The sequence below is a fragment of the Netta rufina genome (assembly GCF_964035555.1).
Source record: "Netta rufina genome assembly, chromosome: 2".
Lineage (NCBI taxonomy): Eukaryota > Metazoa > Chordata > Aves > Anseriformes > Anatidae > Netta > Netta rufina.
The window spans coordinates 4,603,151-4,863,625 of NC_140124.1; the positions used below are offsets into that span (position 1 = coordinate 4,603,151).

General features: G+C 41.5%; 1 protein-coding gene across 3 annotated transcripts; it reads left to right on the forward strand.

Moving 5' to 3' along the window:
* Positions 1-61,587: 61,587 nt before the first annotated feature.
* CRHR2 (corticotropin releasing hormone receptor 2) lies at positions 61,588-219,123 on the forward strand (the record flags this gene model as incomplete). 3 transcript variants are annotated; one of them, XM_084282309.1, is made up of 13 exons in its annotated part: positions 61,588-61,653; positions 75,974-76,067; positions 111,592-111,711; positions 148,259-148,344; positions 155,087-155,193; positions 169,050-169,167; positions 173,192-173,345; positions 177,163-177,223; positions 184,710-184,782; positions 200,093-200,178; positions 203,264-203,399; positions 205,120-205,161; positions 218,485-219,123. In XM_084282309.1, the coding sequence occupies 13 exons, from the start codon at positions 61,588-61,590 to the stop codon at positions 218,623-218,625; spliced, it is 1,284 nt and encodes a 427-aa protein (XP_084138435.1). In that variant the 3' UTR covers positions 218,626-219,123. The 3 variants fall into 3 exon arrangements, with proteins under 3 accessions (XP_084138435.1, XP_084138436.1, XP_084138437.1); XM_084282310.1 differs by lacking the exon at positions 61,588-61,653 and adding an exon at positions 70,552-70,623; XM_084282311.1 differs by lacking the exons at positions 61,588-61,653; positions 75,974-76,067 and adding an exon at positions 111,310-111,424.
* Between the last annotated feature and the right edge of the window lie 41,352 nt (positions 219,124-260,475).

Here is a 260,475-nt window from a genome sequence, read left to right on the forward strand (position 1 = left end):
CCAGGGGATGGTTTGCACAGTATGTTGCAGACCACCACCCTGAGGTCTCTCATTTTTTTCTGTTTTAATGATATCTAGCCTCATACTCAGGAGGATTTTGGTGAACCAAAGGATCGTCTTTTCCTGACCAAAAATCTATTCATACAGACGAGAAACTGTGTCATCTTTGCAAGAGGCCTTTGATGCATGGGTCTGTGCTCATGTACATAGTATGTAATGTGTATATTGTTCATCACATGAGTTGGCATGAAGGAAATACACAGGAAATTTAGCTAACTTCTCTTGGTTTAGAGCCACGTATCCTCTTGCTTTTCACCACTGCACCTAAACTGCACCCACAGATACTACGTGGATGGGAGGTTCATCTTTGGTGAAGATGTTTTATATGAACTGGGCAATTCTTCTTGCCATGCCATTTATTTTCTGTGGTGACATTATAAAACCTATTCATTTCTTACGGCAGATTTGTATTGGATTATCTGTGTTCAGGATTCTGTCCTTAGGTTGAAAAAAAGCTTTTTCAGCAGGAATGTTGCACAGCCTTTTCCATCTGTACTGTGTTCGGTGAGGAGGCTGAGCTCATATGTTACACTGAATTAAAAACTAGATCCTTCTTATAGCTATATCATCGCTGTTTCGCTGCCGCGTAGCAGGTGAGAGGGAAACAGGCTGCGGACAGCTTCTGCTCTGACAGAGACCATCTGTGTGACTGCTGACACATAATTTAAGCCCTTTTTCACTGTTCCCAAGTTATGTCGCAAGAAGAGACATGCAGAAGGCACTGAGGAACTCTAATATAGCACAGTGATGGGAAATCTACAAGCACGTGCTGTCTGAGCAAAAAAAAAATTGCATCTCCCAATTTTATAAATGGTGCTTTCATGGCTTCTTGAAATGCCCTGTCCTCTCCATAGGCCAGTTAATTTTAATGAACTGTCAGCATTTGGCACAGCAAGCAAATTGAGGATTAATAAAAACCTGGTGCTCTGGCTGGTTTGAAGAACCATGCTCAACATCAAACATCAGAAAGAGGCAATATGGAATAGAGTCAGTATGAGGGTGGGCTGCTTCCAAGCACAAAATGCTGGGCTGGTTGCACTTTCTGTGTTTCTTTAAAACACAGCTTTTAAACCCTTTCTATCCCAGTAGCCTTTTTCCCCTCCTGTGTCTTTCTCGGGATAAGGGACAGAGCCACATTCCTAAAATGCTCTTAGTGACAGATGGAGTGGTGGAGGTGTTTCTGGCAACCTTACAACTGACAAATGCCTGGAGAGAATATACAGTACCTTGCTGCTGGCCCTTATGGTAATTTTTCTTCCCCTTTCCTGGAAGCAAATGGTGGGCAAATGACACTCTCTCTTCTTGCAGAAGTCTGATGTGGAGAACCTTTCAGTGGCAATATATGCAGGACTGTGAATTTAGGGGCTCCATTCTGCAAGCTGCTCAGAACCCTGCCAGCAAGGGGCATGGAAGGAGTTTGGTGGTGCCGTGTGTCTGGGCCACACAGCAGGCTGGTGGCATAGCTGGTGTTTGCAAAGATTTTACTTGCTTCTCATACTCCTGTCAGGAAAGCTCTTCCAGTGCCCCTGGGGAGTCTGCTGTATCAGTGACATTGTGTCATCCAGATAAATGCCAAATGTTCACTTTCACCTTTTCAGTGCAATAACAGCCTTAGCCCAGGGCATCTCGAGGGATGAGTTACTGTCTAATTTGCAAGATATTAAAAGAATCCATAAATTACTGGTGGGACCCACATGAGATTGCATAAAAAGACTTTGCCCTTCAGAACAACTGGGGAGGCAGCCCTCTCCCCCAGTGTCTCCAAGCCAATCCTCACTGGCATCACCAGCTCTGCAGCAGAGTCTTGTTCTGGTAACAGCACCTTTTCCAGGATAATCCTGCCACCTCAAGCAGAAGGAACAACACAATTCACTGGCTTAAGTCCTGGGTGATGACCACCTAACAAAGCCCAACATATCAACACAGACTGGCCAACAAAACTTGATGCTTAGATATCTCAGGATGCAACCATCAAAAAAAGCCTAAGCAAGCTCTGCATCCACACTGAAGTTTGGATGATGAGCACATAAACTTTTGGATCTTCCCACTCCCTCATGCCACATCTAATGCTGAGGCATGCACTGATTGCAAAGAAAAGGTCATATATATTGACAGCCAGCTTTCGTGGGGATTTGTGGTAAAATTCTTGTTTCCATGGTGTGCAAATTGCTGTCTCAGCATACTCTTCAATTTGCGTGTCTCACAGGAGAAGGAGGTCCTAGGTGAAAAGAAGCAGCCCTCTATTTTGGCAATAAATTATCCCATTACGATGTTATGGTACTGGTCATAACAGTTCATCAGTCATATTGAGATTAAGGTTGCCCAATGCTGTGTAAAAACAAATCAAAGAAATCTTCCTCTAAAAAGTCTATGCTGATGGAGGTCCATCTCCCTGAGGAGCAACTAAGGATGTTCTGGAATATTCTCTTGTGAAATTTTACAGGCATAGGAGTGAATTGTGCATATGTAGCCAGGACCTTGATGTTGTACCTGAGTTTACAACCTCTGCATCTTCCTGGTACTGACTTCTGGCTGTGCATTGGAAGCCGTACAGCCAAAACATGTGTAGGGCTAAATCCTACACAGAGCTGTTGTGCTAGGGAACTCAATTTACAGGGTCTTTTCCCATAGTATTTTCTGCCTACCAGAGTTACAGGAATGTAGGTTAACACTGTTAACGACTACTTTGGGTATAAAGGTGGGCAGCCTGCCCTCACTTGTACATGCTACTTGTACCAAATTGTATAGACTCAATAACAAACTGACTTGGAAGTTGTGATGACAACTTAATGACAAGAACAAACTGCATCTTATAATCCTGTGATTTAAATCATCCCTAAGTAGGATTTGGATCTAATAGACTACCACTCAAGGCTGAGCTGCTCAGTAACTGCAGCAGTACCCAGAATACAATAAATTACCATGAAAACAAAAACAAACAAAAAAATAACAACAACAAAAAGAGGAAGAAAAAAAGGAAAAAAGCCTTATTCAAGACAACAGTTCCACAAGAAGTAAATGCCATTGCAGCTTGGCTGCTTCTAGGTGTTAGGTGCTTCTGTAGCAACATAAGCTCTTCCCAGCTGACTGTGCCTAGCAAAGCTAAAAATAGGAAGAACAAAGCCCAGACCAGAATAGCAATAGGAAGAAGTACCAATCCTCTTAATTCGACCCAAGCACTAGAAAACTGTGGCTAAGGCAGATTAGCACATACTTGATGACTTTGTCTGGTTGCTGTTTTGGCTTTGGAGAGGAATTTTCTGAATTGGTATTTGAAGGCGAAGACATCCAGTAGAGATGTAACTTCTCCAGTGCAAGGAGGTGACCAGCCTGACTATAACACAAGGGTCTCTGCTTTTTCTTAAGTTTCTGGTGACTAATTAGTTCAAAGATCATTTTACAGTATGGCTTATTCTCTCTAGGATTTGAAGTATTCTCCACATATTCTTACTCCAATGGTCCACAAATAAAAGTGGGTCTTGTTCTAAAGCATGTAAGCTAATTTTTCCCCCTGAGCTGAGTGCTGCACAGGTAAGGTTCAGTCCTGTTTCTTCTGAAGCTGAAGATACTTTCCTAGTTTTCCTTCAATTAGATCAATCTTTCAGTGGTTTTGAACATGCTGAGATCACTTTAATCATAACAGAGGTGCTGTATTTTAAGAAGAATCTTCTTGCTTTGGTCATAAACTTAAAACCAGCTTTCCACAGTATCATGGTTAAAAATAAAAAAAAAAAATATATTTGGGGGTTCTGCATGAAAAAGTTAATGCTTCTGATTTTCTAGATTGCTAAGAAAGGATGTGCTACATCACCCAGCCTGATCTGCTGAATGTTTTGTGCCCTTTAAGTCTAGCGCCAAGGGACACAGCAGAAAACAGCATTAACAGATTAAGGGTATGCAAGAGAGAGGCACGAAAATGAGGACACGGCAGTATTTTATATTCAGAGATGATATAGATACAGCAAGAGAAAAAAGGCTAACTGAGAAGAGCTGTTAGAACAAGAGGACTGGAGAAAGAGAAGCTTAGCAGCAACAATTGAAATGCTGAAATCAGTGAAAAGTAGGGATGGCTGTCCTGTTGTGTACCTCTGCACACATAAATACATCGGAAGCATCCCTGCTATGTTTGCCCAGCCACGAAAGAGCTCCAGAGCAACTCGGTGCCATTTATAACTTGAAAGCTTTCCTCTGAGTCATGCCTAAATGTTCACAAAGGCATTTTCCTTCCATTTTTGAGTTCAGTGAATTTGCCTTCCTCCTCTGTACTGTAGCAAAGGGTTTCACACTGATACACAGGTTGGAAAAATGCCCAAATGTATTAAAACCACTGAGTTCTACTTGGATTTGTGTGTTGAAATTTCAGACTTTGTCATCCTCTGAAGTCAGGTAAATTCAATGTATTGTTGGTCTGGAATGAAAGTAGTATTTCAGCTGCCTCTGAGCAAACTCAGCCTCTGAAGACTATATGTTCACCTGTCCTTTGGTCTGTCAGTCTCCCCCCTGATCCTTTTTGAATGTATTTGCCACAGAAACCAAGTTTAAGAGAATATTTTGTAATTTCAGAGAAAATTTCTTTCAAGTGTTGTGAAAATCAGCACTTGGCTGAGGGAGAGCAAATGAAATTAATGGTTTCTAAGAAACAGGCAGCAAGTCCTCAGCTTTATACTTTATTTGCACTGATGGTGACTCTCAGTTGGCACGTGTGTAAGTCAGAATTAACCCCAGTACTGGCATTCTTTGGGCTGGTAGGGAGGACTGGGGCGGCTGACCTTGTGGTGGTGTGTTGTGGTGGGACACTGCAAGAGATACAGACTGCAAAACTGGAAGAGCCTGGACTCCACAGACACCACTTCTTGCTTTTCAGGACCTCTGTCTGCCAGAGAAGCTGGAGCATGTGGCCTCTGGAGGAGCAAATCTGCTCTGAAAAGCAAGAAGTGTAGTGAGTTTTGGAAATCAGGCGGCTGATTTCAGGAGGCAGAAAGAGCTGCTTCTCACCCTGAAACTGCTCGTGCTTCCAAGAAAACAGTGGGCAGAGGTTTGGCAAGCTCCCCTGAATGGAGACGTGAGGGTACTTTGAATGCTGTGAAATGTACATCCCTGGGCACATCTGACACACAAATCCATGCTGGGGGCAAAGGCTTATGCAGTTTGCCAAGCTGCAGGTCAGATCTGATATTTGGTCTAAAATAATCCCCTTCCTGCTCCTTCTGATGAAGGGTTTATCATCGTGGTGTTATTTTAGTCTTTTCTTTTTTTTTTTTCATCCTGTGGAAATAATGCTTCCAGCCTCCACTTGCAACTCTTAAGCATGAATTAAAAACCTGACAGCTTGTCAGGCTCTTAGCAGCACTTCCCTCTGCGTTGCCACAGTGAGGCAAAAGGAAACACAAAGGATAGTTAGGACAGTGAGAGGAGATAATTTCCTGGTAATGCACATGGAAAACTGAAACATTAAAAGTAAAGGTCATTTGGGGGGTTTCCTTAAAAAGAAATCAGTGCATTTCTAGCTCATTGACTGTCATGCCTTAATACATCCCAAAAGACCAAAGGCATTTGGAGCAAAAGGTGTACAGGAGAGCCATGGGGGTGGAGCTGGGTGGTGAAGCCACCTCTGTGCTCTGGCCAACCTGGCTTGTATTGGACGCCAAAAAATCCTCCAGAAACTTTTTTCTGCCCAGACAGCCCCCTCTGCAAGTTACATCAGAGCACCAGAATTGCCTGGATTACTCATGGCAGCAGTGACACTGTTTAACCACAGCAGTCTTGGATAATGAGAGTTTCAGGAACAGAGATTTTTCACCTATGGGGAAAAATGGACTAGATTATGGTTCAGAGTCTCTTCACTGATTCTGACAAGAAGCTGAGTCTATGCGGGGTGGCTGGAGGATGGTTTTACATTAAGCACCATGAAAGCAGCTCTGGGGACAGAAAACAATAAAGATATCAAGGTAATTGTTTAAGGGAGGAGCTGGCAAATGTCATCACACTGTGAAGAGCACTTAAATAAGTAATGAACAGATTTGGCAGTCCTGCAATGTCAATAAAAAATAGATGAGAAACTATTGCTGAAAGAAAGGAGAAGGAGAGCTTTATGAACACACACTATGCAGCATCCCTGAACAAGAGTGAGGCAATGAAGTCCTGAGCAATGAGACCAGACCCCAAAGGTGGATGGCAGTCCTGAGCAGGGGGATCTTGACCCATCAGGGTCTGTTAGAGGGGGAGGGACCCAAAAGGAAGACATACTTAGTTTGTGAGTTATTTTTATTGTATTTGGGAAGCACACCTTTAAAAAAAAAAAAAAAAAAGTCAAGCTGAGCCACAAGTGACAGATGTAGTAAAGCAACATGTAAATGGGGAACTGACTATATAGAAGCATGCCCAGATTGTGGACAACCTAGTCTAAGACCATAGTTTGCTGCATTAAGGTAAACATGGCTTGAAAACCACGGAGAGGACCCTCCACAAGATCCTCACAGGGTAGCATGGGCTGAATCTCCTCTGCATGTTGCCTTTTTAGAAGAGAAGCCAGGAAACAATGGGAAGAACTAGTGAAGTGACAGCCATGTAGGGTCAGCCATGGGCACCTCAAGCTATGATGTCAGCTGCATCTTCACTGTAGGTGAAGATGTTCATTATCTATCCAGCCGAGCTGGCTGGACAGAGGTAGAAACAGGGAACCCTGAGTGGAAGACCGAGCTACTCCAAGAAGGAGGCACAGCCAGTAGGCTGGCAGTTGCCTCACCTCAAAATGAAAGGAGAGCTTTAAAAAAAATACTATTGTACTCCAGAAAACCATTGGTCATTTTCACATACTTGCCTGTTTGTCTTCCTGCTGGCATTTTCTTCCCTTGGTGAAGCATAGCTTTGTTCAGCCATTTGAGTTAATGTTTGCAAATAGGAACAGCAGCAACCAGCATCCAGATGGCTCAGGGCAGGACTCCAGGATGGTATTTATTAGGGACAACTTAGAATTTAACCCAGGCTCTTTCTCTGTCCACCTACACTTGCCTGAAATGTATTTTATGTTAATTAAGGTCAAGCTTAAGCAGACTGCTGAGAGTAAAAATTGTCTGTTGTGTAAAAAAATATGTAGATCCTCACCTGGGTATTATTTTCTTTGTTGTGTATGAATGGCAGTGAAATTTCTTTGCATTTGTAAAGGTAAAGTGGAATCTATCTGCAGCCTGCTCCTTCTATTTCAATCTTTTTTGTCAAGGTTTCTCATTTTTATGCTCTGGAGGTTAGTGCATTTGATGCTTGCTTGGAGCAATACGCCCACACCCTTCATTTTGACCTTGCATTCTTACAAACCGAGTCCACCAGCAGCACAAGAACTTGAGCGCTGGCATTCAATGGGGAGTGTGGAACCCTTTATTTGCAACTCAGCTAAGAATTGTGGACTGTGTATGCAAGCAGGACTGGTGCTAAATTAATTGGACACATGGATTTGTTCATACAAAGCAGCATGAAGCTGCTGCCTTTCACAGCAAAGCCCAGCCTAGCCACCTCTAGGCTCCCTTCTCACCAGTGCTCCCCACCGTCACCACTCACACGATTAAAGGTTGCCTCTCTGCTAAACAAACTCCACATGCTTCCTTACACCCTCATATACAATCTGCCTAAGGCTAAAATTTGCTCACAAAACAATGTGATTTTTTTGGGCAACAGTTAAAAAAACCTGGATTAACTCTGCTGCCCTAGATACAACTGGGGAAAACGATGCTGCTGGATGGAGCTCAGCTCTGCAGTGTGCTGCTCCCTGAGACTGCTCTCCTTTGTCCAACTGTTATGTGACTGAGACCCTGCACAGTCCCAAGTGTACTCTTACCTCTATTCCCACTAAACTCTTCTTTCAGTGCAAGCACAGCAGTTGCCCCATACTTGAAGCTGGTGCTCAAGTTCGCTGCTCACCTGGGGCTCTGCCCTGCTTGCTTAGAAGGCCTTGGTGCTGGACCAGACCTGCTGTCCACTCATCCCCTAAGTACAAACTGGAAATGGTTTCTATTTAATTTTTATTTTAAATAATTTTGCCTTTTTTTTTTTTTTTTCCTGTTGAGGAAGTCATCTCTAAATGCCAAAGCTCAAAACGGTGCCAGATATCCTCCAATCACCTATATGATCTTCCTAGAGCTGCTGTGCTGTCTATGAAGGCCTTTTTGTGAATTGATCTTTTTATTTTTAGTTTGGATTGTTTCTGACTTCTTTGGCTCTTTTGAGGAAATTAAAGTAGTAGTGCTTCAAATAGGTAAATGTAAAAGATGTCCTATATATGAAGCACTTCATTATTTGTCTGCCGCTAGAGGTTCCAATCTGATAAGGAAAGAGCATGCATTAGTGTCTCACAAAGGAAGCTGCAAAAAGACTTTCATTAATATACTTCTGATATCATAAGAAAAAAAAAATCTTCTTTAATGTTGTGTTCAGCACAGTGGAAAGTATGTCTGGGCAAATACACGATATGAATAATACCAAAGAGAGATCCTTTTTATTCAGGAGAAGAAACTAACATGAGAATCTGTTTGCTAATAAACAAGTATTCTGCCCCTCTCACACAAAATACTGGACCAGTTTAAGGAAAAGAAATGCAACAAATTTCAAGAAACATTAAAATCCTCTTTAGAATTGTTCCACTTAACTGGATTTAGCTATTCTGAGGTTTAGAGAGTGTTAGGTTTTACTAAGAACATGAAACGTTGATATGGCCAGATTAGAAAGCATCACTGATTTAGAGAGCTCCAAGGCCAGGAAATGGAAAATTCAGTGCAAAATTCTGCTTATGGCTATCTGGCTAATTGTTTGCTTTCCTTGGAGGGTGCAGCTATTTCAGGCAGTCATGGCCTATTGGGAATAAAATATATAGTATTAGATACTAGCATTTAACATCTTCCTATTTTAGAAGTCTATGATAATTTCAGAGGGCTGATTAAAGGTGTTGGCTAGATGTGAAATCCATGATACTGCAGGATTTGGGATTTGAGAACATGAGAAGGGGCCAGTGCTGCAGGAGCTGAGGTGGTGCTCAGGATGGAAAGCTGTGAGGTAGGAGGTGGGATCAGGAGCATTTGTTACTGTTTTGATATTTAACTTTCTTTCACTTGCAAAAAATGCCTTGCTCCACCTTATAAGTTTGAAAGATGGGATTCCTCAAGCACCCATGGCCTCACGTTGTTACTTTAATATTTATTTTTAACCTCTTCAATTCAACTTAAGAACCTGAAGATTGAATATTTGGTCTGAAGTCCACCCTAAAACCTACTGCTATGTGTGGGTTATATATGGATAGATCTTTGAAGAAAATAGATAATCTGTTTATTAGGAAGTATATGTATTTGAAAGAGAACTCAGATTGATTGGACTTGTTTTCAGATGGTTTTATTATAATTTAACGTAAAATATTGTACTAGCACTATCCCTCACCAAAAACTGCTTAAAATATATCACGTTTATAACTCTTGGTTGTCTCTCCAAGGAGAGTTGAAAGCTCATGTAAAAAAGAAACTTGAAAGCTGTTGGTTTAAAGAGACAAAAATGGTTGTATTACATCTCTCCTGTCAGACGCTATGATTTGACCAAGAATAGCTGAGATGTGTAACTTTGTTTTAGCCCAGACTGCCTTCTCCTTGGATATCATTCTTGGTATTTCCCATCTGATTTCCCCATGGCATCCAGACTCTACAGACTGAATCATGTTCTCTTTATGCAATGGTGTTTTACATGTTAGCACAGACAAGCAGCATCTAGAAGAGAAGCCAATCCTTTTCTGTTGTTTCTGTTCCTACTCTGGTAGTGCCTTTGGCCAAAGTCTGTGTCCAAAGTGTATACAGATGAAATAACAGCAAGACTCTGGCCTGGATCATTTAAGCCTCAAACCTTAGCATTGCAGATAGTTAGACAGAGCTAACTAGGATGTGAATCCCTGAACCCTTGTTTGACTTTTTTTTTTTTTTTTTTTGGCCCATAACAGACCAGGGTAGAAGTTAGAAATGGTCTCTATCTCCGTTTCACAACTTGAAAAGTACTGTTTGTAGACATATAGACAGACAGCAGCTAAGTTAATATGTATATACATGCATATACATATATAGGTATAAATAGTTGCGTAACATACATTATTTATCTGAGGTTACAGATTATATATGTGGAAGAGATGTGGTTTGAACTTACTCAGTTTAACTCCACAGTGCTGTCTCTTCTGCACTTACTCAACCCAGGTAAGCTTTTTGATCTGGTTTGCTTAACCAGCTTTCAGTGTATATGCATCCTAGCTCCCACTAAAGCTATCTTTCATTCAGATACAGCGGTTATTTGTTTTTATACAACATTTATATTAATAACCGGAATTGTGACAAGAAAGCCTTTTGCAGCATGGGGGCTTAGGCATGTTGTACCACTTCTGTTCCCCAAAAGGATTAAGAGGTAATGGGTGGTTACTGGTTAAAAGATGTTTTTAAAACCTTATCTAGAAAAAATCTTCCCTTACATGAGTCTTGTGTGTGTGTGTTCTCCTTTTTTATCAGGAAAAATGAGACAACTTCCAAGGACCCTATATGAATAAAGATGCTAAGTTCATAGAAAAGGCTAAGGGGTAAATTACTTCTTTTCCCTGAACATGTTCCCTGTTAAAGATCTTTTTTTTTTTTTTTTTTTTTTTTTTTTTTTTTTGTCATTCACATACAATTTTCACTCTTGAATTTTATTCTCAGTGAGAATTGCCAACATTTGGGGATTGCGTTTTACATCTCATAAATCTTGAAATGTCCAAAATTGACAACAGCACACATGGGTATATGTAAGAGTACATGCACACATTATTCATGGCACTAGCTGGATAGAGAGCTTTACTTTTCACTTCCAGTAATTCTTAGCTAAGGCAGTCTTACAGCCATAAATTTACTACAGAAAATATGCTAAAGCTTAGGCGAGAAATGAGAAATGTTTAATTCTGAAAGTGAAAATGTATTCAATTTTAACTTTGTGAAGAAATGATTTTTTTTATTGTTTTTTTTTTTTTTTTCAACCCTGTCACATTTTATTATAATTACAATCAAAATTAATAGGTACTTCTGAACATGGGCTTTGTAGCTGTTGCAAGAAAGCAATACTAAAGGCTTCAGCTCTTTTGGTGGAGGATTGGCTGACCAACAGACCCCATGTAGTCATAATTGTGCCAGTGGACATTTCTGTCCCCACAACCCGTTTCTGTGCTGGTGTTTCTCTACAGAAATTTACTATTGACTCCACATCAATGCTATTTGAAAAGCCAAGTAACAGGCCAGTGACTCAGGTGAAAGAACTCCTTAGAAGAGCTCTTATTTTGATCCTCATCATGATGCTCTTCATCTTCATTTTCCTATCCTGATGTATTAACTTAATAGGTCATAACAGGGCCCTTACCTGCTGGGTGCGTCACTCTACACATATGCTTAAAATGCATAAGAATGCCATTATCGTTATTTCTACATAAAAAGTTTTATGGTTGATGGAAAAAAGCCCATTTCCATCATTATGTCATTTGCTAGATGCTTTTTATGACTTTCTTTTTAATGCTTTACTTAGGGCTTGACTGCAAAGCATATTGTTTCTTTCATTGTGTCTTTCCCAAGACCAAGACCTCCCTGCAGGTAGGCATAGTTTCAGCCTGGATAGCACTTAAATCGGAGATGCTTTTTTAAACTCAGCTGTCACCTTTACTTGCAACCAAATGCAAATGGGGAATATCTCCAGCTTCAAGGGTAGAAGTTGGAAGGTGTCTGTACCGTGTAGCAATGATATCTCAGCGCTGGCTGGTTCCCCAGCTGTAAACCCTTATCCATAGCCAAGTCTCACGCTTGACTGTGCCTTGGTTTCACTGTGAAAAAAAAAAAAAAAAAACAGCCAAGTTTAAGGTCAGAATATCTGTGCTATTCTCCGATGACAAAGGCAAGTTTTCACAGAATCACAGAATCACAGAATTTTCCAGGTTGGAAGAGACCTCAAGGTCATCAAGTCCAACCTCCAACCTAACGCTAACAGCCCTCCACTAAACCATATCCCTAAGCTCTACATCTAAACGTCTTTTGAAGACTTCCAGGGACGGTGACTCCACCACTTCCCTGGGCAGCCTGTTCCAGTGCCTCACAACCCTTTCAGTGAAGAAGTTCTTCCTAACATCTAACCTAAAACTCCCCTGGCTCAACTTAAGCCCATTCCCCCTCGTCCTGTCACCAGGCACGTGGGAGAACAGGCCAACCCCCACCTCGCTACAGCCTCCCTTGAGGTACCTAAAAAGAGCGATAAGGTCACCCCAGAGCCTCCTCTTCTCCAGGCTGAACAAGCCCAGCTCCCTCAGCCGCTCCTCGTAGGACTTGTTCTCCAGGCCCCTCACCAGCTTCGTCGCCCTTCTCTGCACCCGCTCAAGCACCTCCATGTCCTTCTTGTAGCGAGGGGCCCAAAACTGAACACAGTACTTTTCTTCCTCCCATCCCTCTGAATAGAAATCTTTAGAAGTTTAATTTAGAATCAGCTCCATCTGACATGAAAAATAGTGCTACTATACCCTGATGAGATGCATCCGTGGGTCCTGAGGGAACTGGTGGATGTAGTTGCTAAGCCATCATATTTGAGGAGTCATGGCAGTCTAGTGAAGTTCCCACTGACTGGAAGAGGGGAAACATAACCCACATTTTTAAAAAGGGAAAAAAGATAGACCTGGGGAACTACTAGCCAATCAGTCTCACCTCTGTGCCTGGGAAGATCATGCAGCAGATCCTCCTGGAAACTATGCTAAGGCACATGGAAAATAAGGAGGTGATTAGTGACAGCTAGCATAGCTTCACTAAGGGCAGATCGTGCCTGACAAATCTGGCTGGATGGTCACACTCAAAGAGTTGTGGTCAATGTCCACAATGTCCAGGCAGAGATCAGTAATAAGCGGTGTTCCTCAGGGGTCAGTATTGGGACTGGCACTATTTAACTCTTTTATCAGTGACATGAACAGTGAACCCTCAGCAAGTTTGCCGAAGACGCCAAGTTGTGTGGTGTGGTCACCACGCCAGAGGGAAGGGATGCCACCCAGAGGGACCTGGGCAGGCCTGAGAGGTGGGCCTGGGCAAACTTCAGGAGGTTCCACAAGGCCAACTGCAAGGTCCTGCATTTGGGCCGGGGCAATCCCAACCACAAATGCAGGCTGGGCGGGGAATGGACTGGAGAGAAGAAGGTTCCGGGGAGACCTCACAGCAGCCTGCCAGTGCCTAAAGGGGGCTTCAAGAAAGCTGGGGAGGAACTCTTGGTCAGGGGGTGTAGGGATAGGACATGAGGTAATGGCTTTAAAATGAAGGAGTATATGTTTAGATTAGATATTAGGAAGATGTTTTTTTATTATGAGGGTGGTGAGGCCCTGTCCCAGGCTGCCCAGAGGAGCTGTGGCTGCCCCATCCCTGGCAGTGCCCAAGGCCAGACTGGATGGGGCTTTGGGCAGCCTGGGCTGGTGGGAGGGATCTCTGCCCATGGCTGCAGCTGGAGATGGATGATCTTTAAGGTCCCTTCCAACCCAATCTATTCTATGATTCTGTGATACATGGTGTTTTTTAAGGCAAATATGCACACCTTTCCCATATGTTTTGGAGTTTGGAGGAACCCCTGAATTCTTTTGGATGGTCAAACTCCACACCAGGTTCTATGAGTCAGATGGCTGAACATCTTTCCTGGAGCAATATAGGAAACCGCTGGGACTGAACAAAGCACGAAGTAAAATGAGATAACCTGTGCAAATGTCACTGAGAACAATGTGATTTTGCAAAACACATTTTCCAGCTAGGAAAGACTGTGATGACGTGCTAGCACTTTTAATTACTTTATACGTATGAACTTATTTTGTATTTAAAGATTGAGCTTTTCTGTTTTCACTTGTTGGCATCAGGACACCTGTATACCTTCACCATGGTATAAAATGACACTCACTGTCAGATATCTTCTTCAGAGCAAATCTGCACAGTCAGTTAATTCTCTTATCAGAATAAGATGAATGGATGAACCTCATTAATCTAGGCAACCCAGCATCTTCTGCAGCCTTTGAATTTCAAATGGCCACTCTTCTTTCAGTGGAAATGTTAGATTTCAATGAGAGTTGGAACGGACCCAAGTCTCACTGAGGTTTTAAAATCACCCATGTATTGTTAAACCATCAGTAATCCCTCTGTCTTTACAGGCTTGGCAGCAATTACTGCATTTACTGATTCTGAGCAAATCACTGATATTAATTAGAAAAACCTCCATGGACAAATGTCTAATTAGACACCATTTCTATGTTCCTTACATGACTTTATGAAAGCACTGGGACAGCCTTTTCCTATTGCCCGCACTGGTGTTCATTAAAGTATATCAGGAAGGATTTGAAATATATTTCCCCACTCCATGATTGTTGTCATCAATAGCAAAAAAGACATTGTTTGGATTCCAGCACGTCACCATCAGCCATAGAAATATTCCTCTGCTATACAGAAGAAGGAGAGGGAGCAGATGGAATTAAAATATTTAAAATTGATTCTATAGGGAGTTCTCAAATGATAACAATGTTTGCTATTGCCATTCATTATAGATGCTTATTGTTGAATGTGTAAAGAGAGCCATAATTATTGATTGCTCAGCAGGCTGAAGGTGACAGCTAGTAAGAGGTATTAATACCTCATATAAAGAAGTGAATAAGAAATCATTTTTCAGAGAGTAGGCTTATTCTGGAGATAAATTGCAATTTTATAGCCCTCGAGAAAATGAAGTGTAGGAGCAAAAAGGTCTGCTCACACATTCTGCCTGAAGTAACACAGAGATACAGCACATTGCTTGTGCTTTAGCATTCATCAGTTAATGCTGAGCATTATCATAGAGCCATTTTGTTTTTTGTTTCACTTATCCCAAGCCAATGGCTTCTGTGAAACTACAGCAGATTTATGTCTTCACAAACAATTTTTAGTGCTTTTGTTACCCTCTATATAAGCTGTAATTGTTGCAAACATTGGCTTTAGTTCTTACAATATTTCAGCAAACTAGAATATTTATTGGAAAATAAAGATTAGAGAAACTAAATCTACTGGCACTGGTCAAATTCAGCAAATGTCTTTGGCCTCAAAAATGTGGAAAACCGTGTCTAGCAAAGTGCTCCATTCAGATTTGCCAAGCAAAACATTTTGCTATTTGATTTGGAGAATGGCATTTTGAATTGAAAATTGACCATAAAAAATAATTGTGTTAATCCCCTCAAATTCATGGAACATTTAATTTCAGTTCAAACAAAATGTTTCAAAATGAGCTCAAAAGATTCTTTCTTCCTGTCCATTTCCTTTTCAGTTCAGCTGGGTGGTGGAAAATAAATAAATAAATCCTATCTCTCTGTGCTCATCCCCAAACCTGAAACATCCACACTTCTACATAAACCCCTGTGCTTTATAGTATTTCACATTTAATCAGTCAAGTTGCTCTGGGACAGCTGCATGAATAGCACCACTGGGTTTACCCGTAGCATCAGCAGAAAAGATTGACTAATTACAACAGTAGAAACAATTATGAGTTTACAGTAGGATATCATGGATATAAACTGGACTAATATAATGTAATTTCAGGTCTGTGGTCTTGTGGCCAACTGGAGAAAGACCAATGCACCTCCTGAAGGCATCTCACATAGGATATCCCATCTCACATGAGATAAGATGGCTGCAAAGAAATAAGCAGATGGATAAATAGTTGCATAACATTTAGGTAGCTGATGGTAGCTGTGGCCATGGGGGGAGCCCATCCTTTATGACTGCTTTATGCTTGTCCATAGCCTCAGTGAATTCCCTAAATCTTAAACTAAGAAAGTGTGGGTCTGTACAGAATTATTGTTAGTTCTCTTCAGGTCTCACCTCTCAGCTTGTCATTACTGGATATTTGAATTATTTTTTACTGAGCCAAATTTAGACCATTATTCATATAACTTAAACATTAAGTGCTGTTGATTGGCATTCAGTGCCTTGGGGGATGCAATGTGACAAAAAAGCAAACAGCTTGCTCATCAGTAAATAAGAACTAATACAGATGGCTTTCTTACAGCTGAAGTTCCCTTTACTTTGAAAAATTAATGATTTATTCTATTAAAATATCTCTCTGGAAGTACACTTTATTGAGTTATTGGCTGACATTTTGATTTTCTTCATCAAGGGAAATGAAACACACAAACACTGTAACCTTTCCTTTTGCATTCAATGGTATGTGATGAAGGTCACAATGCAGTTACTATAGTTTTTCACTCTGGTATTACATTGTTTAAATAATGTCATAATGTTATTTTTACATAGTTGGCAGTTTATGGGTTCTCTGTATTCAAGCTGTGATTTTTGTATTTCCTGCTATGCTTGATCATTATTGTAATACTTTGATGTCAGTAATCAATTTGTATTTTTTGTTTTGTTTTGTTTTGTTTTGTTGTTTTTTTTTTAAGCACACAAATCTCAGCACATGCAGCCCAATTATCTGTACAGAATAATTCCTATTTGCTTCTATAACTGTGTCTTGCTCTGAATGCTCACCGAGCAAGGTATAACTCCAGGAATGGTAGAAGTGCAGAAGTGGTAGAATTCAAGCTATGAAGTAGGCTTTAAACTTAAGCATTTAAGTATGCTGAAGTGGTTCAGGAGTCTCATCTTTTTGAAATTCAGTGGAACTCAGATTCTTAAATGCCTGCCTGACTTTTAAAAAATGAGACTTACTCATAAGATTTCCAGAAAAATATGTATTAGCCAGTTATTCTGAAACAATTTACTGTATAATAAGGGGCCATTCTAAAGGGGAAAAAAAAGAAAGTAATTGGCACTATCAAACAAGTATGAAGGTCATGAGTTTTTCTCCTGCCACACAGCAACATCTAGTCCCCCTCCACCTCCCATCCTGGATATAAAAAAAAAGTTTGAAAAGATCAAAACTTTCTCCTGTAGGTGTTTAAAAGGTATTGTGATGCTTGAAAGCTGATTGTCAAAATGTGAAATGTATGTTTCCTTGCAGTCATTAGAGAAAACCATCCTAGCAGACTACCCTGAACTTGGGGATGGGAAGACCTAGGACCATTTCCCATCTGACTGTGAAACTGTAGCACCCAGTCAAACTGCATCTTAGACTTGTTAGTAACACAAGCAGAGCCAAGGTCTGTTTTCTCTTCTTGAAGGCAAATGGTGTGGTATGGCTTTCATCCTTAAATTAAACTCCTCCCTTCTCCTTCTCCCCAGAATGGGGAGCTGTCATCCCTGATGATTCCCAATCTGCTCTCTCTAAAAGGTGGGAGAAGGAAGAGACATCTGTACTTATCATCTTGCTGTTTAGGAGAGCAGGCAGGTCTGACCACCCACACAGAGTGACCTTACTTTGGGCTCTTTGACTCTGTTCCTTGTGGTGTGGGCTTTTATAAATTGCTGTCTGCCTCGTATTGAACACAGTGGTATCTGATTCATCCTCCTCTGGTTCAGGGCCTTCCTCAATAGAGGAGATTAATGTTCCTGTTTGCTTGATTTTTTTTTGTTTTCATTTGTGCACAATTTGCTGTGCAATGACCTGAATAATAGGAGGAGAAATCCCTCTCTGCAGAATACCCCATAGCCTGTTTGACTTTAAGAGTTTAGGATCTCCATTGTGTGTGTTTTTTGTTTGTTTGTTTTGTTTTGTTTTGTTTTTAGATGGAGAAGCTTTCAGTCCTCCATGTGATCTCTGATTGACTTCAGCAGCATTGAACCAGACATGTTTGTTTCTTCACTCCTGACAGACCCAGTGCCTCTGGGAAGGTGAAAATAAATGCCCAGGACCTTACCTGCAAAAACACCACATACAAAATGAAAATATTGATGAAAAGGCACAGGAAATTCATCCCACACAAACAACAACAAACAGACAAATAAAGACCAATTTAGGAATGTTAATGCTTGGGAGATATTTGACTTTCTATGCTCATAAAATGAAAGCTTGCTGTACTAAATACAACCAAAGCTCTTTGTCAATCAGCATGTCTTATGCCCCGCTTTAGTGAATTAACACACCTATTTTTCTCATATTCCTAGAGGAAGTTTCTTTTAGCCTTCTGCAAGGGGTGATGGTTAAATCTTGCTGTATTTTCTTCCTTCTTTAATTTGATAAAGCGAGAATAGCTCCAATCAATCATCAGAAAGGGTGTCATACATAAAAGATCAAAATGAAATGGTGGGGGAAACAGAGAAGGTGGAATATTAGATGAAACAGTTGCCTGGAAAAACAGGAGGGAACTGAGTCACACGGCTGTGCCTTGATGCATGTTGGATGCTCTCTTTGCTGTTTGGTAGCCTGTGGTTTGACACAACATCTCTTTTAAGTCCCATGCTCTACCACCACAGGAAAACCAGCACAATGGGCAGAGGGAGCACAAAGCCTTAGCAATGGATTCAAGGCTGGTGCAGGAATTTATGCTCTTCCTGCTCTCTGCCCTTGGCTGATACTGTCAAACATAGCACCTCCATCCACAATAGACTCATCACCTTGCCCCAGCTGAGCTCTCGAGATCTCTTGCTCTGACAAGTTGCTTTGCAAGGTGCCTGGCACCCTAGGAGATACGGTTTTCAGGTTTGCATTTTCCTCCCTCTGAATCATCCTCTGTGACTGACAGTTTAATTGTGCACCTAAATGAGCAATTTCAGGTTCTTGCTCAGATATGATCCTGCAAGCCGAATGACTGTGATTAGCATCTGAGAGCCTTTGGATTCTGTTAGACCCTCGAGCACCCTGGCAGACAAAGCCCAGAATTGTTATTCTATTCAGAGTCCTCTCAGACACAGATTTGCACAAAGATTTTCTGCTTCTGCTCAGCTATGGTGAGGCTTTTGGCACTAAGGTGAGCATGAAAGGGAGGGAGAAAGCTCTGTCATTGCTGCTATGTGTGTATGGATGGGGGGGATGAAGGGAACTGAGTGGTTCAGTCTATGAGCTCTCAAATCCAGAAAGCACTTTCAAAGACTATTGCCAGTTGATTTGCCAGTAAGGTCCAAGGGCTGTCCTGGGGTAAGGGGGTGTCAAATAATCTGACCACATTCTCACTACCACTTGCTTTATCTGCTTTAAAAAAAAGATTGCAATAACTACAATACTGCAGGATATCCTATCTTTGAACCTCCTTGAACATTCCTTTATTCCTGAACTGTATATGTCCTCTTGTAATTGTTTTCCTACACCTACATGTTCATCAAATGGGAAAGTGTTCCTCTACTTTGACTTTTGAATTTAATATTTTTAACTTTTCTTTTTTTTTTTTTTTCCTACTGGTCTTTTCCACTCCTCCAGAACAAGAGAGCAAGAGAGAAGTTACGTCTGAGATGTATTTCCTTTCTTTCTGGGGAAACACAATTGCATGAGGGCAACTAATCATATTTTCCACTTAACTGCTCATGTCTGGTAATGGAGATCAGTAGGTGTCCATTTTTAAAGACATGGCTCTTTTCAAGTGAATACACCATGTGCAAATTTCTGGAGGCGGAGTACAGTCCTTCTGCCTTGAACAGCATCTGGGAAACAAAGCAAAACTTCTTTCATGAAACTATATGAGTAATTGTTTGTATGATCATGGGTGAATTCAACTTCTCAACTGCAAAGCTCCAGAGCTGGAGCAGGTTCCTACTGCTGTGCTGAAACAGGGCAACTGCAAATCCTGTAACTCAGCTCTTCAGCTGCGTGTTTCCCATGCAGGGCAGTTAAACCTGGCTGGAGACAGCTGCCTTCTGATTGCAGCTGATGTTGTGGCATGGTAAATTGGGGATTCATTTGGAAATTAACTTACCTTATGTATTTTTCAGCCACCATTGAGCATGTGAAGTTGCTGTGAAGACAAAAGGGGTGACAGAAGTTAGTAGGTCAAGCATAGAGAAAGGGCCCATGCATATAACAGATGCTGCTTAAGAAGTCTCCTGAGAATCCCCCCATGCTCACAGCCATCAGAAAGCCAGGCCCACCCAGCCTAACCAGCCTGGGGATGCCCGACATCTCACCTCTGTAAGTTCTCTGCAACAGCAGGAGTATCTGGTCTGATAATATTCAGTACACGCCATCGAAACATCAGCTTGTTAAGTAACTTGTGCCTTAATTTTATCATGTCGTGCCTGCTTCTTGGCTGAATGATGAAGTCCTGTGGTCAGGAAATAAAAAATGACAAGCGACATGTAATGAATAGCCCCACTCCAGATAACCTGTTGTTGTTTTCTTTGGTTGCTTGTTTATTTTTAGAGCTCCATGACTGCATCCCTGAAAACCGGAGGCACCTAAATTTCTGTTTGACAATTGGGTATGATCAACAATAAAGGATATTTTCAGAGACCTCTTCTAACACGCACTCTGTAAACTCTGTGTCCTGTGATGAAATAACTGCTGTGCTTCATCTCCATCTAAATAAATAATAATAATGAAGAGACTCCTCTTAGGAATAACAAGGGTGGGACAACAAAAAGACCCTCCTGTATGACGCCGGAGTTTCTTTAGAGGTCATTCTGAAGTTTTCAGGTTGCTGTAACTTCATTTTCTTCATAATTGCTGGGAAACTGCTTGTACACTGGCCTCAGAGACAGGGAGCACTGGGAAAGCTTAGCAGCTTATTATTCCATGAAATAAACTTTCAAAGGAAGTTTGAATGTATAATGAACTGTGAACATGTACAGGGATTTCTGCCCTTTCCTCATTTTCCTTGTGAATTCCCAGCATTGTGTGTTTTAAATGCAAAATATAGGCTCAAGACAAATGCAGATGCTAAACCCTGCAAGTACAATATGTGATCCCTTATAATAAGGCCATATTCCTAAACTGGGTCTACATAGCACAAAATTATTTCTGCAATAGGGTGTCCTATGACACAAACTCTGGAATATGCTATTCTTTTAAACTCCCATTTTCTTGCTTTTATTGTCTTGTTGGGTTGACGTGTCCTGAAGCTGAAATACAGGAGAACAGACATTATATATATATATATATATATATATAAAATAATTAATAAAATCGGGGGACAGGAGCACACCTGAAAACAAAAGAACTTCAGGAAAGTAGCCTGAACAGTAACTTCTCCACCAAGACTGTAAGGCATATGCCAGCGTTCTCCAACCAGATCAGAGATGGATTAATTTTTAAAATTGAAATTCATCTTCAGCTGACTTCAAGCTCCCATCCACAGTGAAAAAAGGATTATAAGCCATTGGAGGAGAAGGTAAGGAAGATTTTGAATAAACCAATTAATTCACAACAGCTTTCAGCAGGAGGGATTTTATTGAAAAATATGCTTGCTCAACCTAGCAGAGGCACTGCAAACAGTTTGCCTATGTGCAGGATCAAGTCGTATATGCACCTGCATAACTCTTTTGGAGCATTGCCTTGCAGAGATGTCCTGTAAGAAGCTTGTCTGCATAGCCCTGAGGAGGAACCTCTCCGTTGCTGTGTATTCCTGGACATTTTACATTTTGGAAAATTTCCATTGAGTGGGATGCAAACTACTCCATCCCCCTCAAAAAAAACACAGAGGCTTAGCTAAAGCATTGAACTCCAGTACTGAGGCTGAAGCCTGCTTAAAACCCACGTCTGCAGTTACAGGTTGAGGTGATTGATAAAACACAAGCAGTTTGGTGATTAGCCAACATTCTATGATCTGGAGGTAAATTCTAATAGACAATGTAAGACTTCAAGTATTCATGCAAATTAAGGAACAAAGAATGTGCATCTGATTTTAATGCTTGCAAATGCTGAAAAAACATACAAATCTATCATAACAGTATATATGTTTATGAATATGCACAGACTCACACACAGTGATCCCATATATCTTGTATGTACAGTGGTGACTGTAACACAGAATGATAAAGGAAATGTTAATTTTATTTTGTAACAAAGAAAGGCAAAATAGAAGAATATATAAATTACAGAGCTCCATTAAAGGATATAAAGCACAGATTTGTTATTGTAATGAAGAAGAGCAAATTACCTTAGGCTACCGTCCATCTGAAGCCCAATGAATCTGTAAATATGTGCATACTTGGTAAGAGCTGCAATTTTATATTGTCTTATTATTTGTACATTATAATTTATCTTTGGCTTCATTGCACCTATAGTAGAAGAAGCAATGATGTTTCCTAGACTGCACTCTTATCTGCTTTGTGACTTCACCAGCTTCATGTGTCACTAATTGAAGGAGACAAACCTCATAAATTGAACATAAAGCCAGGTTTTAATTAAACTCAGTGGTGCAGCCAACAAAAGCTAAGGAGCTCAGTCTTGGGAAGGGAGGTCTATGTCCTCCCTCGTGAGCAGTGTCAGCTCTCACTTTCAAAACAAGGTCTTTCAAACACAGTTAAGTCATTTCCCTAGCATCAAAAGAGCTAATAATGCTGCAAAATAAGTGAGTGTGTAACTCCTTTAGACTCTCTTGATGATCCTAATCTACTTGACTACTTGAAGGCTTTTGTCTTGTAGGGCCAGGTGAGACAGTGAAGAAGTTCACAATTGATATGCTGTGAAAATGCTTCAAAATCTCTCCCATGGAAAACAGACAGCACTCATTTTTCTTTTCAAGAAAGTGTTAGACAAAATGTCCAACATTGCTTTCAAATCCTCCTGCGTGTCTGAGGAAACCCCAAATGGCTTTCTACTTCTTGAGCTGTGTAACACATCTCTGAAAGAGAAATGACCCAAGGAAAAAGGCACGAGTTACTCAACCTGAGGAGAGCATCTGCACCCTTATGCTGCCAGATATCACCTTTTACTGGCCTGGAAAATTTATTTTATGTAATACAGGAATTGGTCAAGTTTCTTATCAGGGGTTGTGGCCCCATGTGATGCTGAAACCCAGTAAGAGACGGCTTCTGTCTTGCAGAGCTTGTAAGCATAGCCAACAGCGCTGATAAAGGGAAGGTTTCAAATAAAAGCTGAGACATCTGCCACACTTGAACAGCAGATCAGGAGCAGAGCTATGAGCTGATCCCAGATGGGTTTCAGTGCTGGGTCAGGCTAGTTTGATACTTTTAAAAGTAATAAATTCAAACCACATTTGCATTAACCTAGGACAGGGTGGATAGTGGAATGCATGAGGAGAAAAGTTCAAAAAGGAGGGCAAATCAAAGGCATTGGGGATCCGCAGACTGCGTAATGCAAACAGAGTAAATCCTGGCAATTTGCATCCTCTGGAATCACAGACGTTTGGTCTTTGGATGCATTTTGTGTGTCAGTAAGCTGCTATTTTTAGTTCAGTCTTGAAAAGAGCAAAGTCAGAACACCGTGTCAGCATTTTGACCTGCTGCAAATTGTTGTACAGTGGATGGCTCTGTGCAGGGGCAGGCAGCTCTGTCACCCAATTAGCCTGAGTAACACTGCTGGATCTCCATCACAAGGGCCCTACTGACCTTTTCCAGTCTGTGGGGATATTCCAGTTTAAAGCAGATGAAGTTCTGGTCCACCATCAAGTAGCCTAACAGAGAAGAGATATGGCCCCTTCTTCCCTCCCCATGATTTTCTCTACTTTAGCATCCCTTGAGCTACAGTAAGAGTTTGTGTTTGGTGGCAGTAGCTGAGGCTCAGTTTTTACAAAGAACTCATAAGGAACTGGGTGAAGAGAAGTACAAAAGCTTAAGCAGAATCACAGTGAGTCCAAGCAATGAGTTTGTTTTTATTTATAACCCCCGTTAAAGATTTAGCTGTTTGGTCGAAAGACATCCTGGAGACTGCCTTGTGTTGCATCTAGTTCATCACTTTGGTATTTGGTGGGACTATGCTGTGGGTAAGCAGCATGAAGGAGGGTTGTATATCAGACTTTGTTAAACCATTTCAAACCACCTGAGGTGGCTCATTTCAATTATCCACTTAAAAATAGAATTGTTTTTCTTTCCCTGCTCTGCTGATTCCTGCCTGGTTTATTTTAGAATTGCTTTGAGGCTCAGGGGCAGAAAGTACCTAATGAGGATTTAGCTCAACAGATGCTTATCTGGCTGCTTCTCCTCCATTCTTCAAATGCTATAAGCCATCTTACATAGGCTGATCTTTTACAAATGTGTCACTGGGTTATTAGTCAGTAGGTAAAGGATTAAAAAATAAAAAGCCAGAACATATAATAGTGCTTGGTCAAAAGTTATTTTACCAAAAGCTCATGCTCATACTCAGTCCCAAATCCTGCAGTTATATATGCCTTTTTTTTTTTTTTTTTTTTTTTTTCCAGGATCATTTCTAGATCTGCCTTCATTCAGGGAATAAAGGTCAAAGATCTCCTTGATGGTGTCTGATCCTTACAACCCCATTATTGCATCATGGATCCTCACAGCCCCTTCTACATGGTGCCTCAGCTGCCTGCTTTGTTTGCTTGCTCCCACAGTCCCGGCATCTATCAGAAAGGATTTTAGGAAGCAATGACACCATGTTGGCTTTCTGTGTGGGAAGTGAGATATCTGCATTAATTATACATTTCCCAGCCTCTTCCCACTGGCAACAGCATGTGCAAGAACTGGTGGTTATTTAGGGCCAAGGGGGATGTGAGTCTGGGGCTGTTGCAACTTAAAGAAGAGATTGCTACGATGACAATCAGGAGCTGCCTGCTTCTCCAGGGAGCAACTGGGGGGATCTCTGCAGAACACAGAAGACAAGTCAGCAAATATGTGTGTGCTGAAGGATAAAAGAATTTAAAGACTCAGCTGAAATGAAGCTTTCTGGCAACATGGAGTTCAACATGAAGGAACTTAATAATTCATTATAATAATAATATCTCTGTGGTGTTTGTCTTTGGGCCAAGGAGAATATGTGGAAAATGCTATTGTGTCTGACGGCAGCTTGGAGGTGTTTGCAGGATCTTTGCTGTTGTGGTTTTTGTTTGTTTGCTAGGTTAGTTGTTTTTAGGTTTTTCTTTTTCTTGCCTTTATTTTTTTATTTATTTATTTTTTAATTTTAGCAGCTTTCAGGCAATTCACCCAGAGAAGTCTCCAACAGAGGTATTTCAAGAGCATAAGTCCATATGAGAAATTGAACTGGGTGAATGTGCTTCTCTGGCAGTCGATAAAATGAGAGGGAGAAACATGGAGAAACTGTGATTTTGAAAACCTTCACACATCTGAAAAGCCAGGACTGTAATTTTAAGTAACTGGGGGTAGGTGAGGGGGCCGCCACTGTTAAGGGATCCCATTAGGTTATGTGGTTAGCAGTTCATTCCCCACACATGAAGGAGCACAGAGACACACAGAGAGGAGACGGACCCCGATAACCTACCCAGGGAAACAACCCCTGGCCCCTGCAGCTCCCAAGGCTGCCCCAGGAGAGCCTTAACCCCATGGTCTGGGGGTGACAAACACCTCATAAGCCAATAAATCCTAGATGTTCCCCAAATCACCTTACAGACTGGGAAAGTGTGGGGCTCCTTATGGGATGCAGGGGAAGAGCATTTGGGGATTGCACAAGAATTTTTGGGGTGTTTAGGGGAGGAACCAAAAGAGGGAAGAAGGAGAGAATTGGGTGGTTTGGAGAGAAAAAAAGCGTTGGAAAATAGAAGGATAAAGAGATAAGTGGGACCAATGACATATAAGCAGGTTGCTGGCCTGGAATTTCTTGTCCACATCAGCGCAGTCTGTCCTGTCTCCTCATTAAACTTCATTTCTACCTATGCATTCCTCATTAAACATCATTTCTACATACTTCCCTGGCGAGGGGCTACCTATTCTGTGTTCCCATGTGTCTGTGGGGACCCCGTAAGGCAACCAGAATCACCCCACAGGTGTCTCTGTGATGGCAGCAACTGGAGAGACAAGAGCATGTGCATGTTGTGTGGGTGATTGCAATTTAACAAGCCAGGATGGTTGGTGAGGAGGCTATGAGGCTTAGGAGTGGGGTGACCACAGGTCTGGGTTGAATGCTGGAGAGCCCTGAGACTGGCAAGTTGGCTGTTGGAGAGATGAGAAGGTCCAAGCCAGCTATTGCAGGGACCATGAGATCTGGGGGCCTGCTTAGAGACCTGCTTGCATGTGTACATGAAGCAATAGGAGACGAGGGGATCCAATAGACAGCTTCTGGGTAGACTGTGTCTAAAGCCAGCTACTGGAAAGATCCACATGATATATATGTATAGTTGCAGGATGATTCTTGCTCTTGGAAGTCTGTTTCATGTGCTGGAAAAACCACTCTTCCTGATTTTCTTCTCCAGTGTCACATGCCCCAGCTCCCATCACCTGAAGGTCTCCTTTCACACTAAACTCAATCATCTCTCTATTTCCTAGAATTACCTTAACACTAATGCTTTGTCTTCTGGTGCTGTTCCATACCCAGTAGTCAAGAGTCCATTCAGAAATATCACAGCAGTGATACCAGGTATCGCTGAATTATTCCTAGTAGTTGGATCATCCTGACCCTCCAAAAGGTGTTTGCCACAGTTTGTTTGATCCAAAGAAAGTTACAAACAACAAACTTTAAATGACTCCCTACAGTCATCCATCTAAAAGTAAAATTTTTGTTTCTGAACTCTGAATATCCATTTGCAATTTTTAAGGATTGTTTTGAGACTTGGAGGCAGGCACAGTTTTAGAAGGCATTAGACAGGCAGATATTTATCTGGCTGTCTCTGTCTAATTTCATTCCTGAAAGCTAATGCTCTGTGTTGTCTGGGTATGGGTCTTTTAAATAAGGAATTTAATATTTCTGTGGCTAGGTCTTTTCTTTTTTTCTTTTTTTTATTTATTTTTAATGAAGTCAAGCCAGTTATTATTTCACAGTGCATTACTAAACTACTCTGACATATTTTTCAGTTTCTTATCATAAATTAACCTTAACTGACTGTGGGTAAAGTCCAAATTCTACACAATAACACAGGATCAATTTCTTTATTATGCCAACATAGTCAGATTATTGTATGTATAATTTCAGGCTGTTACTTCTGATTCAACAAAAGTTTTAAGCACTGCTTTAAGACCTCTACCAATTGGAGTTATGATAGCTGTACATCTCCTGTATGGAAAATTACACATGGAAGTTGAGACAGCAATACAAGAGTCAAAACTGCTAGATGGGTCATCTAAGGTTCAGGGCAACTTCTGGTAAGTTGCTGTGGATGATTTCTGTCTCCCTTTTCTTATGATTCTTGCTATGGAAACAGGAAAGAAAATTGAAACACTTCCCAGGGAAAACCCATGGATGGTTAGAAAGCAATCTGTATTTATAGTCTACATATCAGTTCAGTTTTTGGAGACCTTTGGTGAGCAGCATGTAACAGAAGTTCAATCAAATATTCAGGGTGTGTGAACTTTTCCAGTTCTGAGATATAAGTTTGTCTACATCTGAGTGTCCAATGTTTCTGTTGTTGAACAAGACATTGATAAATTCTTGGCTAGGATTCCAGGAGCATCAGACATCTGCTGGGGAGAAAGGGAGCCAGCCTGAAACAATCACTGATCAGGCATGAAACATGAAAATCTCTGTCTTTGGAGATATTCAAAACTCAACTGGATGATGTTCTGGGCAGTCTCACCTAACTTTGCAGCTAGTCCTGCCTTCAGTGGCAGGTCAGACTGGAGACCTCCAGAGGTTCTTTCAGTCCAAGGTTATTCTGTGAATCTTTGTTGAAATTATCTTTACATGTTATAAATTTTGTGACATTTCTGATATTTTTCTTGTCTTATTGTGATATTTAGTATTTTGTATAATTTTAATAAACTGGGGTATACCAGTTTATACCAATCCATGTTTGCAAAGTGTAATGTCTCTAATCTAATACCATAGTCTGTAGCTATGGACGAAAAATGATCCAGATGAAAAAGAGGATCTCTTTAAGATGTCTCTCTTGGACACAAAGGTCTGGATGTAGTTTCATAATCCACAGTGCCTCCTCAGGGGAGAACAAATCTCTGAGGAACAGAAATAGCTACTAGGACTAAAGAGTGAGGATACTGATATTGCTGGGTCAAATGCAGTTTGGATGATATCTATCTACTGGTTCCAAGAGATAATAAGGGCCCAAGACTTGACGCACAAAAAAATACATATTATGGTACTGAAAAAGAGATGAAGCAGATTTCTGTTCCCCTCCAGAAATAAAGGAACAGGATTGCAAATTTTGATAGAAGTGATGTGGAAGGGGGACATGTTTATGTTGTTCGTGCTATAAACACACCGTATGCTGTTACAACACTTTCATGCTGGGTTGCAGAAGTCTGTAGGAAGATCCCTTCCCTTCCCTTCCCTTCCCTTCCCTTCCCTTCCCTTCCCTTCCCTTCCCTTCCCTTCCCTTCCCTTCCCTTCCCTTCCCTTCCCTTCCCTTCCCTTCCCTTCCCTTCCCTTCCCTTCCCTTCCCTTCCCTTCCCTTCCCTTCCCTTCCCTTCCCTTCCCTTCCCTTCCCTTCCCTTCCCTTCCCTTCCCTTCCCTTCCCTTCCCTTCCCTTCCCTTCCCTTCTCTATCCCCTTTATGAATATCTGCTTCTGCCTCAAGAAAAACATGAAAACACTAGGAATGAGGAGAGGAACACAGGGCCATGTGAAAGAGCAGTGCTGGAGGAAGAGTCTTTTAGAAACTTAAGATTCAGACACTCCATTCCTAAATGCAGGAACTGAAGAACAATTCTTATTCAGTAAGAACATTTCCTTACCCTTTGCATGCCTACTTTGCTATGCGCTTTGCCTGTCTTGTACCAGAACTGTAAGTACATGCTGGCTCTTTCTAAAAAGTCATGCCATGCTCTTTAGAGGGGCTCCAGTCCCTCATCACAGCCCTTCAGCCTCCTGCAGAAGGAATAGCAACGAGGTAAAGAATACCAGACTCTGGGAAGAAAATCTTCCCTGTAATACAGTTTTTATTCCTCAGATTTTATTTTTAGTGCTATGGGAAGATCTGCTGTTGGTTTAAAGGTCTGAGACGATTTTGTTTAAAGACTAGAAGTAAGTATTTAAGGGCTTGGGCCGGGTAATACTCAAGCAAACTGCTGGAATTGGTGAGTTCTAGGCTGGGATCATTCCTCGTGAGAGTGGAAGAGATGAATATTGTGTATGTTGGTGATGCTTTGTGGAATACAGAGGGGAGTTAAAAATGGTTTCTTGGTCTCTAAACTTACTCGCTGGAAGAAAACAACCATGAAACCTGTGACACTCAGTGAAGATGCAATGGCAAAAAGCAAGAACTACTGTTTGTTTGTTTGTTTGTTTGTTTGTTTTTTATCTCCTTTACTACTATTCTTTTAAAGGGTCTTAAAACTCTTCTCAGTCACAAGCAAAGATCTGAGATTTTAAAGGTCCGTTCTTCTGTCACTGAAGTTGAGTGTTAAGTGCATTTTGTAAAAGGTCTCTTTAGGCAGTCAAATGGAGAGCAGAAAGATTCTGGCTTCATATTTTTGTCCAGGTGACAGTTTCAGTGATTCAAAGGAGACACAAAACTCCAGAGTCAGAAGTTAGCTGATAAATATTTGTTGAAATGTTTTCACATTGGTCTGCAAAAGTCTGGGAGAATGTATATACATCTCCAACAAATAGCCCCTTACTGACAAAGGTGCTTTATTGCCCTACTAATCACCACAGAGCAAGCAATGATCTCACCTTTCATGCTAGATGAAAATACCTGGGTTTTCAAGTGAGCAGCATCATACTGCCCATCAGCATTAAATTGCAGATTAGTTTCTAAGTGTACAGTGTTCGGTAACCTCCTGTTCTCATACAGAGGCAGAAAAGTCTTATGCCCTCAAAGCTCCTTTCTTAGAGAGAAAGTATTCCACCCAGCAGAGTTTATGTTACACAGACACCACAATCCTCCAGCTGTCTTTTTTGTCTTGCCCCCCCCTCTGTTTATCACTCAGCTCCAAAGAACACTTTGTGTCTCTTGGTCATTCCTGAAGTATCTGTCAGAGGCATCTTCTCTAGCCCCACATCAAACCAGAGCATTACTTTGTAAGGTTGCCCTGACTTTGGGATTAAATGGAGATGTTCTCTGAAATGCTCAGTTGTGCATCAAAGGTGTCTGACTGGCTGGCTATAAAAAGGTGGGGAAAGCTGGAGAAATGCACTGTGTCAGGGGATAAGACTTGGCAAAAATTCTTCTTTGAGGGACTATATGGCACTCATGGAGAGGAAAGACACATAGTCTAGGAGAGGCTGCTGACCTTCCTTCTGCAGCAGAAGGGACAGTCTACCAGAGATTTAAAATAATAAATAAATAAATAAATTGTTGTGTGAAGATTTATGTATAACAACCTTGAGGAAAAATAAACAGAGCTCTTCATTTTGCTTGCTTAGAGCAAGTGCTTGGCTTCCTCCACCAACCCCCAAAGTGCATTCCTGTCCCTAAGGACGGTTCGGTGCTACCAGGACTGAATCTCAACTTCCTCATCAGCCCACACCAGCTCCAGCCTCAGCTGAATGCAGAAGCTGGAGCCAAGCAGGCTGTTGTTGGCTGCAGGGCTCAGGTGATGCAGTGCTAATGGCTCTAAGGAAAACATGCCAAAGCCAACAGCTGACTCCAAGCATCTTTCCTCACCTATGGGTCTTAGAAGAAAACACTATTCGTGATCAGAGTAGCTGTCCTTCCTCACCTTTGCTGAGACATATGGAGCACACGTTGCACAGAAAGGTCATTGTAGAAGTCTGCATACTGAAAGAGGTTTGTGCTGGTGAATTCTGTTTCCTGCATCTGAGCGCAGTGCTGAAAACCTAATACTTGCTGGGCTGGAAAATCTGATTTGTTGAGAAATTTTCTGTGACTTTGTATCAGTATAGCAGGGAAATGGGAGAAAGGAGGGAAGGAAGAAAGGGAGAAAGAGAGAACAAGAGAAAGAAAGAGAGAAAGAAAGAAAGATAAAGAAAGAAAACAAAATCTCTCAACTGTTCATGTGGCTTTCTTTGTGGAAATTTCAGCTAGGGTAATTACTGAGTAACTTAATTTATCAGCAGAGGCCATTTTGGGAATCTAATGGCATATTGCCTCCTTGTTCCAGGCAGGTGTCCTTGTCTTAAAAAGAAATTAAGTGATAAGAAGCAGAGAGGGACATAAATCCTGCAAAGTAGAACAGCAGGGACTTCAGCTAGGTGGATGTGATCAGCAGATGGAATCAGATTATCTTCAAACACATTAGGCTTCATTTTAATAGAATAAATCTGGAGAGGAGTATGGACAAAGGAACAATTCCATCAGGAGACTGAAAAATATAGTAGGTGTTCTCTTATTTGAGACAGAAAGTGATCCCAAGACACGCAGACAGAGACAATTTCATGTTGGAAGGTACTGTGCATATGGTGCAAGTACAAGGCAATTAAATATAATTGAGGTACACAATCTAACTTGGTATACTCCTGCAAGAAGAAGGTGGAATCTAGAGGTCTAGTTATATTAGCTCTCACACCTGCCATGACTTTCCACAAAGGTTATTTACAGTTGCAGATGCACAGAGATAACAGTACCAAGATATTTTTTAAAAAGATCTGGTATTTAAATTAATCCAGTGGAAATGAGTTTAATCTCATAAAGTTTAATTTAAAATTTGATCGTGGTCTATTACAGAAGGTTTATTCCTGCTACTGTACAGCATGTCCAAGTCATCTTCACAATGCCAAGTTTCTCAGACAACAGTGTTTTGTCAAACTGAATGGCAATTTAATTATTCTTAACTGTTTTTAAATTTGTTATTCTCCAGCACTGGTAACTGAAATAAAACTAGTGATCCAGAACTTCAAGTCACTGCAGAAAGACTCTCTCTGGAACCTTAATTAACATGTTTCCAGCTAACTCAGGCTCCTCTGACACTGTGGAAAGTGTAGCTTAATGTGAATGAAAGAGATAATATATATATATATATAAAGAATTATTTAAATCTATTTTTGCACATTTTTTATTTACTAATACATTATAAGCAGAAAATATATATATATTATATATATATAATTTTCATTATATATATATATATATATTGATCAAGCTAAAGGCATTAAAAATGAAGCTTTTTTCTTTCTGATGCATTTTCACAGTGTCACTCATGTAAAATGATGTCCAAAGCCCCTGTGGCTCAGAGCTGGCAAGCCTTTTTTAGGTAGTCCTCCTGTAATTTTCCTCTAAAGACAGCATAATATAAGCACCAAAAGACTCTCAAATTCTCCTTCATATATATTAAAAAAGTAACCTTCTACACAGAGAAAACAGTGATCTGGGGTGAGACATTAAAATAAAAAGGTGAAAACTAAGTCTTCCTTACTTCACTGTATGCTTTGGGGCAGTATCTGTCCTTTATACTCATTCTCAGTCAGCATTTCTGGGTTGTAACAAAAAGTCCTGACATTTCCAAGACTCTGCTGTGCATCTGCTCCCAGCTCTTCCCAGTCACCTCCCAGGTGCATTGCAGCTGCAGGCTTCCTGCGTTACCGTTATTTCTATTGACTGCAATTAACCATCCAAGAATTAGCTGGGAATGTTTGGTTGTTCTCAGGGATGGAGCAGGAAATTCAGCCTGGCCCAGGGAGTTGCACACAGCAAATAAAAATTACTTTGTCTAAGTTTAAAGAGTCTTGTTATATTCATTTATTTTTTATTTTGCCTTCAGCAGTTGGCTCTTCATTGTCCACCTATGTAATTCTCTATAGTGGTAAGGAACAGTTTGGGTCTGTCTCCTTTCTTTGTTGCAGACCAGTTGTCTTGAATATTCATTTCTCTTCCATTTTCATTTTCATTTTTGCCATATGTAAAAGAGGAAATAGCATGAAGATTGTCATGTACAGTCCTACGTAATGAGAGGCTGAACTTTGGATGGACCTGTTGAATTTGGACTTCAATGGCTGGAAGTGAAGTGTACATCAATTCCTCAGTGTTTATTTAACTTTTTCGTTTTGTAAGGGGAGGTACTATTAGGCTATGAAATCCTCCAGGCAATATAAAGCGAGTACTTTAATGTGCTGCAGATGCCATAAGAATACCAGATTACATTTGAGGTCTGGATCAGAGCTGGTTCTTGATTGGGAATTCATGCTTTGTGAAACGCACAAGGGCACTCCAATGGTTGTAAGCACAGGGATCTTGATTCTTGGGGATCCTGACTCTTGTTGATCTTGACTCTTGGAGCTGAGGGCTTGCAATATGCTTAAAAGAGAGAGGCTTCCACACAAGAAGCAAAATGGACAATGGCCACCAGAAGTCTGAAGGATAACAGTAAATAGCGAAAGGCCAATGCAGATATCTCTCTATATATGTATGTTTCTGAAGATGTAGTGAGTTGACAGAATTATTGACATTTGAGTGGCAACTATGTCATACCTCAGGGTGAATCATTTTCAGAGGAGGGAAGGAGGACTTGTCAGAGACTTTGCCAAACCCAGCAGCCCAGGGCAGGAGAGCCACAGCTGATGTCCTGCTCTGGATGAGGCACAGTGGGAAAATGTACAACAATTACCCATGAAAATGTACTACATCGAGTCAATTTTTTTTTTTCAGATGAATTTAGGTGGACATGTATTTGAAAAGGATTCTTGCAGGTTTTCAGATCTGGATTGGACAAAGCTGTAGGCAACCTGCCATTACTTCAAAATTATTCCTGCTCTCAGCAGCCAGTTCAGAAACGTCAAGAGGTGTCTTCCAACATAAATTGTTGATTCTAGAATTGCAGATTACTTTTTTTCTAAAGGCTTTTATAAAGCCTTTTTTGAACTGGAACAGGATTTTTATTCATTTATTTATTTTTCCTAAAAAGCTGGTAATCTTCTCTGCAATTTGCCTGAAAGAAAGAAAAAAAAAAAAAAAAAAAAAAGGGTTAAGCATTTAACCAGGATCTTAAGGCCTATCTTTAGCAGCTGATACCCCAACACTGTATCATGCTGCCAAGCAGCCTTCCATTTAGATGATGGCTACTTCTGTGCCTGCTGTTGGACAGAGAAGAACTAAGTTAAGCTGTTGGCTTTGCCTGAAGTTTAAACATCTTTTCCATTAATACCTTGAATAAACCACAGAAAATTTTCTAAGTGAATTCACTCAGAAAATTACTTAGGTACATTGGAAAATGCTGTCTTCTATTTCTTCATCCTTGATAACAGATGATAATCATTTTCCATGTTGCACAAAGAATTGTGAGAATTAAGGCACCTGTGTTTACATGTCATGCAGCTTGTGGTGATAACTGTCTTTATAAGAGTGTTGATAATTTGATTAAGTCTGTTTGGTTTGGAGTGTAATGTTACATTCTGCCTGCACCATAAACTCAGCCATGTGGAGAACATCAGCATTTTAAAATATATACTCACTGCAGAAATGTATCCAGCATTACAAGTTGCTTCAAAGCTTGTTCAGAAATTCTGTGCATAGGATAAGGAAGTAATTTACTTTTTCTTTAACTTCCACCAAGATACCAGCTCTCAAAAGAAGCAGAAATATCTTTGGAACTCCACCAGAACTCACTCAAAAAATTTTGTCTTAAATAAGAAGACAGGCATGGAACAGCATATTATTTCATTACCAAAGCAGATAGAGAAAAACTGGTAACACTCATGGAGGGCTATGGAGAGACCTCATCGCCAGGTCTACGTTGGACATTAGGAAGGATTTCTTCACCAAGAGGGCGGTCAAGCATTGAGGTGGGCTGCCCAGGGAAGTGGTGGAGTCCCCATCCCTGGAGGTACTTAAGAGACGTGTGGATGTGACACTAAGGGACATGTTTGACTGACGGGACTTGGTAGGTCAGGTTGATGGTTGGAACTGTTGATTTTGAAGACCTTTTCCACCCTAGATGATTCTATGATTTGATAATTCTATCATTCTATGATCAGAAAAAAACTGCAGATTTTTCTGCTTGTCTTGCAGCCCAAGTGACACTTGGGTCCTGAGGGAGAAAGGCCTCAACAAGTATAAAATCGATCACATTAAAGACCTGTATGGAAATGTCAGCATTATATGGAACCGTGGCAAGATTACACAGAACTGATTAACATCTAGGTCATGGTCAGCCAAGGAAAACAAATGTCATTGCTTCTATTTAATCTGGCAAACAAGCTTCTAATCTGCATGCCGAGTCAGGTGGCAGCTGTGACTAGCAGAGTAAAACAAATCACCTCAAAGGCATTTGCAGAAAGTCTGGTCCTGTTCAGTGACTCTGGAGAAGGAAGGAGTAGGAGCATCTGGATCAGGGCGTCATTCCATAAATTTATGGACCAGAAGAGTCAGATTGAATAGTGTCACAGGTTTCAGGTCACGCTCAGACAGTGACTGTGAGGCCTGGGAAGGATGCACTGAAAGTCTGTGGTCACTCCTGGTGAGATGAGCTGGCAGAAAAGATGGGGCCCTCTGTCACAACACCAAGGCCAGATCCAGCAGAAAAAAATAAGACATGGCTTACCAGAATCAGAATGTCATGTTAATAAACATTGTAATTTATGTAGAAATTCTGTTCATTGCATTCTCTTTGCCAAGCCTCACATTTAGCAGAGAAGTCAAACCTGAAGGAAACCTACCACTGCAGCTAAGATGCCAGCATTCAAAGGGTGATTAAGGATGCTTCTTTTCTTCCTTTCACATGCAACAGTTCTCTATCCACCAGTACTAGAGGTGGATTTCTGGGTATAACGAGATTTGCGAACTTCATCCCTGTATGCAAGTTTGCTGTCTGCACAGGATAACCTTCTCAGTAACATCAGTCTGCCAGATTTCCTTGATGAGGGAGTAGAGAAAAACCTTGAGATGATGTGTATGGCAGCAATAAAAATAAATTAATTAATTATGGGCAAGAAAAATCAGCTGCTAATCTATTCTTTTATCTTGCTGGCTGACACTATTTCCTTTCCCTTCCCACACAGCTTGTATAGTGATGAGAGTCTTCTTGGAGAGAATACAGAATTTGTCACCTTTGTTCATATTCCTTTCTTATGACTATCCTGAGGACATACAAATTCAATCACCTTTCCAGGGCCTAACAGGTTATGAGTTGTCTGTGTGGTTATTCTTATCCCAAGGCAAATGGCAGCTAATACAAATTGTTCTGGATCCCCTTCATTGACAGCTGTGCCCCAAAATAAATTACTGTTTATTTCCCATGGGCTGTAAGCATGTACCATCACCTCAGCTCAGTTAACGTAATCAAATTTGTGGATATCTACAGCTGAACATGTTACATGAGGTTTCATTTCTTGGTGTAGGGGATTTTAGAAAATAGGAAATTTTAGGGCACAAGTCACCTGTAAGGTTTCCAAAGTCTAGTTTCCAAAGTTTAGGGTAAGAGGAATGTAACCTCTAAAGCACTTATTTCTTCCTGTTATCACTGTGAATCTAGTCAAAATCAACAATGTGGCACTTTGGTCATCAGTACCTCACCTGGTGAATTCCACCCACTGTCACTTTTAAAATCATCTCAGTTGTGTGCCTGGTGTCTAACCCTGGGAAGGAAGAGTAGAAAAAGAAGTAAAACACCTACTGTACCCTGTCTGATACCCCTGTGAGGACTGGGAAGACAGCCCAAATGTTTTCATCATCAAATTATCATTCAAATTTGGCTTATAAATACAGCTATATGGTACAGTGCATTTCAAGGTGCTGAGCTGATACTGCATGACAATCTGAATGGCACTGTACACTATCACAGAACACGTCTTATGAATGAAGGAGAAGCTAAATGTCAGAACTTGGATGTGCCTGTCAGTAGAGAGTCATTATTATTTATAGGGATACTTGTAAAGTTCTTCAGGAATTGATGTTGGTCCTTGTGCTGTTGAAAGCTTCCTGCCACTTTCTGGAAATACATAAAATGATGGTTTATTATAAGGAAAGATGAAGGCAGGATACCAGCACCCAGGCTTGTCATTTTGATGCTTGTGACAAATCATTTTCCCTCCCACCCCCAGGCCCATGCTCTGCCACCAAATCCTGGGCTCTGTGGCCACGCACTACAGCTCCCTTCATCTGACGTAGGGAGAAGGAGAACACATTTAGCCCATTTCCTTCAGCCTTTCACTAAAGTAGATCCCATGAACACAGTCCAGCAAACCAGGACACTGCTGGCTGCTGTAATAGGAATAGCCCACATCTGGTCCAACACTGATGGCTTCTTGGCAGGGCAATAAAAAGAGACAATTTTGCACAATGGTCAAAAAATATACTTGGGGCCTTTTCCTCCACTCTTCAGCTGAAGAAAAAATCACTGCCAACTGAAAGAAACTGTTTCTTTGGTAAAAAAATTGTCAGCAATTAAATCTTAACGCTACTAATATATCAGCTCGTCTCTTGTATCCAGTTGGAGGACCATCTTATCTATTCCATCCTGGTGCAGACAAGCCTTAGGAAAAGCAGATATTTATGTCAGTTCTGCAAGCCTTGTCCCTAGGCCTTTTTAGTCCACTTCTAGTTATTTTAGAGACACACACACACACAAAAAACAAACAAACAACAAAAAAAAAACTATTCCAGTGTAGTGTAACTGTGAAAAAGGAAGAGTTAATTGTACAGGCCAATGTCAGAGAGTAAGGTAAAATCATCTGCTGTTTTTGTGGGAATTAAACGATTTAGGCTACTAATCAAGTGTATTTCCAGAGAGTGTAAATTTGTAATCACAATTATTCCTTGGAAAAATGCAATTCTAATACCTCTGTTCCCTATGCAAGGAACCAAAATGCAGAGAAACTACCCAGCACATCCTGAACTTTCAATCCCTGTGTTCAAACCTATGTAATAACTAGATTGTAAAGAAAATAACAGACCAAGAATCATTCACACATGAGATCTGACGAATAAACTATTTCTCTGAACTGTTGCACAAAACAAACATGGTGGGAATATCAGGATAAGGCAAAGTTTTTTTGAAACCAGCAGCAAACATTTGCTGAACATCTCTTGCAAATTGGTAGTTTAAATGACCAATAAATAAACAAATAAATATATTAATATCCATCCGTCTGTGCTGTTTGCATTTAAATGTTCTTCAGTTTAACAAGTGTACTGTATATTTGGTATTGCTTAAAAACTTGATTTACATTACAGTCAGTCATAGCAATAGCTTTATCTGTCCTGAAATAAAATAGTGTTAGCCACTGGCTTATGCATCATTCCTGCAGGGGAGTAAAGCTTTTCTCAACATAATGGGCTCAATTTTTCCATTATTCCCAAAGCACTTTACAGTTTAGGCTTGGCTGCTGTTGACACTGAGGCAGCAAAATGCTACCACTGTGGGTGGGTGTGGAATTTGAGCCAGCTGTCTCCCACATCTAGTTTTTAAAATGATGTCCAGAGGAAAACACCTCCAACAGAGCTGCAGAGCCTATGGATCCCTACACCCACTCCTGCTCAACACAAGTTGGAGTTTGTGAGGTGCCGTGGGACCTTCTATAGCTCTGCACTTGCTGAATGAGTTCCCAGGCTGTTGGGATGTATTGGTACAGGGGCTTTGTTTAAAGCCTTGTTTTCAGACGTCAGCACTGGATTACAGGATGGAGTTATGAGAAACACTGCCTCGGAGCATTACCAGAAACACAGTAATTCAATAAACATAAGAGCCCCCAGATTTAAGTACAAGATATATCCTTTCATGTTAAAGGCCACTGGCTGCACATGCAATAGTTAGATGACTGGGAACTGTAACTTCCCTTCGATTCAGTTTTTTACATGGTCTCTTTTGTATTTTTGTCACGAGAGTGTAAATGCCTTTGGGTTCTTCGGTAGTGCCCCATATCCCAGCACCACACCTCACACCCCTCTGTACCTGTGCTATCCCAGACACCACCAGCATCACTAAATCGATTCTCATGAGTACACATTACAATCTTTATCCTGGATTTTATGGTGTCCCAGAAGTTTCATTAACCTGTCAGTAGAAAGTTCAGAGAGATCGATGGATTGCATATGCAAATTACCTCTTCACTGCAGGAAACAAGCGGTTTCTGGTGTATTTCCATATCTATTTGTAGAACTCTGGTTTGTGCTGCAGCTTTGCTAATGCTTACATATGGGACCAAATCAAATCAGAACCCTCCTCATTTGTTAACTAATACCAGAAAATAAATTAGATAGAGAAAAGGTCTATAAAATATATTATTCTGATAAAGGCTAATGGGATCCTAAGAAGGTCTGGTTAAGAAATTCCTGGCAATATATATATAACCTTCAAAATTAACCATTTTTTATGGAAATGAGAATAAAATTTCAACAGGGTTGTAATTAAGGAAGGGTCTGACTGAAGGGGCACTAGTTTATTGTTTATTCCAGGAGCCCTGAGATTAAAATTCAAATCTACCTCCTCTAGGATTTAGGCCAGGGACTTGCAATCAGACTTTTGTATCACAGGTGGGTGTTGGTGCCAAGTGTAAGATTCAACCTTTAATCAATCAGTACCATCCAAGAGCACACAGAAATAGTAATTCCCTGTTCTCCAATCCATTTGCTGTCTTCTAGACAATATCTGCTTGAGATTTATGCCTACATTCGATCACCCAGTTTTCATGTTAGCTCGGTAGCAGTAATAAAACAACCAACAGAAATAAAAGATCAGCTGTAGTGTTGCCCAGGAGATGTGTGGGGATGTGTGTGTCTAAACAGGCTTGCAGAACTGGGGAGATGACAGCTCTTCTCCCAGTCAGTGGCAGTTCTTAGAAATATAAAGGCTCAACGCACAGAAAGCAACATACTGGCTTCATAAATGCATACATACAATATACAAGAGTTCTCTGGGAGGAAGCAGAGTCAGATTGCCACGGGGAGTTACATATGAACTAGCTGCTGCCATTTGTATTATTACTGTAGGACCTTGTCGGTACCTGAAAATCCCTGGGGGGAAATTTGTCAGGAGATACACTGCAGTAATAACACTTGAATAATGGTCAGGTTTGATTACCAGTCACTCTGGTCTGTGCAGTAAGGCCAAAAATTGCCAGATCTGTAAATTGCATAGCAATCCTGTTTTCCTGAATGTAAGGAAAAACACAGCAGGAGTTGCCCCTGCTCAGGTGCCATTTACACTCCACAAACATGTGGGGCAGGAGAAGGATTGGCTATGGCAGAGCAAAACCCCTTGTCTGATGCTGACAGCTTGCAGTCACCAATGTTTCAAATCCCTTCATTGCAGTTACAAATCCCTTAGCCAGCACAACTCAGCACGAAGCTCATGGGGTCCCCCTGTAGTTGCTGGTCCCCCTGTAGTTGCTGGATGGTACAGCATCCATTGTGGTGGCCAAATTTGTCCCTTCATTCCACTCACATCTCTGTACCCCTGGTTGTCCAATGCTGTAGTGGAGAGAGGAATTATCTAGAGGTGCCTGAACAACTCTATTTTTTTTTCTCTGAGGTCTAGCAGTGTTACTCACTGTAGGAAGGGATGGAACAGTTCATTTTTAGTGAATATTGCAAAACAATCTGAAAACAACAAACCAATAAATCCATGATTGGTACTAGCCAAGTAAACACAGCTGACAGGAGACCTTACACAAGAATTGACACAAAAAAATTAAACACACAACTCCTCCTTCCTGAACAAGCTCCAGTGGCTTGGAGGACAAAACAACTGCTTGTTCTTCAATTAAGCCTAGTTCTTAGAAGCATAAAAGCTCATTACCCAGAAGAGACTATTTACTGCTAATTACTCCTTTCAGATTTGTAAACAAGGCTCTTTGCAATACAAGAATAACTCATCTGAAGAGTTATCCTCTTCCAAGGAAGACACAGAAACCTACTGCAATCTTTCTGAACAAGCTGGTTCTTTGATGTCAGATGATGTGTTCTGTCAATATACTGCTCATGACCTGCTTCGAGAGCATGGGTGACTTCCTAGAGTGTTTTGGTAGGAATTTCAGGGTGGGGGGCGGGGGATAAAGGAGTAATTACTGTTGAGCAAGGGCAAATTACAAACAGAAACAGGAGGTTAAATCAACTCATTTAGCATTATTTGTTAATTCCGGATGAGTGTGTTTCAATTGACTTTGTGCTGTCTTTCTCTGAATTGCCCAGATCATGTTATGGTTGACCTTTTTTGTCTTTTTAAAGACAGCATTGACTTTGTTTCTATTTTTATTGGACTATATAATCCCTTCTTGGACTGGTGACATTAATATCCTCAGGGGACTGTCTTGGCTCCAAGTCAGTGAGCTGTTTTGCTTTCCTTTTCCCATCTATACACAGCAAAGACATTACTACCAACAATTAACTCAATAATCCACTGGATGGATGAGCACCTTTCCAAGAATCTCATATGAAGCGTCTTTTGAAAGTGTCAGGCTTGATTAGACTTTCAAACTGAGTTTTCTGAACTGACATTAAGATTTGTGGTTTAGCAAGTATAAACAAATATGCAGATTTAATCTGCCTTAATTTTGAGTTGAAGGCTTATTATGAAACTATGAAAGAAACTAGAAAGATTTTAATCCATGCAACTGGGAAGATTATTTAGTGAAAAAAAAAGATCAGTCTACTGTACAACACATGGTGTAGTGACAAAGGGACAGATCCAAGTTTGGACAAGTGTTGGGATGCTGAGATTATCCAAACTGCCCACGCTGACTTGGGTACCAGTTGCAATTTAGACTACACACTCTCACAGACCTGGAATGAATGAGCTGGCCAGTTGGAATCACTGAAAAGAGTAATACACTAGAAATGCTTTCTCTTTCTGATTCAAGCACTTCTGGCTGTATTTAATTACCAATATAAAAGTAGGTTTCAAAGCCCAGTAGGTTTCTGGGGACAGATATCTCAATCTCATACAATGAGGGGACACAAAGAAATATTCCCTTGATATTTGCTTGGACTGTTTTTTGAATTTTCATTAAATATTGAAGGTGGAGGAGAATCCAAATTCAAGGTCTGTCATGGTTTCCATCCCAAGAACTGCAAAGTGGTTGGGTCATAAGGCATCCTAAGCAGTAGCTGGGGGAAAGCTGCATGCACAACATCCTGGCTGTTCTTTGCTTTGCTTCCATTTCTCAGAGTCGAGAGCTCTTATTTGTGTCCTTTTGTCAAGTACAGATGAAAACCACCCAACCTGACTACTGGTGAAGCCAGTGGAAGGGGTCTAACCTTCAGAACTACATCCTCATCCCTTTAGTTTCACCTACACTGAGAAATTCAAGCATGCCAGGAGCTGTTTCTAGAGTACACTCATCTCTCATGCAAGAGGGAGGGAGGGTGCTGCCGGTCACACCTCAGGCTTGAGCCAACAAGCATTTCCTGGACAGGTCAGGAGTTAATACAGACCAGCATCTGTTCCTGAGAGATTTTTTGGATGTGGGCCCCCTGTTCCAGAGGCCAAGCTGTGTTCTCTGCTGGTTATTGCCCAGGGCCAGGGGATACATTTAACTCATCTGTATAGATGTCTGCTTGGCCTCCATTGTACTGATGCAACACAGTTTTGAAACCATGACCACAAGTATCCCAAAACAAAAGGCACCAGAGGAGTGGCTGAGAGCTGCTTGCTTACCCCCTATACAACACCCAACAGCCTTGTTTAGCACTCCCTGAAGGCCATCACACATAACCATTGTTTCAGACTATGCTAACATGTTAAAGAAATTGCTTTTGAGCAACCACATGATTACAGGAATCACGCATATCCAATCCTTCTCCCCAAGTCTTCTACCCAAGTGACCTCCAATTTAAATGATATCCATTTTCAAAAGTTTTATTTTGTGATACTGTCTGAGTAATGAAATATCCTCTGTATAAAAATCAACAGCACTGGTAAAATCTATCAGACTTGAGCTAGGAAAAATTGATTGTGATGCCTGGATTGGCTGTTGCACAGCTGAAGATACTCGTTTAGTATCTGCAGCTTCCTTTACTTAGCAGAATTTATCTTGAGTTCCTCCTGGGCAATGGAGGACAGACTTAGACTCTTTAAAGCAGCCTTTCTAAAAATAAGGGACTAAAGCACTCACCATGAGGGTCGTGCCACTGCTGGGATTTCAGTGAAGAATTTAAAGTCTCACTCCACCTCCAGGGTCAAAAGCCTCACACTGACACAATAGGGAAATGCAATGTTCTATGAGTGTCCTATGGCAGGGACAGGCAGGCAGTGTTCCCAAACACACACTGCTATTTTTAAAGGAGAGTTGCCTTACAAAACATATGAGTCTGTGTTGAAGGTTTATGCAGGAGGCATGTGTGTGCACATGCATCTGTGTTTAGTTAACTGAGTGAGCTGAACTGTTGAGTCAATTATTATATTTATGTATGTTTGTCATGGAGGGACAGTGGACACAACACAAGAAGCTAGAAAAGGTTGTTAGTACAGACGAGTAACATCAAGTCAATGCACTTAGATACTAGATTAAAAAAAAAAAAAAAAAAAAAAAAAAAAAAAAAGCACCTCCCCAGTTCTCCTCAAACTTCCATGGCTGCTATATTTACCATTACAAACTCTAAACATCCAGTCAAATAAGTTTCCTGACTCTCCCAGGCTGTAGAAAGCTATCAGTGACTCATGCTTGGTTATACATGTATAAATACTTATCCAAGTGTGAGCTGCCCATCAATATGGAAGAGCACCTTAATTTCATGCCTGTCCACATGTCAGTGCTGCCAGCTCACAGCTTTCACCAAGGACTTTGCTAGTTTTTCACTTCTGCAACTTTTGCAGTGAAGCCATTGGAAAGAAACTCGCTTCAGCCAAGAAAACCTACAGAATCCTACTTTTTTTTTTTTCCTGTCCTGGCTGGTTGTGGAGAGTCTTGAAAACCTGATGCAAAGAGACCAGAGAATCCCTTCAGATTTAGGGAAAGGCTTGTAAATAAGCATCTTCAGTATCTGCCTCTCTCCAAATACGCTTTGGGTGAGAGATACTCCATATCACTTCTAAAATTTAGCATAGATAATACCAATTTTAAAAATCACTGCTGATTTGTGCACTTACCAGAGACTTCCCAAGAAGCAGGTCAGATGAGAGCGTGCTGAAGCACAGTGCTGCCTCACCTCTCTGCTAGTAGTTCTTGGTAAATTTTTCATCATGTCTAGTAATTACAGTCAAGACTGGACAGCCTTAAAAGTTAAGTCTGCAGAGTTTTTTGTTGTTGATATTTTTTATTTTTTATTTTTTTATTTTTTTTATTTTTTTTAGAAATAGTCTTTCCAAGGCTAGTCAGCAATGAGTGCAAGCCCCAATTTATGATTTGGGATGGAAGAGGGAAGAAAAAGAAGACAATAAAACCACCTATATTTCACTTTTTTGAGTTGATTCTTTACTTGCTGGCTACCTAGTAACTCCCCATGACCAGTATTTCAGAAGGGATAGATATATATAAGCAAAAACCATAATTACATATGACATTTTCTGCAGCATCAGGGCTGGTTCATGCTCCCTTGCTGTTCACTTCCATCTTCATATCAATTCACCTTCACTCTCAATGAACTGTTTTAACTCTGTGAGTCAAGCTGCAAACCAAATCACCAAGTCAGTTGGGGTTAGAAAAAGCACCAAACACAAGTAAACCCTGTAAACATTCCATGTTTCAAGAATACCTCCTAAAAGCTTCTCAGGTGCACTGTCACTCACAGGGACCATATAAATGTCTTTCTTGACCATAATTCTTACATGCTTTGTAATTTGATCTGAGAAATGCTACTATAACTGTTGTGGTCAATTTAGCAAACATTCTCCACGATACATGAAGCCTTTCCTCTGCTCCTTTTCAGGCTGTTTCACAACTTTGTTTTCAGCATTATCCGGTGGCATGGGATAACTTCTGTTTCCTTCACCTATAAAGGTTTCTGTCATTCTTCCTCCCTCCCGATGAGGTTTTGCTTGTGGTGGAATTGCTTGCCTTAGGGTTTTGGAGCTGTGAGCTGTTCAACACATGGCTGATGATTAAGCCACATCTCAAGTAATGAAAAATTGCTCACCTTCTTATGGGGGTTTGGCAGTCTTTGTGAAAAGCTGGAGCTGGTCCTGTTCCAGGTTGTAGTAGACAGCTGTCATGCAACAGCATGAGCTATAAAATGCCTTTGTCAGGGAGCAGCAAGGGCCAGCTGCTTCCCAAGGCACAGAGAGCCAAGAAGCAGGAGTGATAACACAGCTAGCAGGGCAACGGCCTCACACGCCAAGATCTTGTCCTACAACCCCAAAGATCCAGAGGTAGCATCCATATTCAGGCAAAAATCCAGATCATCAGGCAAGCTCCTGGTGATAAGGCAGGATTGCAGTTAAGCCAGGAAGTCAACATGCAGATCACAATCAGGTCTAGCAGCAGTAGCCAGACATAGTCCTATGATTATCACACAAGTCCTCAGTCACAAAGTAGCTCCAAGGCCAAGCTGAAAGGTCAGCCCATGGGTCAGAGCTTGGATCAATAGCGTCTATGATCAGACACAGCTAAGACTGAGCCTAGGACAAATATTCCTACAACATAATTCAGATTAAGGCTGAGTCAAGGCTGAAGGCCTAGGTCTAAACTTAACTGGAGCCCCTGATCCCATGAGCAGAGAATGTGGTTCCTCTCTGCTGATTATAAAGGGAACAAACACCTGCAGGTGATCAGCTGAATATCACAACAGATATAAATCAATCTCTTCCTCAGTTGGTCTTCATTTCTGATGATGCATAGCCTAAAATTAAGATCTGTTTCAAAGGAAATTTTTCATCACAGTTAAAAGCAGGGAGCTTTGAGAAACTAGAATGTCAGTTACTGAGTATTGTTTAGTTTCTGCAAGAGATGGATGCTGGTCTCTGTATGCAGCACTCAGTAGCTAAAGTAGGTAATGACTACATAAGATCTCTTGCTAATGCTTCAAGCATTGGTAACTCTTCTCTCTTTTTTTTTTTTTTTTTTTTTTTTTTTTTTTAAGATATTAGGACATTTTTAGCATAAGTAGCATCTTTTTAAGGCCCTTATCAAAGATTCTACTAAAGATCTGCATGATTGGTTCCCTTGTATATCAGCAAAATACTCTGAATTACAGCATTTGGGCTGTACATGGGGAGATATTGCTATTGTTCATACAAAGAGACCTCAGCCTAAAGATTTATCATGCCAGCAAACAGGATGCATTCTATGGAGATCAGCTGAACATTCCTTTAGATATCTGCTAACTGGTAAACCTTAATATCTGAAATTTGTTTTTATTTTCTTGATCTATACCAAGAAAATGTAGTCTGACTTTAAGTCTTTGTGAGCTGTTGAGTTTTTTTGTTCTCTTCTGTTGTTTTTCCCCCACCTCTAATCCACTCCCTACCCTGAGGTTTTGGTAGTATGATACACACAAGTGGGACTTGCTGGATTGGTAGAGAATTGAATTGTGTACAGTCTGTCACTGTCCTACAGCGTTGGCTGCGAAGAGACTCTGGGTTAGACTGCACTGATGAAGTTTAAACAACTTTTAAAAGAGACCTTTCTTGATACATGAGTATTTTTATCTCCATGGCTCTGTCAATTCAGTGGCTCTCAAACTAATGCATGGAAAGCTTGGAACAAATTCCTGTGTGCCATGGTATCTGGCTATGGGACAATCTCCTCAAGAATTTCAGGCAACTTCATTTCCTGGTTTTCCTTTGAAAAGATTTCAGCACCTCAGTCTTGGGGAAGATCCCTTCCATTTTGAAATTCTCCCACACTTTCCTTCACTACCACAAAACAACACAACAGAGCTAAAAAAACATTGTATCCTTAAATATATTCTGAATCTAGGAAGGCAGGATGCCAGAGAACCTGAACAATACTGCTGTTCCTCTTGATCGTATATGGAAAGCAATTACATATTATAATGATATCTGGCAGCATCTGTCTCCAACATGGATAGATTATAGATAAGTCCCATGGGAAATATCTACGTTCTGCAATGTGCTGCCAAAACTGAGATATTCAGTCTAGTCCCAACCAAGCTAATTCTGGACATGGAAACAATATAGTTGTGTCAGTAGGATGTTTCACACAGATAAATTTGCTGTGCTAATTGACCCATCATAGGTCCATTTTGAGAGGCGTATGGCCTGTGACAAAATGAGTTTCCATGACTGTCATCCAGATCTCCCCACAGAAAGGAGAGCACACGTTACTTTAGGAGACAATAATGGCAAGCCCTGGGGTAAGTCAAACTAGTCTCAGAAGTAAAATATGCCAAATGACACAGAGATTAGCCACGTCTTCTTTCCTCACAGCTAGAATTAACCTAAGTTTATGTTGATTTTTGCACTGGAGTGAGCCCTGATAGCGGTCCACACCTGCTGTGTTCATGACCATGAAGATTTTTGTGGAGTCAGCCAGATTCCCAAGGTCAGTTGGTATGTCTTTGTATTCAAAAACCCTTAATATTTTTTTCTTCTATGATTTTTTTCTTTTTTTTTTTTCCATATATATTCCAATATTCCATATTTAATTATATACATTTCTGCATTTTCCACATTTTCCTTTCCTTTTCTGGGAGATTATAATGATGGGGACAATATACTTCTACCTCTTCTTCCCGGGGGGAAAGAGAATCTATTTTTTCTGCCTCTTTCCTTAGATAAGAATCTCTTGTCACAGGTAAACACTGAATCCTCAACACCTCCTTGAGCAGGTACAAGAAAAGATTTGAACTTTTAGGTAATGGTGATGTGATGTAGTTCCTGAGCCCAAACACACTATTTCAGTCTTATTTTTGACCTTAACTGTGTCTATTGAGTTGCAGGTAAGGAGTTGTGTCATGTCTAGTGAGCTCAGCTTAGCGTAAACTGTTCCTGCCTTCAGCAGACTGCACAGCCAGACAGAGAGATGCAAAGTAAATGTGAAAATCCATGGCAATTACACAGTGGTGTGTTTAGGGATACAATCCAAGTGGGAAAAGGATTTGGAGGGATATGAATCCAAAGGCACAGTTCATGAAGCGAATGCTGTCATTTTTATTTGCTCTATTTATTTTCAATTTTGTTTTCATTCTTTCTATCCCTGTATTCCTACCATAACTGCATAGCACAAGTTTGTACTCAATTTATAAATACTCGAACAACTTTAACCATTTCACTTCTGATTAAATATTTGGTAAACATGTGACTTAATTAAAACTGAAGAAGGAAATAGATTTTCTTTTTCACTTGAATTTCTGACAAGTGGGAAAAAAAATCGAATTTTAAATGGGTAATAGGAAAGCAACTTTCTCCAAGAAATTAAATTAATAGTAACATCAAATGCTGTTTGTTTTGGGGGAAATCAAAGTATTTAATTATGATTTCTGCTCTCGTGCTTTCCCATGCTTTCATGGGAAATAAAGTAAAAGAAAAAGCTGTTTTAAATTGGAAAACAAACTCTGCAGCTCCTGAAAGACTAACCAGGGAATATTTATATGGATGTGTTCTATTCTGATTTTTCAATACAGTATTTTATCAAACCTGACATATTTCCATGATACGTTTTTCTTTTGACAGGTTGACATTTCCCAGTAGGAAAATACTCGCCGGGAATGTTTTTTTTTTTGTTTTTGTTTTTTTAAGATGATCTGCCATTCTTAAAGCAAAGGCACGAGTTGTGGGATGCTGAAAAGAGTTATAACAGTCTCATAAAGAAGGGAGGCAAGGTAAGGTGTGGGGAAAGGGCTTGGAAGCAGGCAGATCACTGCATTTTGCATTCTGTCTCAACAAGTCACATAAGCAAATACTAGGGCTTAATGAAGCAGGTGACCTGATGCCTCTTTATCATGAGAACACTGCCTCTGTAGAAAGCATTTAATGTGAGACTTAAGGTCTTGACTTTTAATAAGCATTCCCCTATTAATTTGTTAAGTCTCAAGACTTAAATAGCTGCTCAGAAGCTCAACAGACTGAATTTACTATTAGGGAAATGTACACTTAAAGGCATTTATTTCTTGAAAACAAATGAGTAGGACTGGGACTCAACTTTTAAGCAGAGATATCCACTGAGACGGATGAAGATTACTGCCTTTTACATATAATGATGGCAAGATCTGGCTCGGTATTTAGATCATGTTAAAAAATACAATGCCATATTCCCACTGACATTTGTATGAAAACAGAATAATTCCAATGAAGCTGACTTGTTCTGGCAGTAGCACGTTACCTTTTCTCTGCTTAATATGATTCACTATTCTTGGTATCACAAAAGTCTTTAGTTTTTCATTATTAGAAAAAAAAGAAGTTATGGGCACTTTTTTATCCTCTACAAAATGACTGCTTATTCCTGTTGTTTTAACTGACAACCTTTCTTTAGACATTAAACATTTTACTAAGGATCATGAACCTGGATATAGAATCATAGAATCATAGAATATCCTGAGTTGGAAGGGACCCTTAAGGATCATCAAGTCCAACTCTTGACACCGCACAGGTCTACCCAAAAGTTCAGACCATGTGCCTAAGTTCACAGTCCAATCTCTTCATTGTGTCATTGTGTCCTCCATTCTGAGAACAGCAAAATTATTGATCTTACACCTTGAAATGTCAGAGAAGTAGACGACATATTGTTAGCCAGTGGGCCACAAACGTTCACAGCAAATTAAATAATAATAATAATAATAAAAATAATAATAACAGGGAAAAAAAGTGGTTATTTGTAAGCAGTTCCTGCCTTGTTATCCTATTTTCATTTCCCAGCAGTATTCTTTGAATTTACTATGGACTATATTGCAAACACTATGGTATCTGAAAGATCTGGAGCCTGCAGAAGGTGGCCAGGGAATGATTATTTCCTGTTTCTTTCAAATCAAGAACTATGAGCTGCAAAACAAAACTGCCAAAGGTCTGTTTCAAAACCAGTTGTAGAAAATGATTCCTCACATTGTGTGAACTGTGAGACTCCTCAATACAGCATGTTATGAAAGGTAAGAGTTTCATGGGTGCAGAATAATGGGCATAAACAGAAATAAATGTGGAATATGGAATGTATGTGGAATAGAAAAAAAAAAAATCATATAAAATCTTTAAAAAAGGAAAATGAAAACTATTATTATTATTATTATTTTTAATGGGAAGACACACCATCTGACTCAGGAGACCACTAGGACAGAACTTGCTGGAGGATGAGTAAATACTCTAGAGACTCCAGGGATTGTCCCATTTTTATTGTAGTCATACAGTCTTAGCCCATGAAATGGAGTGAGAGTCCTTTGTTTTAACAAGACATAGCCACCCTTATAAAGTTATACAACCCTGCAATTTCAAGGAGGCTATTCCTCATTTAACCTGGGTCACTGCTGTGCTCACACAGGTGAGGAGGCAGATATGTCATATCAGACTTCAGGTCTGGAGAGAGAGTGTGTGTTTACCTGTGGAAGCTTGTGAAACTGGGGTGAGTGGAGCAGATGTGCTTGAAGGATGAATCTGAGATACAAATGGTTAATCAACATATTTATCCTTATCAGTTTTCCACTGCTGTGTTTACTCAAGCACTTGGAAAGTTTATCAATATGTTTGTCACTGAAGTTTCCACCCACTTAAAACACCGTTGCCCGTTGCTACATGAAACTAATCCAAAACTTGCAGACCTATTCACCTGACTGCAGGCCTATTAATAACATTCTTTGCATGCTTCAGTGATCACAGGCAAGCCATACATCTAATAAGTGCTTTTGAACCACTGTCAAGCTCCTTTTTAAACCTCATTAAGATTGGATTATTTGGTTATTATTAATCTTGGTTACCTCATGCCAGTGGTCCTGACTCCTACTGGTTATTGTAACATGTTGTCCATAAGAGTCCAGGAAACGGCAAATTCAAAACTGAGGTGGAAAGAAAGAGAAAAGCAAGAAGCTATCCCCAAGCCACTTCTTGTTTTGTAGCACTGTCTGCAGGACAGATGAAGTTAGGAACCAGCATCCTGTGCTTTCAGCATAAAACTATAATGTAGTGGAGACAGATAAAGAGTTGCCTTTAGTTTGCTGCCAAAAACCCACTAATCAGTGTACTCACTATGCAGCGGAGGAGAGCTTGCTGCCTGTCACTCAGGAACAAAAATACTTCACGGTGACAGAAACACCACATGCTCCATGCTTTACATACAGATGCTACATTTTGTGGTAACTACAAAAGCAATCTGGGTCTTTCCACCTCTACAGGTACAAAAAACAGAGAAGTGAAGGCTTGACTTGAGGCATAATACGTCAGCAGTGGAATGTGTGAGATTTGAATTCCTGGCTCTCAGTCTCTTGTCCAACTCAGTAGACCAAGGCGATCTTTCCTCCCTTGTTACTTTTTTTGTTTGTTTGTTTTGTTTTTCTGAACCAAGAATTTGGATATCTGATACTTGGATAATTTCCTATTATTATGGGGATGGCATGTCCTAGAAAGCCTCATAGTGTAAGTCTTGTTGTATGGAAAAATTGAGGTTAGAAGAGGCTGAAAACCAATGGGCTTCCTTCAAAGAAAGACTGGCATAGTGTGAGAACACAGAGTAAGAAAGCTCATCTGTGTCCCAATGCTTGGTGAATTTAAGGTTTTTTACCATTTTACCATTTGCATTCTGACAATGAGCCATCAAAGGCTCGGCACAGTGAGTCTCCTTTACTGAACAGAAGTAGGACCAATGGGTGCTTCTGGCTATTGCTCTGAGTCCCCTTGAATATTGCTGAGAGGATGTCTTTTCAGAAATGAGCTCTTCTTGAAGCAACACCGCAAGAGAGAGGTACTGAGGGAATGGCTTAGCTGCCACATTTGACACCTCAGTGACAAGTGAAAAAGAGGTAGGCATTACGTGCATTTAAGCTTGCTTTTTCTTGGTTTTAGGCTTTACTTCTGTAACCTGGAGTCTTATTCTGTAAAGGACATCCCCATTGGGCTCATTAGACTAAAACCTAATGTCTTTAATCTTGATTGTTGCCCAAAGTAGATGAACGTGATTACTCTGGATAGAGGGGTCAAGAAAAAGGTTCTTATTTTGTTTATTTTCCTATTTAGTGGAAGATGTTTAGTGGAAGTATGATTCTGTGCCAGAAGAAGGGCATAAATCCTTTCAAGCAGGCAGAGCTCTGTGGAGAGGCACTCAGCCATGGGAAACATCCTTTGCAACAAGTGCCTTTTCCTTTCTTTCAATAAAAGTATTTTTGTCTAGTTTTGCTCTGTGTCCCTGTGAGCCTGTTTATCTTCTCCAAAATTCTACTCACGAGTCAGATCAGACCGCCAACTCACTCAGCTTTCTCCTGATTCCATTTGGTTGATAAAACCATTGGCAGGGAGGTATGTGGAAGCATGCCTATGCAGCATCCAGCTCCTAGTATAAATCACATAATGAGAACTTAAACTGGAAATGTCCATGTTCTCCTGACAATAAGTAATCTTCACCTTTTTCCCCATTAGGAGTTCTGAAAACACTTTTCTCAAAGGAAAATTAAATGGCAATGAAATTCAGAATGGCAGAAAAACTTAATCTGGAAAAAACCTCTGCAGATCTCTAGTCTAATCGCTGCTCAAATCAGGGCTGACTTCAAAGTCAGGTTCAGGAAGTTGTCCAGTAAGGTACTGAAAATCCCCAAGCTTATTTTTTAAATAGGCTAGTTACCTGCAGCACTGATAGGCTCTCTGAATCATTTTTGATTAAATAATGTAGAATACATCAGAGCTCTTTCCAGTTTGGATCAGAAGAGATTCATTGACATGCTGAAATGATGATTTCATTCATTTCTGCTGCTTGCTGTAAGCCTCTATACAGGGTAATCTCTAGGTTTTTAATTGTTACAAAATGTTTTGGAGTTCAGTAGGTCACTGCAAAAATTAAAATTCTCATGGCCTACCTGCACTTATACGTTACCTTTAATTCAATCATTATAAGAATGATGTGATTTTGAAACCCAGCTGCATTTTTACCACAACAACTCTCAATTATTCATAGGCCAGTATGCAGGAACTGCTGTTTTCAGGGCATATTTCTATCCATACCTCCTACCTGTATAATGAATTTCTTCATGTGGATTGAAAGAAAAGTCTGGGGGGTCTGTCTACCATTCAGCCAGCACTACTGACAGCTGTATGTACTTAGAGAATATTACTTCGTCAATCCTGACATGTCTTGTCCAGCTGTTTCAAAGATTTCGAATGAGGATGAATAAAGCCTTTGTTAAGTCTGTCAACAGCCTTCTGTCTCTGTTCTTCAAATCCAAGATGAGTTGAACAATTTAATACGTGAAACTTCAGTCTTTCACAGCCTAGAACCTTTTTTGTTTTGTTTTGTTTGTTTTGTTTTCTGGGAAGAAGCTCAAGATTCAGTCAACTGCTCTCATCAGCTATTCTGGAAAAAGTATCTTGCTTACTTTCCACTTAAAAAAGAAGACAAACATCCTTGAAAAATCACACACCCTCAAGCATTTCAACTGCAGGTACGTTAGTTCAATCTCTACACCTCTGTTTTCATTATACTGTAAATTGTATTAGTCCTAGCTATAATCTTTTCCTTTCTATTTCATATCTCAATGTGTAACGCAGCATTCATTGACAAACAGCTGATACCCAGGGTACTCGATTTCTGAGAAAAATTAAATTCTTTATTACCACTTCTCTGGTAAATAAGCATGAAATGATGCATCCCTTTTCTGCTATCATAACTCATAAATCACCCTTAGACTTTGGAGGATCCATGATCCACTGCTAACTTCAGCCACGCTTCAGTGGGGAGGTTTCAGCATTTGGTATCCACACTGGCAAAGGCTGAACCATCCAAATTAAGGTAGCATAAGTAAGCCATTATTTCATTATAAAATAAGCCATTGTGAGACCTCTGGAATGACCTTTTAGTGAAAATGGAGACTGTTAGAGCTAAAGACATCCAATGCAGAAAACTCCCGTGGAAAGGGATTATGACTGCTCTTCAGCAGGGCTACAGAGAACGAGCACAAGCAGTATTGGCTGAGCCACAGTAAGCCCACCAGCATGTATTTTAATTAGGTACTGACTGAGTGCACGAAGCATTACTCTGTGAAATTTCATACCCAAAGCCATCAAGTTTGAAACTGCTGTAACTGATTACTGAAATATTTAGGAGCGAATTAACATGAATGACTAAAAGTTCCTACAGATTTCCTGCTTGTAAGAGCTCTCATATAAAATAAAGCAACGCACGCAGATTTGATTCAGATTCTGGAAGACAGATGTTCATCATAGGGGGCTATCGCCAAAGGTAGCACTAATTAATTGCTGCAAATAAGATGCCCGTTAGAAATTAAATGAGCTCTTTTGTCTAAATATGATGCCTGTAAGTGAGGATTTAAGCATGCTGGGCCAGATCTTCAATCACTGTAAACTGTCATAATACTGTAGCAATGAAGAACAGCCAAGTATATGGCAAGAAATAAAACTTGCAGCATAGGGTGTGGGTTTTTTTCAGGAAAGATTGGATGGGATTCACCTCATCTAACTTCAGATATCTAAAATGTAGATGTTCCCATCAGAACTCATGGCTCTCAGATCTTTTCGTAGTTAAGGAAAGAAACAAAACTGGGTTATGATTCAACAGACTGGCTGTAGACTTTGAGTTTAGGATGACATGAAGTGAAGCTGGACATCTCTGACTGTTTTGTTTACATGTCCAGTGATTATAATGGGAGCTTGGAGAGAGCAGAACATTTGTAAGAACATGTAAATAATGATTTTTATTGAGCCTAGTCATACTTACGGTGGCAGTTTGTTGAGCCAGAAACTTTCCTGGGAACCAATGTCTCATTTCCTGAGTCCCATTTTGAAAGTTGAATGTTCTATGCTGGACACATTATGAATGTCTCATACAGAGATTGAAATATTAATGGGATCATCTGCTTAGTATGCAATCTGTCTGCTTGCATTTATTTCTATTTATCAGCGTAACTTCTGTCCCTATTGTTTGCCAAATGGAGTATCGTGCTGCTGCTGACTCTAATAGCAAATAGCAAAACTGAGATGACTGAAGGGAGAGAAGTAACAGGAAGAACATATTATGTACAAGTTTCTTGTTTTCCTTTCCTAACACAAGATAAGTAATTTACTTGACTATCAGTTTCTTGGCAGTAAGATTTTTGCAAGCAATTTATGTACTAATGCAAATGTCACAAAAGCAAACTCTAAAGTCACATTCAGTAATTTCAGGAGAATTTACTATATGTCCAGTTTGAGGGTCCTGAGTTACAGGCATATCTAATTCTTAGTTTGTGTGGATATGTCTCATTGAAAGAAAGCTGGTCCTTACACGAATGCATGTGCTTACTGCCCAAAGTGGCTTCAAGTGGCTATCTTTAGGCACCCAGAATGGAAAAATGCAGCAAGCACAATCCAAAATAGAAGGCTATTATCCTTGGGAAAAGTCAATAGTTTTCTTTGGGAATGACACAGCACTATTAGGCTACAGAGACGAAAGAGAGAAATGCTGTTGGCAGCTGAGTTCTGGGCAAGGGGATGTACAAATCCTTATTTTATGCATTCTTCCACTCTGTAAACCCTGTTCTCCTGTACATAACTCCACTGTTACTTTACTGAAATCCTCATAGTTACAAAATGTAAAATTTCCGTATTATTGCTATGACTGACAAACCGAATGTTTGTAAAGCTGTTTCTGATTCATTTACCTGCCAACTGCTGAGTCAAATTTTAGAAGTTCTTCCACTAAAGCTGACAGTGTCAGGCAACTCCATGAAGAAATATCATGAACATTTTTTTTTGGTTTTTTTTTTTTTTTGCTATGTTGTGTTCTTGCAGAAAGGTGGAGAGCTCTTGGGGGAAAAAGCAAAAAGAGAAGTGATTTTCAAATATTTCACTACAAAAGCTAAACAAGCAGTGATGTCAGATGATGGCAAGAAATAAAACAAGCATTTCATTGGCAAAAAGGTTTTCTAAGAAAATTCCTGACATGCTGAGTATAGTGCTGTGATGGAAACCCCCATACAGAAATCCTAAATTGATTCTGGCCATAAACTGTCAACAACTCAGATACTGAAATAACTGAGACCCCCCAGAAAAATAAATAAAGAGTGCAAAAAAAAATCACAAAATATGCAGAATACATTTCTGATAAAAAAAGTAAAGGAATGCTTAAAACAGACATTCTCATTCTGCTGTGTGAAGATCAAGACCTGCTTCCGCAGAAGTAACTTGAAAGTTATTTGGAACTAATGCTTTCCTGAAATGGGACCTGTGTCATCATTTATGTAATCAATATCACCTCCTTCTCCTTTGTGATCTATGCAAAAAAGTAGCTTATCCCCAGGAATAATAAATCCCTAGGTACAGGAAAAAATTCTTGGATAACAAGGGAGAACATTGGAGGAAGCCCCCATGAGACTTTAAATAAAAATATAGCTATTAGCAATATTTACATGAACCACAGATCTCTGGATGATGGAAGTACCACCACACATTTGCCCCTTCTTTATAATCATCTTTCTGAAACAGATAATGGTCTTAATGATCTTTTTTAGACTCTTTCTGACAAGTCCACCAACTACCCTGCCATCATGACTGCTATGGAGCAGCTGAGAGTGTTATTCTTTTTGCCCTGGAGAAAGGTGAAAGGAAAAAGTGTTGTCCTGCCCCCAGGGTCAGAGACAGGGGGTACAAGTCAGTACCTTATATTAGATGTTTGCCATGAGCTGATGTCTACAGGTCAAGGACAGAACAGTGCCGGTAACAGCAGTGATTTAGTGACATCTGTGGTCTCCTCTTCCTCTTACCCCTGGGCGGAACTCCGGACCTTAAAACTCTGCTGGGACTGCCTTTGTTTTTCCTTCAGGAGGGTCTTGGGATGAAGGGAGGCTCCAAGCCTTGTCCAAACCAACTGGAAATTTGGTGCTGAAACCACTTCACCAGGAAGTTTTGAGAGCCCCACAGAGCAATGGTGCCCAGGCTGCCAATTGCACTTCCCAGCATGTTTGCTGGAACGCCTGAAAGTCTGACTGCAAGGCACCCAGATCAGCATCCTCCAGCATGGCAGCTTTGCTGTCCCCCATCTGACTCAGCAAACAGGAGCATCTGGCAGTGCCTGCAGCCACCAGAACAATTTCCCCACCCCATACAGGATCGGTGTTAGCTGAGGTTTGTGGGGCTCTAGGGAAACCCTGAGCTGATTGCATTGCCTTGGCAGTGTCATGTGCAAAGCATTGATCTGGTCATCCTGTCCCAAGGAAAAGCCCTGCATTATTCCATGAGAATATGGTGTCTACACGAGTTCCACGGTAAAGAAAGCCAGAAAATCTATTTTATGCTTAAGGGGTGATGTTTCCACCTCATTTTCCTCCTCCCTCCCTACTCCTAAGGTTTATACAACACCCCAGAGACTTCACTATTAGGAAACATTTCAAACAATGGAACTTTCTTTAAATATAACCATTTTTTCCTCCATCCCACTTACGCTACTCATTCAAGAGTAACTGCAAGTACAAAGCTGCAGAGGAAAAAGCTATGTGCCTCTACATTGTCAAAGTGATTTCTCTTATCCTGAGCTTTGCTTGTTACCAACTCTGACCCACAATTATTTCAGGAAACCACTACATTCATTATTAATAAGATCTTTCCAGCTAGCTTTCCTCTCTTGCAGGCATCATTCTGGTTTCAAATGTCATCATGTGCTCTTTTCCCCGTGGCATTTGCTCTGCTAGAAGCAGGCAGACTCTTCCCATTCCCTTTCCTAGCCTGACTTTTCTAAAGTCCAATGTACCTAGACCAACTCACCTGCCTCTTTGAAACTGATACAGTCAAAAGGGGACAGGTAGTACAACATTTCCAGAGATTTGTAACTGCTCTGAGCTGTCACAGCATCTCTAGAAATATTTTGGTTTTGTTAGCTTAGGAGTTTAATAAAACACATCTGATACATATTTAAAACTGGATCTACTCAGATGCTGCACAAGTTGTATCATAGAAAGTCCTCAGGGTTCCAAACATGGGAAGAGCTGTATTGTGTTACATGTTACACCAAGAGCTGGCCATGTTCCTCCTCCAGTGAGAATGGTTTCTATACAGTTTCACCACTAAGAGCAGTGGGAATATTCGCAGGCTTATGGTTGAAGATAGATATGTCTAAGTCCATTCAGGACTTGAGCTTTAAAAGGAACAAGAAAAAGAAATAGAAACGTAAAAACACAAAACACACAACCAAACAAGGAAAGGAGAATCATCCTTGTATGGTCAGAGTTGAAAGCAATATCTGAAAGTCATTAGAGTGAGAACTGAACAGTTGGATTCATGCCATGATCCTAAATGGAGACTCTCTCCATCCAGCTGATCAGAATTGTCACGTTCTCCTGCATTCCTAAACCTCTGTGTATTGATCTCATGGGTCTCAGTCTGTTCTCTAAAAGAATAAGGCTTGCATTTCATACACCACATCTGCATACCTCTTATGTGCATGTATCTTTGTCTGTGTATATCTCCCATCTCCATTTTAACTCTTTCACCAATTTTATACAAAGTCAAACAGTATGATGAGTGTTCCTCCAAGTTTATAAAAGGAGATGATTGAAGACTTCTCAAGAGCACCACGACTGAAGAAAAGTTGAAACATAAGCTCACCCGTTAAAGATTACAAGCAGATCTGATGAAGAGTGACCTTGTAAGCAATCCAGTCAACAGAAAGCCTTGGCTGGACTTTGCAATCAGCTGTAAGAGCAAAAGCCATAGAAATGTGGCAGAGGGAATGATTTGTTTAATCCTTAGATAGTCACAGTTAGAAGTTGTTTTGTACTGTTTCAATACAGCTTTTAGCATTATGAGACTCTGGTTCTGGACAGCACAATAAACATAGATAAATCATAACAGAAAGCCATGGAGCAGTATGCTGGAAAACCTTTCTGGTTTCAGGGCAGTGGACCTTTGTCTGTGCACACGCAGCTCCAGGCTTCCTTTACCAGTTCTCATGAGTTCACGTAATCCCATTGCGTGTAAGTTTGCAGTCCTGGAGGTGGATGTTTAAATGCAATGAAAACTTGTGCTGGATTTATTCCTCCTTTTGCATTTTCATGAAAGCATTCATATTAATTGGAAGCATGCAACTTTGGGCTATGGCTTTGTTTTCTTTTAATAATGAAAGAAAACAAATGGTGGTGTGCAACTGACAAGGGAGGAAAAACCAGGAAAGCTTAAATATTTAAATGCTTTCAAACAGTTGAATAACTAAAGCAAAAGAGAAAATAATGTGTAGGCATTTTTTTCCTTTTTTTCCTTCTGTGAAAACATTGCTGGTGTGTTAGGAGGAGGATTCCAGGTCCACTAGTCTATGTAAGAGTCCATCTCCTTGCTGTGGTACAGTGTGATACACTCCTGCATGGAATTATGTACTTAAGCCTCCTTGTAGGTGTTCTGAAGAGGGTGAGAAGCTGTTGCATTATGCCTTTTTGATTCAATTACAAAAGGCAAAATAAATCAAGGCCCCAGAGAAAGATGTCCAGGCACTTCTGACTCTAAGTAAGCCTTGCTAGGTTTATGCAAACACTGAGAATTTGTTATATAAAAGTAACTCTTTCCTCTGTGCTACCATTACCTTTAGGCCAATCAATTTTGATTGAAAAATGACAAAGGAGGGTGGCAAAAAGGCAGTGTCACAGGGAGGAAGAGGCACTGCCTCCCTGAAAGGAGCCTGTTAGCAACAGGGTAGGCTTTGCCCATCAGAGGTGCTAGGCAGTGTATGGCACTGCTCCCTGTGGAAATCCAGCAACTGGGCTGGGAAGGAGAAGGTCATAACTACTCCTGCTCCACAGTTGTGACTGATGCTTGTGTACATCGCTGGGCTTTTGGGGACAGTCCCAGCTGCAGCTGTAAGCAGGTAGGGATTGTATTCATACCACAGCTGGCTGTCCTTTGGGCAAATGGGATGAAGCAGAGGAGAAAAAAAAAATCTCAGTGCTGGCACCAGGAAACCCAGAGCTTGGCCTAGTGCCCATAGTCTAACAATACCACAAATACATCCATTGTATGGAGGGGCCTAGCTGGATGCAGAAGGCAGGGAGTAATTAGTCTCTGTTAGACCCAGGAGCTTTTGAGCCCCCATAGGGTCTGGCATCCAACTGGGTTCCCTTAGCACCAACAACCATCCTAGGGCAATAGAGCAGGGGGGCAGAAGCCCCTTGGGCAAGTGTGTCAGTGTGTGTACGATGTGAAAATATGGGATAACCTTGTTTTGTCTTTGCTTGTGTAGGGGCCCAATCTGGCAAGTATCCATTGATGAGAAGAGCAAGACAAATGTCTCTTGTTTCAGAGACCAAGAACACAAGAAACAGCCACCCAGCTGCCTTCGACTTGCCTAGCTAGGAGGATGTACATCCCCAGATGAGATAAGCTCTTGGGGAGCCTCACAGGGAATAGTACTGGGGGAGAAAGAGCAGTTGGGCAATAGCAAAGTTGATGCTTAAATACTTGGAGATTTGGGGAAAGGTGTTCTGATGGACTTGGTGACTGACAGGCTGAAGCCCTTTTGCCCCTGGGGTACCAGGAAGCCCAAGACTAGCTTCTATTTATCACAGAGGTAGAAGTCCTCACTGCACATAGTAACAGTGCATCTGAGGCATTTTGGGGGGGCTCTCCTTAGTCCTGGAGGCTTGGCACATGGTTCACATTGTACATGGTGCCAGGAACTATTGATTCCCAAGCTTGTAGGGCGGGCCACACTGCACTGTGTCTGAGCAGTGAGGGGAACCCATTGCTCCCAAAAGTTTTTGGGGAAATAGAGCTATCAATGCACCTAACAGCTTGGTAGGAGAGGTTCTCATTGCTCCTAGATGATTGTGGGGGTGTCCACATTGCACCTTATTTTGGAGGGCAGTACCTACTGCACCTACAGCCTGGTTAGGGGTGGTCCCATTGGTCATGAAGACTTAGTGTCATAGAATGACAGGATCATTAAGGCTGGAAGAGACCTTCAAGATCATCTGGTCCAACCATCCCCCTACCACCAATGTCACCACTAAGCCATGTCCCCAAGCACCACATCTAACCTCTCCCTGAACACCCCCAGGAACGGTGACTCCACCACCTCCCTGGGCAACCCGTCCCAGTGCCTGACTGCTCTTTCTGAGCAGAAATGTCTCCTCATTTCCAACCTGAACCTCCCCTGGCACAACTTGAGGCCATTCCCTCTAGTCCTATCACTAGTTACTATGAGAAGATGCTGACCCCCAGCTCCCCACACCTTCCTTTCAGGCAGTTGCAGAGAGCAATGAGGTCTCCCCTGAGCCTCCTCTTCTCCAGACCAAACAAGTTAGGGACAGCAGAACCCCCAGTAGACAGGTGTTTGAAGGGATCCTCCTTATTTCTGGAGGTTTGCACTGAAAGCATCCCTTTTGCCTGGGGAAGGGGATCACAATTGCTCTTAGTGCTTGAGGAAGGGATGACCCCATTGCACCTGGAGTACTGTGCACAGTGAAGCCCATATTGCACCCAGTGCCGGGTGACTGCCCTCTTTTCCATCCAGTGCAGGGGGAGACGGAAATCTAGAGTATATTTCTGGAGGCTTTGGGGGTCTCAATCCCCTGCCCTCACGCCCCAGCCGCCTCCATCCCCGAGGCGTCCGGGGCGGAGGGCGGGCTTGGCTCCCCCGCCCGGCTCCCTCCTTCCCTCCCTCCCGGGGGTTTGCCCTGGGACACGCCGGCGGCTCCGGGGCTGGCTCCTCGGCGGCGGGCAGGGGGGCAAGGGCAGCAACAGGGGGGGACGATGCCAGCTCCGGGGCAGCGCGGAGCCACCGGCTGAGCGGGCAGCGCCGGCCCCGGGGAGACCCCCCCCGAGCCCCGCCGCCTGCCCCTATGGCGGGGCGGGCGCCGCAGCGCAGCCTCCCGGCGGCGGCGGCCGCCGCGCTCCTGCTCTTGCCCGTAAGTGCCGGGGCCGGGGAAGGGGCGGCGCGGGGGCAGGCAGGGAGGGAAGGGAGGGCGGGGGACGCCCCACGACCGCGGGGAGCTCGCTCGGTCCGTGAGGGAGCGGGGGACGTGCCCCGTCCCCTCGCAGGTCCCTCCCGCCCGTCCCCTTCAGCGTTGAGGGATCTGTGCGGGTGGCGGCTAACGGAGCCCTCGGGGATCCCTGTCTGTTCCCTCAGTACCGACGGGACCTGTCCGGGTGGTTGCTAATGGATCACGCCCGTTCCCTCAGTGCTGAGGGACACTCCCGGGTAGCTGCTGATAGATCCCTCATGGATCCTCTCTGTTCCACTCAGCACTGAGGAACCCTTCTGGGTGGCTGCTGATGGATCCTTCACGGATCCCACCCATTCCCTCAGTAGTTAGGGACCCGTCCAGGTGACCACTAACAGATCCCTCACAGATCCCGCTTGTCTGCTCAGTGCCCAAACACCCTCTCCCCGTGGCTACCCAACTGTGGGTGACACCATCCCCTCAAAGCCCTTCTTGGCTTCCCCCTCTCTGCAAAGAACCTCCTCACCATCCCTTTTCCTTGGCTTTTTGGCAAAAAGGCCCAGCACAAGGATGCCACTGGGGTTGCAGCTCCTGCCCTGCAGGAGCCCATTCCCCAAATTAAACGAGTTTTCCTGCCACCACCCCAGTTGGATGTCCCTGGCTGCTGTCCACAGCCTCCCGCCCCACTTGCTCTCCTCGCAGCATGTGCTCAGTTTCCATCACTTCTTCACAGCTGATATCAGCAAACACTGGTGGTTCAGCCCATGCATCCATCCAAGTGTTTGCTCTGGCTTTCTCCAGAGTAAAATGAAAGAGGATTTTCCTTATGGCCCTTCATCAGCAGCTTCTCCCTGGGTGATGCTGGGATGAGGTGCGGGAAAGATTAGCCTGTTTCAGTCTGAACTTAAAACAGCTTTCCCTGCCCACGCTCCTAAGTCAGGCTGACTTTTTGGTGGCTTGTTTGTTTTAGTGATAGTTAAGTGTGTTAAGTGATACTTGCAAAGCAAATGTGAGAGGTTAAGCAGGAGACGCATTGATCTTACTGGTAATTTGCTATGGCTGTTCCCACAGCATTAAAAAAGGGGCCAGGATCCTTCTGGACTGTAGTGCACTTGGACCAAAGGAAGAAAAGTTGTTCTTCTTCTGGATGTTCTGCCTTTTTTGTTTGCTTGCTTTTTATTGTGATCTAATTTACAAAGAAAGGTAGATGTGAGGTCAGGTGTGAGATGTGAAGTCAGGTGTGAGAAAGCAAAAGGTTTCAAAAGCAAGCAACAGTTTTGTTTTAAGAACTCTGCAGTAGCTTTCTTAGAAAACAGAGAGCATTCTCTCAGATTTGTCACTGTCCTTTTTACCTGGTCAGAGATCAGTGCACATGGGACTTCTTGCTAGTGAGGTTATCAAAGATACGCAGGTACCCAGAGTTCCAGAGTTGCCAGACTAATTCTTTTTTTTTAGTGACTCAAAACTGCCACATTTCCCTTAGAGATGTAATCTGCGGCTGTTTTTTTTTTTTTTTTAATTGGGTTGTTTCTTTAAAAATAAAACAGCTGCATTGAAAGAAAAAAAAAAAAAAAAAGGAAGAAAAAAAAAAAACAACCCACAGATTAAGAATCAAAATGCCAAGTTTCCATAAAACGTGTTTATTCTGAGACAAATGTGTACTTTTGGTATAATCTGAGCGTGCTTATATGGAGGAGCTTGTTTGGATGTAGCATACGCATGTCTGCTGCAGACTCGTGTCAATGTCTGTGCATTATATGGAAATAACACGCTGGAACAGGATCTTATGTTTAAAACAGCTCTGAATGCTCCAGTTGTAGAAAGAGCAGAGTTTTTATGGTTTGGGGGAATGTTTTCACCTGCAAATGTTATTGGTAAACCTGTATCTGCTTTACAGGTGGGTAAAACTTCACCTACATGTAGGAGTTTAAGAGTAACATTTAAAAGCGTTGGCTCAAATCCAAACCTCTTAAATTCCCCTTTAACTTGAAAACACTTCAACGTTTTCTCAAAGTCAGTGGTTGTATTCACATTTGTAGACTTGACAAAAGGCACGGATGCTTGTGGGAGCCGGCCCTTATGTGATTAAGTAAAGGAAAAAAGTTTTCACAGCAGCTGAGCAATTGTGCTTTATGGGAACTGCAGGTATGAAATAATGTAACTTTCTAGTGTGGAATTAGATCTGCCAGATGAAAATGCTGGTGCAAACGGCCTGTCAGATTTCACAGGGCTGGTTAGCAAGAGGGTGAAGACTTGATAACTAGGCTCTTAGTAACCTATTAAAGGGTTTCTGTACAGATGATATACCGGAAAATGCAAATACTTGAATGTAAAAACAAAAACAAACAAACAAAATGACGCAAAGTTAAATGAATCTTTTGACATTTTGATGTAGAGCCCTTGCTGTGCTCATGTAATTTGGATGGGGGGTGGGGATTATTCATCAAAAACAAAAGCAGAGCTTGCTTAATTCATATTCTCTCCTGAAGCTGTTAAAACCAGAGCAGTTAGAGTGTATCAGCCAGTGGTGGCAAGTTAAATAATATTCCTGGTCTAAGACTGCCAGAATTCAGTGCTACTGTGAACTAATGCAGCATAAATAACCCATCATGAGCAGCCTTTGCTGGTGGAGTGCTTTGACAGGGCTGTAGCCATTGTGTGGTAATTGCGGTACATTTGAAGGAGGTGGTTGTACGCGACGAAGAACGGCTGATGTTGGCTGACGGTGGTTTTGCCAAGAAATGTTTCAGTGATACTCACAGCTGCCCTTAGCCAGAGAGAAAGCAGACTTCTGCTTCTGTTCATACAAGACATCTGCTTACATATTACTATTGTGTCAAAAGCAGAGGAGAAATAATGATTAAGTCTATGAACTCTGCAGTCCTCGTGCTGCAAACCAGACAGTCTGCAGTTGTGCCTGCCCTACTTCTTGTGTGCCACCACTGAAGCTGCTGGGGGAAGACAGTGCTGGGATCTTGTTGCAGTGTGAGGACTACCAGGTCCACACTCACTTAGTTTCACTCACAGAAGTTGTATCCCTACTAGTATGTTAAGATTGCTAGGACAGTTTTTCAACCTTGAGACCAAATGCCTGAGAGTGGCTTCCACCCATAGTGTTATACTCCTTCAGCCTCTAAAATGGGCACCATGTACAAGCTGTGCATTGAGAACAGTCCATGGTGCAGCCTCGCTCCCAGATCATTCCTGGGAACTGTTTGAGATACTGCTGGATTGCCTGGGGCAAAAACGTGGCCAGGAAGCATCCTAAAAATTTAACAGTGTAGATGATTAAGTGCTTAAAACAGACCTTTGCTCTGTTTGATTTATTAGCTTAGATGGGGCGTGCTGTACTCCCATTGCTCAGGGCTCTCCATGAGTGCCCGAGGGAGGCATTTTCCTCCAAAGCAAACTCTTCATTGCTTTGAGTCCAGCGATCAGCTTTCTTTGTGCTAGAGATTACTGCGGGATCCTGCTGGTGATGTGATGATCTGAGAGATTCACAATGAAAATAGCAGGCTAGTGGATAATACCAGCTTTTTAAGGACGTGTGTTTCCGTCTTTCTTTTTATATTTGTGTTGTCCATTATATTATTAAACAAAATATTTATAAAAATGCCATTATAACAAAAATTTGCACATTTCTGGATTTTTAAAATAGTTCTGCAGATTATTTTTTTTTAATCTTGTGGGAGGGAAGTGAGGAAATGTAGGTGGTAAAAACACATTTTGTTCGCTGCTGAACTCGATCATTTTTAGTTTATGTCACTTTCAGGTTTGCAGCACTGTAATCCCAAAAAGGAGACTTTGGGGGAAAGCTGGTTTACTTTAGAACAGAGCTGTACACAGTAAACAACACTTCCTCAGTAATTTACTTTTGTGCTCTGTGTCTATAAATTGAAATGACTAAATCAAATATTGACCATGTACACAGTCTCCTTTTCTTTTGACCTATGCCAGTTTTGATCACAAATATAGTTTGTTCTCACTTAAATTGCAGCTATTAATTCTGAGAGGTGAAGCTGGAGCTGTCCAGCGAGCCTGTGTCACCTCCTTGCCCCTCTAGATACGCAATGTTATGTATCAAAGCAATGCATAAACATCATCTTTGCCTCATTATCTTTCTATTCATAAGTGCCAGCCTTGACAGCTAAACACTTGCTGCTGGTTTGCTTTATCAATCTATTTCTTTATAATGAAATACTTTTTCTTTTTTTTTTTTTTTTTTTTTTTTAGCTAATCCCTTTATTCTTATGTAAATAGCTATATTTGGTTTGAACTGGCTAGTGTTGGGTAAAGAGCTTTATGCATTTTTTTTTCTTTCTCTGAAGTGTTTGATAAAATTCGCTGTAGCCCTTATGACAAGAGAAGACGAATAGAAACCAGTCATTTAGCACTGCGATGAGAGTCAGCTGTCAAGCACTGTCCTTCAGATAAATGGCTGCTTGAATTTCACCAGTCATGGCCAAATGCATAAAGTTTTCACTTCCAGTTTTTGGTGCCAGTGTGGAGGTGACTGTTAGATGCTCCCTATGCTGGTCTTTGCCATACATCACACTGTGGTTTTGTAAGCAGCGATCACTTCTCAGTTTGGGATGCTTTAGACTGGCTCTCAAAGCAGAAGGCTTGCCAAAGGCCAAGCTTGCCAAAGACCGAGCCATTTGGGAAGGGCTGGGGTAGTGACAGCGGGGTTCTGAGAAGGGCAGTGCACAGAGATGGTTTTCAACACCCTGTCCTGACCTCTGGCTTGCGAGTACTTTGGGGCAGTGCAAATGAGCCCATGCTATGAGTTGGGTGCTGGGAGCGTGCTGCTCGTGCCCCTGCGTGTCTCCTTCCCCACCCTGACAGCTCTGTCATGGAGCTTGGAAGCTGTCCTCTGAGAACGAGCCATTAAATGACATGTTTGTACAGAAAGGTGGCTTGTTTTCTCTAAATTTGAAAGGAAATCCACTTGGTATTTCAAGAAATGAAAAGTATTTCTTTGACAGAGCTGTAAGAAAGTGAAACTAATTAAAGCTCTAACAAGTTTTGTGTAATCCTGGCTGAATAACTATCTGCTCTGGGTTGTGTATGCCGGGAAAGTAAATAGTGAGCAATGCAGATGGAGATTAAAATACATTAGCTGTCCTCGCTACAATGCTAAGCCCTTGCCCTGGTAATAGTAGCTGAAGTGCCAGAGAACTGGAAGGGAGCCACCCGCCTCTGAGGGCTGTGGGATAATCTCTCTTGCTGTTACCCAAGTCCCTGAGACACTGGAGGCTCTCTGAGTGCTGTTATCTCCGTGCTGCCTCACTTCTGGGACTGCTGTCCTCCAGCGGGGGTGGCTTTTCCAGCGGAAGGGAAGTTCTGGGAGGAAGGAGGGAAGAAGGCAAAAGCGAGCAAAAGGAAGTGAGCTGATGAGCCCGAGCAGGTTGTTGGCAGGGCTGGCAGCCAGGCTCTGCTAGCAGACGTCTCCTGCACGGACTAAAGTATTGATTCGCGTTGAGTGGCAGTAGCAGACTCCCAGAGCCCAGCTGCAGCTTGGGTTTCAGGAGTCTCATGCCAGCAGGAGCAGAGAGGTGGCGCGTGAGCCAGCTCCCCCAGCTCTGCTTTGTGGTGTGGCCATCACAGGCGCCACTGCTCAGCTTTCTCAGTTCCATTCCCCGCCGTGCTCCTGCTCCTGCTGTTTCCTTGTCTTGGGAGCAAGCCACCAGCCTGCACCTTCTGTTGATGGCTTGACACTTTCAAATCCACGAGGAAAGCCAGCGTTACCCTCTGGCTGGCAGGTAGAGCAGAATGACGGCTCACAGCAGATGACAGCGCTTTGACCAGGTGTGCTCCAAATCAGAAGAAGTAAGGACCTTTCTTCATCCTGCCCCATGTCCCATCTGCTGGGAGATCAGCTACTTAGTCCATCTTGAACTTGAGAGACCCTCCTAACAGTAACAACCCCCAACAAGTGAATTTCATGAATATTCATTAATTACATGAATATTTTCAACTCTTCGCAGACTTTCAGTATTTATTTCTGACCAAAAAAAAAAAAAAATGTTAAAAAGAAAATTCTACTTTTAAATATATATAAAAAATAAAATAAAATACTTTTTCATGGCATTTGAGTTAATCTTTTAATTATGACTATGAGAACAGAGCCCAAAATACTAGAAATACAAGTGAAAAAAAAAGTCAAGATACAGTCTCTAAATTGTTAATTATAACACTGCCAATTAGAAGGGTTTGGAAGTTACTGGCATCTTTTTTTTTTTTTTTTTTACCATGGGGGCTATATATTCTAGAATAATAAAATTTTAAAATCTACCAACGTAAAGAAAAATAGCGTTGGATGGAAATAGCGTTGGATGGACTGCTGGAGGTCTCTTGTCCAGTCATCCAGTCACCTGCTCAAAGCAAGGCTAACTCAAAATCAGATTTTGTTGCTTGGGCCTCACTGAGTTTTCTTTCAAAACTCTGCAAAGGCAGGGATTTCACAGCATCTATGAATGCCATTTCTGGTGTTCAGGCACTGTCACAGTGCATACTTCTTTGTCATGCCTTCTGAAAAGAGTCCAGTTGTTCTGTAATTCCACTTTGGGGGGGTGAAACTATGGTTTTAGACCTTCTCTTGTTCCAGTTCTCTATGATATGCACTTTTCAAAACTAATGATGGGCTCCAGCCCAAGATCTAGCAGCTTTAGGGAAAAAGTGATGGATGGACAGAAACAGAATTAAGAATGAGCCCATGAGGTGACATTGCTCATCAGCAGTGAACTGCCATGAAGTCTTGGGCCAAAGGAACATTTTATGGGGGATATAGAGGATCCATTGCTTGAATTCCCCTTACAATGAGAGCAGATACCACTGCCTGGATAAGTCTTGATCCAGAACGGGAAATGGTAAAAAAGTTGGGAGCATGCTGGCAGAGACCCTAAAACCAAGCATGAGGAGTTCATATTTGATGAACTGGAACTGGGGGAGCCCATGAAAGGAGGCCTTGAAGTGTGAGTGGCTACTGCCATTCATCTGAGTAAGTGTCAATTGTAAATTTGAGCTACTCAGCCTGGACTCCCTGTGTGGTGTGTCCAGTGTGTAAGTCATCTCATCCTAAACTAGATCTTTGAAGCAGAGGGCATGAGTGGTGCCTCGATAGTGCTTCTGTCTTCCGCTAAAACAATGGCTTCTGAGGTAGGTGAGTGGGGTGAATCCCAGCCAAGATACTGAGAGGATTTATGATAATGTGAGCTGCGTGGAAAGAGTGGGGAAGAGTTAGTCATGATGTAAAGACTGAGGAAAAGGGCACACATGAAGCCTGGAGTGCTGTGAAGGACTTGCTCCCCTTCCAGGTACTGAACATGATATCCACAGATATAGGGAATGAGGAGCAAAACCCTGCAAGAGTATGAAACTAAAAAATCTTTCCTTTAAACGGTTTTATTTGAAGACAGCTGTAGCCCATGAGTCAAATGTTATTTTAATCCTTTTTAATATCTCATATTGCTTTGGGAGGGCATGGAGGCTTGGTCAGACCAGGCTGCCTTATGGGTGGCTTTAAGCAGTTTCTCAGTGTACCCAAAAAGGCTTGGAGCACATGCGTGCCTTGCAGCGGGTGAAGAACCTCTCCCTGACTCCTTTCCTCAGCACAGCACATAGGCAGATGCTTAGTAAAGGTATATCCTCAAGTTCCAAAGACAGTCGTGCTGATAGTTGTGGCCTCACTGTAGCAGATGCTTGAGTCTTTTTAATGTATTTCTGAATGAAGATGAATTTAATTTCACACTTAGAACAGAGCATGTGTTCAGTTGCTTTATTGAACTGAGGTCGCACTTCCCACTCCTTGCAGACTTGCATTCTGCTTTTCCAGACTTCCTGGAAGAGCTGCAAATACATGCTGGCCTGTAGGATCACAGGGCAACGTCTCCCGAATCGTTTGGGGATCACCAGCTGGTATTAGCTGGCCTCCAGGATTAACATAGAGGTAAATAGTGACAGGGAGTTGAAAGAGCTGAAGGATGACTCAAAAAGCAGAGTGTTTTTCACGAGCTGGGAAAGCAACCTTTCCTTTTACTGTAACCTCAGCTGGCTCAGGCTTCAGGTCGCAGGTTCCTGTGAAAACTTCTATTTAGACCTTCTATCACAAATGGAAATTATTTTTCTGGTGAAGCGGAGCCAAACTACTGTATACTGCCAAATGCTGCTGTGTTAAGCAAAGCTAAGTTACAGAGCTGAGAATGGCCAAAGATATCTTCAGTACAGGACTGAAATGAACAGCATGGAGCTGGGACAGGGGAGGCTGTATGTTAGGAAAAGGTTCTTCACCGAGAGATGGTCAGGCATGCCCAGGGATGCGGTCATGATACCAAGCTGCTAGAGTGTTAGAGGTGTTTGGACAACGCTTTCTGACACAGGGTCTGGGCTTTGGGTGGCCCTTTAGAGATGCAAGAGTTGGACCTGATGATCCCTGTGGGTCCCTTCCAACTCAGGACATTTTATAATTTAATGAATTCTTTTGGTTCTTCAATACGCATAATATTTCCACTGTGGTAGCTCTCTCTCACCATCCTTTAATGAGCATCTCCTTGCATAAACATTGGTCCAAAGTAACCACACTACAGGAAAGTAACCATCCTCACCACAGGAAAGACTTCCACCCCCTCCACTCACAGGCTGTCCCATTTTCCCTCTCTGAGTAACACTCTTCAGTCACTGGGTTGTGTTTATTCCTTAAAGTCATTAGCAGCCTGCAGATATTCTGGCTCTCCTTGCTCTATTGCCATCTCATGTTGGAGAGCAAGAGCTTCTCAGATGAACGGTGGCATTTGTTATACACACATTCCACTGAATACCTGGTGTTTTCCCCAAAGCATCTGTTTTCACATGCAAGTACTGATGATGGCAGGAACCCCTGGAAAACTTGCCAGATGCCCACCTGCCCTGGAAACTCCCAAGCTGTATTTGAACAGGGTCTGGGTTTTGTCAAGGAACAGTGGGATTTTCTTTGAATTTGCTGCATGAAGCTCTTCCACTAATTATATTTTCATGGTGAAGTTAGATGCATCTGTTTCCCTCAACTGAGCTTCTGTGGGCACAAACTAACATTTTTTTTACATTTAATTGGACTGCTGCTCTGAGCTACTCCTTCCCAATTCTGTTATGCAGCTCTAAAAATTACTGTGACTTGCGTTCAGATGAGTACTCAATCTCATTGTAGAAATGGTGCATTTGGAGAGCTTACCATTAATTTGGTTGCCTTTGAGCCAGAAGAATTTCTCAAATTAATTTACTCAAACTGTCTAATTGAAAGAATAAAAAAGGATAAAAAAGGATACAATTTCTCCTCTCCTCTCCTCTCCTCTCCTCTCCTCTCCTCTCCTCTCCTCTCCTCTCCTCTCCTCTCCTCTCCTCTCCTCTCCTCTCCTCTCCTCTCCTCTCCTCTCCTCTCCTCTCCTCTCCTCTCCTCTCCTCTCCTCTCCTCTCCTCTCCTCTCCTCTCCTCTCCTCTCCTCTCCTCTCCTCTCCTCTCCTCTCCTCTCCTCTCCTCTCCTCTCCTCTCCTCTCCTCTCCTCTCCTCTCCTCTCCTCTCCTCTCCTCTCCTCTCTCCTCTCCTCTCCTCTCCTCTCCTCTCCTCTCCTCTCCTCTCCTCTCCTCTCCTCTCCCTCTCCTCTCCTCTCCTCTCCTCTCCTCTCCTCTCCTCTCCTCTCCTCTCCTCTCCTCTCCTCTCCTCTCCTCTCCTCTCCTCTCCCTCTCCTCTCCTCTCCTCTCCTCTCCTCTCCTCTCCTCTCCTCTCCTCTCCTCTCCTCTCCTCTCCTCTCCTCTCCTCTCCTCTCCTCTCCTCTCTTTTCCTCGAATGTCTTTACCTATACTTTTGTATGTGGTGTCTAAAGAAAAAATAGGAGAGATTCACTTTATTAAATGTCCATACCTTCAGCAGAGATTACTACAAGTTGCACCGTTCTTACACTAGGTGAGACCCAGCTAATGAGCCACTGGAGGTCAGGGCCTGATTCATTTGACCTAGACTATGGCAGATGAACTGCACCAGAAAAATTCCTGCTTCTCTTTCTGAACTGCAAAGGGGACCCTTGGTGATCAGCTCCCAGCAGCTCTCTGTACTGGGAGTTCTGAGCTATGTGAGATGAATCCCATTGCTTTTCTGGGAGAGGACTTCTGACAAGATACTGTTATAGTTTCACAGGGTAGATTTCTTTAGGACCTCAGAAGTACAAGATCTACATATTTTGTAGGGGGAGAATACTTGTTCTGCTACTTTGCAGCTGCCTCAGATGTCAGCACCCTTTGCTTTTGTTCAGCTTGCCACCAGCTAGTGTTTTACAGGGAGTCATAACGGCTCTTTCTAAAAAGTTGTTTTTTATTAAACAGCTAGAATATGGTATCTGGGGGTTCTTACGTGAGAATGGGAAAGCAGAGTGCATGTGTCTGTCCATGTTTGGCAGCATCCAGTGCCTCCCGAACTTCGCTCTCCCATCTTGGCAGCAAATGTTGCACTGTCATGTGTCATCCTTTTCCACTTCATCTCTTTCTTTCAGTTCCCAGTCATGCTGACTTCATCCTCTCTGCTGCTTCTAGTTGCTCAATATTTAAACTTTCAAGATGCTGTCCATTGTATTTCTGTGATAGCTGCCTGGAACACAAGTTCTATGAGGAGTGGCGAGGGAACTGGAGTTGCTTAGTCTGAAGAAGAGGAGGCTCAGGGGAGACCTCATTGCTCTCTACAACTGCCTGAAAGAAAGTTGTGGGGAGCTGGGTGTTGGCCTCTTCTCACAGAGAAGTAGTGATAGGACTAGAGGGAATGGCCTCAAGTTGCACCAGGGGAGGTTCAGGTTGGAAATGAGGAGACATTTCTGCTCAGAAAGAGCAGTCAGCCATTGGGACGGGTTGCCCAGGGAGGTGGTGGTGTCACCGTCCCTGGGGGTGTTCAAGGAAAGGTTGGACATGGTGCCTGGGGACATGACTTAAGTGGTGACACTGGTGGTAGGGCGATGGTTTGGACCAGATGATCTTGAAGGTCTCTTCCAACCTTGATCCTGTGATTCTATAAACTGACAGCTTTGTCTGCTAGTCATAGGCTTTTGGGCTTGTATATATTGCTGTGGCCATTTCTTACATGTCAGAGAGAAGAAACCAACCTCTCCAATGTGGGTGAATCACAGTATCAGTGTTTGTTTTATTTCTATATATATATCACTACTTGGAAGAACACAATAATCTTTCAGATCAGGAGTCTATGCTGATTGTTTTTAAAATTAAGCTACAAATCCTCTCTAATCTGCATGAAATAACCACAAATCCTGGTAGGAATTGAGAGGAGGCATTACTATGTTGAGTCAGATATTTGTCTGTGCCCACAGCTCTCCAAGTAGATCCATTAAGGCATGTTGCATATATCATATATTGCTGTATACATGTTTTTGTGACTTCATGTTAGTAATTTATGAGAGTACTTGTGTGACAAAAACACGAATTCCGTATTAATATGTGATTCTTTTCTTTTCTTTTCTTTTCTTTTCTTTTCTTTTCTTTTCTTTTCTTTTCTTTTCTTTTCTTTTCTTTTCTTTTCTTTTCTTTTCTTTTCTTTTCTTTTCTTTTTCTTTTCTTTTCTTTTCTTCTTCTTTCCTTTCCTTTCCTTTCCTTTCCTTTCCTTTCCTTTCCTTTCCTTTCCTTTCCTTTCCTTTCCTTTCCTTTCCCTTTCCTTTCCTTTCCTTTCCTTTCCTTTCCTTTCCTTTCCTTTCCTTTCCTTTCCTTTTCTTTTTCCTTTCCTTTCCTTTCCTTTTCGTTTTCCTTTCCTTTCCTTTCCTTTCCTTTCCTTTCCTTTCCTTTCCTTTCCTTTCCTTTCCTTTCCTTTCCTTTCCTTTCCTTTCCTTTCCTTTCCTTTCCTTTCCTTTCCTTTCCTTTCCTTTCCTTTCCTTTCCTTTCCTTTCCTTTCCTTTCCTTTCCTTTTCGTTTTCCTTTCCTTTCCTTTCCTTTTCGTTTTCCTTTCCTTTCCTTTCCTTTCCTTTCCTTTCCTTTCCTTTCCTTTCCTTTCCTTTCCTTTCCTTTCTTTCCTTTCCTTTCCTTTCCTTTCCTTTCCTTTCCTTTCCTTTCCTTTCCTTTCCTTTCCTTTCCTTTCCTTTCCTTTCCTTTCCTTTCCTTTCCTTTCCTTTCCTTTCCTTTCCTTTCCTTTCCTCTTCTCTTCTCTTCTCTTCTCTTCTCTTCTCTTCTCTTCTCTTCTCTTCTCTTCTCTTCTCTTCTCTTCTCTTCTCTTCTCTTCTCTTCTCTTCTCTTCTCTTCTCTTCTCTTCTCTTCTCTTCTCTTCTCTTCTCTTCTCTTCTCTTCTCTTCTCTTCTCTTCTCTTCTCTTCATTATTTTAAATGCTTATTTTTAGCCTTTTATGGTTTGTCTGCTTTAAATATGATTTTTGGAAAGTATCATATGGAAGAAAGCAGTTCACTCTGATTAGTGGAGAGAAAATGAAAGCAAAAGTAACGTAATATGTGGAAGGCGCTTTTCCCTCTAGCCAAATGAACCCAAGTTGACCCTAAAGCAAATGTGACATTTAACCTTTCTCGTTCCTACACAAGCTGTGCTAAACTTGACCTCTGTCTGTTCTTTCCCATCATCTTATGAAGCAGACAGCTGAACACGCAGTGTATTTACAGTACATGGAGACATCTCAAGTTTCTTCTTTGAAGTGAGAGAGTGCTTTGGCCTGTGAGGTGGCAGAGGGGCAGAGGGACAGAAGGAAGAAATGCCTCCGCTATGTCAGCTCACGTGACTGGGTCTGACATGACCACTACAGAGCCTGCTTTCTGGCAGGCTCCGTTGGAGTACTGTGCCCTGCAAGATGGCATCTGCCCTGGCTGCAGAACAGGGCTGTTGCCTTTCCCCGTCTCCTTGACCTGACTGTGCATGGCCAGTAGCCTGGAAGGCTTTGCTGTAGGAGGTGAAAGTTCAAGTCTTCCTGGGTGAGAAACAGAAGCTTCATGGTGTTTATTCAAAAAGAATAAAGTTTGAGAAAGGATTTTTGTTTGCATTCCAAGACTTTCTATTTTGTGAAATAACAGCAAAGTGAGAAATATATAGAAATGGTATGGGACAAAGTTCTTTGGAGACCAAAACTGCTGATGAATTCCATTGTCATGATAATTTATTCCACTTCTTATTGAGTGATAAGGAATTCAGTAACATAAAAAGTGTTCTGCAATCATTTTAACATGCCTTAAAGCACTGAAATATAACATCAATATTCAAGGATTATGGTTGATTCTCTGAGCAAAAGCTGACTGTGTTATGTTGGAGTCATTCAGTATAAGTAGAAAAGCAAAGGCATTTTGTTTGCTACTAAGGCTTTGTGTGCCCTCAGAAGTAGTCAGGAAGACTTCATTTCACAGTTTGAAAATTGAAGGTTCTGTCATTGATGTGTGACTCCTGAATTTTCTCAGCACATTTGGTTCTGCCTTTCTTAAAGGGCTTTTTAAGAGCTTCTCTTGCTCCAAGCAGTATCCCAAATCAGCTGCACATTTACATGTACAGTCCTTTGGCCTTCTGTCCTCAGTCTGCAGTGGGCACTTCAGAAATTTCACTTTCAACTGTGAAAACGATAACATATTCTTTGGCTTCACTCAATATCTATTTCCTAAAACTTTCTTGGTGATGTACCATTATCCTACCCTGAACCTGCAGCTTTCTCAAAGTGTCTGTATTGATATTGCTACTCTCATTCTCACTATTGTTCGCCCTCAGTGGAGGGCTCAGAACTCAGAATTCTGTGGGTCAGAAGCTTGTGTACTTTTACTGGCTGTCAAAAGTAATGGATCACCTTACAGAGACGCCAACTTTTCCGATCCGGTCAGCAGAAGCACTTTTTCAAGCCTTTTGAATTGCCCTTTGGTGTTTCTTGTCTCTCTTGACTATGTAAGGTTCTTCAGCAGCCATGTAGCCTTTTAAGGGTAGTTGATAGAAATTCTACACATCCACCCATTATGTAATGGGATGTGATTCAGCTACTCTATTTTAGGTGAGAAAAACTGTACCCCGAGCTTTGTTAAGGCAATTGACTGTCTGCCACAGGAGGAGGTCCAGGACAGGTAGTTCATTTGTAGATGCCTACCTTTAGTCACATGAATGACACCTGATGTTGTGGACCTAAGCAAGTATAACCAAAAATCCTCTCTGTCATGAGGGAATGTCTGCACCTGAACCAATTGTGAATGGGAAATGCTATGAAATACTGGGGATTTTTGTAGTCATGAATAAGAAATTCTGCCCTTTGCTGCTGCTTTACTATTTGTTTGTATTGCTTCTGTCTATTCATCCAGATAGTTCTCCACTGTGAATCTTCTGTGAACCTGCCCTTGTCTGTTCTGCTGGAAAAGTACTGTGAAGCTTTATCAGCCCGCACCAATGTCACAGGTATTTATTTCTCCATTTCTCAGTGGCTTCTTGTTACTCCAGGATCTGTTTTCAAAGTGTCCTTGCTCCAGGAACATCTTTTCCTACTGAGATAAACATAGTGCTTCCAGCCTTCAGTTTTCATTGGTAACAACGTACAGTGGTGTGACATGGAAAGAAAATTTTGAAGTTTGCACACCTGGAAAGAACTTCAGGTAGACTAATAATGTCAGCCTTTATTCATGATTTAATCTGTTGAGCTGACTGTACTCACTGGCCGATATGATCGTTGAAGGTCAGTACTTCTAAGGGACCTGTATCTATATGCAGACTGGTCAAGACTCATTGTCAAAGGCTGTCTGCAATTCTCCAAGTGCCTCATGGCTTATCCAGGCTGGGCAGGCAAAGCACAGTGGATGTGGTAGTAAATTCTAGCCCTTGTATGACATTGACTGTAGAAATTGGGGTGCTCTGACCTGACTAAGGCTTATACAGGCTAGGGGTGAACCTTTTACCATTTTGGTCAGGCCAATGGACATGAAAAATACCAGTCCTCCAAATCAGAACATGTTGAACCTCAAAACTTTGCAATTTCTGTTTCCTGGTCCCACCCTCAAGTCTCCAAAACCTAAATGTAACTTTTCAGGTTAGGAGAGAATTCTTTTCTGATAGAGGACAGAGATAATCCAGGGGTACTCAGGGACACTGGTAGTGGGATGAAGGGAGAATGGAATCTTGCAGACTCTCCAGAATGTTAAGCACAAACAGCAAGGAAATTATGGGGGGAATGTGCAGCCTTTGCTTTCTTTACAGCAGCTTTTGAAAGCAGGGCAAAGCACTGATTTTTGTGTTTGACTCTTGACTAAAATGCACCAGCAAAAAAATTGATATTGTAAGAGATGTGAAACTGGATCCAATTTTGGTTCAGAAGTGGAAGAGGCATGCTCACTGGCACTGATCTGCAGGATGACCATGGTGCTGCAATGAGTGATTCAATGGGGGCAGTAGGATTGTTTTTTTCCTCTTTGTTTTCCCCACAGAAAATCCTCACGGAGGGAGTTTAAAATACCTTGTAGGCATGTAGATGTTATCATTTAAACAGTTCTCTAGCCTTAAGAAATGGCAAAGCAAATGAGGTTCAAGGAAGAAGTCTTTCCATGTATCAGATCAATTTTGGTTTACTCTGACTCTGTATATTCCATAAGGACAATAAACTGATCTAGGTAAGATGATCAGACTGAGCTCTGAAAGTTTTGTTGCCTTAACTGCCTGTTAATTTGCATATAAATGGGTGTGTTGACCTGTATTATGAATCTAGTCTGAGCTTTGTAACTTGTGGCATTGTGTTCCAGGGAGCAACTGTGCCTGATGAGGTATATTTGCTTGTATAAATTTTAATGTCAGTCTGTTCTATTTTGTAGCTGTAAACAAAGGAAAGATAGATGAGGTTTTGTGAAACTTTACATAATCTTGGACCCTTCTTTCAGGTGTTTTTTGACTTTTGAATATTTCTGAAAATACTACCATAAAATTTTCCATTAATTCATAATGTATTATTTCTTTCCCAGAGCTTTTATTGCAAAAATATTATTATTTCACACCAGACTGCCTTAAACTTTGGCAAACACTTTAATTTCTAATTGTTGGCAAAAAAAAAAAAAAAATCATTTTCTGAGCTATTTACATGATGCATGAACTCAAGGCATCTTCTCAGGCTGAGTACAACTATTATAATAGCATATTAATATGAAAACGCTAGAGAGAAGTCACAGGAGCCTCTTACACTGTATTATTATTGTAAAGTATCACTGATCAGAGAAGTAAAGCACTGCTCTAAAGTTAATGAGACTTGATTGTTATATAGAGACAATCCAACATACCTTTATAAGGTATGTTTATAGAATATACCTTTCCATGATGCTCGTGACCATAGCGCCTTCTGCAGCATACTTTGAAATCTTATCATACTTTGAAACTTTTCATTGAGCATAGGCTTATACATGTAGTAAAACCACAAGCTGCCTCATGTTCGGCAAGTTGGACATAAGTCCAGATTCGTGCATGAGCATAAAGTGAACTTCGGAACCTACTGCAGGCAAAAGTTTGTTTTTTTCTTAGTATGAGTGAATGTACTCTTCTCAACGTGGTGGATCACCAACATGGGGCTTCTTGCCACTGCATCTTTCTCTTGTTTCACATGATAAATGCAGGGTCTTTAAAAAGGTCTGGACTTTTCAGCTATGAGTCTTCTCATTAAAATGAAGGTCTGCAATGCAGTGATCTCCACCTTTATAATCAGTGAAATACAGCCAATATAGTCAAAAGTCTGGATTGTTACTTTGTCCTGAACTAAGATGTAATAGAAGAAGTCTTGCAGAGAAGTCTTGCTCTTGAAATGTTTCTTTTTTTCCTCTAAAGGGATCCAAGGATAAAAAAACTCCTGTAAATATATTGCTGTTGTCCAAAATTACCTTAGCTATGTGCATCCTGCATTTTGAACCCTCATAACTGTAAGGATATATCATGCTGAAACATTGGTGTGCTCCACCCAGCAACATGGATGTGCAGAGTCAGACCAGAACCACAGAGTCTGAAATGTCTTCGTCTTTTTTTCTGATCATAATCTTTGACACTGTGCAGATCTAGTCATTTAAAGAGGAAAAAAAAATCAATAAAATAAAAAAAACAACAACAAAAAAATCCAAAGACAGACATATTGAACAATCTTTATTTATAGCTGGGAGAAGAGAAACGTGAAAGTTTTGTAATTGGTTATATTCCATGTCTCTTTTCCAGATGATGCTGTTAATTAGTCCAAGATGTTAATTTCCTCCCCTCATAATTACTAACTTCAGCCTCCAAATATGTTCACAACAAGTATCCCAAACAGATGGCATAAAATGCTTTTGAGATATTCATTTATGTTTAAGTGCACTGAATTGCTGAGTGAATGACATTGTGAATTCAGGCTGACATGATTTAAGCCAAGCAATGCTTTTTAAGAGGTGAAAGGCAATATAATTCACTCTCTTTTGGGTTTTGTTTCCTCAGAAAATTACTGGATTACATCTTCATGATTGCTTGGGTGCAGCTTTTGATCTTGATGGGATTGTGTGTGTATCTGTGGACCTGAAGAGGGATTTTATTTAATTTTTAATTCTCACTTTGTTTTCATATATAAGAATTATTGGTTGAAATGGCAGATTTTTTTTACAGTGACTCAGCTGAACATGTTCCCGATGTCTCTCTTCGTATGGTTTGACTAGAATTACAGTAATATGCAGGATGACCAGATAACAGTAATTCAATATATGTCAGATACATGCATCAAGTTATAGCTTGGATTTTTATAGGAACTCAGAGAAAAGAGGTCCTCTATTCACAGCAATATTCAGTGAATTTCATCACGCTTCCCTTCACATACTTTGATTTTCCTATCTTACATATTTCCACTAGAGACTGCAGGTCCTGTCTTACTTCTGTTCCTACTCACTTTCGATCTCCATGGAAGTCTTTTTCTCCCATTTTTTGATCCATCGACAAGTTTCACCACAAAATCTTTAAGACTTTGATAAAGCACATTAATCAAAAAAAGGGATCTCCTTCCAAAAAATAAACTAGAAGGTGGATGGCCAGTGCTACAGTACTTAGCGTGTTAACATAAAAATTACATTTTCTGTTTTCTTTCTCTTTCTTACCCTTCACTCACTTTGAAGGTTGCAGTTTGCATTTCTGATGTTTAAGGCTATTCAAACAACTGAGTAAGTGCATGACAGTAGATCAGATGTGTCATGCATTTCATTTCATGAAGGCTTGGTATTCACTGAAAGGAAAAATTATTTATTTCCCTTGTTTCACTGGATCCTCTTGAGGCTGGGCATGGTTCCTTTCCCTTATTCTGGTCACTTTGCAGCATGGTGAAGGACTGCTGTCCCACAGAAATGGTGCAGAACTCCTGAGTCTACATGGTGCAGGATTCCACCTGTACAAACTCTGGCCTATACTTCTCAAGTTGTCTTCTCAAGTCTCCAGGGAAGCTCTTGTATGGGATATATTAGTGATGGTGGGAGGAATGTATCCAGGGTTGATTCTAACATGCAACTCTGGTGAAATCTGGAATTGCTGGTCAAGTGCCAATGAACGTGACATCATCTGGAGATTTTCATAATTTGTCCTCTTGCTGGGACAGTGAGTTATACTACAGGCTTCTTCAGGACTTAACAATATCACCAAACAGAAGATAGAAAAAGTAGTTTTCATTTCTTATCCTTTCTTGAACCACTTACAAGTCCCACAATGAATCTCATCAAACATGAGACATCAATAAGCACTCCTTACACCTCCTGCACAGGCACTGGCCAAAGCAAGGTTCGTTTGAAAGAAGGATTTATGAAATCACATGGCATTCTCAAGCATGAATCAAATTTCCTTTCTTGTCACTGTCACACTTAGATAACTCCTTAATCTGTCTGTCAGCATTGAGCTACTAAAACACCTTCTTGCCTAGAGGTCTTGTGTAAACCAACTACAGACAGTCTTAAGCTCAGCTCCCATGGTATATGTTAGTATCACTTTTCAGGATAAACTGTTCAAAAACATGTTAGACAGCAGTAACAGCTACGTGGGAAAGGGAGAAAAAGCATGTGTACTCAAAAGTGTCTTTGCAGGTTAGCATTATAATTGCATATTGAAAGATAGCAGGTGATCTCTGTGTATTTGTTGCATGATCTTTGTCCTTCCACCCTAAATTAATGACATCAAGATGCAAAAGTAAAAGTGCTTACTCTGTGATGAAAAAAATATATGTACATAACGGTTATTTCAGACCTTTGAATACTGTTCCATTTATCCTTCAGTGTCATGGATCTGATTCTGCTTCCAGTTATGATAAGTACGTATGTATAAAGTAAATGTACATATGTGTGCCTGTCTCTGTCTGACTTTTGGGGGGAGTGTATGAATGTGTGTGTTTCTGTAACTTGGTGACAAAACCATATGAACTGGGGAATGGTAGCATACTAAAGTGTGTGTTTCTTTTGAAATGAAAATTTGAAAGTTTTCTTTAGACAACCAATTAAATAAATAACTTAATTTTACTTCTATTTTTGACATTACATTTACCTTAACTTTAACTTGAAACGTTCATGTACAAAAAAAAAAAAAAAAAAAAAAAAGTATAAGACTGTAAATCTTCATTTTAAACCTTTAAAACCATCAAGTCTATTATTTGGAAAATTATTTCCTATTTGGAAAATTATTTCCTATCTCTTTGGACAGAAAAATTATGAAGACTTGATGCTATGTTGGTACAGTGTTTCTGCCATCTTGAAGCTGAGCATTAATTAAAATGCTTTTATTTCCATCATTTTTTGTTTTGATGGTATCCCTAGACAGATGCAACTCTGTGAACCAGGCACAATGCAAATGTCTAAAAACAAGGTTTTGTAAGTGTGCCTGCTTGTGAGAAAAGAGACTTTGCAGACTCTGCAAAGTTTCATTTTTAAATAATTTCTGTCTTCTTGGAACTTTATTCAAACAAAATCTGAGCTTTCTAGGTTTTGTTTAGGGAGGATTTATGTGTGCTACATTTCTGGAAAGGGTTCTCTCAACTGTAGCTAGAAGACTTTCTTTTTCATCCAGATTCTTTGTCCTGTGTTTCTTTCTAGCCCAGAATCAATGTAGCCCTTTCTCCAGGCAATCTCAATGCCTGTTATGATTTTGTGTATGGTGTGTTTGTCTGTGGTAAAGATATTTAGTGTTAAGCTGCTCAGTTCAAAACCGGGTGAACCTTTGATTCCTTCTTTATTTCTGGTTGGGACTTCTGCTGATCAGGAATCCCTGCAGGTCAGCCAAGTGTGACCATCTTATGCTGGCACAGGTTCTAGTATGGCTTTGCCTGCTGGTCATCATCATACCACCATCCTGCTTTGCTGTGAATGCAGGCTTAGCTGAGTCACTTCTGCTTAACGCATGGCGGGGGGGGGGGGGGGGGGCGTCATCTCTGTGAACCAGGAAGGTGGGACCGAACATGGGAATTTCAGAGCAAAAGGTAATAGCTGGAAGTACAAATGCTTAGGAGTCGGCATGTTCCTGGGGCTATCGTAGCCTCATGGGGTGGAACTCATCTCACAGTTTGTCATCTGAGTACTTATGATTACATGTAAAATAAGGGTCTGAGCTCCCACTGTTGGATAGGATTTACTTGCCCTCATGTCAGTGTTCAGTACCCTTTGAGGTACTTTAGGGTACCTAAGACGTGCAGGGCTGGCAGATACGGCACAGAACTCGCAGGAGGCCTGTGCCCTCTGGAATAGCGGGAGGAATATCTCAGGGATTGAGTGGCCTGGGATGCTTATGTGTCATCTGAATCCTTCCGTAGATCTCCATTGACTATTATTGCACTAGATGAACTGGATGAGATGAACTAGATGTTCCAGTCCATCCAGGTATCCTAATATAGGCACTTCTGCACAGGAGTTTCATAGAAGTCTGACATACAGGATGAAGGCTGCAAGATGGGAGTTAATAGTTTATAGCTCAAAGCACATATGAAATATCCTCTGACAAGATGATTTAATCACAGAGGCTTTGGCTACCAAAGAAAAATGTCATGAGTGGTTGTTTTTTTTTTTTTTGCCTTGATGCGCCAGCAGCTGAGTACACACAGGCTGCAGGTTTTGCTTGGCTGCCTATTGTTATTTTTTAGGAGTTAATTTCAATCAATCATTCTTTTAGTAGATGAAAGTTTCATGACAGAGAAACATATTCTATAACTTGCTTTCTATACAGAACAGCATAGGTGAGACACTCATTGCTCCAGGGGTTATTTATTTCTGTGCATTGCCCTACTCTGTTTCTTGGAAACGGAAGATTTGGCCTCATTACATCTCTAAATATCCCTCCACAGTAATGGCATGGCAGCAATTCTCACTGTTTCCCTTCTGATTTTCCCAGCAGGTCACATCAGTGAGCACTTCCATTTATAATGATACTTGGATGAGCTATTCATTTTAACGTATGCTTTGCACTCTCTTGGCGTCAGCCTGCTGGCTGAAGCTACGTACTCTGCTCCTGCAGCTGCCCGTGGGGCACTTGGGAATGTGCTTTCATCACATCCACACAACTCCATTACTGCTCACAGGCATAAAGTTAACCTTGAGCAGCAGCTTTTGCATGATCAAAGCTGGAGCTGAGGACACAGGCACTCTTCCTAGCACTTCCTATTTTCAGATGTTGCAATAACACTATTTAAATAGAGGTGATGATGGTGGTTTACTTTCTCACTGCCTCAGATAACATACCAGGCAGTCTAGCACTGCTTGCTTGTACTTCCCAAAATAAAGCTGTGTGCAGTGTTGTTGCACATTTTGTATTGTTGCCACTGGTCCTTATGATTTAAAATTCATTTCCCAAGTTTGGGGCAGTTCTAAGCTAAGGATTTGTAGAAATTCTCATGTATTAAGGAACTATGTAGACACTCCAGAAAGTTACATGTTCCACTAGGATTACCCATGAGGAATATTAATATATAAATAAATTAATAAATATATATATTTTTTGTCACTTTCTTATAGACGAGACATATAAACATATCTTATGGTTCCCACTTTTACCCTAGGTGTCCAGACACTGTGAAGTTCTTCCAAAATTCACTAACAATAAATCTCTAAGCTGTGTAAACAAGGCAATAAAGTGCTCAGATCCTACAGTGATGAGAGTCACACAGAGTGATTTATTTTCTGTTGCCGCTGTTGTTGTTCTTATATTTTTTAAAAGAGTACCTATGTCTTGCAGTCTGGCTTTTTGTTGTGACTCTGAATGTGAAATATATTTTAGAAAGAATTTACTCCAGTGCCTTGATCCCATGAGTGCATGCTTTTGCAAGACTTCAGGAAACTACTAAATGAAGTAACCTTGGCTTAGAAGAGGAACCAGCTACGCCAGGAGTGGTGTTAGTGGTTTACGATGAATTACCAACAATCTTAACATCTGCAGTCACCATCCCTGAACTTTGCATTATACAGGAAGGTAACAACATTCTGAAAACCTTCATCAGCATTCAGTATCAGCACTGAACTGGCTGAAAAGAAAATCTGTAGCACATGACTGCCTGGAGTCACAGAGGTGTTGGGTATGTGGGTCTGAGGGAGGACTGTAGAATGGGGTTGTTGATGGCATGAAGTCAGGGCAGATCCCACAATCCTATTAGGAAGCAGAGGAATGTACAGTGACCAACCTGATGGCATTGGCATGGTGGTTCCATGCTGCCAGCCTGCGATACTGTGAAGAATAAGGAAAGGAAAAGGAACAGGGCCAAATTTTTGAGGAATGCAAATGAGGCAGGCACAGCTCCTAAGCAAAAACATGTTACAGTGGGGACATGCCACCGAGTTTTATTGTTTCTTATTTCAGAAGAGTGGCACACCTAAATCCTGGATCTGTCACTTCTGCATGATATGTTCTCAGCAGACTCCTGGTAATGACTGCTACAATACCATGCTTCATCACATAGCCTTAAATCTTTGAATGTATACATTTGGTACAATAACTACCATTTGCTGAATGTGGTTTCTAAATTAGATATTTTTTGTACACTTGGCAGATAAAAATATACTTTGTAGAGCCTCTCATTTTGTTGAGTCCTACTGAGCAGATGGAGTGCTTTTTCTGTTCACATGGAATCACGTCAGTGAATCTGGTCTTAAATGAAAACACCTCCTGTCCGTTAAATCAACATTTCTCTCTGGGTTTGTGGATTGATGAGCCCTTCAAGCAGTGAAATAATGCTGTGGCCAATCCACAGAACAAAGCCATGTAACAATAAGTGATACTACAAACCGCACTATTTGGAAAGGTGGGTCGTTCGAGAGGATGCCTAAAACATCTAGTGCAGGAGAATAATTATTAGTAGTAAATGGGAGAGATGGTCTAGAATGGGAAACATGTTTTTTTGCTTGTTTCTCATTTCAGTAAAATGATCAAGACCTTATAACCCAATGACTAAGTTGGCTGTCCAGTTTAGGAATGAGCCTTTACATGTGCTTTTGTTGACAATCAGTGGTTGTCTTGCCTTTGTCTCCCTGCTTTTGACAAAAAGGATCTTTCCATACTACTTTAGGAGGAGTGTTCCCGAGCCACACATAGAACCGTGGTCACCATATAAACAGATGAAGGCAAGACAGGACTCCATCCATTTCTCCGTGCTGGTATAATCATAATCTCTGTGTGTCCAATGCCCATGTTTATAAATTCATACCAGCTAGCACCACCTTACTTCAGCAGTATCTACCAAAAGCAAAAAAGGTGGGGGACCTTTTGTACATTTTGACCAATTTACATCTGCCATCAGTACATTGCAATGCATGCTCAGAAATGCTGTCTGAGAATCCAGTGTTTCGTCTAAGGAAGAGACAGTGGTAGGATACTTCATATTTACAGATGCTGTTGTGGCCTACCATGGACTAGAATGTGAATACAGGCGATGGATTAGGGGTTCAGCTAGCATAAATCACCTAGTGTAAATTTGGAGCTGGCAGCTCATCCCTCTTTGTTTAGTTCTCTACTGCATCACTTAGATGGCCTTTTCTGAATAAACTCTGCTATGCATAGAATTAATCTGCCTTGTCCTCCAACCCTGAGATGGGGACATCTTACTGTATTGTCCCATGTATGAAAAAATCAGTAAGCACTAAAGCTAGTCCAAATGCAAAGCTGACCTGTAAAGCTCCAGCTCTATATTGTTCAATTTTGTTATTCCATTACAAAATAAGGATTGTAATTTTATTTTTTTTCCTGCAAGCATTCATCTTACTCATTAAACTGTCAAAGTGTACAAGCTGGCTGTATAAGTAAAAGATAATGGAAAATGTTAGCACAGTTTCTGTAAGCCACTAGGACCTGAACTGTTCAGCTGCTTTGCCCTGTGTATCTTTCTTTACTCATGTGAGAAGACTCGTTCACCACAGTGAAACGCTCCACTGAGTAATATTACTTTTGTGCATAAGCATTAGACAAGAAAAAAAAAAATAAAAATATGGATTCAAATATTTCAAGTGCATGTACCCATAGCTAAGAGGGGAGACAGAACCAGATTCCTAAAGGTGTAAATGTTGTGGTGTCTCATTTCCATTAATGTGCTACAGGAATTTGATCCCATGACTCTAAATGGTGCTGCTGTAATAAACCTGCTAACCTATCTGTGGATTTGTTTGTCCTTCCTAAAACCCTCTAATGAACACTGTGGGGAATGGTACCAGTGCATGGCTTTCTACCTTCACCCTCTTTAAATTCTGTCTTGTGCAGATGTCCCTGGTACATAAGGCCAGGCATTTAGAAGCTGATCTCTTCCCAGCTAACACTGTTAAACACACTGAGGTTTACCATACCAAAGAAACCTCATCACATTCAGGAAATCCTCTGTGATGAATATGATGTCTGAGAGAGTTCTTATGTGTCTCCTATTCCTGTGTTCTTCCCTAAGTATCCACTTCGGGCTGCTGTTGAAGACAGGATGCTGCAGTAGCTGGACCTTCATAAAAAAAACAAAAACAAAAAAAAAAAAACTTCTTTATTTTATTGGTTTTAGTGGCAGCCTAAGGCCCATTCAGCTGCACAAGTCTACTTTGCAATATCTAGAGTTACAGGAAATTAATCACACTGCTAAGAACCTTCTTTCTTTGAAAGTATCCCTGAGGTAATTTAGCAGCCTGTGGAAGACTATTACTTTCTGCCTTCTGTGTAAATACAGGGGAAATAGTTAATAATTGGGAGGCAGATATAGTTGCAATTTCATTATTAATCTGTTCAAGGAGACTGCTTGTGAGTTCATCACTGTGAACGTGGGTATGAAATCTTTAGATTAATCCTCAATGTGTAGACACACTTCAGTGGGTATCGGGTCTTTGAAATTTGTATTAGTGAGCTAAAACCAAGATTTCTGGCAAGGACAGATGGCTTTTTATCTGGTCAATTTGCTTTATTTTGTTTTTACATATATATATATACGCATCTATATATCTATATGATTATTTTTAGAATGAAAAGTGTCATTGTGCTGAAATTGTCCTTCCTCCAGTAGCCACTAGGTGAATTAACTTTGAAAGCTTTGAAAGCCAAGCGTTTGGAGTACGATGGGCATTTTTTTCTGTAACGCCATTGGAAAAAAATCTATCCTGTTCTCTTGTTTGAGTTACTTGAAAACTTTGCACAAATCACAATTTTCTTCATGAATGGGACACTGTCCTTAGATCCTTACAGGGATCTGATCAGAGCTGGCAACTCTTTAAGGGTATTTTCCTTAGAGTACAAGAGCTCTAGGTGGGGGCTAGGGGAGCAGAGTCCATCCCACTGTAAGCAAAGAACAAGTTTGGGACCTCCTGACCCAACTTAACAAGTGTATGGGGCCTGAGAGCACTGAGAGCAAGCCTATGGAGAAGGACCTGGGGGTTTTGGCAGATGAAAACCTCAACATGAGCCATCAGTGTATGCTCACAGCCCAGGAGGCCAACTGTGTCCTGGGCTGCATCACCAGAGGAGTCGCCAGCAGGTGGAGGGAGGTGATTGTCCCCTCTGCTCTGCTTGAGAGGCCCCACATGGAGTGCTGCATCCAGGTTTGAGGCCCCCAGGACATGAAAGACCTGGGCCTGTTAGAGCGAGTCCAGAAGAGGGCTACAAAATTGATCAGAGGACTGGAGCACCTCTCCTGCCAAGAAAGGCTGAGAGAGCTGGGGATGTTCAGCCTAAAGAGAAGGCTCTGGGAAAGCCTCATTGCAGCCTTTCAATATCTAAAAGAATCTTATAAAAAGGATGGAGAGGGACTCTTTACTCAGGTAGATAATAGAACAAGGGGTAATATTATTTTTGCTTGGGAGAGACTATCCAATTCACTCAGACCAGGCTGATGTTCTCTCATGCTGTTTTGATTAATTGCTCTTATTTTTTACTTAATTTCTTATGGAGCCTTCTCAGATCCAAATGTAAAACATGTTAACAGAAAAGATATAGTTTTCCTGGTTACTATACAATAGCTTGTTCTACTATTAAAAACACAAATCTCTGAGATAAGTGATGCAGAAAGTAACTCAGTATGTGTACTTTATAGAAAGAAATGATGATTTTTTCCTAAAATGACAATCTAAATGAATATAGTTATATATGTTATTAAACTTCTGGCTAGTACTTCCCTAACTTAGAGAGTTATATGAAGATTTTCAACAGGAAGACAGAGACCTCAGGGGCATCAGTGGAAGCATATAGTAGAAATGATTATGCCTTCTATTTTTGTATTATAATCACCAGAATTTCATCAACATCCATAAGGAAATAAATGCACCCAGTTTATTTGAGAAGACACACAGTTGAGAAAAAATGTGTGCAGCATTACACACTATCTATTACTTAGTTTTTCTGCAGTCCCACAGTCCACAGATGAAACAAGCAAAGAATACTTGATTTTTGATCTGCATTGCAGATTTTCAAGCACTTTTTAACTCTTCATCTGTTTTGAGGAAGCCTGACTCTGTTATGCAGTATTTTAGCTTAAGTCCACCTTTTCAGTTATTTCTTGTTTTCAGTGTTGCAATACATAGGAATACTTTGTTATAATTAGCTTTCCATAATTAAAATTAAAAATAATAATAATTGCAAAATCATCCTTATAAAATCCATGTAAATTGAGGAAACTTTTTTCTCTGTTTCATATATGGTGAAAAGTTATATTATTTGCCAAGGCTTCAATTCCAATCAGTAGAGGAATACTAGAACTTGAAATGTTTGGGTTCTGCAGTCTGGCTGTGGTACTTGGTTGATAAAATGAATGAATAAATAAATAAATAAATAAATAACATAAATAAAAATTTAAAGTAAGCTGATGACATTTTTGCATTGCAAAAGTTCTAAATAAAAAGTTCTAAATAGACCATAGCAGCCTTGCAAGCTCACATACATCGCAATGAGAACTTTCTAATCAACTGATGTAACTGCTCTTGCTTTTAACTGGAACTCTTATGTGTTGGTATTTTCAGGTCTTTTCTTCTTCAAAAATCTTGGAGACACAAAGGTGAACCTGACAGTTGTAGCTCTGCGGAAAAATATGGGATTAAATTTGGATTTCTGTGGTTGGTGTGAAGTTCCAGAGAATGGAAGTAATTATTTTGGGAAAGGAGTGCTGATGTGGTCGACATGAATAATAATTTGCTACCTATTGGATATACACGTAAAGGCATGGGACACAACATGTCCAAGGTCACAGATTTAGCTAGAGGTGGATTTGAAATTCCTGTCTCTCTGGCTCATGCTCTAATACCTACGCTCTTACCTTATAAAATTGTATTAGGCTTACGTGGCAAGAGTTTGGTAGCAGGGAAGCTGCAGGGGTTGCCTCTGTGAGCAGAGCCCAGCAGCTGCCCCATGTCAGGCCAGAGCCAGCTCCAGCCAGCTCCAAAAGGGCCCCACTGCTGGCCAGAGCCAAGCCATGAATGAAACTGGCTGGGCCTGTGGAAGAGCATATTTAAGAAAGGGAAAAAAACCTGCTGCACAACAGCATCTGGGAGAGAGGGGTGAGAAATGGGAGAGAAACAGCCCTGCAGCCCCCAAGGCCAGTGCAGCAGGAGGGCAGGAGGTGCTCCAGGCATGCAGCAGCAGTTCCCCTGCAGCCTGTGGAGAGGCCCCTGGTGGAGCAGGCTGTCCCCCTGCAACCCGTGGGTCCCACATGGAGCAGATCTCCACGCTGCAGCCCATGGAGAGGAGCCCACACAGGAGCAGAGGGTCTGGGGGGAGCTGTTGCCCGTGGGGGACCCGTGCTGGAGCAGTTTGCTCCTGGGGGTGGACCCCGTGGGACAGAGCCGTGTGGCACCAGTTCTTGATGTTTATGAAAAACCCACACAGGCTCAGTTCGGGAAGGACGGCATCCCATTGGAGGGACCCCGTGTGGAGCAGGGGCAGAGAGGGACCGTGAGGGAGCGGGAGCGACAAAGCCTCAGGGACTGACCTCCATTCGCAGTTCCCATGTGCTGCTCATGGGGAGGAGTGAGAAGAGGGTGGATGAGTGGGAAGGTGTTATTGGTTTGCCTTTAGTTCTCATTGCTCTAGTCTGTTGGCAATAAGCAATAAAATACATTAATTCCCTTATGCTGAGTCTGTTTTGCCTGTGTCTGTAATTGGTAGGAATCTCCCTGTCCTTATCTCAACTCACAAGCTGTTTTTTCATCCTATTTTCTCCCTCTGTTCTCTTAAGGAGCAGGAATGAAAGAGAAGCATGGTGGAGTTCAGCTGTCCATTGTTTTTAAACCACCACAGAAATGTGGCATGTGCATATTTTGATGTAGAGAAAACAGAGCACACATGTTAGCATGACACTCACAGTGTCTGGCTGAAGGAACTTCAACCGTACATGCTGTAGAAACCTATTTATGCCATACCAGCCCGCTAAACACCTGGTGGTATTTCAAGGTTTTGTACTTGTAAGTAGTCCTTAAGCAGGTTAAAGTGGAGAGGCCCCTGCATCTGTCCTCTTCACCTGTCACATGTATACAACTCATTACTGATGTGTAAATGCTACTTATGGTTGCTCTGAATTGTCATGGTTATTGGGTTGTTTACCGGATAAATATATTAGGTTAACTAATTAATGGTCTCTGTAGAAAAACTGTCATGAAACAGAAGAGCGATATGTGAAAGCCAGTGCCTACAGTTTCTTATCTGATCTTGTCCAGCCTTCATCTCATCTGCAAAGTTGACTTGAACAGTAGCTTGATATTCTCAAAGATGTGAAAATCCCCTGACAGAAAAATACCTGAAACGCAGGCCAAGTGACCCAAATTAAAGACAGCTTTTGGGTCACTTTGGTCCTGAAGGACCACAGAGAACTTCTGCAGTTCTGGCACAAAGCCTAAGAGGGGACTGACTGCGGGATTTACCTCGGGGAGATACATGGCTGAACACCACAGCACGTGCAATTAGAGAGTTTAATGAGGCAAAAAATCTGCTAGCTTTGTTACCATGACAGCCTTTGGTGTATATATAGCTCTTCCTGGAATCTCTCAGAGTATCTCTTAAAAGCATTGAAAATGCTGCATTCTTAAGCTCTTTCTTTCTTTCTCTTCATGTCAATGCAATGTTAATCAGTGGTTACCTTCACCTCTTACCCTCTGCTCTTGGCAACTCATCTGCTGTAGGCCAAGTGCTCTGTGCAAATCAGGGGCTCCATTCTGCTCCTTCATGAGCAACAACGTGAGCTAAACTCTTCTCATCAGGACTTCTCGTACCTGTGCAGCTGCCAGCAGTCTCCATCTTGGAGCACCATCGCCTCGTGCTCCAGGTTTCCAATTGTTACTTTTGATTTGCTATTACAGCAGAAGGTAGGGTAAAGCAGTCAGTGGTAGCTAATGAGATAAATGAGCAAATAAGAAGTCCCTTTGTCATAAAGATATAATATATATTTTGTGAGTGTGAACGCGTGGAAAAGATCTTACATTTAAAACTTGGCCTTTGGCCCATGATTACATCACATCTTGAAAATAACTATTCTGCTTTATAATTACTACTTTTTGCCCTCTCCAGCTGAGTTACCAGGGGGTGGAGGAAACAATGCCCCATTAGCTAAGTGCTACCAAAGACTTTGCGTGGGAAAGCAATGTTTTTCCATCCCCAGCTACATTATCTTGCTGGATAATCCTGAATCATTAACATTTTACATCCTTCTTCCTGGCACTTTTTGTTTTTTTGAAATCAGGAGTAGTTGTGAGACAGTATCTGCTTGCAGACAGCAGTCCCTATCCCTCACAACTCTGCAGCTGCCTAATGTTAGGTAGCTGTTCTTTACGGCACTAGATTGTGTGGTTGTGATTACCTATGGGGAAACATGAATTGCAAATGTGAAGGTTTCACTGAGCTGTTTCCTGCTAGAGAGTACAGAGGGTAAAGGGTCAGTGTTTATTGGGAAAATTCACTGTCTAGGAAAGGAACGAGAAGTCTGGGGTGAGGAAAGGTGGACTGTATCTCTGTCCACTTCTCCAGGCTCTTCCCCACTCTCTCTCCTCTTCCTGCTCCTTCACAGACTGCTGAGATTTAAGACATCCTATCTTTTACTCTATCCTCTTCTTTGGACACACAGACCATCCTCTACGTCTGTCATGGTATGGCAGAGTATTTAACAGCAGATACTCTTAAGAATTATCAAAAAGCATGTAAACATGATCTTATTAACAAATCAGTTTTAAAATATGGCCTAGATTAAAAATAATAACACATGGCCACAGAAAAGCAATATAAAGTAAATACTACTGTGTGAGCATGCATGTGCGTGGCTTTTCCTTTGGTTCCCTGCATTGTACTTAGGGGTTCCCAAGCACTAAATATAATTATTGTAAGAGTGTTTGCTATTCCTGGCTGTTTAGGAATTTCCAGCATAAATTCTTAAGGCAATGATAATGTAGAATTCCCCATAGGCAAAACAAATTAAAAAAACAAACAAACAAAGAAAACCCTCTGTTAATGCTTCTGATGGCAAGTAGATGTCTAAATAAGAATAAAACAAGTTTTTGCCTTTAGTAAGAGCTTTTTCTTTTTAAGACATTGAAAAGATTTTGGAAACTGCTTTCAAGCACATGAAAACCTGCAGAAAAGAAGGGGGGAAAAAGGCAAACAAACAAACAAAAAATAGACCTTAATCGGTCTATAATAAAAATAATAATAAATAAATCAACTATAAATAAATAAATAAATAAATTGAACCAGACCATTGACCTGGCAGCAGGATTTTTACTTAGGGTGCAGTCAGATAAATACCTGTTATTACACCTCCCTTTTAATCAAGTCGTTTCCCCTCTCCTCTCATCTTACATGCTGAAACTGATTTATGCAAAGACAGTATGCTTCTCATTCAAGCTGATGGCCTATTGTGAGTTCTCAAAAGAGATGAAAACTTCTCAAATTGTGCTAAACTTGACACAAATGTCCACATATCTTTTTCACTTGACTCATCCGTTGTAAGCTGAGTCCAGTGAGGGTATTAGATGTATGGAGTGAAGACCAAACTACAGAGGGATCAATAATAATTTGATGGGATCTGCATCGTGCACTGTAGAGTTCACCGCTTCCATTCTAGCTACATCCCATAGATGAAGTCTGCTGACTCCCAATACCACTGAGATCAGGGTGAATATTTTCCTTCAACATTTGTTTTATCTCCAAATCAGTTGATTTTGACTGACCTTAGGAATGTTTAATTTTCAGCAATTGCTGCCACAAGGGGAAAAAATCTGTTTTTACACACATGTAAATGTTTTATTTTGACACGGTGAAAAAACAAACAAACCTTCTAAATTTTCAGAAAATCCAAGTATTAAAAAAAAATCACATTGGATCCAAAAATGAAAGAAACATCTTTCAAATCAATTTCCTTTTGCTATGCCTAATCAGAAAGTGAGGGGTAGGACTTTTCTGAGTAAATTCAGACATTTCTACACATTAAGATAAGTAGGATAAAACTTACCCTCCACTGTGGATGCCTGAAAGTGAGATGAATTCTAGCCCACTTTGTACAATCAGTCATTTGCTTACATTGATTTCAGTGCTAATAAGGTATTATAAACATTTTCTTTCTGTAGCCTTTGGCTTATGTCTTTTTGGGTTTCTCTCAGAAACGGAATAGTAATTATCCAAGGAAAATGCTGTTCTGAAGAACTACAGGGATCAATTAAGGAAAGCGGCAAATGAATTTCTAGGAATGATATAACATTTCTTTTCCATTGCTATGGGCTTCTGTCCTGCTTCCACAATTTGTGTATCACTGAAGATCATTTTCAGTGATTCATAATGAAGGAATTTACTTTAATGTTGAAAAGATACCATTTACTTTTATCATCAACACCTTGTAGTGTAGATTATGTGGTTCAGAAACATTTACTTTCTCTTGGGGTCACTAAGGTAGGTGCTATTCATACTTCTGACTTCTGAGAATTGGAGTGGTTGTTTAAGATAGGCCAAGCAGATAGGCTTCTTTGAAAACATTACAAAATCCCTATTTTATCAGTAGAGAAAAGGACAATTGTGAATCATTATAAACACAAGGACAAATGGTTATGTTGCTACTGGCTTGGAAATCCTAATTTTCTATACCTGGTTCTTTGCAAATCCATATACACTCCGTGTACATAGATTCCCAGCTGTTTTCTAGGATAATAGTAATTCCCCTGTGTTGTTGTTGTTGATGTTTCAGCCCATCAATGTAAGCTTTTAGGAAACCAATGAATCCTCATTTGGGGGGGGAGGCACTAATCTCAGAGATGGAAAAGTCACTGTCTGTCTTTTGATTATAAATCATATTGCTATTGTTATTTATTTTCAAATTATGATGGAATCTAGAAGCTAAATCAGATCAATATGTCTCTTCAGGTAAGTGCTGTGCACATCCCAACATGCTCAGAGAAAAAAAAAAAAAAAAAAAAAAAAAAAAAAAAGAGCTTTTCTCTCTCAAACAATAAGAGTTTATCGTTGCCTACTTGCCTCCTTTCCCTTTGTATTTCAACTAGAAAGCACAAGCTACAATGAAGTTTGCTGCTGTTAACTAATGCCCTTAAAATTACATCAGTCCCAAACTGACAGGCTGTATTAACAGTAGAAGCATAAACATTGAGAAATCAAAATTTGTTTTCTATGCAAATGGAATCTATTCAGCAGAAAATCCCCTAACCCAGCACTTTTCTGTTGCTGGATATTTTTGAGTGCTTTGTGTGAATTTGGTTGGAGACATGGCCTTTGATATTAAGTGCACCCTCAGCAAGTTTGCCGAAGACACCAAGCTGTGTGGTGCGGTCACCACACCAGAGGGAAGGGATGTCACCTAGAGGGACCTGGGCAAACCTGAGAGGTGGGCCTGGGCAAACCTCAGGAGGTTCAACAAGGGCAGGCGCAAGGTCCTGCATCTGGGCTGGGGCGATCCCAATCCCAAATACAGGTTGGGCAGGGAATGGACTGAGAGCAGTCCTGAGGAGAAGGACCTGGGGTTGCTGGTGGATGAGAAGGTTGCTATGAGCCAGCAACATGCGCTAGCAGCCCAGAAAGCCAACTGTGTCCTGGGCTGCACCAACAGCAGTGTGGGCAGCAGGATGAGGGAGGGGATTGTCCCCCTCTGCTCTGATCTTGTGAGACCCCACCTGGAGCCTGTGCTCAGCTCTGGGGCCCCCAGCACAAGAAAGAGTTGGAGTGAGTCCAGAGGAGGCCATGAGACACTCAGAGGCTGGAGCACCTCTGCTGTGGAGCCAGGCTGAGGGAGTTGGGGTTGTTCAGCCTGGAGAGGAAAAGGTTCTGGGGAGACCTCACAGCAGCCTGCCAGGGCCTAAAGGGGGCTACAGGAGAGCTGGAGAGGGACTTTTAGATTAGATGTTAGGAGGAAATTCTTCACTGTGAGGGTGGTGAGGGCCTGCCCCAGGCTGCCCAGAGGACCTGTGGCTGCCCCATCCCTGGCAGTGCCCAAGGCCAGGCTGGATGGGGCTGGGGGCAGCCTGGGCTGCTGGGAGGGGGCCCTGCCCATGGAAGGGGAGTAGAATTAGATGGGCTTTGAGGTCCCTTCCAACCCAAACCATTCTGTGTTTTTATTCAATGGCATTTTCTCTACCATTTCTGCATTTCTATTTCTGGAAAGTGCAACTCCTACTTGATCTGGAGAATGGGGCAAAATGGGTGGGTTTGGTTCAGTTGTTTAGCTGGTTGGTTTCTTACAGCATCCTGCATTCTCTATCCCAGACTATGAATTTGTGTCAACAGATACAGATTATGGTCATTTAGCTCACAGTGTAGAAACCTACTGTGTAGGTCCATTTGCCTCAGGTTTAACCCTATGTCAAGATGACAGCAATTGCTTCAGCTTTCTCACAGCGTGTTTTACTGAGTGGTAGCATGAGAAAGCTTTGTTTCCAAATTCATTCGATTTTAGGCTTAAAGCTGATCACAGAAAGGTCAATCTCACATGAAGGGTTTACAGCCTGCTCTAACTCAGCGTGCAGATATTGAAAACGTTAAAGGTGCATTCACAACATCTTTTAATTCTGCCCGTCCCCAGAGCTGTGTGTGAGCAGTTGTTGGGTGGATTAAATCATTTTAATTTGGTCTCTGCAAATTGCTATGAAGAACACTGATTCTTCTGTAACATTGATGATTTATCAGCTCAAGTACTTCCTGCTTCAAAGACCACGGTAGTTATTTTGGGTGTCAAGGCACAGCTACACACACCAATGAAATGAAAAACTGCATTTGATCTTTTTCAGTAATAAACATTTATTGTGCAAGCAATCGTGTCTTGTTTAACCATCAAGAGGCCACAAATTTAATGGTGGCTAGTTTGAGAGATTAAAAACCTAAAGTCAAGCTGTTTGAATTATGCATAAGTAAAACTGTGGAATTTATTTCTAATTAATCATTAACTTTCCTCTTAGTTGGTGCTCTCTGTTGGTGAAAAACAATCAATTATTCAGTAAAAACACTGTAATTAGGAACAGGATTCCTATGTGGCCATAATAAACATCATCATGAAAAAGTTTTCAAAACGGAAAACAGAATCAAAACCCCAGCAGAAGTGTTCAACTCTCCACAAATTGAGGCTATTTTTACAGGAAACATTTCCTAGGCTTGATTTTTCTTCTATTTTCCCTACAGGTGGCATTCCTCTCCCTAACTTTAAACATTTATAGTGCAGACATGTCCCAGTGAGCAGGTCATCCCAGGTTCCTTTTATAGTTAATGGTAAGAGAGACTTTTGGAAGACAATTTGTCTTACCCAATTTAAGTATCTTCTTTATGGTGACAGAAATCATCCGGTAGAGCCCACTGACTGCACTAGCTAGATCCCTCTTGACTTTTAAGGGAGCCTGGAGATTTCTTTGCCACCAACAGCTACTCTGCAGACTTTTAAACTGAAACAAATGGTCCCAGCTGCAGCATCTGTATCTCAGAGGAGAATTGGCATGAACGGTGTCCATGTATCAGTTCTTTTATGGGCTAAGTGGTTTATATTTTCTGTGGATTTTGTCTCCAGGAAAGACTTTTAAGGAACATAAACCATACAGACTGGTACAAATCTTCTGGAGAGGAGTGGTGTTTTCTCCGAAAAAATGGAAATCGTTTCTTATTCTCAGAAATTTTGTGTAAGGATGTTATTAGTTTTCATCTGTAAGAGGGAACAATAGGCTGTTCTTCCATCTCCGTAAAATAATCATTTGTTTCAAATAAAATTATGGCTTTCTGGGTGTGGAGGAACACTCACCTATTGATTTCAGCAGGGACTGGAATTTTAACCAGAATAACCTGTGCTCATGTCCAGAGGTGGAAAAAGGCTGCATCTCACCTAACTTTAGATGTATTTAACGTAGACAACTGAAATTAAGTCAGACACCTCAAGCTCCTCATCTAGGCAATTGCAAGTGTAGTAGCATTTATACAACTATGTGATTTAAATATACACTTTATAATGAAATGAACCATGGTGAATTGTGCCATGTTCTTTCATTGACTGTTAAGGAGTCCAGGTAAGTAGCTCAGAGGCAGAGTCCACAAATCCACTCGGTCAGGGTGGTCTCACCCAGAGCTTCTAGTCTGTGTTTTCACGGGACCTATGTCAGGTCCAAGCACAGAAAAATCCTTAACTGTAAAACAGTAAAACATCCCTGACTTCACAATGGCTTTTAGGAAAAGTTAATCAACAACTCAGTTGTAAGGATCATGACCACTCATTCAGGAAACTGCAGATTTCAGAAAAGTCTATGAAACTGAAGTAAACTCCTGTTCCACATTTTACAACTTTGTTCTTCTGTCTGCATTGTCTGACAACTGGTGAACAAAAAATCCCATGTAATTGAGACCAAACAATTAAAGTGAAATTAAAATGACCCCTAGGGTGTTATAGCTCAACTCTAGCTAGTCTTGTATTCAATGAGAGAAGCAGAATCCCAGAGAATATCTATTTTCTGTTATTGTACATAGTTTTTCTATCTATGTTAAGAGTACTTTGAAGGAGCTGGGATAAAATAGTCACAGTCAGGACTGTTTATTCAAAGCCATTTCTTCTGAGGTGAGGAAAAGAAAATATTTGCTACCATGTGTGATAGGCTGGAGGGCTTATTATCTCGCTTACCACTGAACATCCAAAGCAACTCAGAGAATTAATACCAGAATAATGGCAAAATCCACATTCTTCCAGAGCTGGTAGTAAAAGATTTGTGAGAGATGGCTGGAGGGTGTTTGACCCTTTTTTGAATTTTCAGAACCTGCAGCAGACCCCCCTTTTTTTCTAATTCTGGTCTATTGCCGCATAATGAGTATTTGGGGAAATAGCAGAAAACAGGTAGTCCGGTAGCAGAAAGGTCAACAGAGAGGTTATATTCTGTCATCTGTTTTAGATGAGCAGATTCATCTCCTGGTTCTCCAAGAGGAATTACCCAGCTGGTGTCCTTCTGGAGATTTGAATCTTCCCGTGACACCCGTGGAAGCTGCTGTGCTCACTGCATACAAACGAGGTTCCCTTTAGTGGGGCAATGGAAAAGAGAAAAAAGACATCCTAAATTTAACCAGATTATACCTAAAAGTTTGGTTCAGCTGTAAATGACAAAGGTGTGGAGCCAAACTGAGTGAAACAGGGCCGTACAGCTGGTTTTCTCTCACCCAGAGGTAGTCTCTATCCCGAATGGTTATTCTGGGATGGACAAAGTTACATGTCTCATGTTGGCATTGGAAACACTTTCCTAACAAAAGGTTTAACAAACTGTTCTGTTTCCACGAGGCAATTTAGCTTTAACTAACTCAGTCCTTTTGATCAAAAAAATGGGATAAAAAGCAACATTTTGTCAGATTTTCTCAATTGGCAACAGTCTGCAAGTGCTCACAGCAGTGTGGATGTAGCATGCAGCTCCTTGCTGGGCAGTGGAAAGCCTGACATGATCTCCTCTTTCCACGGGAGCAGCATTAATGTGAAAAGGATAAAATGATTGATCCATCAGCTTTTCCATCAGGAGACAAATTGAATCGGGCAGAGGAATGGGTCTCAAGGTGGGGAAATATATTGGAAATTAGATGACAAAGGACACTTAGTTGAAAAAGTGAATTGATTTATGCAGTGATTTCAGACTGAAAGGATGTGGTGTGGGGAGGAATGGGTGATGAGGAAAAAGCTTGCTGTCCATCTCAAGCCCATAATCACTTGTGCAGTTGATAATCTTGTGTGCAAAATGAAATTTTCTGTCCAGCGAAATTCATCTCTTTTCCTATAGAGACATTTTTGCTGCTGAAGGGGAAGTAAAATACACTTTGTCCACATGCAGATCTTTGTATAACCTGATGAAATCACCTGTTTTGCTTTTGTTGTTGTTCTTGTTTGTTTGTTTGCTTGCTTGCTTTTTGTTTCTGTTTTTATATCCAGGTAACTATAAACAGCTTTTACTTTTAATGTTATTAAACTCCATCAAATGTTTTTTTATGCAGTAATGGAGAATTAGGAGAGCCCTCCAGTGGCCAAGCAAAAGAAATCACACTATGGCAGTGAGCCAAACAAGTCTAGAAACTAGGTAGAGAAATACATGCTACATGTTTCAGAGGCAGTAAATGGTAAAACAGTACAGTTGCTTCAGTTAGGGGTGACTTATTTTCTGCTTACACTGGTGCACTTGATCCAGAAGTATTCCATAGCACCTGATCAGTTCTCTGTCTATGCCTGCATGAGATGGTATGTCTTTATTCATCGTTTCTGTCCAGGAGTGGTTATTTGAACGAAGGGGAAAATACTTTAGGGTTAAACTAATAGGTTCTATATTTAATAAGTTTGTACAGGAAATGAAAATGATGAGAACTGGGTCCTCACTTAAGTAATTCTTGGTACTGAGATTACAATAGCTGCAGAAAAATCTCTTCACAAAACAAGCAAAAAGAAATAATTATTATTTCTTCATTAAATAGCTCCCAGAGGCAAAGTTGTGATGACCAGGTGCTTGTTGCATGCAATATTGCTATAAATGGTAATTCTGATGATTTTGTTAGCTGGAGAAAAGCTGCTGAGAAAAACAAAGTCTTTTCCAGACATCAGTCCACATAGTTTGACATCTAGTTATGATAATTGCCAGTTAGCAACATCATGAATAGCTGCTCTAGTTGGAGGTAGATTTTGAAAGGTTAATGAAGAGATTTGATGAGTCCATGAGAGAAGGAGCACTCGCTTAGCAATACAACAATAAGTTATGTTCTCTTTGCAATTGAGTGTGAAAGAATGACAAAATGTTTAATCAGAATGTTACATGTTTTCCTAAAACTCTTCCTTTAATATTCATTGGGCTCGGGTGTGCAGTTTACCAAATACAAAACAGATTAACACATCATGGGAAAAGAAATCCAGTTGTGCTGTCAAATAGATTGGAAATGCCACACTTCTCAGGATTGTTTTTTCTGCACCTATTTTGAAAATATCCATCATATTTTCAGTTATTTATTTTACTTGATGACAGTTAAATGTATATTACATCTATGCTAAAATGCATCTATTTTAATGTTGGCCCTTCTTTCAGTCTTCAGCTGTTACACATTGAATCCCTGGGGACTGATCCTTGGCTTTTGTAAAAATCCAGTGTAACCAGTACTGATGTAACCACCTATAGACTAAGCTCTCTATCTAAACACCTAATTAAGAATAGAAAAACATTATTTATTATGCTCTAAACTGTATTCCAAGGTTAATTCTTTCTGTGTAAGTTCTGACCCACCAAATGGACAGAGTCAGGTTATAGGTGGCTCCAAACATATGTTTTAGAATGAAAAGCTTTATACAAAATCAGTAAAACCCAATGGAAAATATCATAGCTGAACAAACACATGTGCCTTTCAACCAAAGCAGCCTTCAAATCCTAGTTCAACAAACTACCTCTATTTACTAAGTCACTCAAGTGCCCCCATAATTCCTGAAGTCACTGAAAATTAAGTGTGGGTTTAAAGTTAAGCAGTGTTTAAACACCAGAGCTCAACAATGAAACTGTCTTTGTACATCAAGGAAACAGCCTTTACTGAAAATGTCCTCTCATGATGGACATGTATAGAAAACAAAACAAAACGAAAACAAACAAACAAACAAACAAAAGTAGTGGTAAGCATAATGCATATTTTTAGTATTTCAGTGTGTTACCATAATATGAGCAGGGCATTTTTAATACACACAGTTTCAAGCTATATATGCCCTGAATTATCTTAAAGTATTTTTTTTTAATTGCACAACGTGCAACAAGTGAATGTGATCACACCAACTACTTTTTTTTTTTTTTTTCTTTTTTCCAGAAACTCTTGTATATGAGCATGAGTATGTGTATGTACAGCAGAGTTCTAACCCTCTCTTGGGCTACATCCTACAAAGTAGAACATCTAAGAATTAGGAATTTGAAGAAAGTATTTGTCTCAAAATAAAATGAATCATCTTTTTCTGATAGTAGCCATCTCCCTGTTGACTGTAAGAGAGCCTAGATACCTTGCTTTGTCTACACACCCAAATTTTGGATGGCTGAAATTAGGTGAGATGAATCCTTCTGCTGTCATGGACCTCTCAAATACCCAGCCTACAACTATGCATGGCCTGAGTTACCCTATGGTTACAGAATCAAAAATGCTGGCTTAAGATTAAAGGGTACTGAGTCCAGTTAAGGGCAAGATCTAAGGGAGGTGGATGGATTTGTTATCCTGGGAGGTATCCAAAATTATGTAGCTAGCAAGAGTCACTGATTTCAAGCAGAAGCACAAACCAATGCTATAGACGCAGGTAATGTTCTTACATCTATTTCATTTTTTCTGGGGCTGCAATCTCATACAGTAGCAGTTAGAAAGAGCTTCTCAAATCACAAATTAGGCAGTCGTTAGGTTCCTTCTCCTCAGTTATCACAATCCAATACTAAGTTACTAAATTACTGTCGTAATACCAATATTACAATAATTCACGTTTCATGTCTAATCATTCCACCTTCTAACTAGCGGGACTGGAGCTATCTGTTACAGAATGATGCTCTTGAGAAGTACTGTCTCACTTTCTGAAGTTGGCATGACTGCTCACTACTTCTGCTTAATTTCCAGGCATTTCCTCGGCGGCTAGCTGACTGTCCTGGAATCCTTATAATAACTAGCTGGCTTGCATAGGGATACAAATCTATTTTACACAGTGTTTTACTGATATCCTCTTACACATAGCTACATTCAGTTTAAGGCATGCAATCTCTAAACATAACGATATGTGGCTGACATTGTGACTTTCCTACCATATCAGGAATTTTTTTCTCATCTTTATTCTTTATGTGTTATATTTAAGCTGTTTTTGTTTGACCTCCCATTAAATAATAAGCCCAGGCTTGTGGGATTACAGTTGCCAAACATTCCAGTGAGACTGGGTGCTGGAGGCCAGTGGGGAATGGGTCAGCAACATTTTGGCCTGTGTTCTTGGCATCTGGAGTGGGACTCCCTTGACTAAATGCAGACATCTACATCAGCCCTAGTTGCTATATATTCCACTCTCAGGCAGCAGACATCTACTTGGGAGATTGGATGGATCTGAGGGCAAAATCAATCTCATCCTAAAGCAGATGACTTCAATAGATCAGGTGAATTGCATTACCAAAGTTTCTATTTCTTTCCCTTGGCTGCGAATTAAACCCAGGTTAATTGGCTCCTCTGGAGACACCTGCACTGGAGACACCTAAAGAGATGTGACACGAAACCATTCCTGAGTTTTTTTTCCTTCATTACCTGGTGACCTTTGTGTAACTTTGAACAAACTACTATACTGTGCTGTTTTGTTTGGTTTTCTTCTTTTCTACATTTGTAGCATTTAAAAGAGTAAAGACTCTTTCTCCTTATGTTTTCATACAGAGACCATTGGAGGAAGGTCCTGGTGTTTCTTTAGAATATCAAAATACTATCAGGAGTATTGCTGGGAATTTCTATGTAACAATGCTTCTGAAATACTGTATGTGTAGCAGTTATAAAGTCTTCAAATGCCAGTCCAATTAAACTTTTACTACCTTTGTAAAGCTATTAAATACCACTAGCTCTACGTTATGGAGGAGAAAACAGAAGCACAACCAGCCTCCAAGACTGTCTGCAGATCACCCACTGCTTGTTTGCTTTCCAGCAGAACCAATTCAAAATTAGATTTAATTGTAGACTTTGGGGAAGACAGTTGGAGACAATACAGGTTTCTGTTCAACTGGAAAGTCTTCCTGGGAAGTGTAAGACTTTTTCCACATGTGGAAGATGTATTAGTTGGTATATGTAGACAGCTCTTAGCAAACCCAATAACATATTCCAGCTTTTTGATTTCTTTATTCCTAGGACACAGACTAATTTTCTTCTCCTTTCCACAGCCTATTATTTTTACTAGGTCAGATTAGATTCTTCTTGTGGCTTTCTGGCGCTATCTTGCCTGGCAACTTAGTTGATATATTACAGGCTGTTTTTTAAACATAGCTTCCTCAAGAACAAGATATTTTTGGTTTGCACTTTGTCATTCTCCTCCTGGACACTCTGGCTAATTTCACTCAGAATTAAGAGAGAGGCTGAGCTCCTGCTTATGTGAGCTGCAAAGAGGACACCCTCTCTCTGAGAGAGTGTTATAAGCTTGACAATTTAATGAAGAGGGGTAAAAATGGCAGAAAAGCTTCATTTACTCTCAAGTCTTCTTCTGCTACTCTTTGTATTTTAGGACATTTCCCACATTTATTAAGGATTCAGTTTAGGTAGCCCAAAGATTGAAAATCTTTTACACATGGTAAAGCCTAAGCAATGAAAGATGCTCCCTAGTGGCATGCTGATGGTGGGCTTCACCCCTTTTATGGAAGGTCAATACTAGGAGACCAAATGGCCTATAAGCAAATTTACTATCTGAGGCTCAATCTAGTTGCATAGATACAGGTGTCCCATGCCATTTAAGATGCCTGAGAACAAATTGTCTGGCCTTCAAATTCTGCTTCATAAGGATGGTTCTTCCCTAGGCTCTGTGTTTATGTGCCAGCCTCATATAACAATCTTGGATCAGATAGAGTATCTTAAATGGTTCTGGACATCCGTTTTTGGATACTCAAATCAAACTGTAAATCTTCCTTGGCTATAACAGCAGCATATGAAAGGCAGAGAGTCAAAGCCATCTAAATCTGAAAACTGGCAACTAAGCAGTGTTTAAAGCTGTTAGACTTCTGCCTTCCATGCATGGGTTGGGCAGAGGTGCACAGAGGAGTATGTGAGCCACTAGTCCAGGGTCTCAAAGCCAGACTGATGATGCTTCTCAAAACCAGGCAAATCTGAATTGAATGATTTAAAACTGTAAGTTACAATACTGTAATTACAATGCTTTTTCCTGTGCAGTGAAGGCAAGACCCATAAGGTAAAAGGTTTATTCTCTTACTGCATATGTTAAGGTTGCTTAGGGTACTCTATAACTAGATCGTGAAAATCTTAAGCAGGTTGGTGGGCTACATCATTTTTGGAAACAACTGATTTTAGCCATTATCAGAGATGGGATGCTGGGCAACGTGATCCATGGTGATCATATGCTTTATCTCATACTTTGCATTCTGAGCTATATGATACTTCAAAGTCAGTTATCATGCATAGTGTCTGTGTATTTTCAGAGGAAATGGGGTATTGACTTCTGAGCATTTTATTACTTTCCACCTTTTCTTTCTGTGCTTCCTCTCAACTCAAGACTTATGGGATGACTACTCAGAACTTCCTAGCATGAACTGAAAAACAATCACAATGAAACAGAGTGGGAGGCGGGGAGAGCAAAAGCTTGATTGGCACAGCCTGAATTATGCCACAAGAAATCTTGTTGCCTAGTGTATTGCATGGAGAGCAGGGCAAGACCCCTGATTCTATACATATTTGGCAATGGTCCCATTGTACTTGATGGAAGTGAAGTGGAACTAGTAAGACACATTGTCATTGCCATCATCCATCATTTATTCAGATGTGACCTGACCTTTTTTTTTTTTTTTTTTTTAACTTACTTACACCATAAACAGAGAACTTGGACATTGTAAGGCATATATATACATATATATCTACATATATACAATAGGTCATTTGTGTTCTTAAATATCTGTGAAACACCGACCCTGAATTTGACCTTGTATAAAATCACAGTTATTCTGAAATGAATGTTTCTGTGCTCTCATATGGTAGATGATATTTTGCACATTCATCCAAAACACCTCACTTTAAAAAATAACATTGGCAGTTTATGAGTGTGTCAAGGTTGGTTCCTTTGTGTGTTCTTCTAATCTCCCTGCAATGTCTCATCATTTGTCTCATGTAACATGATTCACTTGTACAGGTTTTATAGCTGTAGAGAATGACAAGTGTATTAATGTGCTAGAAGAAATATATTAATGTGTAGCTAGAAGCCATTTATTATTTATGCTGTTGGAACCTTTTTATACTCACAGTAAATATTTTCCAACATCAATGAAGCTGCAGAGATTCATCACCACAAATCTGCGTTTTTGATTTTTGTCTTTGCTTGCTACAGTCATAGTTCATTTCCAACAAAAAAGAACGTCTCCTTTTTCTAACAAATAAGCCTATCAACTGAAATGAAGATCTGTATTTATATATGTCTGATATTCCTCTCTGCATACAGTAACTTACAACAGTGCTCATTTTGTGTACACCTCAAGTACATGTGGCGAGGACCAGATTTTGATTAGAAGAGTTGTACTCAATTTGAGAAGTGGTTTTCTTAGCAGCCTACTCCTCTAGCAGAGTATAATTCATTCTGAGAAGCCATAGCACAGCGTGGCACAGAAGTTAGCCATATATGAATTTCTAGGGTACTTCTTGAGGTGTACTGTCTGTAAAGATCTTTAAGTTGCTGTCAATCTCTTTTGCTGCTTGAATGGCTTAGCTCCACGATTGGTGACTGTCCTGTTCACACTCCAAAAAACTGCCATTTTTATAATTCCTGGAACAAGAAGGAAAAATAAATACTTTACCAGGTTATGGTCATGTTGTTGCTGCATTTGAATGTGCAGTCACATCAATTTTACAGTGTATGTTGAGAAGAAGGATCTTCAGGTTTATGGTCCAGAAGCCCCTCTGATAAATTAATGCCTTCCTTTAAGGTATATGATTTTTCATTCTTTACCCAGATGGACAGTCCCACTTATTTTGAAATTAGATGATGGAAGGCCATTGCTTAATTAAGGATTATTGGAGACATTTTTCAAGCAGAAAAGGGAAAGGTGAGAAAAGGCTTCTTCTCATGCCGTTAGAAACCTTCCTTCCTCATATTTAAAGGGATTTAAAAACAAAAGTGTAGACGTAGACAAATGCAAAGGTAGACACTAAAGCTCCAATTACAACAGCTGAGATGTATGAGGAATTAGTTGATGACCCTGCATTTCTACCATCAACTTTAGTTCTGCTTCTTGATTGTCCTCTAGGGATTTAAACACCTAATTTCTACAAATAAGAAATGTATTTCTTATTCCTCCTCTTTCTTCTCTTTCTTTTTTTTTCTCTCTGCCTGCTATTTTCCATCAAAACCAGGGTAGGAAAACATTTCTTTGAGGTTCTCCCGACTCTTTTCTTCACTGAAAATGTGATAGCCATCACAAAGTGTTTGTGGCATTTCACATGGACCTACATTAACTCCAAAAGTGTACAGCAGACTCGACCAGAAGGCCCTGTACTTGCCCTGCAGGCAACAGCAAATCAAATATTTGGGTATGCAGCTTCTTGCTCACCTCACACTACAGAAGAAGATCTATGACTATGTTAACAGAACAATTAACAGTATCAGATGACAAGTATGGATTTGGATTTTACTTAGATTAAAACAGAAGACCTAAATAGACAATACTCTGGAGAGTGATGCTATGATACCTCCATATTGGTGAGGTAACTACATATAAGTTACTGGAAGTAAGATAGGATTATTGGTGTAACCAGGTGGTTTGATGAACAACATGCATTTCTTGTCCTAAGCTTTGTGTTGCCAACAGAAAAGAGGGGTGACTATTGTGCCTGGAAAGCTTTTATTGATGTGAAAGAGCTCTTCACATCAATGAGTAGGGAAATGGGTGATAAAACAGTCATAGGAAAAAAAGGAAGGCTGGATGAAGTATAATGGGCTCTTCTGTTTCAGAACAAGGGAACTAAGGAGAGAAATGACTTTTAAAATTATTTTTATTAACCCCTTCTTGGGTATTGAAATATACAGCAGTCATCTGGCATTGTAGAGGTCAAGTGTCTGGGGTGAAAAGGTCCCTCCAGTAGGCATGACCACGGAGCAGTCAGCTGGTTTCAGAGGTACCCCCAGCCCACAAAAAATGATATATTGGCTGCATAGGGTGCAGTTTTGGTGCTGCTGCTTGAATGGCACAATGTTATCCTTGTTGGTCACTGCTGGTGGGGCAAACTGAAAGACATCCTGTACCTATGGGTACAGTGGTGCAAGAGCTGGCATACAAAGATTGATACTGCCAGATCATATTGTATCCCAGACTTGGGCAGAGCTCCTTCCTGTTTCGGAGGAGCTGTAGGTTACTTTCCAGTCTCTCTTCATGTGTTTATACATTTATTTGCCCATCACATTCACTTCCATAATCTGGACTATTCAGATGTTCTGATATAGATTGCATCTATGTCAGATGCAATGCATCTTGCATCTCCCACAAGCAAATCAATGAACACCGCTGCATAGGAACAAGTTCACTTTTAATTTGACAAAGTTTTTCTGCCTGCCAAGTGCAATTATTAGCTTTCTTTGGTTATTCAGTACTTCTTAAAGCAGATCTCTGTTACCTAGAGCCTAGCAAGATGTGGTTGCTTTTTATTCGTATCAAATGCATCTCACAGAGGGGTACAGCATCAGCAGAGTATCGACAGTGTCAGTAGCTATAATACTTCTGTCAATCTTGTGTTCAGTTGGATTTGCTGCTTTTATAAGGAGCAACATTTTCACCTTGAATGACTCAAATTGACAGTCAAGATTTAAATGGATCCAGCCAAAGGGAAACTTTGACGAAGAAGTTAATTGTACCCAGGGAAAGTTACAAAAGGAGCTCTGCATGAAGAGACTGTGGCTGAACTGAGAAGAGATTAACAAATGATGGTGCAGGTTTGTGGACTGAGGAACAGCAAATTATTTTCCACATCCAGATTTACTCACAGAGAATATTTTCACCACCTCTATAATTATTTTTGAGGTTTGTTGCTGTTAAATGTATGTAATACAGTAGCGTTACCTGTGCTGTATATACTGTTTCTGATTTTCTAAATGGAACCAAATTGAAAGTATGGAAAGGAGAATCATTTTAGGATGACGATTTTCTAGCTCTTCTCACTTAAACAAAGAAACTGTTTTCTTCATTCTTGGAAAATATTTAGTTTAATTCAGGACTGTTGTTTTGGGTGTTAACTACTATAAAGAACAGTTCTGAAATTAAATCCAGCTCAGTCTTTGTCTTTGTACTATTGGAACCATTTCCCAAGTATTTCTGCAAGAAAATACAGGGCAGCATTTAGAAAAGTGAAACATTAATCAAATTTATAAGTAACTCCTTTTTTGAAACTGTCTTTCTTTCAGTAATTTATAAAATGATGTGTTCCTCCAAAAATTCATGGAAGTTTAGTGCCCAAATCCTCCAGCTGGGTTTATGATTCCACTGTGGAAGTTGCTCCACAAATAGTGAGTAAATAGACAGGGCAGACAGGAGATGAAAAATAGAGACCGTGGCCCAAGCATAGTGATTTTGTCTTGCGTAGAAACAGCAGAAGGAAAAAAAAATCCTGTCAGCATCCTGGATGAGTGCCCTACTCACTGATCGGTTGTGCATCAATTGAAATGGCCACTGAGCTCACTGATGCCACTGGGCACTTACAAACGCTGTCCTCCAGGAAGAACTCACAGCCATCACTAAGAAGGACTCTTGAAGAAAAAAGAAAAAGAAAAAAAAAAAAAAAAAGTAAAAAAAAAAATCTGAACTTAACTGCTCCATTAGGAAAGTGAAGTAACTTAAAGTGAACACTTGAAGATACTTTGAGGGACAGACTTCTGTGAGTTGCTTGGAGGGTTAGAGCACCCTTTATACCTCTCACTGTAAAGTTCCAGAAATAGGGTTTTCTCCTCAAAGCTCTGCTTTAAGACAACCAGCACGTTGGTGGTGGCCATGTTGTGTGAATGATACTGAATAAATTTTCTTTCCTGCTTTTGGGGATTAGAGATGCGTGGGACAAAGAGATCTGGAGGTGTTGACAAAGGTCAGTTTGCTGAAATGCGAATTTCTCAAAAAGCATTGCAGTTTTGGGAATATTCACTTGGGAAGGAGATCGTGGCTCCAGACAGAGAAGCAAAGAGATTCGTTCACTTACCTCAGAACATTGTGCTGCCTCGATAGCTAGGGCATTTGTTAATTTGTGGTTTTTGCATATTTAAAACAAAAATATTCATCCCAAAACTTGATGGCACTCTTTCGCCCTCTCATATTGCAAACTATAAAAATGAGCAAAAATCTTCAGGTTTGCAGATGGCAAAATAGTTTTCTGTCTAGTTCTCTCATTGGTGCATGTTGCAAATTTATTTGCCCTTCTAACTCATATTTTCCCCCTTTCTTTGGATAGCAAGCTTCTTTCTGTCTTTGAAGGGTGAAGAATGAAGCCTTTCAATCTTAAGTATGAGTAAAGGGAAAGTCCAGACCATTGCAGGATGGGAGATGGATGTTATTAGAAGTCCTAGGCCATTGCTTTGAAGTCAGTATAACACCACGTCTGATCTAAAGTTGTGAACACAAACTGCAACCAGGAGTCCACTGCTGAATCTCTTTTTTTTTTATGTCAAAGTTTCTTTGTTTTCCTTGTATTTTGTTTCTGCATCTCTGCCACTACTATATATACTTATTGTGCATTTCTCCCTTACATGTCAGTTTTCTATTTGCTTCCTAAGATCCTTCTGAATCCATGGAGCTAGATGGCAAGAAATGACATTTTTTTTTCCTTAAAAATTTCCCTACATCCTAATGTAGCAAATAAAAAATAAAAAAATAATTAAAAAAAAAAAAAAAAAGGCTTCTTAGGTCTAAGCTGCTCTTCAGCATGTTCCAAAGTGCAGAATTTCACTCAGTTTTCATTGTACTGAGATCTGATTTCCCTAAAGGTGACCACCTTTCTGAGCATCTCCACCCAAACTCATCCCTTCCCTTCCCCAGACCCTTCTCATCCTGCTCCCCAGGGACCTCAGGTCCTCAAGCCCCTTGCTTCCCTCCCTCCCCACATGATGGGCTCCTCACCCAGGAAGATTTTCTTGCCACCTGGCTCAGTCTGAGTGCTTATCCTTTGACCTACTGGCTCCCCCCATCACTGGAAAACAAGGGTGTTCTCTTTTCTTCTTTGACCCCTGAGTGGTCCACTTTGATCCAGAGCTCTACTCTGCCCCCAGTGCCTTGCCCTGCCCAGTTGCCCCTCCCACGCTGCCTGCACAAGGGGCAGAAGGAAGAGTTGCCCCTGCCTTGCTTCTCCCAGCCCTTCTCTCACTCTCCCCACTCTGGTTGTCACCCCAGATTCCTCTCTCTGATGCCTCCCGTCTCTCAGACCATCTCCCCCATCCCAGCTGTTAATCTTGCCTCTTTCTCCAGGCCTGCTCAGGATGCACTATTCCACTTACTGGACGAAGTCCCTTCTCCCCCCTCTCTGTCCACACATCCCTGCTCATCCTCCGTTCCATGCGGTGCAGACAGTAACTGCGCTGCTTTCCAAAAAGCCCAAGGAGTTTTATTAGTCTGATGGCTTTTCCTTTTCTCCCTGGCTCAAATTCGCACCGAGTATTCTTGCAGAAGTGTTCTTCGCCGGAGCTAACAATAAAACTCTGCGTGTGTGCGCGCGAGAGAGGAAGAGGGAGAGGAGAGGGAGGGAGAGAAAGCAATACAACGGTCTGGCAACGTGAGGCGGCATTGGAGAGCTGCTAGACCAGGGAAGCCGGCTAAGAGACACGAGCCCCTTACTCTGGGCTCAGTGTGATCCCATTGGTTCCCGAGCTGCTGTTTTAAAGCAAAGAAGAGCCTGAAGGATTGAACTGCACAGCCAGACGCAGACTCTCAGCCAAGTTGTCAGCACTCTGGGAGGGAGAGAGGCTCACACACACGAGATCGCAGGGTGTCCGCAGCTTGATGCTTGCTTCTTTCCAAAAAGGAAGAAAGGAGAGGGAACAAAAAACAGAGAAGGGGGGAAGGAGCCTGATCCAGTCCAGCAGCCCCAGGGGGAAATAATGGATGTGACCATATCTCAGTTCATCTTAGAAGAATTTGATGTCAACTGCAGCCTCCTGGATTTACAAGAGACTGTTTTAGAGAGTTTCTCTATCTCTTTCCTGGGCTTTCATGGTAGGAATCATTACCTAGCACAGGGCTCAGAGAAGCTTTTTGAGTGCTAAGATTGGGTTTGCTTTGTGATGCAAAGTGTGTCGCTTTTGTGCTTTCTCAACTGCTTCTTTTTCCCTTTCTCTCTCTGTCTCTCTCTCTTTTTTTTTTTTTTTTTCCCAATGCAAAAGGTCCGTACTGCAATGCCACCACTGATCAGATCGGGACCTGCTGGCCCAGAGCCTCAGCGGGGAAACTAGTAGAGAGACCCTGCCCGGAGTTCTTCAATGGGATCAAATACAACACCACGAGTAAGTACAAACTCTTTTTCTTCTCCCGCAAATCTGGTCTTGAGAAGGCACCTAGGGAGATCCAAATGATCTTTTCATTGAAAAAAAAAAAAAAAAAAAAAAAAAAAAAAAGTGCTTTCCTGGGAATTAACATTTCCTCCACATTCCAGCCTGTATATTCAAAATTTCTGCCTGGAATGTTGCAGATTTCTCAGAAGCACAGACTTCTGAACACGGATTCTTATTTTCCTCAGTGTGTTTAGGTAGATTGGGCAAAAATGCTCTCATCAGTCTAAGGAGGGTATACTGTGCTAGCTGGTTGTCAGTGTGTTTATGTGTAGATATATATGTGCCTGAATGTATGTTTTACTGTAGCTGTGCTTGAGCTGTTTGGATTAAAGATGCTCTGGCTTGCAAAGTGTTTAGTCCTAACACTTAAGAACTGTGTTCGACTTCCCGTTTGAGGGGCTGTTTCTGCAAACAGGGACAAACTGGGCTGGAAGTTTATATCTAACGAACAGGAGGCTGAGGTCTGGAAGCTGTTTAGTAACTTCATTGGCAGTTTTCTTAGGAGGCTGGGGTGGCTGCATCATTAGTGCAAGAGAAATGGCAGAGGATATTATGATGCAGATAAAATTCAGAGCAAGGGAGTATGGGGCTCCTTAGAAATCTCTTGGAACTGATGCTCGAGTCTTAGAGGTAAACAATCACGATGACTCACTAAGAATTTATTATTCAGGCTGTCGGACCCAGGCACTCATTTCCTTTCCCTTATCTGTCAATATTGTTCGGACCTTTCATTAAGAGGTTTTCATGTATTAGCTCCAGGTATGTGTATCCCACTTGTTTGTCACTCATTTTTCCAGCTACTTAGGGTGCTTTAGACTGGGGACATTTCATTCTGTGTTTCACTCCTAACTGTTGTTCAGGTGTTGGTAATCTAATTTTGTGTAGTGTTAATTTCATGGGCTAGCAGTAAAAGCATGACCCTGTCATCTTCAACTTTATTTTTTAACCATGGAAAGTGAATTACCTCTTTCCCCAGCTCCAAGCGTCAAAGGTCAGATAACTAGACAAAAGTTCTGTGTATGTGCTATGTAACAAAACCCCCTTCCAGATTTGTTCTTAGGGACCAGCTTCTGTCATCCTCGTCTTTGAGCAAAGTACAGAAGTTACCTCAGAGAACTGCATGATCATCCTCAAATCCTATATTCTCTGACCTATGGTCTTTGCAATAAAATAGGTGGGAAGGGGTGAAGGGCTGGGTTGTGCTGTCTTCAATTATAGCAAATAGTCCACTACCTTTCCAGTCTCAGATGAGACAAAAAAAAATAAAAAATTCTGAGAATTAAGGACAGCTTAGACAAGAGCATGTGTATCACAATGGACCCTAAAAGAACAGCCGTAGAAAAGGTATATCAAAGAAGTACGGGTATTTTTTTACCATTTCCTTTTTTTGGTGGGGGATGTCACTGCCTTATTTTCATTTTTGCAAAAAGAAAGAATGAAGGGGGAAAAAAAAAAAAAGGAGAGAAATGCATTATGGATGATTCTTTATTTATGTCATAAATGCACTGGAGAGAATTTAAATGATTTTCCTGTGCATGGAAGGAAAAAAATCTTTAATACCCCAGTGTATTTTGATGAACTCTGTTAATGCTTTCAGTAGTTCATCACTGACCTGATTTAAAGTTCTTCCCTGATTCCCTCCTTCTCAGCGATGGCTAATTCTTGTATTACAGTGCTAATAAATCTTCTTAAATTCATTATTCTTAAAACAGTGACATGTTAATTTAAATTAAAGAAATCCTGATGAAGTGGGTTTGTAGTAGTAGTAGTTGTTGTTGTTTTGTTTGGATTTGATTTCAGGGGCAATTTTTTTGTTACAGCCTGAGAAGATGGGCATGTTTTTCCTTTGAATATAAAATGTGAATATGCACATTGAGAAAATGTATGGCTGCAATATTGACTCGTAGTACATACTGGTGCCCAGATGCAGTAGTGTGTGTTGCTTGCAATAGAAAACTAAACTACATTCTAGCTACTGGGTTGCAATTGATCTTATTTCTTCCATGTGGGTAGCTCTTCCAAGCTGTAGCAAAGCAAAAGAACAGAAGGACTGTACCAAGATTTGAGACAACTTGTAAAATCAATAGCCTCTTGGGTACTGGTAGTACCAGGTAAATAAGGCTTGGAGAAGCAGTAGGACAGCAAGTTAAGATTTGAAGAGGTGAAATCTCTTTGGTGATCTGAAAGACTTGCCAACTAGTACATGTAGAATATGTCCAGAGTTTGGGGAGGCCAAATACCAATACATGGTCTGACTGCTTTTACTTGCATGGTTTCACCAAGTTAGCTTGTTGAATGACCAGCGGTCCATTGTAGCAGGACTCAGTGTGCTAAAAACCTAGACTGTGTACCTTGTGCTGGTAATAAAAACAGCACAGACAGCTGATTAAAACAAAAAAAGGGAAACAGCTTGAGAATTTCAGAGGTGAATAACACAGGTGTAAAGTCAAGGCTTGGTCAGGAGATGGATTGGAATAGGGTGAGATTTCTGCCTTGGAAAGGTAGTGTATCTTTGTCCTTTTTTTTTTTTTCATTTTGTTGGAGTAAAGAGAGAAATGATTGTGTATTACATTGTACTGAATTGTTTTTTGAGAGGCAATTCAGACAAGTTTAGAAAAAGCAATGCATAATGCCACTTTTCTACTAAGGGTTTATCCGGTTCTGGTCTGTAATTCAGCTGATGGTGATACTGTAAGGAATCCTGTATTTGAGAGCTGTTGCCTGTGAGGAACTGTAACATATTTTTAGTTTTGCTTTCTATGGTTGTTAGTATACTTCTCATGCTAATGAAGATATAGTGAATTTTTTTAGAAATGAAGACCTCAAGGATTCAAAGTTTGTACCAGTGTTGTAAAAGTAGCTCATCATTTGGAGGGCATGAACCCAGCAGAGTTCATCACAGACAAAACCTTTTGCATTGTAGACACCAGAAAATCTGGTCTTGTAAGTGCCTAAACTTATGAAAATCTTATACCAGCCTCAATCGAGCTCAACACACTGCTCCAGAACAAACCAGTCTCCCTCGCTTCTGGTCTTCAAGGGGTGATTTCTTTTCCTTGCCATAGTTTCTGTGCACGTAGCGTATGGAATTCAAGACAAAGCAGCAGGTCTCAACAACACAGATCAACTCACCAAAGGCTTTGCATGGACCTCCCCCTTGCTTGGTATCTGTTTTAGCAATTATTACGCTTTGACCATCACTCCAGTTCAGAAACCCTGAGTCCTCAGATATGGAATGCTGTCAAACCCTGCAACATGCCAGTAGAATTTCAGCAAAGGGTACTTGAGTTAAAAATAAATAAATAAATAAATAAATAAATAAATAAATAAATAAATAAGATCTGGTGCATTTAAAAAAATAATAATAAAATAAATCCTGCTTGCAATTATAAAATAAACTATTTGCATAAAATATTTCCATTTTAACTGCAGAAAAAAAAATTCCTGCAGTGTTGTGCTTGTGTGTCTGTGTTTCTGTGTGTCCCTTGGGAACTACAGAGTGACTCAGATAAGTTTCAGCTGGATTGGTAAAACAAAGTCTGTCAGTCTGTGCGTATTTTTCATCTCTGACACTTTGTTATTTTGTGTTGGTTTGTTTTTTTTCTCCCCTCTTTTTTTGAGAAACAAAGTCATACTGACAAATCAAGATCTGGTTACTGTGCTGTATGACTTGTGAATGCAGGCAAAATGCTCTTTGACCATGGAACCGAAAATGATGCCATCCATTTACAACTTTGCTTTTGGCAGCAAAGCTCTTGTATTAAACTCAAAGGAAAAACAAAACAACGAAGGGGAAAAAAAAAAAAAAAAAAAAAAAGGGAAAAATGTATGTGTTGGTGCAGTGTGTGGCTGTGCACTTGTCTCTGTTCAGGATCTATATTTAGCTAAAGATGACAGTATCATTGCTGCCCTCTAGATGTGTTTATGCTTTGACAGTGTGAAGCTTTTATTTGTGTTTTAGAAAACAGATTAATTCACTTATTAGGGTATCCTCAAGCTTGATTAATTCAGCAGATGGGCAGTAATGAGACTCTTCACTGCTTGCAAAAAAAGGGTGGTTGTACTTAGAGCGTTACAGGCTTAAGTATATCTACTTTAGTTCTTCCTTTTCACTGCGAATTGCCTTTTGCAATGGGGAATTCCAGATGTTCATTCAATAGACAATAAGTGCTGATTCCCATAGCCTTGGCTGCCTGGTTGGGGTTTGTCTACAACAGCCTATGCAGGGCAGGGGTATTCGGTTGTGAGACACGTCCACAAGGGCTGGTTGGCTTGGTTTGCGGTGGTTGCAGGCAGGAGGTGGAAGCACTGGAAGGCTTCTGGGTTGAAGATGAAGATACAAATCTCTGTGTTTACAGGCAGGTATCCACAGCTAAGTAGCTAAACTCTGATACAAGTTAGTGGAGCGCTGTTCACTCCAGGGGATGAAGCCTGGAGAGTTATTCAGCTTAATGTAATTGGGCAGATCAACTCAGTAGTCCATGCAGAATATCTCTTGCCATTTGATATGTCCAGAAGCATCTTGCCTGGTGCCTATCTCCTGTTTCATAGGGTCCAGGGCTTTTGTAGGTTTGTGTTTCATCTTCCAGGCCACATAGGCATTGCAGGTACTCTAAGAAAAATGATATGATGCCTGCATATGGGCAGCTGAATTCATCCCTGGGTGTTTGTTGAGCTGAACTGAACCCACACCTGAGGACTGACATTAGGAGGTCAGCCTGCTTTTGTGATCAAAGTGGACAAAAGGTCTCTATAGCTCTGGATCTCTCTGCAAATCCATATCTCTTTTGGTACAGGAAAGCTCTTTGACTGAGATAGCCACTTCAGATAAGTGTTTTGGGTATTGCACAAAGCATCCTCGTTTTCTCCAGGGACTACGGTGCAGAAAACAGGCACATAAGCACTGCCAACCTCGCATCGATGGGGATTTGGTCCCTCCTTGACTACCCCTTGTTCCAAGGGTATGTACACCACCTTTTCCTTGCTAGCCCTACAACCAGATGCCTTGTTGACAATGGTTTGGAGAGGGCTGGTGACTTAGCAACTGGGCTGTTGTTCAGGTGGACAGAAGTGGGAGAGAGCGAGTCATTGACACAAGTATCACAGCTGCATCTATTGACAGGGCTTACTGTACGCTGAAAGAAAAACTCCTGCAGCTTTTTATCATCTCATCTTGAACAGAGGCTTATAATATTTTGTGTGATGAGGGAAGGGTGAAGAAGTGAATTAATAGCTCTTCTTTTTTTTTTTTTTCTTTTTTTTTTTTTCATGCCCCCTCTTCTGAGAGGGGCTAAAGAGATTATTTAATTTTAAAACAGCAAAAGAGCTAATTTTCATAGGTTAAACACCCATTCTTTTAACAAGATCTAACCTCTGCTGTTTTTCATTACTATTAATTACTGTTCAGACTTCTTCTGGAGCAGTGGTTTTAGCCTGCATATAAAACATGAGCCTTGCTTGGAAATCATCGGTTTTAGAGTCTTGTTCATATTATATGGGTAGAGACCTGTCCCGCTAATTACAGAAATGTGCATTTTTATAAGTGGCTGGCCTAAGGCTCTATTAACATTTTCACTTATGTTTTATCTTGTGTATTTTACTGCCTGAGTACTTCTAATGATTGCATATGCATGGCTTACTTTTTCCTGAGAGATTATTCTGGTTTGATTTCTAAAGGGTGCATTTTTGAAAGCCAAGACCTTTTGTAAAAGATGAGGACCATTTATGCTATGGTGGCCTTTCATCTTTACTGGAGAAAAAGAACATAAAATGTCCATTGGCACTGTCTTGTCAGCATGAGCGGTGATTCCTCGAGGTACAGCTGGATGCAGTGAGGAGTTGCAGCTGAGGTATGGGCTGGGGGAAAGGACAAGGCAAGAGGAGAAGCATCCGAGTCTGAGAGCCAGCAGATGCTGAGCAGTGCTGGTGTGCTGCCATTTGGATTGAAGGGCTCTTTATATATTTAAAACACATTGCTGAGACACGTTTCAAAGGTCAAATACAAAACTTTCTCTTTTTTGCTAAGCAATGTATGCGTATCTTCAGCCTTAGAAAAATACTACTAAGCCCTAAAACTGCTCCTACCCTTTTCCCTTTTCTGTAACCTTGTTAGATGTCTGGAAGGCTTTTATCCCACTGGACTGTTTAATGACTAGAGGAAACTTGGGGTAAGAAAAGTTGTTTTGGAGCCAATTTCAATTATGGACTCGCTACAAAAAGTTAGTAAAAAATGAGTCTGCCATTTTGCAGAAGTCATGTTTTAGCCATCCTGGGGTGACCAACACTGCACTTGCCAATTAGGGAGTCAAGTGAACATGAAAGTTAAAGGAAGGAGATGGATGAGAAACGGAAAAAACACAGCAGAGGAAAAAGAAGGCCGGAATTGGAATTCTGGGGGAGGGAAATAAACATATTTTTAAGCTCGTATAACTTCTCTCTGAGGAGACCAAATCTGCAGTTGATTAGGTCAGCTTGACTCCAATAGAGCTGTATCCAGATTAAGATTTCAACCATCTCTGTTCATTTTCTCTTGCTAGTTTAGGTTGAGCTCGTCCACAAATAAAGCAGTGGGAAACTCTTGATTTCAGTGCATGCACAGATGGGAGAGGCTGTACATTTTTTCCTTAACTTTTTTTTTTTTTTTTTTTTCTTCCCATTGTGAAGCTTAATTTGTGGTAAAAGATCACTCTGATTTTGCAGCTTGGAAGTAGAGTGTTGAAAACAAAAGGAGAAATTAAAATAACTCATCTTTCCTGCTGCCATCATCCTGTGAAATGTGTGATTTCTTCATTGAGCACAGAACAGAAGTTAATTGCATGTAGTAAAATAAGAAGATTGTTAATGTTGCTTCAGACATGTTGAGGACCCTTTTCTTCAGCTAATTAAACAGTGGGTAGAATTTTTGTTCTTCTGCAGTGAGTTACGAGAGGTGGCTTTGCTACGATCCTGTTTTGCCTGGTTGGGTTTCTCCTAAGTTTAGGCTTGATCTTTGAGGCAGACTTGACACATTCCCCAGGGTCAGGAATTGCTGTCACCATTCTGCACCAGGCAGGCCTGATCCTCTGCCAGGGACGGTCAGAGGCCTGATCCCCTGCCTTGTCCTTCAGGGTGCTGATACTGAACTTGGGGACATCATCCAGAGCTGCTCAGAACAGTGACTTGTCGCAGTGAGAAAGCACCCATGGGCCTGTGAGAGGGTTCTGAGCCTCATGGCCTTCAGGAGGGTCAGCAAACAGGCCCTGAGCATCTTTTTTGGAGGTTTCTGTGACCCTCTTACTGAGGAAGCTGCCCCACACACCTCTCCGATGCATTCTTGAGTGAGCTGTTGTCTAAAATGACAGCAGCAACCAGCTGGCAGACAGATGGATTGAGGTTCGGTCTCTTCCCACAATATAGGAATCAGACAATACTTGCACAATCGTGTGCTTCTGGGGCCAGGGGAGGAGTGGAAGAGGGAACAGATCACAAGCACGTTGGAAAGGGGAAGAATCAGATGCATTACAAGAGGAGACAAAGCAGAGATTTTTCATCTCACAACATAAAAATGGCCCACATGGCTAGATCTAGCGTGGGGCCTTTCGTGGATGTGGGCTTTCCTTCATTATTCTCCCTCATGACCGGTTTTCATCCAGCCAAGCTGTGGAAGGGTGAGGTCTGAACACTTGCAGGGGAAGGAGCGACCAGGCTGTTCCCTCCAGTCACTGAGCCCTTGAGACTTGCTGTGACTCCCTGGGCTTTGGCTTCTGCGTTTGTTGCCGCAAAACCTCAGGGAGTGTCACTGAGGGAATTCCGCTGAAGGGATGGTCACCCGTAATTCTTCCTCTCAGCCACAGGGTGTCACTTAAAGTGCAGGTAAAGTAAGTGTCCACAAGCATCTGCACTGAGTCACTTGGGGGGTGGAAGTGATGGATGGGGGTGAAACAAAACTGGTGTGGCTGGTGGGCCTGGTCCTGGTCCTGCTGTAATTCCTGGCAGTGCTGCCTCTGCAGCTCCACATCCTGCTGGGTGGTAAAAGAGATGGACTGAAGTGAAGTGGGGACAAGGACACTGTGGAGGAGGAGGTGGAGGATGCTCAGGAAGGAACCCTGCTGTCCTGCCTTTGTGGAGCACTTGCTAGGCAGTGGGATGCTGGCTGAAGGAACATGGTTGGTGGTGGTTTCACCAGGGCTGCTCTGAAAGGCTAAAGGAAGGGAAGCACTAAGCTTTGTTCCCAAGCAGGTGTGTATTGTGTTAGAAGATGTGGAGCTATGCAAATCTTAATGTAGCCATTCAGTTGTGGAGCACCTCCATGAAAAGCAGGCAATGAAAACCTACATTTGGATGACAGAGGAATTCTTCCTTGTAGACACCATGTTCATTCATAACTGTACTGTTTCCTGTTGCAGTACAATCAGCTGGATATTTCCTGCCAGAGTCCCCCAGCAGGGACTGTTAGATTCCCCCTATAGACCCTCAGGTGCTTGGCAGATGCTCTAGGTTCTCCCTCCTCACAAAAATAACAGATATAGTAAATGTGGGACAATGCCTTCCTCAGCTGTGACTGCTCAATTTACCTGTTGCTGATGAGAGGGGTGTTCTGCAGCTCAGTGAGCACACTGACTGGATTTAAGGTGTTTCTTTTTCATAGAATCATAGAATCACAGAATGGTTTGGGTCGGATGGGACCTCAAAGCCCATTCAGTTCCAATGTCCCTACCATGGGCAGGGACCCCTCCCAGCAGCCCAGGCTGCCCCCAGCCCCATCCAGCCTGGCCTTGGGCACTGCCAGGGATGGGGCAGCCACAGCTCCTCTGGACAACCTCTACCAGGGCTCACCTTTCCTTCTGTGTTCCTCAGTGGCATGGAAGTGTCTTTGATGTTCCTGTAATGGTGAGTCTTTATGACTTCTATGGTTTGTAAGGACAGTACTTCAAGTTGTGTCCTCATCCCAGTAAAGTTCACAGACTGCAAATGCCATGCAAGACTCTGCTTACAGTCTGCTATCCCATGAAAGGGAAACTCTTACTCAGTTTTGGACTGCAACATAGCTTATGACTTGACATCCAGCTTATAACAGCCATTCCTTAGTAGCTTGCAAAGGCAACAAGGACTATGGTATCCCATTAAATTGGAGGGGAATGTATTTTTGTAGATATTTTCCTTTTTCAGTGCAGTTTAATTCCTATCAGACATCACTCATGGAGTTTGTAATCAGTAGCTCTTGGGACAAATTCCTAAAATCAATAAAACTCAGATTGCTTTATGCTGACAAAGGTCTGCAGTGCTTGGAATACCAGAGGGCCAGACACTGCTCCGTTTGAGATTTGTGAAATAAGAAGCAATCTATTGAAGTGAATGATAAAAACAGAAACTGGTACAATGTTTCAAAAAAGAAAAAAAACAAAAAAAAAAAAAAAAAAAAAAAAAAAAAAAAAAACAAATCTCATGAAGCATTTTCCTTGGAAAAAAATGGAAGGAGGAATAACCATACCCAATGTGCCTGCATTGTCCAAAGCCCCTGGTGGCTGGAAAGCACTGAACACACAGTGACATGAGGCTGCATGCAGTGCTTTATCCTCCTGAGTCAGCTGGGGAGCAAAGAGAGATTTGGAAGATTAAAAAATGCTATGAAAATGAGAAAGTCAAACTAGGAAATGACTTTGCTAGTGCACTGTTAACTAAACTTAACTAAGCTTAGATGTGAACTCTTAGTGACTCTTTTTCTCACTGCTGGGAGTATTAATGTAATTATTGCTGAATTATGCCACTAATACCTGAAGCATCAGCACTTGTGTATCTTAAAGTACATGATGAGCAGTCATTCCTTCCAGAATCTTCAGGCTTTCCACCTCAATTGCCACTTTTCAACTAGAGCAGCTAAGGCAGAGTTTGAAAGTGAAGAGTATTCTCAAGGATCCTGGTTTCTGCACTGATCTTAGTACACTTGACAGACCACATGCTTTGAGCTCTGTTTGGAAACCGGTGAGGTCAGCAGGTATTTAATTGCTGGAAATGGATTTCTAGGTATCATAAACTGCAAGGTTTTACATAGTCATGCCCTTGTCCTCTGAGCGGTGTGGGAGACAGGTAACACTGCCACCAGCTCACAAGATCTCTGTAGCGTTAATGTCTTTCATTGTTCCTTATCAACACTTTGCACTAAAGCCAGAATGCCATGGATCCATATTTGGTTCATTTTGGCCATCTAGTTTGATCTGAATTTCCCACTTCACATAAACTTCACGTGTAAATGCACCCACCTGCCCCACTAGTATGCCAAAAATTCATATTTCACAAATGTCTGCCTCGTGTCAGGCCTCTCTAAAAATGCACATTTCCACCTGTCAGCTTGTGGCACTGCACCAAAGTTGATTGTGACTAAGGAAGCCTTCTTTCCAGCACTAAAATAAGAAGGGTTGTGGGTTTGTTTTGTTTTGTTTTGTTTGTTTGAGAAGTGAGGGAACAAAGATCTTCTGGATCCTCATTCTACTTCAAATAAAGCCTCCTCAAAATGGACAGGAGCGGATGCAAATGTAGGTACAATGGTGCACTGCATTATCCAGTCCAACCCAGAGGTGAGAGGCTGCAGCACTCTGAATGCTGATATTTGCTGCAGGTTCCTATTTTTTCTTGGGAAGGTCTAAAATATCACCACCAACATTTTTTTTCGTGTAGTTAAGTCATCCCTATCTACCTACAAAACCATTCTCATCCTGGCTTTGTCTTTTTCATCCTAATCTCTCCATAACCCCTTCCTCTCTCAGTTCTCCTGTAAAATAAATTCTGGCAGCAATAGTAATAGCAGTTTTATGCTCACACAAGAGCCATTTTATACTTTATTTTATTCCTCCAGCGAATGCTAAGGGAATAGAAGGATCTGTGAGCTGCGCTGGAAAGGCGAGTCTGTCAGAAGAGCAAAGGCATCATAGTAGTTTGTTTCAGTTTATAAGGCCATGTAAGTATGTAAAATGTTCTCTTGTAACTGGAAACGTGATAAATAATTGTTTAATATTTCAGCAAATGGACGTAAAGTATTTATTAGAGATCCTCGTTTTACTGATTCTCTGCTAGATTTCAGCTGTAATCCATGACTGAGTTGCTGTGATTACATCAGCACACTACGGACGAGCACAAGTAGAACATTGCTTTTCAATTACAGGGCCTCGAGAGAATTTGTGGTGCTATTTTCTCATCACTTCTTCAGCTGCTTAGGTAACCTGAATGTCTTCAATGCGTTACCTCTCCTAGGTGCTCTATCAAAACCCCATTCCTGGTTCCCCATTCCTTGCAGTAACTGGACCAGGTACTGAAGGTTAATTGGGCAGACACATGAATGAGCCACTGATGCTCTGGGACCATATGGAAATCAACCATGTGTGAACTCAGCTTCTGATATACTTCAGCTACAATTCCCTTTCTTAAATCTAAGGGAAAGAAATTCATTCAATTTTGGTAAGTCAGACATGTGACCAAGTCCTTGGGTTCTGGAGTAGTTTTGAAAACTCTACTGTGATTTGACCAGCATCTTCTAGAAGTGAACTGTTTTTAGTGATTTTGAGTATACAGCTAAGAAAGTCCTGGCTTTGCTTGGTGAAAATAAGCATGGCGTGACAACATGATGTACTGCAGGCTCTCTACTTCTCCTTCTAATCATCTATGGTTTTGTGCAATCCTACAGATTTCCAATGGCTCCTTCTGTATTCTCTATCATCCACCTCTTGTTCATCTTAGACAGCTGTGGCATGGCACTTAGTGTTGGTGTTTCTTTAGTTTCTAAGACACTTGAGATGTAAGCAGAATATGCAGATTTTTTATCCCATGATATGTAACAGAAAGAGGGGGCTCAATCTCTTGTTGGGAATCTAGGTATCCTACATATTAATCTATGTAATTGTTCTCCACCACTTTACTTGCTTTAGTTCATCCTTTGCTTGATTTCTGGGGAATTAAGTGAATCGCACAGGGCACTGACCTTTGCCTAGTTGCCATGTTACCTTAATGAAAATCAGCTGGAAAAGGCAGGGCTAATTGCTTAGATTGAATCCTGAAATGTTGATGACTCATTGATGGCTCATTCAGGATAGCAGACACTCAAGGTAGAAGGACTGGATAAAAATAGCTTTCTTGAGATTAAGTTAAACAGTTTAAATGCTGAAAGTTTCAAATGTTTAGGTCTTAAGTGTTGCATAACACTTGCTGGAAACTTGAACTCTGACTTTGGTATCCACGTCCTCTTCCATCTTGAGGTAAGAGCAATAAACCTGCTGTCCAACTGTCAGCAGAAAGCAGCAGTGACTTGGTTCCAGGTGTCCCTGTGACAAGCCTGGAGCATGTATCCAAGCAGCAATGTAAATGTCTAGCGCAGGAGTCCCTGACACATCTGGAAGGTGACACCTTCTGAGGCCATCTGGGAACACACAAGCTATTCTTCAGATTTTAAAGGTTTCTCATCTTGCTGCGACTGACTGGTTTCCAGGGCTAATTTATTCCTCTTCCGCTAAGGGGAAGGAATTACAGAAGGTTGCAGGAAAAGTGGAAGTATCAATAAAAAAAGGATAGCACCAAAAAGACTGGCCAGTGGAAGAGCAGAGCATCAACCAAGAGGACTGGGAATAAAAAGGGAGATGAAAGTGAGCAAAGACGGAGGCCTTGTGCCTGGAAAAAAAACAAAACAAAACAAAACAAAACAAAACATGAGTTAAGAGTCACTGTGGGAATGGGTGAAGGTGGAGTTTCCGCAGAAGACTTTAGTGAAAGAGTTAAGTGATTTTAGATGCAGAAATGACAGATTGTGCAGAAGTAAGCAGCGGCAATGAGTTCCTAGACAAGTGTTGTGTTGTTGGAAGGAAAGATGGCCTCAACCTTGGGTGAGGAGTAGCTCTGAAATTGGTGCTGTCAAAGAATGCAGTGTGTGAACCCAGGTGGAGGGAAGGGGTAAACACTAGGACACACTCAGAAGGCATTTGTGGGGAACCACTGGAGTGCCATGTGTGCCAGCTGTGAGACAAAAACCAAAATCTCAGCTGCCACCCCAAAGGACAACAGGTGAGAGAGGGGACTTGGTGATTAAACCCTGGAGATAAAGAATAAATGTGATACATGCTGTACTGCATCCAAGGCAGGCAGAATGAAATAGCAGGCAGTTACCAACAGAGAAGGGGGGGGTAGGAAAGAGAGAGAGCAGGGAGAAAATACCAGAGACAAAATAGCTACCTTGCAAATGAGGAGATGTATGCCTTGATTTCTAGCATTTTTGGCTTAAGTGCTTCCTCTGTTTCCATGCGTTTGTGAAAGAGTTGTTCATTCACTGTTTTTCTTAATGATCTTCTCTTGCTGCCTCTCCTCTGCCTTTCTTGGCCTTGGGATTGGTGGGCAGGCAGGCAACAGGACCACAGCCTCATGCTAGAACCCTTTTGGTTCTGATTTCATTGCCTCAAAAGTACAGCTTTTACTGAATGCAAAGACCTGCCATGGCTTGCTTTGGTCTGCCCAGGACATCACTGGCACGTGGGGTTGTTCTGGTATGTGGCCACAGTCAATAAACAGCATTTGTCATTGTGCCTGTTTGAAAGGGATGGTAGTAGGATTATTTCACCTGCAACTGTCAGACCAGACAGAAAATGAGACCTGCTTCACACCCTGCAATTGACCTCAGGCAAGCTGCTTCAGCCTCCTGTCCTTTTGTCTTGCCCTTTGTAAAGAAACTCCAATAAATCAGGAACTCTGAAGCCTTACAACTCTTTAAAGACCTCTGTCGTGCCTTTTTGGTTTACAGTGCAAGAAGTTCTCTGATAATGTATCACCTCTATTCATCAGTGCCATTAATTTCTCTGGGGCTGAGAAGGACAGTTTTGAGGACAGAATCTGTGTTTTACAGTCCTTTATAAGAGCTTTACTACTAAGGTTTTTGGACATACAAATACTAAGTAGACTGTCAGATTTCAGTATCTCAATATCATTGTCTCCAAGGCTCTCTTTTAGCAGTAATGTCTTTTATTCTCGACAAGAAAATGTGAAGTGAACAAAAAGCATCCCTTTGTGTGATTATCTGGGAAAACTGATTTTTTCTGATTAACATCTTCAGAGTTGCAGAAGTATCTACAAGCTTGGATAATCTGTGTGATCATTACTGTTGCCAATATATTCCTGTGTTTGACCATCTACTTTTACAGTTAATCTATAGCCCTTTATTTTCACGCCTTATTATCTTGGTGCAGATCTGCTGGTCTCTAGCACCTGCAATTTTTCTGTGCGCCAAAGGAAATGCTTAGTTATCAAAATCACATTTCTTCAGCTATTTGGTGCTCTACTCTGCAATGCAGAGTTGTTTCCTAGGCTACATTTGCTACTATAATACATATTCTGTTGTCAGATATCCTATCCGGTGGGTTTTGCCTCATTCCTTGATCTAGTGAAGATAAATTATTGAACTGTCTTGCTTTATCAGTGGAGAATGTCTTCACTTTCCACGAACTGAGCTCAGTTTTGCAAATGATTTTTTTTTCTGCAAATCCATTTCAGATACATCACTCAACACTGTAGCACAAATGAAGAAGAGGAATTCAAGCTCTCAGGTGGTGATGTAGAAAAGGCAGTATGTTAAAAGAAAGCAACTTTTGATCAGGCTCTGCTTGCCTTTTTGTGCTAAAACCAAAGTAAGGGTATGTTGATTCTCTGAAGGCTTGTTGCCTGTTTGATACACCAGCCCTATTAGCTTTTCACTGTGCACTGCGAGGTTTGGATCTGTCACTAGGACAGACATTGCTCATACCAAAGCTGACAATCCTGTCTCTGTCTGTCCATCCCAAAGTCCAGTTCACAGGCACTCATCAGTTTACAAGCCAGCTTCTGGTTTGCTGCAATTACAGCAAGTGTTTGCTTTTAATTAGGGTCTTTTGGGTGCCTCTCATTAATGGTCATCTCAGCAGTATGTGCTCTGGGACAAGACAAACAGCTAGCACTGGTCAGTTTTACAGTTGCAATCCTTATTCACGAATGGCTATTATTAACTCTCCAACTGTTCAACCATCACATCTATTTATATTGCCAGCAGTGACTGAGAAGAGCTAATTACAGAGATTATGCAATTTGGTCGTATATTATACGTATAATTTTGTAATGAAGGGGTAGTGCTATTTAGAAGCTGTTCTCATAAGCCTCCCTTTGACTACAAAGGTCTGGCAGGAAGCTTTGCAAGAGAAACTTTACATAAAATGGTTATTTAAGAGTCAGATCATTGACAGGGAGAAAGATCTTGAGACATTACTATGTTCTTTTGGAAGCAAGTGCTAATATATTAAAAATCTTCTTTATGGATAAGTAGCTTTTAGCTCCAGTACTGGTAGTGTCCTGAATGCTTAAATGGATCTTATGAATACATGTAAATGTAATTGATCCTTTGCAGTTTTTAAGAACTGATTTCTTTTTCCTTTTTTTTTTTTTTTTTCTTCAAGATCAAGCAGGCAAGAGATTTTGTTGTTGTTGTTGTGCCCTTGTGGTTTTTGTCATGCTGTTCTTTGCAGTATTTTTTCCCCATTTGTTTCTTCCTGTATGGGTAAGATTATTGATGATTGTTGGTAGTAAAAGTTACCTTTGTTCTGCTTGCACCTCCCTAGTGCCTAGGGATCAGATCTTCAGTGGGCTCAAGACAAACTGTTGAAAATATGTTCTTCCCCTTGCAGCTATTTGAAGGCTCTTTAAAAAGGTCTTAGCAGGAAAGAGAAAAGGATATGGATTATGGAATAAATGTGGAAAAATCCATTCTATCTTTTTTTTTTTTTTTTAATTCTAAAAGGTTGGAAATACAATTATGGGGACTGCAGGAGGGTTCAGGACAGAGCACAGCATGTTGTCCGGGGGAAGGGCTTGCAGAGCTCTGAGCAATGCGCTGGGGCATTTGAACAGTATTTGCAGATTGGAGTTTCTGTGCACTCTATGCAAGCTGATTTAATTCTCAGTGGTATATCCTACCTTGAACGTGGAAGATTGATTATTTCTCCAAAGAACCGTGCAAGGGGGTAGGTCTACTTTGTAACTCAGAGGTGTGAATTAAGTTGTTGACTTCTAGAGGTGCACCTAGGTTAGCTTGACTCAGTACCACGAGCATCACAGCTGTAACAGCACCACCTCCAGTTTCTGATGCTCAGGCCTAGCAAGGATTGAAAGGCAGGGATGTCAACACCTGGATAAGCTACTGCAGCATCACTACCCAGTTCAGCTTGGTTGCATTCCCATTGCTTCTCTGTAAATATTCCCTATAGTGGTGATTCTCACATGTTGTGGTAGCATGGAGGCAAATAGTGACCTGGGCATGAATTTTAAGTGAGTTATGAGTGTTTAAAATTCAACACCTTATCTATTGGTAAATGCATTACCTGGTTTTCAGCCTTCAAAAACAATCAGGATTTGGTGTGCTGGCATTTTTATCCCTTAGCAGCTTAGTGAAGTCATATGGAGAAATTCTCTTTGCATGCAGCACGTATCCTTTCCCAAAATAGGCACCAGACTAAATTGGCTTGTTATATTTGCCTTAAGTTCTAGGTTGGTTGTCTTACTTCAAAGGATTTCAAAACTGATCTTTCTTTCATTGAAACAAATTCACTGATCTGTAGTAATTATCTTCATTCACTGCAAAGATTTTTACACTTTCCTGGAGTTTCTGAAATCACGTCCTATTTAACACAGTCCTTGAAACTCCACAAAGCTGTAAAAGCTGAATATGTTTCTACCTTCTCTAACTTAGCTCTAAAGGTGAGGCTCTCTCAGTTTTCAGACAGTCTGCTGCTACCAGCTGATCATCTAGGGATGATGCCATGACATTTCCAGGCTTTCCTTCACTAACTGCTCTCCATTCAACTTGAGTTTCCATTCGTTCAGCAGCATTTGTGAATCCACTTCCCTCACAGATATTGCAGGGCAAATTGTCTCTATGTTTATACTGATGTTAAATAGAATATTGGAAAAGGGCAGCTGATGAAGCTCTTTCTGTTCAGTATTTTTCTCCCCTGTAACCAAGTAGGGCTGTCCTAAAGGTCTGCTGAACGTAGGCACTAGCACTGACATGTAACTGCATGAACTGCTTACTTCTGTTGATCTAGAAGTTTGATTTGGTCACACAACAGTCTTCTGAAAGCTGCAAAAGTGTCAGTCCTATTATATGGCCCACAAAATCTTTCTGCAAATGTGTTATGTGTAACTCAGCGTTTAAGTTCTGAGATTGGTTATTTTGACTGATCCCAAGCAACAGTATTTCAGGAAGGGAAATGTGTAAGTGGACAGTAAGTAGTAAAAAGAGAGATGGTAGAAGGATTTAAAGGAGGCTTTGTAAACTGACTGCTCTCGTGTAATCAAATAGTATTCTCCGCGGTTGGAAGTATCCTGTGAATAGTTTTCATAAATGATTTTCAATACTAAAGTAACAGAGACACTTGAAGTAATTGCTATATGCACGCTGCATTTTAAATCTATTTAAACAGAGATAATGAGCTACACTCCTCTCTTAGACTGAACTAAATCTCAAGTAATTCTCTGAAGCTGAATGTTTCTTCCTATCGTATTCTGGCTGTACAATCATGTAACAGCTAATTATAGTGATTAACTGAATTTCACAGATGATGACCTGAAGAAACTGTTACATGATGTATATTGCATTTCTTTCGTGTTTCAACGATAATGAGAGCAAATCGTAGTTAACATTGTACTCTCATTAGAAAGTCTGCTAACCTTCTTCTACTGATTTGATCCAAAGATAAATTCTTGTACACTGGGAGGGAAAAGGCATTTTATCCTAAACACTTCATGTGTAATTACCAAAAGAATCTTTCATCTATATAAAGATTTAAATTCTATTTTAAGAGGAGCAGAGTTAAAGAGTAGTGCATCACATGATCTTGTTGTGCATGATATAGTTAAGATCAGATACCTGAGAAGAACAAAATTCTTGGAACAATTTCCTTTAAAAAATCTTCAATGGGAACTACTCCAGGACATTGTAACTGTGTAAGTGACAGTCAAGTTGTCTTTTATTCACTGATGTTTCATTTGAGAAACGATATGCAGCAAAACTCTCCTTGGAAATTACAGCAAGTGAAACAAGGGTTTAATCATGAACCCCAGTGAGTTTTTGTGTGGGTGTCAGGAGCACTTCTGTAGGAGTCAGCGTGGTTCTGCAGGTTGGTTCCACACCGTGGATTTGGTGAAGGTCTGTCCTGGAACATGTTCTTTGCTGTGTTGAGCTATGTTCTTTGTTAGCTGTGATCTGTGACCACTTTTTTTAGTTATGCTGCTTGCAACCTGCTCATGGTCTGGCTTGGATCCTGCACCTCAGCCCCAGTTTCTTCCTGTACTGTTTCTTCAGAAGTTTAGCTCTCAAAAATTTGGGAAAGGTGCTGTTTTCAACATCTAATTAGAACTTAGCACTGTGGATCTCTATACTACATTTTATTACTTTCAAACAAGCAAACAACAGAACGAAAAACAAAACCAACACATTGTTTCATGTCTTTATTTCTTTCCTTCCAACTTGTCTAGGGGTAAGGTCTGACCCACAAAGGGCGCTATATGTCTTCAGGGGTGGTGAATGTACTAATGAGGAAAAACCTGCACGTCTTTGGCAATCTGCATTACTCTGTGAAAGGGAGATGATGGAGGAGTTGGAGATAGACTGGGTCTCCCTATTGTAATGTTTTAAAATAAAATTCCTAGAGTAAAAATGGAAACAAACAATGTTAGAGTTTAATAGAACAGCACTTACTTGGTCTCTTGAGGTGCTGGGCCAAAATGAATATTTCCAGTGGAAACTATAAAAGTGACTGCTTATTTTTCTTACAGGAGAGGCTTCAGGGTTTGGATGCTTATTTGTGCAGAGCTTTTATGTTGCACTACAGATTTTTTCCTGGTCACGTTCAGTTCAAACTAGGTCCAAACTGTTACAGATATATTGTTGGAAAGTGTGCTGTAGCTTTTTTGTGAACATGATGGTTGCATTGCTATACAGCATAGTTCACTGCTCTGTAAAGATAATCAAATGTCCATCCAAATTTAAAAAGAACAAATTTAATTTAATTCACCTGTTAAAGAAAAAGAATTCTAATATCACCTTTTCCACATTTGATATATACGCCAGTAAATCATTGTTATTTGGCAGATGAAGTCAAGTTGCATTGCTTCGAAAAGCATTATAAATTAAAGACACCTTTCCATTCACTTTGTGTTGTTCAAAGTCCAATGCAGTTTGCCTGCCATTCACACATTTCAGCTTTTCTCTTCTACAGTGCAATTGTTCATGGCAAACTTGGGCTTTAAGGCTTTGTGGTTCAGTACATGCAGAATATTAATTAAGCAGTCCTTGTTTGAATACCCAATGGTTAAATAGTACACACTCAATCTTCTCTCTTGGGACAATTCCGTGGTTGAATTGGAAATGGTACTGGAAATAAATCTTGCCCCTGTATAAGAAATTTAATTTATGAGTACTCACTGATAATTTTCTTTTTTACCAAGTAAAGTACTAAGTGTCTGAATAGGAGAATCTGGTCTAAATGAAAGTGACTGGCAAACATTAAACACTGCTCTAGGTGAATGAGCACTTTCAGACATGTAATTTTTTATTCTTGCCCTCTTTGAAAGGAAATAGCAAACCTTCATAAAGACACCTTTTTTTTTGGTCTGTTTCCCTTTGTATGTTCTAAAAATTGTCTTCCTGCATTATCACTGTAAACAACCAGTCTTAGTGCCTATCTCCCATGTCAACGTGACAGGAAATTTGCAGTTGTTTAAAGAGCAAGCAAAGTCAGCTACTGAGTGATAGGAACTTTCCACAACATTCTGCTGTATGGTCCCTTCGTACAGTTATACGTATTACACTTTAAATCTGTTGTGGAATCACATTTCACCAGCTCTTTTATCCTCTGTGAAACACCTAGGGCATTTTCTCCCCCTCTAAGTTCTTGGCTGATGTTCTTGCTGGATGCATCATTTGCTTAAGGGGGCTACTGTGTGAGAAGCCTGCTTTGCTCTTCTCACCTCCTTCTTTCCTTTCCCCAGTACCTCATTCATGCTTATAATGTCATTTGGTAACCATACAATGACGAGTCTTGGCAGACTAACCTGAATTAAAAGGAAAAAAATAATTATATATATATATATATATACACATGTCCTATGTTTATTGGTCGTTTTCAGTCTGGATCCAATTTGTCTTGCTTCTTCAGAATCCCTGGAGCCAGCATTTTCCCCAGCAAGGTGGTACGTAAGCTGTGGCTGGTGAAATGAATAAATTTGGGTTCTGAAAGCCTCAGTTCTAGAGCTAAAGAGAAGGCCTGCATAATCAGCTTGAGGCGAGGATGGCAGGGGAAGTAATATATAGGGAAATAAAGTTCTCTTTTGACATAGCCACCTTTTTCTCTTGGTTAGAACAAGCTCCTTCTTAGCAATTACAGAAATGGAAGGGGAGTCTTAGCTTTCAGGGATGTGAGTCCAATGGCTTAGAAACCAGAATAGACAAGCTTGGTTTATTGTATCCACTTACAGTATATGTCCTCCAATCTCTTGCAGGACTGCAGAAATTAAAGGATAGTGATTATAACCAGAAATAAATTTTACAAAGATGCTTGAAAGTGAGGAATTAAAGGTGTCAGCAGTATGCAAAGCAAACAACAACAAAAAAAAAAAGTAATTCCAAACTGATAGACATGGAGACTTGTCTTGGGAATGACTGGATGTTCAGGAGACACCTGAGCTAAGCCAAAACAAAGAAGCAAGTCACTTTTAGTGCTCTGAGAAGTGCCTAGAATGCTCTTTTTTGTACCAGGAAGAGAGTTATCCCACCAACATAAGGTTTCTGCCCTGTCATTAAAGCAGTGCATCTAACTTGAGAACGGGGTGTGCGATATTTGAAATGTGTGTAGTGTTTTGTGCCAGTCTGAAATGACTTTGCCTTTCCATCCACTTCCTTGTGATCACAGAACTACACAGTGAATTATTTGAAGAGAACAGTGTTCTTTGCAGTCTTTGGTAGCACCAGTTTGAGACGCAGCGTATCACTAACCTTTGCGTTTCAGATGCCTCATTACTTGTGTGTCAGGTGTGAGAGACTGCAATGGCGGCCAAAACTTCAATTGCCACAGGGTCTCCTTTGCCTTTTGGAAATAGTGGTCTGCCCATATGCTTCTGTATTACCTTGAAATTTGTGCTGGGAGAGAAGTACAATGACCTCTCTGCAGAGAGAATTGTCCTTCCTTGGGATGGGCTTCCAACAGAAGGTAGTTCGCCTTCAGAGGATTGAATACCATTATAAAGATGGCTCTTGGCCAGGATTGAAAGCCTGATCCTTTTCACAGTAGGGCTTTTTGGAGAATCTTACAGATAGCAATGGAATCACATATGCAGAGTCTTGAAGAGGTGTGTGTGACAATGCTGAAGATGTCACACCACATTTACCGAACTGCAGCAAACCTGAAGCCATGTGGGAAGTTTCAGAGATGGCCTAGCAATCATTCCTAGTTGAAATGATCTCAGGCTTTTAAGATCCATCCGAAAGCTTAGCCAAGAAATGAAGCTGGTGAAATGCTTTTCTTAGACTGTCACAGCATGTGCTGACAGAACACATTATGTGCTATAAAATTAGAAGAGATTTTAAAATTCTCCTTTTCCCTCCCATGCCATTTCAAACCCCCAAAGAGACAATAATTATCAGGTGATAATTGCCAGAAAGCACCTTCCCACATAACAGCAGGTTTTCCAGATGAGTGATGCATTGTGTTAATAAGGTTATGTCAGGGGAACAGCCTCTTTTCCTCTTTTCACACCTGGCTGAGCTTGTTACAGATTAAGCGTGGTCTTCCTGGCCCATGTGTGATCACTCAGCAAATTGTGCACAGGGGGATTTTATTTGAGCAGAAAGGTCTTTTGGGTAGGAGCTGGGAGATACCTTGGGAAGCTGGACTGAAACAGAGACCAAGGAGTGCTGCAGAGTCCCATCTTGCAATCAGAATGTCAAATGAGCATCTTTGATCTGTCTTTTCTGATTCAGAAGGTGGTGTATACACGAAAGCAACCCTCCTGAAATAATGTGGTCTTTTACAGATCCTTCTCAAAACAAATCATACTTTTTCACTTCCTTTGTGATATCACTTGCAAATCACTTAATTTTCTGATATCTCTCCCGTACTAATGTACATTAGATGAAACAGTATTTTTCAGGTTTTTGATTCCACTTAAAGTTTTGACAGATGCTGTCCTAGAGGAAGGGATAGGCACATGATGCATGTTTTATGCTACGCTTCAGGAAAACACATAAATGTGGCAGTATTTACAGGAATGGAAGAGTAATATAAGGTACAGGAGGGGGAGCCCTGGGTGGTTTAGCAGTTTGTGGGCTTTCAAACTTTTAATCTAACAAGCAGGTACAACATCAGCACAGTTCATAGTGCATCTATGAAGCCAGCTAATGCCTACCTCTCTTCTTACCAGACAAAACATAAAGATATGTTAGCATATCTTACCATAAACCATAGCAGCGCTGTGCTTGGTTTATGTTATTTACTCAATAAGCCTTTTGGCACTAGTTTAATGGAAAAAAACTAGTAGGATGTCAAAACTGTAACATAAGCCCAGTGGTCTTTAAAGTAATTTCTTTAATAAATGTTTTTTTTGTGTGTGTGTGTCTCTTTTTGGCTGTGTAAGAAAGAAGAAGGATCTGAGGTGGGTGTTACTTTTCTTCTAGCAAGTGTTTTCACGCAGCTGTTCTTAAACCTTCCTTATCCTGCTCCCCAGTGGGAGAAGGAAGATATTTATAGGGAGAGACAATCAACAGAAAGCACGCTATTATTAGGTATAATAGGACTTTAAGGCTTAGAATTACTGTTGTATTTCCCTGTATCTGCAGGGACTTTGTTTTCTTCTATCAAACAGACCTGATCTGTGCTGGCTTAAAGGAGCTATTTATATCCTGTCACATCAGCAGGCATCTCCACAATCAAAATTCAGGCTTCTGGTGTTGCTGACTATTTTGCTTATCCTGCAGAATAGTATGATTAGAAGGGATTTTGTATTAAGGATAATCAAGTCAACTTCACAGAAATTGGTAGAAACTGCCCAATTCTTATCCGCTTCTTGAAATTACTTTTTTGGAAAGAGAATTGTGTCTCAGCAAAGTGGGCTGGCTTATATCTGCCAAGAAGCACTCAGATTTTTTAAGCTCTTATATCATGTTTTGTTATGAAAGTTATCTGTACTATGCTTGCAGTCTTTTTTTTCTGTTGGTTGGTTTTCTCGTGTAGGCAATTTGTTTCTTCCCTGCACTCTCATACTAGATGTTTAGGCTTAAGGAAGACAAGGAGCTTTCTGGCTGCCAAGCCCAGCATAAGTTGACAGAGTGTATGTTGTGCTTTTGTCCAGACATCCTAAGACATGCTGTATTGGGCTTATGTGGCAAGATTTTGGTAGCAGGGAAGCTGCAGGGGTTGCCTCTGTGAGCAGAGCCCAGCAGTTGCCCCATGTCAGAGCAGAGCCAGCTCCAGATGGCTCCAAAAGGGAACTGCTGGTGCCTGGAGCTGAGCCATGGTGATGGTTGGGTCTCTGGGAGAGCAAAAAAAGCCCTGCTGTGCTACAGCAGCTGGGAGAGAGGGATGAGAAATGGGAGAGAAGCAGCCCTGCAGCCCCCAAGGTGAGTGCAGCAGGAGGGCAGGAGGTGCTCCAGGCATGCAGCAGCAGTTCCCCTGCAGCCTGTGAAAGGAGGAGCCCCCGGTGCAGCAGGTGGATGTAGCCTGGAGGAGGCTGTGGCCATGGAGAGCCCCCGCAGGAGCAGGCCCCGGGCCGGAGCTGCAGCCCGTGGAGAGGAGCCCACGCAGGAGCAGGGGGGCTGGGGGGAGCTGCCGCCCGTGGGGGACCCGAGCTGGAGCAGTTTGCTCCTGGGGGATGGACCCCGTGGGACAGAGCCGTGTGGGAGCAGTGCTTGCAGAACTTCTGCCTGTAGGCAGCCCCTGCAGGCTCAGTTTGGGAAGGACGGCATCTCGTGGGAGGGACCCCGTGTGGAGCAGGGGCAGAGAGGGACCATGAGGGAGCAGCGGGGACGAAGCCTCAGGGACTGACTGCAGCCCTCATTGCCCATTCCCCTGTGCTGCTTGGGGTAAAGGAGTGATAAGAGGGTGGATAGGGAAAGGTTTTTTCAGGTTACTTTTAGTTCTCACTTTGCTGTTAGGAACAAGCAATGAATTGTGTTAGTTCTCCATATGCTGAGTCTGTTTTGCCTGTGACTGTAGTTGGTGAGGGATCTCCCTGTCCTTGTCTGAACCCACAAGCTGTTTTTTCATCTTATTTTCTTCCCCTGCTCTATTGAGGAGGGAGAGTAATTGAGCAGCATGCTGGTGCTTAGCTGCCCCATCATTGTTAAACCACCACACATGCCGCTGTTGTTAACCCACTACACCTGTAACAAGATCTATCTGAATCGTCTCATAAGACTGTAATTTTCTAAAATGCATTGTAATAAGAAATATAATACTGGATTTATGATCCAAAGAAGAGTTTGACATGAGGGAAAAAAAAAAATCCCTGCACATCTCATCTGAACAACTGTTCTCGTTCATGATGAACCTTCTTAACAGATAAAACCCAAATGCTGAGTCTGTGGTAGTCAGGTTTTGTATATCCTCCTGACCTTTTAGCAGGACTGGTTCCCTGTGTAATGTGTGATATCTTTCCCTGTATTCCCAATCATTCGTATTTTCTAAGGGCCCTCGTCTCTCCTGTGTGCTGCCTTTCGCTTGCAGCCTCTTCTGTCAGAGTGGAGGTTTCATCTGAATTCCACGTCAGAAGGCATATTAACTGTTCCAGGCAAATACCACGTGGATGGGCCCATCCTGGAATCCATTCCCATCCCTAGTCACCAGCTCCTCCCTTTCTCAGCCACTCTTCTCATTATTTTTGTGGAGTCCTTAACTGGAACTGGGTCAGGATTCCCACTATAGACTGACTTTGTGCTCTATCACAAACCATTCATACAGCTGCTGTGTTTTGCTTACGTGATTACAACTCGGATTTCATAAGGTCACCAAGTTCCTAAATGAATTCCAGGCAGTGAGGACTCTGTGAGAGGAACATAGGTCCTCGCGTTCCCACTTACCTCAGCAGAAATGAGACGAAAGGGAGGATGCACACTGGGACTCGTTTATCTCATCAGGCTGTACAAATTGTATTTTCGAGTCAGCTTCACCCTCAGGCTCCTCTCTCTCCCACTACTGTGCTAATCAGATCATAGTACTTCTCAACTCCATTGTGCCTTACCTACAGGTAATACAGTACAGCTACACCTTTCCTCGTTGTCATTGCCATCTCTCGGTGCGCTCAGTAATTATGGCAAGTGACTAATTGAATTCTGAATTTCAACTAAGAAGCAACTATTATGAAGATCAAGTATCATTATCAGCTTCTGACCTGGTAGCATTTCAGAAGGGGGTTAGTCAGGGAGCTTTGTAGCTCTGTGCTCTCCTAGTCAATCAAGCTGAGAAATGAACTAGGCTTCAGCCCAGTGTGTGTGTGTGTGTGTATATATATATATGTTTTCAATAGAGAAGTAGCCCATAGACCATGAAGATCAAACCAGCTTCACGAAGTGAACAGCCACTGATCAGCTGAGTCTCAGTCTAGGTTGTGGTGACTGCAGTCACTAGGGATCAATTCACTTGCTTAAACTTAAGCTTCCATCACAATTTGTGATACCCTTGATTGAGTGACTGCCTTGGACACCATGGAGCATCTCAGAGAGTACTCAGTATCTATCTAGCAGTGTGTGCATCGTAACTGCCACTTGCATATGGGCATCAGCATCATAACATCAGAATTGATCTGTCTTAATCTTGAACCCTGTTTCATCTGTAGGGAGGAGTATAAGAATAGGGCAGACGTGAAAAGAGACTGTTCTTGGGTGCTGTTTTATTTAGCTTCCAGTGATCCAAGTTTCTATGACCTGCTGAACCAGAGGTGATGTCTGTGAATGTTAAACAAGTGGCCAGATGCCTGCTCGATCTTGTGTGGGGTAGAGTGGCCTAGCAGCAGAGAATAATTTGAATAGGTGTGTATGAAAACCTTAATCTTAGTATGAATTTCATACTTTTCTCTCAGAATAGGCTTTTGGGGAGACAAATTCTTGTTTCTGTTCAGCTAGCATAAAAAGGTTGGTGGTGGTTATTTTTTATCATGTGCTGACATCCAGGTGAAGGGGAAAGGTGATAACCTGAGGAATATACAGATTCAATGCAGATTGCTTCATAATCTCCTTCTTTTCTTTCTGCTTAAAGATACACATGAGTCTGCGTAGAAGATCATTGGGTTCTGCGTGCAGTCACGTTTCTGTATGTGCTGTCTCAGAGAATTAGCCACAAAGTGCAAATAGCCTTAGGAGGCTGCAGACTCACCCTGCATCTTCATGTCAAGTTCAGCACAGTAACACAACACAGGAAGAAAGTAGTCTCCATTTGTTCCAAAACAAAGAGCTCTGCAAGTTATTACAGGGTATGTTTTTAGTTCCAAGCACTGTAGCACTTTCTGACAGACACAGAAAAGGAGGGATTATTTTCCTTTTTACTCTTCCTTAATTCTTTTGACACATGTGGTCCAAGCTCAGTCATGTCAGTCTGTACAAGGGGGAAAAAAAAGAGCTGTGTGCTATTTGTGAAAGCAGAGTCAACTGAGCATTTATCAAATGCTTGGGAGCCTGTTCACTTGTCTCTGTCTCCTTCGTGGTGTTCCCTTGATTGTTTTCATAACAGCATGGTCCTGGTACTTCAGAACAAGAGTTTTCTTAATCACAAGCATGGAAATAATTTCCTAAAGGAATTGATAACATTTAGGGATAATAATCATAGCTGTGAATAATAATTGTTTTGTTGAGTGATTAATAGGAGTTGTAAGGAGATGTGACAAAGAAAGCAGCTTCTAGGATAGCTCCCGAATCATCCTTCTGAGGAGAGATTGTTTTGGAAAAGGGCAACCGTCTTGGGATACCCTGCCACTCGTCACACTTCAATCCTGAGACAGTTCAAAATGAAGTTGTAAAGCAACAGAATATGCACTATATCAGAGATGTAACTTATGGAATATTTTTGTTAGCCTTTGAAGAGAAAAAAGTGAAAGAAGAAACAAGAAGAAGAAAGAAATAAAGAAGAAAAAAAGTGAAGAGAAAAGAGTGGAAAATATTGAAAGAAGTTGTGGATGTATTTCCTGAGAAGAACTGTGTGGAGTTGACTTGACAGGGGTTGGAAAGTCACAAAGAATGTGTATTTTGTTTAATTTTGTATTAACAGGTATTTAATTAACAAAGATAAATAAAACCACATTTCTGACTGCTTTGTACAACTCAGTCTGTGGGATCTTTCTTAAGGGACTGAAATGAGAATACTTGCTGCGAGGTGGCAAGGGTCTTGCCTAGGACAGGAGCAACCTGCTAAGCACAGGAGAGGTCCATCAGTATCGGAAAGTGTGGAATGGGACTTGCTTAGGTCAGTAATGAAGAAAAGAGGTAGGGATACGAAGGCCAGTTTGTGGGTTCTGAAGTCAGGGTCCTGAAGTTTGTTTAAAAAAAAGTGAAAGCACAGCCACAGATTTAGCCACAGCCCACCAGTGAGGTGCATCTCTGAAATGAGAAGCAGGGGAACAGCTGGCTGCCCCAAGAAAGAAGGTGCGCATGGGATCCCGGTCTGAGTATTTAGTAAACATTAATTCTTGGACTTCAGTGCTTAGATGTTTAAAAATAAAAAATGGAGAAAGAGATATAGACCAACAGAACTGTGTATGTTGAATGCCCTTTTATACTCTTCTAGTCCAAGTATTAAACCTGCTCAACTTGTCTAATAAAGTTATATTCAGAGGTGCTGAATGCATGACTAAGAGCATCTGTGCAAGAGTATGCACAAAGGTGTGGGCAAGACCATAATCTTTATCAGTATGCCTAATGGAGTAGGCCGTGGGCTAGAAATCTAAAGAAATGTTTTTCTAAAGTCTGGGAGCCTAAACTCCTAAAAGGTTCTGCTTCTGCCTTTGCTTTTGACATGTTGCATGACCTGTGTGAATCACTCGAGCTCTTTAGCAGATAGGAAATCGATACAGAAAGTGAGCATAATTAGACTGTTGGAGCTTCTCATCAAGCATTTTAGGATTTCTGGCAAAGGAAAACAATAGAAAGCTGCGCAACATTTCTTGCGTGCTTGAAAGGCTGGAGAGACACCAGATTGGTAAGCTAGACAAAGCTGAGGTCAGAAATGTTTTTCTAAGGGAACATTTATTGCCTAAAGTACTATTTATCTGCCTTCCAGCCCTCTCCTATAAGTGCATTATAATTCTACATGAATGTCAAAAAAGCCCCAACAACATGACATCTAAGAAAATCTCTCTTTGCACAAAGGCTAGCTTTCAGGATGATGTTGGCTGCTAGACAAAGTAATAAGCATTGGCTGGATAACTCTTCATTCCTCTCCTTATTTTTGTCTGAATATCCCTCATTCACAAATAAAGTATGTGGAGAGAGATTTTTCTTTTCAATCTCCTGCACTTCTGAGCGCTGTTAGAATTATATTGAAGTGCTACCTATCGCTGTCACTTCTGATCTCTAGAAATAGCAAGCAGTGTACTGGTGCGTTGTGAATCCTACCTTCTTCTAGCTTGTCACTGCAACAATCAGAAGAAAACCACCAAAGTTCTTGGGTGGGAAAGATGGCACATGAATAAATAATGTATAGGCTGTGATTCAGTCCCTATTTTTAGAAGCCTGCTATTTTTCTGGGGCTTTGAAAAAGGGCTAAGAATAGTATACACATGAAGTGACGTATCCTTTATGCAACACCAGGTTTTTCTGTCTCATTTGTTCTGAATCCTACAAAATCTGAGCAGTCAATTTGGGGAATTTATGCAATTTGTGTTGTTTTTACTGGATATCATGGAAGAGAAGCACACGAGAAAAAAAAAATTGCTTGATACCCATCAAAATGTCTTATTCTGAACATTATTTTTAAGTGAATAAAAAGTATTTGGAGATGGAAAGTCTAATCACAAGTGAAATTGAACTTTTTTTTTGGAAAAAAAGAAACAACAACAACAAAAAAAAAAAACATAGTGATATCACTTTTGAATATATAAAATACAATAACTATTTGGTTTAAATAGCGGAGGAGGCACTGAGAGAAACTTGCAATATCCCAGTGATATTGTGAAAGGAATGAATCCAGGAGCTGGGTTTAAGTTCGTCTTGAAGTCCAGCAGTGGAAGGAACAGAAGGAACAGAGCTGAAGTTCCCCATGGGCATAATGTTTGAGGCTGGAATGTCCATGGATTTTTTGATTGGGTGGTTTTGTTTGGTTCTGTCCTATGTTTCATGTGTTTTTCTGAAATTTAAAAACGTCAAAATGTTTGTCTTTTCTGGGGGATAAAACCTGGATAAAATTTAACCAATTTAACAAGTGATTCTGGCTGCCCAAGAATGGTGTTTAAAAAATAATCAGACAAGAAAATGTCATCTAGCTTTGGGCTGGACACTGAGACAGGTCTTCTCCCCTTTCTCAAGTGACAGCAGTTCACCAAACCTATTTTTATGTTAAATATCTTCCCTTATTTGTGCTTGCTCCCCCTCAAAACAAGGCAAATTATCCAAATTGGTCAGAGGACGTTACAGAGGCAAAAAGGGTTTAACAATCATCTTTAAAAAGGAAGAAGAAGAAGAAAAGTCTATTAAGATATCAACAAAAGCTTCCTGGTAAAGAAATCTAACAGAGTGTATGAAATACTTTTACAGAGTGATTACTAGAAATTCTTAGGGTTTATGCTTTTTAATCTGGACTGAACAAATCCTATTGGCAAGGAGATGGACAACATAACCCACTGTGCTCTTTCAGTTATTTGTTGCATCTGCGGTTCTCTGAGGCTGCCTCAGTCACTGCTAACTCCACTTTCCAAAACTTTGTGCTTTCCAGGGAGTTTGTTCGGTGGGGGTTCTGGTTTTCTAGTTGAAGGACCTTCATTTCAGCTTGGCTGGCAGCTAACATGGATCAGCAAACTGTCAGAGCAGTCAGATACCCCTAGCTGTGCACAGCTCAGACCTTAGCAGACTGTGGTTTATTTATTTATTCATTTCCCTGTTTATTCCTTAACTCCAGTAGCAGATGAACTTGTCTCATGATTATAGAGCCGCTCCATGCATGTGGGATCCAGGACAAAAGGTGGAAATCATTAAATTGGAAGTCTGCCTTCTCTAATTATGACTGGAAATGTAAACCTTGTCAAAGTCATCTGCATGAGGGACAGCAAAATGACTAACATCTTCTTAAATAACAACTTGTTTCCAGTTGTCAAAGGCAAGATCCATTACAGTAGTGCTTGCATGCAATGTCTCGAATTGCCTTTCACCTGCTAATGGCTGGAAGGATGTGGTTAACTGCCTGCTGAGAATTACATCCATTTACCTTTCCCCTCTGCTCATCTCTTCTTTATTTCATGCTTTTAATAGAGTTTTACTGACTAAATACAAACCTGCCACCAGGCCAATCTATACAGATTGGGTTACTGCTACCTAAGAGGTATTATTTTCTTCAACAGAAGCAATAAAAAAAGTTTAAAAAAGTAATGACACTCATCAAATACTCCTCCTTGCTTATTTCATTCGGAAATGCAACATCATCTGCTGTTGGAAATGAAATTAAGGTCAAGGTTTTACCTCTCAGGATGATGTAAACCATTGATCCCAAGCTGTATTTTAAAGTTGGTCCAGCACATGGTCATGTCTTATTGGTACACCTTTTGCAGCTACTCTGTGTGCGTGTACGTTTTTTTTTGGCTGGTGGTACTGGTTATTGGTATTTTAATTACAATTTTCAGGTAAGCACTTGCAATTCTGAAGCAGATACACTGAATACTAAGAGTCATTACCAGCTCTCTCAGTTTTTATTCACAGAAGAGGTGCTCCAGCCCCCTCAGCATCCTTGTGGCCCTCCTCTGGACCTGCTCTAACAGGTCCATGTCCTTCTTGTGCTGGGGAACCCAGATCTAAAGTTTAATATAGTTTGTGTGTGTGTATACAAATGAGATATTCCTGTAGTTGTTTGATTCCTTTTCAAACTTTATTCTGAGAAGAACCATTAAAAAATAGACTGAGCTGGGCATGCCTTTCCCAAAAGCTGGAGTGAAGGCGAATAGGCACCATACTGCTGTCTGCAATATCCTCACCATGCTGCAGATGTTGCTGTTTCCACTGTCGTGGGGTATGGAGGCATATAAAAGTTTCCAAGTTCATTTTAGACAGCTGGAGCTGAAATGTTGGCTGGTGCATAGAATCAAGACCTGGCATCCTGCTGCCAAAACAGCAGCCACAGAGTAGGAGCGGTAGAGGATATTGCGGTGTGCTGTCTGAGGGGCCGTAATTGCTGCAGTTTGATTCTGGGAATAGTGCCATAGCTGTCACTGGTTTTATTGATAGACTATAACCGTGATCAGCATGAGTGATTTGGCCCTGAGAGGGAATATGAAAATGAGTATGTTATAGTGGCTGTCTTGGAGCAGGTGAGGTATATTTTCTGGACTCTAGCAACCTGAGTGACAGTCCGAGCACTACTGGATGTTTCCTTCTATTCAGGGAGTTCCCTTTTACCTCCTTGCCTGCTCCCTGGACTGATGATTAAGCAGAAGCAAGCAAGTGCCAGAAATGTTGCTCATCAACATTTTCCAAGACAAGGAAGAGGCCATAGATTGAGGCATAGGCATTAATATTGGATCATGTGTCAGAAGCTATGTGTATAATGGCTGTCTGTTGCCTGTGTCTTCATGAGTCATCTACTGCTTGTTATTTGCTTGCATGAAGATTAAATCTGCTTGTCCGGTTGTATTATATGACTGCAAGTGCACACAGAGCACGGATAACTAGAAGTTATAACTACCAAAAAACTCTTAATTTATTTTGTGTTTGTGTTCTTTAGAATTAAATCAGTAAGGCGGGAGAAATGAAAAGAAAATATACTGGGTTCTTCAGTATGCCATTTGTCTAAGGAAATTAAAATTGCCACCATTTCTGTTTCACTAGAAAGAAAAGAAATCATGCTAATAGCTCTCAATAGCTATTGTTGCTCTAGAAAGATCGTGTGTCTATTCTTCTCTTCCTGGGCGTTCATTGTGTGTCTCCACAATGGAGTTGTTCATCATGACTCTTTGTACTTATTTTTTTCGTGACAATGATTAAGAACAAATGAACTTAATCTAGGATCTTTCTGTATGTAGTGCTTTAAAGCAAAGCACGAGAATTCTTATAGCAAAAAGCACATTAATCCCAGTTCTCATTGGAAAATCAGGTGTGAAGGAATTCTCTTCTATATGTTCAATAACCAGAGATCACAGAAGTCTCTTGGTAAGATCTCTGGCTGTTGGGTTCTGTGATTCATTTGAAGTTGACATTACTTTATCCAGGGTCTTCTGTGAAGAGGTATACAAGCATAAAAACAAGTCAGTTGTGGCTGACTGTGAAAGTAGAAGCCTCTGTCCAGTGCATAAGTGGTATGTCCAATGCCCCCAAGAAATGATAGACTTACTGATGATATCCCATGGGCGTGAGCAAGAGCTGCTGCTTCACAATGCCTGCAGTGAGGCTTTTGCCCTCTAATATTACCTCACTTACTAAAACAGAAATTTCTGCTTTAAAATTCTGAGTAATGATCATTGATGTTATTAAAATAGATACTTGAAAATACAGTCAGTATGATCAGAAAGTTGTTTCCATGTGGCTATTAGAACTAATGTTGTAAGGCATCTGGAAGAACGAAAGAAGACCTTTGCTTTGGACTATGAATTACTTATGACTACTGCAGTTTGGAATGAGACTTTCCCAGAAGTCAGATCTCCTTGCTGTGTTTTGTTTCCGAGAAGTGGCTGATGCTGGAGGAGATTCTGGACTGGAGAAATTCAGTTTGATTTTTGTCCTCCTCTTTTTCTGATACTCACTCATGTAAGAGGTCTGGGTTTATGAGCTCCAAACTGCTTTGCTGTGAATGTTGTGTAGGATTCCTGTGTTTGCACTGAAAGAGAGCTCAGGGGTGCATTTTGTAACCCCTAATATTCTTCATGTTGCACGTCAATATGGAGGTGGAAATTAATGGCTTTCACTATACTTAATCATGATCTGTTCTCTAATATTTCTTTTGGATTAAAAACATGAGATTTTGTGTGCAAAGGGAAATGGGCCGATAATATCTTTGCTGTCACTGGGATTCATGCAAATACCTGTTTCATCAGTTTGCAATCCCAGATGACTGTAGAACTCCCACCCATTTTACTAACAAGGTTTCAAGTGAAAATGGAGTTTTGTGGCCTTTAATGGGACCTTGTTGCATTTACCAACTACTTAGGCCAGATGGTAAAGGTAAGGGCAAGACACATTTTGGATGTCTATCAGTAAGAAAGAGAAGCACTAACGAAATTCCAATGAATGTTTAATGTAGCAGTCAGCTAGTGTGAACCCAGGGGAATAGTTGGGTGTCTCCATCCCAGGGGTTCACTGCAGGTCGTGGGAGCCTTTTTACATATTTGGTTGGAGTTGTGCTGAGGATCTTCGTATTAGAAGGGGAAAGCCCGTGCTCACATGGAGAGAAATATTGTTCATTTACTAATGGGAGCATTTTCAAGTGGCCATCCTATTCTGTGGACACTCACTTATCTTTCTGAGAAGGTTGAAATGAGCAGAGAAGATGCAGTGCAGGAGACAGAGGCATCGGCTGATAAAGTAGAAGACATGGCAGGACTGTGACAGAGCTGCAAACCATCACAAATCAAGTCACTTTCAGGAAGTCACCCATTTTGCTTGTTTCCATGTGTGTAAAATGGAAACAGCAATGAGAAGAGGTGTGGAAGAAGTTTGTGGATTTTAGGAAAGCAATCCTAAAATTTACTTTCAACTAAGCAATATTTGAAGGAATCCACATGTCAAATGACTTTTCTTCCCCTAATTTTGATACTTCCCTTCTCTTACACACGACTTCAACTTATTTCTGTTTGTTGTCAATATTTTATCTGGAGGAAAATCAGAGGAAGAGTGGTTTTCCTTTTGGATGGATAAATAACTTCTTAATTCAAATATGCCTTTCCCTCTCAGGAGCCTACATAGCCCAGTTGTACATTCCAAGTGTCTCACAGCATTGTGCTTCTTGTCTCCACACCTGGAAAGATAGAATCATAGAACCATAGAATCATTTAGGTTGGAAAAGACCTCTAAGATCATTTGGTCCAACTGTTAACCTATCATTGCCTAGCCTACCACTAAACTATGTCCCTAAGCACTGCGTCTACACATCTTTTGAAGACCTCCCGGGATACTGACTCAACCACTTCCCTGGGCAGCCTGTTCCAATGCTTCACAACCCTTTCAGTGAATAATTTTTCCTAATATCCATCTAAACCTCCCCTGGTGCTACTTGAGGCCATTTCCTCTTGTCCTATTGCTTGTGGCTTGGGAGAAAACACCGACCCTCACCACCCTACAACCTACTTTGAGGTAGTGGTAGAGAACAATAAGGTCTTCCTTGAGCCTACTTTTCTCCAGCTTAAGTAACCCCAGTTCCTTCAACTGCTCCTTATTAGACTTGTTCTGTAGAACCTTTATCAGCTTCATTGCCCTTCTTTGGATGCAAAATGCCTAGGGAAAAGAAGAGCCAGGATAAATAAAACAAGGGTTTCTTAAGGAAGCTAACCTGGAAGTGGGATTCAGGATCTGATTAAGTACCAAAGCTTTCTGCTCAGTGTCTGCAGAACCAGGTTTTTGAAACAGACACTCAAAATCAGCAGCCAGGCAGCTTCACTGTTGGCCATGAGGAGGAGCCAAATACAGGGGCTTTCAAGGTTGAAACTCGTATCCAACTTTTAAACCCATCTGAAATCTGGTTTCAGACTAAAAGATGTTTTGAGACACTTCTAGCTTTGTATGTTGAATAATAATACTGAGGAAAGAAGTCTAATCACCTGCTTCTTTCTCAGGGAAAAACTGCATGTAAAATAGCACAGAAAATTGCAGTCTGTGTCTGATTTTCTTATAAGGACATGGAATTGCATGAATTTACCAGTATATCGGTGACAGAAATGGAAACCGATGACCTTACTTTTCACACAGTTTTCCACAGTTGACCCAAATGTTACCAGTCATTTTATTTTGTTTGGCCTTGTCAGTCCAAGAAGAAACAGTGCAAATAGAAAAGGACAGAATGAAATCTGTTGGTATGTATGAATATGGTGCAACCTGGAGCTGTAGGGAAACGGTTCCTTGTTGCTTTCTATGTTGACTTCCCTCCTCTGTAGGAAAAAGCACCTTTTCAGAGCTTTCAGTGGCTTTTTCAATGGCTGTTGTCAACAGCACTTTTAGAAACATCAATGTGATACTTTCATTTGACATCTTGTTTTTCCTGATGGCTGGGTGTTGGATTAGTACTGAAGGACCGTGGCAAAGTCCCAACAAGAAACTGGGTAAAGGGTAGCAAGAACATCATGAAGAGTTTGTTAGGAAGTTGTTTGTATGTATCCTCTGGGATCTCTCTGAATTTCCTGTTTTATTTTAACTTTCTTGTTTCTAAGTCGGTTCAAAATAAGCATGGAAAAAAATCTATTTCTTGGGACTGGCTGTACTTTTGATGGCTACAGAAAGGTAGTTTACGCAGCAAAACTGCATAGTTTTCTCTCTGATTTCCTCCTGATGAAGAGGAGTGCTTGCCAGAAGCTGAAACCTCCTCCCTACCTCCAATGCATGTAGTTTCTAGAGCTACTCAGGGCACCATTGCAACTGGACATGAAATTGCTCTTCTTCGGTGAAGTAATTGTTGATTTTTACTTAATGACACCTTGGAAAGAGATCAGAAGGGTTTCTTTCCCATAGGGATGGGTGAACACATCCTACCCTAGGTGTACCCATTTCTGAAATCTGTTCTCGTGTGGCCTCCCCAGCACCTGCCTGTTCTGGGACTGGGAGATGTGGTTGTCTTGCTCCTCTTTCAGGTTCTTTGCAGAAATTTTACCAATAATTCTGTTGCATAGGAAGACTAGAAAATCAGTATCCAGGAATGTTTCATCTAGTTTGCAGTGGGATAAATGGGAGGATAGTAGAGCAGTAAGTTTACCACATGCATACCCTCTTCCTAGGTGGAGCACTTAAGACCTAAACCTTTCTGCCCATTTATGAATACAACATCTAACAGCTTTCTGAAAGACACTTACATTAAGTTTCTCTTGGACTGCTCTTTTCATATCTTTCCTGTCTCTCCCATTTACTTAAAGAGACTATTATCGATAAATATCTTGAAAAACTTGTTGTCTCCAGATGCATTGATGTCTTTTATTTGTCCTCTTCCCTCCTTGGCAGGCTGTTCGAGTCTTCCCTCCTCACAGTAGTGGGATATGTTGATTTTCCTTGTGAATAATCTTTGCTGTTAACCTCTTCTTAAATATGTGAATTTGCTAGTCTGGTTAAAGTCGAGTACAGAGTGTTCATCTCTTTTATTTTGGTCCCTACCAGGAAACGCCTACAGAGAATGCCTGGGCAATGGAACGTGGGCTTCTAAGATAAACTACTCTCAGTGCGAGCCTATTCTGGATGACAAGGTCTGTATTTTTCTTTCCCTTCATTCTTCTCAATGTCATTTCTCAGCACATATGAATGCAAAGCCAAGCTTAAGGTTAACACGCTAATTTAGGATTTCTGAGCTGGATTCCATTTCTGTCTCTGCAACAAATCCTCCCTGTGAATTCAGCAAATCATTTATCCTCTCTCCATATCCTCTATACACGTAGTTTTTAGAAAATAAAGGATGCTTTATTTCACTGTGTCCCTGGTGGTATATGTTTATGCAGATCCATCCTAGCTTTGTTGAGAGCCTACAGCTGCTATGGTAAATGTTAGTGATAATAACAATAATACCAAAAGCTTCTTTGGCAGTGGAATGTAAACTTTCATTATCTGATTCAACCCCCTACCTGCCAGTTCTGAAGTCTCATTGACAACTGGCCTTTCTAGATCTCAGTGCCATTTTCCCTTCAGCAAATATGTAAAGGGGCAGCAGCAGAAAAATATATAAAACTCATACTCAGGTCCCAGCTGTCTTTAAAAAAAAACTGAGCCAGCCCTGCATTATATAGTTTACAAAATGAAATTAGCATAAAGGGTTAAGCCCCTTCGGAAAAGCTGCAAGCAATTGCAAATTGTCCCTTTTTTTCAAATGTCACACCTTTTTTTTGAGACACTGTAGACATTAATCCTCAGTTTAAAACTTCAAGCCTTCCCTGCCATGTCCTCTTTCCCTTCCCCTGCTTTGAGTGCTACAGTGGGACACACAGGTACACTGGGGTTTTGTCCTGTCTCTCTGCCAGGGGTGATGGAGCCCAGCAGCTCAGGCCTGTTCATGTTTTGGGGTTCTTTCCACTCTTTCTGCCATTGAAGTTGTGCCATGCCAGCTTCAAATAGAGAGGAGGAAGACAGGGTCTTGCCTGCTACAAGCTGTTTGCTGAGCTAATCCATATCTCAGGCTCAGGAGCTGCACCCAGAACAGCTGTGATGTGGCTTGGCTGTGGCTTGGCACCCATCCCGTAAGATCCATGTTGCTGAATGCGGGCTTTGACAAATGAACGAGAAAACAGGTAACAACACAAAAGGGGCTGAGAAGTACCCACTCTTATTTATGGCTAGGTAATTTATTGGATCCCACCCCCACAAAAAAAAAAAAAAAAAAAAAAAAAAAAAAAAAAAAAAAAGCTGGAGGCTTCTACAAAGTAAGAAACACACCAGAACAGGACTGCTCTCTATTGGGACTGGTAACATTCAAGGTTGTCTGGCATAGTGGAGAGGGTCCCATGGCAAATCGAGCTGATCTAAGATTGGGCTACCCCAGTTCAGCCCATCCTGGTATTTCCTTTCCACTTAAGGTGGAAAGACTTTACTTTTTGGGTCAGTTTTCAGCTGGATTGGTTCCCTGCACCTTCTTACTGCATTATTGCAGGAGTGCTGGTTGTAGGGCAAATAAGGGAAGTGAAAGGCTGACCAGGGTCAAAGGGGAAAGCATCCAGTGGTAGCTCTGACTGAGGTGGATTTGCAGTTCTTTGAAAGCACCCTCTTAAAACTGAACAAGGTGGGAAAGTGGAGTACAGCATCCAGTGCTGAGCTAGAGAACGGGGTAAATGGCTGAGCTAAAGACTAAAAATCTTTCGTGTAGGTTACCTCATATGGGAAACCTGAGCTGACAGTAGCAGTCTGCTGTAGGAGCTCAGGAAAATGCTGCTATATTTTAATGAAGTTCTTTATGTATTTTTTCTGCTTAACCTACGTAGTTGTTGTCTCTGAATACAACAGGGTGAATACAGAGGAGTTTTATTTGAAGAGGTTGAAGTGTTGTGACTAGAGTATGGGATTATCTCCTTTTCTCTGTCTTTGCTTTAAAAAAAAAAAAACTTTGCAGCTATGGAGATAGCTTAAAACTTCTTAAATAGCATGTTCCTTAAACAGAGGAAAGTGCAGATGTTCCCCCGACACTTGTTTGCTAAAGCTTAAAAATTCATTTAGTAGATCTTTAAAGATTTGTGACAAGCTTCACAAATATTAATATTTGCGAATATTTCCTAAATCTCTACATAATGCTCAGTGTTACAGATGAATACTTGGGTTGCTTTGTGATTTAAAAAATAAATAAAAAAAATCCCCATGGATTTGCATAATCCCCCATTTTGATTAAAGGTGAGATGCAAGGACACACATAGAATCATAGAATCATAGTGGTCACAAGTGGGTCTATTGTTATTTGTTGACTGATCACAGCAGATACCATGTATCATTCAGGATGTACCCCCTGTGTTTTGTGTTAGTCTTTCATGCAGAAAACAACACCACTATCAAGCCTGACCACTTACAGCCAGATTTCTATGTAAGGACGTAGTTTGACTTCAAATGCAATGATTGATACATGGGGACAGAAACAGGAGTTTTCAAGATCAGCCCCGTGTCAAGTGCTACATGCTTTATGACCATGTTGGCAACGCAGCAAGGGAAATCGCAGCTTTTTTTGCAGCTGGGAGTCAGTCTCAGGGAATATAAACTCCTGTAGCACACATTCCCTGATGGATTACTTCCATACATAAGTGCTTAGCTTGTGGTTGTGACCTGTGGCAGTCATTGAAACTGTACTCTGGGACTGCGTTGGTCCTAGACAGATGTTTTGGGTGGATTTAGTTTCCTGCATGTAGTTATGTAGTGTAGATTAAAATGCCCCAGCGTGTCTGCATGCATCTGGCAGGCATGCCATAGGCCTTGTGAGATAACTCTGTCGGTCAGCTACAGTCTTGGAGGTCTGTCAGTAGGACTGACCAGGAGGAATAGAGTCTTCTGCATGCACCTCAAGGGGCACTGGGTACCTGTGTGTGGCCATAACTGTTCCCAGCCCTCATTTCAGTTCTTGGTTGAGATTTGGATAGGTACCCAAATGTAGATGTCACAGTGTCAGACTAAATCCCACTCTCTCAATGACCAATTGGCATCTTCTCCAGGCACCAGAATGAGGTACAGGAATAATTTTGATCCAACTGGCTGCTTGGCATAACGTGTAAAAAATGGAAAGCTTCTCCTCGGCCTACAAGCTCCTGTATCAAAGAGACCTATGCTGCGTCTGGCACAAATCCATACCCTTCTTAGAAGACAAATGAGAGTCTCAAGCAACAAAAAATATGTTTCAGCCTTCATAAAAAGCTATAAATTAACAACTATGGGCTTGTCTATGTGGCCTTTGGCAGCTGGGTATGCAATCAGCTCTGCTGCTGTTCTGAGGTGGCCTGAAGCTGTGTAGCTGAGTTAGGACCATGCTGGGCCTAAGTTAATGCATCCTGCTTAGGACCACAGTCACGTCAGGCACAGCTACCCAGCTTCCAGCTGTCTCACAACAGGAAAGCAGTGAGCTCAGAGGCAGATGAGAGAGCTCCCACTTGAAAGCAAAAAAAAAGCCTGTGCAGAAATATTGCCTCTTCCCTCGATTCGGCAGCAGTGAAAGTCTGCTCGTCTTTTCATTGGCTGGTTCAGTTAAGATTCACCTCAGCTGATCTTTAATTGTCTAAAAGTTGCACATTCAGTCCAAACTAGTCATCCAGTTTTCCTGTATGGCCAAGAGATGGATAAGGAGGCCTCTTCAGGAACTGAATTGTCATTTTCCTGAACATTTTGCAGAAAGAATTGAACTATCCTTGCAACATATTCGTCCCGTCTGCCTGACTCTCATGGAGTGCCAGGCAGTCAGCCTTGCCCAAACAATGAACTTTTAAGCAGCCCCCTTGGTGAGATAGATCTCTTATTTTGGACATCTGAAAAGATAGGAGGAAGAGGGAGGGCTGTATTAGGAGAAAGTAGAAGCAGTAGAAGCCTAAGAAGGACATTTTGTTTTCGAGCAGCATCTCACTTAAAAAATATACTTCCCTGTTTGGACGTGGTCCTGGACAACTTGTTCCAGGTGTATGAGCAGGGATTTGGACCAGATGACATCCAGAGGCCCCTTTCAGCCTCAACCAGTCTGTGATTCTGTCTCCAAAAGTCTTTGGAGAGGAGATACTGTGTCTTCAAACTCAAACCTCACAGGAAGAGGTGTGCTGGGAATGGTGGCAGGACCTGTCAGGAAGTTCTGGTAGAAGGAAAAGGATCCTTGTCATCTGGAGAGTTACAAGGGCAGGCATTAGGCGGGTGTTAGTCCAGATCATTGGCCAGTTTGGTTTGGACAAGTTCACAATCGTGTCCTAACTACAGCAAAGAGGTTCCTGGGAAGACAATGGCTCTTTCATTAACTTAGACTTGGAAACTTGGAGAAAGGTAAAGAAATAAGGCTGCACTTCCTCAGTTTATTTGGTAGAAGCTTGTTGGAAAATAATGTTGCCCTCTGTAACATAGCATCATTGTCAGGCATAGGTATGATGTGGAAGAGGGCTCTAGTGATGTGACCTGCTGTGCCCTGGAGACCACAGCCAGTGGACGTCCTTGCCATCCCCTTCTTCATTTCCTTTCTAATATAATGACCCTACTTCTGAGCCATGAATAGGATTTAAATCTGCATTTTAGTGGAGTGAAACATCTTCCTGGACGCAAAGGAATATTGTGTTGCAGGAGAAGGTTGTTAGCATTTTAAATGCATCAGTCTTCAAGAGGGTGAGACAGAACAGTTATGTAAGTATTTTACACAAACCCAGCTTTGGCCAACACATGACTGATTCTGGGCACGTGTTTTTCAGACCTGAAGGCGTTGTCTCCAATTCTACCAGAGATACAGATTGCAAGTAGGCTGGTGGGAAGTGATCTTGCAACCCTGTCAGCTTAGTTTTTCATAGGCACCGAGGCAGTTCTTGTTTATATGATATTTGAATTTGCCTTCAGGAAACCTTGTTAGTGTCAACAACAGGAAAAAATAAATGTATGCCTGTTTTTCCTTCAGCATCAGTGTGTCAAAGAGGAGTTCAATTATGTTTTTTTTTCTTTCCAATCAATTTTCCTGTGTTTTGAACCATACCTTCTTAAAATTGGAACGAAGTCGAAACAGCGCTTAGGAGACACAGGAGAAAGCTGAAGGACCAGACTCAAGGAGCAGGATCCTTGACCTGGGAGAAACACTGCCATCTTCTAGAAGGCATCTAGCACTACATGAGTAATTAAGCAGGAGAAAAAATAAGCAAGCCAGTTTGCCAGGGCAGGAACTGAATAAAACAGCATTGCATTTCAGGTAGGCACATTGGTTAAGTGCATTTTCCTGCCCTTTAGGTGACCTAGTGACTTAAAGATAAATAAAGCTTAGGGTGGAATTCAGGTCTTGTGGGTTTTTTCTCCTCAAGGCAATTCAGAAAATGGGCTCATGCATGGGGAAGTTTATTTTAGGGGACTTTATAATAGACTTAAAAATACCTTGCATGGTTGAGTTTAGTCCAGAAACAGCACATTACTCCATGTGCTGAAGATACAGGCAGGATTCATCATGAAAATGATTCCAAGAGGGCTGACTCGTTTGCTTTCTGGCAAACTGCTGGAAGATGAACAATGGAGCAGATTAACTACTGCTGCTGGTTGTAGTTTCATCCAAACATCCATTCACTGACAAATTCCTGTGACTGGAATAAAACCTCCAGGGAAATTGTTAAAAAAAAAAAAAAAAAATGAGACAAAGTAGGTTCAACCAAAATTAGAAAGCTGATGCCATTCGCAGGATTTTAGTTTTATATTTTTATCACAAGGGAGGAAATTTAGACTTTAGGTTTTTTTTTCTTTTTTTTTTTTTCCCGAGGGAGGCAAACATCCCAAATTGTGGAAAGATCCGCTTAGCCTGAAAAGAAACAAATGCCAAAATAAAAATAAAAAATCTGTTTTTCAGGGCTGTTTGTTCTTTAAGTAGTAAATCTCTTGTCAGTTTTTAACCATCTTCAGTATTTACATGAACAGTGTTTTTCTACTTCTTCCTCTCCATCAGGCAAAGAGAGGAGATGCTTCTCCTTTCTCTGAGGGCAGCAGCAGCTTACCACTCACTTCAAGATCAAATTTTGATCACATTGCTAAATACACTGATTTATACACCGATTTAGGTGGAAGCGCTTATGCTTTTTCATTTACAGGATCAAGAACCTACCACTAATGCCCTCAGCATCCTAGGAAACAGACCCTAATACAATAAGTTTCATCACAGACTTGGGTCACTGCTAAAAACAAGAAGATGTGCTTCATCAGGCTCTCTCAAACCTGAGAAGACAAGACCAGATTCCAGCTCTTTCAGTCTGCATCAGTTCTGCCCTCAGAAAGATAAGGATCTTAGCTTGCAAGGAGAGTGTCTCAGAGTAAAATCTGCCCATATGGAAAAGGCTTCTTGTTTACTCACACTGACAACTGGTTCATTTCTGTATGAAAACCAAACCATTTGAGAAGGAAAGTAGCATAACCTGGCTCATTATGGCTGTGTAGTCTTCTAACAAAGTAATGTTTTGTAACGTGTTGCAACTGCTAGAAGATCATCGCCTGTGTCTTTTGTAGCTTTGTCACCTAAATTTTAAAGTATTATAATGATGAAAATAAGAGATCCTGTGGAAAATGAAGAAAAAGGGGGGGAAAGAACTTTTCTGCTGAGATCTGGAAGAAGCTGTGGACAAATCCCAAACTGAAATGAAACTAAGCATGTACTTCTGTGCCTGGGCCGCATGCTTGGCTTATACATAGGCATCAGCCCTGGGGCTATTATATCATTTTAAAGTCAAGAAAAGTAATTACTGTTTCCTAAACTGATTAACTGTTCCTTAATGTCAGTGCTCAGAGAGTCATGCTGATTTAATCATGTTATCTCTTTACCTCCAGAGGAAGTATGCGCTCCATTACAAGATTGCTCTCATCATAAACTACCTGGGGCACTGTATATCAGTAGGGGCCCTTATAGTTGCCTTTATGCTTTTCTTGTGCTTGAGGTGAGTAATCTGTTTGCATGCTTCTAACTTGGTTGGGTGTGCGACACTTACCGGGTCACTCGAGCCCTCTAATAACACTGTCCAGATTGTGTATGGTCTTGGAAAATTATGGCTTTTATGCTCCCAAGCATGTACATGGTTTCATTGATTGATGCACTAGATGAGTTGTAATGATGGCTTCCATGCTTAAGACTTAAAGCTTATTTATATTCAGGAAAAGAGCTACGCATGATTTATTGATGCAGCAAAAAAATTCAGTGAGCACAGAGTGCTTCATTAAGGGAAGAGGGGATTTGAGAGTGTCAAGTTGCAAGTTTGGGGGCAAGTTTTCTAAGGCACTGCATAATAACACAAGGCATTTTGCATTCCCTGGTAGATAATGCCCAAATCTAGACCTGAGGAGATAAAATAAAATCTTTCCACTGTGCCTTGGGTTAATTTCAATTTTTCTTCCATTAAAGAACTTTGAATTATGCTTAAATAGCAAGAGAAACATCTTTATGGGATCTTTATCTCCACCAGTGCTCATGAAACAAGGAATGTAAATCACTGAAACTACACAGAAGTGCTTCTCTTCTCTTTGTTAATAGGGGTAGCCTGGTTAGAAGGTATTTCTATATTATTTGTGTGGTTTTGACTACAAATGTTCAACCTGAACTTTGTCCTAGCTACAGTAAGTTCTGTAGAATGGTAATCCTTGAGAAAAACTGTACAATAGTACCAAGGCAGAAACATGTAGAGGACCCTAACTGGGAGCACAATATCACAGACAGAGACTTAAGTGAACACGTAACTGCTTTCCTAGACTGGAGCATCCCTACAGAGGCTTACACTAACTCTTCCTCTTAAGCATCCTTAACAAGAGGGTCTTTCTTGTTAATAACAGGAATCTTCTTTCACCCCAGTGTCTATAAGCAGAATGAGCTGTGCTCAGAAAAAAAAAAAAACGCTTTAAACATTCAGTGGGAACACTTCCGATGCATCGGTTTAAACTTCCATTTAAACCTTCTTACTGTGCATATAATGCTAATTCCCATAGTGCTTGAAGCCCTGAATTAATTTACACTGAATAAAGAATGCAAATTATTCATTGCAACTATATTCCCTGCTTTGATGCTGAATCTTTTATAAATGCTTAAGTAAATAACGCAGAAGCAATTAGATAATACGGGATAAATGTACCCAGCTTCTAACACAGAAGTGGCCTAGCTGATCTCTTTTAAATTGTTTTTCTGGTATTTAAACTTTGATTTTAATGTTTAAATTTTGCAGTCAACTTCAGCATGAAAAATGACTGCAGCAATTAAGTAGTTCCCTGTACGTGCTGTGAATTAAGATATTCCATCTTTCCAATTTCCCACTGCACCATGGAAAAAAAAAATAAATCTCTTGCCCTGATATAACTGTCCAGCCAGTGTTAGCCAGCATGAGCTATCTCACAGTCTCTGCAGAGACTGTTTTGTTTTCAGAAGTTGTAAGAATGCTCTGGTAAAGGCAGTCCAGGCTGCATTACAGATTTCCCATGTGCATACTCTAGGCCATGCGTATCTGCATCACCTTTACCTTTGCAAAATGACCCAGGAGCAAATCAGTTCTGCTAACTGAGTCTAGTTATTTGGGGCTTTTATTTTTGTTTTAGTTTGGATGGAAGAAGGTACCTACTAATTGAGTGAAACAAGAGAATATAGGCTATTCCTTGCTTAAAAAAATGTAATAAAAGACATTGAAGGCTAAGTCTGATAATTTCTTATCTTGGCCAAGAGTGGAAATCTATCAATTCCTTATTCTTGCCCCTCTCCACTAATCTACCTTACTCCATGGTGTCTGCTGAGGGTGAAGATAGAGGAAGGCTCAAGTTCTACAGCTGCATATTTTTCAGGCTTCTCACCCATCATCTGCTTGATATTTCCTTTGCTTTGCTTTTGGAGATGAGCCTCACTGTTACCATTGCTTCCCCAGTCCAGGTACTTGCTGCATTGCTGTAGAGTTTAGTCCTCGGTTCTGCTGAAGTGGGAAGGCGAAAGAACTGGATGTAGTCCCTGTTCTTCCAAGCGTGTCCTGTAACATCTTCTCCCCAGTTCTGTCTTCAGTTCTTTATGCAAACCTCTGACCTCCATTCACAACCACAGCAGCAGAAATGCTCTACTGCCTTAAACCCTAAGGAATTTTACACCAAAAGCTATTTTGAGGGACAGAAAGCTCAGATGCAGCAGCAAGCAATGAAATAAGCTGCCATCTGTGTCCGTGTTGCCAGGAGCCCCAAAACAGCTGGGAAGGGAGGAGAACTCAGGCAGGGACTCCCTCCCACTGTGAAGACCTATTCCAGCCTTTTTTTTTTTTCTCTACGTCTGTCACAATCCTTCTTCCTGGGCTCTGCAAGAGAAAATAAGCTAGTAAACATTTCATTCAGCACTAAATAACAAGAAGCAAAGCCCAACTTAGGGCAGAGGACTTGACTTTCATTGGCATACTGACTGAATAAAAACGATTCATTGAAATAGCTTCTAAAGATCTAGGTCACAGCTGGTTCCCCAGGGTCTAAACGTAGGTGCTCTTAAAAGTCTAACAACCATGCTGTCTTTACAAGGCAAAACAAAACCAGCAAGCATATAGGCAAGAAGAATTATGCTGAGAAGGAAAAATGAGGAATTTGTGCATACAAGCAGGTGTGCTGTAGAGATGTATTAATCTCCAACACAGGATCTGAAGAGATTTGCTTAGTGCACTTCACAGGGCATTGTTAAATGTTTCTGTGTTGCTGTGAATCTCCTAGGTTGCGTGTTCTCCTCGTTAATAGTAGAAGTTTAATTCATCCCTCAGGTGCACACAGGCAGTTCCTGCTGACACGGGACTCACCCTCCCACATCATCACATTGTCACACTGCTAAAGCAGAAATTTTCCAGAGGACTAATTCTGATAATGGTTATGCCAACACAGCTTAAAGAGGAAGAAAAAGGAAAGGAAAAAAAAAAAAAAAAAAAAAAAAAGTAGAAAGAATAAAACACCTCTTTTTAGTAATATTCTTCTTCACTGTTGCTGACAATGCAGAAGCCCAAATGGTTTAGTCCTGGCTTTTTCCTTGTTAGTGTGCTGTTATATCAGCCTCTGAGGTGGAGTGAGTCCTTATAAAGCTCCTGTTGTGTTATCAAAGTGATGGCAATAGCCAGCAGTGACCTGACTAGATTCAATTCCAGTAGTAGCTGTTTTATTTGTGCAGTAGTGACCGAAGCAGAAGTGCTGACTACAGGAAGACCTGTTCTTTTTCTGGGAAGCATCTAAGTCCCTGCTGTATTTTGAAACTGATAAAGAAGGATCACACTAAAGGGAAGATAGACTGAAGATTAAAAATGGCAAGTCTTTCTGCACAGGTTGCAGGATGAAGGCAGCTCTGTAAAAATAAAACCCATAAGCATTTGCACAGCATCTTTTTCTACTAGCATGGTGGTAATGAAAGTAAATTGAGGGTAGGAGGGGAACTCTGTTTTTCCTGTTCTCCCTGATTTACTCTTTATATTTCCACTTCAGAACATCTTTTTTATTATTATTATTCTATTTTTTTTCTTGTGGGCCTGAGGCAGTGTGTCCTTTCTTTCAGGCATTATAGGAAGGTTACCAAAACCTCACTTTTTTTTTTTCTTCTGAAAAGCTGAAACATTTTTTCCTTTCAACAACATATTCACTTTTCTTTTTTTCACTTTTCTTTCTTCTTCTAACCAGCTCCCAGGATTTAGGAGCTGAAGGTCTGTTGTCCTTTATCTTCTCCAGATTCAAGCTCCTTTGAACTGCCTTTTGATCTTCACTCTGGCATGCAGTTGGTGAGGCTGATGCTGCAGGCCTCCGTTAGTAAGAATGAAAGAGACTGATTAAATGTTTTGCAGCAATCTGTCAGAACAAGAGGAGAGCATCCATGCAGAGCAGATTTCATAGAGCAGAGTGATCTGACACCTATCAGAGCCTGGATACTGAGGATATACCAGCTGGGGAGGTGATCTGTGCAGTTCACACTGAAAAGTCAAGAAGTATCTGATGTGCTTAGAGCAGAGTAGGCTCCAGACCTAAGTCACAGTCCTCCTGCACCTACCTTTCTGTCATGGAGCTAGGGAAAGAACAAATCCCAGGTCAGGGCATCAACTGAATGAATTAATCAATTCATGTCACTGCTCCATTTTGCCTTTCAGTTCCTGGATTTCCACCTATCTGCCACTTATACCAGCAAAGCCTCAAATGATGTTTTGGGTACATGTCATTTTATAAACTTTGTAGTAAATACTGGTAGTTGCAGAGCATGTGTTCAGCGGATGGTAGTACCTGTTGAGTTGGTGACAGCACTCTGTCCAGCCCTGTGAGGGTCCGTGGTGAAGTTCTCAGAGCAAGGCAGGAATTAAAATGATGGAGTTCCATAAACAAGCACATACGTGATCAGTCACCTCTGAGTAAAAAACATATAAATTGTCTGTACTTCCTGAAACCACCTGAAGTATCTTGTCTCAGGGACTCAGATAAAGGACAAAACCACATTTCCTACTGACTAGCCTTAGGCCAATGTCTTTGCTTCCCACTGCTCTTAATCACTTCCCCCATATCTCATATCTGTATCACTTGTTTCTTAGATTCTTTGTACGGAGCCTACATAAAACCACAAAGGAGAGCAGAGCCCTCGTGAAGTTCTGTAATAAAACCAGTAATTAAAAGTGTGCCCAGAGAGCTATATTCATAAGATGTGGGAGGTTTCATAATCTGTATCTGAAATAATAGTATTATAGCCTAGCATTATGAAGGCTGGCAAAGAGTATGATTGATGCTTATAAATACATCACTGTTGGATAAAGATTAGAAAGAGAAGAGCTACTTACAATCAGGGACAAGGCTAGTGCAAGAAAAAATGAGCATGAACACCCTATGGATACACTTCTGAGTAGATATTAGAGGATGATTTCCAACCCAGAGAACAATGTGATGGAAGAAAAAAATAACTTGGAAGAAAAAAATAACTTGGAGTTAATTAACTCTTAGCTTGGAGTTAACAGATTCAGGAATTTCTTAAGGACTTTAACTCAATGGCTGTCTGGGGTTTGGAGGCTCTGGAGGCCCATCCAGAGTTTGAAATGTGCTTCTAGTTGTGTATTTCAGTCATTGCCAAGATCTTAGCCATGAGGTAGTGTCTTTAGAACTGGACCCTGACTTCTTCAATTTGTGGTAATAGAACTGCTCTTTGCAAAGCTAGATCTGTGTTGGTTGACTAGCTAAAACTTGCCTGTGCTCTTTTCTCCTTGTAATGATGGTAGAATGGTTTTGGGAATAGTGGGGCAAAGCTTGCAACTCTTCCAAGGTTTCAGAGGAATAAAGAAAGCAAAGTTTGGTCTTTGCATTTTTTTTTTCTTTTTCTGTTAGATATGAATAATGCTCAAGAGTGCAATTTACTTCAAAAAAGAATATGCCCTGAGTCATTTCTGGGCAAGAAAATCAGAAATGTATTCAAGCCTGGATGTTTAGAGCTACTCAATAAAAAATCACCTGCAGGTATTCAGGATGGTTCAGTTTCAGTTTTCACCCAGGGAATTGCACGTCTGTATCCCCCACAGACTTCACTGCAGTTCTTCAGCGCCCAGTCACCTTCTCTGCTGTCTAATCTAAGATCTGCTGCACCATATTATGCTGTCAAGTAAAAGGCAAGAGTGGTGGGAAATCCCTGATTTGCATCACCCTTTACATGGGACACATAGGCTTTTTCAGCATGTGGTCTGGGTCTGCGTGTTATGGAAGCAGCAGCCTCCTGTGAGAGGTGCCCAGCTTGAACCATGGAGAAATGTTTTCACACGGGCAGTGACCGCCATGAGGCTAACAAGTTTAGGGCAAACACAGGAATGAATATTTGGAAGGAGCAGGTTATGAAAGATCATATGTGGTCTTTCCTGTATTCCTTGACAGATAATCCAAAGTCGTGAAATATTCCACACTATGTTTTGAAGGCAGTGAGGCCAAGAAGATTGTGAACAGCAGCATCAGTGCCTTAAACTTCACTCCTCTTGCTTTATCCACACCACTGTGCACTGTTATATTTCTCAAACAGCAGCTGTAAGCCAGATAAACCTGCATCAGCTCTCTGTCTGGCTACTTAAGCCCTAACAGGAATTTGTGCAATCCAGCTGCAACGGCCACTTTTCGTAGAAAATGTTCAGCCCTCCACTGTCAGGACTGATAACTGATGAAAAAATGGCCTGAAGGCAGGAGAAACAAGTTTTAGAAAAGGCTGGGTGGATCAGAGATGGCTCCACAATGGGTTTGTTATTGGTGTGTGTGCACATCCTAAGCACTCATGGAAGCTGCTGCTTCTCTTCGCCTGAGCATTTCACCTCTGCCCTCAAATAATGCTGTTACTCTCTTCATGGCTTTCACTCTTCCCTTGCAACTGTCCCTTGTGTTTCATGTGGAAATGCTTTTATTCCTCTATGCGACTGCCACCAAGAAGCTCGTTTTCCCTGCCAGCCTCTCCAGCTGCTTTCCTTGTCTGTAAGCATTAGGAGTACCAGAATATATGCACTGCTTGAACACGAGCACACAGGGGACACCATGAGGACAACAAATAGCCCATGACAGACACACAGCCTGAGAAGTAGCTTGGAGTTCGGTAGTCTTCCCATTCCATGCCACTTATGGATTGTCCATAGGCTTTGCTTGCCCTAGAAAAGACTAAAGACTATATATTTTTAAGTATTGTCCATGATTTTCCTTCCTAGTAGTCATGGGATGGACTCCAGCAAAGAGCTCTCAGATTTCTCCTGCCAGATGTTTTCAGACAGACTTTGAGACAGCAGTCTTAATTGAACATCATTATTAATGGAATACTACATGAATTAATAGAAGGTTTCCAAGCTTCTTTAATAAAGTTATCATTTGCAATTATTTCTGTGCAGATGATTCTACTAATTCAGCTAGCTTTCAGCCATGCTGGCACATTATGATGATTGCTAATGTTAATTATTTGTGTCATGCTTTGAATCAGAAAATAGTAGCTCTGCTCATCCCAGAGGAAAAAAATACCACTGTATGGATAGAGCGAGAATTAAAAACATGAATCAACAGAAGGGCTACTTTGAGTTTCACCAGCATTATTTTAGAAACCCTTTTGTAAATCTCCATTCCTGAGTCAGTGAGACCACCTGTACAGAAAGAGTTGATCAAGTTCCCTGCCTTTCCAGCTCTCAGCACTTCCCAAGTCAAAAGAATGGATTTTCTATTTCTCTGCCTTCTATACCCAACCGTGCAATTAAGGTCATTTGACTGAAATAATTAGCAGAGTGTGCTTTCTCTGTGAACAATCAGAAACTCTTTCTGCCCACCTCTGACACAGGCTGCAGCCAACTGCAGGAGAATTCTGTTTTATTTTCATCTAACGCTATTGTTCCTGGCATGGGAGCCTGGTCCTGATAGCAAGCCATTCAGGATGCCAGTGGTGTGATATCAAGGCAGAGAATGACGTTTCGGCTTGAAACATGGTCTGTTCTCAAATCAAATAAAGGGTTATTATGTGTAATTTCCCACCGTACACCTGGTTTTTGATTTACTAATTAGGAGGGCCAACGAGAAGTATGTTTGCTGTCACCGTAATTGCTTCTTTGTGTCTGACCTCCCGCTGTAGAGCTGAAGCTGTGCTTTTACGGGGCTGTGTGTGTGCAGGGAGTGGGAGGCTGCCCCCAGATCATCCTACCTGGCTCTGGTTCCCGAATTCCTGCAAATATACAGCAAGTTATTTCGTAACTCAGTGTGAAAATGCGCTATCTCTTGCTACACTATTTTATCCAAGGGCTTTGCATCATTCTCCTTGAGGCACACAGCTCCAATGGGATTGCTCTTGGCCAAGCTCTGCCTGGCAGACTCAAGAACACCACAGCCCAAAGCAGCAGACGTGGCGATGCAGCAGGACTGTCAGGCAGCAGAAGTTCTTGCCTCTTGCAGTTGTCTGAAGATCACTCAATGCGGGGCAACGCGTTGGTTATTATCATGGGGAGCCCTGTCATTCTTCCAGTACTTCTCTCTGTCCAAGTCAGAAAGCACAAGTCCATCTTTTTTCTCCTTTTCCAGTTCCTTCTGCCTGCTCACTCACTCCGCCTAACACCCGCTGCCCATTTGGGCTGGTCTGGCACTACTTGCTGAATTTTGGGGGATGTTTCAGGGCCAGAGTCTGTCTTCAGGCACCATCAGAAGTGAAATTGCTGCAGGAACTGCACAGCTGCAAGAGACACACCACGACCATGCCTCCCATGGGACGAGCAGTGTCCTGCTGCCTGCTTCCAGGCTCTTTCTAGCTCTGCTCCCTGCAGCTCCCAAGGGACAAGAGGGAATGTAGCTGTGAGGAAATGCCTCCTCATCTAGTCCTTGGGAGGGGACAGGCAAACAGAGAAGACCAACGAAGAGAGAGAAACTTTTTATTATTATTATTATTATTTTGCAATTAATAACAGTTTATGGGCTCTTCATTCCATCACTACTGTAGCATAAACAAGGAGCTGCTAACACCCTACCTCCCCTGTTTTCCGTGCTTCCCAAACTGTCTTTAACTTATCACCACACTCTACGTGGCTCATGCTCTGACTGAATATCCAAGTTCTCACAGCTTTGTGTTTTGGCCTGAATCCCTAAGTCTGTTCTGGGTGAATTGCTGCAACCCCTTTCTTCTATTCTGGGACCCATGCACCAGGGAGGAGTTAGGATAAGAGTCCAGCCAAGGCCTTGAACAACACTCTTTATCTGAAAAGGAACTTTAATGGAAACTCACAGCCTCAGTCCGTGGTGTCCTCCTTGTGATGTGCCAGTCCCCAGGCTCTTGGGGATGGCACCTTGTGCTGCTGTTCTGGGCCGCTAGGCCACACTTGCACAACTCTCTCCACAAGGGTTGTGAAACAAGCAGAAGTCGCAGTAATGATGTTACCCGTCATGAAGATGAAGATGAAACCCTCTGTCACCCAATATTATAATCTAGGGGACTTTAAATGGCTCTTTAATTCACAACTTCATCCTAGAAATGGTATAATTGTGGCTCAAGTAGCAGTTCCATGCCCAGTCCCCTCATGGCCCATTTCTTCCCCCTCATGTGACCATTTGCCCCCCCCCGACAAAGCAGCTCTCTGCTGTCTGTCCTTGCTTTTTCCTTATGTTCTAAATGCCATTATATAGCATTGAATAACCCCAAATTTCTTAGCCTTTGAGTTGTGAGGAGATGCATCCATGCCATTTGCTTTGAGCTCCTCTGACTCCAGCTCAATTGCCTAACTTCTAACAGGGCCTGATGTGTTTCAAACCCCACCTCCCCCCACTTGCAATGTGAGGATGTGAATTCCTTTTCAGTTCTGCCTGTGAAGGCAGTAACTGCTGTTTCTGGAGCATAGACTGTTTTTTTTTCATTTCACAAACTGAAGGCAATAAATAACCACAGAGAAAGAAGTTTTGGAGCCCAGTGTCACAGCAGACTGTGATGACTTTCAGCTTTCAAATACAGGTCATTTTTATGAAATAGCAGGAGTATTTCAATTTAATTTAAGGCTTATAGATTTAAGCCAACTTCTAACTACCAATGGTCAAGAAAATACCTGTGGAGGACAGACTCCTGTGAGTAAAGTGAGTTTCTTCACTAGGCTCTGAGATGAGTAAGTATGAAAAGGTCAGCTTTGTCCTTCCACCAAACAGATGCATGGCAGGTCTCCTATTACTTAGTCATTTTTTTTGCCCAGTTTGGGGCACATCCTTCATTCCCTATTCACCTCAGCCTTAGATAGGAGTCTGGGGTGAAATGTTGACTCTACAGACAAAATTTTATGCACAGGGACCCTCTGGGGACCCTCACCTCAGTCAGCGTCCCTCCAGATGCTTTATCCATACTAAATAACCATGCTAGCATCCACTAACAGTGCCTGCAAATGAGAGAAACTTTCTCAGGTGGCTGGCAGGAGTTTTTTTCCTCGTTATATCAATTGGCTTAGCTATAGTTCTCCACTGCTGTGCCCTGCAGCCTGCACACGCTGCATTAACCCTGCTGTTTCTCCCTACCCAGCAGGTATCTGACAGTTCTCTCTCATGCTTTACGCACCCTTGGCTATGAATTTTATTAGTGCTACTGTGATTTCTGTGCTAGTAGTAGCTAGGAGACAGTAGCAAGCAGAAACCATGTTCTTTGAGCTCTCTCCAAACAAACAAACAAACAAACAAACAAAAAAGGAAAAAAAAAAAAGAAAGAAAGAAAAAAAAAAAAAAGATTAAAACCATTCTGTGCCTCGGTTAACCTCACTTCTCAACCATTGAGAAACTCTGTGCTTTAAAAGGATTTAACATAAAAAAGGGTCTAGATCAGATATAAGGAAGAAATCCTTCACTGTGAGGGCGGTGAGGCCCTGTTCCAGGCTGCCCAGAGGAGCTGTGGCTGCCACATCCCTGGCAGTGCCCAAGGCCAGGCTGGATGGGGCTGGGGGCAGCCTGGGCTGGTGGAAGGGGTCCCTGCCCATGGCAGGGGGTGGCACTGGGTGGGCTTTGGGGTTCCTGCCAACCCAAAGCATTCTGTCATTCTACGATTCTGTGTCTCAGCCTGAGTGTGCAGGCTGAGACACTCAAATCCTGCCTTCATTTACATTGGCAGAGTGGTCCAGACATCACAAAAGCAATTCCTGCCAATGATCTGTTGGTACTGCTTCCCCAAGGCATCAAAGTGGTGGGGAATGTGACTGGGGAGGGCCTGCAGCTGGAAAAGCAAAATTCTTTCTCTACAGGATTTTTCACCTTACTCCATTAACCTCAAATACAAGAACCTTTTAAGCAGGTCAGAGCATCTGCTTAGCATCTGTGCCACACACGGAGTGTGAGAAGGGGAATGAGGCTATGATATAGGGCTGCTGATACAAAAGCTGATATCAAAATATGCCTTTTGGTAAAGGTGGTGGGACAAGCATTATCTGACAAGACTTTAAGCCTCGTGTTGGTAGATTCTAGCTGTTGACAACATTTAATCTTTACTTAACTTCACACCAGGAGCACATCTGCCCTCAGTACATCAGTTTTTTTGAAAACAAGGACTTTTGATCTTCATAATTGCCTGTAAAGTCTGGGAGTTCCCAAAGCAGACCAGACACTCTTGCTCTCAGTGCTGAACAGACATCATTAAAAGTTGGCCTCTATCCTAAGCACCTTGCAGCCCAAACAAAAGCCTATGGCTAGGTGCAGAGAGACAGGCAAGGAAGACAAAACAGTGTGAACCAGGAGGTAGGAAGGAGGACAAAGATCACAAGCCCAGTAGATGCTGGGGTTCTAATGCAGGAGGTGATTTTGATCAGTAGGATCCTACTAGCAGGAAAAGCTCTTTTTAGGGAGTCAAGGAAAAGGTCTAAAACTTTTAGTTCAATCCAGTTTTCTTCTGTGGCCAGTCTGTATGCTTTGTGGGAATCAGGTTTTCTCCAGCCAGATTTAGTTCTAGCATATGGGGTGATTGAACTACATCTAGCCAGAGACATTCAGCGAGTATAATTTTTTTTTTCAACTTATTTATCTTCTTCTTTTCAAAAAAACACATTCAGGTGGCAAAGTGCGCTAGATCTGTTTTGCTGTTAGAGCTCCCAAAAGCAATTAATTTCATGTGAGCAGCTCCACGATTTGACCTTAATTTCCTCAGTCTGTAGTCCCTTGCCTTCCTCTCCCCCCAGAAGCAGTGTTTCAAACTCCTTCCTTAATCTGCCTGTCCTTAACCCAGTGGAAGTGAATAAAACATCTAGGTGAACGGCAGCTGCAGGACATTTATGTGCAAAATGATCAGTGGAGAACAGACCTTATTACCATCTTTCAAAGTGGGTTCCTGGGGTTCAACATGAAAGGCAGCAGATGTTGGTTTCCCATTTTCTTTGAAAGCCTAACCATGAAAAGATCGAGATCTTTTGTTAGAAGTGAAATTTTCAAAGAAGTGAGAAGTTTCTGTCCTATCCCTCAGTAGCACAGGTTGTATTGAGAACAACACTTTTTTGGTTTTGTAGCCTATATAAAAGGGAATGGATGTCAGCAGCTGGAGATTTGTTTTCTGAATCGACTCCAGTCATGAGTCATTGAGGCTCCAAAACGATTTTATACCTGGAGCCTGAGTTGTTAAACTCAGAAGCTGTTTTGACATTGACTTAGTAGCGTTATACCTCTGAGCATCGTTCTGTAACTTGCAGCATCTCACATGTGGGAGGTTTTCCATTTGCGATTTGTGGGTTGCTGAGAAATCTTGGAGAGGATTGTGAGGCTGAAGAACACAACAGAATGGCTTCTGGCCCTTAGGCTGACTAATTGGGTCCTGGAAAACATGCAGTGAGAGTTTTGTGACAGCAAAATGGTGTTTTTTTGTGGGAAGGCTGGCTTGTTTGTCATGCAAAAGACCTGAGGCAGTGACAAAGTTGGTTGCTGGATTGTGATTTCTCTTTTTTAATGAATTTTTGCTGTCACTGGGGTGAGGAATTGCCAGTTAGAGTTCAGCAGGTCTGAAAATACTACAGTGTCCCATGTTGTCTGACAGCTTCCTTTACAAGCAGGGAAACCGATATACCAAATGGAGAATCCTACCCTGATGACTCCAGGAAATGTCCCTACGAAAGTGATTTTAGTAGCTGGAGAATTTTTTGTCTAGCTAAGAAAAGATCGGTTAACTAAAAACTCTGCAACTGCAGAACTGCAAGTTGGCACTTGCCTTCCTTTACAGTTTCACAAAGAATGAGAAGACAAATGATCGCGTCTCAGATGACAGATTCTGCCACGAGTATCTTTCTGTCTAGCTTCAGCGATGCTTCCAGTTGCTGGCATGGTACTGAGCCACTTTCAGTATCAAGCAGCGTTTAAGATGTCCCATCTTTTATTTTATGGCACTGTGCCCCAAATCATTGTAGGTACTATTTTACATCATGCTCATATTTTACATCCATTCTGGAAGAGGGATAGCAAAAGAGGAAAAATAGACACTATTATTTTCTGCTGAGTGAGAATACATTGTTCTAGAAAGCCTGGTGCAGCTGACTGAGCACGGGACTGGCACCAGGCAGCCTGAACTCTCCTATTGCTGTAATGGGTCTGAAAACTTTGAACTACACATGGGTTGGTCTGTTTGAGTCACTGGAGAGAGAGAATCACAAAAAAAAAAAAAAAAATAAAATAAATGTAAAAAAAAGTATTTCAGTTTCACTACTCCAGGATATTTGTCACCAAACCTTCTGTGAACAATGCAACAAACTCCAGCACATCCTTGCTGTTTAGGGGCTTATCACTTCTATTGAGCATTGTAATAGAGCTGATGGGACTGGGGAGGTCAACAATGATATCCAAGGATGAAATGACCATTTGGTCAATTGGGTCTTTCTAGTATTTCCAATTTCACTTGCTTGAATTGATTCTGTCAAAGGGAGCTCCTCATGTTATCAAAACAAACTGGCACAACTTTGCAAAAGTTACACTATGGTTTCTGGGAGAAAGGTATATAGCAAGCAGCACAAATTTTGCCATCTGCTGCTGTTTTGTGTTTACACCATTTATTTGCATTGTGACTACACTGCAAAGTCCAAGTTTTGGCTTTGGCACTGGCTGTGCCATTTACCCTGAGAGCCAGAGAATGGGACCTGACCCAGCTATGCTTGCTGGTAAAGGTATGCTTCAGACAGCCTCATAGACCATTACTGCTGATCACTGGGCAAAATAATCTCCGGTTTTGTTGTGTGAAACAAGTAATGGATGGGGATAAACTGTGAGGAACTTGGAAAGTGAACAGAATTAGCTTGTTTATTTTATATACTTACTAACGTGCATGTGTATATATTCACTGTACATGATGATTTACATGTATTTCCTTGTTTAGGAGTATCAGATGCCTGCGGAATATTATCCACTGGAATTTAATCACCACATTCATCCTGAGAAATGTGATGTGGTTTTTGCTTCAAATGATAGACCACAACATACATGAAAGCAATGAAGTAAGTGTTTGGAGGTTGTGTGTCTCTGTCATGCGCTTTGGGGTGGCTGGGATGCTGAATTAGCTCAAATAACTAATTTTAAATAATTAAAAAAATGCTAAATTTTCATTTATTTCCTCATTACTGAATATCAACTTTTTTAAAGTTATAGTCTGCCCCCAAAAAATCTTCTATCTTCGTTGACCATTGATACTTTCCAAATGTTTATTCTTCAAGACACAGTATAGTGCAAGACACTATATTTGGTGGTTCTCAAATATTTTTTATCAGTGCATCTTGCAGTGATTGCACTTGTGTGTGAAAAGTATTAGTTCCAGAGAACTTTACCTCTATGACCAGGGTACAGAAATACCTGAGATGGCTGTTCTGGCACTCAGTCAGCTTCTTTGCCTGATGACAGTGGGCACCTTGCTGTCTGGAGCCTGTGGGACTCTCAAGAATGAATGAATGAATGAATGAATGAATGAATAGATAAATAAATAAATAAATAAATAAATAAATAAATAAATAAGGAACAGGACCTGAAACAGCAGAATTTTTGCTCGTTTATATCTTTGTGCTTTTTTTTACAAAATTCCGTTTTTCTGCTAATGCCATCTTCACTATGCCAGACCTGCTGTTGAGGAGTGCTGTGAGATGGGTGGGCTGCATACAGCAGCATCTGCCTGTAAGAGGAGGCATCCTTCCGCCAGGGACATAACCTTTTCACTCCAGCTCCTGCTGCTTACTCTGCACTCTTTCTACTCCTTTTCTTGATCCCTTGTGGAGGACTAAGCCCTTGGCGACAGAGTTAGAACCAGTTCAAAGAACAGGGCAGGTCCACATAAAAGAAATGGTTTTGGAATTGATTAAAAATATCTACTCCAAAATAAAAATATTTGTGTTCAATTTTCTTGAGGAATAATTCTACTTTTCCTTGAGGCATCATTCTTTTTGATAGTCCCTTTAGAGATCTTTTTACTGTTCTTACTCCCATTGTAATATTCTTATAGTGGAGTACCCTCTTTTTAGGATTGTCCCTTGATAGTTATCTCCATAATAAAAAAACTGCCAGTGTGCTATGCACACATACATGAACACAACCTTCATATTCTTTCTTTTTTGGAAGGCAGGTGGCGTAAAGTGCCTATAAGAGCACAAGCTGGATCCATAGCTGATACCAGGCAATGTGGCTCTACTCTTGGAGGAACTGCTCCTTTAGAAATTGAAATCCACCCCAGGAGCCTGGATATCCGTTCATTGTAGTCAGCTGGGTACTTATTATCCCTGGTTAACTTTTCAAATGTCAAATTTGGCATCTGGACTTTAATCCCACATTTTGGAAAAAGGAATAGAAAAGCCATCAGTACCTAGATAAAAACAAAGCAGCCTCAGATTCTAAGTTTTTTGACACATCTGTATAACTGTATTATTATTCAAGTAGCTGCTCCTTTAAGATGTAGCTTATGTTAATTCATTGTTTGCTTCGTCTGTGCTTCTGACATTTTCAGGCTACAGAAGATGGTGGTATATCAGCTTTGTTGTTGATAGTTTTATGCTGCATTCTTTTCTCTCATGACAATATTGTAAACCTTAATGCAGATTTTTACAGTTATTTAGGAATAATCAGTTGTACTCAGACACTCAAATGCTTTTTAAAATGAGACCACAAAGTGCTAAAGAAAATATAAACTTGCAAATACAAGGATAGATCCTCACATGCCTCAGTTTTCCGTTACTCACCTTTTCTCTGTAAAACACTGCAGTCTTTTTTGGGAAAGTGCTTTTTATAAGCTTACTGATAATGTTAATGTTCTTACTGTGGTGTAAGGCAGAATCAAAACGGCACCTCCAAAATCAATGGGGGCAGCATAATTTACACTGGCTAATTGTATGATCTCTTCTGGGCTAATCAGCAAAGATTAAATAATGCAGTTACAGAAACATAAAGGACTCAACATGAAAAAAAATTTGCATGAAGTTATAGTACTGATGTTAATAAATCAAGGGGAAATGCTGAAGATGTCTAGAGCCTAATGGTGGATGCATGTGGGGACCAGGTATCCTCAGTCAAATAAATGAAATGGTATAAATTAATGAGTTCTGCTAATTGGGTTTATTATTCAATAATAATAAATCCACAGTTCCAAAGGGAAATGAGTTGCTCAAATTCATTTTGTTCTGGTTTCCTATGGAAACAATGCAGAGGGAGACCTCACCACCTTCATGTGTATTTGTCTCTACGTGTCCCAGTGCCATCACAACCCACTGGCCAATTTCACTCAGTTATGACAGAGGAACAACAGGCTCAGATATAATTAGTTTTTACATTTATTTTTTTTATGAAAATGGGCAGCTGTGGAGAGAAGAAAAATTGCATAAGTGTTACAGCCAAGGGAAAGAGTGGAACAAAAGTGTAGGCATTGTATTGGAGAATTTACATGAGACTGAGGCCACAGGGAAAGGTTTAATTCATGCTCATACCTTCTTAGAAAGCAAAATCAAATATGAGACTCAGTGCCTTAGGAAACCTGGTCTTACCAGTTAGTCAAAAGTGGAGTCAAAATATATATTTTTTTTATATTAGCAAAATATAGGAGAGAGGGGGATTGTATTTTTGTTTTGCTTTGTTCAGGCCAAAAAGAGAAAAAAAAAAAAAAAAGTGATTTGTAATTGGTTTAAACAAAATTTTGAAGACACAGTGGTTCATCTTCTGCTTTCTTGATTTGTTTTTAAATCCTATTTTAAGGATCAAGGCAAACTAAATTTCAAATCTTGATGAAATCACACAGAAATTAAAGTTTTAACATATCCAAAAGTTTGGTGTTTTGTTTGTTTGTTTGTTTTTGTTTTTGTTTTTGTTTTCTGTTTATTGCAGTTCAATAAACAGAAGTGATCACTTGTGAATGTGCTACCATTTTGTAAACGTGTTTCTTGTCCAATAAATTCTTAGTCCACAGAATTCTGCTGGGTTTCATAGTGCATCTGCTGCTCTGTTGACTGCCTAGAGATCATCAATACCTCATGCATATGAAGTCCAAAATGAAATTAACTGAGGTTCAAAGGTTTCAAATACTTTAGCAGAGTTAATTAAAAGGCTGGAGAATGGTAAGACCAAAAATGACATCAATGATACCAGCTAACATAGGTAATTAATGTCATGCTTCAGGGAATACACTGAATGCCTGCTTGGTCAGGAGGAAATTTTCCCAGACTTCTGCGTGTAGTGCTATGGAAATTACCATCAGCGGTTACTTCTGATTTATTGATGTGATGTTACCATCTGCCTCTCCATAGTTAATTGTCTATTCCACAGCTGTGGTCTCACTGCACAGCCATAGAAGCTTCCTTTACTGATACATTGAGGCCGACTAAAAATTCTTCTTGACGTTGTGGCAAAATTCAGAGGTGATACGTGCAGTGATGTGACTGACGGACTAAAGTACAAATGGCAGGAGTAGAGGGGATGAGGTAGTTGATAAAAGCATAGCTTTAACGTAAAATATCTTTTTTTAAAATGTTAGTGGTGCTCCTTCCCTTCAGTGGAAATGAAGCAAGACTGTGACATTAACTATTATCTTAGATTTTCTTCAAACTGCTCAGCAGGTGGGTTATACTGCCTAAAAGTTGCTTAGACTCTTATGTCATCTTTGGAAATTACCTTAGGCTACAGCTGTACCTCTCAGAAAGATCACCTACAGTCAGGTGGCACGTCGCCTTTTGTCTTCATTCCACACAAATGCTTCTTTAACTGCTTGCAGACTGCTGGTGTGGACATGCCTTAAGGCATGTTAACTTTCCAGACATGTTCAGATAGAGGGAATCCAGCATGTTGTAGTCAAAGCCAAGCCACAGCAGAAAGTCACGGACACAGCTGTGAGCTCCTGACAGCACCTAAGATATTTTGATTCCAAGTACCGAGTATAAATATACATTCTTTGACTTACTTTTATCATTGTTTTTTAAGGGAATAGCAAGAAAGAGTTTTTGAAGTGGTCTCACCATGGTTTTAAAATGTTCCTTTTTTTTTTTTTTTTTTTTCCAGCCCTGGTGTCGGTGTATTACCACTGTCTACAATTATTTTGTGGTGACCAACTTCTTCTGGATGTTTGTGGAAGGCTGCTACTTACATACAGCTATAGTGATGACCTACTCCACAGATAAGCTGCGGAAATGGGTCTTTCTCTTCATAGGATGGTGTAAGTGTCTTGTGCATTTATAATGGTGTTACATGGTGTAGTGGTGTAACATTTGGGTGCCAAAATGGACTGTGGTGGTTTTACTCAGCTGGGCAGCTGAGCTCCACCACAACAACTCTCATGTGGTCCTGCGTGGGCTCCTCTCCACCGGCTGCAGCTCCAGCCCGGGGCCTGCTCCTGCGGGGGCTCTCCATGGGCCGCAGCCTCCTCCAGGCCACATCCACCTGCTCCACCGGGGGCTCCTCCACGGGCTGCAGCGTGGAGATCTGCTCCATGTGGGACCCATGGGCTGCAGGGGGACAGCCTGCTCCACCAGGGGCTTCTCCCTTCACAGGCTGCAGGGGAACTTGTGCTGTGTGCCTGGAGCACCTCCTGCCCTCCTGCTGCACTCACCTTGGGAGTTGCAGGGCTGCTTCTCTCACATTTGACATTCCTCTCTCCCACTGCTGTTGCTCAGCAGTTTTTTCCCTTCCTTAAATCTGCTCTCCGAGAGGTGCAAACAACTTCACTTACTGACTTGGCTCTGGCCAGCAGTGAATCCCTTTGGAGCCAGCTGAAACTGGTCCTTATCTAATATGGGGCAGTTGCTGGATTCTTCTCACAGAGGTTACCCCTGCAGCCCCCCACTACCAAAACCTTGCCACGTAAACCCAATATGCTTAATGCCTGGCATTAAAGTGATAAAAACAACAGCAGCAAGAAAAAACTTGAAAAATCCTACTGTGGTGAAATCTGACATACCTAACTTTATACCTGAGAACAGGTATAGTTCTTCACTGTGGTGACAACATGAAGCTAATAGGCTACTGCTGGATTTATTTTTATCACTTAGATCTTCGGGTACCTGGTGTTAAAGTCGAAAAAAGAATTACCAAGCTCAGCATTTTGGGAACACAACAGTCCATACCATGTCCCTTTCACTTTGATCAGTAAAGCACTGATCACAGCCCCATATGCACTGCTGCTCCAGATGGCATGAAACAAAAAGACACAGTCCATGTCCTGTGGACCACTCAGTCTCAAGAGACAGAAAAAATACTTCTAAGTGAGGAGCTGATTGGAAGAAAAGCCTAATTATCTGCCAGTCCAGTCTTACAGCTGTTGTTTGAACTTCTGAAGGGTTTGTTCCTGGAAAACAGCCCTCAACAAAGGATCACATGTTGTCTTTGTACTATATTTATGGCTGCTCGAAGACAGAAATAGAGCTCATTACTCTGTTATCTCACCTCTACTGTGTGAGCCTGGGCCAGGGCAAGGGCTGCTCCTTCTCTCTAGGTGCATCAATATAGGTTGGTACATCAGTTCAGGCTGGGAGCCAACTGTCAGAGTAGCAGTCCTGCTGAAAAGGACCTTGGGGCTTATAGTGGATGCAGGCAGGTTATAAGCCAGCAGTGCCTTCCCATTGTGAAAAAAGTAAAAAAACACATTGGGCTACACTAGGAGTGTTGCCAGAAGACTGAGGGAAGTTACTAATTCTTTGTATTCAGCTTTGATAAAGCAGCTCTTGGAATACAGTGATCACTTTGGGGTCTGTTAGGTCAGAAAGGGTGTGGAAAAAATGGAAGTTATCCAGTAGAAGGTGGCCAATATGATCAGGGGTCTAGATGACATGAGCTATGAAGCGAGGCTGAAGGAACTGAATTTGTTAATCTAGTCAAGAGGAGGCAAAGGGAGCGAGGAGGGCCTATTAGATTCCAAGAAAAAATTGGTGTCTAATTAGAAAGATGATGGAGCCAAATTCTTCTTGGTAATAGCATATATTATAAAAAAGGGTAATGGCCGCAAACTGGGAGGTTCCAGTTGGGCATTAAGAAAAAAAAAATGCCAAAATGGTAATGCAACACTGCAACAAATGACTCAGAAAGGCTGTGGAATCTCTGACCTTGGAGATACTGGAAATTGAGCAAGATTAAGCCATGGTTGAGGTGGCTAGTGTTGTCAACAGTTCCTCTTTGAGCAGTAGATTGGACTGGGTGCCTTCATGGTTCCTTACCAAGCAACCTATCCATGACTTGAACTGAGCCTCAAGGGGTTTGGCAAGGCAAGCCCTGTGCAGGTAGCTTGTTTGGTGAATACAAAATAGGGAGCCAAGCAGAACTAGTGAATTTGGCAATTCTTTTCTGTTGAAAAAAAAAATGTGGAAAAGAAGTCACAAATATTGTCTTTTCTGAAAGTAGAATGGCACTGTGTTCAGAAATGCCTCTCATAATTGAGCAGAAGTAATTGAATTGCAGTTCTAACAGAAGAAACAGTCTTTAAAACAAAATATGTCAATCAGTCCAAAATCAAACGGGAAGAAAGGGGAGCTATAAGAAAAAGAAGAAAGAAAATGTAAGAAAACATGTATGTGGTGTATTTATTCATTTATTTATTTATTTATTTTAATATTTTTTCTTCTGTCACAAAACTAGAAAATCAGCTCCTCGTACAGCTCTCACAGACCCCCAACAGGTTTGGTCTATGGTATTTTCCTTCCCTATTCCCCCCCTCTGGGTCTCAGGATTGCCATGTGATGAATATACTTTTCCTCTCAGCCTTTTAGGTGCTTTCGAGCTCTGTTTTGGCTTCCCATACACTTGATCTTTTATCACCCTCATTCTCAGTTCCCTGGTCTTCCCTTCACCAGGAGAATTAAAATGTTATCCCAGGAGAAAGGATGTGGCTGCATTTTGTCTGTTCATCCCTAGCAAAGGCAGCATTAGATACCTGGCCAGGCTCACTCCTACAAGAGGGCTTAAGTAATGTTGCTTCCAGTGGGAAGGAAGCAGGTTCCAGTGAGGGTCACTGAATCTGGGCATTCACCTTGGAGTAACGTTGGTTTTAAAGGGATGTGAAACTGGAGGCTGGAATGAAGGATGGAGCTGGAGAAGCTTATTTTCTTGTTTGTTTTTTGGCTGAGGTGACAGGTTAAAGGGAAAAGGGAAATGGAGATGGAAATTCCTCCTCTTCCAATTTTGGCATCTGTCCAGACTGCCTGGGAAATGCATGTGCGAAAATGGTCATGTCTTCCCCCAGGAGATCCATGCAAAAAGGCCAGCTCCACTTACTCTTCCTCACCTCGAATATCCTTCTCCAGAAAAATGCTCATCCCCTTGAAACTGGCTGAACTCTGAAGGCCTAATACAAAACAAGCAAAACAAGGCTAAAGCTGCAGACATGAGACTCATATAACAATAGAATTAGAAAGCAGAGGACATGGCACTGCAGGGACATTAGGTGTACAGATACAACTCACCTAATGCAACAAGAGATCAAGAGTTTAAGAGATATCACGAGATTCTCATCATCCTGTTTCACAGGTTCAAGACTTAACTGAAAAAGTTGTTGAAGATGTTGAAAATTGGCTTCATTTAAAGAACCCAATAAATTTACAATCTTCTTGCAGCCAGGGAAATAAAAATCTAAACAATGCCCACCTCCAAATGCTGTCTATAAGGTTTTGCCATGTCAAAGGCAGGAAAATGAAAAGGGGACAGAATTGCCTATAAGCTAGCCAGAACTTTTCTGATCACATGCATAGAAAAATAGGTATATATGATACACACTGTTACACTTGTTAATAATTTTATTAACTTGTTTTATTAGTCCTAAGTTTTTTCTTGATGAGATTATTTCATTTAATACAAGGAGAGGTTTTAGCAATTGCAGTGTCTCAAGTATACCAAGATAGGACCACTTGTATTTTGAGTCTTCCAGTGCATTAAGAAAGACTCTTCTATCCTCATTACAAACCTCTATCTAAACAGAGATATATCTAATATTGTATCATCGATACATAAATGGATTAACTGATTTTTTTTTTTTGCTGTTGTTGCAGGTATTCCTTGCCCAATCATCATTGCCTGGGCCATTGGCAAATTATATTATGAAAATGAACAGTAAGTGATGTTAACATTTGTGTTTATGTGGCTCTCTAAATAAATTAGGAAATGGCTATAAGCTGAACTAGTAATTTAGAAATTAGGCTGATTGGAAAGAGAAAAGGTCATCTAAACCCAAATGACCTCAAATTTCAGAACACTATTTGAGTCAACTCCTGAAAGTATCAATATATTCCCAAATCTCCTTTGTCAAATTCTAAAGTTTTCATATGATATCTTTGTACATGATTTATAGTCAGATTAATCTCCTTCAATGGGAGTTCTGCTTGAATAAGACCTTGGTGAAAATTACAGTTGATTGCTAAAGGATTTAGCCTTCTGGGTGTGCAGAATTCAGTTTCAGCTTGCCAAGAGTTGTCTTACAGTTGGAATTTTTGCATTTCTGTTTCTGTCTCTTCCAAGTGGAAGCAGTAAGTGCATGAAATTGAAAAATATTGGAGATAAGCAGGCATCTGTGTTGTTTTGTTTTTTTTTCCCACAAACATTGATACTGGTCAGGTATAGTTCAGCTTGTACTTTGCAACTGGTGTTTGGATCAATGTGTACTGGCTGTTACAGCTCACTTCTCTAATCTTAAAAAATTCTTTCCTCCATGAATCTGGTATTCATATGACCACACTGTCTATCTCTCTCTCTGTCTGTAGCACATATGATTAAACGTAAGTATCTACCTCATAGGTGTCTGCATCTGCACTAATCTATGGTCTGTTATGATTAGTGGTGATCAATCAAAACAGTAAATGCAGTCTGGGGTGTATTTCATCTCATCTGGAAGAAGATGTTCGAAGCAGGTTGGATGAATTAAATTTACATGCACTATTTCTCTCTCCTGACTCTAGAGGAGATGGACAGGATTACTGGCTGAGTTATGGGCATCTACACTGTATGGGAGGAATTCTGTTATGCACTACTAAGTTCTTATTCTTTTCTCCCCACTAACTTTTGAACCCTTGACTAATCTTTTCTATAGCTTCAGTGGTGACTTTGAAGGTGATAATCTAATTCCCAGGAGTTGCACATAATGGCAGTCATCCAGACACCTTTCAACTGACAGAAATGTTTAGTGAGGCCCAATCCCAGCCTACAGCAATCACACAGGAGAATCCATGTTGTAGTTCCAAAATGGCAAATAAAAGTTTAACTGGAGCCTGTTTTTTGGGTGTCCAAGTCAAGCAGCCCTGGGAGGTAACCTCAGATGACCAGATTTCCCTAGTTTCCATGCTCACAAACATTTTTTTTCTGTGTGGGTGAAGGATTGCAACATTTTGTATCTGCTTCATGGTCAAGTTCCTTTCTTGAACAAGCAAGGGCAGCATGGCAGCTGTCTCATTGTGCTGAAGCTAGAACTTTCAACTATAGAACTAGTACCTTAAAACAGAGAGGCAAAATACCACATGCTTTAATAGCAGCAATGCTGATTAAACTTTCCTGTTCTGAGTGACTGAGTTGAACACTAAGGTTTGGACACATCATTTTTGAAGGACTGCTCATCACTCACAAAATAAATAAGGGCAAGCCCCTGATAATATGCCACAACATCTGCAATCGTACATGCAAGGCAGATGTATAGAGAAACTAGTGCATCACCTGTACCAGTTCCTCCTTTCAAGATCATCTCTATGCCTGCAACATGAATGTTAAAGAACCTCACTTTGATGTATCTTAGATATGAAGAAAGATATGACATGTTTATACAGCCATTATATAGGTCCTGCACAATATAGCATTACAAAAGAAAGAAGGATGAAAAATACTGTCAGCATGGCAAGAAAAACAAAGTGATTCTATTTCTATGAGAATGTTCTGTGGTATATAGGCTGCTCTTGTTGAGTCTCTAGGATCAACCTCTCTGCCTTGGATGGATTATGAAATGGAGCTTGAGTTTTTAAATTCATGTCATGGGCAAATTTTCACATACTAACGTACATCATTTGGCTAAAGGGCTTGCTGACAGGGGAGGTTGCAGGTTACTTTTGGTCGACCCAGACAACTAAACCTAATGTCTTGGGATGTTTTCACATTTATGCTGATGCTTGGCATGAAGTGAAACATTCGCACACATCTTCATTGTACAGCACAGCAGCTCCAAGCCTACTGTGTAAAATAGAAAGTCCTTTCGGCTTCTGCCCACTGTCATGTGGGGTGTAATGGCCTGGAGCCTTAGTGTTATCCTTGCTTAGTGTCAGCAGTGGGGCCAGGATTCATGTACTTCATCACCCTGCTTGAGAAACTGAGACTGGACACTTCCACAGTGCCATTCCTTTGATCTAACACACACCACATAGACAGACAGGCAGAGCTCCTGTAAATGAAGAGCTGGTAAGGGCATTAAGCTCTAAGGCAAGGGCTATTAAATGAACTCTGCTTTTCATGTTTGTAGTAATGGCATATGCAGGGGAGACTCAGTGAAGTAAATGAACTGAAGCAAAACTAGAAATGAATTGCTTGCTGAGGGCCTGTCAGTTATCATGAATATTCAGTCATCTTCTCAAGCATTAAAGCACATGATACTTCAGATAGCCTCTTCCTACTGCCTCCTGGTCTGAGGAAAGGGGCAGATTCTGTCAGACTAAAGCTGAGCAGTCAAACTAAAGCACTAAACATATGTGCGGTACATGTGCATTATGTGAGATTGTGTGTATTTAACTTAGGTATTGTCTCTTCTCCTCTCCAATTAGCCATTGGGAGAGTTTGGAATAAACTTTGTGACATTTACATAATCCTTTCCCTGTGCTTTGGATAATATAGAAATCATGCCTTTAACTTGAGTGCATAACTGTGTACAAATACAGACAGAGAGAAAAGTAATTCCCAGCTTCGAGAAATAATTGCTGCCAAGATAATTCATCATCTCTCATGCCAGGAGAGGCTGAAAGAGCTGGGACTCTTTATCCTGGAGGGGGAAGAGGGGTGTCACACCAATGTTTATAAATATCTGATAGCAGGGTGTGGAGAAGATAAAACCGGTGGTGCCCACTGACAGGACAAGATGCAAAGGCACAAATGGAAACACATGACTTGCCATCTGAACATAAGGAAACACTTTTTTTTCTTTTTTGTGAGGGTGGTTGAACATTGGAACAGATAGCCCAGGGAAGTCGTGGAGTCTTCATCCTTGTAGATACTCAAAAAAACAAATGAACATAGTTATCTGCAACTTGCTCCTGTTGGCTCTGCTTTGAGCAAGGGGTGTTGGACTAAACAATCCCCAGAGATCCCTGCCAACCTCAGCTGTTCTGTGAAACAGACTGACCATCCTGGCTAATGCTCCGTTTATCCTAACCTCTGGAGAAACTGTTTTACTCCCCTTGAACTAGCAAACAGGACACCAATGCAAAACCTGTGCTTGCCTACAACCTTCAAGACTGTTCAGATACTCCAGTGGGCAGCCCATAATTCAGAACTTCTTTATCTGAGTATGCATTTGAGCTATAACATAAATTGTTTGGAGGTTCATGCTATGTGTAGCTCATAGTAGCTTAAAGGCTCAAAGTAATGCACAAGAAGAATGTTAAGGAAATGCTTCAATGAGCTTTTTTTTTTTTTTTCCTTTTTTATACTTATTATAAGTATGAAGAAGTGTTTTGCATAGTGAGGCCAATATAATTGGTACTGTGGCAAACACCCTGTCTGGGATTTAACAGGTTTTTAGCAAAATCTGACAATGAGTCAGTAAAAAAAGGAAAACAAAACAAAACAAAATGATTAAGAGATATTATTGTAACAATTTCATTGGTGGACCACTGGTAAGGAGAAGAACATTAGTAAGGTCTAATTAACAATAATGATAAAACCAATGTTGTTTTTTGCTATATGAAGAACCATCACAGAACCGTGGAGAATATTAATTAGCGCTATCCAATAGAAGTGTGTTTATATATCTGAGTTTAATAAGAACTGTCTTCATAAATTTTCCTCTTCAATATTTACAGGGTGTTTGTTTATTCTTCCAAAGGTAAAGAAGAGAAGAAAAAAAAAAGAAAAAGAAAAAAAAAAGAGAGAGAGAGAGAGAAAAGTGGCTTTTACATGTAACACAAAGCTGAAATTAAATTCTGATGCACCAAGTAATTTTAAGTGTTTCAGATTTCTCTCTTTTGGTTATAAAGAGATGTGTAGTACAGATTTTACTGTGGAATAAGGGCTTATATTGGATTTAAAGTTAGAGTTAAGATGACAGGCAGAATGTTTGCAATATGCCAGCTAAGGTCGCAATTTGATCAGTTAGACTGTAAATATGAAATTCAGCTAATGAAATGTAGACATATGTAACGTCTATGGCACATATCTATCCTCTAACCTTACTCTCTTAATTTAATGGGCAGACTAGAAATGTTTAGACTGCAAAGTAACAGATCTGTTTTATAGCCTAAGTAGATGAGAATCATTCTAGAAAAGCTTTTTTATTATTATTTTTCGTCTACTAAATACAAAAGGAACCTGGATTAACAAGCTTGCATGTACATGTAGATGCCTGTGTTGTAGAAGTTTACCTTTGGCAACAACCTCCTTCCCTCAAATTTTGTGAAAGTGTGTGTATACATACGTGGTGCCTCACTCAATACAACTTTAGTCTGATACTGGGCTTCAGATAGTAAATATTAGTATTTTTTTCTTCAATATGATCTTACAGTTAAGCAATATTTTAATTCCAGAAAGCAGAGAGCAACCTTTGCCATTTAACCTCATTTGTGCTCTACAACCTCTCTTCCAAATTTTCTGCAGACTTCTTCTGGCTCACAAAACTCTGCCACATGTCTCAGTCCCTTATTGGTCCCGTTTGGATTCCTCTTCCAGCTTTCCAGAAATTCCTCTTCTAATGGCTCTTGGTTCTCAAAGTTTCAGGCAATCTCTAGTAGTTCTCTTGAAATGCCCTTCAAAAACATCTCTTAAATCTAGGTCTTGCAAGTTCTGGAGAGTTGCGTTTCCTGCCTTGGCATATCTTAGACATCATTTTTCTTCATATCATTCCATCTTTCTAATACAAAAAAAAAAAAAAAAAAAAAGAGGTTTCATTCTTTTAAAGCTGTTCTGGGGATTCTGGGGATTCAGGGATGATAAATAGACTATAGGAAGTATCTTATTCCAAGTCTTGCTCTCACTGCCAAATTTTGGAAAATTAGTTGCAAAATTATCAATTTACATTAATTTGTGGTCAGTGCACCAGGGAATAACAGATGTGTTTTCTATTTACAAAATATTCAAAGCCCTATGGTTCATTTGGACCTGAAAAAAATAAATCAAGGAAAGGCAAAAATTGTGTGATACTAAATTGTACTCCTAGAACCCTGGTGCATATCCCAATATTTCTGTACATTCAGGGCAATAAAAGCATTTTGCAAAGAGCAAATGCTCTTTCTATCTTTCTCTAAAACATAAGCAATGTGTTTTGAGGACATTATGTTATTGAAACTAATTCTAATTGAACCATAGCTTTCCTTATCTCATTTTATTTACCTTATCTACTTCTGATGTCCTGTCTTACAGATTGCAACCTCCTTGAGTCACCAAGTATTATTTCTTGAATTTTTGTAAAAGTGAAAATATGAAAATATTCATGGCCTTCTTAGCTCAGGAGCTGCCCTTGTTTTCATGTCTCCAGAAGCACTAGCCTTACCTTTAATGACAAAATGAACACAAAGGAGACATAATTTTTTGCTTTGTAGACTTGTTAGGTGGCATCCATAAAGGGAAAAAAACCCTCATACACTTGAACTGCAAAATCTGCTTCCTGTGGAACAAGATCTGGAGCTCCAATGACTTAAACCTTAAGGCATTATGGCATTATGACAGCAAAGTTGTCTCTGCTCGGTGGAACCAGTATTATGGATATATCTGTATATCATGGCTATATCTGTAATATTAAATTAGATGAGCCTGGAATCACTATTGGGGCTGGAGTCCAAATAGCATGGACTGATTCACATCCATATTACTAAACTCTCTTGGCCCCCAAATCAGGGCAGCTGCGGTCTGTTGGGAAGGTTCTCTAGTTCCTACTAACTCCAAATTTGTTCCCCAGGAATTGTTTGAGAGTTAGCTATTGTTTGGCCTGGGCCAAAGCTGTACAATATAATGGTGTAAATCACTGAGTCCAGGCATGACCTCTGCTTCTGATTAATTTACTGACAGAAATATAACTGATTTATGATTCCCTGTATGGGTCACTGTGAAAGCACGGGCTTTTGGAAACCAAAAGGGCCATCTGTACCATGGGGTGCATCAAGCACTGCACTGCCAGCCAGTTGAGGGAATGGATTGTCCCGCTCTGCTCTGTGCTGGTGCGGCCTCACCTCCAGTACTCTGTGCCGTTTTGGGCACCACAACATAAGAAGTACATAAAACTATTAAAGAGTGTCCAAAGGAGGTTTACAAAGATGGTGAAGGGTTTAGAGGGGAAGACGGGAGGAGCAGATGAGGTCCCTTGGCTTGTTCAGCCCAGAGCAGAGCAGGCTGAGGGGAGGCCTCATGGCGGCCTGCAGCTCCCTCACGAGGACCCGAGGGAATGGCATGGAGCTGGGACAGGGGAGGGTCAGGCTGGGGGTTAGGGAAAGGGTCTGCACCCAGAGGTGGTCGGGCAACCCCAGGGCAGTGGTCACAGCACCAAGTCTGCCAGAGTTCAAGAAGGATTTGGACAATGCTCTCAGACTCGTGGTTTGATTTTTGTGTGGTCCTGTGTGGAGCCAGGAGTTGGACTTGATGGTCCTTGGTTGTCCCTTCCAGCTCATGATATTCTATGGTTCTATGATTCTATGACTCATCTGTTGTATAACGAAGCAGGGAAAAAAACATTTGGAATTAGTAGAAGTGAGAGTCAAGCCAGCAGTCAGTAACACATGAAATATCGAGGCTCTCTGCTCATCTAAAGTCCCGTGGTTTACCTGTGCTTTCACTTAACCTAAGTTCATGCCCTTTTAGTAATATTGGATCAGGTATTTCCTAGCTTCAGATAATGTCTTTTTACTGTATGCTGGATTTGGTGGTCACCAGCTTGGTTCAAAGCCAATGGGTTGCACACCTTCATCCAGTACCTTATTTACCCATCATTTCCTTGCAACTTGAGACACATTTGCTGTAATAGCCCTTACTTTCTGGAATTGAAGGGTCTTTGGGCACTGCAGTAACAAATTTTTCTCCTTACAAAGAATATTTATTTCATCCCTTTTTCAGATGCAGCAGGTTACGTCTTCTGCATCCTCCTTATAGCAGGTTCTCACATTTCTTGGAAATAATTGAATAGTCAATAGCCAACTACAGGATGGGAACATGAATTGTCTGATGGGAGGAGAAAATGAGGCTCAGACCCGTGTCGAAACAAAAGGCGGCTTTGTAGCAGAAAACTCAATCACTTGCTGATTATGTACATAATTATACAACTTGGAGCATAAGGGAAAGTCTCTCCATCATGTCCTTGATATTACAACCTGTGTAGAAGAACTGCATTCCCCTTTATAAACATTTATCTCATTTCTTTTGTTTCTTACAGATGCTGGTTTGGAAAAGAACCAGGGAAATATATCGACTACATATATCAAGGGCCAGTGATTCTTGTTCTTCTGGTAAGGATTTATGTGGGTGGAAGGACACTGCCATCTTCCATTGAGGGATATTTTGATAGGCACCTGTGATGTTCCACTTCTACTTTCATATAAAATAAAACACAGAAAGGTCAAACATCTTCAGCTGCTCTCTGCAGTTGCCACAGTAGCTAACACTGCAAGTCAAAATTGCTGTGATCTGTTTTTGGTTGTTTCCTTGACCTCAGGCCATTCTTTTCTTCTCTTCTGTAATGCTGTTTGCCTTACTTTGTAAAATGTTTTGAGATGTAGGAAGGAAAAACGTTCAAAAACAGGAGGTGTGCTATAACATCTGCTTCTCCACTTGAGCTCTTGAGAACTAGGGCACTTCTTTCATCCATGTTTTTTTTAAAAATTTAATAATTGTTGTAAGGAATTGCATTTCATTGTATAGCCATCTACACCTTCTCCATTCCCATTATTGCCACGTATTTGTTCCTTAGCCTTCCTCTTTTTAACTTTCCTTCTCATTGCCGCCCACAGTTAACAAGCTGTTTATCTGTTTATCCAACACTCTGTCTTCTGTACCAGCCAACAGCAGGCAGAGAAAGAAGGAAGCTTTTTCATAAACTACTTGGAACCTTCAACTAAAATTCAGTGATGCTTTCCCAGAAAATAACGGGTGTGGATCAGCCAGATCAATGTTATTATAAAGGACAATGCTGGGAAAAAAAAAAAAAAAAAAAACAACGATCTTCTTCTTTCATCCCTTTGCAGTAAAAGCCAGCTAGGAAGGAGGCAGATGTCCTGACAGGGAATTCCCAGGGCTCACTGGAGTCTTTTTCACTTAGGGAACAAAGAGTGGGTATATATGTTGGAGTATGCTGCTCCAACCCCCATGGAGAAAGTGTAAATGCTTCAGAACAGGCAACCACTGTCAACTTTTTCAAGGCTAAGAAGCCTTGAGCTCTCACCTTGTCAGATCTGTGCTTTTCATGTGATTCACCAAGAAAACAACTTCTCTGTTACCTAGGAAGCCAGCGACTAATCTGAATATTTCCTAATCTAAGAAAAAAAAAGGTGAATTAGTCTTTGAATTAATTGTTAAGATGAGGCAAACAGATCATATTGTGTGTAGCTGAAAAGAGAAAAAAAAACGTAATAGGAGTCTGTTTTTATGTAAAAAAAAAAAATCTTTACGTTCTACGGAGAGAAATATATTCAGTGTGACACACAATATAATTGTGTGCTACCAAGAGAGCCATCCCAAAAGCACAAACAGCCTCACAGTGAATTAACTCACTGATATAGAGACTAACTCACATACAAATCCTATTTAGAGAGCACAAGTTAGCAAGTTTGCAGTACTCAAAGCATTTAGTTTTTACATCATAGCCTGGAGGTCAGCCCTGTGGATCTACCATAGCCCCTTTGCCTCTCTCTAGCAATCAAAAAGACCTTTAAAATTCTTTGATAGCATTTCTGACAGAGAGCATAGGTAGCTCAGAACCTGGAGAATAACTTTACTGTCCCCAGAATAACCCTTTCTACTTAAAGATAACAAAAAGAACTGAAAAATAGATGCACAGTTGGAGACTCTTCATGTACAGATCACTTTCTCTACCTGTAATTTACAGCAACCCTAAAAAAAAAAAAAACCTTTAAACCAAACCAAGACTTGAGCATACCCTAAATATATCACCCTGACCCAACCAACCTGACATATCAAACCTTTCCACATTGGCCTACACTGGAGCCCTAATTAAAGCACTAATGAGGTAACAACAGTAATTGCACTGTGGGGTGGAGAGCAGCTGGTACAATTTAGACAAATCACATGAGGGCAAGCCCTTTCTTCACTTTCCATATGATTACCCTTATTGGGGAGTATTGTTTGGTGAGGAAGAGAGCTCTAGGGAAATTTATTTTAAAAGGAGAATATGAAAACTCTTGGTTATAAAGAGATATGTTATAAAGAAAAGTTATAATACACCCTGATTGTCAGAATGTGCTTTTTTTTTTTTTTTTTTTTTTTTGACAACAGTTGAGTCTCATGCTTATAATTAAAAATGCATGGTTTTACAATGTCTTAAAGTAACTTGTCAGGCTCTTTTTATGATTGTTATGCAAGTTAAATCATATGTAATGAATCAAGAATCACTTTTTGTTATTGGAGTTACTGACCCTTTCAAGGGTCCTATGAAAAGTGCTGGATTAAAACCACTGAAATTTGATGTTTGCCATGTACCATGGCAACATCTGGATAGGCTGCACCGATGGGCTGAGGTCAACTGCATGAAGTTCAACAAGGCCAAGTGCCGGGTCCTGCACCTGGGGCGCAATAACCCCAAGCAGAGCTACAGGCTGGGAGAGGAATGGTTGGAGAGCTGCCAGGCAGAGAAGGACCTGGGAGTGATGGTGGATAGTCGGCTGAATATGAGCCAGCAGTGTGCTCAGGTGGCCAAGAAGGCCAACGGCATCCTGGCTTGTATCAGGAACAGTGTGACCAGCAGGGCTAGGGAGGTGATCGTCCCCCTGTACTCAGCTCTGGTGAGGCCGCACCTCGAGTACTGTGTTCAGTTTTGGGCCCCTCGCTACAAGAAGGACATGGAGGTGCTTGAGCGGGTGCAGAGAAGGGCGATGAAGCTGGTGAGGGGCCTGGAGAACAAGTCCTACGAGGAGCGGCTGAGGGAGCTGGGCTTGTTCAGCCTGGAGAAGAGGAGGCTCAGGGGTGACCTTATCGCTCTTTTTAGGTACCTCAAGGGAGGCTGTAGCGAGGTGGGGGTTGGCCTGTTCTCCCACGTGCCTGGTGACAGGACGAGGGGGAATGGGCTTAAGTTGAGCCAGGGGAGTTTTAGGTTAGATGTTAGGAAGAACTTCTTCACTGAAAGGGTTGTGAGGCACTGGAACAGGCTGCCCAGGGAAGTGGTGGAGTCACCGTCCCTGGAAGTCTTCAAAAGACATTTAGATGTAGAGCTTAGGGATATGGTTTAGTGGAGGGCTGTTAGCGTTAGGTCAGAGGTTGGACTCGATGACCTTGAGGTCTCTTCCAACCTAGAAAATTCTGTGATTCTGTGATTCTGTGAACATAGTCAAATATCTTACATCCAGCATGTCAGTATGCTTCTGCCTTAAAAAAGGTGGGGGCGAAGTGCTGAATCTAGCTGCTTGCTCTTCTCTTCCCTCTACTGAACAACAGCCATGGAAAATGGAGGGCTCAAAGGTATTTTGAAAACCATACAACTCTCTTTGACCTTTTTTGGTCACAGCAATGAGTTGAATCTGAACTAATGAATTAAAAATGTTGGATAAACTGAGCTTTGTGTCTTACCAAAGAACATGCAGGATGACTCTGGGGGAGAACCGGTGCACTGCTGGGATGATACAGAGATATGAATATTCCTAGAAGAAATGAATGTTATTTCCAAAATTGGACTCAGACTGGAAGTTACAAGTCTAAAAACTTCATTAAATTACCTGTCCACATGCAAGCACTCAGCCTGTGGCCATTAAAATTGGCTTTACCCACAAAGATAATTTTAACTAATGCAGAAAATTGTATTTTGGGTTTGTTGAGAGCCAAGTGCCCAGTGTACATCCAGCTGAGTTTTGGTTCTTTGTTAGACAAAGGTAGCATCTTTGTGTTCAAGAGGCATTACTATACCAGCCTGTGAAAATACGATTAGAGGGCTCTTGTTGGTAAATATTCTCTGTTACAGAGGGCTAAAAACTTTTGAAAGTTCTTGATCCTCTTTAAAATGTAGGATTTAATCTGTCAAAAATGATTTCTACTGGTTTTGATTTCTCATTTCTTTGCCTCTGTGCACTGGACTGCTGCAGACCAAGGCAGAATAATACCGAGATCATGCAAAAGTTTTGATCCCCCTGGGAAAAATGCAAGTTGTCTAAGAACAAAGCATTTCTCATGATGGAACCAGTACTCAAGTTCACCATTAAGCCATATTATTCTCTGTTATGTCTCAGGATGTGAGGATTTTGAATAATGCAGAAGACATTTGTTCTACTGCTTTCCTATTTATCTTTAGAAGAAGCTTGAACATTGACTTGCACTAAAAATGGGGAAACAGTTTCAGAGACAAAGGAAACTGGGCGTACATTCTGATCCTGTATCTTGTGTTAGATACCTGTGACCAAAGTTGTGAGGGAGAAAATGTACTTAATTGTTCTTTATTGTTTAATTCTTGAATTGATTTTGGCTTGAGCATATCCCAGGAGATATCTAGCCATCTAGTCCTCTGAATACTTTGAAATTCAGTTTCTGATAGCACTGGAAAAAGATATTCTATCAGTTATTTTCCATTCGAGTTAGTGTTTGTTTGTTTGCTTGTTTGTTTGCTTGTTTGTTTTATTTCTATGGTATCTTTCCTCAGAATGGCATAACCAAGGTTTAATCATACGTCTCTGTCTGAAGGTAAAGAAAGGGCAAAGGGCTGGAACTGCAAGCCATGGAATTGAATTTCAGCCTGAATTTATTAAGAAAAATACATTTCTTATGTGCAATTTTAAATGTAATCCCTGTCAAAGAACCGGTGAACCATGAAAACACAGCAAGATCAGAGGAGGAACCTCAGAAAACAGTCACCAGAGACAGTTAATTGAGCTGCTTTTTTTCTCAATAACTGTGTAGTGAACTGACCCCAGATATGAACCATTCTGCAAAGTTGCTCAGAGCTAAGACTGTATTAAATTTTCATTTTTTCACTTTCAAACAGGCAGGTTGGATATTAGGATTATTTTTTTATTATTTTTTTTTTTTCAGACCTTCTATTCCATTTTAATAGATTCTTTTTCCTTATGCTTGAGAACTGAACAGTTTTCTAACCTCTGCTTTTGAGGCTAGTTGAAAATAATTCAGCACAATCAATTAACTGCTGCCAGAAGTGGATGAGCTGATGGGAAGACCTGGAGTTTACTTCTATCCCTGCCTTCATCAGCTACTTGCTTTTGTCAAGTTATATTTCTGCTCTAGGTCTCAGTTTCCCCAGCTAAAAAGCGAGCTTGATGACACTTATCTTCCTTTGTAAAATCCCTGGATGACAAGTACTGTAGAAGAGTGAAGTGTCCTTAAGAAAATGGGCTCATCTATATAATAATGTGGAATTTTGACAAGGAGACAGCTGATGTGCGGTCTTCATGATGTGCTAATCAGTAATGATGTAGAATTTGAGGCTGAGCGCTGGGGTTGTTTAGCCTGGGGAGGAGAAGGCTCCAAGGAGAGGCTGCAGTGGCCTGCCGAAACCTAAAGGGGGCTACAGGAGAGCTGGGAAGGGAGTCTTGGGCAGGGAATCGAGTGATAGAGTAAGGAGTAACGGCTTTAAACGTAAAAAGGGTAGGTTTAGACGAGATATTAGGAAGAAATCTTTCACTAGGAGGGCAGTGAGGCCCTGGCCCAGGCCACCCAGAGGAGCTGTGGCTGCCCCATCCCTGGCAGTGCCCAAGGGCAGGCTGGATGGGGCTGGGGGCAGCCTGGGCTGCTGGGAGGGGTCCCTGCCCATGGCAGGGGGTTGGGATTAGATGGGCTTTAAGGTCCCTTCCAACCCAAACTATTCTATTATTTTGTGGTGGCAAGACCAAAGCTTGCCACCGTACTCAAGGCGTGACCATACAAATGGATTTTTATAGCAGTATCCTGTTCTCTGTTTTATTGTCTTTCATTCTCAGTAATTCCAGACATCTTTTGTTTCTTTTCTTGAGTACCACTGGGAACTGAGATGAACTTTTAAGGAAGCTAGCTAGTATAGTTCCAACATTTTGTTCTTGAATTAAAATACGTAGAGCTCATAACTTGTTATGTAAAGTTAAGATTGCTTTACTGCCCCACTGCATTAGCTTTATATCATGTGATTTCATGTGTCATGTTACTGCCTGGTCACTTAGTATTGTGAGTCCCTATACAGATCTTGCAATCAACTTTTATTTTTGCTATCCTGAGTAGCTTAATATCTCTAATAAGCTGTCAGCCTTCCCTTCATTCCCTAGATCATTAAGGTCTACACTGAACAGCACAGATTCACTACTAGCCTCACTCTAAAACAGACTAAAAACAGACTACTATATATTCCTACCCTTTATTTCTTGTAATCTTATATCTGATGCTCTTCCCTCCAAACTTATAACAGACAAACTTCTATAGGAGCCTTTAGAAATTTTTCAAATTCTTTTCAGAAACCTGATATGTTTTCTTGTTTGTTTGTTTGTTTTGGAAGTACATCTCAGAGGAGAGTTGACTTACCTGAGCTTAATAATATTATTGACATAAAGCAAATGATCATACCATTACCATTAATATGTTTAAGCTACAGAAACTGGTTTATGATATTTATTATCTGTCTTCCAATATAACTAAAGAAATAGTAACAATTTAAACAATTTACTTGAGAGGTTATTTCCCACTACTGCAAAGTATGTTTCAATACAACTGTTTGCAATAGCTATAGAATTTGACTTAATAAATGTTCACTTTCTTTGTCCTAGTTTATCAGTGCAATGGTACTTTACAGTATCTATACATCTTTTTTTTTTTTGTCTTGAAATGTGCTGCTCTGTGCTTTTGAATGATTATCCTAACACCACATATGCACTTACAGTTCTGAAGAGCACAACCATCTTTCCGCCATTCTCTTATGCGCATCCTTTTCTGATATGTTTTAAATGGACTGCAGGTAAGGGGTATAGGTTTGTTAGGCAAAACCCAACATTTATGGAATTCTTCCCTTTCTGATATTGTCCAATCAGATAAAATTTGCAGTGCGTCATAATCTTCACTTCTTTTTGCTTGACTGTAATGCTCTACTCACAGTTTTGCAATCCACATTGTTAAAGTTCTGTTTATTTTGATGTTCTAAAAAAAGTCACAATGGTTTGTTCATTTGCCATTTTATATATAGAAGCATTGTGCCTATGTATGCATCTATATGCATTTCAATTTTGCTTTCTCTGAAAAGCATCCCCTAGTTCTTTGCAAACATCTTTCTTGCTGATATAATTGCTTCTCTGAATATTTTATTAGTTTCCGCTGACTCTTTTCCCACTTTTGTTTCCAATTCAGCATCATTGTTTTCCGAGACCAAGAATTTTCTTCCATTTTTATTATTATTGATCTATCTTTTTCATTTTGCCTTCTGCTTCCTGACTAGCTTATGTTTTTTCTCAGCCCCTGGATTGCGGATTAATTTAGTTTTCTTATTGATTTTTTTTTATTTCCTTGTCTCTACAGTTTCCATGTTCTTCCACTGCTAACAAGATTGTAGTCCATGACTTGCAAACTTGTAACATACCTGAATTTTTCTGACAAGACATTTATCGTCATTTTCACTGGTTTGCACGCATGCTGTCATAGCTACTTACTCTTAGAATAGAGATAATATGCTAATTTGATTAGAGTTCATCATGAGTTTATCTCCAGTTCTGCTTTTGTTGCTATTTCTCCCTTCCTGTTGCTTAAGTTCTGTAGCTCTGGAGTCAATAGTGTCTTCAGGAACAAAAAAGTGAGATATCCAATACCATGTATACACCTGCAGTGTCTCTTCTTTCTAAAATTTCTTTTCATGAGACACGTTCCACAGCCAATAAAAAATTCATATGACCAACAGCAGTTGCCCAGAAAAATTTCTCTGAAATTCATCCTGTGAAGTCTCTCCCTATACTCAGCGTCCTTTCCAGCTAGGAAATTGCATTTCATCAGCAAGATATTGGATGATTATTCTTTGGAAGAAGACTCTCTCTTGAGTCTTCTCTTTAACACATAGCAACTTGAACCTGCCCAGCCTGAGGAACTGCCAGGAGGATCATTCACAGCAACATGCCTGTGATTTAGGCAGTCATGTCATTTTGGTCATCTCCAGTATGCTGGGGTGGTGATTTGGCTGTTGAGAGACACCGGGGCACTTTTTTGTTTTTACTTATATATGTGTTTACTGGTATTTAAACCTTCAGTGTGCCCCTGGTTTGTCAGGTGAAACATCTGAAGAGAAGTCCTGCTGAGTAATCTGTGACTGGGGGCTCCACAGTGGGTGACTTGACTTGGAAGTGACCTACAGCGTGTTCCTTTAGCAAAGCTTCTTGAATACAAGACATTTCAGGAGAGACAGATGTCCTGGCAGAGTAGGGTGAGGATCACAGACGGAGTCATGAGATTGGAAAAAAGGCTGTGGGCATGCTCATGCATGATGTGGGGCTCTAGTGAGGAATTGGTGTCACCCCAGCTGCAACTGGAGTTGGATTTGTACTTGGGTTTAGATAACAGGGTGGGTGAAGACAAGGGTCTGTGTGGGCATGTGTAACACAGACGTTAGGTAAGGAAGGTGTCCATTCATCCACCACTCTCTTCTTTCCCTAGCAAAACACTATTCCATCCCATACTGTCTTCAGGATGTGTAGTCCAGCTGTTCTTGCCTGGAGAGTTGGTCTTTGACTGCTGACTTAGAGACACTCATCCACAATTCTCCCCGTTCCCGACCATCTTAATTACATCTCATTATTCTGCATTTTCCAGCTCTTTGTTGTGTTCCTAAAGGAGTCATTATGGTACCTTTGACCTCTAGGAGGAGAACTCTAGTACTAAGAAGCCCTATTTGAGAATCATGTCAGGACAGTATGATACAACAATTAAAAAGAGGCATTAATAAACCGTCAGACTATTCATTTGAGGTCAGGATGATGGTATATAATGCTCCAGCTAAGATGACTGCTCTAATACCAATTAGGGTTACTCGATCCTGGGGTGGATTTTACCACATAGCATAAAAGTGCTATTTTATTTATCAATGAATAAGTCTAAGTAGATTAATATTTACATTTCCTGGAAGTAAAGAGGAGGAGCAAACATTCTCAGAACCACAGAATTACAAACTTACTGTGTAGCTTAAAATAGGAAGCCTGGCAGAAATGAGCAAAATGAACTCTCAGGAGAGCATAAATACTTCTCATATAAGCTCTTGAGTTTAACAAAAATTGCAAAGAATACTCAGAGTTCCCTCTTCTGTGCTTTTTGGAATATTTTGGCTATTTCATCTCATTAAGGGAGACAAATTTCCTCTCAGATGGTGTTTGGCTTTTATGATTGAAAATGTTTATGACCAAAATCTTTCACTGAAAATTTGTTTTAGTTCAAAAGGGCTTCTGGGTTTGAATATTCAGATTAAAACTGATCTCTTCTGAAACAGGTGGTCCAAGTGCTTTTTGGATCATTGACTTATAAAGTCCTTCTGGAGCTTTGACTTTTCATCCCATTTTGGAAAAGGAAACGATAAACCTCCAAAGCCCTGGAAAGTAAAGAAAGCTACTTCTTTCCCAGCTGTAGTTGGAGAGGGTCTTATTCCAGCAATAAGGATATTCTTGATACATCATAAATAACATCATAAAAGTAGGAGAATAAGAAATAAGTTGTTTTATGCTATCTTCAAGACCTGTCCTTTGGACTAGTTTTATCTATGAGTGCATATCAAGAGGGAAATCCTTAGTTATCTTTTCCATTATGAAGCAGCAAATGTGTTGTATAAACAGAAATTAATAAAAATGTCAAGTCAGATTAAAAATAAATAAAAAGGATGTACTGCCTGTCAACATTACTTCTCTTAAATACCCATTCATCAGCCTTCATTTATGGAACTGATGTTTTGTAAGAGCTGCACAATTCTGAGAGAAATTAACTTGTTGACACAGAGCTCCAATAATAACAAGAAAGTCCTTAACAAATAATAGTGTACTTTGCTATATACAGTAAGAAGTTTTAGTTTTGTTTTGTTTTCTAGAAAAACTCATTTTGCAATGGTAAGATCTTTCCTCCTTTGAAATGTTACTATAGATATGTAGGCTATATATATATAGAATAAACACCAGCATCTTGATCTACTTTGCTTGTAAATCAGAATCATTCTGGTAGTCATTAGAAATGTAGGGATCTGCTCCAGATGGGAAAATAGCTGTTTTTCTTTCAAAGACTTCAGCTTTTGCAAGCTATTTGCAGCAGCCTCTTTCCTGTTTGATTATGTCTCTGTCCAGAGTTAACTCAAGCTATGAATTAAGCTCATCCACGTGAGCTGTGGTATCAGACCTGCTTCAGAAAAATAGACAATAAAATCCATCTGATCCTGCATTGAAAGTTTATCTTCAGATTAGACCTCTTTGAGTGCTAGGTGCAAATGAGCAAAATGTCTTTCTGAAATGAAGGAATGTAGTTTTAAAATAAATCATTAAAATTGAACACACTGAAATGTGTTTCTAGTAGGCAAAACCAGGGAGAGAAAGAAAAAAAAAAAATTTAATTGTGACCACATTTGTATCTTTTGCCCTGCAATTTCTTGTTTGCTAAAGTCTGCCTTTGAGATGTCATCCTGTTCCGAGCACTAAAGATCTCCCAGAGAAACACAGATGGAGGCAAAAGGGAACCCTTGATGTTGGCACCACAAAACATTTTAGACCCTCAGTAGACACAGACCCTCGGTAGGCACAGCCACACTCAAAACTCAGGTGAGGTACCCCTGGATGATTTGAAATAGCACTTTGCATGGAAGACTTTGTGTGGGTAACTTGCTCAAGTGCTAGCACTATTTATCCCAAAACACTTGCTGAAATGTGCCTGTTCTCTCCACCAAATATAAATGGAGTTTCAGATAAACAGCTGTCTGAATTGTGGTGGGGCAAATCTGACTCAGTTCCTTCTGTTTGTACTCTTCTTATCCTCATTGTGATGGAATCACTTTGTAGGCATGGCCAAATCACTTTACTTCCTTCATTAGCTAATCTAGAATTGGGAAGAATTAGTTATCTAATTCTGAAGAAGCATGTGGGAAGAAACAAGTAACAGGAGCTTTTTGCACAATGAGAAAAAAGCTGCCTTAATGTCCTCTCCTAATGCAGTGACAGCTGTGGAAAGCATAGCCCTGTGAAAAAGAGAAAGACAAGCCTTGAAAGAGCTGCATACATTATTTTTAAAGCCAGAAGGAGATCTGAATGATGTTTGTAACCTTACTTTATGCATAAAACAGACCGTAGGGTTCTCCTGACTTGATCCTCTTTGCCTCCCAGCCATCATCTCTCAGACTGAGATACACAGATATACGTGACTCATCTTTTTAGAACCTTCCAGCCAGCCCAGGATGCTCTCTTCCCTCACTCCATCCCAGTTAACAAGCCCTTGCAAAAAAAAAACAGGATTCTGGTTTTCATGGAAAGACAGATCAAATACTTGTGTTATTTCCCCCACTCCCTCCTTCTCTTGGAACCAGGTCTCTCTTTTCTTTCCAGGCAAATTTATTTTCTTTCCAAGTTTTCCTCTCTCATCAGCTGAGCACTCTGTTAAAGTGTGGTACTCCCTGCCACAGACTGTTTCAGAGATGAACCTAAGAGATAATCCTATTAATCAGACTCAGATCAGACTTTTTCAGGGAAATAAAGCTCATTGAGATACCAAGATAATTCTCTAATGCCTGTCTAAAAAATTCTCAGAGTTGCCTGTTCCTGAAAGCTAGGACAGCACTTGGGCAGTGTTATCGAATGTTTGACTTCTTACCCTCTCTTTACACATCAAGGTATGCAGCATTATCAATGGTGGGGCCTCAGGTCTGACATTTATCCTTAGGTGACTGCCAGGGCTTTGAAGGGCATTTTAGAGTTCACTTATTAAATGTTATTAAAGTGTAATCGTGTGAACAAATGTCAGGTCTGGAGTTGGAACCAGACTTTACATTGGGACCCACCCTAATAATCCAGGGGAATTTGGATCCAGGTTCTCTATTTATACAGCAGCCATTTATGAGAATCAGAATAGGAAGCAAAACTCCCAAGTTTGAGTCTCTTTCTGCATTTAGGTAAGGTGGAATTTGGGATCAGTGTTTCTGAAGCCATGGGTGAGCAGTGGGACAGGTTGTCTGTAATTAACAAGTACTACTGTTACACTGAAGTGCCAGATGGGTTAAGGTAACCAACCATTAGCCAGAGAAGTCTTGTATGGTCCATCCATGCTTTTTCAAAGATCAGTGTGGCTTTGTATTCACAGCTGTTCCATTGGGGAACACTAAGGCTATCAAGATAGGATGTATCTCACCTAACTCAGAGGAGAGATCCCTTTACCTAAATATAGGCACTTAGTACCTTTTGAGATGCTCTGTCAGCCTCATGTGAGTCTGGCAGGGAAGATATAGATCCTCTAGAAAGTCCTTCCCCTTCTGAAGTAGTAGGATACAGCATGACACCAAAATGGCCTTCAGTGCCTGTTTTTAGGCAACTAAATGTAGCCCTGTAATACAGCCCTGTAATATATACACTCCCGACAAGTTTGTCTGTGCAAGTCCCATGAAGAGGAGCTTCAACAGAGGGAGAGACATCTCATACCAAAGTAAACGTCCCAAATAGACAGCAGGAACTCTATTGTTGAAGTAGCTATTTGTCTCTGCTGTTTATTAAAGGAGCTGTTGGTAACTAGCTTAGGGCTATCTACAAGGCACTTTTATTGCAGTCATGAGGCCATCCTTTCCCTCATTTGAAAGTTTCTATAGCAAAGGAAAATTCAGGGGAAAAAGAAGGAAAGACAACATTAGTATGACAATGAGATGTTTGCAAATCACATACCTTGCTGACAAGTACACGACCACAAACATTCAGGGTGACAGTCACTCTGAAACGCAGACTTTTAGCTTACTGAGTATATCTGCAGACAGATTTTAGTTTGTCTTCAGACCCTCAAGCTTAAATTCTTCATCCCAAGTGACTAAGGATACGCAGTATATTCCAGGCCAGAACCGGGAAGAGAATTCAGGTTGAGTTACCAATGCCCCTGTCTTGGCCTCAGTGTTCCTCTCTCCCAGTAAATGTTATGGGTATAAAGTCCCTACCAGGCTTTCCTCTGACACCTGGGCAGCCCATTAGAAGTAAGCACTAACACATCTGCCTTTTGCTGTTACAGACAGATTAGGTCACTTATCAGCTCTGTCACAGCTATCAGTGCCACCTGTAGTCCCTAGCTCTGCAAGAACCTTGGTCAGTGCTATGGTCTTGGGTAGCTGAGTTCTCTCCCTCATGTGGCCTCCACTGGGATGCTCAGCTCTTGGTGGCACCTAGCACACAGCAAGCATCAACTGAGGCAGTCAGAATTAATGCTGCCAACCAGATAAACAAGCCAACTGTCACCAGGGATCAGTGTGTGCAAATAAACATGAAAATCTAGGTGAGAAGTACTAATAGATCCTTTGTGTATGTTGTCGTTTTCTCTCAGCAGCCCTTGGATGGGGGAGCTCATGGAAAAGAGTGAGAATAGCAAATTCATTTATATAGAATAAGAATATCTCTACTGAAGTAACTCCCAAACTTTACAGCTAGCAATTCTCCTTCTGGACTGATGAATCACTTCTGCAATTTAATTTTGAAGAAGATAAAAATCCCTGTTTTTTTCTGATGCAGCCTGTGGCAATTTGAATTTCCAGTTCTCTGCTGTCACATCAAACTAGAACTCCCAAAACTTGAAATGCTTTCTCCAGTCCAGTTCATCATGTTAATCCCATGTGATTAGTCCTGCTTATATTTGGAACTTGCCCTTGCCTAATAGTCTCTAATTCCATCTGGCACCTTCCATTGCGATTGCAAAAGCAGCAAGTTTTGGATCGGTGCCTTTTTGGAATCCTTGATGGAAGTAACCCAAACCTGACTCTGAGCTGACAAAGAACGTCAAGATTTGGTGGTTTAATTTCAGAGGCAAATGTTTTCTTTCTGTGGGTGAAGGACACCCCCGCCTACCTGCCCTTCAGTAGGTTCTCTCCAAACAATTCCCTTTGTGTTCCCGGGGAATGGTGCAGTTGCTAATGTGAAGAGTTTAAGATTCACGTCAAACCAGTGGTTTGAAGCAGTTGTCTCTGATGAATAAAGCGAGAACCGTTTGACTTCATGCTCTTCAATACAACAAAGACAATTCCAGCAAGAGCAAGTATACAAGCTGCATACACTGTTTTATTTATTTCTTAGGTTCCCCATGGCCCTGCTCTGCTAAGAAAAATGTCACATAACTCTTAGAGAAGCATTTTGGTATCTCACGTAATAAGCATTTAATGTACAAGATTCCCAACACTGCCAGTCTCCCAGTGTCTATTCGAGTGCTTATTGCACCATTTGTTATAAATAACATTACAATAACCACAGGGAATGATGTGATGGATGCCAAGATACCGTAATCATCAAAACACACCACATTTCATTGGGGGAAAAAAAAAGAGCATATTTCTAGAACACCTTTGTGTTAGCAGCTCTGCTGCAGTGTTCAGCTGGAAGGCAGTCACAGAGTTCTTCCATTCACGGACCACAAAATGCCAGGAGCCCTGGGACCCTGGAAATGAGAGATAAATGTGTTGATAAATGTCTTCTCACAAGCTTAGGTTGTGACCTCAGCAGTCTTGAGATAACAGTTCGGCAGTTCTGACATCGTCAACAATCTTGAGATAGTTCCATGTGTTGCAAGCTACGCTACTTTGTAGTGAAAGCAACACAGAACTTGCTCCTAGGTGCCAAATCCCTCTGCTGATCACAGTATACAAGTCACAATCTTCTTTTCAGATTTTTTTTTCTTTTTCTTTCCTGTTTACACTGAGAGGAAACTTGTCTGAGAAACTCTCTAGCATATGCAACAACAGCAATTAGAGCAAATCTCAATTCTCAGCATTGAGATGGTAACAGAAATAATAATTACCCGGCTCAGCAGATTAAAAATAGAAGTGGTAAATCTGTCATTTCAGCTTCAATGACAGTGAAAAAAAAAAAAATCATTTTTCAGGAATGATTTAACTGCTCTATTTCAAATGTCTCTTGTAGTGTGCAATGAGTGGACTCCACTGAATCTGAAGGGAGTCCAGTGTGACTTGGTTACATTCAGATCTCTGCAATGCAGTCTTGCACCAGGGGTCTTGCGAGCCCCACCTAATCTAAGGATGGTTTCGGATGCATTCTGTGTCAGCACAGCACAGAGCTGCCAATACTCTACACAGCGAGCCTTGGGTGAGCCAAGACAGAGCCAGAAGCAAAGATCCAAACAAATCCCACCCTTAGCTCCTTGTGGCACCCAAAAAAGGAGTAAAAGGGTGTAAAAATAAGGCTACTTGCTGGGACCGTTAGTTTCATTCTACATTTTAATTCCTGTTTTGAAAGGATTAGTAGCTGTTGGATATTTGCTTGCATAATCTGGTATTTCTGGTAAACTTCTGAGTCTGCTGCAATCAGTGATAAAGCTGAGAGGCTGTTTTTGATCAGATTGGAATTGCAAAATGTATCTTTTAAGGTGTATCTCATCCTTTAAGCCACTCTTTGACTCACAGGTCTTATTTTTTCCTCTCTCTTCCTTCTTTTCCAGATAAATTTTGTATTCCTATTTAACATAGTTAGGATTTTAATGACAAAGCTGAGAGCTTCAACCACTTCAGAGACAATACAGTACAGGTAAGTCAGCTGGTGCTTCTTGCTGTTTGTGGTATTTGCAAAGAACTGCCTTGCCTGTCCTGTCCTTGTCCCGTCTTTGTCTTTCCAGATGCCACTGTGATTTAGAGGGTGTCCTTCTTTCCACTTGAGCTCCTATAGTTAGCTCCACAGTATTTATTTTTGCAGGCTCTCTTTAAAGTGTGCCTGTGTTCTCTCTGTCCACTCCATTTCGATATCCAAACAATGGAAACCGCCAAGGCGTACAGGTACAGAGACAGCTGTGCACTGCCAGGGCCCCAGCTCCATCAGGTTTACATTTATCTTAATGAACGTGTGAAATTTCCCCTTTCCAGTGAAATCCAAACTGTCAGTGAGGACAGAAACTTTATCAATTTCTGTATGTGTACAAGCATAAGCATTATATGATACAAATATGTCCTAACTCCTCTCACTGAGGAATAGACCATCCATTAAGCTAATATGATGCATCAGTGCTTCTTTGTCTCATTTTCTAGCTTTGTAGATGCAGAGCAATACCAAGACTTCCCAATAACTTGTGTATGTGCATATTAAGATCCATGTTCATAATAAGATCCTACCAGAGTCAGAAGTTAAAGAACAGAGCCTGGGCCAAAGCACTCATACCACATCTGTAATCAATAGCAGTATTATTACTGATGATTACTGTGCACATACAGGCATTTAAAGTAGAGTTTAATGGTATTTGTAAACTGTAGGTTATGGGAAAAAAGGGTGTTCATGCCTCTTCAGCTGCCACCAGCATTAGCATAACCATTCAGTGGGTTGCACCCACGCTAACTAATCCTCAACACATTATTACCTATTTATGAGGTGCCTTTTTATGTATTTATTTTATTTACTTATTTTTTATTAAATACATTTTTGTTTATATATACGTATGTTCTTATATTTTATTTATGAGGCAGATCAGTTCCCCGAGCTGGGTGACCGTACAACCTCACAAACACAAGTGTGGTAGAAAGAAAAAGTCAGGAATGTTTAGCCCAGGGCAGCAGAAGGAAGGTGGACTTCTGTCAGCCTTGTGGACTTATATCAGACCCAAACGGTCCTGAAAAAAATAATTCGTAGAGATCAGGAGATGCCGAGTGTCTTTTCTGTCTTACTATTTGCAGTCTCCTGCAACATGAGCCAGTGTTTTGGAGCATTTATGGACAGACATGTCCTTGCTCTGAGAAATAGCTCTGTTTTTGTGGGGTGATATTGGCCACAATCCTCTAAATCATTTCTAGATAAAATCTCAGTGTATTAAGCTGAGGTTCGAATCCTGATGTCCTCAATCATCCTGCTCTTGACTTTGGAGGCAGTTTTCCTGCAGTAATGGGGGTTTGTTGTTTTACCTGGTTCCTTCCTTTCACTCCTGTCTGTGGCTTGGAGACAAATGTGAAGTTAATGCAATAGTCTGTTTTTCTTGTTCAGATTCTTCTTTGCACAATTCATAAGAAATTAAGAGGAAAAAATTACCCCTTTTCATGCTCAAACCTCATGCTATAAAACTAAAACTAGCATGAAAAAAAAAAAAAAAGCAACCAACAATTCAAATCTCATTATATTTTACTCCCTGCTGCAGTTGGCGGGGATTAGAGATATTAGATTTTGAGGCAATCTAAAGTAACTGCCTTCCTCCTTGAACAGATGATGATGATCTTATCCTCACTACAAGCTCTGTGAGGGAATCTTCCTTTTTTTTTTTTTTTTTTTTTTTTTCACAGCCTAAATAGAAACCCTTACGATTCCAGGAAAGCCTGGGGCAAGGCTTGCTGCTCTAAAGCCGAGTACTCCAAACATTTGTTAAGCAAGTATTAAATAATGTGGCAGCCAGTTTGTTAAAACTGTCGCTGTCTCCTGACACTGACAGTGCTTTTGTGCCTACCCACCTACCTGCCTTTATCCACCTTTTGCAGCCTTATTATAGAAATTTATAGAGACTTAGCAAAATTGCAGTCTTACGTCTTTGTAAAGTACCTAGCACAATGAGGTGTTGTTTTGCTTCTGGCATCTCAAGACACTATTACAGCCCCAATAATAAAGATTAGCCCCTGATAATTCTGTCAATAACAACTAATGTTTCATTGTGCACCATCTGCTTGTTTATTATTTGTAAGACAGCCCTAAACCGTTGCATTGGGGATACAGATGTTGCAGGGAGCGTGAGCATTTACACTCCAGACAGAATCAAAAGGTGGGCACAGGGAAGGTCTCACAGGCACAGCAGTCCTACCCCAGTGCAGGATTTACCACCTTATCATCCTGAGGTGTAACAAATCACTCCTGCAAAGAATCTCAAAACCTTCAGCCTAATGCAAGCCCTGGAGATAGGACAGAAACTCTCCAGAGGAAGAAGAGGCAGAAGCAGAAGGATGTAAAAAAGGTTTCTACCTCTCTCCTGGAGTTCAGGGTATGGGGACAAACAGCAGGATTCAAAGGCAAAGGCTTTCCCAGAATACTTTACTTCGAGTGGTCAGGCACTGGTCAGAAACTTATTTCACAAACCCACCTGTGGTTTCACAACTCGAAGTGGAGGCTGACATTCTTTCCCAGCCCCCCCTGCTAAACTCTCTCCAGCCTTTTGGCCACGGAGTCAAGCTCAAATGCTTGAATTATTTGGCCATTGTGCAAACAGAGGCTTTTACCGTTGCCCTTAGAGAATGTCCTATAAGCATGCCCTGAGAGATGGAGATACCTACAGGGAGCAGTTGTACTCCCTAATTCCAAGCACCTGTGTTAGACACTAGACAGAACTTTACATATGAATTTTGCTCTGGAAGTGGTTCCTTCCTCCAGTGACAATACATGTTGGACAGCCCTGAGCAGCCATGTCTTAAGAAATCCTTGCTTCTTCTTGGCTACTCCCTGTTCAAGATGGGCAGGCGCTGAACTATCTCAAGGAGGCACCTAAGTTCCCTCTCCAGCTAACGTAGGTACTTCACATCCCTCTGAATTGCTCTGAGACTTGTGCCCTCTCTCCACTTAGGGAGTGATCTGTTTGGGTGGGGTCATTCTACAGTGGTTCAGGTAACACAGTTTTATCTTCTGCTCACTTGTGTTTTCTCTTTTTTCCCCACAGGAAAGCAGTCAAGGCAACTTTAGTTCTTCTGCCTCTGCTAGGCATCACATATATGCTTTTCTTCGTCAACCCTGGTGAAGATGACATTTCCCAGATTGTTTTCATCTATTTCAATTCCTTTCTGCAGTCTTTCCAGGTAGGAGAGCAATTTTACATCTGGTATTGGCTAAAAGGATCCTCAGTGCTTTTCAGCCATGAAGCATATGGCAGTAAAGTCTATGATACAAATAATACTTGAAAAGTGCTCAGCTTTGTTATTTTTGCTTACTTAATAGATATATTCAGCATGTCTTATGAAGTGGAGGACTCTTCTCAGGTGTATACCAGAGGGATTTACCTCCCTTATCAGCACTATGTTTAGTCTACAGCTACAGGTCTTTATCTAAGCTCCATCTAAAGTCAGGGGACAGATGATGTTTCATCCCATCAGAAACTACATGAGAGAGGATGGTGAATCATGCTTCCAAGCTGCCTCTCTCTCTTCACAAAGCTAGCTGAGATTTAGACTAGATGTTCCTAAAGCAAAAGGAAACAAATCCTACCTGCTGAGTTGACTTGATTAAGACATTAACTATGTCCTAAATCTTACCCAGCCTCTCACCCCAGTGCTCCTGCAGTTCTGAGTATACTCAGCCATCAGACCATAACAAATCTTTGAGCACTTGTGCCCTATTTCCTTTTTCCACTACCTTTTATAGGAGTTCTGCCAGTCGTAAAAGGCAGTGGAAGGTGAGTGTCCCAGCTTTCCGGATTTGGGAAAAAAAGAAGAAGAAAAAAAGTGACTGAAATAATTGTATCATATTTGGTCATTTACTTCTGGTTAGGTGTGTTCTATGGTTCTACCTCTGCTTAAAGACCCCTCCTGGTCTGGAGTGGAATTGTGTTTGATATTAATGTTTTACCTTTGATATCTGCAGGGGCAAATGTTTTGATACCCAGTTTGTCAATGCAAATACATGACACACGTTCTGTCAAGCCAAATCTAAGGCTGTGTAATACAAAAGTTTGGGGCTTTGGATTACTGTATTACTGATTGCATGTTTAGCTTTGAAGCACAGAGCATCCCACCAGAAATTGAAACTGAAAATTGAAAAAGAAAAAATGATGGTTTTAATCAATGAGCAAAGGAACTTTAGCTCTTACCATGGAAGCAATACACATTTTTCATTCCCTGAAATTAATTGTATTGCTCAAGGTCTCCAAAAATGATGCACTGCTTATTTTATTGTTAGTGTTACGAAGACATACGTAAGAAAGGAGGGATGGTGAATCTCTGCTTTATGGTGACAATAATTGCAGTCCATTGCTGAAAGCAGAATGGATGGGACTCAGATTTAAACATGAAAGCATCATCATGTTGTCGTCTGAATTTCCATTATGGTCATTGCAATCTTTGCAATCATTAGAGAGGTGTAGTCACTGCTGTCAATAGATTCCGCAGTGCACTTCAGCTCAGTTGAACGAAAGCAACCTGATGAAACACAAGAGCATCCAAGGCCATTTGACACCCCCCTGTGGTGTCCAAGACATACGCATAGAACTGGCAAGCATGACACAGGACCTGTGCCATTTTGGGGAGGCAACTGGAAGCTGTAGAAAGGCTTTAGCACAACTGAATTGACAATCCACTCAATCAGTGGAAGAGCTGTCTAGATTCTAGCTCTTATATATTAACAGTGAGCTGCAAGACACCTGGTATCTTGTCATGAAATTGTAGGGTAAAGATATTGTGTTGCTGGAAATGGATGTCAACAAGGTTGTGATTATACTCAGAATGATACCAGGTGAAAGCTCAGTCCCCAGTTCTTCCTGTGAAAATACTTACCTAATAACTGACTGCTTTCTATTCTTTCCAGGGTTTCTTTGTGTCAGTATTTTACTGCTTCTTGAATGGGGAGGTAAGTAGTGTCTTCTGCTGTCAGCGTGATTAATTCTTGGGAGGTGGAACCTATTTGAGTGCCTGATTGTAGAGCATGAGATGTTTTTACATGAGGTCATAGTCCCATCAGTCTGTTCCTCTTGAAGAAGATTCTGTTAATGTGCATCTGAATTTCCCAGCCCTCTTTGTGGGTGTTCTGTGTTCACAAAACTTTATCCCATTCAGCTCCAGCTGGGAGGGCAGAGCAGAAGAGGAGTATTCTCAGATTGTATTTTTTTTCCCACATTTTAAGAAAACCTTCTTTGAGGTTTCTCATTAATTCTTAATATGATTTCTGGGCATACATAAGCAGTGCTTCTCATCTGGGCTCTCATTAAGGTTATGCTACAGGTGACCCATTTTTTTTAATGGGATTGCCATGCTGAGCTGAGTGAGTTAGTTTTTCTGTGTGGGTATCTCTGTCTAAGTGATCAATACCTGTTGTAAATAATCGGGAACAGGGTTGGTGTGCTCCTTTTGAATTAGTTCTGGGGAACTGATACTCATGTAAGAAATGTCTCACTAATATCTCTTTGTGTTTGATTTACACCACAAAGTGTGAGAGATTTATTTTTTTCCCTGCTTACAGTGCCTGTGTCTAATTTATCTGCATTATGCATGTCATTTTATTCCAGTTAAAGTTTGTGCCTCTGCAGAAATGAATCTAATGTCTTAGTTATTCCTGCAGAATCAGTATATATTTTATATATACTGCTTTTAGTTTCATTGTGAGCTCCCTATGTGGCACTATGAAAAGGAATGAGCATGTCTCCTCACCTTTCTAGACGTCAACCAATGAAGCACCAGCATTTTGGTGTTTCTTTTTTTTGTTGTTGTTGTTGTTGTTGTCTTTGGTTTTAATGTTGTTGCTTTTTGCTTTTCTTCATTTCATGCCTTCCTCATATTAACTCAACTCTGAGGTGATGTTAACAAGAAGCAACACTGCTTTCCCAGGTTAGGCACATGCTATTTTTATAAACAGCCAGCAGAGTGTCCTCGGCTCTCTTTCTAACCTTCCTCCAATGAATTATGACCATTCCATCTGCCTCTTAATAAGTAGGTAAAGTCTTCCCCCAAAAGTACTGACTCCTTAACTGGGACAACAGTTACCTGAAAACCTTGCTACCTATCTGAGTTGTTTTATGATCACACTTGTTTTTCTTTTTTGTTTGTTTGTTTTTCTTTCTTTTGTTTGTTTTTTATCGTGAGCCATTGTGCTGCACAATCTGATGAAGTTGAAGGAACCAAAAGACTCACGTATCAACAGTCAGAACTTTGTATTAGCCCAGCGCACTTCTATTTTGTGGACTTGAACTAGGGCCAGGTCATACCAGGCTTTCGCTCTTCTGGCTGCTCTTGGATTCTTTCAGCTGTCCTGAAGTGGAAGAAGCATCTCCTTCTTCACTACAGCAGTCTGAAGTTTTCTGTCCACGGCCATGAACCCACTTCCCATGCAGTAGCTTTCTGTATAACTAGTTCAAGCCAGTCAATACAATCTCCTTCTCATCAGGTTAACTTACACCTCTATTTGCTCACCTGCACAACTCTAGACATTACTGGCAGTATGGACTAGCTCTCTGCTGATTCTGATGCTTGCCTAGACACTTAGCTCATATGTAGACACCTACGAACAGCTAAAGTTGTGAGCTAAATCTTCCCTGCTCTCATATGTTTACATAATGTATAACTTGACTGACTAAACCATGGAAACTGCCTAAATAAGTCTTTGAGATATAACATAAAACTAAGTCCCCCAGATATTGCAGCATTTTCTCTTTGAAAAGGGACTTTGGATTCATCTTATGGTATTGTGGGCACGTCTTTGAAGTATCATAAAGGTTTTAAAGGGTAAAATTTCCTGCTCTGTTCCAGCTGCAGCTCTGCAAAGCTTAGAAACAAGTAGAAAATTCAATGGCTTTTCAGACTCTTCTGAGTTTCTAATGATGTTGACCAGAAAAAAAATACATATATCTTATAGTAAACCATTGTAAAAGCTCTCCCGTGTGATACTGCCTATCCTTTCCAGATCTCCCTACACTCATAAAGTATTCTAAAACAGCTTATGTTTCCCACATCACATTCCAAAGCCACATCAGACTGCAAACGCTTGCAATTATGCCGTGTCTTGCCTCCTTGTGAAGTGTAACCTGTACAGGCAGCATTGCCAGAAAAAGGCATATGTGAGGGCCTTGGTTGTTAGCACAGCGGAAGTGTTTTTCCTTATCATTAAATTCCATATCTAAGCAGTGAAAGCTATATTCATTTATTGCTCAGTTAGATTTGCAGTACATTAAGCATTCCTCAGATATCTACTATGAAAAATCCTGTATTTCTTAGTCCATGTGAACAGGATCACATTGGAAAAGAAGTACCAAAATATCATTTGCATTCTCCTACATCAGTTGCTTTCAGGGAGTCATCTCAGCTAGGAGTGGTGATGAAGGAAATGCCACTCAATCTCCCAGCATTGTAAGTAAAATCCACAGTAGATTTAGCTCATTTAATAGTTAATTGCATCATCCGATAAGATTGTAGTGTAACAAAGACTTTTTTTATTTTGAGAAGTGAATCTGCATAAATGTCCATATGGAATAGTTATTGCAGAACTTCCATAAATTTCCTCTTCGTAGAACAGCCTGAAACCTTTATAAATATCACTGAAGCCTTGATGAATTATCATCTCTTTAGTCAGCCTGGTATTCCTGTCTGTGTGATAGATGAGCTGATGATTTGCTGTCTCAGAAGTTTATAAATACATCAGGTTCTCCAGCTATGCCAGACTTGGGTACTTTAAATGCATGCAATAGTCTTTAGCAGGTTATTTAGCCCACACAGTGCCAAGCCTGCTCTTAATTATGACACAAACAAAAAAAAATATAGAAAATTAATTAATTTAAAATTTAAATAATGCTGTGATCTCAGCTGCATCTCCACCATTTCATATTTGATAGATGCCACTAGGTTCCTGTAAACTCCTAATGACAGTCTGTAGTAGAGCCCATGACTGCTGGCAGTAGAGTTCACACAATATGGATCACAGATGACAGTTATCAAAGTTTCTGCTTTTTGTCAGTGTTCTACCTGTTAAGTTTGCAAAAGAAGCAGAGAAGAGTTTCTGCTGTGTAACATCTTGTAGCCTCCCTTTATTTAAACAAATGTGGACTTATGACTTAGAGCAGAAATTTGTTGCTTCTCTTCCTAAGAGCAATTTTGCACCAGATCAGAGGAATTATATTTCCCTCGATTCCACAACAGATTTCAGACTGATGTAGGAGGAGCTTTGTTGGCTGCAGTGAGAATTAAGCTGATGGGCCAGGTGTTGAGAGAGTGTGTATCATTCAAGCCCCCTTTCTGGAGATATGGCTCTTCAGGTATTGAATATAAATGTCTTTCCAAGCTGATACATAATATTATACACAAGCTATTCCAGTGAATCAAGGGAGAAGAAGCAGTTTAGATACAGAACTGACAGTCTTTTTTTTTTTTTTTTTTTTTTTTTTTGTTCTGAAAAGCTCTGAAGCTCTGAAGCTGTTGTGAACAAACTGCGTGTGCCAGGGGTGAGCATGAGGGGCCACTAGCACTTGACTCATATTAAGCAGCTCTAGAGACCTTATGGAAAAAAGTTGTCCTTGTTGGATGCATAGAACATCTACTAAACCTAGAGGGCAAAAATATGCAAATTTCATTTAATCTGAAGCATCTCTGCACTTCCAAGAAAATTGAGATCAAGATGTTTTGAGAATCCCAGATGTTATGAAAAATGACAATGACAAAAGATGTATGCATTTTCGTTACATAACACTTTGAAAGTATGAATGTTGGTTGTGGGGTTTTTTTTCAGTGACTGCAAAAATCAAAATGCTCCTCAAAAAGTTCTCCATCAATTCACAAATCACAAGATTGAATTTAATTTCACATAACATAGGATTTAACAAATGAAAAGTTTAAGATGGAGTTCTCTTGGAACAAGAGTATATGTTGGCATGGAGCTGTGCTGAACAGAATATACTTTCACAGAACTTCTATTGGATATTTTTTTCCTAGAATCATAGAATTGTTTGGGCTAGAAGGGACCCTTAAAGATCACCCAGTGCCACCCCCTGCCATGGGCAGGGACTCCTCCCAGCAGCCCAGGCTGCCCCATCCAGCCTGGCCTTGGGCACTGCCAGGGATGGGGCAGCCACAGCTCCTCTGGGCAGCCTGGGACAGGGCCTCACCACCTTCTGGGTAGAGAGTTTATTTCTTACTACAGTTCATTAAAGAAAACTTTAGGATATTTGAGTTGATGAGAATTACTCTACCTAGATCAGTTTGATTGTAACATAATAATCTATAAGCAGTGATATGCTTTCATGGTATTTCATCTTTATGTAAGTATGGATGAGAGAATAGATTTATAAAAAAAAATAAATCATCTCTTCAGCCTCTGTAGTGCAAGCTGATGAATTCCATCCAGCAACTGCACTTGATAGTATGTGTTTAATTAAAATGCTTGTCTTTTAAAAGGTTGCTTGGTGTGGGATTCATCTCACATGGTACATGATTTTTCTGACAATGATCTTGAGAAATGAATGTTGGAAGAAAACATTATCTATCAAGGTCACTGCCAGATCTGAAACTTAATAAAGGCTCAGTGAAGGTTATAGTCCTTAGGCATATGTAGAATATTCTTGAAATTCCTTTATTTGCATGATATGAAATCTAGGATAAATATTCATTATAATTTCATTACCAAAAGAGACTCACTGTTACTAGGCCTAACAAATGATCAGTGAAGACAGGGAAAAAGTGCACTTACTGCGTTTCATATTCCAAGTGTATCTAACTGCATGGTTATGTTAGCTGTGGTCTTATAGCTGCTGTTGGTTGGAGTCTGGAAGGAAGGAGGTCAGATCTCAGATGCAATGCACCCTAGAAAAGGAAATAAAATATTTCTGGTCGGCCACTGGTAACCCTTCAGAGGAATGAGAACTTCACTGGGAGACCTGTCTCCAGTCCTGTTACCTCAGCAAAGGCATGATGTAAACAAGAGGATAAAGAGGGAAAGGATCCCTGCCCCCAGAGAATACCTCTTCTTGTTGTTAGGTGCTTTATGTCATTTCCAATAGCCATCAGTGTTGACCCCTGAGAGAGTTCTCTGATCTTTGGAAGACTTAACAACCCTAATAGGAGATAATAACATAGCTGTACAATAACAGAGTGCTTGTGAATGAAGGTGGTGATGTGTTAGAGTGACCCAAATTTATAAAGTGATACTGCTTGATGAATGGGAAAAGAGAGAAGTCACCTCTAGCAAACAAAATGAAGGAAATAAGGGCAATCCTGATCAAACACAATGGCAAAAATAAAATAAAATAAAATCATACTGAGGATATATCAGCATTAGAAGAAAGGCTGAGAGGCATTTTGAGATGTCTAACTTTGTATGTACTCAAAATGGCTGGATAATTCTAAAGTGTTGGACCAGAAACCTTCTGGGGTCCATTCTAAACGTAATTATTCTGTAATTCCTGAGTCTTATATCCATAACAAGGTGGTTGTCCTTCAACCATGCCTGGGGGGCATACATAGCTAGCAAGGGTTGTGTCTGAAATTCTCTTGCAAAGAATGAATTCTCATCTCAAGCAAATTCTAGTATTATCTGGTCAATATCAACAATCAGCTATGAATTCACATTTAAGATAGAAAGCAATTATCTGACTTAGACGGAAACCATAACCAGAGAGCAACAGAACACGTAACTTCGTTAGATGGCACTGTAAATTATTCTCACAACTAGGTGCAAGACAAGGATAAATATGTTTAATTTTTGTATATTGACCCTTTACCCAGGCACCATCTGTCTCTCAAAATCTATTAAGCTCAAAGTGGCTTACTTTGATCTGATCATCTTGGGAGGCTATTCATTATAATAGCCAGCTATGAATCATGACCTAAATGGTTAGTCATCCACCTGCCCATCAATCTAAGCAGACTTCACATTAATCATCCTGAACCCAAAGGACACGCATTAAGCGTTCCTCCAAATCGCTGAATAAATATGAATATGGGGGTGGACTAGAGGGCTAAAGTTTAATTCCGTCTTCCACAATTATTGTTTTCTGAGCAAAGGGACCCAACAATATGGATGTGAGTACTATTGTTAAATGCCCCTGGGAATGACTGGTCAATATAAAGTCAAACCTTCCCGTTGGGACCACCAGGTCGTGGTTCATTACAGGACTACAGTCTCCTTCCACTGCCCATCTCCTCACCCAGGTGTTTTCTGGTAGAAAGTCACCTTCACAGAAAATCACCTGTGAGTCCAGCAGGTCTCTTCAGAGTAGCATCCTATAAGAAAGAGAAGATCTAGGCATGCTGAAGGATAGGAACTGGCCTGAAGATCCTTCCACACCCCGTTTTCCTTTTCATCTGCAGTGCTGCTGTTGTGGCAGTGACTCCAGAGCACTCCACAACAAAAGCACAAAGTCTTGGCTTGGGCTGATTGCATTTATGGCCTCCCCCTCAAATGGTTGGTTCTGCTTTTTACCAGTCCCTTTGCGGCCCAGAAAAAGGGAGCAGCATTTGTCTCCTGCACAAAATGTGCAACAAATCTTTACTAGTCAGAACTGTGATATCTTCTGAAACAGTTGTATACATTAACAAAATTGCACTGTTGTAATCTTGGAAATTAGGCTTCAGTGTCCCAGTCTGGCAGGTGCTGCAGAACTATCAGCCTGTTACTGCGATGTATTGAAATGCTGCCAAAGACTCTTGGGGAAAAAAAAAGAAAAGAAAAAAGAGTTGCAAACCAGTTAAGCCAGGTAATTTGGAGGGAGAAAAAAAAACTTAATAATGGTACATAAAATAGCAATGTGATGAAAAGGTCCACCTGAGCTTCATTGGTGGAAGATTACAGGATTTATTACCACATTTCCTTTGAGCTTTGCAGATTAATTTTTATACTACATCCACTCCCTACCCTACTAGGATTAAACACTGGTAACGGCATCTTTATAGAGACATTTGGCTCCTTTCTTTGTCTGATGGTAAACTGGTCATCTCTGGTCCAAGATTTGGCTCTACTGGGAGTCTTGAAAAGCTACCAATAGGGTACGGTATGACATAGGTATAGTTGTTTGGTTATTTAACACAATAAAAAAACTTAGTCCTATCTCTCTGAGAGCATTAGTGTTCCTCATCACCAGATCCTCAAGTCTGGCAGTCCAGTGAGGTCTGTGCTTAGGCCGTTCTGTTTCTTTGCTTCCATTCAGGATTACACTTACCTAATCTTTACAAGGATCTGGGCTTGGTCCATAGGCTTTTTCACAACATTTACTGTTAATGCCTTTTAGATTAAATACCTTTCTCTCTTGAGGAACACCTTACTCCTCTGGAAAACAAGGTATTAAGTAAAGCATCGCCTTACTTTAAATTCTAATATATAATGGATGGAATTTATTCCCCTAATGTCGGACATCTGATACATACACATTTGCAGGTAAGCTGATCACTCTCAACTCCCTTTATAGGCAGTGATTCACCCAAATGAGAGTAGAATTCATTTGACCTATTTCAGTTGTCTCTTTTGGAGGAACTGTTGCCAGCATCTCTTGGCCATTCCTGGCTGTGTCTCTGCTGGATACATGCAGAGGCCAGGGCTTCAGAAGCTTCCTGGAAGCAGATTCCACTACAGGATCAAACCCAATGAGACAGACTGGTGCCCTGAAATTTAAAGTCTTCATAGCCAGTTCCCTCTTGCTGCTCTTTTGAAAGTCCCTCTTCCTCATCCATAGCTTACAATATAATTGAATAAATCTTCATCAACTTTCCCACAATTTGCACCACCATTTGCAACCAAAGATGTTTAAATTCCAGGGTGATTCTCCAGTGACCTCCAACTGCAGCACCAGGATCTGAAGCATGGCACAAAGACAAGTGAAACTTGATGAATTTGTTACTAAAACTGATTTTCACAGAGCAAAAACTGGTCTATTGCAAAGCCCATTGAGAACTATAGGAACTACTTTTATTCCATTTGCTTTTAGATCAGGTTTTCTGGGAGTAAAAAGGAGCATATGAACAAAACGAGAACATAATTAAGGTTTTAAGGTCGTTAAGGTTATATAATCATTAAGGTTATATAGTCACAGACTGCTGAGCATGACTCTTCAGTAATCAGAGTCCCTGTTGTCCCTCTGCCCCTCACTTGTTAACATTTACATGTGTGGTATATCCTCTGGGGACAGAGTATGGAGGGGTCCCAGCAGTCTTCCTTTCAGCTTCCATTGCCATGACGGCTCCTTTAATCCTATTGTTATTATCAGAGTCTTCCTTTTTACCTCTGTGACTACTCTTATATTTCAGTATTGCATCAAGAAGCCCCCAGTGAATGGACCTTTTTGTTCTAAGCACTGTGTAAATGGTTCAAGCTATCTTCTGTCTGCTAATAAGACATGACATTTCTTCCAAAAATTTATTTTAATGTCACTGAAGGCTCCTTCCTCAGCTCATTTCTAATTGATGGCTGCAAGAAATTAGCCAGCAGCTAGTGTGTAGCACAAATAATAGCTATATGAAGCTGCTGTCCATTTTGTCAAAAGCAAACCCTCTTTGCATCTTTTCATTCTTCTTCTGCAAAAAAGTAGCCAGCAGCTAGTGTACAGCACAAAGAATAGCAATATGAAGTTGCTGTCTGTTTTATCAAAAGCAAACCCTCTTTGCATCTTTTCATCCTTCTCTCCATCCCTTCCATTCTTTTTGTTGTTCTTCTGATGGGAGGCTTTTAATAATTTTCTCTGATCAGATGTGAATTTTTGTGATTTTCAGATGTGATGTCAAAGTTTGAGAACTTCTCAGTTGGGTGATCCAGTTGGGATAAACAAACTATCACCCACTGACATCTGTCTGTCCCATCAGCTGAATTCTTTCTCTTGACTGCTGAGAGAAGTGCCCACAGTCTGTAGGCACAAATCTGTTGGTAAATCTGATTTGACCACACATTCAGGAACTGTGATTATGATTACATCTAATTTGATCGCACGTTCAGGAACTGTGATTTGCACAGGGGGCAAAATGCAAAGAGAGGAAAAGGGTGACTCTGAGGGAGCAACTATGTGAATGAAAAAGACAGACCAAGGGTCACTGCAGAGAACCAAGCTGTCTGCTCGGCCGCGTGGAGAAACTTCACATCATGTCAAGCAACTGAAGTTACACAGGGATGAAGCTTGTAAATTGTATTTACAAGGCTGTTTGATAAGCTTTAACTGCTGATGATAGTGTGTATGCTTCTTTGAGCTATTACTGGCAAATGCTGTTAATTTCAGGTCATAGAGGTGCTAATACTGACTCTAAGACATGGTACTGCCTCTACAAATGCTTAACAAACAGGCGTAGTTGTTCTGATGATTAACAACTGGGTTTGAAGTTGCTATTTTGCTTTTTCTGTTCTTCTTCGTCCCCTGTGTAATAGCTTTTTTTTTTTTTAACATATTATTATAGCAGTTACAGCCATTTTTCTTTTTTTCTTTTCTGACCTGAAGTTAAGCCAGCATTTTGTCTCTGAGTTCAGCTGTAAGAGATAAATTTGAGCTTAACCTTTCCTGCTTATGCTTTGGTCACATCCTAATTGCAGTGAATTATTTTCTCATTAAAAAAATGCTTTGCACTTATCCTCGTAAGTGCAGAGTCTATTTTCACGGGGCTAGACCATTAGGAATGGCTCCAGCTGTACAAGACAACAGCACTTTTGTTACTACTTTTTACACAAAGCTGGTAAGCAAACCATGTCATAAAAGCCATTCAGACAACTGCTTGTTTAGACTCACGTCTTTATCTCCAGGTGTCTCTTTTTGACTTGATTGGTTTGAAGCTCAAATGATAAATCTAATCTGGCTTCTCTGTCGGAGTAAGTATCTGCTCACACAAGTTGCTCAGAAACTTTACTTTTGCATCAGAGATGAAAAAAATCACCTTTATGAAGGACTTAAGTGGGTTGCGGGCTCTCTGTGTAAGGGTGAATTCCACTCCACCAGAATGGGGGAAAAAACTTTATTAACAAAATCTCAATATTTGGTGACATATGGGGAGAAATGAGCATTCAACAGGCAATGTCCCTCTGCAGAATAAGTCCCATGTTCTTCATGGGATGATTTCAAGATACTAGTTATCCTCTGACACTTTACATCTTATTACATTTGTATTAGGTGCCCAACATTTAGCGAAGCTAGTTTTGCACTCGATGGAGCAAGTTGTACTTAATTTAATTCCACATACCTAAACCACCTCCTTTGGGGGAACATCTCTTTCTCCAGTAACTACACTGAAAGCATAAATAATTGGCCAAGACTAAGTACCAAGCTTTCAGATGATACGCATCCAACCTTGCACGTACAAGACACCTACATTCTCTCTTGGGTGTATGTTATATGTTCCCTTAAATCCAGAAGCAGAAGTAAATATCCCTTTGCCACTCCAGGTAGAACCATGGTAGATTTGCAAATAGTGACAGCCAGGGAAGCACAGCACCATGATGCATATTCCTTCCACTGTTCCTCATATTTTACCTAGATGTTCAGTGAGCCAGTGAGGGCTGTTGTATGAGACAAGTTAAAGTGAGCAGTGCAGGTGGCTTCTACTTTAGTAGCGTAGAGCTGAGTCAGCCCATCCTGCCTCTGGCTGTCTAATATAAACATCTCATTTAACTCACTTTGTAGGCTGACCAGCCTCCACCTTGAAACTAGTGGGGGTGTTTGTACCTACGACTTCATAATAAGAGGGTCTTCCAGAAATCCTCTGAAGTGTTTAACCACATTGTTCTCATTCCGAGCTCAAATTCATTTGTGATGATAGTGCTTCTCCTGGCAGTGCTGTTTTTCAGCTTAAATCCTTCTTTCTCTTTGGTGTTCACTCTTTCGCTTCTCCATGCAAGTGGTTCCCTGATAGACTTTATTTTTCTAGGGTCTGTCCCACCCCTATTAACTGTGAACCACATTAGTTTATATTTAATTAAATCGACAATTCAAAATCAAAAGAAAGAAACCTGCTGTGGTGCTCTCCTCACCTTGCTATAAACACGTGCAACAAAATTGTCTCAAGTGTTAGAGCAAGCAGCACAGATCACACAGAACCAAGAAAGTACCCAAAGAAAGAAATCCTTGGGTCTGTTTTGCCCAGTCTGTACCTGCCAAAAAGATTCTGGTAGAAAAGCCATATTTCCAACTTCAGGATTCCCCTGCCAAGGCACCAAAGAGGGAAATTGCAAAACTGTTTTCCAAGTTGTTCCTTACAAACCTAAAATAGGGTGTGCTTCATTTACAACTCCTGTGATGATAGGGCTCAGAGTTTCTAAGCAGTGCTACAAGCTATGGGTCTAACTCTGTGAAGACCCACCAAGAAATGAGAGAATTGCAATCATCTGAGACATGGAGTGCAGATCCCCCCTTCCCATGCTGTGCTTATAGACCACTGTATGTATTAACCATTATTCCCATTCATCTAAGACACTTCATGCTGACAGTGTGGGGTTTGGGTGGGAAATACGACTTCTACTTGAGTTCATCAACTCATTCAAGCATAATATATAGACAGCATGTTGGAGCTGGTCTGAGGTGGGGCTGGTGAGTGTGCATTCCTCATGTTTTGAGTAGACTTCACACTACACCTGAAGACTGAATACAGGCTTTAGAAGAAACTGAGAAAAGCAGTGGCTGTGCAGCTTTGGACGATTTGTTTCAATACCATCCTCCCTGTAGTTCCAATATTGATTATAAATACACCCAGCATGGCTTTGATCTACCTCACCCAGGTGCTCAGAGCTGAGAAGCTTTGTCAGTAAGGTTTCTCAAAGGCTATGCAAGCCCATGCCAGGCCTCATATGGTTGCCATGGTAGTTGAACCATGTTGAGGTCTACTCTATGGCAACATCACTGCTACTAATACCCAAGCTTTAGCCTGGCAGTGGTAAAACGGCAATAAGAGCTCTCCTTAAATTTTGAGGGATGCAATGAAGATAAGTACATTAAAGATTGGAAAACATTCAGAGTAAGATATCTATATTGTCTAAATTTAGCTAAATTTATAATCCAAACATCTAAACAGAGCTGGTTGTCTAGACTCACTTTATAACTAATGAAAAGAAACATGCATTTTTCATTTATCTTAGTATATGATCTATTTTGGACATCTGTTTTAGGAGGAGATGCATTATACATTTTGACCATACTGCCTTGGTCAGGAAGAGAACTGTGGGTCAGTAGATGAGGTTTAATGTCTACATTATACTATTTATAACCCCATCTTCTCAAAACGTGTTTTTGGCAAAGGAGGCCCTGGCTTGATATAGAGGTTGGATTGATACAAAAAATATTCTTCCTTCAAAGTTGACTGGATTTCAGGTTGGCAGCAGAACATCAGCATCCTTTCCAAATGTCATGTCTATGATTACCTATCCAAGAAGCTGGACCCAGATTCATCTCACCTAAATTTGAAGACTTACCTAGCTGCCTGGGTTAGGGGACTGAATTGCTCTTAAGTCGCTACAATAAGTGGAGATCAACTGAAATACGCAGAAACTGGTCTAAATAGTTCATTTCAGGTTTTGACTTTGAGTTTTGTCTTCCGGTGATTTGGCAGGAAGATGTTGCAGTCTATGTTAGGAGAATCTCCAGCCTTCCTTCCAGTTATGTTTTTGGCTAAGATCCCTATCACCTGTCTTTCTCTTGCTTGTATACATATGGATTTGAGCTAGAGCTCCTGGGCTCCCTCTGTGGTCCATACAAAAAATACTCAGAGTTTGAGACTCACCTGGCATATTACAACCATCTCCTTGAGGCTGACCTTCCATTGACTGCAGAATAGCTCTCCAAGCCTGTACAGGGAGCCCACAGGGATTAGCTCAAGTATGTCCATGGTGTAGACACCAAGGTTTAGTTAGATAATCTGGATGTTCTGTCGAGTACAAAGGAAGCAGAGACAACTACAGTGCCTGTGATAGGGACTCTCTAAGACAACCATCAGGTACATCCATCTCAAGGGCTTGATTCAGCTGTGTAAGTTTAGACATTCATTGCCATTTGAAATGCTCTGGGGTATTTAAGACATCAGATATAAGACATGAGACATGAGAAACATATGCCTTTCCCAGAGCACAGTACCCAAGAGAATATCAAGTGAACTAGACGCACAAATGTAGGAAGCCGAATCAAGCCCTGTGTTTCAAATGCTCACCAGCTATCATCATTTTTCTCAGTGCTACCTAGTGTCCCTTTACTGAGGACACCTGCATATTCTAAGTGTTCATGTCCTTTCCTTTTTCTCTCACCAGGTCCGCTCTGCTGCCAGGAAAAGATGGCACCGCTGGCAAGACCATCACTCGCTCCGAGTACGTGTGGCACGTGCCATGTCTATCCCCACATCTCCAACACGAATCAGCTTCCATAGCATCAAACAGACCGCAGCTGTGTGATACACCCTGCACATATACGCACCACCTGGTGGCCTTCAGGGTTCTTCTTTCTTCACTCTCCCCAAAACCCTTTTCTTCAGACTTTCTTCCTTTATTCTGCACTGCGCTTTTTCGCAATGAGGTGCCCATCACGTTTTTGTGGACTCTCATCTCCCACGTTCATAATGCTGCTTTAAGACAACCAGGCAAAAGCCTCTTGGAGTTGATGGTGGCAAAGCAGATTCAAAGAAGAAAGAGGTTCAACTGACTGCACCTTGTGGAAGTTCACAACACGAAGCCTAAAACAGCACAGTGGCAGGAACAATCAATTTTTTCTCTTTACTTTTTTCCCTTCTGTATTGTGGTGAACAAAGACTATTTTCAACATGCTGCCCATCTCACCCTGTATATTGGTTCCCAATGATTTCAACAGTTTGGTGTGTAGATAGCCCGTCTCTTTCTTGGTCCTTTGTAAAAAAAATTCTTCTCCACAGAACTGTCATTTGAGAACATGTGGCAGCAGGAAAAAGAGCATCTGAGAAGTGGTGTGAAGAATCTGAATTTATCTACCTTCCCCACTTCACCCTTTGATAGACTGGTAGCTGCCAGGGCATCACTGGACTGCTTAACACAGGGCAGTTTGCCTTGCAAGAACCATGCCCTGTTCATACACAGAGTTTTGAAAGGACAGCAATGTCTCTAGATAGCTCTATAAAGTATCCTTAATCCTCTTACCCCCATGCTTTTAACAGAATGTAAGTAGCCCTTGGAAAGTCTTTGTTTGGTTTCAGCTAAGAGCATTGGGGTGGGGAAGGACAACAGAACATGTTTGCTGGGTTTAAAAAATATAAAAGGGAAGCACTGTAAAAAAAAATCAATAATAAGAAGAAGGTGTTTGAGTCATGAAGATAGTGCTATATGCTGCACAAAGATTATCTATTCAGCATTTTGAACTAGAGCAGTTGTATCTACTAGGCTTTTTATGTGATGTTCAAAAATACTGTATATTTTCAATAATAAACACTACTCTGGGTTGGTTTCAATAAAACCAAGCATCATTTTCTTTACTCTGGAAAGGAAAAGGAACCCTGACTACCAGTAGATTTGAGAGTGTTCTTACATCTACGACCAAAGAAAGAAATCCTGTGTGATAATAAGCCAGGAAGAACAACTTCAGGATAACATCTGAGGACATTTATACGATTAACTGTTGTGCCCCTTCCCAGCACATGGTGTTACTCTACACCCCTGTCCCCCTATACTCCCCCTCACTCTGCTTCTTTGCCATAGCAGAAGGAAAAAAACAAGCTGCGTAGTATATTCCCCAACATTTATATCAGTGCTGGAGTGATTTGTACTTTCCATTTTTGCATGCTTGCTCTGAGTTTTCTTCACAAGTATTAGAGGACTCTTGAGAGCAATCTGGATCTGAATTCCCGGATCCTGGTACTATTTAAATTGGTCTCTGTGGTTTTCAGGACTACACAAGTCTGAAAAATCTCTTGGGAGGCACCGATGTTAACTCAAGCCTTTTGGAGGCATCCTGTCATAACAGCTCCATCACATTTAACTTTGAGCTGATTGGCAATTCATAGCAAATTTAAATTAACAAGTTAAAATTGCATCACTATTCCCCATCCTAAATCTCATCTGGATTCACGTTCCTCAATGAGATGACTGAGAGAGCGGGGAGATTTGAGGTGCTGTCTGGGAGGCCTACCATCTCTGCTGAAGAGGAGGAGCAGGGATGAGTCTTCACATCACTCTCTGTGTGGTGTGCCAACTATCGTGATAGATTGCAGTGCAGCAGAGACATGTAGGATTGGAAATGTGCCTGTCCGTGTCACTCATCGCTGTCAGTGCCCTGATTTCTGCAAAGCAATGCAAGCTAACTTCATGGTAGCTGGGAAATTGAAGTGTCTGTTGCGAGACAGCTGTGTCAGTGCTTTTAAACATCACATGCATCACGACGGCCATGCGCGGCCTCCTGCCATGTCTCTCAACAACATTCATCCTGGCTGAGGGTTTCCAGTCGGAGACTGGATCCAAAGCTCCTCACATTATATTCAGTTAGCTCAAGCACTTCTGCCTGCTTCGTGGCTGCCCAGTGGATAGCCTATGAATGGTCTGTAGGCTGCTTGAGCATTTGATGTCCCTCCTGGTAGGCAATGAGGAATGGAGTCTGTGTGTCCTAGAGCTCATGTTCTGGCTCTGCCAGAGCCACAGCCTGAGGGGCACAGTCTGTGGACTCTGTGTTTTCAAGGGGGTCACCTTCAGTCTTCTCTGGGCACAAGTTTCAAGTCTCTGGAGTGACTCTTGCTGATATTAACTGACCTGATGTCAGGCCCACATTTTCATGCTCCATATTCCCTTTGGTTCCCAATATAAAGGCAACTCCTATCTTTGTCTTTCTCTCCTCCACATCAAGAACTAGGCAGACCACAGGGCAATCGAGATCTCCTGATGAAAGCTGCCATAGAAACAGGGAGGGGAAAGTAGTCTCCATGGATATAGTGCTTTGAAGCCTGGCTCTCTTTCCCCCAGCCCATCAACTGATCAATATCATTTCATTGCTGCCTTCAGTTCACCTGTCTGTTTGTATCTTTCATTTGCTTTTATTAGGTGCAGTAAGATCCCACTCAACACCGCAAATATGATTCAGCATAGCCCATGGTAGCTGTGAAACCAGGTGAAGAGCTAAGAGAAAAACCCTGAAGAGCTAATACCCATCCTAAGTTTTCCTCACTGCTGTGGGCATGCACCCAGCTCTGAAGGGCAAAGCACAATACAGCAGCACAGCGATGCTTTCACAGGACTGGGTTTAAAATAAATAAATAAATAAGGCTTCTAGTACCATTTATTTGAAATGTTGCAGGAATCTCAGCTGGCTTCCAGCTGTCAGTCCATAAAAGTAACTCTATGGCAGGTGCAGATGTCCCACCTTCCCTAAAGTGTTCCAGATGTACATAGGCATCTATGTCTGCCTTGTACACTTCACTGCTCTGATTTTCCCGTAGAGAGAAATCAAAGAAGTGGACATGGTCAAATTAGCTAACCCAGGATCCTGCAGATAAGCCTTTATTTATTAAAGAGTGTAAGGAGACCCAGTTACCAAGGAGGGTCTGTGCTGCCTTTCTCTTCCAGCAATGAGTGATGTAAAGTGCACTGAAGTCATTAATATAAAGTGCACTGAAGCCATTAAGATTTGCACTACCTAAAGAAACAGGGCTACAAGGGGCTCTCTGCTTTCTCTACTGCTAGGAACAGTTCAAAAAGAAAAATATGGCAGTCTATTTTATTTGTGCCAACAATTAGAAGATAAAAATAACTTTTTCTGATTCTGCAAGTTCTCACTTATTAAAACTGGGAAGGACAAGTCCCCAGTTCTCTTTATGGGTAGCAATGCTGATATTCTTGACTCATCTGTACTGTACAGTCCAAAGGGCTGTGAAGGATTTTCATGCTGCCTTGTGAAAGTGACAATGATTTGCTGATTAGCTGGGATACCTGGGAGCAGAGCAACTGAGATTATTTACAGACGTCCTGGAGAGCAAAGGGAAATTCCTTGGCTTTATGGCTCACCTGAAGGTGAGGACCAGCAGGCTGGAAAAGCATCCAGGGATCTTTGTGGACAGTGAGGAACCCAGGCTAGGCTTATACCCTGGCAGAAAGTCAGCTAAAAGCAGATGTCTGCAGAGAAGTCCATACTTTGTGCTCATTTGTCCACATCTAGATTCTGTGCCCAGTCTTCCCACCACCCCATCCAGTACAAGAAGACACTGATAAACTAGAGCAAGGTCAGCCAAGGGACACCAAGATGCCCAGGGCTGGAATCAACCATGTACAGAAATATTAGAGGAGCTGGGCTGGTTCATCCTCAGGAGAAGAAAGCCTTGAGGGGCTCTCACAGCAGCCTGCAGACACCTACAAGGAAATTACTGAGACAACAGATCCCAGCCTTTCTAAGTGGCATGGGGCAGGAGGACAAGAGAAAAGACACAACTGGAACAAGAAGGGGTCAGATGAGACATAAGCTCAAAGATTTTCCCCAGGGGGACAGCCAAGCAACAGGACAGGTTGCCCAGTGAGGGCGTTTAGTTGAAAATCTCCAACATCCAGATGGATAAATCCCTTAGTGATCTGGTCTGCGGTTGTAGCTGAGCCTGTTGTGAGCAGAGATTTGGACTGAAGACCTCCTGAGGTCCCCTGTGACTTGTATTACCCTGCCATCCTAGCAGTACTGATGTCAGTCATGCCACTAACACTACGAGCAGGGTTTAGCTTCTCGTTTCTTTCAGGTGCACCTCGGGAGTCTTGGAAACATGCTTATGTCCCCACCTTCAAAAAAAAAGCTTCTACCACCGCTTTCTCCTGGCAAGGGTGCAAAGATGAATAAAGTCACATCTGCATTAGGCAAACCCATCTCCTTTATAATGTGAGGCCTTTCAGTGCCTCTTGTCCCTTCAACAAAATAACATTGGGGTGATTCAGATGTGCCTTTTGGATCCGCAGGAGAAGTTCACTGCCAGGAGAATGGCTGTGGATCTGACGGGGTGACAACCTCTGTGTGTGTTCCTGTACCAGGGTATGCAATGTACATGTGCATCCCATTGCATGTGTGTGTGTACGCCCGTGTGCAAGAAGAAAAGCGATCAAGTTACTTTAGATTTACAGCATATTGTGCAGGAAGCAAAGGGGGTGTCTGGGTTTCGGTGAATTATTATGGAAACGAACATCCATGAACACTTAAGTGCTTGAATCAGAACTCATAAGAGCTCTTCCAGGAAAATGTTTGCAGTGCTGAGTGTTGCAGATAATGCTCATGCCAACTGGCATGTGAGCGCAAGTGAAAGCTGTCTTTGGATCTGGACTAACTGCTTCTTTCTGAAACTGTTTAATTCTTCTCACCCTCCCCCTTTGCAATAATTCCCCAATACCAGCTTGCAGGGGAGATGACACATCGCATCCCCCTGACCATTGCCCCTGGGAGTCAGCAATGCTGCTCTGCCGCCCCTTGCGCATGAGGACATGAGTTTGGGGACCAGGTTTGGTCCTGAGGAATCACTCTGAAGATTTGTTGGTAAATTCCATTTTAGGTGCACGGCTTCCTAGCCTTCTCTGCCATTTTTTTCTTCCATGCTAAGCTCCAGCCCCCAGTAGATAACAGTAAAACTCCCTGTATCTGGCACAGAGGGTCACTGAGCATCAGCACCACCCACTCCAGTGGGCACACGTGGGCAGTGCTGGCCACCAGACCACAGCAGAGAGGTTCTCAGAGCTCACAGCATCAGGAAGGAACAAATCGAAGATGTGCCATTCTGAACAGCCACCTGGAAAACCTGGCAGCACTCTGTTGGGTGGTGAGGAGAAGAGAGAGAGATGGGACCAAGCGTTTTGGTACACCGTGAGATGGGAGGATGTGCCTCCAGGGCACAAAGGTCAGTATGGCTTAAGGACAAGAGAAAAAAAAAAAAAAGGTGCTGATGCTTTTTGCAGAGTAACTGTGGTCAGGCAGATGTTGAAGTCCAATTTCAGATGATGGTTACAAGGATGAACACATCAAACAGGCAGTGCCCACTGGAGAAGTCTTCCCAGAGTCAGGAAAAGCTCTAGGGACTCTCAGCAGCAGCAATGCCACAGCCTGTCGCCAGAGCAAGGAGAAGCTAACCCTTCAACACCTGCAGCACACTGAGAGTAGCAAGCACGAGGAAGATGGCTTTGGACAGCCTCTTACTGCCTCACATCTGAACAGAAATTCAACTCCTGGAGGAGCCCACGTGTCTCCAGAAGCTCTTCTCCTTCCCCAGCAGGTCTGGAGGGGCTGGAAGTCGGTCCCTCCTAGCCCCTTCACTATACATTTGTTACCACTAAGCAGCAGGGTGGCGCCTTAGATGGTTTTCTTAGTTTCACCCATTTATAGATAAAGAGTTCTTGAAGCATGCTGTTTCGGGGATGGCTCTCCATTTGGTTGGCACTGAGGCAAACAGTGCTGTTTTCCTGGATGCCCTTAGGCTTGCACAGGATTTCCTTTCAGTGTTAAGACAGTTTTGGTGGAGTTGGCTGGAATAGCACAGCCCTGAACCTGAGGTATATAGTGCATAACTTTAATTGCCAGCAGTGCTTATGACCTTGGCTTATGACCTGCTCTTTGGTCAGCCTCACCATGTCTGCAGTGTAGCTACCTGCTTCTACAGCCACCATGGGCTTTCTTATTAACCCACAGAGAGAAACAAGCACTTTGGAGGTTATGGTCTTCTGAGCTCCCACCCAGAAAACAGTATTTACCTATGCAAAAAGGATATTGTAGGTTCTTGAGTGTAAAGGCTTCACATAAATCCTTCAGATTTTTGTAGATTGGTTCATTTTAGTCCTTTTCTCATTTAGTGCAGAAGAGCTGGAAGATAACAAGCATCTCCCGAGAAACTTTTGGAAAAGAAACAGAGCATGCCTACAAATTGTGGGCTGAGAGCAAAATATGTAGTTAAAACAAAAAACATGCACCATCTGGATGGTTCTGTTGCAGTGTACAATGGTTTCTTAAGATTCTCCACGTGCTAATTAGTGTAGCAGGAAGAAAACACTTTCGATTACCATAATTACTGTAGAGCAGTGCTATAGTGACCTTAAACTATGAGGAGCCAAAGCTTTAAAAAAAAAAAACAAAAACAACTTATAAAACTTTAATGAGATCCCCAGATGCTAATGAGCGAGCCAGCTTCTATGAAAGGTATCTTATCCATGCTCAGCTGCCTCCGGAGGCTGTGAAATGAGCCCTCTGACCCTTCTGGCACATCTCCCCTCCGCATTCCCAGGCTGCAAGGGGTCACGTCAAAGGCTGAGCTGATTAATTGCACCCCGGACAGCAGCATATGCCGAGTGATTGATTCGGTCTTCTGGGGAGGCAAAATGACAACTTACAAAGCTGCTGGCAAGGTCGTAAGGAAGAGCAAGAGCACTTTGCAGGGATGTTTTGCTCGGTGTGAAGGTGGTTGTTAATGAGCTGCCTGACCCCAGATGTGCAGGGAGCAGTGGTTAACCTGAGGAACCCCAATCCTGGCCAGCTACACCCAGCTGAAAGCACATTTGGGCAGCAGAAACTGCTGCACATCCTTCCACTGGCTTGCCCGTGATTTAGTTATTGACTCATTTTGACCTGGGGCATGCTCACTGACCACTGAGTTACGGCCCGGCAGTTCGGTCAGAGACTCACTGGTCAGCTGGATTTTTTGGGATCGTTTCTCCTTGCTACAAGGCTGAAGCAACATTTTGGCTGGCTCAGGAGCAGTGTGCGACTGAGGCAATGATCATGGCCAAGCTCCAGTTTTGTTTGTGAGATCTGCTGATTGCTGTGGTCTCGTATCTCATGGGGTCCCCCCCAGTCTCCTCTCTTTGCCTTGTAACTGGTCTGGGGTTTGCTCAGTTCTGGAAATGTCTGCAGGTACTTCATATAATTCATCAAGTCTAGAGCATCCTTTCTTTAATAAAAAGATTATATATCATTTTGGGACATTAAAACAAACAAACAAACAAAATACAAGCTGGTTATCCTATGCTGTGTTGCTACAACAGCAACACTCAAGGGAAAGTTGGAGTTCACTCTGAATAGCTAATGATGGCTTTTATTGGCCTTCTGTTTGTTTGCATGTATATATAGGAGCACAGTTTTTTTTTTTTTTTTTCAGTCCTGTTGTTTACTTGAGAAGATTTTTTAAGGCTAAAAAAATGACTCACAGACCAAGAAATTCTCAGAAAGCAAATAAGTGCTAGATTGGGAATGGGGCACCCACGTACTCTTCCCACCACTTCTGTAGAATTTTGGTGTCACTCCAGGGAAGCTGCTTTCCTTTTATTAGTTTCCTTCTGCATCTGTGTAGCTGAGCCCTTAGTCTGGAAGTTCTTTGGGGTACAGACTTGGTGGATGTCTGTATAACATCTAGCACCTAACATGGTATGGACTACTTTTTCAATGTGTAACACCAAAATACAAAAAAATATAGTGATCTGAGAGGTGTACTGTTCAATCCACAGCTGAAACCTAGTGTACAATTTTGGGTCAGAGTAGTCCACCTGTGACTTAGTGCAGCCAGCTGGGGTGTGAGTTGTATACATCATGCTAGAGGTGGCTGCCTAACACATTGTCACCTATAAATAATGTGAAAGACATTTTTCCATACTATTGACCAAATGTGTGTTGGGGTCTAAGGATGCAGGTGGACACCTAGTGGGATTTTCAGATTTCTCCATGTAGAATCCGTGCTGCAGAAAGCTCCTTGGCTCCATTGCAGAGAGCAAAAGAATTAATTACAGCCACTGATTTATTTATTTTCTGTTTTGATCATTTAAATCTGACCCACCAAGAGCTTTAAAGACACAAATCGAGCATTTGAACCCAGTGTCTTATACCCTGGGGAAAGAGCAAGTGGCAGGAACAGTGATGCTCTTTATCCTGAAGCCATTTTGGATTTCTCTGATGGCAGTGTATATGAAAATACAAAAAGGAAAAAAAAAAAACTCTGTTATTTTTTACTTGTTCTTTTTTATTTCAGTGAGTAGGCTTTTGTTTTCCTGCTTTTTTTTTTTTTTTTTTTTTTTTTTTTTTTTTGTAGGCAGCGTTTTCCTTTTGCAAGCATAAGTGTATGCAAGTGGTGTCACTTATATACCCAGCTCCATCACCAAATCAGTTTTGGTGTCTGAACCATAACATGACATTTTTCCAATAGATAGCAAATTTATGTCTCTTTCCCAAAAGGGAAATTTGCAGGAACTGTGAAATTTTGCTATTTGCAAAACTGGGTTAAATCAGGAAATAATTTTAACTGAAAGAAATGTTTGTTCAAAATAAAGTTACTGATGACTAAGCTCTGCATTTCACAAGTCAGTGTGAAAAACTGACTTTTCATTAAATATATATACATTTATTTTAAAATCTTAAAAGAGAGAGAGAAAGAGAAAGGATTTTCAAAATGACTAGTGTAAAATCAACTGGAAGCTCTTTACCTGGTGTGTCCCTCTGGTTTTCCCAATTTCTACAGCCTTTGTAGGTTAACAAAGGAGCCTGAGATTACTTCTGCAAAAGTCTAGAGAGGCTAATCCTCCCATGAATAGTTTTTAAAAATAGGAATTCCTTACTGTTTCTTCATTTCTCCCTTAGACATCAGAGATGAAAGCTGTTTGAGAAGTTCCCCAGTCAGTCAGACTGCCACATGCTGCCTGTTCCCAACAGGACTGTTCTTGCTGGCTCTTTCCTTATACTAGACCAGCAACCTACAAAGCAAAAGTCTGTCACTTCGGTGACCACGACACTTATGTTTCCCCTCCAATTTGTCCAACCACCACATGACAAAACACAGACTTATTTCAGACTTCAAAATCTGCATCAGCTTTGGACCTATAGGCATAAAGATGCCTACCTGGCTAGTAAGGACAATGTCTTTCATTAGACACATTCACACCGTTGGAAAAGGTAAATAAGGTTTGGTCACATCATTCCTCCTTCTTCATATACTACGCAGTGCAGATTTTTTTTCTGACAACCAATCAGGCACGTAGCTTTTTAGAGAATCCCTCTCCTCCTCTCTCCTGTCAAGCAGCACCTGGCACACTTTCCATTTAAAACATTCAAGTTCTTTTTCTCTTGGGTTTTGCTATCTGTTGTCATCTGAAGAACTGGTATTAGCTTTCTCCATCAGAAAATTAGGTGCTTGCTAAAAACACATCCTGCCCAAAACTGTGTTACACTGGCGTTCATTGAAACTTAGAAAGCAAAACCCACCGTCGAAGGGGAAGGAATATCCAGAGAACTGGAAGGACTGGCTTTGAGATGGATGGCTTCCAGTCAGCAGCTGTCCGTTCCATTCAGCTGCTCTAAAACTCTCTTCCTTCCAAAATTAATACAAATACACTCTTATGACCTGAATTACAAATGCAAGGATGGGTTGTTGCCTGCCTAGCAAAGATGAGCAAAAGAAAAAGCAGAGAAGAGCTCTGCTTATCTGAGTCTTGGGCTACACCTAGAGGAACAGGGAACATCAGAGGGCTGGATTACCTTTCTAGTCCTGCGAGGAGCCTCTGTCTTCCAGTCACTTCAGCATCCACTCATTTTATCCTTAGCTTCTGTTTTATAGCTTTTTTTATTTATCCTGGCTGGGCATGATACTCCAATTTTTTTCATACGCTCAGCTCCAGAATAAAGACCACTAAATCTTCTTTTGCCAAGCCTACAGCACCTCTGAGGATGCCTCCAGCTGGTCACAGCACCATGCCCATCACAGGGAGATCCTGGAACAGAAATATCTCCAGCAGCATGAGTTCATTAGGAATACAAAGAAGATGAACCCAACTGGGCCTTCTCCTGCTGTTAGGCTGATGGTTAGAGATATGAGGAGATGGGGTGCCAGACAGGGGAAGTACGGTGGATGAGCTTGGAGAGGTTTCTGAGGAGCAGCCAATTCACAGGCTGGGAACAAGGACCAACCATCTGGGCAAGATGATTTAGAGACTGGCCTGACCAGAGATGGGAGAGAGAGTCTGAGCAAAGACTTGCTGAGACCAGGGCAAGGGTTGGATGTAGAAGCAGTGTAAATGGTCTGCCAGTTTCAGTATATACAGAAAATGCTGAAAGGTTTGAAGGCACAGGAGACTCCACTGAAAGCAGACAGCCCCAGGGTTGGAATAGGCAGGTGATGTTCTTGCCCTGGTCAAGGAGAGCTCCATACTGTGCAAGCAACCTTCATTGCCTGGGACAAGTAGCACAGAACAACGTCAGAGACATCCAATGCTGTAACCAATAAAGTTGCCTGAAGGTTTTGATTTGCCTTTTCTGATGAGGATTGTCTCATCTTAGTACTTTTGGGATTATTCTCTCTACATGCTTTACATTTTCACTGGTAAACATATGTGCCTGGCAGTATGTCTCCACAAGTATGCTCCAGGCTAGCCTTCACCTTGTTAACAGCAGCTGGCTTGCTCGTCCTCATTATTTCCCCCCACTCAGTTCATACAGGCTTCCAAAGCATTTTTGCTTTTGTCAGCATTGACAAGTATTGGGAAGCCACTTGCAAAGCAATAAAAGCAAAGCGCTCCATAAAAATATTTCATCAAAGTTGCCAGCTTCATAAATCTTCCAGGAAGGTTGTGGTTCCCTCTCCTGCTGCACTTGTAGAGGCAGAGATGTGAAATAAAACAGATTCCATCTGCCACCCCCTCCGACTCACTGTACGCCTCGGGATCGAAAGGAAAGCCTCGAGCTTGTGCAGACCTAAACCTCATCATGTGACTCCCTCAATAAATCAAACCCTTCCCACACGTTCCGAAATTATATTAGCTTCTAGCCACAAGACATTTATGATTCATGCGGGACAGGCTCCTTGCGAAATGATTACACGCAGTCCCATCTGCAGCATAAAAGCAAAAGGCTGTGCAGTCAAAGTCAATTAAAAAACAAATTCATCAGACCCCCTGGTCCGTGTTTCAGCAAGGAAGAATCACATGTTTTTCCCTGTCAGAGACTCATCAACACCACTTTGAGTGGTGTTATTTATTGGTTGTTCCTATATGAAGCAACAACCCAAACGATCAGATTGTCTAAGTTCTGTTAGTTTACTATTTACAGACAGTGTTATTTTTTTGGAAAGACAGTGTCTGTGTACCCCTCGGGTATGTTATATTCCCCATTCTGAAAAGAGCATCTTTTATTTTCTTGGGCCAGATTAGTATCTGTATCGAGAACCGTGTGAAGGACTCTCCTTAAACTCTGCAGAGATTATGCTAAGTGTGTAGAGCTATCACCATACAGAGGACAGTCTCTGTCTGGGATTTAATGGGCATTAAAAAGGCAGCAACAACCCAGGTGCCTTGCTGCTGTGTGCTTCCTGGGTCACACACGTTGCATCCTCAAGAGACATCTCCATCAGCTGCAAGAGTGCAGCTGATGAGCCCAACCAGCCATCAAAATCTTCTTCTGCCACCCTCCAAGGGCTGGTTGGGCTCACACCTCCCCATCAGGACCCACCTCGCTGAGCAGAAAGCCTAAGATTATGTGTTCGTATGTGGATGTCTTCTAGAAGCTGGTGTCTTCACCCTCATGGTGGCCATTGGAGGTCTTATCCATGCCATGAGCACAGCTCAGAGAGCTGTCGACATGTAGGTGTTTGCCTTCAGGTGAACCCATCATCTCCTGAGCTCCACTGGATGCATTGACTACATTCCCACTGGCTATAAGAGGAGCTTGGAGGCTGGCTCATAGACACCTTCATTTATCTCAGAAGTTGTTCAGCTTGCCTAACATTGCTACTAAGTGCCACCCAAGGAGGCCTGGTGCGTCTGAAACATCCACACAGCGTGGCAGGGTGAGAAAGCAGAGGCCAAGTGGGTCTCCAAAGGCACTAGACACCAGTAGGTGAATCACTTGTGTAGGGCTCTTCCATATCACAAGTGCCCCACTACATTATCATTTTATGTCAAGCCAAGGAAAACTACTTTGTGTTTGTTTAACCTCTCCTCTGCTTTCTACTCTTCATTTGCAGTTGAAATGCTTTGATTACCCTGAATTAGTCACCCAATTTTCTTCCCTCTGTCATTTCCTAAATGAAGACTTTTATTCATTTTGTTCTGTTACCGCAGCTTTGGACAGCGCTTGGGAAAAGAGAGAGAAGGCCCACGGGGTGGTGTCTCATTCTGCTCTGACGACTGAATCAGCACAGAGCAGCAAGCAGGAGGCAGCACATGTGCAAAGGGAGGCAGACGGAGGCTGTAATGAGACAAGATGCCTTCAGATTCGTCTCACGAGGTAGCCACGTAAGGAGAGGGGATGGTGGCAGGGTGTAATAATGGCAAAGTAATGAGGGGATGGACAAAGAGGATCTCACTGTCGTGTTGTATGTGGTACAGGCAGGTGTCACGCTGAGATCTCAGCCCTAAGAAGGAATTGCTACAAGGAAATGGCACTGTCTGGGGTCCACCACCATCATCACATTACCTATCAGGAATGGAAGATAATATGTCTGTTTCTTTACCTAGAGGGTAGTGAAGACTTGAGGGTGTTTTTTTGTTATTTTATTTCTGTGCCCCCCACTTTTCTAGTATGATTAAAACTAATAATAACAATAAAAGCTGTAAAATGGTTACAACTCATACACGATGCCAAATATGATATGGAAATATCCAATTTCCATATGGAAATTTCCAAATATGGAAAATATTTCAAAGTCACAGCGCAGATTTCCATTATAAAACTACTGGCTTTGGCTTTCAAAGTCACAGTGCAGATTTTCATTATAAAACTACTGGCTTTGGCTGGTCTAAGTCACTCAGGGAGAGATGAAGAAAAAAAAAAAAAAAAAAACTGTCAAAAGCAACTCTGAGCCTTTCGTGACTCAGCTGTCAGGATGCGTCAGACCCTCTGGCACAGATACATGCCTGATAGGTAAGTTAGAATCATAGACGCACAGAATCATTTAGATTGGAAAAGACCTCTAAGATCATCTGGTCCAACCATCAACGTAGCACTGCCAAGCCTATCACTAAATCCTGTCCTTAAGCACTGCATCTACACGTCTTTTCAGTACCTCCAGGGATGGTGATTCAGCCACTTCACTGGGCAGCCTGTTCCAATCCTTCACAACCCTTTCTATGAATATTTTTTTCCTAATATCTAACCTAAACCTCTCCTCATGTAACTTAAGGACATTCCCTCTTGCCTTATCACTGAATGCTTGGGATAAGAGGCCGATCCCCACATTGCTAGGCCTCCTTTTAGGTAGTTGTAGAGAATGATAAGGTCTCCTCTGCACCTCCTTTTCTCTAGGCTAAACAAGATGGAGGGAAGTGAAGCCATTGGCATCACCTCCAGCAGTCCTAGGGCATGTCCCCACCATAGGCTGCAGCAACAGGGACGTAAGACCTGTCTCCCATCTCTTTGTCCTGGGGAACCAGCAGAGTCTGCATGCAACTTCCATCACGGGTATCAGCAAGGGCATCATGGACATTTGCTCCTGGGTAACACTATGTACTACATCCCACCATTCTTACTGGGGGAAAGAAGCAGTCTGACAGGTCTCACTGTGCAATTTACACTCCCAGATATATTCCTCATGATGCTTCCATTTCCCCTACACTCTGCAGTTCCCATTCCCTGCATTTCCCCTGCTACCGGCCTGAAAGCCACTCTCTGATGTGCAGGACAGTCTCTGCCCTGCTGTCCTTTTTCCTCAGGAGCCATAATAATATTTTATTATTAGCTTCATTACTGTCCCTCTTTCACAGTTCAAAGTGAAGAACAAAGTGAGCAGCAAAACATTTCCACTGGAAAGCAACAATCTTCCCATCAGACCTCGTCATGTTTATTATCTCCCATTCTCTAAATTAAAATTCCTGGCCATGCTGCACGTACATTGAACATAATAATATAATACTTTATTTATTTTCATAGAGGCTTCACACACATAATATTTTTTCTGTATTAGATCTTCTGGGTTAGTGGTGAACCCCTAATTATTGATACTTGCAGAATATGTACACAGAATTGTTATTTCCTAGGTCTGAGGGACAGAAACATGACAGGAAAACTATAGCCTTTAGTCAAAAAAGCATTATAAAACCTACAGGTCAGATTATGGCACATCCCTGTGAACCACTATTTTCTACATGTTGGAGAAAACAGTTTTTTGCAATTACAGCGCTCTCTACTCAAACAAGGTTTCTCCCTAGGTAGACCTGAGTGCAATGTGCCCTTGTGGCCAAGAAGGCCAACGGTATCATGGGGTGCATTAGGAGTAGTGTTGCCAGTAGGTCAAGGAGGTGATCCGGCCCCTCAGATTAGCCCTGGTGAGGCCTCTCTGGGAGTTCTGGGCTCCCCAGTACAAGAGGGACATGGAGATACTGGAGTGAGTCCATTAGAGGGCTGCTGAAGTGTTGAGAAGACTGGAGAACCTCTCACATGAGGAGAGGCCAAGAAACCCGGGCCTCGTCAGCCTGGAGAAGAGAAGGCCAAGTGGGGATCTTGTTAATGTGCACAAATATCTGAAGGGAGGCTGTCAAGAGGATGGGGCCAGATTCCTTTTAGTGGTGCCCAGTGACAGGACAAGAGGCAGTGGGCACAAACTAAAGCACAGGAAGCTCCAGCTGAATGAGGAAACACTTCTTTACTGTGAGGGTGACAAAGCACCAAACAGGTTGCCCAGGGAGGCTCTGGAGTCTCCTGAGAGGCTGCAGAGTCTCCTTCTCTGGAGATACTCAGAACCTGCCTGGATGTGATCCTGTGTGAGGTGCTGGGCAGGGTGTTGAACTAGGTCACCTCCAGGGGTCCCTTCCAGCCTCAGCTATTTTGTGATTCGGTGTTTTGGTGAGCCTGTAAATGCTTACAGCCTCAATGCTATGTGAGAGCTACTCAGCCCAGGCTCTGGTCTGTATGGTCAGTAGAGGCTGCAAAAGTGAGGGACTAACAAGCTCTGCTTGTTTAGGAAAGTTTAAAAGTCAGGTTTCATCTGCAGACAGTTAAGGAATATCTCCTTTCAAACAAGCATGACTGTGCTGGCTAATGTTGCATCCCAAGGACTCACTTTCTGGTCTTCTGAAACCAATGAACCATGTACACTTTCCCCATTGCCAGCTCTCTGTTTCCATCCCTTATTGTCTCAAACACTGGCCATGACAATCTCCATCTGACCTCAGTTTTCAGTGATTTTCTCTGCTTCTTTCATGTACAAGGAGGCAAACAAAGCCGGGCTTCCAGGCTTCACGTTATGCCCAATGTAGGATTTGGCTGCTGTCTTCTCTATTGGGTTTATTAGCTAATCCAAACACAGCCTGGATCAAGAGTCATTATGGGCTCATGTTATGCCAGCACAAATTCACTGTAAGTAAAGAATAATTAGCTGGTCCAATTAGTGCTCGGCAGAAAATTGAAAGGGAATTATTCAAGGTTTGATACGAATTAGTAAATGCACAGACAGCAGTGTTTGAGAGTCAGACACAGGGAAGTTAAAAATCCTCTTCTTTCTCACACATGCATATTTTTCCCTCTCTGTTGCTGCCAAATATCTGTAGCTCTTTGGAGAAATCACTGAGTTTAACTAACTCTTGGCTGTGCCATCAATCTGGAGACTGCTTGTCTAATTTCATGCAATTGGGAGCCTTCAGCATGTGCCCAAATATCAGATGTAAAAGATCCAATACCCTATTGTCCCAGAGCTACAGTTCTTTCCAGATATTTTTTTTTCTATCCTAATCAGGAATATATTATTATTTATCTAAACATATTCATATTATTTATGTGATTGATCCATCACCAGGTTTTGCAAATAATGACAAGAGGAACTAAGTGTACGTCTGTAATCATTTTTGTCTATTCTTTGCTCCAACAAGCCTTTGAGAGCTAAAACTTGTTTTTGCTGTGGTAGGCCAGACAGAGCAAGGGGTAGACAGACTCCATTCCTCAGCTGGAATCTGGAAGGATTTACCCAGACATAGAAGTATTTGGATCTCCAAAGTGACAAAAGGAAAGGATCCATGAGATTGGACTTAAAAAAGTACAAGTTATGGCTTATTGTTAAGGGAAATTACCACCAAGCGCCAAGCACACAGTGATGTTTACTTTGATTCCACTTTTTCTTTTAACTTCATTCTTGACCATGACTATAATAACTAGAATTGAAACTGTCATTAATCTGGCTAATGTCTTTCCCATTTTTAAGTGCTGAGGACTGAGGACTGTTCTTGCAGAAAGTTCATCCCAGAGCATTAAACTAGCTCCCAGCAATGTTTGCTTTTCCAGAAAACTTTACACTTATTGTGGAAAGTTCTGCCATGCCAAAATGTTATCTACTGGATGAAGTTTCAGATGTTTTCCTCCTTTCCTTGTTCTTGTCATGTGGGAGAGATCAGGAGCATGAACACATTGAGGCCCAGATGAAGACCACTGGTCTAAGACAGGTTTCTGCAGACCTTTACCCTGTCAGACAGCATTTTGTTATTGAACTAAGCCACAACAGAGTGATTGAGAATCAAAATCATAAAATAAAGAAAAAAAAATAGATTTTTTTTTAAGTGGTATTTGCCACATTGTTTACAATTACTGCAAACAATGACATTGGGTAATGGCATTCTTAATAATTTATAATGTAATTAACATTTGAAACATGCATAGAATATGGGGAGGTTTACCTGGACTGTGCTTCCTGAGAGCATTTTATTTTATTTTATTTTATTTTATTTTATTTTATTTTATTTTATTTTATTTTATTTTATTTTATTTTATTTTATTTTATTTTATTTTATTTTATTTTATTTTATTTTTACTGTGGCTTTTCTTTGTTGCCTGTTGGTCTTATACATGAAAATCTGACAACCAAGCTGACAAGTTTCAGTATTGAATATCAGACAGAAGATTAGGTGTAAGCTACATCTTGAGCAAATAATAATTAGGAAACAACTCCTCTAAGAAAATATTTACTGTTTAGAATCATCAAGTCATGAGTTGTTCCCCTCTTTTTCCTAACCATAGACTTTATTAGAAGCAAAGCAAACCAATCCAGGACAAACCTTACATTTTAGTGAAGGCTGGCAAGGATCATGCTTTCTGTAAACATGCACAGTTCAACTCTCTCGGAGGCTGAAGACCAAAGGGATGCAATTTCTCTTCATACTTCTCTACATTCATTCTACCAAAAAAAAAAAAAAACAACCAAACAAACAAACAAACAAAAAAAACCCTGACCTAAGAGAAGTGTTCTCCTATTAGGGAGGTGGCACTGGCTGTTTTTTCTCTAGGGGAACTGTAAGCCCTCAAGCTTTCGGCAGGCTGATGCCAGCTCCATTTGTGCTAACACAGACTGGATTTTTGCTTCCAGTCACTTCAGTGTTTTGGAGAGAGGTTGTTGTGTTATTTTTTGTTAGTTGGTTGGTTGTTTTTTAGTTGCCTGGTTGTTTTTCAGTGGAAAGATCTGTTGTGGAGTATGTGCCTTTATGTGGGTATCCATGTGGGGAGGAATGTATCTGTATTTGTATCTCAGCTAAAGTAAAGGCTGAACAGAAAGTTCACCTTTCTTAAACATCCTTCAAATGCTCCTCCAGCATTTTCTATTGTCTCACAAAACACTTTCACAGGGACTTGGCAGGCAGAAAATACCTTCTGTTTTCTGAAGATGAGTAGCAAGTGCACAAGAACAGAACAAAGCATGATAGCATCTCTCAGAGCCCAGGAAGGCAGGGAGAAACCTTGAAATAACACTGCAGATATTACGGTCTTCGTGCAAAAAGTCCTAGTGCCCCCAGGGGCAGCCCATATTCTGAACCCACTGGGATCATTTAATTGCAGTATCATTTCATTTTTACATTACTACAATGCAATGATGAATCATGTCTATCATTTTCCATGGAGCTCCTTTTGATCCTAAAGTGGCAGAATTGGGAGGAGAAACCTGTAGATGAGATCATCATCCCTCCTGAGAAAAGCATTCCCTGAATGTCTGTCTCTACAGAAAAAAATGAAAGACTGCCACTATAAATTTATTTTGCAAAGTGGAACACTGAAATATTTATTTTATGCTACCAACTCTTTTACTGAAAAAAAAAAAAAAAAAGAAAGAAAAAAAGAAAAAAAATTATTTGCACACACAAAAGTACACAGAAAAAAAAATAATAAAAATCTATCCCTAAAGTAAAAAGTAGGGGCAAAACAACCTCCAGCTAAAAAAAAATAAAAAGAAAAAAAGAAAAAAAAAATATCCCAGGTACTCAAAGAAATGTTACTTACTGTGTCTTAGTAATACCCTACAGCATCAGACATATATTCATGGGCTGACGAACACAACACAGGATGTATATGTGGTCACTGAATCATTCTGCTCTAATTTATATCAGTATATACCCAAAACATTACCCAAACACCTATAGGATTATTTCCAAATCATGCTGCTGTGAATCACAGAGGGATTTCATCGGTGATGTACCAATACATCAGTACCTTCTTCTGGACTTGGAGAAACAAAGTCTATCACAAGTGAGTGCCATAGCAACTCAGGCAGGTTTTCTTTTCAAGAAAGAGGCAACAGTGTGAGGAGTGAAGTCAAATTAAAGAAGAATAGTGAATCAGAACAAAGAGGTGACCTTGTCTCTCATCTCTGATTAATGCTGGCTATTTGTTGTTGAATAACACTGCTAAAGACTATACTTTGTGTTTAAGGTACTATTCAGTCTATAAATAGACGGTGCTTCAGGCTGTTTTAAAAAATAAAAATAAAAATCCAGAAATAAAATCACCCAACAGTTCACATCTTGAACAGATGAATATCAGCTTGACTTCCACTGGAATAGAGGTTATGGACAAGTACACTGAAATTTTAAACATGTATCCTACCTCATCTCAGGACACTGAGATTGCTGCTGTTTGTCTGGAGGGAATTGAACTCTGTGGACAAACCTGGGCTAACATCTTCTTTAATGAGTACGCAGGAGTTTGATATCAGCTCGAGGTCTCACAACTTCCTTGGCTGTTTGATAAAATACCAGGAGGTGACAGGGTGGACTTAGGCCCCAGCAAGACCAAAGTGCACGTGAACAATCTCTTGGTGAAGGAGTCTTCTGCAACAAGGGCTCAAAGCAGACAGCAGGGGAGATGCTGGTGATCCAGCCCGGTGTGCCAGAGGAACCACTCTGTCTGTGAGAGGACCCACCCCATCCAAGCTGAAAGGTGGTGCTCGTGGTACTGGAGAAGTACCAGGACAATATGTACATCATGAAGACCGCAGCAACCCCAGTTAGAAAGGAACCACATGCCCTGAGGATGGAGAGCATTCGATCTGAAGTCATTACAATAAAAATCTGAGCAATGCTGATCTTCTGCAGACTCACTCATGCTTTCTGAGACAGACCACTGCATTTTTACCCCTGCTGTTTAGGACTGCGGTTTAGCAAAAATAGGTTTGTTACACTGCAAGTATTTCACTTACCAGTCCCTGTTCTGCCAGAGAGAAATTATTTGTCTATGTGAGAAGTACATAGGCGAGGTGGAGGAAACATGGCAGTAATAATTGTCAGTGAAGGAAGAAAGGAAGGAAGGAAGAAAAACAACATTGACATAAGACAGTCCTGAAGACAAGATTGACCAAATCATGGTGGGATCAAATCTTGCAGTCATTTCTACCTCTCTGGCTACATTACTCATGGCAATGATACAGAATCATGCTGCATAAGCATTTATGGAGTCCAGGTCATGGCACTTGCCTTGGGTGGAAAAGTCTCTTTTGAGTTAATTACCCTGTCCTCCTTATGTGGTCAACAGAAAGGTTGTTGAAGGCTAGTTGAAATCATCAGGAGTACAGAGCATATGTAATCTCATCTCAAAATAGGCATCTGAAATACGTTTTTAGGCCTGTACAAGTGTCTGTTTCTCTCTGCTGGTGATGAAGGGTGTTGAGGAGGACTGGCCCAGCTCTAGAAAACTGCAAGGATGTCAGATCAATCATGCTGATCTGGCTTTTTGATGTGGTTTCACACATCCCATATGAAACCTGCCCCCCATGCAGCTGAGGATCCAAGACACTAATTGAAAGCAAATCTGTAATAACAGCAGCAACCACCACCACAACACAGGCTATTCTAAAACTGTGTGTTCTACCAAACAAGTAGTGCACACCAGAAAACTGTAAGTAGCAGTAATTTGCTTGTATTTAAATGCTTTGTTGACTTAAGGCTACAATAAAGGGGAAAAAATTAGTCTTGAAGGCTTTTTTTTTTTTTTTGTTCAAGGACAAAAACATTGTTAAACATTTTCAGTTCAACAGGGCATTGGTGCAGCCACAAAAATTATCCTGAAAACCCATTTTCCCTGGAGCAACAACATAGCATAGTCTAAAGAAAGAGAGGAATAGCTCTCAGCAAAAATCCCAAACCTTTTTACATGTAAGAGTATGTGCAATTTAAAATCCATTATCCACCGATGTATAAGCTGTGTTCCTTCCACCACTTTTTCAAATGAAAATGTTGTGTCAAAGGCTGGCAGCTGTCATAATGCTTTGATCAGTTCAAATTGCTGCTCTGAATTTAGTATGAAAATTTTAGCTGAGTCAAAGCAACAGAAATTTCCCTAACTCCAGCATTTGACAACCCGATGTCTGCTAGCCGTCTAGGGACGGAGGATCAGGGGAATTTTCCTGCTGGAGTCTGTTCCTGGATCCTTGCTCCTGTGCTACACAGCAGGTACCAGCCAAATCTTTGTGTTTTAGAGGAAACAAAATCAGCAACTGACCCCTAACTCACAGTGGTCCACGTCTCTCTGTGCTGTAGAGCATTTTTGGAGTACAGTAACATTTGAGTAACTCTCAGTTAGCCCTAACACAGCACAGAAAATCTGCTTGTCTTAAAAATGCATCGCAGAGGTAACTATTGGTTATCTTTCAATGTAAATAGGTGAAGAGTAGAAAACAGAGACCATGGACTGGGATAATGGAGTTATTCTGACATATAGGTCTTTGAACAGCCCTGGTTTTGACTCCAGCCATCCCAAATGTGAAATCAGAAGAAGAAAGTGGAGATTTCCTGGAACCTGCAAAGCATAATGGGTGAAGATTCCCCTTACAGGAATATTTACATGTATTTACACTCAGCTTCCTTGGAAATAGCCAGGGGGCAAGCCCTGGAAAAACACATGCAGACCAGGGAAGCAAGGAAGTAGCCCATGAAAGCTCAGGAGTGAGTTTTGCTTGATGCTTTGTTAGCAGGAGACACGGGGGGTGGAGGGGGACAGGCTCACTGGCTCCTCCATGGTTTGCACAGCCGACAAATTGACACTTCACCCATTTAGATGTCTGGTGCAAGTACTAAAGCACCAGAATGGAACATAAATTAGTCTGACGGGTCTCTAAAAGGAATCAAGGTTAAAGGACAAAAATGAATGCATTAAACTCTTAAGCAACAAGTGACAACTGCAAAATGCTAAACGCAAATTGCAGATGCGCACAGAAACCAGCCGTTCCTTTGCGCACTCCTGTCCCATCAGAAATGTCTCAGTGACAGTAGGATGTTCTCTGTAAACATCCTTTCCTCAGCTTCATTTGCCACTGTCTTGGCTCTTTGCCTTCCAGGAGCTATTTAATGTCCCCATTGTGGCCCCAGAGCAAAGAGAGACAATCTGGGATACCAGGGGCAGCCTGGTTTCATCCCCAGCTGTCTCCTTAAGAATGATCCTAGTTGGTAACACCTCAAAATATTTTAAAAATCTCATGAAGGGTCCAAATGCCTAGGTAAGCACACCTTTCCACAGCTCCTGGGACAGTCCTCCTCTTGGCAGACCAAATGGCTTCATGATAGATCTGCTGCCCTCCTGAGAGAGCATCAGCACCCACGCTCCAGTGTTAGGAAACTTGGTGTGCTGTTTGCAGGCTGCTGCTGCTGGTCGTGGAGAAGGACAGCTGATCTCTCCCCAGCCCAATGTGTTATCCCTGAACTACTTCCAGCATGTCTGCAACGTCTCTGCTGACTGCCCATGCTCCAGGACTCCTGAACCCTGGCATCTCCCTCTGCATTTGCAAGCTTTTCTCTTAACAGGTCAAGCTGGCTCCAGTTTTTCCCCTTTGTAGTGAACTATTTCCTTCTTCGCGTCCTCTAAGGCCTCCTGAGGAGCTCTCCGAGGAGCTTGTGATGTCAAAACACACTTGTAAATCATTTATCTGCAGCTTTCCCAGGAAAGAGCAGGCAGGCGCCACCATGTCCCTCTGGGTAAATTCCCACCCTTCTGTCTGAGAGACACGGAGCTGCTCGGAGGATTCTCAGCCCCCCCAAAAAAATTCCTTCAGCTCTTCCTTGTTGCATTACAAGTAGGTGTATGCAAACAAGCCCATCCAAGCACCAAGCCCCATGTTCCCCACATCCTGACTCAAAACAGACACCAACAGGGGATGTGACAAGCCGTGCAATGCATTAGCTCATCCCCGCAGTAGCTTTCACCCACGTCTTGTCCCATCAGAAGGAAGTTTCCCCACTAAAAAATGTCAAACCGTCTCAGCAAAGGATGCTTAGAAATATCTCACTACTTTAAAGAGTCTAATGCTGTTCATAACTCTTTCTAGTGAGTAGTTTTGGATTGTTTTAATGTATTGGCAGTCTCCAGGGCCTGATGGCTGTTGGTAGCAAGCTGATACCTCACACCTACACAGCTGAATCCAACTAATAGTCTCCTGCTGGGCTATTATTTTCTCACCCGTTGCACTGTTCCAGCAGCAGCACTACTGAGTAACTCCACACCAAAAGAAAGGCTGCTGAGAATGATCTCTGTCCTTGAACAGTGTACAGAGTGCCTTGAGCAAAGCTGTGCCATTAAGGAGGGGAAGGGAGCTGATGAAAAGTCCATGCCTGACCTTGCAGTTGCAGTGAGCCTTTTGTACCATGAACAGAATCCAACAGACACTGGAAAAGATGAGGAGGGAAGGAGACCACATGTCTCACCTCCATGGATGCCAGCACATTCCTGACTGGTTAGCAAACCTGCTTCTCATCCAAGATGCTCTCTGATGTGACATTTTTGATGTGCACATGCTTGCACTGGCAGTTTGTGACCGAGTGAGTGTGCAATTCCACAGACAGTATTAAAATGTTCTCTAGAGTTGTGACCAAAAAAAGATACATGGCTTGGAGTTGCTCTGGTAACAGCATAGCCAATGCTCTCAAGTACAGTTCTCAGAAATCTCAGCAGTGTCTTTGTATTCATCCCTCTATCCTTTAAACACATCTCAAATTGTAGCACAACACCAGCACGATGGGATGATTAATGCAGAACATGTGTCCATCTGTATTTTCATCCTGGAAAAATATAGACTCAGGCTTGAGACAGGATGTTACGAAACAACTGCTCTGGAACCCCGGCCCCTGGTCTCCTCCAAGAGCCAAGTGTCCTAGGGAAAGTGGGAAAATTCTTCACCTGTAAAGGTAAAAGCTCTTCCCAGAGGTGTCTTGAGAAAACTCATGGCATTCAGCCATGCAGGGGAGACTCTTAACACTTTCAATGAGGTAATACCATGCAGAATCCTGCTGACAAGACAGAAGCCGACATATCACCCATGGGTTCACCAAAGGATGCCTCCCTCGTTGGCTGTGCAGCCCAGCCCCAGTCACTTAGGGCAGGAGCTTTGCCTTTCCTCACTTGAGAGCTTCACAGCTCGATGCCAGCATCCCTATAGTCACTCTGCACCATGTCCATGCTTCTGAGCAGTTTCTTAGCATTCTGTCTGTATTGCTGGAAATAGAAATGCTGAAGTCTCAGGGATTTTCCCTTTACCAGCTGTGAATTTTTCTGCAGTGAGACTTGCTCTAAGGGATGCCTCTGCACAAGGGCAAGTGGTTCTCTCACCTCCCACATGCTTTATATAATTTCCAGGACTCATCTACAGGATTATGTTGACAGAATGAAGGTGATGGAACCCTTGTCAAGGAAGGAATAGCGAGCAGCTGCTGGGACCTGCCCATGTAGTATCCTACCCTGGCCTGGCCCTGCAAGCCTCACCCCACTGTGTTTTTCCTGAGTGGAGAACCTTTGAATCAAGTGCCTAGGAGAACGGCACCCCAGGGAGACACTTCCACTACTTTCACAGGAATCAGGAAAATGTGGCTTCTTCTTATCTTTTCCCATCCTCACGGCTCCAAACCAAGTTCCGTCTGGGGGTTACCTCCTGTAAGTGCCTCCTGGATGGAGGAAAACCCACTCTACCCCACTCACATGAAGTTCTCCCCTGATCAACAGGGTGCAAGCAGATGTCTTTTCCTTATTACAGTAATGATATATGGGGCCCGTGTCTCCACATTCACCCCAGGCCATTCCCAGGCACAAACATAGTTTCCAGGTCTGCTTCACTGACCACATCCCTAGTGCAGGTGGTAGGGTTCCCAAAAACCCTAGCCTGGCCTTAAGATACTGCAAAGGTCTCCCTGAGTCTCTTTTAGCATATGAAGTACTTTGTAGACAAACACTGTCTGATATTAGCACTGGGAACCACAGGAGGACTGTTGCAAACCAAGTTTGTAGACCAGAGAAGGATCGTAAGTAGAAGCAATACCTTTTATTAATCTAATTAGTTCATCTAGAGAAAGTAGACAAGCTGTTGGGACACAGGCTGTTTCTTTCTGCTGCAGATGCCTTCAGCCTGCTATTCAACCTTCAAAACAATGTGATTTTGAGCAATCACACAGAACGTAATCGGTTGCTAAATCTGGCAGGAAAGCAGGGTTTCCTTGTTTTCCCAAGTTCATGTGAAATTTGGGATTTTTGCCAGGGAGGGGAGTACATGTCTGTGTGAGTGTGATGTGTTGGAGTGACAGGGAGAAAACAAAATGTTTCGTGGTTATTTTTATCTGGGGTTAGTGGTGACTCACAAGGAAATCAGAAGAAAACTTAGACCAGCAAACAAACAAGACAAATCAGGGTGGTGGGCTGGCTTTGCCTGTGTCGGGAAGCCTTGAGGGAACCTGGCATTCCTGTTGGCCTCATTCATCACATGGAGGTTGTGAGGGCTCTATGCCCTTGGTTCTTCATCTCTGAACCATCCTGGAGCTGGGAAACTCAGCTTCTGGTGCCTACAGCTTGGAGTTAAGGCCCTTCCTCACCCTAGGGAAAGTTCACTGACCGCTGGATGAAGGAGCCCAGTGTTAACAACCCAATATTTTTAGACTGAACTCTGTTTCATTGGAAAGTCTCCCAGCAGCTTTCAGAATGAACAACTACCTTAAAGGAAGGTCCATCAGCTTTGAAGATAGTAAGGAGGAAAAAAAAAATAATATGAAGAAGAAAATACACCCTTACTGGGTCTTTAAAGCCCATACAGTTCTGCACGAGGTACCTGAGCTTCTCCTGGGACCTGAGCTTGTTTGTTCAGACCTAACTGGTGTCTCTTATCCCTGCCCTGGAGACACAAAGTTTTCAGGGCTGTTCTACCACCTTCCAAATTACATCAGATTTCCTCTCCCAGGAGACCCCAGAGAAGAAGCAAATTGTGCTTGCCTGCCTGTACAAGGCCTGGTGACATCTCCTTGGCAGGCAAGCAGAAGACCAAGGGTAAAATTTAATCCCTAATGTAATTCTTCAATTAATCATTTCATCTGCAATTAGGCTAAAGCAGACTTATCAGCTATCTGGGTCAGACCTCCCACTTCCACTTCCCTCTACCAGGCTTCATCTTAATCAGATACAGGGCACGATAAGGGTTAGTCTCCAGTGAAGGGAACTCATTTCGATATGGTAATTAGAGGTATCAGCATTAAAAATGCAGTTGTACTTCCTCTCACAAGTTTATTGCTTCAAGTGACTCAATCCAAGTGAATCCAATACAACCTAATGTGTTCATTAGTTTCCATGATGATTTTTTCAGAGCTGTGACTGTGCATGAAGCTCTCCTATCTGCCCGTTTACACCGTGTTTGTCTCTAATGTGAAAGCATGTGAGAACACTGCACATGGTCGTACACATTGCAGGACTAAAGAGGGTTGCAAAGGATATCGTGGTTTTGTTTATTGGTGTTGGACCTTCAGAGGATGCTGGGATCAGACCTGTGTTGTGCTAAGCACCACAGGGAAAGCAGGACAAGAAGAGCCCTGAGGAAGCATCTGATAAGGTGCAGCAGGTGGATACATGAGGTGGGATGGGAAAATTATAAAGATGTGGCACTTGAGCATCCAAAACATCTCCAGGGAAAGAACTGTTGCAGGAGGGCAGCAACGTAACAGCTGCCTCTCAGATCAGGGTTTTGGGTGTGGGATTGGTGGTTTTTATGAAAGTTTCTAATAGACTACCACAAGAACTGGTCTCTGTGGATTTCTGGAACTGCTCTGGAGAAATGGAAAGAATTTGCCTCTGTTACACAGGGAAACTCTAGGGCTTCTGTGGAAGGGTGTTCACCTGGTATCCATCCCTGGTATCCACACCCATTTGGCTTGCTAGTTCTTATATTACTGCTTCTGCATGCGAATAGTCTATTGCAGTTCAGAATATATAACATTATATATTTTAAGCATTTTATATTATACATACACTCAGTATCAGCACAGCCAAATAAACCCAAACACAAGAGCCCATGGGTACCACTACTGACAGAGGTGCCCACCCTGTTTGTCAATAGCAGCTTCCAGCTCTGTGCCAAGTCCTGTACTTCTCTGAGTCATCTTATCTAACACTGATGACATGTCTCTTACTCTCTCAAATGCTTTTCATAGTGTGCCCATGCTGAAAGCAGGAATGAAGTTGGCAATGACAGTTTTTAGGATAAAAATTTCCCGTGTTTGATGGGAAGACATGATGGCTCTGGGATTGCTTTCCTGCTGCCACAATTAAATCTGTGTGGAAAGACATTTCTAAGAAAATAACAGACTGAAGCAAATTGTTGAGATTGTAATAGTACAGTCTGAATTATTCCAATAGAAATATTCCCTGTAGAAATAGTCCAGAATGTTCAGGTAATTTTCAGTCAGCTCAGCTAAACCACACACACCTCCTGTGAGTCTTTGTTGCGAAGCAGCACCAGCAGGAATGAAATCAGGCACAAATATCCTGGAAAACTTTACATTCCACCTTTCTGTGAGCTTATTAGGAATGGAATGAAGCCATTGGCAAAGCCTTTTTGTTTGGTCCTAAATGTGGAAGAGGGAATTAGAAATTTCTTCTCTCTGGAGTTTTATTGATGCAATAGGAGTTGAGACTTTAATATATTCATCCCTTTCAATGGCGATGTGGAAAATGTTTTTCTCAGAAGAAAGTTAAGTTAGAGCTTGATTTTTTTTTCAGTTAAGTGGTATCTTTTAAAAACAAAGCATTTTAATCATAAAATGTTACCTGCAGTGATATAGAACAATAGGCCTTTTCTACCAGTCAGAATTTGAAACAATAAGCCTTCTTGTTTGGGAAGGAAGATAACAATTCTCTGCTTCACCACCCTTAAAAACATCCATTTAGGCTTCCATTGAATTAAATTGTGTTTTTTTTTTTAAAAAAATAAAATAAGAAAATCTTAAATATAATCACACTACTTGGTTCGTTTTAACTATTGTTAAAATTAATATTAATAAAGAGCATGGCTCCTTTTTCTCCCCTTTCTTCCTGTGCACTTATACTTTTGTCAAGGTCAAAGCAATTAAGCTTCACGCTTCTGACATGACCAGCTGCTTGGAAGCCCAGGGGAGCTAAGAAGATAGAGTGTGATTTCAAAGGCGAAATGCTGGGGGGGGAGGAAAAAAAGAAACACTCAGGTGCCATTTCTGCAGATAAAACGGGATGCTAGGGAACATTCAGCCCTTGTCGCTGCAGAAGTGTGTGTGGAATACAGTGAATTTTGCCTTTATTCCTTAATTCTACTGACCACAGTTTTGAACAACAGAGCAATGACTGAAATGAAGACCCCCATGTTTTCAGGTGCTGTTTGAGACGACAGAGAGCATCCTGCCTGCTGCTGATCCAGAAGGACACAGGACTTCCAGGGGCAGAAGCCACCTCTGCTAGCCTCACATGAATGTTTCAGACACCCTTTGTGATCTCCAGCAGCTCCATGCCCCTACACTAAGGTGACCAAATCGAGCTTTTGGGCTCTGGGGACTGCCACAGACACATGGGATTATGACACTTATAAGCTTATGAGTGCCCATCTCTGGCTTATTCTCCTCCCCTTCCCAGCTATCATGAATGACTTAGACAAAGCTTTCTGAGACTCTCAGGCATTGAAGGGTGACAATTCTGAAGCAGGATTTCATCAAGTCATAGAATCACAGAGTCATTAAGGTTGGAAGAGACCTCCAAGATCATCTGGTCACACCATCCTCCTGCCACCAATGTCACCCACTAAACCATGTCCCTAAGCACCATGTCCAACCTCTCCTTGAACACCCCCAGGGACAGTGACTCCACCACCTCCTTGGGCAACCCTTCCCAATGCCTGACTGCTCTTTCTGAGCAGAAATATCTCCCAAATTCCCTATGAGAAATCTGATCCCTTAAGTTTGAGCCTTGATGGTCCAGTGGATGGCTAGGAAGAAAAGATAGCTAATAACATGTTTCTGACTGTTTGGGGGAGAGGGGCTGAAGGTTACATCTTTCTCCACTTTATTCAACTGCCATGGGCGCTTGCAAGGCAGACAGGATGCCTGTAATTTCTAGAATGGATGGGTGCATAACTTGATAAAATGCTGACTGATTAGAAGCACTTCTCAGTTAATGACCATCAATTAATGCTAATCTCCAGTGAGCAGCAAATAACAGATTCCTGCTGGCTACACTGTGCTGTCGACACAGATGAGATGACATTCCTTCCTGTGCTGCTGAATAAAACACACAGTGAAGAGTATCAGAGCATAACTCAGAGATGATTCTGGAGCATCCTGTTGGTGTTTACCATGAAACACTTTGCAAGGACATGGTCCCACCATATGCGTATTTTGAAAGCTTACTTTCACTACTGAAAAATATTTTGGTGATACTTTCTTCCTTTCAGCATGGAACATTGAGCTGGCTATGACATTGGCATCTCATGGCGTGGTAGATTATAGATTTGCACTTGACCAAAAAACCTAGTTTTGCCCAGACTCCAGGGCACTCACAGAGCAATGACATCCAAATATCCTCCAGATGATGGCTCTGGTGCACTACAGCAGTTCTCTACTAGAACAGCAACGAAATTTTCACCTCTTCCACGGCTCTTCATCCCCTCTGAAAGACAGGCAGAGCTTCAAGTAATAAATAAATAAATAAATTAATTAATTAATTAATTAATGTTCTCTGCTCTTGTGGCAGGCAGTGGCAGGGCCCTTCTGAGAAGGGCACCACTGTGCTGTTACCTACTTGGCATCGGTCATGCAGGGTTGGCACAGCTGAGACATCTCAGAGGTGGCTCCAGGGGCTCCTGAAGCTGGAGACTGGCAGGAAACTCCAATATCTGACATCAATACTCAGTGCAGAGGCATAAACTAAATCCTTCAGGAGCTGCCCTCCTGTTTGGTGTTACTATGGGCTAATGTTTTTATAAATGGTCTTTAACTCTCTCACTGTCCAGGCTTGAAGAAGGGAGGTGATTGTTTTGACATGTTTTCCCCGAAGAGCTCCCCTCTCTGCAGAAATGATGTCACTAGCACTTAGAAACATCTTTGGAGGCTTCCAGGGGAATCTCTGGAGGTTTTTGGCTGTGAGCTCAGGGAGGCTATAAACAATAATGTCTGCGCCATCAGCTCAGACCGCCCAGGATCTGTGCACAAGGGCAGAACACCGTGCAGCATCTCCCTGCTCCAGCTGGTGGCTCCAGGTGGCCCAGCTGTGCACCTTTTCAGGAGACTGATTTCTCCAGAATCAGTTACCAGCTTCTTAACAACTCAACAACAACAAAAACCAATGTGTTATCTCAGCTGGAATCACGGGAAATGTCAGTGTGTGTGCTATCTAACACTAATTAGGAAGTAATTGTTCCTAATGGCAAATTTGATGTTGAGCATGTCAGCTGTAATCATCATAATTTTGGAGCATGGGTCGTGAACCCAAAAAGTTTAACAGCCAGCCTTTTCTGCTACAGACTGGCTGACACATGCCATTTGAAATGAGAAGGACAGAGATGAATGTGTAAGGGAAGCCAGACCAGATGAAATAACGCAGAACAGCTAAGATGTCACATACTTGGGAGCATCATAATGTAATATATTTTTTAATACCATGAGAATGTGGTTTGCAAAGCTCTTTGCTTGTAAAGGCTCCTTGATGATTGCACATCCTCCTGGCAGGCCACAAAGAATGGGGAAAAACTTTTACTTTTCTTGGTCATCAACAAACCAACACAGACAACCAGAATAGCTCCTCTGAAAAGACTAGCCTTGCATCCCCCCTGTTTCTTCCTACCAATTACCAGTGTTTTTCTCCCTGACAGCTTACAAAAACATTCATTACCATCGGACACAGCTTTTGTTCCATGGTGTTAGTACGTGAATGCAGTCAAAGACAATGCAGGAAAGGAAGAGCTGGCAAGATCATGCTCTCCTCCCACACTCCTGCAATTACTGAGGATTAAATCAAGAAACAGAAGACAGTTGTCGCAAACATAGTTAAATGAGAGTTGAAAACGCAGAAGCAAAGACGTGTGGGGCTTCTGTGCGAAATGTCCAATGCACAAAGGCTGGGGAAGCTGGAGGGAAGAATATTTGGCCAAAAACAAACATCTGGGAAGTTGTCTCCATCTGAGCTAGTCGCCTTCAGATGGGAAATCAGTGGAGATCTAGTCAATGTTGTCAATGAGACGTGAGGCACAGTTCAGACATGTACTTTGGCATGAGCCAAAATAGACCAGATGAATCATGCTGTGCAAGTGACTATTTTCTCCTTTGGCGGCAAAGGAGTCTTGACTGATTAGCGCAGTTGTAGATGTTTATAGGATGGACAGTATCTTCTTTGATATTGGCTCTGTTTTGCTGGTGTCTTGATAATTCTCACTATCTTAATCACTTGATTGCTCTGTGTACTGTGGCTAAATGGTTGTGATGTTCCTAAGAAATTCAGTTGTTTCACTCAGCACAGCACTACTTGAAGTCACATTAGTGTGGGGAATCTCAAGTTACTTTAAAAGAAGAGAAATGAAAAATAATGGAAAACCTTTTTGTAAATATTTTAGCAGGTTTCACAATTTTAGGAAGAAGAGGTTTACCTTAAGCTTTCATGTGTTCAACAAACATTTCTAAGGAGCAGCTGAGGTGCCTAAGTCTGACTCATTTCACAGGTCCTGTAATCTCTGCTTTGGAAAAAAGAAAAGTAAAGACATCTCCATCTATCCACATAAATGTACTGAGAAATTCTAAATCCTGACAAGTATCTCTATCCCTGACTGATATTTTTCTTAAAAAGTGGTCAACGTCTACAAGTTACCCAATGCATCACCTCATTGGACTGCTTCCCAAACCAATGCCCTCACTTGAGTCATTCAACAATCGCCCCAGGAAAACCTTCTCTTCCGTATCTCCATCAGTGAGCAGAGAGGCCTTTTGAGTGCCCCAGGATGTGAGAAGGTACATGTAATGTTTTTCCACCGGAAGAACTCGAAGAATATGTACAACTCAAGTGAAAATACTTGGCTGTGAGAATATGTGGAGCACACAAAAATAATTGGCCTACATATGTATGTGTACCCCAGAGCATGTCTACACTTTTACTCATATCAAAGAATATTCAAATTAGGTGTCTAAGTGTGGGTGTTTATTGCTATTTGAATGGCCTTGGGGTGTTCCAGATACCCACACAGGGAAGAGAGAGATGAAATGGGGCCTTTGTAGAGCTGTGCTTCCCTAGAGCAAAATTTGGAGCTGCCAGGACACAAGCATCTCAAGAGACATGAGATACTCATGGTTTATCCATTAAGCAAAGACTACACTATTGTCCTACAGCAGCCTCACAGATGTAAATGAGACCCTTTTCAGACCAAGGGTAGGACTTTATCTCACCTCCTTTTGGTGTCATAGAGGTCTAGCCTAAGCCAGATGTCTAGGGCCCCTGTTTGGTCAACAAAGGAAAAAAAGGATGCTCTACAGAATATGTCAGCCCACTCACTTTAGACAAGTTACCTTGGGATGGGTGATCTTTCCTTTGGCAATAGAGGGAGTTTAATGACTATTTAGAGCAAGACTGCCCCAGAAGTCTGAGGTTAGCTCGGGTGGTCTGCATCCCAGGGCGTTGCTCAGGGTGAGCAAAGTTATCAGGTCTCCCAAGCAGCAAGACTCAGTGGACATGAAAGAAGGTGGCAAGGCAACAGGAAAGGAAAACATGGAGGATGAAATAGTCTACAAGTACGTGGCTGGGGTTGTGCCACCTGTGTGGAACTTTGTTTGATAAACAGCCCCGTTCATTCCAGAAACACCACGCTTTCACTTTGCAAGAGTACACTGAAATATTCCCTACCAGATGGACACAACCCAGTGCTCCCCACAAAGAGAACATTCAGGAGCTCATTACCAGGCAAAGCCTTTAGCCTCTGGGTGGAAGCCTGTTTGTTTTGTAATTAACTTTCTTTGCCCAACCAGTGACCTACTGCTCTGTACAACTGAGTGCTGCTCAGTATGATTACACCAGCCACTCACAAATAAAATCATGCACAGTGCAATGCCATAGAGGAGAGCAAGACCATGAGCGACCACAGAAAAAGGGCTCCACTGCATGGTTAATGACACCAGAGGGTCAGAAAAACAGGATTCATTAGGAAAGAAGACTCTTCCTAATGGCCAGGATAAGGTTCTGTTAGAAAGACTGGGAAGTCTTCCTCCTGAATTTGCTGCCTGGGAGGCAAGAGTTTGTCCATCACTGCAGGTTTGTAAGCAAGTGTTAGACAACCCAGCATAATACAAGCAGTCCATTTCATGGGGGGGGGGAAAAATATATATATATATATTTTTTATATATATATATTATATATATATAATTTTTATGAAGCTGTCTTCCTGCAAAAACCTGGATGCAAAAGAAATGTAGTGGCACTGCTTACAGGGCAGGAATATTCCAAGGTAACACAAAAAAGAAGGATGCTTCTAGCCAGGATGAGTCGCCAATTTCTATTCAGCCTTTCAGAAAGAACCAGTCACTAGCAAAAATAGTAAATAATAATAATAATGATGATAATAATAATGATAATAATGATAATAATGATAATAATAATAACAATAATAATAATAATAATAATAATAATAATAATAATAATAATAATTTTAAAAATCAATTTTATAGTGAATTAAAGCACTATAGCTTTGGTGCCCTGTCCTTCCCCATATACACAATGGGGACAGTGGATGGAAACTTGGTGTTAATTTCCAGCACTGTATTAATACTTCACAACATGGAGAAAAAATGATTTCCCTGCTCTGTCTGTTGGTTTCCCCACTGGAGAAACTGGAGGCACTGGCACTTACCTTCACTTCCCAGCCCCCTGTCAGGGAGCAGTGAGAATGGGGCATCCCTGCAAGGGCTTCAGAAAGGCTTCAGAGGTGAGTGAGGACTGCGGTGGTCTGCAGTACCACTCCTAGTACTGCCTCTTTACCCCGGAGAGCCTCCAGGGTAGATCTGTCACAGTGACACAGAGAAATGTACTGTCCCCAAGGTGTCTCATGCAGCAGCACACAGTGGTCTCACACAGGGAACACTTCCACCAGCTGGCCCTGTAACTCACAGGTCTCTCCTCGACGTGTTGCTGAACCAGGGAAATGAAAAATGTCTTCTGCGCATAGGCAAATTTCCCTTCTCTCTCTGTTACTCTGAAAGACAACATCTGTACCACTGCAGACAAGGTTTGTTCAGCTCAGCAACCTGCCCTCAACCGCAGCTACTGGCCAAAGGCCGAGAAGAGGGCGAGAACATAGGGAAGCTCCCCCAGGCACTGATGATTTGCAGTGCAGGGACCCCAAGGGCTGCCCAGGGAGGATGTCCCACAGCCCTCTTGAACCTTTGGCACCACGCTGGGTGCAGGATCAGCATGGGCATCCTTTTGGGAGATCCTTTTGAGGCAGACACTTGTGCAAATGGAGGTTACCTGAAAGATCATGAAGACACCCACACATTTTTCCATGACAGAGGAGCTCTGACCTCAGCAGGTCTGAGGAACTGAAAGATCAGAGCCTAAAAGATCAGATCTTCTGCCTGAGTATGTGCTTCAACGCAGAGAGCTCCGCTGTGCTCCCGCTGAAGCCAGTATTAAAGTTCTCATCGACTTCAGTAGTGGAACAACAAAGCTCTGGCACTTCAAAGGTTTATTTTATGGTGCTTATCCTGCTAATAAGCACCATCCATTCCTTTCAACAGGGGAGCCAGCCTCCGATTTGCTGACAGCACTTTGCTCTCTAGGGCTGTAACCCATGTTAATAAAACCACAACAGGTCGCCCATACAGGTAGAGGGGACTAACAGCTCCCCCTTCCTTCAGAAGCAACAGGGCGTTTAGCTTCCATCCAAGGCTTTGGGCTTGTGTTGGAAGTCTTATTTTTATTTTTTACTTGAATCTGTAGAAATTGGAGATATTTGAAAGCACTTTGGACATGGTCCTGGCCAGTTGGCTTCACTCAAGCAAGGGGTTGGACAAGATCACCTCACAAGATCCCTTCCACCCTCAACCAGTCTGTCATTCTGGGAAATGCCTTTAAGCACAGGAATGAACTGCCTGTTGAACTGCAGTCAGGACTGGATGCCTTTGTAGGAGACAGGTGATCACTCAGAGCTTCTCTTTGAGGAACATTTCCATGTCATCACTTCTAATGGTGGAAATTGGATATCACATTGGACTCCCCAGGGTTTTTTGTGCACACACACAAATTAAATCTACATTTGAACTATGAAAAACGTTAAAGAAGATGTAGAAAAACAAACCTTACTCTGAATTCTCAGCTCAGTGTGACATCAGATTCTTGGGGAAGAAAGACCCAGCCAGACACTAACTGTGTGTTCAGATGCAACACCACCTTACAGGGCTCCTTTGCAGTGAGGCAGAAGAAATATCCTCAGCATTTACTGTCCCAGGGAGATGGGAAAAGCTTTTTCCTAATGCCACACCTACCCTTCACAATCTGCAGTTTGTGGATATGCCATGAACTTCCCCTTACCTAGGTCATAGGACCTTGGATCACAGCACAGGTCAGGCTGGAAGGAACCTTGGAGGTGTACAGCCCAACCTCATGCTCACAGCAGGCTGGGCTATGAGGGCAGAATGGGCTGCTCAGGGTTTTATCCAGGAAAATCTCAAAAATCTGCAGGAATGGAGACTGCACAGCCTCTGCAGGTAGGCTGTTGCTCCTGTGGAGCAGAGACCATGAACATGCAGGAGGACATGAGACCCACCAGCAGCCCTCAGGCACTCCCCTCGTCTCCGGCTGCCAGCCAGACACTAATGTTGGTTCTCTGGCTAATGACATGAGGCCTCACGCTGCAGATTGTTACTAAAACCATTTCTTCTCTTGCTGCTGCTGCTAGATAATGACAGGCTTCTTGCTCTAATACAATGCCAGCAAATGAGCTGATGCTGGGAGCTTCAAATTAATTGCCCGGTCAATGAAATCACACGTCCAGAGCAATGCTACTCAGGTTGTTTTCACATCCATTCCGTGCTTGCAAAGGATTGGCGTTGAATGTCATTATTTTGTCTATTTTGAGAGCCGGTGCTTGCTCAAGGTTTTGCTTCAAATAAAGGATTTGGTTTGCTTTAAAGAAAACAGGGAGAGCGTGAGCGAGAGTGTGCTGGTGCTCGAGTGCTGTGCAGAGCTGGGGCTGCCTGGCAGCATGTCACAGCCCACGCTGACAGCACAGCTAACAAGGAAACACAGCTCCTTCCCATCTCCAGCCCTGTTTTCTGACCCTTGAAGCACCCTCTCCTTTGAAGTATCATGTAAAGTACAGGAAATTGGATGCCACTCATTTTCTCCACCTCCAAAAGAGCAGGAAAACAAGACAACAAACTAGAAAATGTCAAAAATCTTTTCTCCCAAGTTGGCACCCAACATATCCCCATGAATGCTGGAAGCTCCCACTGCAAGCTCCTGCACTCTGGAAATGTGGACACTTAACCATGACACCTGGGCAGGATGCTAAATATTTATACACAGCTGTTGAGTTTTCCTTGCTGGGTCTTTTATCATGGCCAGCCAGTAGAGAAGTGAAGCCCTGGGAACTCAGAAATCCCAATAAAGCCCTGGGTGCCCAAATCACTGGGAGCATAGGAGTTACTGGCCCTAAATGTCCTTGACCAGCAGGGCTCCCAGACATTTTTCTTTACATATTGGCTTTCTTCCATGCTGCTGCAGCCCTACAAGACCTCCTTTCTTCAACTGTAGGTTTGTTTTATAAGACTGCATGTCTTGAATCCCAAGAGGTTTTCTGGCTATGCTGGCTTAGAGCACACCCTAAGCACGAGAGAGGCTAGGCTTTGAAGGACAATGCAAAAGACCTTAATTCCACCGGCCTCTCACATCATTTAAAACAGGCAAATTTGTGAACTACTCTCTAGGCATTTGAGGAAGTCAGAAAAGTTGATGAATGGTCTTGTTTTAATTCTCCCCTTCACCAGAGAATTGGTCTCTGCCCTGTAGATAAAAACACTTTGAGCTTGTGGGTATTCCCACCTTCTGAAAATGTCTCTATTACCCTCGTTAAGCCTTGCAAATTTGTATATAGAAATCCTGACTGTCCCTTCTCAAGTGAGGGGGAGTGGATGGGTCTGAGGAGGGGTGGCAGAGGGGTCAGAAAGATAAAACCAAACTGAAGTGCTGCTGAAAGAAGAAACAATCACCACATGCCAAAGGGATCGCAGCCTCTAAGCACAGATAGGGGTGAATGTTTCAGCACAGGGCTGTTATTTTCTGTGCTTCAGAGAGTGGGTGCTGCTCCCCTCCCAGGCTGTATTGTTACTACATGTGGAGGATATACCTAGGAAGCAGTGGAAGGATGGAGAAAACATCCTTCTTCATAGAAGACAAGGGAAGAGGAAGATGGATGCAGCAGGGCAGCCTAAGGGATGTAGTTACACATCTATTAGCAGCTCTCCTGTGGGTGTTCACAGCCATGTGCAGCAGGGTGTGCTGGGGTTCCCTCAAGCCTTGTATCTTGTGACACAGGCAGCAACAGAGGAGGGATAACACCTTCATGGCCTCCCCACGGGTAAATTCACACCTGCCTCTTTCCTTTAGCCTCTGCTGATGAATCTCAGAGAGGATCAGGGTTGGCAGGAGTCAGGGGAAGAGGGGAGGCAGCACAGCAGGGCTGGGTCCTTGGGGCAGGCAGCAGGATCTACAGGGCAACACGGGCACGTCTGTGCTGAACCCAGCTGGGGTGGGATTCATCTCAGCCTAAAGGAGATGAATCATGCCCGTGAACTTTTTCCACTGAATACAAGCTCCTCTCACCACCAGGGAGCCCAGCTCTGCTGTAAGTGTGTGAAAAAGGCTTCTCTTTCCCAGCCCCATGCACTTTGCCCACACTGCCCTTCACATAGGGAAACTGAGGCACCAGCACAAGTCAGGTTGATGCCCAGGCTCTGCTTTAATAATCTGGGCTTGGAAGAAACCTGTGAGACCTGGGGTTAAATGGTTGTCTGCCTCTCAGTGGGATGTGGTGAATGAAGGCCATCAGGGGGCAGGTAGCACCTGCAAATTGGTTTCATGTGATTATGGGCACGGAGGGCCTAAGGGGTTGCTCTCTCCAGGAAGGATGAAGCCAGGAGAGCAAGAGCACTGGAGGGTTTGTTAGCAAAGCACAGGGAAAGTGGCTGTGTTAAGCAGGAGGTGTGCAGGGATTGTATGCAAGTGGCCAGAGCAGAGCTCATTACCAGCTGCTCCTCAAGTCTAAAACTGATGAGTCCCAAAACATAGGGGTGAATTAGGATGTAGCTGACTAAGGAGGTGTTTGAAAAAGAGCCAATAAGTGTCCCTCTAGGGACGAGGAGCTCTTTTTCTGCATCACTTATAGAATGCCAAATAAACAGCACTGTTGCTGCAAAGGCAGACAAGCTCTCCAGGATACAGGTTGGCTAAAGAGGTGCAAGGTGAAGGAAAGCAAATATCCCCCATGCAGCTCCCATGGCAGATTTGGATCCCTCCCACTGTGCCCCTGGAGAAGAAGCCCATCACTTTCGTGCTGGTACCACCACGCTGACAGCCACCAGGCAGCCAGACCAAGCCACCAAACATGCTGGTGGCCAAGAGCCCCCTTCCAACCAGCCCCAGCCACCTTTGGACCTGCAGGGCACGCAGGTGGGTTACTGTTACCTGGACCTGTTTGAAATCAGTGCCAGGATTTTTGTGCTTAAACCAGTTTTTCACTTCTGACCCTTATCAGCTGAGTGTGGTAGATATGGAAGCTGACACAGACACCTTGATTATTTTCATGGCTGCAGGATGGGAAGACGTGGGCTTGGGCTGCACAATGAAGCTGTAGGAGGTGGGGGCTGAAAAAAAAAAAAACAAAACAAAACAAAAAAAAAGCTTTCCTTCCTAATCAGATGCTCAAAGGCAATTAGAGGAAAGCAGGGTGGGGGAAAAAAAGAAAAAAAAAAAAAGCATGGAAAAACACTTGTCATTTAAACATTATTCTCCTTTATCACGCTTACCTTACTGAGAGAGTTGTTTCCTAAATTAATAAAGACAACCTACAGTGTAATGAGGCAGCACTGGGCCCCCTCAGCCTCAGCTGGCACCTATCGTGTTTGCAAATCTTGGGAACAATCACGGGCTCACCTGAACAAATAACTGCTTGGGCTTCCTGCTCCCTTATCTCTCCCTGCTGCATCGTCCAGCTCTCCTGCATGGTGTGTACCCAGCATGAGCAAGCCTGCACCTCCGAGCCTCCTGATGTGATTAACTGTGGCATCTTTAATAAAACCTGCAGCGATATTTCCTTTGTAAAGCAGGGTGAAGATTTCATTTTTCTTCCCCTCCTCCTTTTTTTTGCCGAACTCCATTTTTCTTTAATTGTATAATTAATCAGGCACTGAAGCATATGACAGCTAGGCTTAAATTTAGTTCTCACTCCTCCTGTGCAGCCTCGTTGGATACAGCTAGCCGGGCAAACACAGAGTTGGATTTGTCTGAGAAAGCAACACAGAAATTGCCAAAGACCTTTACCCCACCAAGCCCAGAATCTTGTCTCCAACAGCAACCAGCATCAGGCATGTCAGAGAGCGAGAGGAGGCACTGGAGAACCTAACACCAAAGCACGTCTTGCCCAAAGGGGAAGATGTTCCTAACCCTGAAGGTCCTCTGCAGTGAGCGTGGCTGTGCCTGACACACAAAGGACATGCACACAACACACACATCCCTCCTGCAGCCCGGTGCTGAGCTTTGCTTTCACTCTGAGTGCCCTTAGGACAGTCCGGTCTGCCTGGACCTTGGCTGACCAAGTGAGGAAGAGGGATGCGTGTGAGTCCGAGAGGCTGCTTGAAGGCTTAAACCTCGCTCAGACAGCAGTGGGTGACTTGGGATGGACGATGCTCTGCAACGTGCAGAACTCCAGGCACAAAAAGGAAAAATGTGAGATTGTTTTGGACCTACACTGATCTCTACAGCAGGGAAGTGCAGCATAGAGCTTGTTGGTGTACAAGGTTGTGGGCTTTATCTACTTTTTACCCTTTCCCCACGTAGGGTTTCGTTTCTAGTACTACAGTGCCTACTGCTTTCATTCTTCTCACCTTCACACTGAACACCCAACGTACTCCAGTGGGTATCTGCACTACTGCCCTAACTCACTTCTGCCCCAGTGCCCCACTGGGAGGCTCCCACAGTGCCCCACTGGGGAGGCACTGGGAAGGAGTTCTTATCTAAAGAATAGCCCCCTCAAAATTATTGAATATACATATCTAAGAAACAGAGAGAGAAACAGAGTGAAGAAGAGAGAGATAAGATACACAAAGCACACACACACATACATATATTTATGTGCACCACCCAAATTCCCAGATGCAAGGAGCCCTTATTAGATCAAAAGTGAAGGATTACCTTGTGAAAAATACAATAAAACAAATCAAATTGCCAAAAGTGTGAGGTTTCCTAAGCGGGAGCAGGCTGGGAAGAGCTTTCACTGGCATCTAGTGGTGCGTCGCAGAGGCAGAGTCTGGATGAAGCTGATGAGTGGCATCATCAAAGAGTTGGGTCCCAGGGAGAGGCAGGGGTCGTGGGAATGCATTACAGCCATGGAAAGGATGGAAAAAGGGAGGCGTGTTGCCTGAGGAGCCCTGCATGTGAGGGATCTTGCTTCAGCACACCAGTGGCCTTCCTTTGGGGTCTGCCCTGCCAGTCTAGGACCTGTTGTGGGACAATCTCACGCACTGAAACAGGACCTGAGTAAGGCAAACTTGATATTTGTGTGTCTTCTGCCATGTATGTGTGATATAAAGATGGTTAGTTCTGTATGATTTCCTCCTCGCCTGGACTGGGATACCAGCCGACATAGAGGGGAACATCCACTGCTCATAGTGCTCCTGCTGCTACCTTGAGCTAGTGGTTTGGACTGGGGTAAAAAACACATCAGCAGCCTTTAGCCAAGGCACATACGGTGTGTAGACAATATCTGAACTCCAGCAGCTCTGCAACCTTGATCTTCCTTGTGTGAGCTGAGCCAGGCACCTCACTGTCTCCTGCCTCAGTTTCCCTGAATCAAAGAGCAGGAGAAGAGCACGTTTGCAGCCCTGTGCCACATTTAGGGCAAGCTTGGAGGTGGTGGTTTGTTATTGTCCAGTATCAAAACCAGGCCATCCTTTACCCCCCCCGCCCCTAGGACCCATCCTGCTGAAGCAGTTTTCCTTCTTGCACATGCTCCTAAATCCCTTGGAGAGAAACAGCCTGGGCTGGGGCTCTCTGCAGAGTCCCAGGCAGACTCCAGAAGGTCTGAGCACTTTCTGTGAGGTCTTGATGAGGCTCAGCCTCTCCCAGGTGCTGCTCACCACTCTGCTAACTCACAGAAACATAAAACTATTTAGCTTGGAAAACACCCTTAAGATCATCAAGCTCAACCATCAGTCTGTGAGATACGAGAAGTAATTGCTAATTCCCAACTGCTGTTGATATCTCTCCATTTGAAAGATGCAAATCCAAGAACATCATTGCTTTTTAATAATTACTGCTGTAATTAAAGACAATTTCATGCAGCTTAGTGTTGCATTAAAATATGTCCTGATAGCAGATTTAGTAGTGCTCTATTTTGTTTCATTGCTTTGCCGGATCACTCCTAAGTTTTAGGAATATTTCAAACAATCAGAGCAAAGGAAACATCTGTTTGATGCAAAGTTAAGTACTGAATGTTTATTTATTTTTAAAGATGAATAATTGATTGCCTTGGGGTGTTCAGCTTGTGACCATGTCACCTCAGTGTCCACTTTGCACAACCTGTGTGTTATCTTCGTGCTTTCAGCCAGCACCACGAGGG